The sequence below is a fragment of the Sturnira hondurensis genome, unplaced genomic scaffold (genome assembly GCF_014824575.4).
Source record: "Sturnira hondurensis isolate 20B ecotype Veracruz unplaced genomic scaffold, ASM1482457v3 Scaffold0001872, whole genome shotgun sequence".
NCBI classification, from domain to species: domain Eukaryota; kingdom Metazoa; phylum Chordata; class Mammalia; order Chiroptera; family Phyllostomidae; genus Sturnira; species Sturnira hondurensis.
Window position 1 is genome coordinate 11,552,430 of NW_028074503.1, and position 288,358 is coordinate 11,840,787.

General features: G+C 38.4%; 1 protein-coding gene across 2 annotated transcripts; it reads left to right on the plus strand.

Annotated features, from left to right (window-relative positions):
• The first annotated feature begins 45,284 nt into the window (after window positions 1–45,284).
• ASXL3 (ASXL transcriptional regulator 3) lies at window positions 45,285–218,181 on the plus strand. Of its 2 annotated transcripts, XM_037032627.1 has the most exons (14): window positions 45,387–45,426; window positions 80,569–80,651; window positions 98,122–98,330; window positions 98,570–98,572; window positions 115,242–115,350; window positions 116,614–116,722; window positions 131,344–131,465; window positions 143,154–143,271; window positions 144,234–144,353; window positions 155,042–155,205; window positions 202,595–202,691; window positions 204,546–204,651; window positions 209,308–211,261; window positions 214,163–218,181. In XM_037032627.1, the coding sequence occupies exons 5-14, from the start codon at window positions 115,273–115,275 to the stop codon at window positions 217,871–217,873; spliced, it is 6,579 nt and encodes a 2,192-aa protein (XP_036888522.1). In that variant the 5' UTR covers window positions 45,387–45,426; window positions 80,569–80,651; window positions 98,122–98,330; window positions 98,570–98,572; window positions 115,242–115,272; the 3' UTR covers window positions 217,874–218,181. The 2 variants fall into 2 exon arrangements, with proteins under 2 accessions (XP_036888515.1, XP_036888522.1); XM_037032620.1 differs by lacking the exons at window positions 98,122–98,330; window positions 98,570–98,572 and adding an exon at window positions 92,098–92,100 and having other exon boundaries at window positions 45,285–45,426.
• Window positions 218,182–288,358: the final 70,177 nt, after the last annotated feature.

Below are 288,358 nucleotides of genomic sequence, written 5' to 3' on the forward strand. Positions count from 1 at the left end.
GTTCTCTATTTCCGTGTCTTTGGTTATATTTTGCTTGCTTGTTTGTTTTGTTGTTTAGCTTCCTGTTAAAGGTGAGATCATATGGCATTTGTCCTCAACAACTGGCTTATTTCACTCACCATAATGCTTTCCAGTTCCATCCATACTGTTGCAAAAGGTAGGAGCTCCTTCTTTCTCTCTGCAGCATAGAATTCCATTGTGTATATGTACTATAGTTTTTTGATCCATTCATTTACTGATGGGCGCCTAGGTTGCTTCCAACTCTTGGCTATTGTAAATTGTGTTGCTATGAGCATTAAGGTGCATATGTTCTTTGGGATTGGTGTTTTGGGGTTCTTAGGATACAATCCCAGCAGTGTAATTGCTGGGTCAAAAGGCAGGTCCAATTTTAGTTTTCTTAGAAAACTCCATACTGTTTTCCACAGTGGTTGTACCAGTCTACAATCCCACCAACAATGGATTAGGGTCCCGTTTTCTCACACCCTCTCCAACATTTGTTGTTTATTGCTTTGTTTATGATAGCCATCTCACTGGTGTAAAGTGGTATCACATTGTGATTTTTTAATTTGCATCTCTCTGATAGCTAGCAATATTGAGCATCTTTTCATGTGTCTCTGGATCCTCTGTATGTCCTCCTTGGAGAAGTGTCTGTTCAAGTCCTTTCCCCATGTTTTAATTGGGTTAGTTGTCTTCTTAGAGTGAAGTCATCTGAGTTCTTTGTATATTTTGGAGATTAAACCTTTGTCTGAGGTATCATTAGCAAATATGTTTTCCCATACAGTTGGTTGTCTTTTTATTTTAATGCTGTTTTCTTTAGCCATGCAGAAGCTTTTTATTTTGATGAGATCTCATTTGTTTATTCTTTCCTTTATGTTCCTTGCTCTAGGGGACGTATCAGTAAAAATATTGCTGCGTGCAATATCTGCAGTTTTCCTGCCAATGTTCTCCTCTAGGACTTTAATGGTGTCACGGCTTATATTTAAGTCTTTTATCCACCTTGAATTTATTTTGGTGTATGGTGTAAGTTGGTGCTCAAGTTTCATTTTTTTGCACGTAGCCGTCCAGTTCTCCAAACACCATTTGTTGAAGAAGCTATCTTTACCCCACTTTATGTTACTGCCCTCTTTGTCAAATATTAATTGACTGTAGAGAGTTGGGTTTATATCTGGGCTCTCTGTTCTGTTCCATTGGTCTATGTGCCTATTTTTATGCCAGTTCCATGCTGTTTTGATTACAGTGGCCTTGTAATACAGTTTGATATCAGGTATTGCAATCCCTCCTACTTTGTTCTTCTTTCTCAAAATTACGGCTGCTATTCCGGGTCTCTTATGGTTCCATATAAATTTTTGAAGTGTTTTTTCTATGTCTGTGAAATATGCCATTGGTACTTTAATAGGTATTGCATTGAATCTGTAAATTGCTTTGGGTAGTATGGACATTTTGATGATGTTAATTCTTCCAATCCATGAACATGGTATATGTTTCCATTTGTGTGTGTCTTCCTTGATTTCTTTCTTCAATGTTGTGTAGTTTTCTGAATACAGGTCTTTTACCTCCTTTGTTAGACTTATTCCCAGATACTTTATTTTTGTTTTTGCTATATTGAATGGTATTTTTTTTCTTGATTCCTCCTTCTGCTGATTCATTGTTAGTATACAAAAATGCCTTTCATTTCTGAATACTGACTTTGTAACCCGCTGTTTTGCCAAATTCATTTATTAGTTCGAGCAGTTTTTTGGTAGAAGCTATAGGATTTTCCATGTACACTAACATGTCATCTGCACACAATGCCAGTTTTGTTTCCTCTTTTCCTATTTGAATGCCTTTTATTTCTTTTTCTTGCCTGATCACTGAGGCTAAAACTTCCAACACTATATTAAATAGAAGTGGTGAAAGTGGACAACCTTGTCTTGTTCCTGATCTTAGTGGAAAAGCTTTTAGTTGTTTTTTTTTATGATGTTGGCTGTAGGTCTTTCATATATGGCCTTCATTATATTGAGGAATTCTCCCTCTATTCCCACTTTGCTAAGTGTCTTTATCATAAATGGGTGTTGTACCTTATCTAAAGCTTTTTCCGCATCTATTGATATGATCATGTGGTTTTTGTCTTTGTGTTTGTTTATGTGATGTATTACATTTACTGATTTGTGGATATTGAACCATCCTTGCATCCCTGGAATGAATCCCACTTGGTCGTGGTGTATGATCTTTTTGATGTGTTGTTGGATGCGATTTGCCAATATTTTGTTGAGGATTTTAGCGTCTAGGTTCATCAGCAATATTGGCCTGAAGTTTTCTTTCTTTGTTGTGTCTCTATCTGGTTTTGGAATTAGGATGATGCTGGCTTCATAAAAAGAGTTTGGGAGTTTCCCATCATTTTGGATTTTTTTGGAATAGTCTCTGAAGAATAGGGGTTAGCTCTTCCTTAAATGCTTTGTAGAATTCTCCCATGAAACCATCTGGTCCAGGGCTTTTGTGTGATGGGAGTTTTTTTGATTACTGCTTCAATTTCATCTGCTGTTGTTGGTCTCTTCAGGCTTTCTACTTCTTCTTCATTGAGTTTTGAAAGATTATATTTTTCTAGAAATGTGTCCATTTCACCTAGGTTTTCAAATTTCTTGGCATATAGTTCTTCATAGTAATTCCTTACAATCCCTTCTATTTCTATGGTGTCAGTTGTAATCTCTCCTCTTTCGTTTCTTATTGTGTTTACTTGTGTCCTCTCTCTTCTTTTCTTAATGCGCCTACTTAAAGGCTTGTCTATTTTGTTTATCTTTTCAAAAAACCAACTCTTGGATTCATTGATCCTTAGAATTGTGCTTTTAGTCTCTATGTCATTTAATTCTGCTCTGATCTTAGTTATTTCCTTTCTTGTACTTGCTCTGGGCTGTCTTTGTTGTTGTTCTTTGAGTTCTTGCAGGTGTAGGGTTAGGTTGTTTGTTTGAAATGTTTCTATCTTTTTTAGATCGGCCCATATTGCTATGAACTTCCCTCTCAGGACTGCCTTCACTGTGTCCCATAAGTTTTGGGTTGTTGTGAGTTCATTTTCATTTCTTTCCAGAAACTTTTTATTTCTTCCCTAATTTCACTCTTTACCCATTGATTGTTTAATAGCATACCATTCAGTCTCCATGATTTTGGGTGTTTGGGGATTTTTTCTTTGGGGTTGGTTTCTAATTTCAGTCCCTTGTGGTCAGAGAAAATGCTTGGTATGATTCCAATTTTCTTAAATTTGTTGAGGCTCATTTTGTGTCCTATCATGTGGTCTATCTTTGAAAATGTTCCATGTGCATTTGAAAAGAATGTATATTTAGCTTCTTTGGGATGAAGGGCTCTCCATATATCAGTCAAGGTCATTTCATCGAGGGCGTTGTTTAATGCTGCTATATCTTTGTTGATATTTTGTTTGGAAGATTTGTCCATTTTTGACAGTGGGGTGTTAAAATCTCCTACTATAATTGTGTTGCTGTCAATATCTTTCTTGAAGTCCTCTAAGATTTTCCTTACATATTTGGGTACTCCTATGTTGGGTGCATATATATTTATGATGTTTATGTGTTCTTGGTGGATTCTTCCCTTGAGTATTATGAAGTAACCTTCTGGGTCTCTCTTTATGGCCCTTTTTTTGAAGTCTATTTTGTCTGATATTTGAATTGCTACCCCGGTCTTTTTTTCTTGTCCATTTGCATGGAAAATCTGTTTCCAGCCTTTCACTTATAGTCTGTGATGGTCTTTTTTCCTGAGGTGGGTCTCCTGTAGGCAGCATATGTGTGGGTCATGCTTTCTTATCCATTCAGCTATTCTAGGGCTTTTGATTGGAGTATTTAATCCATTTACGTTTAAGGTTATTATTGATAGGTACTTATTCATTGCCATTTTTGTACCAGAGTTCCTCTCTGTCTCTCTCTTTTCCTTCCTTTCCTTTAAAGCAGTCCTTTTAGTATTTCTTGTAGAGCTGGTTTGGCGGAGGCATATTCTTTTAGACTTCCTTTGTCTTGGAAGCTCTTTATTTGGCCTTGTATCTTGATTGAGAGCCTTGCTGGGTAAAGTAGCCTTGGTTGTAGGCCTCTGGTTCTCATTACTTGGAATATTTCTTGCCATTCTCTTCTTGCTTGGAGTGTTTCCATTGAGAAGTCAGTAGCTAACCTTGTTGGGGCTCCCTTGTATATTACTTCCTTTTTCTCCCTTGCTGCCTTTAAGATTCTCTCTTTGTCTTGGAGTTTTACCATTTAAATGATGATGTGTCTTGAAGTGGGCCTCTTTGGGTTCCTCTTGAATGGGACTCTCTGTGATTCCTGGATTCATGTGACTTTTTTTCTCATCAAATTAGGAAAATTTTCCATCATTACTCTTTCAAATAGGTTTTCTATCCTTTATTCTTCTTCTTCTCCTTCTGGTATTCCTATTATTCGGATATTATTACGTTTCATATTGTCTTCCATTTCTCTTAATCCCTCTTCATTCTTTCTGAGCCTCTTTTCCTTTTCTTGCTCTTTCTGGGAGATTCTTTCTACTGTGTCCTCCAACTTGCTGTTCCGATCTTCTGCCTCATCGATCCTGCTTTTCATTCCTTCTACTGTGTTCTTCAGTTCAGAAATTGTATTCTTCATTTCCTCTTGGCCTTTGCTTATAGTTTCTATTTCCTTTTTCATGTTGATATAGTTTGGGGGGAGTTCATTGTAGCTCCCCTCTAGTTTCTGGTAGCTCATTGTGAGCTCTTTGAATTTCTCGATAACCAGTGCTTTGAATTCAATATCTGATAGTTGAATTGCCTCTCTTTCATCTAACATTCTTTCTGAGACTTCCACCTTTTCTTTCATTTGGGCATTGTTTCTCTGTCTTCCCATTGTTTGTGAGACTCTTCTTTTTAGCTTCAGCTTCTTAAATTGATCTGTTCTGACTCTCTGGGTTTATGGTATAAACTTCTGTGGTAGAATTCCTGTGAGATTCAGTGGTGCAGTCTCTTGCAAGTATCTTGATGTTCTCTGCCTCCACCTACTCCTTTCTGTGTGTGTGTGATCAGCTGGAGGGGGGGGGCAAAATGGTTTATGACAGCAGGAGAGTACTTTATGATATTTACAGTCAAACCGGTAGAGAAGAGATAGAAGATCTTTAGGCTATGTATAGTGTTAACCATAATCTTCAACCCAACTTACCACTTTTAAGAAAGGATGGACCAAAGATAAGTCTCTTGTTGGGGAGGGAAGGCTTGTGAGTTGGATCTAGAAAGCAGTGAGGTTGCAGGCAGTCAGGTTTTGAGGTAAGGTGAGAGTAAAGAATTGTAAATAGGTGTAGCGTGTGAGCAAGTAGAGTTAATCACTGCAGTAATGGAATTCAGGAACCTGTAAAGTGGGCTAAGACCCAAGAGATGTGTTGTGAAGTATTTACAGTGATACAGAAAGCAACAAACAAACAAATAAACAAACATTAAAAAAAAAGGGCAGGAGAAGGGAAGAAAAAGCGATAAGTTTGGGATGAAAGGAAGAAAGACTAAAACAGGAAAAAAGAAAGGAGAGGAACAAAGTATTGAAAGATAAAGCAATAACAAAATTTAAAAAAATATACGATTACTGAAAAAAAAAAGGGGAGGGGGAAACACCCTCCCTTATTGGTTTCAAACTGTCCAATTCAGTTTGTCTGGTTTCAGCAGGAACCCCTCTGTGGGCTGGGTTGTAGGCCCAGGCGCATACCCGCCCACCAGCTATGCTACCAGACTGGGGTGTGCGCGCCCCCCCACCCGACAGGCTGCCTGGGTCCCACGGGATCTGGTACAGGTCCTTCCCAGTCCTGTGGCTGGGTGAGAAGCAAATCAAGCTGCCTTCGCAGGAGAACACCTCAGTCCACTTTCCAATAAAAACTTCTCCAGAAAGCATGCCTATCAGCCCAGCCCAATCCCCAACCTGTCTGGTTAGGACAATGCTCCTCTCAAACTTCCTGGGCTGGCAGGCTGGTGGGCTGGCGACCACAGAGATTGCAACTGAACACGGCCCCCTGTCCTTGCCACCCTCCCTGCAAACCTAGGCAGACAGGTCTCTGCCACCCAGCCCCGCCTAGATGGGAAGGGAAGGAGCCAGCTCTTCCAAGGACCCCGCATCCGGCACTAGACTCTGCCAGCTCCCGATGAGTCCTCCGTAGCAGACGCCCTGAGGCTGACCATAGGCGGAAGCCTCTACACCCCTCCCACTGCGGCAGCAGAGGCTCCGAGGCCATTTTGGGCTGGTCAAGGGCAGCCGGCCCTGCCGCTGCCACTTTTGTCTTTACTCACAGGTGCCGGGCTCCTGAAGAGTCCTCCATGGCAGACACCCTGATGCTGGCCGCAGACGGAAGCCTCTGGGCCCTGACCTCTGTGGCAGCGCCAGCTCCGAGGTCACTAGGCACTGGCTGAGGGCCTCTGGTCCCACTGCTGCTGCTTTTGACTTTACTCTGGGGTGCCTGGCTCCCCTTCAGTCCTCTGTGACAGCAGGAAGCCTACTGGCCTCTAAGTGGCAGCGGCAGCGGCAGCTTAGAGGCCGGTTCGAGCCAGCTGAGGGCTGCCGGACGGCCACCTCCGTCCTTACTCACGTCCCTGAGACCCCACCGACCTGTAGCTGTCTGGTCCATCACTATCTCTGGTCTCTTATTTTCATAAATGCTGGGGAATTGTTGGTGGAGAATTGATTGCGTTGTTCCTCAGTAGATCTGCCAGGATTTTCTCCCAGGGGTACGAGAACTGGAGTCGCTCTGTCCTACTCCGCCGCCATTTTCGGAAACCAAGTCCTGGAGCAGTTTCATTTAACTTTCATTTCAACTAGGTGGTTTTTACTCACCAACATAATAAGCCCTGGGATAATTTCATCAAACAATCATTATAGTTTTATTTTGAAACATTTATTATAGTCGTTAGTTCATTTAGGCATAAGAATTCTGTTCCTCACCTGACTAGTGATTAGCTGATCATGATGTTAGAATATTGTGACATCTGCCTGCAATAAAAGTTTGATGCAAAGTACTTATCACAATTCCTTAAGGATACGGAAGTGGGACTTCACCAAGTCCAAAAGAATAGTTGGTGTTTTTAGTCTTGCCTGCTAATAAATATTTAATTGTGGTAGAAGTTGTCTGAAAAACTGGATTTAGTATGACATAGAACCTAGTAGAAAGTTTGTGGGGGAGATCTCTAAAGACCCCTTACCCCGACCTTGGGTTGTTTAAAAATGCCGCAGTGATACACGGACAAACCGGCTTGAATCAGCTCACATGACAATACTTCTTGAAAGCTGAAGTAAGGTTTTCTTCCTTACGCATCACTGTCCTTGCCAACTGTTTCTTACTCCTCTCTTTCTTCTCCCTGGTATTCCTTCTCCTTTCTTTCCCTGAAACAGGTTTTCCAATGTACGTATATAGGTATTCCAATGTACTTAAGCCCTATTAAATAAGTTTCTTAATGATTTTTCTGGCTTTAAGCAACCTCCTAAAAAATACAGCGTTTTGGTTATTCGTAACTGGTGCACCTCTTCATACGATGTTGCAGTGGCCCAAACAGGTACCAATATATTTTTTAAAGATTTTATTTATTTATTTTTAGAGGGGAAAGGAAGGAGAGAGGGAGAAACATCAATGTATGGTTGCCTCTGGTGTGTCCCCTGCCGGGAACTGGTCTGCAACCCAGGCATGTGCCCTGACTGGGAATCAAACTGCGATCGTGTGGTTTGCAGGCCCGCACTCAATCCACTGAGCTACACCAGCCAGGGCCCCAATATTTTTAAAAAATAATCTAACTTAGATTTTAAAATATTTAAGCATTAATAAAAATCAATAAAAAATGTTGATTAATTGCATTGATTTTCAGTGTACCTCATGCATAGTCATTCTGCTTCTTTAAGTGAAAATATTGAACTTTTTTTTTTACATAAAAACACATACTACATCGATTTTTTCTTTAAAACTGCAACCTGAGCTGCCAGGAAAAGTTCCTTGGGGGTTTTAAAACCATCAATCAATTTAACAGCTGGAGAGAAAGTGCTCCCTTCGAGAATAATTTTAGCTAAAAGAAGAATAGGGTTTGTCATATTTGAAGGCACATAATGAGTTAAATTTAAGAAATTGTAAGAAACAGCTTTTCACTCACAACTGCCTTAATTTGAATAGAATAAAAATAGAGCAGGTAAAGTGACTAAACATTTTACATCCTACTTCCATGTTGCAGCGTGCAGTGGTGATAGCCACGGGGAGGCTGGGCCGGGGACCTGCCACTCCAATCCTGCAGAAGGGCCTTGGGGTGATGGTGTTAAACAAAAGCACTTTATGATTCCTGCTTCTCCCGGGGTGGAAAGGTGTTTTAGCCTCAGGTCCGAATCTTGGCAAAAAAGGAAATTGAAAATCTCCAGTGAGAGCATGGCCCTTTACTTGGTTTATAACTTGTGTTTCATTTTCCTTTCACTGGAACCAGCTTGTTTTTACTCACAAAACGTAATAAGCACAGAGAGATAATTTCATAAAGAGGTCTCCATTATAACTTTGCCTTCAAATATTTATTATAGTTATTATTAGTTCATTTAGGCAGAACATGGTAGTTAATTAATTATATTTTCTTGGCATTTTAAAGGAATATACACGTTTTTAAAGGATAATTCTTTGACATCTAATAAAACTTGGTTCGGAGTAACTTTGTTTTTACCAGTGTTTTAAATGGGGTAATTTCCTTCCCTACGTTGTTGTCATAGTATTTTGTTGAATATGCTGAGAAACCAAGGGGATACTTTTAGCCAATTAAGATAAATGTAAAAATGTGCTATTGAATAAAACATTACTTTTTTTGTTGGTTCACACAGATGAAAAACAACTACCGCACTACTTAACAATTCAGCTAATAATTCTCTTTTAAAAGTGTATAAATCTGTATGTCAACTCATTCATCTATGTGCCTAAACCATCAAATAATGATTTGGTGATTCACATTTAATTTTACCCAAATAATGGTTTTATATAAACCACTGATGTTTCCTTTAGAAAAATCGGTCAAATTTAGAAGCAAAGAATACCTAATTTCTTTTGTAATTTTAACTTTTTTACATGTCTGAAAATAGGCAAAAATATCACTGAATGTGAACATGGATTAATGTTAATAAAAGCATTTGAAACCCTCATTTTTAGTTTATCGTGTGCATATACATTAGTGACTAGTAGGTACTCGAGTGTACTTTGAAAAAAAAAACTTGAGCTTTTCAGTTCTTTGTTGCAGATGTTTATTCAATTTATTTATCTTGTGTTATTTATTCTGACTGGCTCTAGCCTTTGAAATTACCCATTTCAGCCTGAATTTATTTGGCAAGATTTCCTTTAAAATTATGATGTGCTATTTCCTATTATTTATTTTAAAAGTTTACTCTTCCCATTAACAGAGAAAATATAGTTTGACTTGTAAATAAAATAGCCTGATAATGAGTGGTGAGCCAGCGGGAAGGGCAGAAGGTACAGTGAACATTGCAGAGAAGACAGCATGAATTGAACATCTATATGAAATGATTCTGGGCACTTTATTTTTAACATTCACAGATATGTTGTCAGGTAGTTATCATTTTCCTGTTTTACACAAAAGGGATCTGGGGATCAAGAAGCGTAGGTAACTTGCCCCACCTTAGCTAATAAAAGCAGAGCTATGGCATGCAAAACCAGATCCAGTTGACTCCAAGGCAGATGAGATAACCCAATCCAGTGTTTAAAGGAGTCCTTCTCCTTTAAACTGGGAAGTGGACAAAACTTTGATTTAGCATCTCGAGGCTCTTTAGTGCTTCTTTCCTATACCATGCCCCAAATGTGAACACATCCACTCTCACCCTGCCCCCTAGAATCTTCAACAATACCTCCCCTGTTCCACCCATTTCTTCCTTCCTTGCCCTTGGCTATTCATTCATCAAATTGTTCATTCATTCATGTATGCATTCATTCATCAAATATTGAGTATTTACTATACTCAGTTTTGGCACTGAGGCTACAAATGCAGACTAGAAGAACCCTATCCTTGCTTCATGGAATTATCATTTAATAGGCTTGCCCTGTTGAAAGTACCCCCTTTCCAACAGCCTCTAGGTCCCTGCACCCCTGATTTCTGACCTTTTCATTGATCTCGTGTATGTGGCCTTGTGCTCAGACATCGATCAGGACAAAATTCAATTCTCATCTTTGGGCTTCACTCCCCTCTGGGTCAGGGCTGGTGCTCACCTTTCAGTTCTTCCTGCTCTTGATCGCCGTGGATAGCCATAAAATCTGAGCATCCCATATTCCTGGAACTGTACTTCAGCCAACATAACCTGAATTCACACCGGGGTCTACTTTAACTCCTTAGGAAGAGGAATTGAACCCTCACGTGTCTGCACCCCTTTGCTTCCTGTCTATGTGGGTACATTGCTTGAACAGTGAATTTGGCTTGGATTCCACTGTTGGATTCTCTCACTGTGGATTACACTCATCTCTGCCTTTGGACTCCAACACACACTTTTCATCTTGCCTCCTTTATTTCTTGAGGTTTGGCATAACTGTTAGGTCAGCTTGAGAACAGGTGTTCAGCTTTTCCCGGTCAGAATTTTTCAGCACCACAAAGCCTTCTGCTTCTTAACCCTATGCCTTAACATACTAGGAAAATATCTGGAAAATCAGTTTTTTAATTGGATAGAGTATAGTTGTCCAATATAGGGTTTCCTACACCTAAGAATTTCGGACTCCCCTCATTTGTCTAAATTACTGAAGAAAATGTCAAATCATCCATAACAATACCATGTTTACAATATTTCCAAGATCTTGAGAATTTAACCTTACCCTCCCAGGAAAAATTTAGCCAAAAATATGTGGACTAGATTCTACCATTTTAAACAAATATGAAGCTTTTTAGCCCCAGAAAATTACCTGACAAGTACTAGAGAAAACACAAGAAATCTGGTGCTATCTTTTCTCTGAGTTGAAGTCCTGTGATTCTCAGGTTAAAAAAGGACAGAGAAGAAATACTAGAAACTATCTCCTTCATGGCTCTTGCTATTAATGAGTTAAATATTATCCTTAGTGTCTCCACACATTGTAGCTATCACTGCTCTTGCACTCATACACTCTGTCTCTCAGTCCCCCGTCCCCCCCCCCCGCCCCTGCCCCAGGGAATGGAAAAGAATTGACTCGGGTCACTGTTATTTATTTCAGTGAAGCTACTACAAATTTTTCAAGGTGTAACAAAGTCTTCTCATTCAAATTGCCAACAGAATTTAGCTACTTTGATTCTTATTTACCAGAAAGACTTTATCAATTAAGATATAATTGTTTAACAGGAAAAAAAAAAAAACCCAGATGCAACTAAGTTTTCCAAGGGAATCTTTCATTTAGAATTTCCAAAAATCACTGTGGCAGTATACAAGTTCCCATTTCTTCAATATACATCCATATGTACATTTCTTTATTACCCAAGGGGAATGTTATGTCTTTTTTCCCATCAAATAAATGCATATTTAGTTGTGTTTATAGAAGAATAGGAGAACATTTGGACAGAAAAAGGGAGGGTATTCAAGGGTAAGTGTGACTTTCTGACCCGAGATTTATGGTCTCTCCTTGATGTGGAGACAGTTATGCCCGTAAATCTTTGTGCACTAAGAAGGGAATCTATTTCCTATGTTCTGTGTTAGGTGCAGAAGGGGAGGGGGAGCTCAGCCAGAACAGATGTGACCATTCGCTCACTTACCCAATGAAAACAAGTAATTTCCATGGCAACTAGGGAATATCATGTGGGACACAAACTGTTCTCTAAATTCGGATTGCTTTATGCTACAGGAATTGTGGATATATGCTTGCTTGTTATATAGATTTCCTTTCTATGGGAGAGTACTGCAGTGTTAAAATATTTTTTTCTTTCTCCCTCTAGTACCCTCTAGTTTTATTTTGATCAAAAATTGAACCAACCAGAAAGAATGCCTGGTCTTTGATGTTGGAACTACAAAATTGCTATTAAAGGTAAATAAAAGATGAACTACCATGAAAACATGAAAGGACTCTTACCTACAAACAGCTCAGGGAATAAAAAGCTCAGGTTATGTTTGAGAGCATTTCAGTTGCTCTTCAAAATAGTTGTACACTGACCCGAAGCTGTATTCTTACTGCTGTTTGTTTTATCCCTGTTCTAACCATAGGTTCTTTTGGGTGGAAAAGTAACAGCAAACCTTGAATGGATAGATTCCTGTAAACAGATGAATTTGTGTGTAGAGTGTAGCTACAGTAAAAGTAAGAGTGGGTCATTAAGCATCTACATTGTTTAGTGCTTTTTCACTCACAGGAATTTGTTGTAAGCATGCGACTCAAATAGCATAATTGCAGCATAATTACTCTGGTTAACTTTCTCCATGCCATGAACAACATCCAGAACTTAACTTTGGCACTTGGAAACCTGGCATTAGTTCAGCCTTTACTTGAGGATTCCTCTGAATATGAGAACAGTTTTCCAGGAGAAGAAATTGGTAAAACTTCTGCAGGTCAGATTCATTTCCGCTCCCTGCCACCTGCTGTGTGGCATTGCCAGGCATGAGCAGGGAGTGTGCGGACTTGCCCTTCTCTTTAAACAGCTGAATTTAATCATGTTCTGACTCCCCCCACTTTAGAAAGAAAGTTGGTGTAATGTAATCTGAGTATCGGCTGTCTAATGTCACTCATTTCTAGAAGGAAAGGAAGATGCTAATTAAGAATACCATTAACTTTAATTATGAAAAGTAAGATACATCTATTTGTTCTTGGATATTGTAGTCAAAAGGAAACTGTCCTGGACTAGGAATAAACAGACATTGATTTCAGCCATATATCTCCCATGAATACTGGGTAATTGGCCACAACATTCTCTGGACTTTAATTCTGTCATGTGTAAAGTGATAAAAAAATTATCTCTAAGGTTATTTTCAGAGCTAAAATATAGCAATTTTGTGAAACTAGTCATTAATCAGTAATATATAGTTCCATATCTTCTAAGAACTTGAAGCTCATTAATGTCATTCATCAGACAAGCATAATAATTATAATGTATTCCCAATAAGGTCATTCTTTCAAATGCATTTTTTATCTGAATGTTAAGTTATAATTATAAGTCAAGAAAAACTGAGCAAGAGTTATTAATATTATACTTTCGTGGTCAATCAAAAGAGACATTATAATATACATTTTTAATAATGTAAAACATTTCAATATAAAACACCATGATCAAAGTTAAAAATAAGCAACATATTAATAAGTATCTGTAACATATTAAACAAAGATATTGGTTAAGCCTAGAATATATGTAAAGAATTTCTGCAGATAAATAAGAAAAAGACAAAACATGTAATAAAACACAAACAAAGGATCTGAATAGGGAATTCACAAAGAGAAAGTCTCAGTATTGGAAAAAAAGCAACTAATCACATAATGAAATTTCTCACTCATTATGTTGACAAATCTTAAATGTCTGACATCGTTATATGTTGGCTAACAAGAAAAGAAACGACTTCATTCACAGCTGTGGGAGTGTGTATCTATATAACCCGGTGGTTGGACAGGTTAACAAAATCTAGCAACAATGAAAATATATCTACCCTACAACCCCAAAGTGTTCAGATATCTACCCAACAGAAGAATACCTCCCATGTGGTCATAAAGAGATGGATACAAAATTGTTCACTGCAAAGTTGTTTATAACAGCAAAAATGTTCTGTACAGCAATGGGTAAAAAAACCCAGAAGATTAGCAGAATAAAATAGTGTACAATAGTCAATTAAATAAAGTTGGTGTAAATATTGGCAAAGATAAAAAATTTAAAAGCCAGCAGCAGAATGTCTAAATAATATGCCATTTACATTAAAAATTTTAAAACAGCTCTGGCTGGTGTGGCTCAGTGGACTGAGTGCTAGCTTGCGAACCAAAAGGTTGCCAGTTTGATTCCCAATCTAAGGCACATGCCTGGGTTGTGGGCCAGGTACCCAGTAGGGGGGGGCACATGAGAAGCAACCACACAATGATATTTCTCTTCCTATCTTTCTCCCTCCTTTACCCTCTGTAAAAAATAAATAAATAAATCTTTTTCAAAATTTTGAAACATCTACAAATTATATTTTTCACAATAATGCACATAGAACTAAGATAAAATATATAGTAATGAACAGTGGGAGAGATTAAAATTTATGAACCAAATAATACAGTATACTAGTGTTTATTGATTCTAGTATGTACATATAATTGTTTATGGAATTCCTGTGTACTTTTCATTCCTTATATTTTTTCAAAAATTGTTTAGAAATATGTGATATCAACATACACTTAAGTACTTCAATCCTTTAAAGCCAGTATAAATATTTAAGAATCTAAAATACATTTAATTGAATCAGTCATAGGATCTACAATTAACTTCTCATTTAATATTTGTTGATACTATTATTTTCTGATCATACAAGTGACAGTAAAAACTAAAATGAGCACACACTGCCTGATTTAATGCAGAATAAACCAAACTGATAAGAATTAAGCATAATCTGAGCACAGAAAATCTAAAAGAATGCCAAGAATGTGTTTTAGGATTCTCAACTCCACTGACGTGAGACATGAGCTCTAGGATCATCTTCCACATACAGGGTGGACAAAAGTTGTTCATATGGAGAAATAATACAATAATTAATACATAATAACACCAGTCATGTACTCACAACTGTAAACCTACTTTGTGCCCCACCCTGCCTTTGCACGGTAGAAGAAACACTTAAAAACTAATGGACCAAAGAGTTAGTGTGAAAAAATGAATATTTCATATTTATATTATTTCAAAATTAAAGAACTAATATATTAACAAACTGGCTTCTTAGAATACCTGAAAAACTCTCAGTTAAGAACATTTAAAAGCATTATATATCACCAATGAGATTGCAGGTGTTACTGAAGTCTGGCACCCGAGGATCAGCCCAGTCCTTCACGGTAAATACTCAGTTAAAGGAAGAGGGAAGCGAAGTCCTGTGAACTTGAAGTATAGCGTGAAAGAATCTCTAGGGGCACGTGACATTTACAGTGTCTAAGAAAATACAGAAAAAAATATTGTGACTGGTATAGAGCATTCAAACATTAAAACTGCACATTTAAAATGTTCCAATTTGGATATTAAAACATTTCAAATTACAGCATTTTTTTTGGATTTTATATCTTCAAAATAATTTAAGTAATTTGTCTTAAAAATCAAGAAAAACATTACCTTTACTTTCTAAAGAATAACGGAATGATGAGAGATGGGCGGAAGCCCATTAGCGGATGGCTTTAAAGCTTTCTGGTTTGAAGCACTTACTCTCATAAAGTTATGAACCATTAAGCAAGCAAGTGGGTGGGGTGGGGGCAGGGGACGCCGGCAGATCTAGTTCTCAGTAAGACAAAATTTTTACTCACCTGGTTATCTGAAACCAGAACCAATGAACTTGTTATTTTTAATGTGTTTCTCTGAATAGGATTAGTCTATTTACAAAAAGTGTACTTATTTGTGAAGGAGACTATTTTCCAATATGCACCTTAAAAGAGTAAATATAAGGTTTCCATAATTGGAACCAGTCAGTGCATGACAAAGAAACAGGAAAAAACTAGAGAGCAAAAAGCAGAAGGTCAGAGCAAGCGAGAACGGGGAAATAGAAATGAGATTGGGATACAGTAGAGAGAAGTGGTTTGGGGAAAGAAGCCAAGCAGGGAAAAAAGGAAGAAAATTACCTTGGAACAGAGAATGGAGATAAGACCTGGTAAATCTCGATATTGTTGATTTTATAAGTAATTGTGAAATCGGGCTTCTTTTAAATGGATGTAGCCAATAATACCTGAGAGGGTCTGATATTCGGATAATCACAAGCGCAGCAAAGCACGTTCAGCCAAATTAATTTTCAAGTACTTGCGAGCTAGCAGGTAGGGAAAACGGAGTGAGTCAGGCTCCCTCACCTAGATGTCCGCGACAGTATGACTTAGCAGTATTCAGCTAACCTTGAGGATGGACCCTCACGCCCCAAATTACCCTCCATTGTATCATCTTTCAGCATCATGCCAGCTTTGTGTGCATTTAGTACCTAAGGGCGTGGGGACTTCCCTTAGGCCCAACTCGCAGCTTGTGGCGCAGGTGGGTCGTCCCACCCCAGAATAAAGGCACCACAGGCATCTGGCCTGCTCCGAGAATTTTCTTTCATGTGCCAAAATCCCGTGTCAATCCGTCTGGCCTTGACCGGCTGCGAGACATAGCAAGTTATACCACATTCTGAAGAATAGGAAATCAAGGATTTTACTGTTCATTTTAGGACTTAAATTTAGCCTTAAGGGACCCCTCACATAAAAGTGTGAAGCCAGAGACTCAAGAAGAAACTTGTGAAAAGACTCCCCACACTCTTTCTGAACTACAAAGTAAACACCTCTCTAAGGACCCTAAAATTCAAATACACTTTGTTTAACGTACTATTAAATGTAGTTGAAGTGGTTTGAAAGTCTTAGAGGACTTAAGTAACTTTCTGTGGATAGAATGAATTTATTCTGTAAGTACTCAATTATAGAAGGATCTGATACAGAGAGATCTGATCAGATCGCTGGGAAGGAGTAGGGAGGGGCCGTCAGAAGAGGTTGCCCAAGGCGATGGTAAACAGCCTAGGGCAGCACTGGCTGAGGAGCTGAATGCCTCCAGAGGGCATGGAATTATGGGTGAAAAGATTTGAATTAAAAGAAGCTCTCTCCCAAGGCTGGTCTAGCTCTTGGGCTCTCCTTCCTCAGGGGTTCCTGGATGACCGTGCTGCAGCTTCCTGTGTTTCCTAACGGAAGGTATTTTGCATGGGAAGGAAGTCCAGACACAGCCTAGGATCAGGCGGGCCTGGCCAAGGGGTGTCAGGTTTATTCTTGATAGGTTTAAGTGATTGAAGTTGTAACTAAAGAGTTAGAGTTTAGCCTTAATTGATAGGCCTAAGTGACTAATTCGTGTGGAAAGCTGTGCCTCCAAAGTTGTAAAGCTTTTAAATAAAGACTCCTTTCCTGCATCACCAGACCTTTGCCTCTGGAATTTGCCTACAGGGTGGCTGTGGGCAGCATGACCCCCAGTGCTGTTTGGTGACATGTCGACATGAGAAGCATCCAGAGCTGAAAGAATTTGCCTAAGACTTTACTTGAGCCAGAACTGAGGACAGTTGCTGGGAAACAAGATCCGAAATGTCCAGAGAATGGCAGTTTTGTACCTTTTTTTATACCTTTAGAATTAAGGAAGGGCCATAAGGAAAATTACAGGGAAGTGGGAGAAAACAAGATACAGGGTATTTAACAAGATCACTCGCTCCCTCGAGGGTGGTTCCTGTGGTCTGGAAAAATGAATTTCTTCTGGCATTATGTGTTGACCTACATAAACAAGAACAAGGATTGCTTAAGGCAAAGATAAATCTTTTACTAAAGAAGATGTAGCCTTAGGTTTGACTACTCACTGTGACCCACCCAGTTAGGAATTTCTGATCAGATTATATCCTGTGAGGTTACTTTCCAAAGAACATCTTTTAAATTTTTTTTTTTTACCAAATAAGTTAGCAGCTAAAAAGATAACATTTGGAGATTTTCATTAATCTATCAGAAAAAAATATCGAGAAAAAAATTTTGCTATCTTTCTCTAAAATTTGATTCCAATAAATCAGTGTTGGGGGAGGGACCATAGAAAATAAAACTCTTCTGCACTAATGATCAGTGTTCTAAGGCCACGATTTTTCAACTTGGGTCTGCATCAGTGTGGCCTGCAGACATCAAAACACAGATTCTGGGGACCCAATTCTAGAATTTCCAACTCAGTAAATCAGTAGATACCACACAGAGCCGAGAATTTCTTTCCCCTTGATATGTGAGATTCACATAATCAAACAGTGCCAACTTTGTAATGGAAATTCTAATATTTTTACCAAAATAGTTAAAAAGAATTTTTATTTTCCTCTTTCCAGCCTTCCAATTATTGGTCATGGTGGCACAGGGTGCCAGAGAGACACCCAAGCAGAAAGGACTACAGTATCAGAAGAGAAGGGTCATTTCTTTTCACTTACCTCACTCTTTTTCCAGTGTATTTTTTCTCAAGTATACTTCCCAGTATTTCAACACCAAACAGCCCTCAGAAGTCAAGGGCATATTCTCTTAAAGCAGATTTATTAACCAAATTCTTCAGGAAGATCCTCACCAGAAAAACATTATTAATTGCTATGGATTATCATCACAGCTGACCATCCAGGCATGGCTGAGTCGGCTATTAAGGAGACTGGGCAAGTGTAAGGAGGATATAGTTCCAGTTCACTGAGTTAGAGTTATAATGCAGAGACAATGTTCAGGACCACTCTGACAAAACATGTTGAAAATATCAACTCACAAGAAAAATCCAAATTAATCTCTTTTTCTACCAGCACAAACAATGTATCGATCTGTGTGAAGAGAAAAGAACAGTAACATAAGACCACAAAAATGGATGTCAAGTGGGTAAACAGACATTTATTATATCAAAGCTACACTTCAGATGCCTGCCCTTAAGACAGGCATTATTGTTACCTGTGTTTAGGTCCTTCTTCCTGCTAGATTGTAGACCCATGGATAATGTAAAATAGAGTATGCCTAACTTGTCTAATACTTTGCCATGACCATAACTAGGTTCTTTTTTTCCTATTTTAAAATTAAATGTATTGGGGTGAAATTGATTAATAAAATTACATAGGTTTCAGCAGTACAATTCTGTAATGCATCATCTGTATATTCTGTGTTCACCACCCTGTTACATCTGTTTCCATCACTATTGATCCCCCATTTACCCTCTTTACCTCCCCCCCACCCCTTCCCTCCGGTAATCAGCATTCTGTTGTCTCTATGAGGGTCTTTTCCCTTTTTCTTTTTTGCCGAACCCCTTCACCTTTTTTACCCAGCCCCCAACTCCCCTCCCTCTGACAACTGTCAGTCTGTTCTCTGTATCTTTCACAAAACAAAGTTCTGATTTTTGAGAAGGAAACCCTGCTTACAAAATATAGGGAAAATCTCTTTTACTCATTCAAACTCAGAAAGTGCAGAGAACGTTGGATCTCTGTCATGTTTTCAATGTTGACCAAATTCTTAGCTGACTAAAGGATTACTTCAGAGCTCTACTTGCAAAAGTTTTCTGGGAAAATGAGGCATATTCATCTCTGCCTTTTTGCATTGCCCCGGTCTTAAATTAGTCACAGAGTAGGTGAAAAATACCAAGTGACTCAGGCAAGACATAAGAGCTAATGTAAATCCAAGAGGGTCTGCTCTGCTCTTCCTTCTGCAATGCTTTTTCAATGCTTGGAGATGAATGGAAACTTCCTACCAGTGAGATGCTGGGGCTGAGTCACGCTGGCCCTCAAGAGCCGTGGTTTACATCTCTTCTCAACTCGGCATTCAGTGACAACTCTGTTGGAAGTTAGAAATTCTCCAGGATGGGGCTATTTACAGAACAGGATTGGCAAACCCTACAAATAAGGACTTCTGGTTTTCTGGAGAGCCCGTTGTTACACATTTGCCAACACTTGACTGCTTCCAGCTCAACACAAAAGTGCAGCATGTGCTTGCGGCAAATCAACAAGTTTCCGGTCTGATTATCCAGAGTGTGTCACTGTTTTTAATCTGTGTTCAAAAGAGTTCATAATATTTGCTGGAAGTACTTATGCACTCCAACTAATGATGCACTAGGAGGCCTGCCCAGCCAGAGAATTGTTAAGAAATAGCGGGGACATTCTCTCTTTAAAGCATTTGTTGACTTCACAAAGGAGTGGAGGACTACCTAAAATAATGAGGCCAGGGCCAGGAGTTTGTTTCATGCGTGCAGCCATAATTTATCCTCAGACCATTTAATGAATAAACTTTGTTTTACATAGAAGCACTTTATGTCATCGGAAAAGCTCCACAATACCAACAATGTGATTTTACCCTTCAACTGATTCTTAGATCCTTTGTCTTCTTGTCTTTAACACAGAGAAGAAAATCCCCCCCCTTTTCACCGCAAGTTGTAAAAATCTAAAGAGAGAATGTATGTAAAAAGGGCTACATAAACTTTAAATTAACATGCAAACATTTAGTGTGAAAGGCATTTCTTAGGAGTAGAAAAGGTGGCTGTGCAATTCCTATTTCTAATTCACATTTTGAAAATAGTACATGCATTTCCACAAGTAATGGAAGTTAAAAATGCAGCTTCTACTTTAGGATACTATTTGGAGACATCTATCATTAAGGTTACATAGCAAATTTGTAGACTATCCACATACAGTTTTAAACATGTAGTGAAATTATGCTGTATCAAAAGAGCAATAGATAAATTTATCAATCTAATATTCAGGGGGATAAGGCACAGAAGGCAGTGATTAATGATAGCCCTTTATATTTTCACTTGGAAATTTACAAAATACTTTGTAAACAATAAAATCACACCTTACAGTATTGTGTTTATTCTCTTTCAACCTGCCTCATTTAATGAAATAAGCCACTTAACTTCCTAGTGCCCTTCATTAAATTAACTCTAGAATGTCTTGTTACAGGTAATTTAGACAAGAAAAGGGCTCAATATTGTATTCATTAACATCCATTTAGTCAAAGAGACTGTGGTGGATTTGCCCAAAGACTAATCCAGCAGGTATAGTAGGACTTCAAAGACAGACCAGTAAATTGATTAGGGAATCAGGCAAAGAAATTTCTTTCAAAAACCTGAATCACCTGGACAATTAGCATAAAATCAGGCCATGCATACGACTTTTGCAATCAAATAATTCTCAGTTCAGTTTGCCAAAAGACAATTTTGCCTAAGGCTCAGTATTAGGAATTTACAGCTACATTCATATGTAATTCAAAGAATGGAAGTGTATGATTTCTTTAAAACTCCCATATGGGTGATTCTATATGAAAGACATAATTATAACAAGGACATTTCAGAAATAAAATGAATAATTGCTCTGATCCTTCTAGTTCAAGATAGTCACTATGAAGACGTCCACAGTTTTTTGTATATTAGGGTTACTAGCCCTTCAGCTATGCTATAAATCACATTTTTTCCTCCAGTTTGACATTTGATTTTAGATTTGTTTTATGTGTTTTGTCATGAAAATGATTTACTTTTTTCATAGTAGAATTTACCATGTTTTCAATATTACATCTGGGTTTTTAGTCATTTTTAGAAAGCCTTTTATATACCCAGGTTATTGAGGAGCTTACACATAGTTTTGTTTGTTTGTTTGTTTTTGTTTTTCTACTACTTACATGCATTTTTTTTGTATTTCAGTCCCTGATCCATATACAGATTTTTTTCTTACATATAATGTGTGACATTATCACCTTCATCTTTTTCAAAATGACTAGCCACTTATCTTGACACCATTTATGAAAAACCCTATCTTTGCCCAGATATTCGTGACACCGTCTTTATTCCATATTTAATTTTCATGTGTACCTTGGTCTGTTTCTGAAATTTCTATTATCTGCTGGTTTATCTATTTATGGGAAAATATTATGCTGTTTTTATTATAAATGATATCTCCTGTGTTTTAATACCTTATGAGTCTAGTCCCTTATAGTTCTATTTTTCATTGTTACTGTAGTTATTCTTACATGATCATTTTTCCACATGCAATTTAGTATCAAGTTTTCTAGATGCATAAACTAGTTTATTGGTATTTTATTGAAATGTATAAAATTTACACATTACTTTTGGGAGAACTGACATCTTAATGATGTTCACTTGTTCATTTGAAGAATAGTGCTGTCTTTCTTTTCCAGAAACCTACGTTTATGTCTCAGAAATATTTCAAGCTTTTCTTCATATTGGTTTTGGTTAGTTTCCGTTAAATTTATTTCTAAGTATTAAATGTTCTATAAGATTGAAAATGGGGTTTCACTAACATTTTACCTTCTAACTGGTTATTTATATACAAGGTCTGTCCAGAAAGTACCCAGCCATTTAATATGAAAAATCAAGACATTTATTAAAGATACAAGATACAAGAACCATTATACATAGGGCAATGATGCCTCAGTTTCCTTCAAAGTAGGCACCTTGGGACCTCATAAGGTTCTCCCAATCACCATCAGCTGCCCAGTCGTGTTTTCCTGAATCATGGTCTGAAATCTCATCCCTTTCAAAGGTGATTTTAGTTGTGGGAAAGACCAGAAGTCTGCAGGGCACCAAATCTGGGCTGTAGGTAGGGGTACTTGAGTCATTTGGGTGATCTGATGTTTTGCTGAAAACCTGTGCACAAGACATGTTGCATGAATGCGGATGTTGTCATGATGAAGCTGCTAATCAACATTGCCCATAGCTGCGACTTTCTGAATCATCCGAATAGTTTCTGTAGAGGAATGTTCAGGCATAAGGCAATGTTTGATGCAGATTCATTGCTCTACTCACTCAGTCATTTTGAATATGATGACCACACAGCACATACGCTCGCTAAATGGTGGTTTCCCGCCCCCACTGACTAGTACAGTGAAGTCATCATTGTTCATGCATACCCATCCCAGTCTATTCCCCTTGGTTGCCAGGTTGCACTGATGTTGTGCAAACTCTTCTGATTATATTAATAGTGGTTGGACTTTTTCCAGACAAATCTCATACATGAAATTTATTGATTTGTATCATTTGTGTGTCTTCCTATCTGACTCAATTTTTTTTATTGTTTGAAAACATAATAATTGCTTCTCTCAGGTTTTATAAGTACACTATTATATCTTCTGCTAGTAGAGATTTTTGCTCACCTCTTATATAATTCATTGATCTCCAACTGATTTATTTTACCTAATTGTGTTGGGCAATACCTCCAGTGCAGCATAAAATAATGGAAGAGAAATTAGGAATATTTTGTTTTCCTTATCATGTATGGTGTATGTATCTGTGTGCATTTATGTGTGTGTGTGAGTATGTGTGTCAGAGAGAGAAAGAGAGAAAAGGATCATCAGCTTTGCATTTCTGAAATAAATACTACTTAATTATCTTTGTATAGTGGGCTTATCTTCATGAATATTTTAATTTTTGGTTTATAAATTTCTTTTTGTGCTCTTTATTTTTATTCTATTTTATTAGTTATGCTATTACAGTTGCCCTGATATTTCCCCCTTTACCCAGCATCCCCTAATCCCTCAGGCAATATCCCTACTATGCTCATGTGTATAGGTCATGTGTATAAGTTCTTTGCCTCGTCCATTTCCTATACTGTATTTTACATCCCCATGGCTATTCTGTAAGTACCTATTTGTACTTCTTAATCCCCCACCTCTTCACCTATTCCACCATTCCTTCTGGTACCCCTCTCATCTGGCCACCATCAAAACACTCTCTTTATCCATGATTCTGTCTTTGTTCTTCTTGTTTGCTTAGGTTGTTTTTTTAGATTCAATTGTTGATAGATATGTATTTATTGTCATTTTATTCATAGTTTTGATCTTTTCTTAAATAAGTTCCTTTAACATTTCATGTAATAATGGTTTGATGATGATGAATTCTTGAGTTTTTTATTGTCTGAGAAGCTATTTATGTGCCCTTCAATTCTAAATAATATATTGGGTAGAGCAATCTTGGCTGTAGGTCCCTGCTTTTCATGACTTTGAATATTTCTTGCCAATCCCTTTTAGCCTACAAAGTTTCTTTTAAGAAATCAGCTGACAATCTTATAGGAACTCCTCTGTAGGTAACTAACTTTTTGTCTCTTGCTGCTTTTAATATTCTCTCTTTGTCTTTAACCTTTGTCATTTTAATTATGATGTGTCATGGAGTGCGCCTCTTTCCATCCATCTTATTTGAGACTCTCTGTTCTTCCTGGACTTACATGTCTATTGGCTTCACCAAAATTAGGGATGTTGTCTTTCATTATTTTTTCAAATAGATTTCTAGTTTCTTGCTCATTATCTTCTCTTTTTGATACCCATATGATGTATATGTTGAGCCTCTTGAAGGTGTCCCAGGGGCTATCCTCATTTTTTAGGATTCTTTTTCTGCTTGTTGTTCTCTGACTGGTTGTTTTTTTCTTCCTTATGTTCTGAATCGTTGTTTTGATTCTTGGCTTCATGCACTCTACTATTATTTCCCTATAAATTGTTTTTTATTTCAACTAGTGTCTCCTTCATTTCTGACTGGATCTTTTTTATGCTGCTGAGGTCCTCACTAAGTTCCTTGAGCATCCTTATAACCAGCGTTTTGATCTCTGCATCTGATAGGCTGCTTATCTCCATTTTGTTTAGCTCTTTTTCTGGAGTTTTGATGTGTTCTATCATTTGGACCATGTTTCATTGCCTCTTCATTTTGGCAGCCTTCCTGTGTTTGTTTCAAAGTATTACAGCTGCTGTGACTCTGTGTCTTGGTCATATGGCCTAATGCAAATAGGTGTCCTGGAGGGTCCAGTGGCACAGCCTCCCCTATCACCCAAGCTGGGTACTCAAGGTGTGCTCTTCATGTGGGCTAAGTACACCCTCCTCTTTTAGTTGAGACTTGGTTTCTATTGGCAGATCAATGGGAGAGATTTATCGAGGCAAGTCAGCTGCAAGGATTGGCTGTGACCACTAACCTCCATCCTCTATGGAGGATGAGCTGTACAGAGGCAGGGTGGTGGTGCTCTGACATGGTCTATAGCTGTCCACTGGATGGGCTGGCCCTGAGGGTTTCCAGGATGGTGCAATCCAAGTTCATCCTCCACCTGTGTTTTGCCCAGGGCCACCCTTCCTGAGCTATAAAGCAGTCTGAGATGGCTGGTACTTGTGCTGGGCTTGGAGATTCCCAGGCTAAGCCAAGCTGTGCGTCTAGGCTGGTTGCCACTAGGGCTAGGTCACTGAGGCCAGCTCTTCTTGCTTGTTTGAGAGAATTGAGGAAGTTATACAGTATGAGCCAAGACCAGCCATTTATATGGGAAAGGAGCTTGTGTGGGCCCATAAGTTGGTTGTGGCAGAGTCTCTGGGGATCTCTAAGGAGTGTCTAACAGTTAGCCAAGTTGATGGAGTCTCTGATATGGGCACCAGCTTGCTGGCTCTGTAGTGGGAAGGTTTAGAAAAAGGATAAGGACCTCTGCTCACCTTGATGCCAGACAGTTCAGTTTCTCTCAGTATCACTGGTACCTTTAAAGCTGCTACCCTGGTGCTGAAGCTCAGAGGGAGTGAGTCTAAAAGTCTAAAAAGGTGAGTCCATGCATGGGTTCTTTAAGAGGAGCTGCCTGAGGCTCCAGCAGTTTCTTCCACCAACTCAGTTCCTCTGACTTTTGCAGCCAGAAATTGTATGGATTTATCTTACTGGCACTGGAAGCCTTGTATGTCTTTGTTTTCTCTGTTTTCTTTATTAAGTTAGCTGCAAGTTTGAATATTTGGTGGTTTTTCAAAGAACAGTTGTATTTATTCATGTTAGAGCTATCACTTTTATGCTTTACCTCATTAATTTCTTTTCTAAAACCACCTTCACTGAGGGATGATCAGTCCCTTTGATGAACATATCAAAGGCTGTCCATATTTAATACATATAACTTGATGACTTTGGAGATACATCTATACCATGAAACCAATCTATGACATAAACATATCCACCACCAATAAAACTTTCCTCTCATCCTCTATTTATGTTATTTTTTGTGATAAGAACACTTAACATAAGAGCTGACCTCTTAGCAAAATTTTATGTGTAGAATACAGTATTGTTAACTATGGTGCTCTGTGCTATACAGTAGACCTTTAGGATTTATTTTGTATAACTGAAACTTTGTACCCTTTAATTCATACCTCTTCAGTTTCCCTTCCCCATAGCTACTGACAAACACTATAGTTGTATTGCATGGTGATCAGAGGTTGCAGTTCATAACATTTCTCTATGAAAATTAATGATGCTTTTAAATAATTTCATAAGTGATTAATTTTTGCAAACTTCATTTAAGAAGCTTTATTTTCTATTATAATAATGTAGAGTTCGACATCGATCTATAACATTTACTGATATTATGTTGTTTAGGTCTTCTGTATCCTGGTGTATTTTGTTCTTACACTAAGAGTGTTATATTAAAAATCTCCTATTATTAGTATTTAAATCTATCTCCCTGTCTTCTTTTTAAAGGTGCGTACTGTGTTACTCAGAGAAGACAACATTCATAACATGAACATTTGGCTTTTAGAATTAAAACGTGTCCTTCGCTGTCATGATTTCATACCTTTTTAGTTGAGTTCTACTTTGTCGTCTATCACATTGCCAGCAACACTTTTATCTTGTTTTATTGTTCCACTCTCGTCCCCCCTTTATTTTAGTCTTAGTTTCAACTATGTTAGATATTCACCACTAGTTTTTTCCTGAAGTTTTTCCTAGTCAACTCTTAGACAATTTTCTAAAAGGTCTGAGATTTAAGTCGAGCTCCATTTTATCGTTGTTTTTGCTGCAGGAGTCTAATTGCTCCAGCAGCATTTGTTGAAAGAACTATGCTTCCTTCGTTGAATTACCTTAGAAACATAGTCAAAAATGAGTCAGCTGTACTTGCTTGGGCTGTTTCCTTGTTCTCAATTCTGTTCCGTTAATCTGTACATCTATCCTCTGCCCATACTACCCAATCTTGAGTCATGTATCTATATAATTTGTGAAATAGAGCAGACTGATTCTTCATACTTTATTATTTTTAATGGTATTTTATTAGTGGCTTAGTTTCTTTGCCTTTCCTTATTATATTTTAAATAACCTTGTGTATGTCTACATAAAATATTATCTTTTTCATTCTTTCTAGGGTGTAGTTGAACATTTTTTTAGAGTTCCATTTTGAGTTCTATACAGTGTTTTTAGTGTCTCTGTATACTTTTTTAGTGCTTGCTGTAGGTCAGGGGTGTCAAACTTATTTTCACGAGGGGCCACATCAGCCTTACGGTTGCCTTCAAAGGGCTGAATGTAATTTTAGGACTGTATAAATGTAACTGCTCCTTAACAGTTAAGAGAGAGCTTGGTGCTGCCACCAGGTAGAAACAAGGTGGAGGGCCAGATTCAGCCCTCGGGCCTTGTGTTTGCCACCTATGTTCTAGGTATTAAGTTATCTATTCATAATTTGTCACCTCGTACTAGTATTGAAATTTTAACAAAGAAGTTAGAAACTTTACCCCCTTTATGTACCTTCACCTTTCCTCATTTATATTAAATTGTCTATAAATACCTTAAGAACCACACTAGACAATGTTTTAATTTTTGCTTAAGTTATAAGCATGATTTGGAAGACTCAGAAGAAAGAAAGTCTATTTTATTGATTGACACTTTTGCTTACTGTGTTCTTCCTTCCTTCCTGGTGTTCAGATCTTCTGTCTTTATTGTTTCCTTTCTGTTTAGAGAACATCCTTTAACCATTCATTTGCGGTAGGGCTACAGCGACGAATTCTCTTCATGCTCCTTTGTCTGCAAATGCCTTCGTAGGGAATTTCATTAACCAGAAGAGTGTAGGTTAGTTCTCCCTTTCTTTGGCACTTGAAATACGTGTCACCTCCCTCTGGCTTCCTTAGTTCTTGATGGAAAATTTGCTGTTCGCTTGGATTGAGGTTCTCGTATAAGTAATGCATGAATTCTCTGGCTGCTTTCAGGGGTTTTTTTTTTTTTGGTTGTTTGTTTTTAGTTTTCAGAAATTTGAGTATAATGTATGTTAGCCTGGGGTTTTTTGGGATTTGGAGCTCCCATAGATTTTTGAATGTGTAGATTTCTTTTTCTTTTGCCAAGTTTGGAAGTTTTCCGCCATTATTTTGTTGGGTACTTTGTGAAGTCCGCTATATTCCTCCTTTCCCTCTGGGACTCTAACACTAAATGTTAGATCTTTGTTGAGATAAAATCTCACAAATCCTGAATCTCTGTTTGTCTCATCTTAGTTTATTTTCTCTCTGTTGTTCAGATTGTCTAATTTATATTGTACTATCCTCAAGTTCACTGTTGGTTTCCTCTGTCCTCTCTATTCTGCTATTGAACTCACCCACTGAAATCCTTCTTTTAGTTATTATATATTTTAGATCTAACGTTTTCACTTGGTTCTTATTTATGTTTCTATTTTTTGCTGAGACTTTGTACTTTTTCATCTGTTCCAAGAATGTTCATAATTGCTCATGAAAGCATTTTTATGATGACAGTTTTAAAACCTTTGCCAGATAATCCTCGCATATGTGTTACGGCAGTGTTGACATCTATTGATTGCATTTCCTTATTCAAAAAGATGTCCTAAGTCTTTTTTTCCCCAGTACAAGATGTTTATTTAGCCTTTTTTTTGCATATTTTTCTTTACTTTTATTGTTTACACCATTACAGACATAACCATTTTTCCCCTTTGCCAGCCTCTAAGCAGCCCCCGCCACCCCTTTCCTCTGGCCGTCACCACACTGTTGTCTGTGTCTACGTCTTATGCATATTGGCTAATGCCATCGCCTTATTTCATCCAGTTCCTCCCCAAACTCCTCCCCTCTGACAGCTGTCAATCTGTTCCATGTCTCTGTTTCTATTTTCTTTGTTAGCTTATTTTCTTCATTAAACTCCACATATAAGTGAGATCACATGGTATTGGTCTTTCTCTGACTGGCTTGTTTCACTTAGTATAATAATCTCCAGGTCTATCCGTGCTGTGGCAAAAGGTAGGATTTCCTTTGATCTGGCTGTGGCATGTCACCCCATTGATTGCCAGCGTTGATTTGGTTGACCTGGCTGGTTAGACTGCTGTCCCCTTTCTCTGGGACTGATCCGTGTGCGTGCCTCCCAAAGCTGTGTTCTGGGGCCAAAAGGATGATCGTCCCCACTAGAAGAGAGTATCATGTTTCAGTCAAGGGTATACGAGTAGCTGGACTCCCTTGATCACACCTCCAAACAAGCTCTCAAGGTCTATTTAGTCTTTTAGAAAGAAAGTCAAAGAGGCAGAAGAATTGAGCCAGATGGGTTGCATGGACTCATGGAGCAAGTTGCAGAGGCAAAGGGAGAACGCTTGGAGCTTAGAAGAAAGAGAACAACAGATATTCACCAAGGGAAAAAAGGGAGGGAAGGCACGGGTGTGCTCCAGAGAGAGAGAGAGAGAGCACACCCTGAGTCTTTGTAGGAGTGATTTTTTTCAATGAATACTTGAACACTTGGGGTATTGTGTTAGGAGACTGTATCTTACTGAAATCTTGGTTTAGTAGATCTCCTCTGACACTGATCTCATGGGGAAAGGAGGACTTAGCCTCCTTATTGCTAAATGGTCGTGGGAGGTCTAGGTCCTCCACACAGCCTATTTGAACACCTGGGTGAAGGGGAGGGGTTCCTTGTTACTTCTGGACAGGGTGGGAATTCAGGCTCTCCAAGTAGCTTCCACCATGAGGGTGTGGCTATTGCCCCTGAGCCCTGGTGACACTCCCGATTCTTCACAGGCCTCCTCTGACACCAGCCTGGCAGGAAGGGAAAGGAGTACTTTGGGTATGAAATCCAGGCTCCCCACTTGGTCTCCACTAACACTGCAGAACACCTGGCGTGGATGAAAGTCCCAGGTCCCGACTCAACCTTTTCTGACACAAACGGGGCTTGGGGCAGGGGAGGTAGTGAATGAAGGGGCTTGGGGCACCAAATTATAATCCCTTGGGTGAAAGTATGGGCCCCCACATGGCCTTTGCCAGCATGCGTAGGGATGGAGCTGCCGTTTTCTTTTTTTTCCTGGAGACATTTGGCTGGAATAGCACATAGTCTTCTGTCTGACCAGACTACCCTTTTCCTATTCCTTGAGCAAAAGGCAGCAGACCTCTGCTTGGTTGTTTTTTTCTACATCCTTTGGTGTTTCTGAGTAGCTTACTTCTGCAGTACCCTGGTTGGAGTACTTGAGGCAAAAGAAAACCCAAGAAATGCATCACCTGTGTCCCAAAGTTTCTAGCCAATACCCTACCTTTCAAAGATTTTTTATTTTTATTTATACACGTGGTAGTGCAAAAGTAGGTTTACAGTTTTGAGTACACAAAACACAGGATTTATTAAGTATTGTATCATTTTCCTGCAAACAACTATAAGCCTACTTTTGCCCAACTCTGTGTCATACCCAGGGTTTTTCAAATGTACATAGCAGGAGAAATAGGAAGAAAAATGTCTAATATACGCTGTCTTCCCCAAATCTGCTATCCTCAGAACTATCCCTTTTATTTAATAAATAAGTTCAGTGTAAGCCTATTAGGTTGTCTGGATTTAGAATCTTTTCTGAAAAAAAAAAGAAAGAAAATAGAAAAAATACATACTTTCTTACTTTCAACACAGAGTGACTGGTATGTATGTCATGAGGAGAATACTAGGTGTCTTAAAGGGAGAGGAGAAAAGTGGTTATAGGACAAGAAGGGCCTGATAACGGCTCTCTAAGTCGTTGATTCAGGTTCAGGTCATTCAGTGTACTGCGAAGTAATGGACTGATGGAATTTATGATCTTAAATGGTAGAATTTTTAGAGCACCTTGTAAAGAAATCAAGAGTGACCACAAAAACCTTCGTACCGTGCAAGACTTTGAAGATTATTCAATTGTGAAATACTTAAAAATCATTGAGCTTAAAGATGTACTTTTTTTAAAACAAAGATACATCTGTTCTTCCAATTTTGCAAAAACTTTTCTATCATAATCCACGGCTGTCAACAGTATGCTAGCTACAGATATTAACATAAAAATAAATATCCTTTGTTATGGCTTTTAAGGGACAAATATGGTTTTACGATAATTAAGAAAAATTAAGGACAAATATCTACCTTGCAATAAGGGCTGCTGTTTCAAAAGAATTTCATAGAATGAAAGAGAACATTAAAAAATAGATATTTGGAATGTTATAATCATTAAGTGTATTTTGTTGCTGAAATGGTATTATTTAGAATTTAAAGAAAAGATTTTCATGCTTGGTCAAATTGAAACAAAAGCAAAAACTTAAAAACTGAATTTTCTAACTTGTTCATTTTCCAAATGAAGAATTTCAGGAATTTATGTTTAATCAATTTTCTATTATAATTAAAATCCGTATCTTCCAATTAGTTTGCTAATGCAACCAATTGGCACTGGGGAAGATGGAAATATATTAGCTAAACTTCAACAAATCTTTTTCATTATTGGAGAATGTGGTTGAACATGTGTATCATCATTTAGTCAGAACAGCCAATGAAACTTTTCTCCTATTAGTTGTTGCACCATTGTGAAGTTTGTTTGTTTGTTTGTTTGTTTCAGTTATATGGTCATTAGAAACAGTACTGAAAGTAAATCTAATTTAGAACTAAATTAGCTTTATTTCTAATTTAATTAGTCAGTTATTTTAAAGTTAAGCTAGTTTTTTCAAAATAAGATATTTTTCATTATTGTGCTCTCACTGGAAACATTCATTTTTTGATATTTCAAGAACAAAGATATTTAGTACGATTAATCAATCAATAAATTAATTAAATGAAAAAATTCCAAGAATGTCTTGTTTAATATTGAAAACTTTCTTTTTATTTTGTGTTTTAATATGTTTGATGATATATAAATTTATTACTGTACTAATACAGTATACAGCGGTATAGGAGTACATGTAGTTATTTTGATAATATTTTTAACTTTCTGGGGTGTGTGCTTAGATAAATATGTTGCAAGGCCGCCACACCTGACCATGTAGGTACCCTTTAGGTCTTCCCTGAGGCTAAGGGTACACTAGGACTTCAGCCCCACATGAACCGGACATGAAAATAGCTCCTCACCACAAACTTGCAAATTTATCGCTAAAGCTATTTACACATAAGGATACAAACACATCCACAGAGCAAGTGCAAAAGTAACAACAATTTTCAAATCTAAGTGGACAAAATATGTGTTCATTCATTTAGCTTTTAGCTTTGTTTAAACATTTTTAAGGTAGTCCTGGCCAGCATGTCTCGGTTGGGGTGTCATTCCATTATCCGAAAAGTTGCAGGTTTGATTCCCGGTAGGGGCACATAGCTAGGCTGCAGGGTTGATCCCTGGTCTAGGAACATAAATCCCCCATGCGGGCAAGTACCAAAGGCAATCAATCCATGCTTGTTTCTTGTATAGATGTGTCTCTCTCTCCCTTCCTCTCTCTAAAAAGGCAATGAAAAAAAAATGTCCTAGGGTGAAGAATAAAAAAATACTTTTAAGGTAAAAAGTGTCCAAAATGAAACTTTTTGGCATCCATCTAGTATGAAAAAGTTTAATTTTTCACTACTATTTCCTAAATATCATTTTTTATTCAGCAAGTAATTATTCGGCTTCTGTCATATAACGACACTATTTGAAAAAATTTTTCCTGATATTTGCCTTACTTTCCCACTTCAATCTGTATATATACATCCAACAGTTTCAGCTACAGCTAGAATGGACTCTTCACTGAGTAACAAATGTCAAGAAGTATTTTTCCCTAGAAACCAGTTCTAAGGCATTCTGTATTCTTGGCAGAATACACTTTGCATCTGCTATTTATATTCATTCCATTGTAATATTTTCTTTATCAATTTGTAAACAGGAGGCCAGATAAAACAGATGAAAAACTCAAGAGGGTTGATTTGTCCCGAAAAAAAAAAAGGTGCTGAATACCCTTCACCATGGGAACCATCCTGAAGACAAAAATGCACACAGATTTCCAAAACAGCCTTCCAAATCTTCAATGGCCTTAAAGTTGAATTTTACAGGTTTTCTTCCTTCTGCATATGTATAAACTGAGAATAGAAACCATTCCCTGTAAGGAGGCTTCTATACACACATCAAAGGGATTTTGATGACATTGTAATAACCCACAGAGGGAAGCTGAGGTACTTTGTGATGATTTTGGAATCTCAAGACATTTACTTTGTGCTGTAAAATATTAATGAACTAGCCAACAAGCCAACAGAATGCTAAAGGAGTGTGTTCCACAGGAAAGAAATTTGTTGACACTGATTTGGGCTCTGAAGTGGGTTTTATGAGCTTGTGGTTATGGGTGTGGCTACTCTCCCATTTGTGTTACTTGTATATTCAAGGACGGGATGTGGTGCTTTCAGAGATAGACGTCGCCTTTCATCACCTTTCATTATCCAATGTGTTTTAAAGCTATTGAGCAGTACAGAGCTTGGGCCCATGCTATTTTATTTGCTTTTAAATAGAAGTGACTTGCCTTGCAAAATGAATGTGAGTAGGTTTTTGTTGTTTTGATATGGGGCATTTGTGGTCTAAAATTTTATAGATACAATCATTCCAAGGCATGGTACTTTTTATTAGGAAGAAAAAAGTTCTTTCATCCATTATTGGGGTGGGGGGGGGGAAGGGCGGTGAAGTAGTATAAGTAAACTTTGTGCTATAGCCACAAAAGTTCAGGGCAAGAGGCTGATTCCTACCTGTTAGGATATGAAAGTGCTGGGATAATAAGAATTTCCAGCAGCAGAATATACATATACAGTTTTTCCTACACTTCCACCTCTGACTCCAGGGGCTACTGATGGTGAGCTGCTGTATCCAAGGTAGCCTGCGATTCTACTGCATGCTGGGAAAGAACAGCTGACTTCCAAAGTATTTAAAGTTCATTTGGCTACTGATGTATTACGTGTTTACCTATCTCCTCAGTGCTTTTTGTTTTGGTTTGTTTTATACCAACAGGACAATAAAGACCCTTCATTTATTTTCACAATATACGCTTTTTGGTGCTGGATTTTAACTGGGTAAGCTATTTGGAATATTTTCTCTCTTTATAAACAAGTATGTACATCGGCAAATCAGTAGGCAGAGTCAGAGTAGAAGGCTGGAGAACTACCAGCACACAGAGGCACATGTGTCCAAAACATTTTGTTTGTATGAATCTAAATCGTTTGTATAAGATTTACCTTCAATGCTGACCTCAAGAGTGCCATCTTTAAGCAACCTGTATGTTTTTGTAATTTTTCTAAAAAATCTTGAGAATGTTATGCTAAGCAACATAATTCAATCAGAAAAAGCTAAGAATCATATGATTGCACTCATAGGTGGGATATAAAACTGAAACTCATAGACACAGACAATAGTGGTGGCTACTATTTTAGCCCGTGTAGCAGAGGGTAGGCGGTGGGGTGTAGCAAAGGGTAAAGGGAGCCAAACACATGATGATGGAAGATGATTTGACTGTGGGTGGTGGGCACACAATGCAATATACAGGTCATGTGTCATAGAAATGTACACTTGAAACCTATGTGATCTTATTAACCAATGTCACGCCAATAAATTGAATTAAAAATAAAATTAAAAGCTGAAAAAATAAAATAAAGATCTAAAACTGTCCTAAAATACGTTATTTTAAAAGTGATGGTCTCAAAAGTCCTAAGGCAGTTAAGCACATGTTGACTAATGGAAAAAATATAATGAACATTAAATTTAGAAAAAAAGAGCATACATATCCACACCCAACCATGAAGACAACAGGAGGGCACAGGATTCTTTTACAAATATTTTTGGATAAATTAGGTCCATAATTTAGTAGAATCAGTATCTTTCTTTGTGGCACCTATATTTCAGCAGAACCATAAATATAATAGATTATGAATATAGCCTTATTTTCACTTTTAACAAAAAGGGAAATTAAGTTATACTAGGAAAATGTCCACTGTTGTGCTGCTGTGTGCTTAGTTGGAAGAGTTGCGAGTAAGACATTCTGCCGAGACTGCCTAAGTTTTGTCTTAGCTCTGACACTTGGAAGTTGTATGAACTTTTGTAATTTACTTATTTTCTGTGGAATCTGGCTCCCATATCCATAAAAGAGTAAAATAATCATACAGAACTTATAATGCTTTTGCAAATAACAGGACAAATCCTTATAATAGCCCCTATGGCATAATAAGTACTCAATAAATGTTGGCTGCTGTTAAAATTGGCATAATCCCAAGAACCACCACTCATTTCCACATATGCATTATCCTTAACATGGACTAATATTTGACCTAAAAATAAGTCAATAAAATTTCCTGAAGTGCAGCCTTCTAGGTGTGAAGATCAGAAAATTCCATAGTGATCATTAAAGCATTGAAAAGGAGAGGTCAAGTGCATTTTTACCTCTTCACCTCTCCCTTCCATGACTTTATCCCTCACTTTTTTGTTTCCTTTTTTTTCTGCTCCTTTTAAATGCAGGGGGGGGGGTNTGGGGGAGGGAGGGAGAAAGAAATACAATTAAAAAGGGAGAAGGTATATTAGAGTGTTCTGCCCTGAGATGGTGAGACTTAAACAAGCCTGAGAATTATATTAATCCAAACTGGTGGTACATAATCACTTAATTATTTCTAGTCAGTATAGACACACTGCTTAACCAAAATAAGTGAGGAGAACAAATACCACTATTGTTGTTTGGAAATTCATGCATTAGTTCATTCAGATATTGGTTAACTTATGTACTAAGCCCATGGTGTACAATGCTGGCAATAAAGACATGATTCCTTCCTTAGAAATGTCCAGTTAGTAGAGAGAATGTTGAGGGTTAGATACTAAGCTGAAAGGTCTTTTGAAGACATATGGCTGCAATATTTCCAAATTTGGTGAAAACTATAAATTTAGATACAAGAAGCTCAACAAACCCCCAAATAAAAAACCAGAAGCAAACTAAATCAAGGAATTCTGTAATAAAATCAGCCAAGGTCACTCATAATTTTTTAAAAATTTAAAGTAACCAGAAGAAAAAAAAACACTCATTATGAATAGAGGAACAATGATTAACACTACTGTGGGTCTCTTATAAAAAAATAACACAAGTGTGAAGACAACGGAAGGATTTAATATAGACTGCATACCAGCAGCCTCTTCCTTTTGTGACAGAAATTAATAAGCTGATTCTAACACTTCGGTAAAAGCTGCAGAACCTTGAGTAACTGAAACAACTTCAAAAAAGGAAGACAAAATTGGAGACTTTATGCTGCCTGATTTCAAATTTATAATAATGCTACAGTAATCAAAACAGTGTGATATTGGTGTAAACACATACATATATAAATGCAACCTAAAGGACAACCCAGAAAGGTGCCTATATAATTGTGGTGAATTGATTTTCAACAAATGTGCCAAGACATTTCATTTGAAGAGTTTTTTTCTGAACATATGGTGCTAGAATAATTAGAAATTTATATGCCCCAAATTATAAACCAGTATTTTCACCTCATGCCATATATAAAATCCCACCATAACTCAAAATTGATCATTTAAACATATTTGCAAAGTGAAACTAAAAAACTTTTAGAAGAAAACGTAAGTAATATATTTGTGACATTAGGTTAAGGAAAGATTTCTCAGCTATGATATCATAAGGATACTACATAAAAGAAAAATCATAAATTGGCTTTTATAAAAGTTGAAATCTTTTGCTCTCCAGAAGACACCATTAAATAACTAAGAACGTAAGTCATTTTTGAGAGAAAATATCTGTAATGCATGTGTCTAATAAAGGACTCATAAGAAAAATAAAGTACTCAAAACTCAGTAAGAAAATAAATGATACAATAAAAAGCGGGTGCAATATTTGAGTGCACATTTCACCAAAGAATATAGTGCCACTTCAGAAACCAGTTTGACAGTTTCTTAAAAATATAAACATGTACTTAAAATAAGAACTCAGTTTGAAAATTTAAGCATATTTTAATAAGATACAGAAATCCCATTTATAGGTATTCATAAAAATGAAAACATGCCTACACAAAGATTTGTATACAAATATTCATAGCAGTATTATTTATAATTGTTAAAAACCAGAAACATTCCAGATGTCCTTTAACTAGCAAATGGATAGACAAACAAACAAACAAACAAATGTATGTATATATCTCTTCATACTGTGGAACACTGCATAGAATTATAAAGAAACAAACTATTGATACATGCTGCAAAATGGGCAAATATAAAATAGATTGTCCTGGGCAAAAGAAGCTAGATGTGTGTGATCCACGGCCTGCAGGTAGTAGTGGGTTTTGATTTCAAATGGGCATGAGGAAACTTTGGGGGGTTGATCAGAGGTTTCTAAAATTGGGTTAAGCTGATGGTTGCATAACTATATAAATTTATGAAAAAACTATCAAACTGTACAGTTACATTGAGTAAATTTATAGTATGTAAATTATACCTCAATAAAACTGATAAAACTTTAATGAAGTTGAATTTAGAGAAATAGTAGAGTGAATTAATGAGTAGCTTTTGATACACTGAAGAAATTGAATTTAATGTCAAAACATCTACACACACACACACACATGCACACACACAATTATAGCTCCATTTCAGGGGTTTTAACAATAAATTGTACCAAACATTTAAGAAAAAATAACACTAATCCAATAACAGATATTTCAATATTTTGGCATACAGGGGTGGAAGAAACTGTCCAAGTCATATTATGAATTCATCTATGCCATGATATTAAGATATCTCAAAAATATTTTAAAAAATAAAATTAAAGACCAATATTCCTCCTGAGCATAAAGACAAAAATCATTAACAAAATAATAGAAAAAATGAATCCAGCAATATATAAAAGCATAATTAAAAGATCAAGTGGGGGTCCTGGCTGGTGTAGCTCAATGGATTGAGCGCGGGCCTGTGAACCAGATGATCATGGTTCGATTCCCAGTCAGGGCACGTGCCTGGGTTGAACGCCAGTTCCCAGCAGGGGCCAGTTCCCAGCAGGGGATGCACGATAAGCAACCATACATTGATGTTTCTCTTCCTCTCTCCTCCCCTTCCCCTCTAAAGACAAATAAATAAAATATTTTTTTAAAAAAAAGATCAAGTGGGATTTATTACAGAAGTGCAAAGTTAGTTTAGCATTAGAAATCAATCAATGTAACACACAATATTAACAAAATAATTTTTTAAATCCTATAGTTATCTTAATAGATGCAGAAAATTTTTTCATAAAATTTAAGTCACCCACAGAGGACAAAGAAAGGAACTGTTAGCCTTCTCGGAAAAGAAGAGAAATTTTCAGTCAGAAAAAGGGAATTCACAAAAATCATACAGCTAACATGATATCTAAGTGAAACATGAATTTCTTTACTCCAAAATTGGGGAAGAGGGTAAGTGTGTTTACTCTTACTATTTATATTCAGAATTTTTGTAGAGGTTCTAGCCAGTGCAATACAGCAAGAAAAAATAAATAAAATGCATTACATCAGAAAAGAAGGATAACTGCTATTCTTTATAAATGACATAATTATAGACATTGCAACTCTACCTGAAACTACAATAACAATAAGTGAATTCAGCAAGGTCACAATATACAAATCAACATTCTAAAACCAATTTTATTTCTATTTATCATCAGCAAATAATAAAAAAATAAAATTAAAATACTATTTTAAAAAGCATTAAAAATATCAACACTTGAAAACAAAAGATAAGAAATTATTTTTTTAAATATTTTATTTATTTATCTTTAGAGAGGAAGGGAAGGAGAGAAATATCAATGTATGGTTGCCTCTTGTGAGTTCCCTGCTGGGAACTGGCCTGCAACCCAGGCATGTGCCCTGACTGGGAATCAAACTGCGATCGTGTGGTTCGCAGACCCGTGCTCAATCCACTGAGCTACACCAGCCAGGGCAAAAGATAAGAAATTATTGAACAATGCTAAAAGCCCTATTTATAACAGGAAAAAAATAACAAATTGGACCTCTTCAGGTACACCAGACACTATTACAAAAATGAATAGACAAGCTTTGGGCAGGGAAGAATATAAACAGTTTACTAACAGGCCAATCTCATCTATCATGTCTAAAGTCTGAAAGCATCTATTTCTGTAAGGGGTGGGGAATGAGTGGAAATAGCATAAGGAAACATTCTGGGGATGGTAAAGATGTTCTGTATTTTGTAAATGTCGCTGAAGTGTGTACAATGATCAGAAGTCACTGAATAGGACATTTGAGATATATGTATTTATTTTTGTTAATTATACCCTAAATTAAAACATAGAAATCTTTTTTAAAAATTAAAAAATTTACCAAGCAAAATACTTCTTGCCTGGATAGAGAACTCAGCAATAAACCCACAAGTAGAGAAAAAAAGGAATTAATTTTATGAAATGGGAATTAAATGAGTGATTATGGTTAGGAAGAAGAATTGGGATCTAGACATTTTGGATCTACTACAGAGTTAACCACCTCTTGGCCTAAAAAAGAGGGGAAAGTCTTTTGAGAAAAGAATTTTCTACTAAGAAATGCACATTGATCAAAATTCTTACCAGCAACTCAACCCAAGTATTGTTAAAATGCATGATTCCTTATTTTGACATCTAAATGTCATAACTGTCTTTGATCCTTTTCCTTGGGGATACCTTGCCTAAATGTGATGATAGAGTGGTGGAAAGTCAGGGGGAGTAGTAGGTGAGCAAGAATCTCTTTTTCTGGATCTCCCTTCTCACACAAAAGGTAAATATACTTAGCTCCACCCACAGGGCTCCAAGCCTCGCTGAGACTATGAAAATCCGGGAGAAAATTCAGATACTGCAGAGACATTATTCTCCTTTCTGAACTACAGTGCTGCTGCCTTTCCTCAGTGTTAGGAGACTCTCTGAGCAGAGGTGGCAATTCCTGCATGCACGCACACACACACACACACACCCCCTTTCTCTCATCACCTAAACCAGTAGATAATCAGATGGCATTTCCATGGCTACAATGGGCTCCTAAAAGATCCAGTTATTCCTGCTATTTAGCCAATCAATCATGTCATCCCATGGTTACTGGAAGGGTTTTGGCTAAGACCATCCACCACGTCCCCTGCAATAAAGTCAATGGGAAAGCAATAGGAATTCTTCAGCTACAAAAAGAGTCCTATCTTCCCATCGCTTCAATTCATCCTTGTAAAAGTTGCAGAATAGCCTTACATCTCCCTTTGAGCTTTCGGTGCTATGCCTGGAATGGAGAGGATGGAAGTTCCACTGCTAGATTAGCGCCTGCAGTGTATGCTCGATGTACCTTATCCTAGAACTTAAAATAGCAGGGAGGCGAAAAATCACTGGAATCATTTACTTTCTGGTGATTCCTCCGAAATTCTTTTTCGGGGGGCTCTCAATCACAAATGCTAACCTTTTGGTCAACCTGGAAACTGAGGCCAAGATTCTTTTGAACTACAGAGCCTGAGACAGTAGTCATAATCAGAATTCTAGTCTTCTTCTTTGTGAACTCAGAACATTCCTTACACACAAAGATGAATTTAGCAGCATGTAATTTTCCTTCTCATCCACTAAATGTGGGACTGAATTAGACTTTACCTAGAGGAATCTAATTTGTAGTTTTGAAAATAAGCAAAAAGCTGTTACACTGCAATGTTGATATTCTGATCACATTACATATGCATAAGATGATAGTATCAAGCAAAGCTTTATTTACATTTCCTAAGAGGGTTTTTTTTTTCATTTTGTATAAACTTAATGAGTGGTGCTGTTAAGGAATATGTGTATTCCTCTTTGTGTAATGGATTAAGTGTGAGCCCTGTTAAACACAAGGCCATAAATCAGGCTGTGTTCTCTATGCCTAATTAAGGGTTTAAAGGGGGAAAAGGTAAATTCTTGAATGAAGGGCTCTACTCAGAGGCAGAGTTTGTTATTTCACAAAGGAAGTACACAGATAAAGCAGGAAAAAAGAGCAATTTAAGAAAGTGAAAAAGAGGAAAATATTTGTGTCACTTTATTCTATTTCTTCTCAGATTTAAGAATGCTTTAAATCTGGTTATTTTTCTCCAGAGTTTTTGTGCTAAAGGGTCTGGAAATACATGAAAAAACTTATTTTTTTAATTAGCGCACTGAAATATAATAGCAACACAAATTGACCAGAGAATTAAAACATAAGCACTCTTTAAAAGTTGATCATTTAGCTCTAATCAACTAAAACAAGAAAACTATACACTTTGGCAATGCAAATAAAATCAGCTACACAAAAAGTTCTGGAAGAAATGTACAAGATCTTTTCCTTTTAATCTATATATCTTTATAATTATAGTACACTGAAATCTTAAAATATGAAACTACTGTAGAATTCAAATTAAAAAAAAAAACAAAGTAATCACAGTCAATCCATTTGTTTCCTGGTGGAAGAACTGTCATGACTTTAGATGCAATTAGTCTCAGGGAATATTATTAAGGTACTTCTCTTCATGCTCCTAGAGTGCTGCTAATGTTTATATTCGTAGTGTAAACTGACTTTACCTGAATATGTTGAGAGAGTTGAAAAGTGAGTTGCATAGGATATATAAGAATGGAATAGAGAGAAAAGGTCAAAATTTATTAGCAATTAGAAGCTCCACTCCGTAATGTGTGACTAGGCATAATTAGCACTGATATTTGGCTTTATTTCACTTCACTTTGTATTAATACCGAACTGCTCAGTGAAATATAGAAGAGGGGAGAAAACCCCCAAGACATTTTGCTATTAGGAGGGGAGGAAAAAGAAATATATCTGGATTGGCTCGACTTTTATTGTACTTACAATAAAAGAATTACATAACTAACTTTTCAATCTTTACCTTTTACTCAGTAAATGTTTACCGTGCCCTAGATTATGACAAGTAATTTGCTTAGTGCTGGAAATGTCGTGAACTGGGTACTGGACAAAAGAAACAAGCTGACCATTTGCATGGAAATTCCTAACTGATCAAGCAAAATAAGATGATTAACTTTCTAATTTGTGGAATTCAGAGATCTTCAGTTCATGCATAATAAATAAATATATTACAGAAATAAAACTCATGTTGCACGGTCATGAAAACCACCTAAGACTTCTTCCACCTCCCCAGCCACACTTGCCTTCACTCCCTCCCCTCAACTTTTATGACCCCCTCCTCACCCCACCTTCTGCTCTGTGTTGTGCCTGCTGGTAGGCATGTGTGGGGGAGGGGTGGAAGAGACTTCCATTCACTCCAGACTTCCACATGCGGTGGGTGTGTGGGATGGCAATAAAAGCAGTTCCAGGCCCTTATTCCTGACTACACTTTCCCATATTTGGTCAACACTTTGATTATATTTTCTGACAGACCAGTCAGGGCACAACAACTTCTGTCTTTGAATTCTTCAGCCTCTCCTTTCCCAGTAGTGGAATCTCTTAGCAATGTTCACCCTTTCCCAGGACGTCACCACCTCTATTTTGCCTTAGGTTAACTGCCATTTAAAACTGTTCGGGTTTGCTCTGGACTGAGTGTCCAGCAATTGTTAAACATCTTATAATCCAAAACAAAATAACATCCCAGGAATTGAAAAGATCTGCTGGAATTGACTCAAGGAAGCAGGCACAACAGGAGTTTGAACTGCCGGATTCCAAACCTAAATTCAGGAATGGGAGAAAGCAAGCAGGGGAACTCAGAAAAGGGGTTATTTGTTACATGCCGGTTAAATAAACTCTGTCTGGCACGATCCCCATTGCTGTGTAATTGGGATGGGGATCTCAGAAAAGGAAGTGGATTGACAGTTTAAACTGAGACCTGTGTGCTTTGAGTTATTCCTCTCCTCATTTAAAGGAAGGGTTCTTGAAATACATGTGATCTTATATGAAATTTAAATAATTGCTAGCAGCACCTGATAGTGTCACCCACCTATTTAAATACTTTCCTAGTCCTAAAATGCCCTGACTTTCATTTCACTCATATCAGAAAAGCTTCTCTTCATTCTTACTCATTTGAGTGTTCAAATTCTACCATCTTTCAAATCCCATTTCAAAGGACATCTCTTTTTTAAAGCCTTCTTTTAATCTCTTCAGCAGAGTTATTGCTCTTATTTTTATATAATTTGTCTTGAATATTTCTTGTGACATTCATCACTTTCTACCTCTCTTGAAAAAATATTCATGTAATTTACCAAGTTATAAAAGTCTATAATTGAGTCATATAGTCCCTCCTTCCACCACAAATATGTATTGAGATCGAGTGAGCCATAAGGGAGAGTATGACTGAATGTACACAAATACATGTAGAAGAAACCGTTCCAACAACAGCAACAGTTGTTCTGGAATGGTGGCCCATCTTTATTCTGGTGCTCTGTAAAATATGTTATTTTGGCACAGAATGTTTAACAAGTCTTCAATCAGACTTACCAGCTAGGGGCTATTTATATTGAAATACCACAAAAGAGAGGTAGATTCAAAGAGTCAGTTCCTAACATTGATTATTTACACTTGGATCTCTGTCAGAGAATGGGTGCAGAAGGATTGCTTTCTGTTTCAGTTAAAAAAAAACATTAATTTACATGTTTAAGTGAGATGATATAATCTAATAACCAAAGTTATAACCAAAGAATAATAAATTACTGCAAAGTCACTGAATCTGTATCTCTTACTTTAGCTGCCTCAGAAACTTCTTATTAAGCACTATTTCACAGAAAATAACAAATTATATGTTATGGTCTGATTGCTTAAAATAGCTCTTCCTGAATAGAGAAGAAACATTAGGATGAGAATACTTTGAAAATATGTCCATTACTTTTGCCATAAAAATTCTTGAAAATAAAAGCAGATGTGAATGTGAATCAAAATTTAATATATTCGAAATGTATAGTAAAAATATAATACACCTGGAGAGAGTTATGCAAATTGCATGTGTAAATTTCCCCCCTAGGGATATCTTAAGTGTGTTCTTCAAAGCCATTAAAAAAAAAAGAAAGAAGGAAAAGTGGAAATAATCTTTTATAGTTCCTTAAACTGATGTATAGCTTTCCCTTATTCTGGTGAATTAATAAAGCAAATATTTTAAAGAATTAGCATAACCAGCTCATTGTGATTATGAACTGCTTCTGCTTAAATTTTGGTAACCAAACATCTTTATTACTTCAGTCATTCGACTGTGCTCTCAAAGGAATCGCCTCACCATAATTGTTCTCATTCTTAGACAAATGTCTTGGCATTAGATGTAGAAGTTCACTTCTAGTTGGGAGTATTTATTTTTAAGCATTGCCGTTTAGAATAATAGAAAGAACACAGGATTAGGGTCAAAAGATGTAGGTTTGATTCTTAACACTGATTTAGCAGGAGACCTTGAATACAATGTAATGTTTTAAGCTTCACTTCCTCATTTGTTCAGTAGAGTGAAAAATATGTTGAACTGCGGTGTTTTGAGGATCAAATGAGATAATGTATACAAAAAAATACAAAGTACTATTTACATACCATTATTTTTATATTCAGGAAAAACCTTACATAAATAACCCAGCAGGAGTGCCCTTTTTGTTTTATAGATACTCAAGACAAATACACATGTAATTACTGTGTGGGTCATGGAGCCATTTCTTTCTTTGTTTAACAATAACTTTATTGACCTACACAATTCACCAGCGATCTAAGAAGTTGGAAAGGCTACAATAAACTTTCAAGTCTTCACACAGGTTTTTTTTTTTTTTTTGGTAGTTCGCTAACAAGACGAACAATTCAACTCTTCGTGCACCCCAAACCTGGCAATTATATATAATTTTAAAAATAAGCGAGCGTTAGCTGTGCAGTTGTTTACATAGGCAGCATGTTGTACGCTGATGACTGCACGCAATTTGAAAATAACCAGGGCTAAGGCACGCCGCGGCGCCGATCCGCCGCCACAGCCCCTCGGTCTCGCATTGTTTAAGACGATGTAGGTGGCTCGACGCTGTCAAGTTCTACCTTCGAAACCAGCTCCGTAACGGAAGAGACTGGTTCTGTGCCCTTTCCACAAGGCTCTGGGAAGCCGTCCAGCCGAGCAGAAAAGGGTTAAAAGGAGTCCAGCAGAGGGGGTGCACGGCATGTGAGTGCCAAGAGAGAGCCTGTGAGTGTGTGAGTGTGAGCGCTCAGGACAGCGGCGTCGAGTTGCGGAGCTGACTCGTTCACAAGTTCCAAAGACCCCCGCGCCCGCGGTTTCGGCCCTAGCGGGGAGGGGGACACCCGGCCCGCGCCCCGCAGGCAGCGCCCCGTGGACTGGGGAGGTGGAGCTGCCGGGAGAGGGGTCTCGCCAGTGTTTCAGGGCGTGGCTGGAGTGGGGGGCGCGCGGCTAGTGTGCGCGGGTGTGCGCGCGCGGGAGGGCGAGTGTGAGCGCGGCGAGTGTGAGCGCGGCGAGTGTGAGCGCGGCGAGTGTGAGCGCGGCGAGTGTGAGCGCGGCGAGTGTGAGCGCGGCGAGTGTGAGCGCGGCGAGTGTGCGGCCGCGTCGCCATTCCCCGTGACGTCAGAGTGTATTGTTGCGAGCCGGGCCAAACGGAGCATCCCCGGAGCTGTCACCGCGGCGGCCGCGGCGGCGGCGCAGTGCGAGCCCCGCACGAGCGAACCCGGCCGGCGTCGCCCCCGCCCCCGTCCACGGCCCCGCCGCCGTCGCCCCCGNTGACCCCCTCGCTCCATCCCTCCCACCCGCCGCCGCCGCCGCCGCCGCCCGCGCGCCTCCCCCCGCGGAGCGAGTGCGGGTCACCGGGTCACTGGGTCATTGTCTCCGCGCCCGAACCCCGAGCACCCCGTGGAATCCCCCACGTCATCATCAGAACCATCAATGAGATGCAAACATGAAAGACAAGAGGAAGAAGAAGGACCGCACCTGGGCCGAGGCTGCCCGCCTGGTACGTACCGCCCCCCGCCCGCCGCCCGCGCGTCCCGCCGGCCCCGCCGCTCGCCCCGCGCCGACCCGCGGCCGCGGAGACGGCCACTTTCAGCCAGAGCCGCCGCCCGCTCGCCGGGCTCCTGCTCTTTGTTATTCTGCGGGAGTGGGCTCGCCCAGGGGCCCCCGTGTGTTTGCGTGCGCGCGCGGACGGGCGCAGCGATTATCTCGGGGAGCCCCGCGCCCGCCGCGCCCGGGACCGCCGGGACACTTCTCCCGGTACTTCGCTGTCGGGGCTCGGCTGTGCCTTCTCCACGGGTGAATTTTCGAGCGCTTGGCCCCGCTCGACTTCCCTCTCTGCCGCTCCGGAGACCTTTGTGTGGCAATTACCACTCCCTCCCGTCCCCTCCACCCCCCGGAATTTCATCAATAACTCTCAGTGCACGGTCTGTGTGTATGTTCGGCGTTTGTGAGTTCATACATTTTACACGTGCATGCACGGTGTGTGTCCGACACGGACTTGTGGGGAGTGTGCATGTGGGCTAGGTCGTTACGTTTCTGTGTATCGTGTCGTGTGTATTATGTATGCACACTGATACGTGCATGTTTTGTGTTGATCAAGTTCGCATTTGTAGGTATTGTGCTCTGCTCGATGTTTGTGTATACATTCTGTGCACGTGTGTGCAATTTGTGAGTGTGTGTCGGGATGTGTGTGTGTTTGGTGAAGTTGGGTCGGTGTCATTTGTAGCGGGAGGTTATTAAGAGTGTACAGCTAGGTATGTTTTACTGCTGGCTTCCTGGGCGGTGTTACTTGGCTGCTTTTCCTTTTCTTTAACCTTTCGGAGCTTACGTTTTAATCATCGAAAGAATGTCTCTATAGAAATGCTGGTTGGCAGAGGGGCGTCGGCGTCTTTGGTTTGATGCATGTGTTATGTGTGGGTTTTTCTTTTCTTTCTTCGTCTTTTTCTTCTTCTTCTTCTTTTAAAGGACAGCTGTAAATGGATTTTTTAAAAGGATATTTCGGTACAGTGTGTCTCAAGGGAATGCAAGGCATTGCATTTGAAGCCCAGTCTTTCGGGGTTTTGGCTGCGTAAATTAAATATTTATTCACCAACTTAGTCTCTGTTATAAATTGGCCAAAAGAGAGCAGACTGCATGCAGCAGGGGTGGGGGTGGGGGGAGACCCCAGGACATTTTGTTGGGTTGGCTTTGTAAAGGTTGTTTTACTCTGTGGTCTATTTTTTTTTTAATGGTTTGGAATAACTACATAATGCTCAAGGAGAACATTTGTCAAAAGTAATTATCTGAGTTTGGTTGAAGGGCCTTACTGGTATGTCTCTGGATTCTAGCAAAGGGTTTTAGTTAATTGGTCCCTTTTAATTGCAGTCTAGTTATTGGTAGTGCAAGTGGCCGGGCCCCTTTACTTCATCTCTTAATTTGTAGTCGTGTATGTTATGATTTCTCCCCTCATCTGTAATCGTGTTAATCACGGAGTCACTCACTCTCTGTGGATGAATGGGCAGGTGATAGTCATTGTCTAACGAACTGAGCCTGGGAGGAAAAACTTATTTGCGAAGAATATGTGAAAAGTAAGCAGTAAGTGTTAAGTAGATGCCGGATTGATGTTATCACTGAATGTTTGCCAGAGCAGAGTACATTACTTATTGTTTGCTCAGCCATTAATTCAGAATTGTGTGGGGGAGTGCAAGGCTTCTGAAAATGTATTATTCAGGGTCCTGGGAGTAGCAATCAAGTATTATTATAGAGCTTCTGTGTATGTATTTTAAACGAGTGAACAATGTGTCAATTTATAAATATTTTAAAACCATGAGTCATGAATTAGCCATATCTGCCTGCAGAGAATTATTTAATAGCATCATTCTGATGGAATTTAAAGCTAGACATTTGTGTTCAATCAGTATACGCTACTATTCTTCAAAGTGCTGTGCTTTATTTGATCTAATCATCATATATCTGTATGGACAAACCTTGGAATAGATTTCTGAGCCATGATTTTCTGTTAAAAGTTGTGTTTTCTCTGGCAAAGTCCATTGATTGGAAAAGACACACTAGGAATCATCAACACAAAAGAATTAATGATAGACCAGGTGTCTCTATTTTAACCAGACGTATTGAACTAGTGGTTATGGTAATTTTTCAATTTGGTTCAAGTTATTTTCCCCCTGGTAGTTGTACAAATGCGTGTGTGTTCAAGATGTTACAGTCGAAATAAAATACTGAATAAAATAGCATGTAATTGTACTAGAAATACCTTTTTTAGAAATTTGTGATTTGTAGAAGTGACTTTCAATTATTCCTAACTTACTTTGTGAATTAAAGAGACATGGATCTATCTGGGTAATAGTGACATTTTTCATCCTTTCTTTATGATTACATGAATGCATAGAGACTTAAAATCTCCCCCAAACTTGCATGAAAAATATTTTCACCATTATAGTCAATGATATTAATTTACACTCAATGAGAAAGGAATACTTTCCTTTTCTTAGCATCTTTGTGGTCCGAACACCATCGTTACATATTTTACGCTATCCCTCACTGTGCTTCCTGTTGGTGAGGACTTTGACCCTTTCTTCATTACACGTTAAACCAAATGTCTGATTTCAAAAGCAAATACTAAGGATGGACCAAAAATATACAACTCAGTATGTGGTTGATGCAATATATGAACTCAAGAGAGACTATCCAAATCAACATAAAGAATAACCTTCCAATTCCTACAGTGCACATTACGTGCCCTGGAATGTGTGAGAGAGGGAGTGATTATCTTAAAGGAGAAGATAACAAGGGGGAGGAAACGCAAAATAGATTTTTTGAACTGTGACCAAAAGCTGTGTTCAAATGTAGCTTAGTATTCATTTTGAAGAATAATATGTATGGGAGAACAAATCCTTCCAGAGTAACTCAGAACTCCCAGCCAACAACAGAATTTTGTTTTTTGTTTTGTTTTCTTCCTTTGTGAGAAAAGTATATGGTCTCCAGATCCATCAAGTCTGAGTGGCAATTCAGGGATTTTGGTTTAGATAGAGATGCAGCTATCAGGCTCTGCCAGTTTTCTCCAGGAGTATGTAACGTCTGTATGTGGTGGGCTTTCTTAGTTTAGGAAAGAAGGGATGGTGGTGTACTTTCCCTGTATTTTCAGGAATGCAGTGATTATTAACAGGCTGCCATTTTAAAACAGTAATACCACATCTTTTTTCTTTCTTTTTCTCCCCCCTGCCCTGCATCAGTTGCAGAAATTTCAGCCTTCAGCCTCAGCCTCCTCCCCTCCCCCTTGTCTTTCTGCAGTTGTGGTTGTTACTTTACGCATTGCCATTTAATATGGAGTCTGCTCCCAAACCAGATGCGTTTTCATCTGTTTTATCTGCTCTTCTAAGGTTGTAGAGTCTCAGAGGATCCCATAATCACATGGAAGTATCTTCTGTCTTAATATTTGTAGACCACAATGAGAATAAAAATCAAAACCATAACTCATGTGGAGCTGGGGCTTTGACTTTAATCTTTTTGACTTTTATCTCAAGTCTTCACTCTGTTACTATAAATACAGTTTAAACCATTGTGAAAGGATCTTCATGCCTCTTTGTAAAAAAATGGGGATTTGACAGGACTTTGTTTTACTGCACTAAGGGGTTTCTTTGTTACTGGCTTAACACAGAACATGCTGTTATTTATATATTTATTCTAGGTTAATTCTTTTTTTTTGACATGCAAAAATGTTGTTGCTTTGAGAAGTGCTTTTTGATAGTTTCATTACTTTGTTCTGTAGGGAATACTGCTGTTAAGATAATGGCTCAATGTATTAATTTGTTCCCTGAGATTCCTTCCATTTGTTTCATTCCTTACAATCTTTGTTTAGTCTCACTGGCACCTGAAAATAAATCTTAACAATCTTCAGGAGCTTTGTACTTGGTAACATGGCTGATTTATTTGCTCATAGTTTAGATACAGTCACATAGATACTGCATATCAGTGGGGTTTTTTTGTTGTTGTTGTTGTTAGTTCAAGGTGACCTTTGGAAAAATATTTTAAATGGCAAATTTACCTCATTGTTGTGAAAAAAACAGGCACATATCCCTTCACGCCATAGCAGGGTTGCCGAAGCTTTTAAAGAAATTGAAATCTCGCAAATCATATTATATTAAAAATTAAGTAGAGGGTTTATTCATGAAAGGAAATCTGTGTGAATCTTTTGCCTAGTGAAGATTCATAATGCATTATATTCTAAATAAACTGTGAGGAAATAAAGCTGGATGGTATTGGTAGCTGTTAGAACACAGTTCATAATCATTAGTTTACTGGTTGCCTGGCCTCTTGTCTTTGTGTTTGAGAAATAAGCATAATTTTTCGGGAATGATGGGCATGGGGGTGGCGGGGGAAACATTGGTACTGTTTTTGGCATTTTTCTCTGTGCCATTGGTGCTTTGATTTTAGGTGATGACCAGGCTGTAACAGTTGAGAATGTGTTGACTTGTGATTTGGGGTGTGCCCCCAAAGGGGCACAAGAGCATAATCTCGACAATGCTGATTGGCTTACAAGCCTGGCTAATGTGTTCGTCAAGTGGAGTTTTATTTCCCACCGCTTACACTTCAGCTGGGTTGAATCAGCTGTTTTCTGTGGTCCCCACATAGCCTCATCTCTGTATGCCTGAATCTCATCATGTCTTCTTTCAGATGCAGAACCTAAGTTTTCATTTTGCAATTTAAAAGATGGAACAGTTAGCAATCTCCATTTTGTAAAAGTGAGTAGCAGGTTGAAAGATGTGTTTGGAATAACGAGAAATGTGAACTTGGGCCCAGTGTTCGGGTTGTTAATTTTTTATTTCCTGCTGACATGAAAGGGAATTTTAAGATTTGTCGTAAGTTTTTCTCTTCTTTGACAAACTCTTTGGTAGCAGAGGTGATTCCTGGCATGCCAGGAATTGACTCTTTTCTTGGCAAACTCTAGCTTTTAGACTTGTAGATTATACCTGTAAAGGAATTTCACTACAGAAAAGCTAACTTGTAGAGTAATTAATTTTACTATTTATTAATGTAATATTTTCAATGCTTTACTGAAATGCATTGGAAATATGAGACATTTTGAGGGCCCTGACATGTACAGGTCGAATGCTGGGGAGGATGCAAAGTTATTTCCTCCAGGAGTGTGGAGTTCAGTAGAGAAGATGTGAAAGATGGGAGAATGACTGAGCAGGTAGATACCACCTGTAGGTGTCACAGGAGTGATCAGGCAGGTGCTGGTTTGCAGATTTACAGAAGGGAGAAGCCACGTGGTACAGAGTGATTGTAGAAGGCTTGATAGGCTAGATAAACCTTGGTTCATCCTTGAAATAGGAGTAAGATTGAACAGGTAACAAGAGGAGAACATTCTGAAAAAACTGCATGGATAAAGGTGTAGAGTCAGGAAAGAGGGTGGGTTCAGGGGCCAGTGAGCAGGCAAGTCTGGAACTCTCACAAGACTTGAGGGGCTAGGCACTGCAAAAAAGTTGGAAATTATTTTGGGGAAAGGCCATTGAAAGCCATTTTTTAAGGCAGTCATTGTAGCATGGGACTGGTGAGGTAGGTGGTAGTAGAAAGTGAATTTAAAAAAGAAAACACGAAACAGCATCACTATTGCTTATAAAGAGGGAACGCTGGTGGTCTTGGGGTGTCTGAGTGCCTCCATCACTTGGTAATAGAGAGTCTGAAAACAAAACTGGTGTAAGAAATACTTTATTTTAAATAACACTACTTTATTCTATCCCATATCCTTTGCCAAATGAGGCAAAGTAAACATCAGTAAGCAATATGCATTTGTAGAAAACATACACAGAGCACTTTGTTTACTGAAGTGCTCTCTTGAGATCAGTAGGTACTGAGACCAAGTTATCTCAGTAACTTGGTCTCCAAGTGTGATTTAATGATATGCTCCATACCATCTCTGTTTGGAAGGAGCAGAGCTGGCACAGGATCTTTTTAAAATTCTGGGCTGTCTTTCTGATTTTTAAAAATAATGCAGGCATTTGAACAGATGTGAATTTAACTGATTTGCTGTATAGTGTATCTAAGCTTGCATCAGACTTCTTTCATTTTTCACTTTCTCTCTTTTTTTTTTAGTCATCAAAAGTCTGCATGAACTTGTTGTTGTTGTTATTGTTAATTTATACTTTTAGAGGCCTCCCCCAGAGGTTGTCAGTAGTGGATTCTGGCCCCTTCCTGATGGGGCTGGGAGGAGGGGCCTCTGTAGAGAACCACTTCCAGCTATTTGCCAGCACTGAGTGCCCTGATTGTTCTGCTTTTGTCCCTGCGCAGTTGGTAGCTGGGGAAAATCTAGCCCTGACTGAAACTTTCCCTGAAGAGCCCTTGGGGAACAAATAGAAACATTATATGATTAGCCACATTGTTTTCATTATTATACAAATCTACATAAAAGGGTAGCAATTAACAGCTTTATCAGCTTGAACTTGGACACCTACCTCTCCTCTTCCCTCAACTTCCTGCTCGAAGTGGCAACAATTAACTGTTGCTGGTTTTAATGTCAGCAACTGACAACACTAAATTGGGAATAGGCACTTCTCCAGGTTGATTGACATATAGCCCTCTGACACATTCTCATGTAGTTTTAAGGCAAATTCATGCCCTGCGGTTAGAGCCAAAGGGCTTGTCAGAACATTGACTTTAATAGCTGAAATATATAACTTAAATGACGTCCAAGACCTTAGCTCTCCTGGAAACTTTTAGAACCTGAGGAATTTTCCAAGGCTGTGCAACTTGTACTTGGTGGACAAACTTAGAAATGCTGAGATTACTTCTAAGTATATAGATGTATAATTTACTACATGGTAGTTATTTCCCTTGGCTTATTTTGCATATCTTTAGCATAAATTAGTCCATGAAAAACTAGATAATGATTTGTAAATAATTCCACAATTGGTATTTTTTGGCAAGTATTCCAGTTTCTTTAGTTATACAATAGTTGATTTTTAAAAAATATTTATTTATTTATTTATTTTTAGAGAGAGGGGAAGAGAGAGAAACATCAATGTGTAGTTGCCTCTTGCACACCCCCTACTGGGGACCTGGCCCGCAACCAAGGAATGGCCCTGTCTGGGAATCGAACTGGTAACCCTCTGGTTCACAGCCTGGCACTCAACCCACTGAGCCACACCAGCCAGGGGGGATTTTTAAATATATCAACATTATCTGTGACTTAAAATTAAAAAAGGGAATAGAATTGACCCTCTTCAGATTATTCATGAGACAGATGGCATTTCCAGGATTTTGTTAACTATAATGTGCCAGAACCTATTTTGATAATTTCAAGGAATTAGAAATTGAAATGGGACTTGGAAGGCTTGTTTTCCAGCTCAGTCATAGAGAAGTCATAGTCTAGTGAGGGTGTTGGTATTGTTCATAGTTTTTATTTTTAATGTCAAAAGTTAATGATAGCATATATAGTCGCATGTATGTCAAACCTTGTTGACATGGTTACAGAACTAAGCTGTTGTCTGGACCTCAGAATTCTTTATCGCTCTCCAGCCCACCCCCCCCACCCCCTCCATGTACATGCAACAGATAACCTCTTATTTTCAAACGTGTTTATCAGAAAATCATCCTTTAAAATATGTGCTATAATTCTTCAGGATCTTGCAGTTAGAAATGGTCTTTTCCTAAATCTTTTCTGTTTGGTTTCCTGTCTTTTTAAAATCAGCCCTAGAAATTCAATTAAAACATTTTGAATCAAACTTCTTGTATGTTCCTCTTGTTCTTTTCCCATCACTCTTCTTACCCATTCCTGCCTGCTTAAGGGCCCTTTCTTTTCTCAGCTCCCTCTGTGGTGTTGGGCAGAATTCTGCCTATCCCTCTCCTTTTTATTTTATTGGCCCTCCACCCCCCACAGCTGTCTCACCCACTCAATGGCCTTTCTCCCACGATCAGGACTACAGTCTTAATCATTCCCCTAAATATATTAACAATAGCTATTGTTTATCTGTATGAACTATGGGTATTTCAAATGTAACTCATCCAGGCCAGTTAAACAGCTATTGCCTGCCTCCCACAAATGTGTCATGCATTGGGCACAGAAGGAGGAATGAGACAGCATTCCTGCTTGGGAAAGACTTGTCTATGTTACCTGAACACATGGTGTCTGTGGAAAGTGGTAAATTCTGTCTTCCAAATATACTTCACATGAAGCTCCTTCTCTTCTCATTTACTATGTTTTGCATAGTCTTGGCCTTCTCACCAATTTTTATCTCTAATCTCTTTTTGCAAATCTTGCTTATTACTAAACCTGTATTTATCTTCCCAGAACAGATCTGAGTGTACTGAACCATTCCTCTGCTTAAAATCTTTTGTGATTAATTATCTGTAACTTAAAGTCCAGTGGGTCACAGGAAGCTCTTTTCAATGTTGGCCACAGCTTTTTAAAGTGGTATATGATTATTTTCCCTAATTATATGCAGAATTTAGCATGTCCTGTCCTTACACATTACAACAACCTACCCATCTTGTACCAATTTCTAGAGTCTTACATTTATTTTATATTCCTTTAAAACACAACAGAGTAGTCATTTTAACAGTAGTTAATTAAATTTATTAATGTTTTATGAACTGTGCTAAACTTTGTGTTTTGTATCATACTCTCCCCCCTTTTTCTAAATTGCCTCCTTTAACAGCTTTTTCTTCTAAGTGGGAGTCTCTGGGGTCATAAAGGTTGTGTATATCTGAAATGTTTTGTTTTACCTACCCCTTAAAATATTGTTTATTAAACTTTTGTGAATTGAGTTAATTATAGATTCACATGAAGTTATAAGAATTAAAGAAAAAGAATTACCAAATGGCCAATTTTTCTCCCTGGCATCTATACCCTTTCCCTAAATCCTTCCTATTCTTATAAATTTAATAGTCAAAATTAGATGCACCGAAGTGGTCAAAAGCAGCCTTTAGGAATCATTATCCCCCCAAAATGTGGATTACGATTCAGAAAACCTCTTCACAAAACTTCACACGTATTTCACTTTTAAAAAAGGTGGAGAAACTTGGTAGAAAAAAACTAAGAGATCCCACATTGTTTTCACCTCTGAATGATAATTTAGCTAGTTATAAAAGTCTCTTAGTGGACTGTTTTTTTTTATCCTTAGTACTTTGAAAATGTGTCTTTATTACATCCTTGCATCAATAGTTGTGCTACTGTGTCTGCAATGAGTTTTTTCTAAGTAGTATGCATTGTATCTGAAAGTTGTTGCATGTGATCTTTATCCTTGAAGTTCTGCAGTTGTAATACCATGTCTTAAATATACAGTCTGGCACAAATGATGCCCCCTTTTTATTTCAAAGTCATAAGCATGTAGTTATGTAACATAACACTATAAAACTCAAGTACACCATATGACATTTTAGTTCAAATTAGGACTTTCAGCCAAGATGGTATAGGTAGACACACTGTGCCTCCTTGCACAACCAAAAGAAGGATAACAACAAATTTAAGAACAACAACCAGAACTGACAGGAAGTTGAACTGCATGGAAGTCTGACAACCAAGGAGTTAAAGAAGACACATTCATCCATACCAGTAGGAGGAGCGGAGATGGGCAGCTGGGCAGAAAGGACTCAAGGCAAGGCAGCAGCTGGCTGATCAGCGAGGTGGCAGATTCCATACTGGGCAGTCCCACGTTCTTGTACAGATAAAATGGGAGGAACAACTGAGGAGTGAGACAGTCATGCAACCCAGGGCTCCAGCTCAGGGAAATAAAGCCTCAAACCTCTGACTGAAAAGACTTGTGTCAGGAGTTGACACAAATCAACCCCTTGTGGGAGTTGAAGCAGCGGGAGAAACTCCCAGCCTCACAGGAGAGTTCGTTGGAAAGACCCACAGGGTCCTAGAACATACACAAACCCACCACCAGAAGGGCCCAGTCTGATTGTGGGTAGTAGGAGAGGTGACTAAAAACTGGCAGAGATGGTCACAATGCAGCCACATGGGTTGCCCTGCCCTGGTGAACACCTAAGGCTTTGCCCCTTATATGTAACAGGTGTACCCAGCCAAAAAAAATGGCCCAAATGAAAGAACAGATCAAAGCTCCAGAAAAATACAACTAACTGGCGAAGAAGCTAACCTATCAGATGCACAGTGCAAAAACACTGCTAATCAGGATGCTCACAGAATTTGTTGAATATGGTCAAAAAATGAAGGCTATGCTAAGTGAAATAAAGGAAAATGTACAGGGAACCAACAGTGACCAGAAGGAAACCGGCACTCAAATCAACAGTGTGGACCAGAAGGTAGAAAGAAACATTTAACCAGAACAGAATGAAGAAACAAGAATTGAAAAAAATGAGGAGAGGCTAGGAACCTCCAGGACATCTTTAAACATTCCAACATCTGAATCATAGGGGTGCCAGAAGGAAAAGAGGAAGAGCAAGAAATTGAAAACTAATTTGAACAAATAATGAAGGAGAACTTCCCCAATCTGGCAAAGGAATTAGACTTTCAGGAAGTCTAGGAAGCTTAGAGAGTCCCCAAGAAGTTGGACCCAAGGAGGAACACATCAAGGCGCACATCATAATTACATTACCCAAGATTAAATATAAGGAGAAAATATTAGAAGCAGCAAGAGAAAAGGAGACAGTTACCTACAAAGGAATGTGCATAAGACTGTCAGCTGATTTCTAAAAAGAAACCTTGAAGGTAAGAAGGGGCTGGAAAGAAGTATTCCAGGTCATGAAAGGCAAGGGCCTACATCCAAGATTGCTCTATCCAGCAAAGCTTTCATTTAGAATGGAAGGGCAAAGAAAGTGCTTTTCAGATAAGGTCAAGTTCAAGGAGTTCATCATCACCAAGCCCTTATTATATGAAATATTAAAGAAACTTACCTGAGAAAAAGAAGATAAAAAATATGAACACTAAATTGCAACAAACTCACAGTTATTAACAACTAAACCTAAAACAAAAGCAAATTAAGCAAACACCTTAAGAACAGGAACAGAGTCACAGAAATGGAGATCACATGAAGGGTTATCAGTAGGGGAGTGGATGGGGAGAGGGGGGAAAATGTATAGAGGAAAAAGTAGCATAAATGGTAGGTAAAAGATAGACAGGGGAAGATTAAGCATGGTATAGGAAATGTAGAAGTCAAAGAACTTATATATATGACTGGTGGACATGAGTTAAAGTGGAGGAATGCTGGTGGGAGAGGGGAATAAATGCGGGGAAATGGGACAACTATACTAGCATAATTGATAAAATATATATTTTAAATGTTCAAATGAAAACTGTGAGTTATTACACTCATATTATTACCACATATTATAACCACACTCAGGCAGGTGTTACTTCTGCTGGATTTATGGTGGATTTGTTTGTACTCTACTTGGTACCTAAAGTATACTATTTTTTTTCTTTTTGGAGTATACCTGTTATCTTTTTTATGCTTTATAATTTTTAATCATGCTCTGGTATAGAACTTATTAGTGCTCTGTATTCCCAACAGGTCATGAATTCTTTGAGGTCTTCTGAGAGTTCCTTTAGCATCTAGTAAACTTAGCATATCTAGCGTATGGATTGGAAATTGTTTAAGAGCAATGTGGAAAGGAGTCCCCTCTTACTTAACAGGATACAGCAATGAATGTGTCTGTTTTATCTGTCAGATTGACAGGTTACAAGCAATGGAAAACAATTCTTGCTAACTTAAGTAGAAAAAGAGTTTTTGGAGACCACAAAGTAGTACGTATAATCATCGGGAAGTATCCGAAAAACAAGGCAGGAAAAATAGGCAGGGATCAGTAGAGGCCATGGGGCACAAACACACAGACAAAGCTATGCTACAAAAAGAGCGTACGTGGGATGTTATTGTGGGCACCACTGCCACCGCTGATAGTCACCATTGTGAAGCGCCGACGTGGGATACTGCCATTGCTACCAGTGTATCCTGTGAATGTACCATGATCCGCTCTGTCTTTGCATCTTGTGTTCAAGGTTGAATCTCACAGGCAGATGCATTGTGTTGTCAGACTCTACTTCCCATATCTGTACTGCAGCAACTGGAGACTGATGGGGAGGTGCGTCTAGCCTCTTCAGTACCATCGTGGGAATTTTTTAACTTGCATTCTATAGCAATAACAAAGTCAAAAAGATCAAAACCAAATATATCATCCCTTTCCCACCTCCCACTCCCGGCAAATCTGCTCCTTTTTTCTTTCATTTATTGGTGAAAGCCACCACCATCTTCATTAAATGCCTTTCTGTATTTTTTCCTTTTACTACATAGTCACTAAACACTGCTGACATTATCTTTTTTTTCTTCAGATCTTCAAGTTCTTATACGTATCTCCTACACAACTATCCATTTCCACATAATTTACATTGACATTGGCAGTATATGACCAGACTGTAGATTAATGATAGGCTTAAAAGTCAGGAAGATTTGAGTCTCAGTTCTGACATTTACTATGTGTTTGACCTTGGGCAGATTATTTAACATCTTTCAATTTTAGTTTCAGTGTCTATTAAAATGGAATAATAACACTGAAGAATGGTTGGCATATTTAAGTAAGATAATGTGTTTAATGTACGTAGTAAAGTGTCTGACATTAGACACACCGGTTAATGAGAGTGTCTGGTAGTTTCTGTCTTCTTGTTGAATTGTTATAGCAACTTCGTAACTGGTTTCACAGACTCTAGACTTGCTCCCACTTGGAGTAATTCTCCTTATTGCATCCACAACTGTGTCTTTAAAGGTAAAACTGACTTATGGTACCCCCTTGAGTTCCGACTGAAGGTAAAACTGATCCATGATGGTCCACGGTACTGAGTCTGACTTAGTTCTTGTAGGAAACAGATGGGCACTCTCTTAAAGAGGCGATTAAAGAAAGTCAGGGCACGGTAAAATAAAAGAACAAAGCACAGTGAGGGAAATTGGGATATCGCCACCAGAAGGTGGTTGCTACCCTTGACATAAAGGGCCACGAAGAGCAGGGACTCCTACGATGCGAATATTGGAATGCTTGAAGTTGTCCCAGAGGCTTCTTACTCTATCTTCATTTCTTTTGGATTCTTTTTCCTTTGTGTCATTCTAATTAGGCAGAAGAGAGTGGCAAGAAATACTCAAAGTGATGAAAAGCAAGGGCCTACATCCAAGATTGTTCTACCTACCTAAGTTATCATTTAGGATTGAACATGTAAAGAGCTTCCCAGACAAGAAAAAGCTAAAGGAGTTCATCACCATGAAACCAGTATTACATGAAGCATTAAAGAATCTTCTTTAAAAAGAATAAACTTGATAAAAAATGAACAAAAAGTGGCAAGAAATACATATCTATCAATAGTTGAATCTAAAAAAAAAACAAAACAAAATAAGGGGACAAGCAGAACAGAAATGACTCATAAATACAGGGAACATTTTTGATGGTTGCCAGATGGGACGGGGGTTGAGGCGATGGGGGGAAAAGGTGCAGGGATTAAGAAGTACAAATTGGTAGTTACAGAATAGTAATGGGGATGTAAAGTACAGCATAGGAAATATAGTCAATACTATTTTAATAACTGTGTGTGGTGTCACATGGGTATGGGATTTATGGGGATGATTTCTTAATAAGTTATATAATATATAATCACTAGGGTGTAAACCTGAAACTTATATAATAATGTAATGAAAAATTTTTAAATGATTTAAGAAAAATAACAATAGCAAGGCGCGGCTTACTGCAGTGTTGCAAGCTTTGAGTGGAGGAAAAGAGGGTGTGATAGAAACTGTAACCATAGGTAGTGGAGCGTAGCAGTGCTTTGGTGGAGGCCTGGGGATCGACTCTAACCCATCTCGCCTCCCACTCTCTGGTCTCCAGTTGGCAGCTCGCATTGGCTGAGTCCATGCAGAAGCCAGCGGGGACAGGGGACCTTGGTTGAGAACATTTATAGCTGTCAGACCCTTTGGGGCGGAGAAGGGTAGAGTGTGAATTTGGAGTCCCTACTGGAGTATACACAAAATGTCTTTTTTTTCCAAAATGTTTTAATAGCTTCTCATTATTCTGAGAGTATAGTCATGCAGATTCAGAATCCTTGAGGTTCGCCTTTTGCACGCCTCCCCAGTTTCATGGCTCGACTCTTTTGCCATTGGCATTCTAAACACCAGTCATATAAAAGTTCCGTTAGATCTTTGAATTTCTCATACTGTCTCACATTTTGCTTTGACTGTGTACACGTCGTTCCCTTTCTTCATAAAGCCCTCCCTTTCTAGCCTTTCCCTTCTTTTCATCTGGTAAATTCCTACACTTTCTTCAGGTTTCATCTTTCTTTGAGAAGCTTTTATACGTCCCTAAAGCACTTGTAGTTGTGACAATATAATTAGCTGTTTACTTGTTTCTAATCATTTCCTGAGAGGCTAATGCACTACCTCATGTTAAATTAGTACTGATTATAGTTGAATAAAGTGAATGAGTCAAAGAAGACTTTTCAGGGGCGCTGTTAGAACCGAGTCTTTAAAAGTTTTCAAAACATCAGTAGAACTACAGAAATCATGTCCTAATTTATTTCTGTGTTGTTGCTGAACAGTCACCACACAATCTGGAGAAGGAATTCAATTTCCTAGGAATCAATTGGACAACTGATGGATTTTGCAAGTGTGCCTACTCACAGCCCGCTAGTATCTTTTAATTCTTTAGGATAATCATTTAGTAGTCATCATGCTTAATGGCACTGAAAAGTATTCAATTTCTGCTATTATGTTAGCAGACGTGTAAGTGAAATAAGATATGGACCTTGACCTTTGGGAAATTAATGTAGAAAAATACAGATACTTCTCTGTAAATTCAAAGTTGTACAGTGTAGTAGAAATTTAATAACTGAAAAGTAATCTTCAACACTTGATTTTAATAATGTATAATGATCTCTAAAGACTTGCCATCACTTCCAAACCAAGAGAAGAATTATCTGTTGCATTGATTGCAACACAGAATGGAAATGTTTGCAAGCTAAATAATCTCCTCTATAAATATGAGAAAAATACTTATATGTTTGGTATCATAGCCTCCTTTTGAGAATGTATATTCTGATATAGTGATAGTATAGTCTTAGTATATCAATTATCATGAAATATTACTATTACTAAAGTAACACTAATTCATAATAATGGATAAGAGCTTATATTTTTTGAGTACTTAAATGCCTGACACTGCACTAACTTGTTATATGCATTATATTGTTTAATCCTAAAAGCAAATCTAGGAGACATATACTATTACCCATTTTTTTCAATGAAGAAATTGAGATTTAGAGTTTCTGTTACTTTAGTTTCTCTCAGTTGCAACTGAAATAATTTAACTAAAGATAGTTTAAGCAAGAAGACTTACTTAACTGAAAAATCAATGGGTAGACTTCAGTTGTGAGTGGATATAGAGATTTAGATACTGTCATGAAGGTATTTTTTTCTCTCCATCTTTTTCTTTGTCTTTTCCTTGTCTTCATACTGCAGGCAGGTTCAATCCAAGTCTCGCACAAGTTACAATGGTCACTAACATCCCAGACGTGCATCCTCCAAGCTTAGCGTGCCCACATAAGAGTCTCAGTCTGTCTCTGTGTCTACCTACCTGTTTACCTACCTTCCTACCTACCTACCATCACCCCTCTTCTCTCTCCTTCTTTTCATTATTATTATCATTTAATGCCAATCCAAGGGTAGTTTTCACTGTGTCCTACTTGGCTGATAACACCCATGCCTTACCAATAGCAATGGCCAGGATCAGGTAACATGATTGATTGCTACACAGGAATTACAGGGAGCAAAGGAAAATTACACAGAAACATCAATAGAAGGCAGATAGAAAATATTCTGGGAAAACAAATTATAAATGCCATCGATTTTACTGCAGAGAAGGTAAATTAACTTGCTGAGCTAGTAAGTAGTGAAGCAATTGAAATCCATGTCTGCCCAACTTCAGAACTCCAGGTCTGAAGTGTATTGATGAAGATAATTTCTCATACATTCTTTCTGGTATTATTTTTATGGTATTCATTTTACATTTTTAAAATGTTAAAGGCCAAGCAGCCATTGCAAAAATTCTAAAGATTTCTTTGGTCTGTCTTCTCTGAAACTTACTTTTCTGACTTAGGGGCTAGAAGTTACAATGGATGGTTTCTGTTCTACTCTCCCTCACAGATGAGTTTCTTTCTTTAAAAAAAAATTGATATATTGATTTGAGAGAGGGAGGGAGGGAGAAGAAGAGGGGAGAAGGAGAAGGGTGGGGGAAAGAGAGAGAGAGACCGAGAGAGAGGGAGAAGCCAGACGTCTGTTTATTGTTTTGCTTATTCATTCATTCATTGGTTTCTTGTATGTGGCCTGACTGGGGATGGAACCCACGACCTTGGTGTATTGGGGCGACAGTTTAACCAACTGTGCTACCCGGCCAGGGCCAGGCCGGTTTCTTTCGAGTTACATATAAATAATTAATACGTAAAATGTATAACATAGTTTAACACAATTTAGGATCTGAATTCACAAACTATATAATTATGAATGAAGCTTCCACATACTTCCTGGATGCAAGTAAATATTTTTATTCACTAATCTAAATGCCAAGTTTTCTCCACAGAATTGTGATCTGCAGAAGATGTTAGTTCGGCAAAAGAGAGCAAACTTTTCTTACGCATAGTGTAAGTCTGCACTCATTTCTCTGAATGTTGTGATAAGGTCAGTGTAAGGGAGTGACTCCTTATTTCATGTGGAATTCTATGGACATTACAGTCTTATTTCTCTCACTTTGTGTTCATTCATCTAGTGGAATTTCTTTTCTCCCTGAGCTTATATGAAATAAAGATAGTGCTTTAGAAAATTTCTTCTGAAATTTTCCCTTTTTTTCTCTTTGAGCCCTTTGAAGTTGAACCATACCTTTTAGTCTGGGTGGAGGTGGGCAGTACGTAGAGTTGATGTTACTCCTGGTTTGCTCTAGGCAGCCATGCTATTGTGTATGAAGAAAAAAAAAACTACATTTAGCCCACCAGGGTTTTGAATGAAGAAATGAAGAAAAGAAATAAAGACCCTATTAAATGTAAAATAAAAGGCACCTCTGTTTCCATCCTTTCTCCATTTTTTTTGTATCTGTCTTTTCACTTTTTTTTTTAGCTAATGTTATCTTCACAAACCAAGTTCTAGTAACTAAATAGGAATGGAGATGGACTATCAGTAGGAAAAAAAATCCAATGAGCAAATACAGATATTGCATTTCCTTTTCATCTTCTAATGACTCTGCTTCTTTTTCTTCTAGAATTCACTTCTGAGCTCAGCTTCATGGTAGGAAAGGCAAGATTCATGAAAGCTAAACAGTTTTCATTTCTTAAAAGTTGCAATGGAGAATGAGTCCCTTTCTTAATTAGTCTAGCCTTCCCACTCCTCTCTTCATTAAAATTTTATCTCTTATTCTTTTGGTGATGGGAGTAGGCAGCTTGATAAAAAGAGCAACTTTAAGCACATTAAAGGTGTCATTTAGAAAAACGAATGATGAAGAAATGGAGTAGGGCTTTAATAAAACTTACAGGATTGACATACACTTTTCCTGTGACTTTGTGTATAAATCTTTAATTGTGTTGGGTAGTGTTGACAGAGAAAAAAAAAAGATTGGCTTCTACTAAGGTGTTATTTTTGTGTGTCTGTCTTTAATGCATGGTTGACCGGATATTGTATTATAGTCAGTAGGTTGGCCCATGATTTGTTCCCTCCTTGGGGTTAGGTGGTCGGGTAACACTTCTTTGACTCCTTGAAGTTAGGCATCGCTATGGGAGTTGTCGTGTTCTCTGTGGCCAATGTGTGATTCGCCTTATTTCTTTCCCAGATGTGTTGGTCACAGAAGCTGGTGACAAGATGGAATTTCAGTCAGCTTGGTTCTTGTCGGGACATAGAGATGTGAATGAGAAACAAGTGTTTGTTTGAATCCACTGAGATTTCAAGGTTGATGCTTACTGTTTTGGATCCCTGCCTATCCTGACAGATAAATTCCTTATAGCAAAACAGATGGTTTTATTCCAGGTCACCTTTTACCTTTTTTTTAATGAGACACTAAATGCATAATTACATGTTTAAGAGGTAAGTAAGGCAAACAAGGTTAAATCCTTTTTTTCCCCTTCTCCTAGTATATTAAATTGCCTTGTAAAATCATCCAATGTAGTATTTATGCTTTGATATTTTTAAACCAGTAAACAGTAGGGAATTTTTATTACAAGGAAATTTTTAAATAGTCTATCTCAAGATAATTCTGTTTGTAGTTTTGCCTTGTAGAATAATTCTTTTTCCTCCCATCTGTCTATTGAGGAGAAAAGTTTTTTAACCAGAAAGAGTAGAACAATTATTGTTAACAGGGAATTGAATTCCCGGATAGTTGAAGAGATTAAAAAAGGGGCACCTGGACAGTTTAAATGAGTTCAAGTTCTCAAGTCCAGACAAACTGTGTTTCATTGAAAAGGTATGGCCAGATTTCCACACACCATCGAGGAGAGGAAAGCAGACACTGTAATCATACCTCTTTCCCTCCCTCCCGCTCTCCCTCCCTCCCTCCCCCCTTCCCTCCCTCCCCCATCTGTCTGTCTCTCTCTCTCTTGCTTGCCTAGAGTAGTGCTGGTAGAGAGGATCACCCCCAATAAGGGATAATATTTCCCAGTCTGTCTCCAAGATTCCTGTCTACATTTCCCTTCCACTGAGAGCAAAGTGACCCTCAGGCTATTTCCCACCAGTTTCCACTCTTCTCTGCCTATAACATAAGAAACTCCTGACAGCTGAGAGAGTCCCTATTGAGTCCTCCCCCTTTATGTAGGAAAAGGGGGAAAAGTGAAGAAAACTTGTCTTGAAAGCCTGCAGACTTTCATACCACAAGGAATGTGTTGACCATATGCATCTTAAGCCAGATGAAAAACGTTTGTCCATCCCTTCAGCTCACCAGTATGCAGCCATATCTGTTCCATGCTTTAAAGCAAAAACTCAAAACTAGATTTTCTAGAATGTTCTATCAGTCTTTTGCTCAAATGGGGATAGAGTTGTTAATGCACACTACTTTATATGTTAGATTATATTTTTCATTATGATATAATTTATCTGCTGGAGATAGTTATTCTCAGTGAATTCCTTCGAGATTTTTGGCTTTTATATGGGTGCATAGGTACTTAATTATATCAGTAATTGTTATAGGTAAGGTCACTGCTGTGTTGCTAGGGCCACAGGACAGCTCTTCCCTTTTTAATTCCCAGTAATATGGAGATGGTACATTTTGCATTTATATCCCCTCTGCACAAGGATTCCTACAGAACATTCCAGTGTTTGTTGTCCTGTATATGTTCTTATACCCGATGGCAGGTGTAGTTATCCCTTAAAACCTGAATGTCAAGGTAGTTAACAGAACCCTCAAAGTGTTTCCTACATACAGCTCTTATGGGGAGGATTTGATTCCTGTGGGCCTAGGGCCTACTGCCTGTAGTTGAGTGAATCTAAGAGAAAAACATCTGGCCTAGTTTACCTTCAGGCATGATTTAATAAATGCTGAATGGCAACCTCTGGGAAAAAATATAAGTAGGACTTTATGTGAGTGCTAATTTAGAGTTGGTTAATAGGTAACTTGTTTGTTTTTCTTTCAAAAGGATAGATATTGTGATCACATGAAAGCTAAGCATTTTTCTTCCCTCTGACCTCTAAACATAGCATTGTAGTATAATGAGCTCCCAGCCTGGTTGCATGTGGAAGTGTACTGGTAAATTCAGGAGTGAGGAAGGCTAGAAAGCAATAGGGACTATCTGATCTCACAATGAATCGTTTGTTGGCAACGGTAAGTTTTAATGCTACATTGCCTCCTTAAAGAGACTCACTCCGTATTTCATATCAACAAATATTGGCTGATTGAAACCAGTTCTGTTTGCTTTGTGCCCTGATAAATATGGCCTTCATTCCTCTAGCACATACTTGAAGAAACTACCAAAAAAAAGGGTGGGAAAGATAGAGAGGGTTGGGAAACTTGGCTAATACTGAGGTGGGTAGTATATCAAGTAGAATATAAAAGTAATTGCCCCCCAGAATATGTTTAGCATAAATCTTGATATAGTTACTTTAATGCTATCTTTATTATTTGAGATAATGCTATCTTTTACTTTGTCTTTAGTATAACAGTTAGGGTGGATTTCCATGCACAACTCCAATTAGAGACAGGAGAGCACACATCTCCTAAGCTTTGGGGCCTGTAGAAGGCTTCCCAGTTCTACTGCTAAAATAGTAAGATGCCTCAGTCATACAGACATACTCACCCATTTTAGTGTCGGTCCTCCTGCTGAAGCCTGGGGATTCGAAAGTGTTTTTCTTATCAAACTTGAGTTCTAGGTAAAGGCCTCTAAACTGCTAGAATTATTTTATAACTTTATATAATGCCTTTATAGAATTATAACAAGACAGCTTTGCCTGGTGAGTTCTTAATTTTATACACTTGTTTAATTTTGAACTATCGTCTCTGGATGCAGCAAAGTGAATATTTGACAAAGGGCTAACACGCAGCATTCCCAAATTTTATTTGATTAAGAATTTAGTTTGCCAGTGATGAAAAAGTAAATTTTGCCAATGATTACTCTTCTATTCATCTTCTAAAGGAATCAAAATTTAACAGCAGACTTAGAAATATCATTTATTTTATAATTCTTAAAAATCTTGTGAGAGGAACCAACAAAGGGCTTTTCCCCCCAAAACATGTAGTTTTATATTTTATTGTATTTTTTATTATTTAGCAAAGGGCTTAATAATTAGTGTAAGAAACACATTGGTCATGAACAGTTAGCCATGAACGGAGACTAAAATCCAACTCTAACCAATTTAGTGAGAAGGAGAATTGATTGGCAGACTTGTATAAACATCAGCCAATACAGGTGAGTGAAAGTCCATAGGAATACCTGAAAAGAAGGAATGGATGTGCCTAGGACGTCCTCATCTCTCTAGTTCTTCCTGTGCAGAAGCCTTATTTTCTGAACCGAGCTCCTTCCACACGGCTAGGACGTGGCATCCAGCAAATCTCAGGGTCTCATCTCATGGGGTAATTACCAGAAAGCAACTGGGGTTTGTATCCTAGGGAAGCTCAATGATTGGCCTGCTTTGTATACCTGCCCCTTGCCATCCCACTGTTACAGAACAGACCTGGCAGGGTCAGGGGAGCAGATGATGTACTATTACTGAATGAACTCCAGCTTGTGCCCCAGGGGTCCCCCCCCCACCCAGTGCCAGATTTGCCTTGCCTGCTGCAAGGGAAAGACGCCTCTTAATGCCAGAGATTGATGAAAAGGAAAGAGATTACTTACTTAAGAAGTTATACAGATTTAGAGTAATGACTTAATGCCTTCACTAAAAATACTAAAGTCCTCTAGAATACCCACAAACACACAGTCCTTCCTTCTCTCTCCTTTGCCCAGTCCAGGGTACTGTATCTGGAAAAGAAGCAGAAGTCTGTGGTTCAGGCAGCCCCTCGGTTCCGGCACCATCAACTGCATCACTGCTGTGTTCTCCAGTTAATCGAAATCCAAGTGGCACCTTCTCTTGGCCCACCAGCAAGAGTCCTTTCTCCCCTTTTCTTCTAGGCAAAATCTCTCCTTCCTAAGCCATGTGGCAATAATGGAGCACCCTACAGCTGCATGGTCCCAACTTTTGCCAAAGCCCTGTGGTCCCCAAAAGCCCCAGCGTGGCCGTCGCACCCACCTGGGTTTAAATCCCAGTGCCAGTCTTCCTCTACAGCACCATTTCTGACTCCTCCCACAATCTGTTACACCTGCCAGCATTCTGTATTCTTCCAGCTCTACTGGGCTGCCATAGTAAGTCCAGCCAGGCATGGCCCCATGGGGTAGAGCCAATCATATGCAAGCTTTTATGCAGGTGCTGTACCCAGAGGGAGTTGCCTCCCAGTTACATCATGGGTTGAAGTCAATCCCATCCCCCTGGCTCAAAGCATGGCCACAGTTATTTAACCAATCTATGAAACCAGTTAAAAGTTATAGATATGTTAAATGACCATTCTAGAGGTTATCTGCAAAGGTGTTGCTATTCAAAACAACTCTGAATGGCCCTGCTCCATGTGTCCCATCCTCCAGCTCCGACTTGTGGGGGTGATATTTCCTGGACACCCTGAGTTCTGGACCATATTACAAATCCTCATTGGGGGCCCCCCTTGGCTGCACTCTGTTACACCCCCACCCCGTCATTAGTAGGTAACTCTTTAGGATCTACAGGAGTATGACAGCTTCCATTCAAATTAAAGGGGGAAAGGGTATTTTTCAGAAAAAAAAAATGAGTTCACAAAAACCAAGAAATTCAGTATATCACGCTTTCCTTGTCATTTTTTCATCTTGTTTTCATTCATTAGGCAAGTTTGTATTAGGTGCCTACTGTGTGCCTGGTACTGGAAAGAAAGCAGTGACCAAAACAACACAAAACAAAACACAACATGATGGATGGTCATCACTGCTGCACAGAATCTGAATGACAATACTACCCCTGGGGATAGGGAAGGCAAAGGTTCACATTTGGATGTGAACTAAATTGGCATTTTGAATAACTATGAAAGCAGGTATATGGCTTAGTCTCTTTCCTTTTATTTTAAAATCTATTTCTAAGTAAATCTGATGTTTGCTAGCCTCCCCTCCCCAGTTACACTAAACCAGAAAGGATAAGTGTCTCCAGAGATGACGATAATATGTTTTGTTGTATTTCATTTTGGTGTATGTGGGTGCTTGGTAAATATTTGTTGAATCAATGAATTATTGAGGAGGTAGGGCAGTTGTTTAACTATAGTCAGGAGAAAAGGGCTACTATTAACTCTGACAAAGCAAGCGTCATTGTCTTTGTCATTCTTCAGTATTTAAGTGGTCAGAATCAAATAATTCCATATAACAAAGTCATTTTCTACAATTATCTCAAGATATATCTTACAACTAATTCCTCTTGGCAGATACATCTGGATACTGTGTCATTTCAGACTATCTGTGAGAATAACACTGGAGAATTACCCTGACTCAGATTGAATGATGAGTAATGTGCGCTTTGGAAAAAATTCAATATACCTATATTTTATTTTCTGCCTGGTGCTTTAAAGTATAAGGTATATCGCTCTTTCTTTTGTTGTCTGAGTGTTCATTTTCATTTTGAAACTGATTTCTATATTAGTTGTTAAATATTATATAATGTAAGCATATATTACATAAATTATGTAATATGCAGTTTAAAGATTATGAAAGTAGTACTTTATGCTTCTAAACACAAAAATATTTTAAAAGCATTTTTCTGCCACTCTCCAGAGTAGCAATTGTTCACTGTTTGAATGTTTTTATACAGTGTGAATGTTTTGGGGGGTGGTGGTGGGGGGGTGGGTATGGGTGAGGGTATATGTATGCTGTGTGCACTTTAATATATGCTTCGTCTATACTTACGTTCTTCATCTTCCTCATCTTTACTGATCACTTCCTCATGGACACCATTCTATGTTGGTATTGCTGTGCATTATTTTATGGTGTGCATGTGCCTTCATTTATTTAACCATCCTCCTCTTAGATTATTTTAAAAAAATATTTCAAATAATGCTTCATTGAACATACAGGGTGAGCTGTGGGTTTCTGTAAGAAAAATACCTAAAGATGGGTTATATTCAACCAACCAGACAGCTCCCCTTTTATGTTTGAATGGTCCTGCTAAATTATACTCCAAATAAGGTTGTACTATTTGCTACAGGTAGCATATTATGGTGGGGAAACACTTGGAGTCCAGAGGCGTGGTTTTTAATTCCAGCTCTGTTTATTACTTGGCAGTATCCTGGTGTAAGTGAATTAATACATTTGTTTCTCACTTCTGTCAGCTACCAAAAAAGTAATACCTACCTTGATAGGTGATTTTGGGAATTAAATACTTTAACATCAAATTTTTACAAAAGTGACTCCTATTTCTATTACAGAATGTTTTTGGAATTATGTAAGTACCCTCTGCTGTTTTTAATAGCAGCACCTTGTAAGAAATCCTGTGATATGCAAAGTTGGAGTCTCAACTGATTGCAGCTTCAGAGTGTTACCTTGAGGAGGATGCTGGCCTTGACCGTGGGTCTTTTTTCTCATATGGACAGGTGTCTGTTTAGTTTCCCGAATGTGAACACACAAGTACATTAAGATCCTTAACTTTCATAATACTGTATTCTGCTCTCCAAAGTCTGATTTTCAAGATTATTATGACTGTCGGTAGTAGTAAAATATTAACTCCAACTTCTTGTTAGAGTATAGAATCTTAATTTTATCACAGACCTTGGGAAGAGAATGTACTTGGATCATTTCACCTAATCATCCTCAATTATACTCTTATGTTATGTTTAGATTTTGTAAGAGGCTCTACAACAAAATTACATGTGTCCTATGCTTGCTTTTGTGAAAATCTCATTGAAGATCTTGTCCATTATTACCTAGTACATGTGTATGAATATCTATATAAGACAACTGTGTCTTAATTTAGAAATAGGAAAACCTTTATTTGCTCTTATGAACTAACGTTCTTTTTTAAAAAAAATATTTTACTTATTTATCTTCTTAAAGGGGAAGGGAAGGAGAGAGGAAAGAAACATCAATGTGTGGTTGCTTCTCGTGCATCCCCTGCAAGGAACTGCCCCCTGCCGGGAACTGGCCTGCAACCCAAGCATGTGCCCTGACTGGGAATCGAACCGCGATCGTCTGGTTCATAGGCCCGCGCTCAATCCACTGAGCTACACCAGCCAGGAAACTAACATTCTTTTATTTAGCTAATGGGTGTTAACTGACTAATGGTTGCTTCCACACTTTAGCAGCCAGGAAATTAGTAGTCAGATTCAAAGCAACTTTTTTATCAAAAATGAGAAAAAAAGTTCTCATTTTTGAAATACTTCATTGTTTTTTTTCTTGAAAACTAGTACAGAATTTTTAAAAGAAGGTATGATAAGGAAAGTAACATAGAAGTTACATCCACTGTGTTTGGGATGGGGTGAGAAATGATGAATACAAGCTCAATGACCAGACACTGAAGAATCTCCAGATATGATCAGCGGCACTGCCGACAAGGGTGGGGAAAATCACAGACATCAGGGGAGTATATGCCCAAGACCTGAACCACCTGGGTAGCCGTGTGACTTTGGGGGAGTTAAACTGACTTCTCCTCACCTTAGTTACCTTGTCTATCATCTATAAAATGAGGAATAGTTCCTGTAAAATAAAATAATTGTTTTGAGGATTCAGATTATATGCATGTTAGAATAATGCTTGATGCACAAGAGGACCTGCTGTTTAAGTGTTTGCTGTTGTTATTATTAGAAAAGAGGGAGACAGGCCCTGGCTGGGTAGCGCAGTTGGTTAGAGTGTCATCCCCATACGCCAAGGTTGTGGGTTTGATCCCCTGGGTCAGGGCAGATACAACAATCAACCAATGAATGCATAAATAAATGGGAAAACAAATTGATGTTTCTCTTTCCCTCCCACCTTTCTTTATTTCTCTCTAAAGCCAATACATTTAAAAAAAAAAAGAGAGAGGTAAAACATTTTTTGAAATCTCAGACTACTGATCTTTATCTCAACTCTCAATAAAATTCTAGAGTGTATTATTAAACAGATGACTGTGAGCATTTAAAAATAGAAGAGTGATCCCTGCAAGGCATATGGGTCCTGTAAGTTAATTCATGTCAAACTAAATTGATTTATTTTTGATAGGATGATGAGAGTTACACATCAGGAGGGTGTTCCTGTTGGAGCTGAATTTCAGCCAGTCATTTGACATAGTCTATTATGAATGTCTTTTAAAGGTGATAGACAACTATTAACTGAGCGATAGTATAATTAAATGAGTTTGTAGTGGATTGAACATCTATAGACAGAGTATATTGATTCACTAATCAGTGTCAGTCTGAGAGGAGATCCCAGCAGCAGCCACAATGGTGTGCTGCTTTGTTTTCCATTGCCTTGCTCAGCCCTGTCATGAGTAACTTGGAGAAATACATCAAAGTCATGGTCGTCAAATATGTGGATATCAGAAAATAAAAAAGGAAACTGAGCAGTTGGATAGGAGGATAATGATTCCAAACAGATAACCTGAACCTAACAAAGTGAAGTTTAACCAGGATAAATAGTTTTCAAATTTGTGGACTGTACGGTATACAGCTATTGTTCTGGTTAATCAAATATTTGGGAATAAAATTTCAGAGGCTGCAAAAATACATGAGGAAGATGAGGAACGATGACCAGACACTGAGAGAATTAAACAAAGTGCATTAAACAAAGATATACCATATTTTGCTGTGTATAATGCTCACTTTTTTGGCTGAAATTTTTGAGGAAAATTAGGAATTCTCATTATACATGGGTGTAATGACTACATACCATGGATATAATAATGGACATAATAATTTCATGTATCATACATGCAAAAACATGAGTGCACATTATGCATAACAAAATACAGTATTTATGTCCAGCAAGTTCAGAAACTACACCCCAGAGTTATGCATGTGATTTCAGAAGCAAATGTTAGGGATCTAGAAGTTTCAGTTGACGGACAGTGTGCGGACAGCCAAAAGAGAGCAAATGTCCTATCAGGATGTGTTAATACGGCTATAGGAGTTAGCAAAAGGGAAGTGATACTATATTATGTTTTGTTCAAACTACATGTAAAATATTTATTCATGGTATTTAGCTAATTTATTTTAATTAGTATAATTCTTAAAGACATGCTGTGTTTAAAAGTGACATTGGCAAACTCAAGGATATTCAAAGAAGGATGATTTGGGAAGTAATGCCTGAAAGCTATTTTATGTGGGAAATGTTGGGAGACACTGAAGGGTCATTAACCTGGCAATAAAGGGAGACCAGGCCCCTAATAGTTTTTCAAAACAGGTGATAATATATTGTGTAAATAAATTATTAAACCCCATTTTGTAAATTTATGTAACACAATTATCTTACATTAAGCTCTATGTTAGGGAAATGCTTGGAATTTAATATTAAATAATTGTCACATTTAATGTGAAAAACTAGTACTATGTAGTAGAAATAATAGGAAAGCATAATTTTTTACTTGATGTGTAGAAAAAACTTTTTAACAATTAGTAAATTCTGAATAGAGTGGACTGCCTGCAAATTTCTGTGGTAGAAGGATCTCTTTTTCATTAAAGAGATGCTTTACTTTTTAAGATGGACTCACATTTATTATCATTTGAATAATTATTTTGAAATTTTTTTTAAAACGTTGTAGAAATTCTGGGTGTCTCTCACTTCTTTTTCTGTTTAAAAATGAAATGTCGACTGTTTCCAAAAATTGGAAACTCACTGAGGTAGAGAAACGTTGCTAAAATCTCATAGGAAATCAGGATTCAATTCTTGACATTATTTGCAAATTCAGGTAATAATTACTCTCTGAACTATTCCAGGTCTGAGAAAGACGTTTCTCTACTTTCAGCCATGCTCAGGTTTGACGAAGCTGGGTAATTAAAACAATTTTCCAGTAAAAGAGAATTTTCTTCTGATGAATAGTTGCTTGAAAATTTGTCTTTAAGTATATATTGTTGAAAGTAAGTCGTTACTGTTATTATCTACATTTTTCCTTGATTTGTAGCACAAGTACAGGAGGTGTCCCGGGAGGGTGCAGCTCCTCCTAGGTAACAGCAGCATCTCCAAGAGTGCCATAGGGTTTAATCCCTCACAGAGAAAGACTGGGGTGGTGAAACTAGGCACAGAGTGGTGCATGGGAGCAAGTTTGGTCAGATGATGAAGGATGGCAACATGGGGCTAACCTGACTCGTAGGACTCTAGTGCAAGTCTATGCAGGAAATCTCAGAGAGAGACCACATCTAATGCCCATCATTTTCTTGTGGCCCTCTTCTCTGTATTAAAAAAGATTGATCTGTCTAGGCTGTGCTCAAAGGGGGCTGGTTTTTCCACCAGTAATAGTATTAGCTCATGACTATTAACACATATTGCCGTGTAGTCATTTGTTATATTAGAACAATAAGTGCTTTACATTCATTATGTCATCTGGTCCTCACAACGTTTTTGTAAATGAGGAAATGACAACGCTGAGGTTCAGGGAGGTTAAGTGAGTAAGAGTTTCCCGGCCAACCTGACTCCGAAGCTCGTAACTGTCTTTATTATTCTATAAAGATTCCTAATATAGAACAACTCACGTCTCCTAACGTTAACTTGGTCTTTACCGAAGCCTACTTAATAGTGTCACCGTCTGGGGCTATAGACGTGAATGAGGACCAAGGTCCATGATCACATGAGGCTTGCAGTGTAGCAGAAAAAATGCCATTAAATGGATAATGATAATTAATGACAGTTTTGACAGCTGCCACCAAAGGGAAGTATGGCTTAAACCATTATATAAGAATTCAAGAACATACCTGATTCTTAAGTGTGAGATTACTGACGTGGGGATTATGAGGTACCTATTGCATGTAATGTCTTTACTATGGACCTTTAGTTCCTATAAGCACCCTGTGCTCATGATGAAAAAGAATTCAACTTAGAAAGAGCAAGCTTCAATGTCAAGTGGGCTAGACCCCTCACTTACGAGCTGCCTGATTTTGTAGACACTTTGTCTTATTGGAGGCTGCATTCTCCTGGGTGAAGTAGGCCTGACTATCAAGGCTATTGTAACACAACTTCTGTATTTTTTAAGTCACATATACTGTTATGGCCTATGGCATATAATTCCCCCATAAAACTTATGTTAGTAAAATAGAAAAATTCTAAGCATTGTCTTTAAGCCCTTACATCGTAATCACGTATCTTAGGAATAGAGAATAACCTAATTTAGCTTTCGGCAAGGTGTGCTGTCATTTTTTTTACATGATTTATTTCCTCATCTGAATTCGACCAGTGATCCAAATTCATGTTTCATTAAAATGACATGGATGTTTGAGGTTTCTCAGGAATAGCGGAAATAAGAATGTTAAATATATGAATCCCAGAATCTATTGCACTATATGCAGATCCCCAAGAGACCTAGCACGGAGGAGCTGTCTAGTAAGTATTAGCTGCTCTTACTATGTTTAAACATTATCATCACGAACATCATCATACATACACATCTTGTCCTTCCACTTAACAGTTTTATGACCTTGGGCCAATTACTTCAACTCTGTGCATCTCAGAATAAGTTAACTGCCTTTTCTGTGTATCTCTCCAAGTCCTCGTAAATGTCAAATAAAATAAAATCATTGTATGAAAGCAAGTGAAATAATATATGTTGTGTGAAAGTACTCTGTAATTGTAGAGAGAGAGAGGTGTGTGTGTGTGTGTATGTTGTGTGTGTGTAATGGTTTAATTTGTAATCCCCAAATTATTTCTGTAAGACAGCTGAATATTTTAATGAAATGCTCGTATGGATTAAGGGAAGACACAATGCTGTTAGGGAAGGGGATAGAGCCTGGTGTTTGGTACTCATTTGGGATTCCACGAAGCTGAGTGCACACCACAGATGTGGTTTTAAATTGTGGAAATCTTTTTATTTTGCAATCAAATCCGTAAGCTCAGCATATTTTATTTAGGGCCCCAAGGTAACTAGTTCAATCATTGATGAACACTGGTCTAATGTATTTATCTTACGGTTACTTGAAATGAATTTTCTATTTGAGAGACACCAAGGAAATCTTGAGTAAGTCTTAAAGTATTCGAAATATTATATTTAATAGGTTAACATGTTTGAACCTAAAACAGAAAAATACATTCTTAGCTTGGCCTACGCCCTTGATGATTTGGCAAACTGCCTCTCTCCTTCTCTTACTATATTAATATCCTTTTTTGCTGGTTTTTTTTTTCATTCTCTTGTGACATGTAAAAGTCTGGGGGAGGGGGTTTCTGGGATGAGCCTGTCTTGCCTCAGGTTGCGTGAACTGAGATGTCTTTGCAATAGGCCCTCATAGTTAGTCACATAAGTGAAGAGGGTGAAATCAATCCACTGGTGTATTTGTCAACTCTATACGTCTATTCACATCCTCAAAAATACAAGAAGATCCTTTGCTAGGAAGGTAGCTGATTGTATATATTTGTGTCTCTAGCCATGGAGATTCCCCTTTACGGAGAGAAGTGCTGAATTTGAAGCTGCTGGGGGTAGCGGTGCCGAAGAAGGAGAAGGCAGTTGAGAATTAAAAGGACTTTAGTCTGCGAGGCAGGAGCATGAGAGGTGCAGGATACAGTCTTCGAGCACAGAGTGAGGACGAACCCCAAATACAGCTCTAACACAGGAGAACAGTTTGTTTTACATAGAAAGGAAGGACATGTTATGGAGAGATTGAATGCTGTTTCAGACTTTGATTCGTGCAGAAGAGACGGTGAAATCTGGCCAGCGGTCTCCAGTTACAGTGTTCTCGTGGCCGTGCTCGCTAGTTCTACTGATTGGAGCCACGGATAATCTTAAGGAAACTCAGTGCTTTTAAGGGCCTGGTTTTGAGGAAATAAATTACAGAGCAGCTCATGTTTCAGCAAAAGTTTTTTGACAGGGACTAGAAAAGATCAGTTTTTATCTAAAGCAAATAATGTAGGAAAGAGAAAATAGAGAGAGCTGTTGGAAAGGAGACACAGTTCACATTATTTAAAGAAAATATGATTCTGTACTTCTGCCCTAGTGGAACTATTAAGAATTCAATTTGCTGTTCATACAGACAATAATTATCACAATTCACTGGCTTTTGTATGTATTAGCAATGTGGTTTGAGAATATTATATCAAAAAGTGTGTTCATAGTTGCAACTGAAAATGTAAAACAATGAAAAGCTTATTACAGTTTATAAAATAAAACAAATATATGGAACAATATGTGTAAATTTCTAAAACATTTAATTAGATGTCTCACTTAATTCCAATCTAAATTTCACCTGGAAATATAAAGACATGAACAATTAAAAATGTCAGAAGCAATGATGAGAGCAGTGTTAGGACACTGATAGTGTCCTAACACTATCCATTGCCTAGATAGTGAAATGCATTAATACTATGGCAGCAATTTAAAGCAGTGTGGCTTTGGCACCACAGTTGATTGGAAGCCCAGGAGAACGCAACCAGACTCCTGGATGGGCCCCAAGTTCAATGGTTTGCAGTTCATTTCAGAGACCCTGAAAATGCCCAGAAGTTCCTTTAGCCATGAGAGAAAGCGTGGGACCTCTGAGCTCTTGCATCTCTGCCTCAACAATAACAGCTCTGCTTTTGTGCATTTCGTATAATGGGTTCCCACATTTATTCGTTGGTTTCTCATCCAGAAGGGTTTTCATTGCTGTAGTATTAACAGGTGGGAGAGGACGCCTTACTAATCAAGGCACGCTTATGAAGCAAATTATGTTGGGGCATCTTTACTTATTAATAGGAGGTGGGAGACTTGACCAAGTGCTTCATCTTGGTACAACAAGATGAATTCTAGATGAATTTAAAAATAAAACCAAAAATATTTGAAAGAAATATTTGTAGATATTTGCATGCTTTCTGCATAAAAGGAATTTCTAGACAGAAGAGCAATGTCACCATGGAAAATTTTGATAGAATTGTTAACATGAAATAAAAAGTTTTGGATATCAACCTAAAATATCCAAAAGGTAAGCAACAAAAGCAATAACTATTTTACTAATATTCAAAATCTTACCTTATGAAGAGCTTTTTACATGTTAATAAGAAAAACAGAAATATCCCAAGTGTCATATCCTATCCCACAGAATCTTCATTTAAAAATATTTTTATCCTCATTAGTGTTTACAGGAGGATAATAAAAACAATGAATTACCACTTATTTGATCTACTGAGATAATACTGAATACTGATAAACTTGGGGTGAAGGAGGTGGACTCAGTTCTGCTTGGGGAGAGTATAAATTGTTAAAATCTTTCCACAAACAATTGGCAGTATGTCAAGAGACATAACAGAACTCACATTCTTTGACTCAATAATACTCTAAAAATGTTACATTCAATATATTCTTTGGATATCTATATTTATTAATGGATTTTTTAAGACAGTATGGTTTTTTTAAGACAGCAATGCCTACTATCAGTGACATGTTTATTATGATGCCCATTTTGAAGAATTCAATTTATGAGAACAGTGTGACAGCTAATAATAGTATATACATGTATTTTGTATAATTATGTTAAAAATCACATGTAAAATAGAAAAACTAGAAAGAAAACAAATATTAGTGGGGGTTAGTATTCTTGGTTGTAGGCCTGTGGATGAATTTTGTTTTTAATAAAATGGGTAGGATTTTCATTTTTCTAATTTTTACTGAAAGCAAGCAAGATCATTTTAAATAATTATCCATGGCAACGTTTAAAATTGGATTTTCTATTTTGTCACAATTACATCATTATTGCCCAAGCCAATTTGAACTTATTTTGATGTTCTGAAATATTTATTGGATCTATTTCTGGAAAAATCTTATTGTGATAAATAGTCTTAAAAATCCTACTTCCCTGTCTGCTCTATTGCATCCTTGACTGCATTTTCTAAAGAAGTAGGTACAAGGTGGAAAGCAATTAGAGGAACATGTTAAATTCGAAAAGAGGACTAATTAACTGAACGCCTAGTCGAGTACTAGTATTTGAAAATGTTGTGAAAGACAATCCAGAAAGGGTCAGTCGGCAGGACGTGCGAAGCTGTATCTCCACGCCAGGAGACTGTTGGGGGCGGTCTGATCCCTGGGGCTGGGGGGCTTGGTTGCCCCCTCACTCTGACTGTGGCTCCTCCCCGCCGTGGTGTTTGCGAATGGCTGCCTGCGAGTCTGATTCACGTCTCTGCCTCGTGTCACATTATTTTGATGGTATCAATGTTTTGTTCTGTGAAGGTAATTTCTCTCTGCCGTTTGTTCTTTTAATGTTCACAGAGCTAGTTCAGTGAAGTTCGCTCACACCCAGGAACCTCTCCTTCTCTGTCTCCTTTCTCTGTCTTGCAGGAACGGAGGGTGGCTTCTGGTGTTTGTGTGGCTTCATCACTTCCTTCCTGCCTCTCATCCACTTCATGATGTAATTCTTGGCACTTTTACTTCCTTTGTAGAGTAGGATGTGATGTCATAGAGAAGGGGACAGGGCTATCCAAATTCTCTCAATTGCTGGGAGGAGCTGCCCAGGTGTGCTGAGGGGCCTGTACTCAGGAAGAGAAACAGGGAATCCTCCACAGTGAGTAACCCCACTTTCAAGTGCACCCAAATTTTCGTTAAAACATTGCCCAGTACACCAGAGTTTCCTCTTCAGCCCTTTCTCGATGTAATCAGTTTGCCTTTTGGACATTCCCAGTTCAGCTCAATTTTCCCCCTTTCTCTCCTTTCTCCTCTAACCCAACCCCTTCTTTCTTCCATCCTGTGCCTCTCCCCGCCAGTCCCCTTCTTCCTCGCTTGCTTACTTGTGTCTGTCTGTGTCTACTGACCTTCTGCCCATATCTTCTATGAGAGACCATGAGTGTCCCCAGCATTGCCCATCATTTGGGGTGATGCCCACCCCATGTAGAGTCCATGTGACCACAGCATCTCCTTCCAGTGATTCATAAGTATGCACTTCTCTACTTACAGTTCTTCTTATTTTAAAAATTCTGTCAGCTTTTTTTTGTTTTGTTTTCATGTCTATTCCTCCCCCCCCCCTTTGTGGTGGTCTAATCTTTCCCCTTTTCAGCTCTATTATGCAGTTTCCTTCTTGCCTTTTTTTTCAGCAGTATTTTTACACATTAGTCCTCTTTCCTATGCAGCTTTGCCTTTCTTTCCCCCCTTTCCCAGTTTTCAGTTCAGCTCTCAGTGTGTCCCCCTTTGTGAGGACAATTTTTCATCTTTCCTAATGACATGACCTTTCTAGCATCGCTCGTATTTCTATATTCTTTAAAGAACTTCCCAACTATGACTAAGGGACTGATCTGGACTGGGAAAAATGGGGAAATTCCCTGGGAAGTAGACAGGAGAAACCAGGAAAGGGGCCCCAGTGGTGAGGTGGGGCTGCCTGTAGGCAACTCATTGGAGGACCTGATGAACAGAACCTTCGCCAGTGACTTAGTTGAAATTTGGCCTTTGATAGCAGGAGCAATCACAGAGCTATTACGAGCAGATTTGGAAGCCTTTTCAATTTATGCCTTTTAGAGTGCCCCTGTTAATTCTTAATAATTATGAGCCTTCCAGTAAATCATCACAAATCAAAACTCTAGAATCTTTAAGTTGCACGGGGCCGTGACTGGTGCAGAAGCTTCTGTACAGCGTCTTTTAAGTAGGTGCTGTCTGCCCTTGGAGGAAGTCATGGTGAAGACGTGTGCATCTTGTTTCTCGTACCCAGAGGCGGCCCCGGTAGTCTCTGTTGCTGAGCAAAGTGGTCACTGCTCTTTACTGCTTTCAGTACATGCAGTTAAGTCCCTGGCTAAATAAAAGAAGTTGGTTTTCCAGGGCAGACGGTCTAATGCCTGTGGACATAACTATGTCCCATGTATGCCCCGCACTTTAAGGAAATCCCTTCTACTCAGTATAAGTAGGACAGAGAGGGAGAGAAAAATGGGACTCAGTGTATAAAACTGAGATAGGCTGAATGGGAAGAGGCAGGGGTTTACTTGACATTAATTGGAAAAGGCAAAAGAAAGGAAACTGAGCTGAACTGGAAAGCACACTGTAACGAATTACTTGGGTTTCTGTATGCTTCTTTCCATTTTGGTCATGAAGGACCTTTTTTCTGATTTTCTTTTTAATGTAAAATAGGTTGATCAAAGTGTAAATCCAGTGTGGTTATTTCTAACCAGCACTTTGTTCTCTGCTCTTGGTGTAGTCTCCAGGCTCCATGTTTCTTTTCTAAGGTCCTGGAAGTTTAGGAAACACTTTAACAGCCTGAAAGCATGTCTTTAACCATGTAATACTAGCAATTTTTAATAAAGGAAATGATATACATTTATTAATTTGGTTTTTTAAAGTTTCACCTTTATTTTTGGTGTGTACGCCTTTGTGACTTTTTTTTAAAGAATGGCCCCTATATGTTGCAAAAATTGCCATAAATGTCCATAAAAAATTACATTCTTTCTTTGGACACTTCAGTTGTGTGATGGGACCTTATTTTGATATAACAGCCCCTCCCCCTTTAAAATTTTAAGGAAACACTGCATGATTCACTCATGTTTTCATTTTTGTATGCTTCCATGCAATAATCTATGAATCTTATGTTTATTTTTATTTTTCAGGCACTAGAAAAATACCCCAACTCACCAATGACAGCAAAGCAGATATTGGAAGTCATTCAGAAAGAAGGGTTAAAAGAAACAAGGTCAGTATTTATATTTACAACAGTTCCCAATTTTATTGATGAATAATGGCCACTAGTTGCCAAGCAATAGATGTAGCTACATTTTCATATTATAGTTGATTGTGAATTAACTAATTGCAAATTTTGTGTGGCTGCCAAATATTTGGATGACCAGATATTTCCTTGGAACTCCTTGTTGGCTTAATAAATTATACTGGATGGATTAATATTGAGCATGCTTTGTTAATAAAGCACAGCGCTCTGTGAATTGTCCACTTACTGGAATCACTCCCCCTTCTCTTTCCTTAAGAGGAGACTATGTGTCTGAAAGTGAATAGTGAAAGAGAAACACTTTTACAGGCTGAATAGACAGGTCCTAGGATATAAAGATGAGCTCACTCTGATAAAATTCCAAGTGCCAATGAACGTGGCTGAAAATATAGCCCTCTTATATTTAGAACTTCTATACTTGGAACATCATTAATTAGTTATTGACTCTTTAAGAATGGTATTGAGGTATGATTAATGCAGCATAAAATACAGCATTTTAAATGTACAATTCAGTGGTTTTTAGTATAGTCACAAATCTGGCAATTATTACAACTTTCTAATTTGAGAACATATTCACCACCCTAAAATGGAGCCCTGATACCCATTAGCAGTCATTCACCATTCCCTTCTCCCAGGCCCTTGGTAACCATTAATCTACTATTCCTGTCTATGGATTTGCCTGTTCTGCCCATTTCGCATATATGGAATTATACAATATGTAGCCTTTCGTGATTTTTTTTTTCACTTAGCATAGTTTTTTCAAACTGCATCCATGCGGTGGCATGAATCAGTACTTCATTCCTTTTTTGTTGCCAAATTATATTCCATTGTATGGGTATAGCTCATTTCAACTGTGATGATTCTTTATTTTTATTTATTCATTCATTTTACAGCTTTGGTGTTAGCCAGCAGGTTAGGGCGATACAGATGACAACACTTAAGGAGAAAAAAAGAAGTTTGTTAGAGGATAAAATAACCATAGCATTACTGTGTGTGTATGTTATCATCTGTGTTTTGTGGATTGATTTTTTTGTATGGAGTTTGTTTACCTGCAAGCCCCTGAGCATGCGGTGGCTGTAACCTGGTGAAAACTAAACCTGTTGTGCTGTCTTTTGAATGGTTTGACTGATCCTGAGATAGAACTGCTGAGAGAGATGAGTATCCTCTCTAGGCCAACTCTTCCTAAAAAATCAGTATTACCTGCAACTTCCAAAACAGTGAAAGTGTGGCTAATATCAGCCTCTACCTGTTTAAGATGCATCTTTTGGAAGTGCGATCATGAAGATCACAATTTAGTGTGGAATAGTCCATCTAGGCTCAAGTTTTCATCTTTCTGAGAGGCTTTCTCTGCCAGTTCTGAAGGAAGAGACTGAGGAATGTAACTACACTGTACATGACTGTGTTTGCGGGGATTGTTCTTCCGCCGAGTGCAGGCAGCCGTGGGGGGGGTGGGGGGGGGAACGCTGCTGACAGAGCCCACAGCCCTGTGAGAGGAGAGTCTGGTCTCCAAGCCAGGTGTCAGTGTGAGGAGTTGGAGAGCAAAGTGAGGGCACCTGGAAACAAATTTTCTCCTTGCTGCCTGTCAGAAACCTCGAAAATATTTGTGCCATTTAGAAAGCACTGAAAATGTTTGTGCTGCAGCCAAAAAAAAGAGGATGTACAAAACCTAAAGATTTCAGCTCCTATCGAATGTGGGGTCTGTGCCAGGAGAATCTGCCGGTGCAGACACAAAAAGCCTTATATGCCCACGTTTGAAATGTGTTCATTACATTATTCTTCTCCACGGGGGTGACTATGTTGTTATGTACCTTGAGATATAAAATTTTTTGTGCCCTGGCTCTGAACAGCATTTTAATTACATTTATTATTATAACAGCTTTATTTCATATTTTTCAAAATACCTCTCTCCCAGAATGGTGGTACATTAAAGGGTTTTAAGCATATGTAGTTACAGTTAAAACAAAAAACAAAGCAGCTTCTTTAAAGAGTAAAGAGCAGTGAAATAGAAAACCTCACCTGCCATTCCTCTAAATATAACCACACCTGTGCCCCACCCCAGGACTGTGTTCTTCTGTAAAGCAAAAAGATATTTTTTATTGCAAACACTGATAAACCAGTGCAGTAATAATGAAAGTAGCTGCCAAGAATTTGCAAGTTGCGCAGGCAAAGAAAGAAATGATAGTTCTATTTAAATCCTATTCTGTAAAATCAGTTTTATATTGAAGGGCCTCAGATTATGCATTTTATGTTCTCATTTATTTCTAAATTTGTTTAAATCTCCTTCCTCCTGTCAGTGGGGACCCATTACTTAATGGCGGGTACATCAGCCACCACTCTTGTTTCCTGTTTCTAGTTTACATCTATACAAGGAAAGTATATAGATTTTGAGTGAATTTTTGGGCTTTCTTACATGGAATGTATGTTTTAGGAAGCAGATTCTAACATTTATTTTGCCTACTTAATGTACAGTTTTGCTACCTTCCATGTTCTCCAAAAATATGTGTTCTGCAAATATTTAAGGTAGCTGAGTAAATGAAGTATAACTGTATCTAAATAGATTTGCATTTAGAAATCCCATCATCATGAGGTCAAACATAGCTGTTTAATTCCTAGGTATTTATTAATGATGCATTTTTCAAGAAACAAGGGTTATGATACGCCTGGTAAAGGCAGGGGAGTGACTGTGGAAGTTGCTAATGGGACCATAACCCTCTGGTAGTGCCCTCTGTGGTTGAGAGGTCATGTTAGCAGTGCCCCTCAAATACTCCACCCGTGCACTGAGCATCCTAGAAAAGAGGATATTGGGTTTGCAGTTCGTCATCTTTACAAATCTGGCTTTGGAGTTATGCCATTTGTCTCAGGTACCCTGGCGGGGGTGGGGGGGGCGGGGGTGTCTTTCATTCTGTGTTCCACGCACAGTTCCTGTAGCATTTACCTGACTATGCTGTAATTTTGTCCTTGCAAGTCTTCCCACTGGTCTGTGAGCTCTTTCAGGGCAGGTATCCAACACTCCTAGTATTCAAGAGATACTCAGTAGTTATTTGTTGAGTAAATAATCTTCTTTATCAGGATGTTCATTTGCTGGTGCCTGGCGATGGCTTTGGCTTGTGCTTAGAGTGAGGAGCTTCTTGTATTTTTCATCCTCTTCAATAGTTTGCTTTAATCAGAAGGAATCTGACAGTTTCTGTGGGAATCCCACTCAGTGTATGCGTGCCGGGAGTCCCCAGCAGCTCATCGACGAACAAGTAAGGTTATTATACTGTTGCTTGTTTCCAAACACTGGAAGTGCTGTCAGTTTAAACTTGTAACATCTAATAAAAAATACACCAATAATTTTGGCAAAGCTGATATGACTGTTTGAATGTGCTCAGTATATGTGATATGGTTCATTTATTTGACTGAGATGAAATTCTTGACACCTTACGCGATCTTTCTCAAGTGACACTTTCAATTACATGCTCTTCCTGTAGACAAGATAAAAAGAGGACATCTCTTCTCCATCGTGTTCTGTGTATCTTCTTCATGTGCTGATGAAACGTGTGGTGTATGATTAAATTCTATTTGGAAAAGCCAAACTGAAATATGGACTTTCTTTCCATGGGGTTTTGAAAAGGGCTGGGAATATAATGAATTGTTAGGAGGGCAGATTTTTTTACTGAAAAAAAAAATCATACCATGGCCTGATTTCCTAGAATTGTCTTTTTGATGAAAATATATTTTGGTAAGTTTTAATTTCCTTCTCTATAATAGCACAGACGATTCTATCAATGCAGTTTCACTCTGGTCCATCTCTGTACTTGCTCTTCCTGATTCTGAGTGATTATTTGCAGGCTTCTGTTGCTCTGTGTTTATGACTTGCCAACAATTGATAAAACATAGCAGTATGAATGCTTTTCAGATGATCAGAATCTTGTCATCCGTCAAATCGCAATGCTGCTTGTAGAGAGGGGGTAAAAACATGCATTTGGCCATCTGAGGCTTTCACGGATGGGTGTCTAACCTGCCTGCTTGGGCTCTTGGCTAAACATTGCCACTTCCGTGGGGAGTTAGCATGCTGCTGTAGAATATGGTCTTGTCTGCAGTAAATACAAGTATTTTTAGAAAAAGAGGGGTAACTCCAGTTATGTTGGTTTGGCTACTGACTTTGGGAGTTGTTTAATCCGCTTTGCTGGTTTTAGTTTGCTTTTTCAGAAGTTATCGTTCCTTTACAAAGAGGACTGAGGGATTTTTGATGCCTGAGAATGTTTTTCTCTGCTCATGTAATTGTTAAAGTGATGCTTCCAAAGGAAGGTGAGCTCAGTTATAGTGACCCACCTGGTCCGGAAGGTCAAGGAGCAAGGCTTGTAACACTTACTAGCAAAAGCAGTACAGCTGTTCATCAGTGAGGCATAAGTTTTTATGTGTTGGGCATTATCATTACAAGATACCTGTCATTAATGCAGCATGAACTGTGGTATGGTTTTCCTATTATTTGATAATGAGTAAATCGTTTTTTAATGGAGGTGAGGCAGTCATAAAACAAAGGCAAAAAAAAGTTCATGCAAAGCAATAAAAAACCACACTTGGATCATACTTGGGTTGGGGCAGGGCAATATTTATGAGGTACCTTTTTACATTACAGTTGCCTTACTTAAAAAAAAAAATCTGTGTTAGATTTTATCAGCCATTTACAAATCAGCAGCCTGTAATTACCTGTCACAGTAGGGACATTTGAAAAGGTTTATAAATAATCTCTGTTGTGTTTCGCGTTACTCAGAATATGGGCATATTTTTTTTATTTTACAATATGGAACATGCAATTGACAATCTAAGACTTTGTAATTATTCTGTTATCATTGAAACTTTTTATCCCCACTGGTAATTCTGAGAATAAATTTGTTTTTAGCTACTTGTCTTAAGGCTTTGCATGTGATCTGTTTTATAATTTCTATTATGATACATGGAAATTAGGATCTCCACTGGGCAGTGGTCTATTAAAGATGTTGCATTTTTCCAGGGGAATAAAGTGTCAGAAAATTCTATTACCATGTATAGTGACAAACAATAAAATTTCCTGGCATTTTTCTCAGCGAGATTTATGTTTCTAATTAGTGCTATAGGAGATGATTCTTTCTTGCTGCTGAAATGTTTTGTCTGCAGATAAGAAAGAAACACAAATAATTTCTACTGCAAAATCAATTCTTATCTCCAGACTCCATGTTGGCATCCATCCTTTTCGAACTGCAGTGGTGGGTGAGCTTGTTTGTGTAGGGGTGTTTTACAATTCCAGTGTTAATGCACAGTGTCATTCCTGCCATTTGCTCACATTTAATCCTCTCATTGTGTAAATGGTGTGTACCGTCAGCTACTTAGGGATGGAGGAGGCAGTGGTGTTATTAAACAAACGTAGGGTGATCTGAATATATTTTATGTATGTATGTCGGTGTGCCCATGAGTGTATATAAACAAGCCTTCGGAATATATAATCTGTCTCTTAGTCAACATAGATTTTTCTTGTTGCCATTACTCATATTAGAAATTTAAATTAGACTCATTCCTAACTCTCTGCTCCCCTACCCCCATGCCCATGTGCTACTGGACTAGTGTTAGTTCTGTTTCCTAAATATATCTTTCTTTCTTGGTATCCCCACTCTTCGCTGTTCATTCATTCAATTGTACATATATAATTTCTTTTTAGAATTATATTTGTTGGAGCAGCATTGGTTAATAAGATTATATAGGTTTCAAGTGTATGTTTTTATAGTATGTCATCTGTAGATTGCATTGTGTGTTCACAATCCAAAGTCAAGTCACCTTCCATCACCATATGGTTAACCTTCTTCACCCCTCCCTACATCGCCCCACTCTGGTACCCACCATACTAGAAGTCGGTTGATACTATTGTCTGTGTCTATGAGTTTTTGTGTCTTGTTTGTTCATCTGTTGTTTTTGGTTTTATATCCCACATGTGAGTGAAATTATATGGTTTTTTATTTTTTTCCACCTGACTTCTTTTGCTTAGCATAATGTTTTCAAGATCTATCCATATCATGTTACAAATGCCAATATTTCATCTTTTCTTATGGCTGAGTAGTATTCCACCGTATATATGTACTGTATCTTCTTTATCAAACCATCCATCAAAGGGCATTTGGTTGTTTCAGTGTCTTAGCCACCATGAATGCTGTGGTGAACATGGGGGTGCATGTATCATTACAGATAGATGTTTTCAAGTTTGGGGGCTACATACTAGATTTCTGTTTGTCACATACACAAAATGGGTCACTTATAATTTCTTAACTAGATTAACACACTGTCTTCGTACCTGATTTCTTTAAACATGGTCTCCCCCTTCTTAAATCCACTTTTTTTCTCAAGAGCTACCACCTACAGTAGCAGTTGTTAACTGATAACCCACAATATTCTAGATAATATATTACAACTAGTAAACGCTGCATCAAAAGTTATTGCCAGTTGTATGTTCAGTGATAATTAGATAAAACTGGTATACTTTTTTCCTATTCAGATGACATCTGACTAAATGTATGATGTTATAATAACTCAGGGTACAATTAAAAGACATTTTTGAAATTTCAGTCTGGTATGCTTATACACATTTGGTTCCTCCCAAAATATATCACTTAGTAAGTTGTTAGATAGCATTCTTTTCCATTTTGTACATAATTAGCTTTAAATTAACTGGTGTAAAACTTGCATGTAAGAATTCATAATCCATATGTGGATATTACTGCTTATTTAAACATAATTATTGAATTTGTCAAATGGAACTATTTTTACTTAAAATTATTTTTTTATATCAACAAGGTCATTAAGATAATTCTTTAGGGGTATGATAAGATATATTACTATGGAAGCATTTCCCGAGTTAAAAAATAATTATGTGAGACATTACCCTGTGGGGTCAGTTTTAAACTCCTTAGCACACCCCTAATCAGTCTGTACTTGGGCCACTAAAAAGCCTTTGTGTTCAAACATCTGGGGTTGCAGCCACATTGACGACTTGCGTCCTGGTGAAATTTCCCCCATTATCATTCATGAACTCTGTTGCACGCGCGCCCGTGTGTGTGTGTGTGTGTGTGTGTGTGTGTGTGTTGGAGGATTGCGTTTCTGGTAGTCATCCCATTGGTCCATAGAGGCGATAAGATTGGATTGCCAAATGGGGAGGAAGAGCTGTTCGGATAGAATGCCTCACTCAATGTATCAAAGTTGGAACAGCAGCACTCTTCCTGGTTCCCAGATCGAAGTCATGTGTGATGGGCTTAGTCTGCCCAGGCAGCCACAACCAAACACCATAGACAGGATAGCTTAAACAATAGAAATTTATCTTCTGACATTTCTGGGGGTTAGAAGTCCCATATCAGGGTCCAGCAGGGTGGGTTTGTGATGAGTCCTCTTTTCTTGGCTTGTGGATAGGCACCTTCTCGCCATGTCCTCACAGGGCCATTCTCAGGTGTGTGTGTACAGAGAGAGTAAACTCTCCGATGTCTCTTATAAGCAGGCTATTCCTGTGAGACCAAGGGCCTGTCATTATGTCCTCGTACAACCTTAACCACTTCCTTAGAGGTCCCATCTCCACATACAGCCACACTAGGGGCTAGGACTTCAGTATGTGAAAACTCAGTTCATAACAGGGATTCAGAATTTGGAAATCTGTTTTCATAATTCATGGCATACCATGAGAATATTTGTAGAATTTTGAGTATCTGAATCATCTTGGAAAGTATTCTCATAACAATATGCCTAAAACTGCACTATGCTTCCATTTTAACATACTTCTAGTGTGTGTTTTCATGTTATTCCTAACATAAACCAATAGAATACTTGAGGTGTTTTGTGTTCAAATAAAATGTGTAAATTCACGTAACATAAATTGATTTGGATTTTATTTGAAGCCTTTGGTAAACATAGCTGTGGTGACTGCATATATATCTCAAGGCATCAATATTCACTAAGGTATGCAATCACAGCTATGAAACGGCTATTTCTTAATACACCTTTTTATTTTGTCAAACTTTCTCCATTCTTCCAAATAATTGAACTAAAAGGTAATTTAGGTGATTTCAGCTTTATCAAGATCTAGGTATAATTTACTCCTGAAATACTGAGCTCTCTATAAACATTTCAGTGCAGAAATAGAAGCAGAAATGGATATAAAATTACATTTGTAGATGAGCCTTTCTATGGATCTATGCAGGTGAGAATCTTTGGGGAGGAATAGGCATTTAGCTGGGGTGATTTCATTTAATTTTTGGCATTTTTCTCTGTATCTCTTCATTTCATTGCTTGTCCTCTTAATTGCCACATGCCTCAGTGATTTTAGTTTTGCTTCATTGTTTTGAACTTGCAACGTAATTCAAATGCAAAACAGTTGATACGCTGACATGGGGACTTCTTTTTATAGTTGATTTGTTTTCAGAGGAATAAAAATTATGACAGTTTGTTAAGCCAGGTTTTCTAAAAGCTACAGTGCATAATTCCTAAGAATAAGTTTTCGTTCTTTCAGGGCAATTAAGGGCTATTTACCCTATACCCTCTGACATGCCTATACAAAATCAAATTAATAATTACTGACTGGGAGTATGCCTGAAATTTATAGTCTCATAAATAGAGAGCAGGCTGACAGCTGTTGGGGGATTCTGAGGGAGTGAAGGGATGAGCAAAAAAGAAAAGAAAGAAAGAAACTCACGGACATAGACAGCAGTGGGGTGATTGCCATGGGGAGGAGGGGTGGGGGAAGGTAGAGGAGTGTATGGAGGATAAATGGTGATGGAAGGAGACTCAACTCGGGGTGGTGGACACAATACCGTGCACAGATGTTGTGTTGTAGAAATGTGCACCTGAAACCTGTATAGTTTCGTTAACCAGTGTTATCCCGGTAAGTGCAATAAAGAAGAAAAAAGTTGATTTCTATTAACATATTTTTTAAAAGCTAAAGCCTGTTCTGGGTGCTGTGCAGGGCTTCTGTTCTGGCTCTGCTTTATCTTCAGTCGGTAATCATCTTCTGGCCAGGTTCACAGTACTCAGGTATGCAGGCACAGAGCTGTTTCAGGTGCTTGGTAGTCAAATTAAAGCACATCAGAGAAATGAAAATAAAGTCACGGATATACAGGTATTGTAACATGAAGTCAGTTAAACACCATACCTACTATGCTCACTGTGTAAGGTCCTGGGGGTTTTATGGAAGCTTTCAGGCATGTATTCGTTCCATTCTCACTCATTAAGCCTATGCTTTGTTCTCGGGACTGTAAAAGTTGCTGGATTAACAAAATGTAGCCCCTGGTTTTGGTGATCTACCAGCCGGGTTGCAGACCATCGTTCTCTGCACCATTTCATTAGGTCTTTTAACCACTCTCTGGGAAGGATGTTTTTAGCCCAGTGAAAAATGGTTTTTTTAATTACTATTATTTTGAATTTTTTTAATATAGGAATTTCTAAATTTTCTCTTGAATGTTTAGTAGAATATACTATATTCTATTATGCCAAAAACTGGTGCCTTTCCATCACAAATATAAGGTTACTATTGTAGGGAATACACATCTGTCTCCATTCATTTGTTTGCATAATGCTGAGATACCATATTTTATGCATATGTTAAGCGGATTGAGGACAGCAGGCTGAGCATTAAAATAATAACAACTTTTTGTCATTAAACTATGTTAGGCCCAATGTTAAGGACTTCACATGAATTATCTTTTAGGAATCTTTGAAGTCGGTTGATGCTAGATTTCCCATATTATAAATAGAGAAACGGAGGCAGTTTATCCAGCTAGCAAGTGACAAGACAAGGATTTCATGTCTGATTTAGAACCAGTTGCACTTGACCTTTTTAAATACTTATAGCAGCGTCAGCCTAATGAAGTTTTTATTAAGAAAAGTATTGGTGATAAAATTCTATTGAGTAAATTCTTCTCATCTCCCTCAGCAGTTTTTCTGGCTAATTGTTGAGTGTCTTATCTATTACTGATATTCAGGACTAGCCTGTAGATATAGGTGTGTTGAGACTCTTTCAGTTTGAAGCCTACTTGTAAACGGGGTTGAAGAGTAAAAATATGTTCCATAACCCACTTCGATTTGGAGGATACGAAGACTCAGATGAACTTGTCATGCCTGTCCCCCATGAGGAGTATGGCCATGAGGGAAGACCGGGGCCTGTGGACAGCAGCTGGACATATCTGAAATGTAACTCCTCGCTGTTCATTTTAGAAGGTAAAGCTGGGACAGTGGAAAGCATACCTTGGAGAATGGGAAAACCAACGACTTTTTAAGACTCTGTTTTCTTGTTGGTACTGAACTTAGAGATTGGCACTTGTTTCTGGGGAACTTGCTATAACTGTGACACGTCAAACCAGAGTTGCTAACAAAATGTAGGTAGTCCAAAAGGCAATATTAGAGGGTGGCAGTTGTTACCTGTGTGGAACAACAACATGAAAATAGATGGGACTGACTAAATCATGCTTCGGTTGGGGTAGGGAAGGTTAAGTTAGTAATATTGTTCTCCTTTTAAGAAATACATATAGGGAGGGAAGGGGGTTGGGCTGGGGTGGGGGGAATGCAGACAACTGTAATTGAATAACAATAAAAGAATTTAAAAAAGAAACAAATGCATCTAGGGAAAGGAAAGCAGGCCCAAACGAATAAGTGAATGCAAGTTCAGAAGCATCATTACTGCATTTTAAGAGAAATTTGCTTAAGCAGAAAATAATCACGTATACTTTCCTGTTATAGGTCAGCTGTATCAGAGACACTTACCCATCCTTCCTCATCTCAACCCTTCCTTGTATTTCCACCAGGGGGTATAAAAACACCACTCTTCCTTCTTTATTTTTACAGAAGACAGGTATAAAATTTCCAGGCAGAGCACATCCTCTTAAGGTCACTGTGGCTGGCCTGAACTCATCGTTTAGTTCTTCTGTAGCATGTCTGCATGAAATAGAACAATTTGTACAATCATTATTGTTCAATGTGTTGCTTAATTTGTGTTTATCAAAGGTGACCTGCTGGTTGATATATGTATATATATATATGTATATATATATAGAGAGAGAGAGAGAGAGGGTCCAGCACAAATAGCACCGCTTTTCATTACAGAATCATAAGCATGTAATTCTGTAACATAACATCACACTCATGCAAACCATGTGACATTTTAGGTGAAATGTTCAAATTGCTGTCCATCTCATGCAAAACATTTAAATACCCACATACCATTCACAACTGCATTCAAGCAGGCATTACTTTTGCTGGACTATATATATGTATGTATATATATGTATATAATGTGATATTCATGAAGATTTATTGGAACAAGTTGTTGCTAGTGGGAAAATTTCAAGAATGACTCAAAGTTTACATTCTTAAGTGTTTGGATTAACAAAGATCACTTGAGAATTCCCCCATATTTCCAAACCCAACAAAGAAAGTACTTAATTAGGAATACAGAAAGTACTATTTGGAATTAATAAGAATAGATTCTCCAGCTCACTTCTTTATCCATCCTTAGTATTGGAAATGTTAACTTGATTTTTCAATTTTAGAATTTCCTTAATTTACTCTTTTTGGATGCCATTCTTTCGTGTCAGCCACTTACAACTTTTAGTTTTCAAAGTTTTATAAATTAGTATGCATATTAGATATAGTGATATATTCTTATCTATTCTCATAAGAGAATGATGAGAAATTGTGAAATAGTATCTGTAGAATTTCGAGTAGGAGCAGATCATTATCTAAATTTTAAATCCAGTCATTCCCTTACACAATTTTCAACTCCCTGGTCACTGAAGAAATTCCTAGCTTTTATTAGAAGTGTTTGTTGTGATAAGAGAGTAGTGGGCTGAATAATTCCGCAGAGCTGAGGAATCATATCCTTTGGTAAAGTCAGGAATAGTTTATACAAGGGACCATTTGCTGGTACCATTACTATCTCAGTGTTAAGCCATGCTTTGAGAATTTAATTGAAATCAAACTTCTTTAAAATCATAAGACAGAGCAGCCTCTCCTATATTAGGATGCAATCTAAGATGTGAGTGAGGTCTATGTCAGAACTTACGATTTTGTTTCTGGTAAGAACTTTGTAGGTCAAATAAACTTTTATTTTACATATTAATAAATTAAGGCTTAGAGAAGATGAGTTGTCCACCATAATAAAACTAGTAAACATTTGATTTATCTTTAAACTTAGAAGAGACTGATTATTTCAGAATTTGAGAAGAATGTGTGAAAGGCCAGTAGTAAGGACAGCCAGACCACATAAAGAAAATATAAATCTTCTGTACTAAGGTACTATTATAAGGGACAAGCCTTTCAATTGATTTTGCTGAAGTGGTAGGTTTTCACTGATTCAGTCACTCTCTGTTACCTGATTTTATTTGCCTTCAGTAGTACATATTTGTAACACTCTTGGTGGGAGTTAGGGGTACAAGAGAGATTGTACTGTAGTGTATCCTTCAGATGGTAATCTAATACTCTTCATTCTGACCTCACTGGCTTCTTGTCACCATCAAACTCTCTTGCCCAAAGAAGGACAATGAGAATAGGGGAAGCACTACGTCCTGCTTTGTGGACTGATGTGGAGAGCCAGTGAGCTCAGTAAGGCACCATGCCTGAGATCATTTTATTAAATATGCTTATTCCATTTATTTGTAGGAATGCCTGTAATATGAGGTAATATGTGAAGCAAGGGCAAATAGTTGTGCCTGCAGACAATTTGATGCAAACGAGCCATCCAGCACCCATTGTTCTCCTTTCAGAATTGCCCCTTTTGGACTCTTGCAGCCTATTCCGTTTCTTCACTCACACTGTGATATAATAGTTACTAAATTCTTCTCTCTTTTATATAAAACATAAAATGGATAACAATCAAATATTTAAATGTGATTGCAATAAAATCAAATGGTCTGACAAGTCCAATGGGTAAATGAAAACATTGTCAACTAATGTGAACATACAGCAAAAATCTAATTTTCATTTATGGATTCTTTTTTTCTGGCATTAATAACTCAATTGGCTTTTCTTGATAAGTGGATCTTTAACATATCAATGCATATAGAACATATATAATGATAATTTTATGGGCCAAATGAGGTTAAATCCAGTACAATGCGGAGCTATCAAACACTTTCTATAATGAATTCATGATATATTGTCTTGCTCTTCTCTTACAAGATTGTGATGTAGATTTCTGATCTTTCTGGGGTGTTTATACAGATTAAAATTTAAAAATAAATTTGAAAATCTATTACAATTATATATTATTGATTATATTAAATGTTTTGCAATTAATTTAATTATCTTCAGATTAGGTATTTCCTCAAGTTTGAGACTTGAGAACCAAAAATTTATTTTTAATTTGTATTTACTTTATAGCATAGCCTATTTATATAAATTAGTGTACATGTTTGTATGGGTATCATGGAGTCCCAAAATAAGCAGTTAAGTCAAGTAAAAGTTCATTTATCATAGTCTGGTCTCGAGGTAGATAGTCCAAGGAATGATGAGATAACTTTGCTATACCCCAGTATCCAGGGAGCCAGGGTCCTTTTGTCTTGTTGCCCTGTTATACTTAGGATTTTCTCATTTCCAAGGTCTAATATGGCTTGCCATGAAATTTATGTCCCAAGATGCAGCTGGAAGAAGAGGCATATGCAGTCCCTTTATAGATGTGTTCTGAAAGTTGAGTGCATGTTTTTCTTATGCCCCGTTGGCCAGACACGTAGTTGCACTTAACTGAATGGAAAGATGGAGAAGATAGTCTAATGCAGGAGCCATGTTCTCAGATAACTTGTGGGAGTCTTAACTGTAGGGAAAGGGAGTTACTGCAGGACAACTTTCAGCCTCTGCTGTATTTATTTTTAATTAAATCACGTTTGATTTAATTAAATCAAATACTTGGTTTTGGTTTAATTAAATCAAATATTAGGTTTAATTAAACCTAATACTTGATTTAGGTTAGATATGTATTATCATTTTTGATGCTTAGAAAAAAGTATCTGTATATTTGATTTTATGCAAATATTCCATATATTGTCTTTCTCACTCTGCTCAGCCTGCAATGACCTTCACCATTTCTTGTTTTTCACTCCATACCTTGAAAGCCCAATTCAAATGCCATATAACACCATCTCAGTGAAGAACTTTTTAACTCCATCTGTAACTCATTGTTTTACCTTTGCTATTCCACTATAACCCAGTATATGTGTTCCTTTATTGTAGCATCTAATAGACTAAAATTTTCTTATGTTATAATAGGACTGCAATTTCCTTAATTGTAGAGATTATGTATTATTGATCCTTGTCTTCCCCATGGTGCCCTTCATATAATAGGTTCATGGTATTTTCTGATTGAGTGAGTGGCAATTTGAATTCTAGCTCTACTCTGTAACATAATGTATTATCCTGGATAAGTCACTCCGTCTTTTTTCTTTTTTGCCTCTCCAGTAAAATGGGGGATATTATAACTTTTAATCTGCATCATAAGGGTATTAGGAAGATAAAGTAATTTGAAAAATATGCGGTAAATTTTAAGGTATTTGATTTATGAGATTTCACTGTTTACTATATTATTAGGAATCTAGGGAAATTAATCAAGATTGAATGGGTTATTAAGTCAAATTTGTACTCTAAGAAATTTCACAGTAGTATTTTGGTACAGTGGTTCCAAAAGATTTGCATTTCAGTAAGAAGTATATAGTATTGTTTAATACTTAATTTTATGTAAAATTTTTTGAAGTTGGAAAAGGAATTCTAGTCTGTGTTCTTGGCTTAGATTCAGTGACACAATTTAAAACGATGGTTACTTGATGAATCAGAGCCTAAATTATTTTTAATATGATACCTGTCAATGAATAATGTTCAGACGCTAGTATCAGATATTTTCTTATTTGCAATATGCCAGTGAATAAGTTATTTCTCATTAAATGAGAGGCTTTTGGAGGGATCTTAATTGTAACTCAAAAGGTTTATTTCTCTAGCTAGCTCTCATACGTGGGCCAATTTAGCCTTTAGAATGTGCAATACTGATGTAGTATTTCCTCTCCTTTCTCATCCTCCAGACTTATATGTATTAACTTGTAGTTTCCTGACAATACCTCCTGATAATTATCTAACTGGTATGTTTGGAGGAAGATGATATGTCTTAGAGTCCTATGAATTTGTATAATCATCCAATTTTTTTCTGAAATTTGGCTGCGAAGCTTCACATACACAAATTGCAATTTTAGAGAATAGACTGTACTGAACAAAACCACTTTGCTGTCTCTTAGGAGGGCTACATTTAAATATGTAGGTAACAATTAATTACCTGGAAAATATATGTCATTTGTATGCCTCTATTACATAAATAATGTATAATTTGTGTGATATTTTTGCCTTGTATAATATTCATTAAGTGTTTACAGTGTACCAGGAGTTTTCCAGTATACTGAAACAGCTTTGCTGTCTGTTAAACTAAATATAGGACAGCAAATATTTTACTTTTGAGTAGTGATCTGATTTCCAAGAATCTTACAAAGTACACATATGCTAATGTCTTAGTGATGGTTGTTACCGTCACTGCCCCTTAACACATCTTTATCATTTCAGAGGCAGATTGTCATCTCCCCTGGGAACCTTTACCCACAATTCCTGGGTGTAAATCTGGTTCCTTTTTCATATTCCAAGGAGGGTGTTTTAATGTATCCCTATCCAAGTTCTTTTTGTTTATATGTCTTTCTCCTAACTAAGCTCTGAATTCCAAGATAGCTAGTCACATGCTCATATTTGTGTATTCTGTGTAGTTCCTAGATTATGGCAGACATCTCAGTAAATGTTTATTTGATTGGAATATACATTATTTATTGACATCTTTAGCTAACAGCTGTATAAGGAATGGTGATGCTTACATTACTATAGTTGGTCAGACCCTCAGGGTTAGGCACAGAGGGTCAATGTGTCAAATGAGGAGTTTAAAACTTAAGAAGTAAATGCATTGTGTATTGCTGAGCACCAAGTGGACGGTAAACAACTAAGTGATCTGTTCCTTTAAGTGTAATATTTTCTGAGGTCTTTGCCTCAGTGATCCATTCATTCTTTGCACTTTTCTTGTGAGAGAGGTGTCACTGTTTTATGAGATGCAATAAAGTTAGTGGAAAACATCTAAAAAAAACATAACGAGTATTCTATTTAAGTCAAAGGTCCAGACCTGTCAAATTCCATTTGACACCAGTGGAATAATTGATTTGGGAACCAAAGTGTATTCTGAGTGGGTATAGGAGGCAATGCACCAAATGGACATTAACAAGCTTTTTCATTGTAGTACAGGCTGAATATAACTGGCAAGAATCCAGTGATTCTGGCCAGTAGAGCAAGTGAAATGGAGATTAGAGGATGGAATTATGTTAATTTTAAGTGGAATTATATGATGAGCAGTTTTATAAATAGCCATTTACTGGTTGCAAGTAAAAATTTGGGATATGTACATAGAAAATAATACTGCAATGATCTAACCTATTTAATTTTATTTTAGAAACATTCTGGGGAATATAGAAACTTAGAAACATTTTATACTGGGATTGAAATTTTTAGTTTTCAGTGTTACATTAGTTTAGGAGACAGGAAAAAGCAAAAGGAAATGTGTAGTCCTTAATCTTTTAATAAAGGTCTCAATTAGAGCAAAGTAGTGAATTCTTTGGTTAAACTTTGAAAACTTTATATAATGTCTATCACTTTGTTTCTAAAAAGCCTATTCATTAAGGGATAAGAAAAATCAATGTATTTTAAGCTCATTTGTTCTTGATGTTTAACATGTAATAGTTCTCGGGACTCCATGGATATTATTATTGTTGTTATTACTATTACTATTATTCCGACCATGTGAGGTTGTTACTCATTCCAAGGTCCCTGGCCCTTCGGCGGGATTAGCAAGTGCTGTCAGTGTGGAGCGCGGCGGTCAGTGGGGAGTCTGACGATGCAGTCAGGGCCACGGTGGGCAGCACTTTGAAAGTGGTGCACATAGTGGAATTCCGGAGGAGAGAGGCACATTTGGTGACCCAGCAGAGCTTCAAGGGCTAATCTGGCATTGCCTTCCCACAAAGCCAAAATTTTTCTTTTTCTTTTTAAATAGTATTGGAATAGTTTGATCCTGTTTACCAAGTGTAGAAGACTAGCCTTGGAAACCAATATTGTGTTTTCTCTTTTCCCTTCAGGACAAAGTATGTTGCATTTGGGACCGCCTCAACTACCTTACCAGGCAGCACCAGGTCTTCATATGCTTTCAGTTTACCTTCTGCTATGAAAAGGATCTTTCCTTGAATGTTCATATTTTCTCCTTGAGAAGGCAATATATATACATATATATAAATACATATATATACATAGGATGGGTTACGCAGCTGTAAACAAATGCGATAGAGTGGAAGAATGGTTTGTGGGAGTTTTACTATATATACACATATATAATATTTTCCAGTCTGGTTTCAGACCCCGGCATGGCTTGGAGACAGCGTTGGTGTGTATGAAGGATCTTCCTCGAATGAAGGATTTGGGACACCTTTCCATGATGATTATATTAGAGCCTCAGCTGCTTTCGTGTTGGTCATGATGTGATGCTGAACCGAATGCTTGAACTAGCAGGAGTGGCTGGGATTGCAGTGGAGTGGTTCCATTCATTCCTTCCGGGTAGGTACCAGCTAGTGACATTGGGTGAAAACGGACACCGAGGGTCTCCCTGTGTGGAGCCCCATAGTTGTCACTCATTCCCTGTTCATGCCTAGTGGGTTTGAGAAGACAACTGGACACCTGAAAGCCAGGCAGAGTGATTCGAATGACTGTGTAGAAGGTGAATCCCAGATGGACGTCACTCACATATGTTACTCTGTTTCATCAGTGTGACAGGGCAGACTAGAATTGAAACTGAGAAAGTGTGATTTGTTGGAAAGGGAAAATTTGGGAGGCCTTGGTGTGCTTGCTAATTCCTCTGTCTGCATTACAGTCTCTGTAAACTGTGGCCATATTTTGACTACACATTTATCTATAAATGAAAATCCTACTACAGTGTTAGATAGAAATGTTATATTTTCTTTCCTAGTATATATTCAAGCCTGTTCCCCTGTGAACAGCAACCGTGTCTCCATGATCTTTCTTGCCAGAATTGTAGTCTGTTTGTTCACCCTTTTGCCTGGGGCTCTTTTAAGCAAAGTAGCCTGACTACAATAATATATATTCTTGAGGGTGATGAGTGATTTTTCCCAGAGAATGTTTTGCTTTATCTCCACAGAGTCCTTCATCATTCTAACCCTGTTTTACTAAGAATCAAATTGGGTTGTACAATCAAGAGTTTTCTGCCTTGCCTTCTATCAGACTGGTTGGGCATTTTAAGTTTTTTATAGACAATGTTCTAGAATTTCTTCAATTTTAAACATGTCCTTTAGAAATTTGATACCTCTTTTGGTTTTTCCTCATGTAATATTATTTTAATTATTTTCTTTAGGGCAATGAAAACCTTGATGATTATTGAACGTGAAGGAAGTTTATCAATTAGGTCTAGGGAGTAGAATACAAGTAAATAACTAAAATAAAGAACCATTGATATATGTGTCTGTATATATCATTAGAACTGTCTGTTGAATGTCATTTTGGCAAAAGGGCAGGAAACTAACGTTTATGCAGTAACTGATCAGTGTTAGGCACTAAGCCAAGCAGTTTCTGGTTTTTTTTTAGCTAATTTAATCCACAGAGTGACATTGAGAAGTGAGTGCTATTTCTTCATTCTACAGATGAGGAAATTGATGCTGAGAGAAGTTAGGTATCTTGTTGATATCACACAGTTATAAGTAGAAGATCTAATATTTGAGCTGGGGTCTGGCTGATTCCAAAGCTCAGTCTTTCTATCATAGTCAAATGGTAGGCCACAGGAAAATGTAGGATGTGAAGTGCGTGTCCCAACAGGGAAAAAAAAGAAGAGAATGAATGCCTATTAGAAGGCATGAGCAAACCAAGAGGAAATGAGAGGTACAGGAATGTACTATACTATAATGTGTTTGTTTTGAAAATTTCCAGAGCTTTCTTAAAATTCAGTTTAACAAGCCAAGTGACAAAAGGAATGATTTTAGGACCATCCAGGATTTACAATTTTTAAATAAGATGTTTATTTATTTGTATTTTTATAGAGAGGGGAAGGGAGGGAGATAGGAAGAGAAACATCAATGTGTGGTTGCCTCTCACACGCCCCCTCTGGGAATGCGGCCCACAACCCAGGCACATGTCTTGACTGGGAATCAGACCAGTGACCCTTTCTTTGGTTTGAAGGCTGGTGCTCAATCCATTGAGCCACACCAGCCAGGAGGAAAGATTTACTGTTTAAGGGGTTGAACATGTTTAGAATTTCAGATTTTATCTCTGTTCATTCTCTGTTTTGAAAATGAAGTAATGGTACCCCACATTTAAATCCTAGGAAACTCTAAGGATCAATGTATGGAAGTCAATCAGGTAGTTTGTAATTATTGGAGGAGAGACAACATTTGGAGACCAATACTAGGGGTTTACTGTTTCTGAAAGCTTTTAGAAAAATTTTTCTATGTCTATAAAACTTTTCTATGAGGAACCTCAGCTTACTGCTGCCTTTCATATGTGACATGGTGCTTGTGACTGCAAATGTGGTGAATTTTTGTGTTCTGCTTAAGTGGTAACATACCTGGATTTCAGTAAATACTTGTGCTCTTTTACCTGGGGGTGAAGCTTGGATCAGTATTATCAGTTTTCATTTTTATATTGATGGGCAGCTGTATGTCTTAATCACAATAGGTTCATTTCAGGCACAGGCAGAGAATGTTGTCTCATTGCTATACACTGACATGCGGCAATAGAAAAGTATGTATCACATATTAAAATTGTTATTGTTATCATAATATGACATGCTTTTTGTTAATTATGCTAACAGTACCTTAGTCAACATCCCTCCCAAAAGAAGTAAAGCTATTTAACTGTGATGATTTTCATCTTCACTGTTAGGTTTTATCTACTAGCAGCTCATGAAGCAACAGTCATAAATTGAGTTCATCACTTAAGATTTCCTGACTTAGCTCAAGTGAAATATTGATTTCATGGAATTAGGTGGCAGGTGCGTGGAGGAACCATTTCCTGAAAGCTTTAAGTGACTGTAAAATCTCAAGAATATTAATTCAGGTCAAATGAGTGGATTGGCATTGTGCTTCCTTAAATAAGATGCGTGCCCAGTGGTCAGCAGCCATGATCTTCCAAGTTTTGCTTTTTAAACATTAAAAAATGAAGGAAGGCAGAAAGTCATTTCTCTTATTGTTGTACAAACATAGATAGTTCTCTGTAATTTTTGCAACTGTTTGATCAGTTACCATTTAGTTAGTTGATTAAGTAGGGCTCCAGTTTTTAAAAATATTCTTGAATTATTGCCTTGGCTCTCAAATTCTCCTTTCCACCCCGATTACATTTACATGTTGTTTTCTTATTTTCTTGTTGGAGTTGCTGCCAAGAGGGCCCCTCTGTGCCTGGTTGGAACATTGGTATTACTGTAAAATAATGTACAGGAAATCTTGTTTTGTTTAAAGATACATTTCTCCCGTGGGTCATCAAAATGCGCATTTTTTCCTAAGGAAGATGTTTATTTCTGTAAAACAGAGGTTATATATACATATATAATATATTAGTGGCATTACTTTTGGAGTCTATTAATATGTATGTGTGTATAATTTTATAGTTTTCCAAAACCATTAGCCTGAAACCATATTATTCATTCTATTTTTGTATTCGCATTGATCCTAGCCACTGTTACCTTTACTTTACTGTTTAATTCTGTATGGAAGAGTATTCCTATGGCTTGTAGAAAACATAAGCATTTCTGCAGTTTCTGCTCCCAACGTACGTCTCTCATGAATCCTGTCTCCCAAGGGACGAAATGGAAACAAGAGCTATTTGTGTTAAATTTCTCGTAGGCCTGCTGCCGGATTCTTGGGTAGATATTTAAGTGTCAGATACTAAGTTTGGAGAAAGGAAGGATGCTTGAATTCACTGGTATTTGTATTTATTTTTCCTTCCTCAAAGCCTATTGTTTCTATAAGAGATCTTACCTAGAAATTAGGCCTTTTGTCAAGTTTGTTTCTGCTGTATAAATCTATTTAAATTTTGTGAATGTATTGCATGCCATCCCAAGTAACTCTGATATTTGAATTTCACAAAACGTCCGTTTTATGGTGAGAAGGCTATGTTCATTAAATGTCTTTATATGGTAACACTTCTAATGAAAGCAGGCGACTACCGCTGAACAAACTGCCTTGAGAATGTAAGTGGACAGAGAAAGAGAAGGGAAAAGGGAGGAGAGAAGAAAGCTAAAATAAATGGACAGTTGTCCTGTGGTAGGAATGCCAATCTTAACAGTTTTAGTTGGTGAAGTTAATTTTAGACCTTTCCTTTATCAAACATTTAAAGGTAAAAATTTTTCCCATAGCCAGCAAAACTCTGAGCTGAATTCTTTTGACATTCTGCTGATCAAGGAATTCCAATGAGTAGTACCAGAGTCTTTTGCAGAGAAGATGTGGGGGAATGAATCAGAAATTAAATATTGGACAAAGGAGCTCTGCTCTTCTTTGTGAACCAGAGAAAGGCATTAAAAATGCTACATGTGTATTGAACATGTAATATGTTAGTTGTGTTTATGTTAGGGAAGATACAGACATAATTGAAAATTTAAATATGAAAAGTCATACCAGTGAAAAGAAATCAGAAAAATTAAAATCTAACACTGTAATTTACCTTTGACAGGGAAGTGACTTTTGAGAGTTAGAAGCTATAAAATAAACTACAAAGGAAAAATGGACTTAATTGACTACATAAAAATTTGTGTGTCTGCATATGAAACACAAAACATTAAGTGACACTGGAGAAAATGTTTTGGTTAATATTATAAAGGTATACTATAAAGAGATTATTAAAACAATAAGCAAAATAATGAGCTTAGAGCACTGTGGTCAGAGGACAGGAACAGGAGAACTCTAGCCCACAGAACTAGGGGATAAGCAAGTATGTGAATATGCATTTGATCTTACTAATATAATCATAGAAATGCAGGGGAAAGTAATGATTGGGGGTTGTTTCTCAGTTTACCTAGTAAATTAATCAGTCCATGCACTTCACCTTGACTCCAAATGATGCTTCTTGCTTGTGTACTACTGGCAAGAATGTAAACCTAAACCACTCATTTGAAAAGCCAGTGGGCGTTATTTGTAAAAAAGTCATTATATAACTTACATCTTTTGAATTAATAATGCCACTTCTGCAAGCCTATATTAAACTGTTCTTGAGTATAAGAAGAAGTATTATGTACACCATAATATTCATATCAATGCTGTTTTTGTTATAAACAAAAATATAATTTAAATGTTCACTGGTGATATCAGTGGTTCTCAAGCTTGGCTGTATATTTGAAGCATTTGGAAAGATATGAGAAAATGCTAATGCTGATTATCCCATCCAGAAATTTTTTTTAATAATTTGGAGTGTCCTCAAAACTTGCTTTTTAAAAATTTCCCCAAAAGTTTTAATATGCAGCCAAATTGAAAATTGCCCACTTGAAATAAGTTGATAGAATATGTTTAACCATTTGACATATCTATGATGGTTTCATAGTAGTATAGAAAGGGTATAATATAGAATAAAATATTGTGATTCAACAGCTAGATAAATGATAACTTTAAAATATAAATATACCAGAAAAGTAGGCCAAAGAACTTTATAAAATTTCTATTTCATAGAATTTCAGGGTTGCTTTAAGGAGTTGGGATTTTGAGTGGTTTTTCTCACCTTTTCTTCAATTGACAGATATTTTATAATGTTCTTACATAGTGCTTTTTAAAAGAAAAACTATATTTAAAAGAAGGGTTCCTGCTGGCTAGATCTAGGTAATTTTCTAGTTGTAGGTTATTACTACCTATGAATAAGGAGATTTATTCTGACTTCTAAAATAATCATATCCCGAAGTAAGAGTCACACCTCATTATTATAATGAAATTCTTCATAGGATTCTTTTTTCCTTTTTATCTCAGAAACATTTTCCCATGTAGTTTCCTGACTTTTGGAATATAATGAGTTCAAGTCATTCATTTTACCATCTTATGTTATTTTAAACTCCATCTGTGCCTATCGATTTTCTTTTTTCTAAGTACCGTGGACATGCTCATGGTTCCCCAGTGTCTCTCTCTGGCCCCAACCTTAACTCTGTGATTCAAGCATGTATCTGAATTTTCAGTGCTAGCTTTAAATTAGTAAGTGTAGAACTAAATTCACCATATATTTCCCCAAACTTACCTCTTCTCCAACTGTCTATCTTAATTATACCACCGTTTGCCCCAGTCCCTGGAGCAATCCTAAATTTCTTCTCCCTTGTCTTACACATCTGGCCAGTTTCTATGTCCTTCTGATTTTCCCCTGCCCATATGTCTTTTCATATATTCCTTGACTCTTTTTCTACATCTCTGCCCTGCCACGCTTGCTCTGGTGAGGTTCTTGTCATCTTCCCTGCAGTCCAGTATCGCAGGATACTAATTGACCTGTCTTCTTCTAGGCAGGTCTTGTTCTAGGTCTGGCCTCATCCTACAGAAGGACAAGGGCATTTCCCTCCTTAAAGCCTTCTGGGGCTTCCCACTGTCCCCTGCAGGAAGACGAAGCTTCTTGCCAGGGGATTTGAACTGCAGTATCAATGCCATGCACGTGGTGTGGTACACACCTTCCTTCTGAAATGTGATCCTAACCTAACTCTCTCTCCCACTCACTGCTCTGGAAATACCAAATACTCATGTTTCTGTACATCACGTTTTAATTCCATCCATCAGTGCCTTCTTCCTGCTGCTCCCTCTCCCTGGAATGACCTAGTCACCTCCATTTTGATTAGGTTAGCAAGTATTTAAAGATTGATAGTGTCCACCATTGACTAGAGTGAGGAAAATAGTTACATTTAAGGAAACTAATTTGGAAATAACTATCAGAATTTTGAAAGCATCCTATAATCTAAAAATTCTACTTTTTGAAATCTATCTTAGAGAAATAATAGTACATATTGTCTTCGTTTGTTCTGGCTGCTATAGTAGAAATATAATAGAATAGACTGAATAGCTTATGCACAGCAGAAATTCATTTCTCACAGCTCCAGAGGCTGTGAAGCTCAATATCATGGTGCCTTTACAGATATGGAGGTCGGTGAGGGCCCGTTTTCTGGTTCATAGATGTTCAAGTTCATGTTGCGTACTTACACAGGAAGTGGGGAGAGAGCTCTCCGGGCTTCCTTTTATAAGGGCCCCAAACCCATACAGGAGCACACCATCCTCATGACCTAATACCTTCCAAAGGCTCCTCCCTTTCACCTTAAAATGTCATCATATTGGAGATTAAGTTTCAGCATGTGAATTTTGAGAGTAACAAATATTCAATCTGTATCATATACGTAAGGAGAATATCAGATTCTTCATTGTAGCACAATTTTCATGGGTAAACTTAGATACAAACTAAGTGTTAAATAAAAAGGGAATATTTTAAAATCGTGGTATAACATATTTACCTTACAGGATATTAAGAGCATTAAATGAATATGAAGAGCATTCAGTATTCTATAGAAAATCAAGGGCAAAAATATTCTATGGGGAAAATTTCCACTCATATTATTAAGTTAAAAAAGCATGTACCTACCAGTATGCACTAAATGCCATCATTTGTGTTCAAAATAAATTTAAAATACCAAACCATACCCTTGAATATATGCACGTATATGAATGTAAATAGAAAAAGCTCTGGAAGGAAACATGATAAATATTTAATAGTCATTACTTCTGAAGCAGTGCATACAGTTAGGGGAAGTTAATAGGGACTTTTTAACTCTGTATAATGATGTACATTTGCACCCTGTATATAATTTTTATGTGGTTATTTATTTGCTTGCATAAAAATGTTTAAACATTAACATAATTAGAAACAAGGGAAGGATCTGATATATTAGAGAGAAGCTAAATTGTGGATAAAAGAAAGTCATCAACAATTTTATTATATCTTTGAAAATTTTAAAAATACAGTAAAATAGCATAGACCAAAATCCACTAGCTAGAATTCATAGTTGTGGACATGTCACCATAGTTGCTTAGAATTTCTTTTATGTAAAATGTAACAGAAAAAGCTGAAGTTCCTTTGACTGCCTTCTTTTCTCAGAGGCAATCAGTGTCGTAGATTTGCTGTATACCATTATAGTTCAGAGTTTTGTAGTTTTACTATGAATAGTTGGGTAAAATCATATTTTTATAGCTATTGGTGAACATTTAGTTTATTGACATTTTTTCCTAAGAGAAATAGTGTCTTTGTGAATATTAGTTTTTCTAGAGTCTACGCCAAAAAGTGGCATCGCTGATCTGTAGAGCACGCACATTTTTCACTAGATATTGCCAGATGTCTTTCCAAATTGGTTGTGTCAATTTATATTCTCCATCAAGCATTTCAGAGCTCTATTTCTGGACATCCTCAACCAATATTTGGTATTGCCAAGCTTCAAATTTTGTTCTACTCTGTAAATTGTGAAATGTTAGCTTATCAACAACCCCTGAATTTTTTCTAAGTGTCCAAGTCTGGTAGAGCCCTCTGAGGGGAACACACAAAATTCTCATGAAGTTGGAGCCCTAAGGAGCTGGCTGCCACTGAGCACTGCAGCGCTGGACAGCCCAGGAGGGGTTGGACTGCTGCAGAGGTTACCAGAAGGCGAGGGAGGAGAACGCAGGTTGCTGAATGTGAGAGAAGCATGAGGGCGGGCAGTATGGCAGGAATGAGCCGTAAGCCCACAGTCGAAGCCTCATTATTTGCCCTTCCGTGCTTAGCCAGAAAGGGGTTAGTAGAGCTTTCAAGCATACCTATTTTAAACTCACTTTACGGATGACAAAATCGAGGCCTAGAAAAATGCAATCAGCTTGCATAAATCATTTAGTCAAGGGCCAAAACTAAAATTAGCAGGGGATTTACTGGTACAATGAACTTGAATATCCAATAGGTTGATCTCCAACGTAACTACATAATGCAGAGTTCAAGTAATATCATTTCCCCTCTCTTTTCTTTCCACACGTTGCTCTGCATTCCTTAGCTTCATTCTCAGCAGTCTCTGTCCTCATGGAGGCCGAGGTAGGCACCAGCTCATTTCTTGTTTTATGCCTTTCCAGCATATGTTGCTACATGTCCTATTCCCTATATTTCTACATCAGTTCCCCCAAAGATAGTAGAAGTCCCACCATTGGACCAGATACTTTAATCTTGCCATCCTGGTGGGAAACTCAGGACCATTTCATTGATGGCTAAACTGGAATCACATTACTAAGGGAGGGGAAGTCCCTAAGAGAAAGCGGTGCTGGGCATGCAAATACAAGATGGTCTAAAAGCCAGTGTGGTATGTAGGGTGATTGATACATATGCCTGTAGTCATGAGTTTGAATAGAATATAGAGATATTCATTACAGGTGCTTTATGTCTACAAATCCTTGATTGTAACAATTTTTATAGCAGTGTTTAAATTCATCTCAACAAACACCTTTGAATACACTGAGATTGCTTGTCAGATAATACAAAGATAAATCACTATGTGTCCATCCCCTGTGGAGTTGCCAAGCTTGGAAGTAGCAAGGGCAGGAAAGTTGTTAAGTGTAAACAATTTTGATGAAAAGAAGCCATGGGAGATATGCACTGTTGAGGTTGTAGTGCAGGAATATTATAAAAGGTGTCACCATACAGGTGGCAGTTAGAATTTTTATTCTGGGTGGTGAATGGAACAAAGAGTGGGATTCATTTCTTTGTGGAAGGTTGCATGTGAACCAAAACAGAGGGATGAGAGGCCATGGAGGGCACCAGGTTTGCTGAATTGGATCAAACCGTAGAATAGTCCCAGGATGGAAGAGTAATCTGAAAGTTGGCGAAGATGAAGATGAGCTCGGTGCCAAGTGTGCCGGACAGGACCCTAATGTTGGGTGAGAAGTTTGTGCTTCCTTTGTCTGGTGGGCAGTGAAAACCACTGATTAAATAAATAAAAATTAATTAACGAAAGTTCAATGTATGGCATGGCCTGAAGAGTCTGAGCAGTATTTTTTTTTATGTTTTGATTTTGCTCTTGTTTTTGTTGTCCTTTATTTGTTCATAGGAACGTTGCTCTGGCACCGGCGGCTAGGCTGACCTGGAGCAGGGGGATACTGAAGGCAGGGTTAGGGTCAGGGGGCTGCAGACCTGTCCTCTTGTGATGTAGAGAGTTTTGAATTGGGACTTGAGGAAGTGAGAATGTACACTGAAAGATGAACTTTGTTGAGGCAGAATCATTCGAATAGTGTGAGAAATGTTTCCTTCCGAGGTAATGAGGAGGAGGGTGGCACCCATCAACCAGTGAGCGGGACAGAGACTCGGGGGGCAGGCAGATCCTGAGAGATGTGAGAGATGGCAGAAGTGGTCTTTCTATTGGTAATATCATACTGCACATGTGTACTGATATCAATTTTTTGTGGACACTGTTTATATATTTTTCAGTGCTAAAGTTCCTGGATGTGTTTTTCAGTTTTATAAATTTACAAGAGAGAAAAATAATCACCATACTGCATTATTTTTCCACAGAGAAACATATATATTTAAAAACATTTTTAAGCATTAGCTGATAAAATTAAACATTCCTGGGGGTATAACTGCTAAACACTTTTTTCTAGTGATCCTAATCATAAATATAGTATAGCATTTCCCCAAATATATTTCTTAGTGTTGGATATGTATATAATAGGACATGTTAAATATGGTGGGGATGATTCTTTTAATTAAAAATGCTTAGAAAAGACTGAGTTAAGCATGTTTCTTGACCTAAGTAGGGTTTTTCAGAGACTTTAGTATATATTAGTAATAAATCAGTGAGTTTGCAAGGGAAGAATGCAGCGTGCTGCTTTTCCAAAACTCATCTGATAATTTTTTTAGAGCGTCACTTGGGACTGATGTTCCACAGAACGCATTTGGGAATGTTGCAGAATTAGCCATTGCTAACAAGATGGGACGGTATGAGTAGCTACAAGTAGAACGTAGAAATTTACATTTTTATATGAAAGTCATTTATCATACCAAATATACTTACAAAAGGTCTCTTCTTTAATATGTAAAATTTGATATTTTATTTTGGTAAATATATATTTTGTACTAGTTGAAAATATTCTCTTTGAGATCACAGTGGTGGGAAAACAGTACCAAGTCCTGGGGAGCCAGCAATAGCCATGGGCTGGCCGCCTCTGCACTGAGTCAGTAGTGACGTTAGAAGTGTGTGCATGACCCCATTTAAGTCATCTCCTTGGAATAAACTAAGGGTAACATTTAAATTCCAAATGATTTCCTCTCGTTGTGCCACATGCCTCAAGGCTCCTTTCTCCCGAATCCCTTGTCGTTTTGTATGTATTCATAGAATTCAGTTCCGCTCAGCCTGCGTTTTTGTTATGTGCAGAACACCGCCAGAGTGCAAATTTATTTCAACACGAGCTTGACATATATAATGTGCTTAGTAAATGATTACTCAGGTAATGGATTGTGTTGTTTTTTTAATGATTCAGTTCTACAGAGAGGCATCCCCGTTATAGATCTGAATTCTCCACATTATTCTCAGGGTTCTTACTTCCTGAGTTTGTGTAGGTTGCATTGCCTGGAGAAGATAACCAACAATGTCATTTCTGCAGCCCAGTTCTTTCTTTATGATTCTTGAAATTTATCTTGGGGAGAGTCATTGTAGATAGGCATCATTGGGAAAAGGTGGAGTCAACCACCTTACGTTTCGCCAGCATCTGGCTTTTATTATGTGTTTCCTTCAAGTGCTAAATATATATATACATTTAGTACCCAAGGTTCATTAGGTGAAGAAGGCAACAATTTGGGGAGGGCATGTGGAATAATGCAAAGAGCATTGGCTTTAGAATCAGAGCAGAACTTGAATTTCAGCTGTATCACTTGCTATTTGATTGCAGTAAGATACTCAGTGTCTCAGCCTCTGTAACATCTGCTAAACTAGGAATCATGCTTACGTTTTATGGTGGCTGTAAGAAATATTGATAATAGTTGTAAAAGCTCAGTCACATAAGAGATACTGAATAAATGGTAACTATAATAATAGATATTTATTATTTTTATTCTTTTTCCTCTTCCTTTACTGAATGTTATTTCCAATTTTATTCTCATGTGGAAGGCTATAATTTTATAGACCTCGTATTTTAGTTGGAGGTCCATAAAATTATAATTTAGATTATATGCTTTAGTCTCTACTTTTTTAGGACTATTTCTTAATGTCCTTAGAATACTATTCTAAATTAATATTTACTAATAAAACATTTCCTGTGTAAATCACTATAATGGAGCTAGTGGTACCTTGGTAGTGTCCATAAAGTAGATAAAGGTCTAAGTTCAAATGTCTTTAAATTAAAGAAGAATACCATTTTATATTGTTCAAGCCAATTAGAGATACATTGTTTAGGTTTGGAGTCTGAAATTTTTGCTCTAATTTTAAGAATTAAATTGTATAACATATGTCACTTGGTAATTATTTCCTGCTTCAGTATTCCAACTCATAAAAATGTACCTTACAGACATGCAGAATATTGAAAACCATGTCAATATTCTTAACATGGAAATGGGCAAAATATCTTCCTTTTAAATATAACCCATCTCTTGAGTTAATTGGTTGTTTCTATGCCACTGCTCATTAAAATCTTTGATTAGTGCTCTTTTCGTGGGACCATAAAGTTTGGAATGCTGTTCTTTTATTCAAAATTAAATTTAAGGATTACTGTAGGTCATTTTTGGAGTACCATTTTATGTGCTAGGATTATTCAAATAAAGTATATCAAAGATTGCAGCCTTAAAGTTTTTATTTTCAGTTATTTTAGGGTGTTCCAGACTAGCAGTAGTATCTATCGAGAGTAAGTGGTAGTTTGACCTTGACTTTCTAGGGTAGTGTTTAGTCATCTAGGACTACTGGATTATTCATTTATCACATGATGTACACTGTGCCTATTTGTACTTAGGACTCATCCACACATTCATTGATAGAAATGGCTTAATTTTCCCCACTTATTAATGACATGCCCATTAAATGCTAAATGAATAGATAAATCCAAGGGTGCATTATTCATTTTATAACATTAAAATATTTTTGTGAAGTGTAGCACACAGTTAAATGTACAAATTATAAGTAATTTAATTTTACATAGTGAATGCATCTGTATCAAGAACTAGATAAAACATTACCAACACCTCAGAGGCCCATATAATTTCCTGTTAAAATAAAAATTAAGATATTTTCCTGAAGCTATCAATACTAAAAATGCTTGAAAGGAGCTATTATTAATGTTTTGAAAGGAGAGTGAACATATACTTTTATCTATTAATTTATATTAGCACAGTAACTATTTAATAATGCTTCCTAATAAGTTTCTTGAATTTTTTGAATTTTTAGACTTTTGTTACTCAGGATTAATTTTTTTTAATGTTACCATATTTGAAAAGTGAGATTTAAGAATGTTTTCAAGAAATAGCTTTTAACTGAAATTTTTATTGAGAAATGTAAAGAAATAGCTTTTATCTAAAATTTTATTGAGAAATGTAGACCTCCAACTAAAATACGAGGTCTATAAAATTTTATTTAAGATTTGTATTGCTTAAATACCATCTTGGAATGCATGATCATTTTTTTTCTACAAAGAAAAGGAAGGCCACAGTCATGATATTTTCTTTGTCAGGTCTATAACTATTCTTCCAATTGCATTCCCCAAGTATTCTTACTGCTTCTTAAAATTGTTAACATAGGTAACCCATTCATTCCGTGTATTAAGTGTGCACTATTAGTAAAATTTTATGTGCTCTGTCACCAATTCGATATGATAGAGCAATGATTTTCCTGTATTTCACACAGCACCAGTCTCTGCAAAGCATCTCTGGGGGTTCTTTGATGTCTAGACAGTTTAAATTCTGCCTGCTCCCCTGCCTGCAGATTCCACCCCTGCTCTGCTTCAAGGGTTGTGGGCAATGAAAACAAACCGGAAGAGTCCCATAAGGCTACAGTCTGTGGGGAAAAACAAGCAGAATAAGCTGTATACCTGCCCTGTCAGGTGCGTAGGAAAGGGCCCGATTATAGTGAACTGCAGAAAGAAAAGAATTAGGGACCAATAGCGCCCAACGTATCTGTTTCTAATCGTATTCCGCATGTGGGAACACATGTGCATTGTGGACAAAATTAAGATACTATAGAAATATTAGGGGCGGAAGTGGAAGCCACCTTTTACCCCAGTCCCTCAGGATTTTCCTCCCAAAGGGAAGCCAAACCTGAGTTTGGTGTGTTTCTTGTCCATTGACCTATTATTGGAATGGTAAGATACAGAATTGCATTTTAAGTTGAAAAACTAACTTTTCTTTTTTCTTTGTTTTCCTTTCATAAATCGGGATATCATGATTCTTCCAATTCATCTTTTTTAGAAAGTAAGTAACTTTGAAATTTTAGAAATGAAAAAAATTATTGATGTTTTATTATTGCATATATACATATACACATATTCATACTCTATTACAAAATTTTTAACTTTTATATTTTGACTGAGGTGATTAACCCCTACATTAAGTGTGAGTAAATATTAATTAATAAGAAATGTTACATATGTTTGCATGCTATCTAAAATTACAGAGTTTTAACACATATTTGCCTTATTTTTATGCCCATGGTAAATCATTGTGATATATGTATATGTGTATGTACATATATGTTTATTAAATATACATATCTTTCTTAAAGTAGTCCAAGACATCCTTGCTAGTCCTATTTTTTCTGAATATAAAAATAATAAAAATATATAAATAATACTTTTACTCCTGTTCAATTGGAGTTAATTAAGACATTCATTTCTTCCCGAAAAGTAGTCCAAATTTTCTAGACTTTATGGAATTGTTGAGAATAACAGCAAATAGTAAAGTAAATGCTCTAAAAGATTTTCAAAATCATTCTTTTATGTATATTCTGCATTGGACAAAACAGTTTTCTTATAGTAAGCACTTAACTCTTTTGATGCTAATTTTTTATTGTTTTTAAATAAAACATTATATCATCAGTATTGTTTTCTGTAAAGAATTGCAAGTGACAAGCTTAAGAGTAAGTGACTAAGTGACTAATTCACCAGTGATTTGAGTTGTAAAATTTGCATTTGATTGCAAGTATTTCCTAATTCTTCTAAAAGCAAATGCTGTACAGTTTTGAAATAAAGCAAGTTCTGTGTTTGTTTTGGGTAAGATTTAAGAAAAATTACAGTCGTCATTGAGACTTTTGGAGATCTATTGTCATGTGATGGTGAATTAGATATTTTAAAATATTTCTATAGTGAATCGAGTGTAAAAACAGTATAATTAAATAATATATTCATGCTCAATAGAGTGTATTATATGAAACTGGGTGCTTATCAATTCTGTTTGTAGCAAGCATAGCATTAAACTGCTATTTAATAGTCAATTTATCTTCAATTATCTTTTGTTTACTGTACCTTGGAAAAATTTAAATTATAGTGATGTTAATTATATTTGTTCAGTGGGGATTTTTTAGCTATCTTTAATGCTGCCTTATTCTTTAAAATTGTAACTCTTGGTTCTTAGAATTCCATAAATAAGACCTTAAGAATAAAGAGCAGGAAGAATGTTGTGAGGGTTGCTGTTAGGTGAACAGTTTTATTAAGTTATACTTTTTAAAATCTATACTGTATCATTTTTATGTATTGGATTCTATTTTGCTTGTAGTGTTAACATCCTCTTGCCAAGTCCCTAAAAAAAAATCTGTGTTTCTGACAGTTTCACTAAATTAAAATTCCACAAATCTGGCATAATAATTCCCAGCTTCAAATTGTCTGTGCTTTTTTGCCTGAAGAGAATAATGATAAAAAATGTATTTCACAGTACTTTGTGTAACATGTATAGCATCATTTATCTGGAATTTAATCATAGACAGATATTTCTGGGAGATGAATATATTTTACTTTATAAAGTAAGCCTGGCCTACTTAAACTGTGAGCAAAAAATCTTTTGTAAGGAAAAATAATGAAATGAAGCTGTAAGCTTGTAGAAGTTTCATGAGGAAAGATATTACATAAACACACAGCATTATAACCATGTGTACTTTGGTGTTATAACTGCATTGTTCTTTGACCAAATTTATATTAGGGCTCTTGCTTCCTGTCAAGCCCAATGGAATCATATTGACATGTTGGCACAGAGAGTTGCTTTCTAAAATAATAGAGTGCTCTTATTATTATAATGCTTATAAACCTTTATGGCTGTGATGTGTATATATGCTGACTTGCTATTAAGTGTGTTGTGGCAACTCAGCAAATTTGGCTTTGTCATTTTACTGTGGGCTTTCATATTAAGTAAGAGATTTGGTAATGTTGGTTTTCAGAAGACCTTTAATTTAGTAGCGCAAAATTATATTCCTATCACAGAAATTAAAAATTCAGAACTTTATTATCTTAAAGGTCTTTTTGTCCCAGAATATTTTGGTTTAAGTATCCAAAACCCCTAAGAGGTGAATAGGGTGGAGTAGGGCTTCTAATCAATATTGGTTCATCCAAATATTGATCTTTTAGCATATTGGGAATTAAAATGTATATGAAAACACAAGTAAATGAATGTAATAATTCTGTTTTTAAATTCTAGTTTGCAAAAATACCAGTTTGCAAATAAAACACAAAAGAATCTCTAAAGTCGAATCCAGGAAATACATATGTGTTGCACATTTCATAAACATCTTTCCATGTGTATGAGTACATTTCAAAAATGTTTGTACATATGGGCTTTGATATTTTTAATCACTAGTTTAGTACTGTTAGATTTCTTTAAAAAAAAAACTATTGATTTCATAATTCAGTCACTTGCATCTTTTATACAGAACATAATTATTAGCTGGGCAGAATTCCCAAACACACATTTCTTTATTTGACAAATCTGAGAAAAGGATGTTATTGTTGAAGCTGTATCAGAGATATAAACACAGATATAAATTTTTATTTGGCCTTGTTAGAAATGCAATCCCATGAGTAACTTAAATGCTTGTAATTTCAAATCAGTTCTTCCCTGGTTTCTTATTATTCTTTTGTTGCTTTTCAACCTATAGGATGGAGCTGTCCTTGAACTTGGTTTATTTGATCATTCAAGTGCAACCATCAAGTTGTCTTTAATATTTAAATACTGAGGCTTCCTAGTATTATTTGCAAATAACACCACATAAACGTTTGGGCTTTGGTTTCTTTGAAATGTAGTGTTGGTTGCTTTATGAATAAAAGCATAATTTCAATTCAGGAGACTTTTTGCCTGGAGCCTGTAAGACAGATGCATCTGATTAACTTTGGCGAAACTGGACTGGCCTGTTATTGTAATGTAGATGTTTTCAGGGTTGGGAGGATATTTTTAAAAGGCATGCTACAGGATTTTTTTTTAAGAGACAGAGAGATCAGTTTTGCCACAGAAACTGCGTCTCAGACTGCTTCATTTTTTTGCTCACTTTTTTTTTTCTAGTGGAACTTCTCCATTAGCCTGTCTGAATGCAATGCTTCACACTAACACTCGAATAGGGGATGGAACATTCTTCAAAATCCCTGGAAAGTCAGGCCTGTATGCTCTCAAAGTAAGTTGGACTGTTCTGCATATTATGTCTGTCATTTCTATGTATCATGAGTTTGGTTTTTTTTTTCGAGATGTGCAGGTAAACAAAATTAGATTAGGGTAAAGGGTAGATGAATGACCCCTATGTCTCTTAAATGTTTTCAGATGTTTTAAAAATGATTTCATATTAAGAATAAACAATGACATGTTTCTTTAAGGAAAGAAAGCATATCTGTGGTTTCACTCTAACATATGGTATTGGGAAATAGTTGTGGCTTCCTTAAAATTCTTGATCCTTAAAAATTTACATGGATGAGGGCCAGGGATCATCAGCCAAGAGTTTAAGATGATCAGTTGCCACAAACTGTCTGATTTAATGACCATCAGTTGATACACAGCTTCACACCTGATGCCTTCCTCTATTTCATAAAAATAAGAAATTTCCCCATTCTCCCTAAAAACTTGCTGATTTAAATCAGTTATTTGATTTTTAAAACAAACAGTGATGTCAAGGAAATTTTACTAGTCGTGCCTAGTTGTTATATGAGAAGAATTGTGAAATACAACTAAAAGCTTCAGGTAGCTGAGTCTTAATTATTTTAGTGCAGGTCCCATTTTCATTGAGAATGGCAACTGCCATGTAAGATGCAAATTCCCAGAGGACAAAAGCTGATGATGGTCTACAAATGGTTAGGAATCTCGGAACAAGGAAAATCAGTGTATTGTTGCTTGTAAATTAAAAAGAAGTCACTGCTTTAATAAGTGATGGATCCCATTTAAAGGTCATTAATCTCCTTTGAGAAGATTTTGTTTTTAGTGCTAAAAGTTATGCCTGGCAAAGAAGCAAAGATTCTTTCTCAGCAATTAAACATCAGGCTCTTGTCACTGTGTGTGTCAAAAAATAACACAGGTTAACCAGAAGAACTTGTATTATTTTAGTTGCTTTTTATAGCAACTTAGATGTGCCATTTAGTGATTAAAATTCTGAGTTGTTAAGCCATTTCCTAACATAAATAAGAATATAAAATTAAAAAAAAATGGAAACATCATATGTCAAAAAGAAACTTAGTTGTTGCCTAGATTTTAAAAGGTTATCTAAAAACTCAGCTGTGGCAGTGTGCCTTTTTTCAGGGTTTTTTTTTTAAGGTGTGATTTTACATTAAAAAATAAATCAGTATTACAATTTCAAATTGCAAGTAAATGTGATAATGCTTTAGAATTCTGAAAGTATTTTGACTGTGCTCGGTTGCTAATCTGCATAAATCATCTTTTATAAATTATACAGAAAGGGGGGTCGGCATGCCCAGCTGACGGAACGCTGGGTCTAGGCTGCGAGTCTGAACTGGACGGCACAGAAATGGCGGAGACCAGCGCCCGTGGAGAAGGGAATGGAGGTCAGTGTGATGGATTTCAAGATACAAACCCTATTCTCTTAAACATTATGCAGAACTTTAATAATTCACTAATTCAGTTTGCTACCATTGTAGATACAATTTTCTAAGTTTTTACCACCTACTTACATTTATCATCAACCAACCTTGATTCAAAAGGTTAGTACCTAAGAAAAGTATACAGTTTTTTGCTTTTTGTTTTATTTTGTTTCTAACTGTATGAATTCTGCTGGATAATCTCAGTATATTTCTCTTGGAAGGTGAGAGAGTTACCAGGGAGTGTGCAGTGGTTTCATTCTCAGGTGAAGCTTGAGAATGCTCGAGTTTTGTGTCTGGCTGTGCTAATGTTTCCTGTGATCACAATAGTTTTATAATAACTTTGTTCCTAGGCTTGCCAACAGTAAACTAAGCTTAGCGTTAACATTCCTCACATTGAAACAAGGGCCAAATGAATTAGATTTTTGTGAAATGCTTTTGAAAAGTAAGTAAGCAACCCTTCCTGAATTCTAAGGGGACATTTTCCGCCTCTGAATTCTATCCATGTTAATTCATTTTTATCTTCCTCTAGATAGTTGCGTTATGACTCTGTTGGGGTATGTAATTTCTGTATTGCAATTTTGGCAAAGTTTTGTTCCACAAAAACTGCTGTACATCTTCTCCCCCCACCCCCACTCTACTCACTGGTCCCACAAGTGGACCCAGATCATGACTTGGGAGGAAGATTGTGTCATTAAAGTCTCTGTCATTGCACTCATAGGAATCAGTAAATTATCTTTAAACAAACAAACCTTACAGGATCCTTGCAGAAATATCATATTTCCCTAATAGCCCAAAGCCATTCGTTTTATTAATGGCCATAGGAATCCCTCCGCATCCCAACCAGACACTCCTGTGCTTTAACTGGTGTGCTTTCTGATGGAGGCCCTGGGGCTGTTTCTGCTTCAGCGCCTATCTGATCTGCAGCACAGATTGTCTTAGTAAAATGTCTGAAGTCGCCCTGTAGACTTTTTTAAAACTAACTTTCATTGAATTTGATGTCCTTAATCCTATACCTTTTGAAAACGTAACCCTCCACCATTGTTGTAATTGTACTGTGAGCTTTGGCAGGTCGTTGTGGTTAGAGAACAAAGCAGAGGTCCACAGCAATTCCCGGTGTTCTGGAAGGACTGATAAGTGGGGTGAGCTCTATTCGTTCAGCAGAGCAAAGGGGGGTCTTACTGGGTCATTCCTGTAGTCGTAGTGCCTGCTTGTGTGAGCACCTGTGTGCTTTCTCTCTCAACACATGTATTGAGCTTTGACGTTGTGCCAAGTACTGTTCTCGACTTTGCAATCAGGCAGTGAGAACCCAGAACAAAAAAGAGACCCTTCGTGGATATGCTGTTGGTAAAAAGACAGACAATAATCAAGCAAATACGTAAAATGTGTAGCTTATTCCATGCTGACCAGTGATATGGGGAAAAATAAATGAGGAAATAAGAGTGGGAGAGAGGGGTACATTTGAGTAAGGACCCCAAGGGGTGTGAGGAAGAAGGTGTTTAATGGGGGAGAGTTTTAGGTAGAAGCAGCAGCAAGTACAAAGGTCTTGAGGCAGGAGAGTGCCTGGAATGTTCCAGAGACATCAAGAGGCTAGTGTAGTGGGGGGCCAGAGTGAGCAAGGGGAGAATGTGGTAAGATACGGAGTAAGAGAGTTACAGGGCCAGGTTATATAGTGCCTTGATGTTGGCTTCTGTTTTGAAAGAGCTGTGAAACCATTGTAGGTTTTTCAGGTAAAGAGATAATACTCTCACTTAGGATCACCAAGTATAATATGTATAGTGAAGATGTATAGATATTGATCTTCCTTTATCAGTATCTACCTATATATGTATGTATATATAAATATCAATGTACATCTATAGATATGTATGTCTGTATATACATATATAAAGATATATATGAACAAGGAAAAGTAGGGAGACTGGTGAGAAAGCTGTTGCCATAATCTAGAGAAGAGGCAACAGTGGTTTGAATAAGAGGAATGGCAGTGGGTGTGATGATAAGTGACTGGGTTCTGTGCACGTACAAATGGGGGGCCAACAGGAGCTGCTGGAATTAGCGCAATTGTGGCATAAAGAAGAGCCAGAGATTCTTCCAAAGTTTGAGTGGGAGCACATGGGAGAGAACATTGTCTTTAATGGAGATGGCAGATCTGCAAGAGAATCGGTTTGGGGCAAAAGGTTGTTCATCAGGAGCTTATTGGACTTCTCTGTCTTAAATTCATGGCAAAAGCCTTGCTGGAGATACACATTTGAAAGTGGTTAGTTTATAGATGGTATTCAAAGGCAAGAAAATGTATGCGATCACCAAGAAACTGAAGGCAAATAGGAAAGAGAAGAGACCTGAAGACTAAGCTCAGGGATTCTCGAATTTTAAGAACTTGGAGGGATTATAGGAACCTGCAAACGAGACTGATAAGGTCAGTTTTTGTTGAAAGGTGAAATCGCAAGCCTGAATGGAGTGGTTTTGAGAGAATGGGGAACAATGAGTGACTCTAAGTGCAGACAGTCCTTTCAGGGTTTTTGAGGTAAAAGAAAGGAGTGAAATGGGAAAAATTACTTGAAGGGAAAGTGGAACCAAGAGAAAGTTTTATTTGAATACAAGAGGTAAATATTCAAATAATTGTACACTGGGGAGTGAGTGGGAAAATCAGTGGAGGAGGAGAATTTGCTAATGAGGAGGGTATCCTATTGCCCTCCTCATTTGTGCTTAATTGGGTGAGAGGGAGTGGGGCCTTGTAAGCAGATGGGAAGGCTGGCAGTACTCAGTAGTTTGGAGAGTGCTCTAAGGACGCAGTAGGAAAAGTCAGGGTGTTTGGCTACAGATAAAGTGAGTACATGTGGGAGAGCGGCTTATAGAAGTGGGCTTCTTATTGCTTTGTTTTTCTCAGTGAACTAGGGCACATGTTCACCTGCCGAGGAGACAGAGAAGAGAGTTTTGTAGATTTAAGGAGAAGATACAAAATGCTTGTCTAGAGTCTGACATCATTGCGGACATTCATAAGGTTGCTGATCCTGAATTTAATATGAGACCAGTCAGAATGGTTGTACATTTTTCTCCAGTCAACTTCACGACCACTGTACAAGCACAGAAAGACGTACAGAGCTGGATTCGACTGGAGCAGAGATTTTTGCCGGGTGCCAATGATGAAAAGAGTGACGGGTGAGGGATTTGAGGGTGCATGAAACAGGAATTAAGCTCAGTCTCCATGGAGTTGAAGTTGGTTGTGGAGGTGGGTGGAAGACACAGTGTGTGAGAGATGGTGTGAAAGAGGAGTCCCCTTGGGGTGGAAGGACTGTTTGATTTTGTGTTCTGGAGAAAATGCATTAGAGGGTTAGGGGATGTGAGAGTGGGATGCATTCACCTGAGTTTAGGGCAACGTGATGGAACACATATCTAAAATGGGAGGAAAGGAGACTAGGTGTGAGGCTGTCAGGAGTTGTTAGGCCGTGCGTGCTCTCACTTTCAGGGTGGCCTGGCTGAGGGGCCATCAGTGGCTGAAAGGGAGGGCCCTCCATTTCCCCACCTTGTGTCATGGGGTAGAACAGGGTCTGCTGGGAGGAAACATTGTCTTTTCTTATTTGCATGAAGATGCTGTCCTGAAGGAAGATGCTTCCTAGAAGGAAGTCCTGCCATAAAATAGTACAGAATCATCTGTGTGGGTATTGAAACAGGCAATTAGGGTAGAACTAGCATTGGAAGGGTCACATTTAGGAGCTAAAGTCTGCATACAATGCAGGGAGTAATTCAGCTGTTAGTTGGTAGAGAAGTGCAGTGGGGAGGAGCACTTGGTACTGTAGTCTGATGACATGACAAACAGTGCTGGAGGCATCTCAGGAGTAGGGAGGGAGAGTAGATGCGACCTCTCTCCGGTCCAGCCCAGTGGTACAAGATATGTGGAAGCGGGAAGGGCTGTTACCTGAGAGGGCAGGAGGGGAAGAAGTGTCCATAGGAGAAAGCTAGGTTTTATAGATCAAGATGCGAAGGGAGTGCTCAGGAAGAGGATGGAGGTTATATGAGATTTTGCTAATGACTAATCCTAAATTTCAGAGGGAATGGTGGGAGGGTTTTAGTGCCTGGGAATGGTTGGGGAGGGGCGGAGAGCATTCAGCCAATAAGTAAACCAAAACAGAGATAAGCAAATTCCCCGAATTGGAAATGCGGATAGGTACTTCGCCAAATGACATCCCCACATATCTCCAGCTAATGTGACCAAAACTAGATTTTTTTCCTGGCCTCTCCTTTGAAATTGCATTAAAGAAATGCTTTGGAGAATCAATGAAAGAGTAGTAAATAGCTCATTTCCTTGAGTATTCCTTGATTTGCCCATTTTTACATCTTGTTGCAAACCACACTTGCTTCTTCTAGGACAGGTTTATTTTCTCTATTTGAAAATAGGATACACTTTTATGTACAGTTCATTAACGTAGTTTTAGGATTCATTTTCAAACCTGGATATTGAAAGTATATTGAGTGCATATAATGCCCCATCTTCCTAAACTCTTTACATGCCTATCATTTAGTCCTCACAACATCCCTGTCAATAGTCAGTCTAGGCTCTGTTGTTTTATATTTCTACTGGTGAGGAAACAAACTTAGCTTGAATGTCTCATCCGGGTGGCAAGCCCTGGTGGATGGATGTGTGTGGCAAGTCTGCTGGAACATAGTCAGCCAGGAATCCTAGATGCAGTTTACCTTTACATTTGCCTAGATCTGTTCTGATTCTAAACTTGAGAATCTGACAAAGAAGAACCCTTGGCTTATCTCAATGAAGAAGAAGGATACCACATGGTTTCTTACAAATCGATAATAAATTCCGTGAAACTGAACTGGTTTAGGTGATTTCCTTGCTTACTCAGTTTCTTATATTTAAACCAGAAGTGAGAATGTATATCATACCCACACTTCTTACAGCTATACAAATATACTTTGAAAATATTCTCAAAGAGAGATGGTGGGCATGTGTGGGGATGTGTGGGGATGTGTGGACACAGGAGAAAGGGAAGAACAAGAGGAGGAGGGGGAGATGATGGTCATCACCATCTGTTTTTTTATCTTCATCCCCTCCTCCTCTTTCATTCCCCCTTTGGCTTGAAATATTGGGAGGTATTCAGGTGAATACTAATAACTATCAATTTGTAGGATACCCTCGTGGCAATCCCAAGCATAAACCTTTGCTACCATGGAGTTATTTCAAATTAACAGAGATGGATTGACATTTACTAGACCGTTAGAGGGGGTAAACAGAAAACTTTGTGAAAAGAAAGCTTTTTACGAAAACCAATACCAAGAAAAATATCTTAGCAGCTTCATTCTATGAGTAAGACTTAAGTTGTTAAGTAGAGTTAAGATAAAAATAGTAACGCCTTAATCCTCTTCTTGCAACCAACTGGCTGGAGAAACAGATTCTTTTTAAGTGGGAATTGCTTTGCCAAGATATTTTGTTTTATGGTTTTGTTTAAAAATTTTACAACGTGGGAAAAGTGGTATATTATTGATTATAGGATTTACAAGACACCAAACTATAGTTATGTGTGTGTTTCTTTGACTCCTAAACAGTTTCTCAAGTTAATAGGAATTAGACTTATGGACTCAAGAAAGTAAACTCTTCAAATTTTATAAGCTTAGCTCTAGAAATTGAAGAGTGATTTAGGTGAATCACTTGATATATCTTTGTTGACAACCCATGACCATTTATGCCAATATAAGTATAGATCTGTGTCACCCAAAGAAAATATTTTGAATTTTATGAGCTATTTTAGTGGGAGATTTATGGGTCTGTTTGTGTCTGACTTGTTTTCTGAGTGCAATACATTGGTGTATCATAAGTTTGCTCACACATATTAAGTTGACTCACAGCACATTGCTGGCTGCAGAACTCATGCATATTTTACACAAAACGATGCCATCAGTAGAGAGTCTTCATCTTCTACACCTTCTATTTATAAAATGATAGTAACAAGAGAATGAGCTTCTCCTTTTGTGGCCCTAATAGAGTTCATGTTTAAAATCAAGAGCAACCATTCTATTTAATTATTTTTAAATGAGGAAATTTGAGAATGCCCAATTTTCATCCACAGAGATCAAAAAAGGTTCTGCATGTTATTAACCCTAATGGCTTTCAGGGAGGAAGCAGCAATCTAGCAAGGGAATTAGTATTTTAAGTCTCTATTTAGGGAGAAAAATTAGAGAGAACATGTATCCTATGTTTTAGTCCTTAGATCCCAGGGTACATAATGATTCCAACAGCCGAAGAATTTTATATGGTCCTTTTTCATTATTCTTCATGGCCAGTTTTATAAGGGGGTTCTGATTGTATGATTCTTGGCAGGGTTGTGTTAACTTAATGAAACATTATGCAGCTCACTCTTTGTTTTCATTGCCTCTGAGGCCACACTTTGAGGGGTCTTTTTTCAAAAGTGAAAAGTGCTTTAAGATGGCCTGAAGTGTGTGGATTGGATCTCTGTTGAGACATCAATTACATACAGATGAGGAGCTTCCTGGAGGAAGTGAGATGTGTACTAATGAAGGATTAGGTGCCCTCAGGGAATAGCACTGCCACATTTATCAGTGGCATTTTTATCCAGAGTAGGGGAAAGGAAAATGAGAGGACTGTGCAGTTGTGAAGGGAGTGTTTTGACTAACTTTCAGGGATGTCGCCAGTGTGCTTGGTGTGTTGTTGCTTGTGGTGGTATGGGTCCTGTTTGGCTGGAGGCGTTTCAGCATCTTGTCTGTGATGCTCCACATGTGACTTCACGTAGGATGGCCTATGCATCTTCATCTCGTGTTCACGATCAATTTCTACCTGACAGCTGCTCCTAGCAGTATTGTAGATGAGGGAGGGGAATTCTTCCAGGTCCCCTGGCTTTTTAGGTTAAGCTAATTTGTCTTTTCCCCGACATCTGCATTTTCTTTAACAGCTTTGTTCACTCTTGGAGACACCTGTTCCGCATTGGTGGCCTAGAGAAACTTAAGTCTGTGAAAATGATGTTATTTTAGTTACACATGAAAGAAAATACAGAGGAAAGAGAATACTGTTCACAGTCAGAAGTGACCATTGGCAAGATATAAAACTTCCTCTTCCCACTCTTTCTCATTTTCTTTTCTTTCATCCCAGCCCACAGCGTTCACAGGTCATGAGAAGTGTGGGGGACTTCAGAAATTCCTGTAGGCCTGTGTCCTCTCTCACGCCAGCATGGTACTTAAACCAGCCAACTCATTAGACATTATTCTAGCAGTAAATGTCCAGGGGGATAGGAATCTCACAGTCCCTTTATATTGATTTGTCTTTCTGTGTTTTCAATAACTTTTATTATTTTCTTGAGAAATATATTTTACATTTTTATAAAATTTGTGGGGGTCAGCTTCATAGTAAAAAAAATGTGTCCTTATACTGAAATCATTTGTGCTTTTAGGTAAATGAATTTTCTTTCTTTTTTTCCCCTGATGGTGGAGAACAGCTGGGTGTCTAGATCCCACCCCCTTTATTTCAGCTTCTTCGTTTGACTTAGCTAACCCAGCTCTTTCAAACATGAACTATGGATACTATTTTTCACTTCTTTTACCCATCAGGGACCTCTTTTTCTTACAGATTTCCATCGGAACTGTGAACTTTGTTCTTGTATAAATGGATTTATATGAGAGTCATGGAAGAAAAAAGAGTTTTATTTTTAAGTGCAGATAAATTAACCCATTTAACTGTACTTTCCCCCTCATTTTCTGTGCTATGAGAGAAATATTTCATAATACAGAGATAAGGATTATAAAGAGACTATGATCTCATAATAAAAACAAAACCCCCTCTCAAATAAAATCAAAATTAAAGGTATTCCCACAAGTACTCATATTAACTAGCCAAATTTGTGTTTGATCTATGTAGTTTGTGATTGGTGTATAGGAACAGAGCACCCATAGTCTTTTTTAAAAAGTAATTTGAAAATTGATGCCAGATTATCCATTCTCTCTTTATTTTTCTTCCTGAAATAACAGTACATAACCATTTCTCAGTTAGCTTCCTGAACACCTTATCTAACTGTACGCTGGGTTACCTTTCCTATGTTCAAGTATAAGGTAATAGATAGCAATGTCCATGAGTGAAGCTCTTACTCTTGACCCATAGCACCCTTTTAGTGATATCTTTCCTCCCCACTCTTTTTCTGCTTTTCATTTTCTAGGTGGAGTGCTGTCTTTCTGTGTAGGTGTTTCAGGACCCTGATGCACTGTAGAGCATCACAGGTGTTGTGCAGTGCAAAGAAATAGCTTCTAATGTGTTTCCTCACATAGGCAGCTTATTGTGTTATTACTGGCCATCATTCTGAGAGAGGAATCTCTACTGCTTCTGAGGTGAGGTGGCTGAAGGCTAGTAACTATAGGATATGCTTTTTCTATTAACTGTTTTTATTTCTGGTTTATATTTCTCTTTTCTTGTCTCAGTTTACAGCGATATTTTGATGGATATCCATAAATATTATTGTAACTAAATTGCTCTGGTGACAAGTTAAGTGTTTGCATTCATTAGCTTGGGTTAATGAAGCAGGCTATAAAATACAATAAACTTTTGAGTTATAATAGACATATTTTATTCATACATTGTTTCATACTAATTATCAAGTATCAATACTTGTAGCCCTGGCTGGTGTAGCTCAGTGGATTGAGCACAGGCCTGCGAACCAGAGGATCGAGGTTCGATTTCCAGTCAGGACACATGCCTGGGTTGCAGGCTGGTTCCCTGCAGGCCAACTCCCAGCAGGGGACGCACAAAAGGCAACCATACATTGATGGTTCTCTCCTTCTCTCCTTCCCCTCTAAAGATACATAAATAAATAAAATCTTAAAAAAAAACACAAAAAAACCTAAAAAAAAAAGTATCAATACTTGTAATGTCCAGATGCTCTCTCCCTTGAAAGTGCCTTAGGGAGGAATTATTATTTTCATTACCTTATTGCTATTATTGCTCTATTTAATTGCTGGCCTGTCTTGGTATCTCATACCCCTTGAATGTTTTCTTTTAATGCAACAAAGGAAACTGTTTAAAACCAGACACCACCTTGGAGTAGGACTGCTTTGGGAGAGGGCACTCTTCCTTAGTCTGAATCAAAAGAGGATTAAGGAATTATTTTTTTTTCTCTGAAAGAAATGGAGTCCAGGAAAGATTTGGTTTGGATCAGATGGATTTTTCCTGGTATTTGTCATCAAAGGGTTTTTTTTGGGGGGGGCATCTATTTTGCTGCTGTATATTTTCGGTATATTTGATGTACACAATTTCAAATGTAGGTTATGTATATATGACAATCCAAACAAGCTATTTTGATTATTTGCTATGTAGGGGTACTTCTGAATTACCTGCTTATAGATCTTTCAAAACAAATTATAGTTTTCATGGTAGGCTTTCATAGGCTTAGTTTTTCTCAGGTAAAATTGATAGTTCTGTACTGTTGTTCTCTGAAACATCTATTTGAAAAAATTATGGTCTCAGCATTAGGTCTTGGGTCTTTTTCACTGTGTTTCTCCCTGCATTTTATACAGGGCTTGTCATGAAGGTGCTCAATAAAAGTTTTACAACTGAATGAATAATAAAAAAAAATAAGCTCCTTCTCATACCCAGTTCACTTTCAAAGTGTGATTGAATTCTAACATTGTGACACACAGTGTCTAATACCCTGTGTGGTGTTTGACTGAAATTCTCTATTTATAAAAACTGTGTTAAGTCAGGATCATGTTAAGTCACGAATCACTGTTTTGATTTGAGAACGTCTAGTTTGCGCTTTCAGAAATTGCAAGGGGGTAGTTGGAGGGGGAACTGATAGAAATTAAACTGAGGAGAGGATGCTCCCCTCCCCGCCTTGGTTAGACCTTTGAATGCCAGTTAGCGAGAGAGCCTGTTACTTACCACGCAGTTTAGTGAGCCGTAGTGCAGCGAGTACCTTTGTTGCAGCGACTATGTTATCCAGATCCTGGTCTCTTTCATGGTTCTGTCCCCACAAACCTCTTGCCATTTCCAGTAAGCAGCATGATGTCTAATTTTGACTCTAAATTATATTTTTATTTCACTATGCAAAACCTCTAAACTGTGACTGTCTTCTTAATTGAGGCAGTAAAGACAGCAGGAGGAAGTATATGTACATTTCGTTGCAGGCCATATGACTTCCCGAGGACTTGAATAAAGGTCAAAGTCCTCCTGCACACCTGTTAGCGGATTAGTAATTAGATTGGGGGGAATATTACCCATACCTTCTCTCTAGCACTCAGCTTTAAAAATGCGTGCTCTAACCTAAGTTCTTCGTTTCAATCACATTTTCAAGTTGAATGCTGAGTGAAAAAAGAGGAGAGTGACCACTTGGAGACTGTGAGAAAAGAGTCTGAAGTTCAGCCTTGCTGGGTAGAACACAGTCATCAGTTTCTCCAGCCTTTAGGCCTGTCCCGTGATGACTGCAGTTCTCCACCTCACTTTGCTCCCAAGTCTTCTAAATAGAATATTTTGGAGGAGGGCTTTGGGAGTCTGAGTGTGCGTGAGAACAGAGGTAGATGAGCAGCAACTACTGAGAATCCCATTAACGGTGTGAATTTAAAAGCAGCGAATTAACTTTTAACTCTGTTTTCGGCTTGTCTGGTTTGGGCAGACAAGCAATATGTAGAGAGAAATAATATTTCTGTGCCTTGAAATTTGTTTCCTCGTTTTCAGTTTTTCCACCTGAGACAGAGCAGGCAGCCTTGTGGGGTTTCGAGGTGTTCGTTTTGTGAAGGTGCCAGTTCACAGTTAGAAAAAAGCTCCCATTCTGTTCCCAATGCCAAGATCACTTTCTAAGCTGCAAGGCAGTGTTTGATATTTATTGGATAAAACATCTGTCCTGATTCTTCAGTTTCCTGGCTCCTGTTGGAACATTGCATACAAGAGATTTCCCCTGGCCCTTTCTTTAACATTAAATTCCTTTGGCTTGTATTTCAGAGGCCAAACTCAGTCCCTTAAATAAAATATTCAGGCAACCATTTAAAATAAATCTTCTATTATTTATGTATCATACCTGTTATTAAGAAAGCTACAAGAGTCAGTAAAAGTGGAAACCGTGTGTTTTCTGCAGAACGTAGAACTGCACAAACCTGTGTAATCCAACACTTCGTGATTTTTGCTTTCGCCGCCCTCACGTGCTTGGCGAAAGAAGAAATGGTGTGACACATACGCCCGTGTTAAGAGTGTGTTGTCAGGACAGACACACACACGCACAAGCAGGCACGCCGTTGGGCGTCTAGGGATTCATTACATTGAGTCCCACCATGTGTTTCTTTTTTTTCTTCCAAGTATTTTTAAGTTTTTATTTTTACTGTTCTTTCCCCATTATCTTTTGGTTCCCCTACTCCCTGTTGCAGGCACCCCGCTGTTGTCCATGTCCATAAGCCCCTGAGTGTTTCCAACCCAAAGGAACACTCATATATTTTATTTTCTACTGTATTTGTGTTCTTTATGATTCTATAATTATTTTATCAGAAATCACTAATTAGGGAAAATGGCCTGACCCAGAAAAATAGGATGACATTTCAGAAGGGATTGGGGAGAAAAATGACTGTGTAGTAATGGAATTCTCCTAATGGAAGGGAGGGAGAGAGGGGTCTTAGGTGGAGGGTAAGATAGCAAAATAGAGTTGCTTCCAAGGAAGATGAATCATCTGGAGAAGAAAAACAACTTGAGTGTATTTCTTGACAGTATTTCAGTTTTACTGCCCTTTTCTCTGAAGTTCTGGACTCTAAATTGAACAAAATGTTTGTTTGGGAACCATAGTATGTAAATATATGTGAATCGCATTAACACTGTGAATTTAATAGTGGATTTAAACCAAATTGTACAGTGTATGTAGTGATGCTAAAGTAGATGTCATACCAGCATTCGCCTAAGTCAGAGGGAAGTGGAGTAAGTTGTAAGTTAGGTACCTGTTGTCCTTAGGAAGGACCGCTGACTGTGTTCTTCAGGAAGGACTGTGTAGTGTAGCAGTCAGAAAACATGAAGGACATGAGGCTTTAATTGCACTCATTGATTAAGCACATGTTGGTTTTTGGTCCTGCTGTTTTGGAGTTTACCTTTGAAACATTTATGAATAATGTTTCCTTAGAACTGGTAAGTTTGTTTATATGTCCAGTAGGCAGAAGCATTCTCCCATTTTCCATAAAGTCCCTAAAATCCATGTACTGTATTTGGGTATCCTTTTTTTTTTTAAAGATTTCATTTATTTATTTTTAGAGAGAAAGGGGAAGGGAAGGAAAAAGAGAGAGAGAGCAACATCAATCTGTGGTTGCCTCTCATTCATCCGCTACTGGGGACCTGGCCTGCAACCCAGGCGTGTGCCCTAATTGGGAATCGAACCAGCGACCCTTTGGTTCACAGGGCGGTGCTCAATCCACTGAACCACACCAACCAGGGCTGGGTATCTTTTTTAATTAACCAGTGAGTTTCCATTCTTCTAGACAAAAATACTGCTGTAAGAATGTAAAAGTGACAACACATATTTGCTAATGCACACTTTCCTCTGGTCCAGGCTTGTGTCACGTTCATTTGGGTCTGGCTGTCCAGATCACATGTTCAGCTGCCCGCTTCCCCTCACTCGTACCCTCTGCTCTGTCACACTGCATGGAGGGAACGTTGAAACGGCTGCCTATGTAATCAGCATAAAAATAAACGAATCTTTGTATTATAAACTGATTATTATTTCTAGTATTTCTTGATACGTAAGCTTTGTCAAAGTGTTACTAATTACTCTAGTGATCATTTCAAGAAGAGAAGCCTAGGAGCCATGGTTTGTGCAAGCAGTGTTACAAACTGTTTCTTAACCAGAACATCAAGGAAAAATGTCATATTGTATCAAAGAAAAAAGTCACCTGATCTTTACTTCAGGGACTTCTCTCACTATATCCATGGGCAGACCCTTTTGCTACTTCAACCGAAGCATTGCTGGGCCAATCCCTCCAATGAGCAGTTCTCAGTTTTTTCCTACCAGGGGCCAGATGAGTTGTTCCCCCTGCCCTTGTTAGCTTCCTGTGTCAGTACTGCCAAATGATGCAAGTAAACTAGACTTCTTTAGGCATTAAATTTTCTGCATCAGTTCTTGGTTTTGAGGCCTGGTATTTTAACTGGAAAACTCTGGGCCTGGCCTTCTATCCTGGCTCTGGTGTGTCATTGGCTGTGTGACCATGGGGAAGTTATTGAGCCTTCCCGAACTCTTGCTTTCTCTCTCCACTGTGGTCCTCATACCTTTCCCTGTTGCAAGGAAGCTGGGAGGGGGAAATGAGATCACATAGGCTCTGTACCTGGCAATAATAACTAATACTTATTTTCTCTTCCAGAACTTGTTCATTTTGGTTGGCTTCCTGATTTTTTCCTGTATTAAAACAAAACTTGATTAATCCTTTCCCCCCAGCATTATCTTTCGTGAGCCACATTTTCATCTCTGGGCAGTATGTGCTTGAATCTGTCAATGGGAGCTTCAGTGTTCTCAACCCTGTGCACTTCCATATTTGACTAGAATCATTTTTACTTCATATATTTTTTAATACTCAGGTTGGAATCCTCTCAAATTACTGTTTCTTGAGAAAATTTCTTGGATGAGTGTTAACACTGTTGCCCTTCACATTTTGAGTTTTTGCAATATGCTCTCAAGTTAATTTCTTCCATCTGACTTCCTCTTGCCTCCTGCCTTTGACATATGCCTCCATTCTGCCACCAACCCCAGCGCTCCCTCACTCTGACTCCCCAAACAACGCCTTCTCCCCTTGTGTGCACAGAAAAGGGTCTGCATCTGGGCTCCTCCCCAAGTCACTCCTCTGTAAAACGTGGTATCTCGGGTGGAATATTTGAGGAGGACTGAAAGACGTGTTCTTGTTCCACCACTGGTTCGTAGAGCAAGAGGTGAATATGGGCCCTTGGTCATCCATGTCCACAAGGCATTGGTTCTTCTAAAAAGCAGTCTTTTCTAAGAAGATGTCTTCTGTAGAGGAGGCAACAGGAAAGCTTGACTCCGGTATAAATGGCCAATTGTAGTGTAATCTGCAGAGGACTTGATTTTAAAAAAATTCTCTTATTGACAGCCAGCATCTTGGAGGTCATTTTTCCTTCTCCATGCTGTCTGACTAGGCCCATAGGAGAGGATGAATGTGCCCTAGTAGGCCATGGACTCTGTAGAAGAGGGAAGAGAAGAATTGTAATAGTTTCAAGACTGATAGATTTAAAACAATTTCATTAGTTAAGATAGTTTCTTCGCAATAATAGGCATTGCCCAGTCTCCATATTCAGGTTTGCAAAGTCTCTACTGACTCCCACCTCTTGAGGCAGATATTGTGCTTTTTTATGTCCATACAATAGCTCTATGACATAGGAATTATCATCAATTAGTGGGTAAGGAAATGGAGACTTAGGTTAAATGTGACTGTGGCTACACAGTTATTTAATGATCCCTTCTTTCAAATTTAGGTACTCCTATTTTGCTGCGCTATTTTGCTTTATTTTAGGTATCCATTTCCAACTGGAGGAAAGCTTCGAGTTAATTACAGTGGATATAAAAAAAGGAATTCAAATTAGTTATGTCATTATCTCTCTCTGTTTCTAGTTTGTGCAAAGCAGGTAACTGACGAAGCATCTTCCACTCGAGATTCGAGCCTTACTAACACAGCAGTGCAAAGCAAGTTAGTGTCTTCCTTTCAGCAACACACCAAAAAGGCTCTGAAGCAGGTAAGACAGCTGGCATTTGTTCTCTGTCCTTTGGCTCCACCTACTTAAGGTAATGAGTATTGTGCAGATAAATTAAAATAAATAAGAACACAACAGTCAGAAGGCAAAAGAAATGCCCTGAATCCAACCTCTTCAATAATATTCAGTGCAGGAATTTTACTCTATGGTAAAACCAGGAGGGGCTTGTTTGACAACATTGATGTTAAAATAGAAGAGGAGAAGTGTGCTTGGAAACATATAAAAACTCGCATTAAGATTTCTGTGTGTGTGTTTTATAGTAAACATATTGGGTTCATAAATGAGTTGCATGTTTTGAAAACACTGTCTCTATTTATGGTCTCATGTTTATCTGATGGCTGATGTAAAAAATAAACAGATAATTTCCTTCTTATTACCAAGATACATTAAGTTGCAAATAAGAAAAATAGTAATTGTGGCTTACTTACATCTAGAATAATATCCATCTTCATGGAGTATTGTTTGGTGCTGAATGGAGGTTACCTTTGCAGTATCATCCTGATACCACATAAGCAGTCTTGACCTGTGTGTCCTTGTCCAGAGATAGTGGTGAGAGGTGATAGTCTGGGCTCTGACCTACCCTGGGTTCAGTTTTCGCCACTCACTGCAAGACTCTGGGCAAGCTACTTCTAGTCTCTGAATCTGAAGTTCTTTTTTCTAGAAAACACGAGGAGGGTCTGAGAATTGAGTGAGGCGATGTACTGACAGCATGCGGTAGAGGGAGTGTCCAGCCCATAATAATCCCTTGGTGAATGGGAGCTACAGCCATCACCCTGGCACATGCTCAGTTGTGCTGGGCAGGAAAGGACGGCATGCTGTGGGGAGATGGGAACATGGTATGATGGTCATACTGGTGATGTCAGTACATGGAAGGCTCACATATTTAACCATGAACTCCTGGTTTACCCAAGGGTAACTGCTTTTCCCTTCTGTTTCTATTTTGATCCTTGAGTGACAGTCTCCTCCACCTCACCTCCTGCTGACCTCACCAAGTGCAGTGTCATTCTAGGGCCGTGGTAATCATAACAAGGAAAGAGAAACTGTGTTTTAAATAAAGTTCAAGATTTCTTTGTTTGTTATTTTTTCACCTTTTATTTTTTAATGTTTTCTTGTTTATGCTAATACAGTTGTCCCATTTTCCCCCCTTTGCCCTCCTCCACCCAGCCCACCCTCCACTCCCGCAGTCAGTCCCCACACCGTTGTCCATGTCCCTGGGGCGTTTGTACATGATCTTTGTCTAGTCCCTTCCCCTTCTTTCCATCAGTCCCCAGCTCCCCTGCCCCCCTGGCAGCTCAGTCTTCTGTTTCCATGTCTTGGTTCTGTTTCGCTTGTCAGCTTCTTTTGTTCATTAGATTCCTCTTATAAGTCAGATCATAAGATACTTCTCTTTCGCCAACTGACTTTTTTCACTATAAAACTTGTTACTGTTCCCATCCAATCTCCTAGATTTGGACTGTCCCCACTTCTCTACTTCAACCAAAGAAACTCAGGAAATAAACTTAAGATTCTGTACAGAGTTGTATTACTTTTTATTCTGTATTAATTATGGGATTACAGTATTTTCATTCATTGGGATTATATTTATGGCCATAACAGTGTTTCATCTTACATAGGTCAAGTAACCTTTGCCATTTATATCACTGCTCTGGTGAAATGTTTTAGATGCCAGAGAACAAAACTGAATTCAATGTTGAGATCCCTTTTTAATTGAAAAAAAGGGGTGGATGAGGGTAGAGAAGCCTAGGAAATACTTGTTCAGGCAGCAAACAGGATGCAGGTAATAAAATACTAACCAGGATAGAACGGAAGATACAAAAGCTGGGTACCGGTAGTCATAGCATTTAAGAAACCTGGAGGCAATCATGAATGAAACGCGTACTTCCAAAGAGCGGTGATTTAGAAGATGTGCGCCCCATGAAATCTTCCTGTGTGTGGATGTTAAGGTAAAACTTCGCACCTCTGTATTGTCATGTCTCATTGTTTTTTACTTCCTTCATTTTGGTTTCCTATCACTTAAACATTTTTTACAATTACTGAAACATCACATAACTCTGACTTAGTGGATTCCATTTTGTTTTATTGTAGAGCGCATGTTCATGGCAAGTGGGGCTTACTTCCCAGGAAGCCTTGTTTTAAGAAATCAGTTCTGAAAACTTCTTAATGTCCAGATGACCTGTTTATTAATTTTAAAAATGTCCTGTTAGGTAACAGAGTAACAAATGAGTTACAAAAAGAATATGGTAACATTGTATATCAGCTATGCTAATGTTTGATTAATAGTCAAGTTCACATTGGAAATACATTTTGAAGAAAAGCCGTTCTTGCAGAATTTTGCTCAGATTCCCTATAATTGCTGAATTTCTCAAGACAGCATTTCAAAAATTGAGTGAACATGAGGCATTTTAAATTGTCGCAGCTCAGCAAATATGCATCTTTCTTTTCTTTTGGGTAGTGGAGTGGCCCTGTGGAAGTCTTTGTAAGTGTATATAGTGTATATGTAGATATATCCACATATATGAGTTCTGTGATTGCAAGTATATGTTTTATGTGTATATTTACATGTATAAGTCATAACTTCATGAATGGAGGGCCAGCTGAATGACCCTAATGATAATTACATTCACTGACATTTACTTTTCTGAATCCTAGACATTATGCTCTGCATTTTACATGTACTGTGCCACTTACTCCTAATATAAATCCTTTGTGGCATACATAGTATCCCCATTTCTCCGATGAGGAAACTAAGGTCCCCAGAAGTTAGGTAACTTGCCCACGATCATCCAGTGAGTCAGTCTTGGATATGACATTTCAACCAGGAATCATGCTTTCAGATGCTGCCTCTCAGCATTTGGCATATAATGAAATAGATGAATTTTTCACATTATTGATGAAAGTTACATTCTGGAATATCTGTGTAGTGTAAGGAAAGCAAAACAGCACAGTCATTGAGAAGAAAATATGGCAAAAGCTCTTTCTGTGCTCATTTCCTCCACCCTGTCCTCCTTACCCTTTTCCTCCTGGCAGTCACCACACTGTGGGCAGTGTCTGTGGGTTGTGCCTATCGTTTTTGGTCGACCCCTTTCACCTTTTTCATCCAGTACCACCTGCCCCCTCCTCTCTGTTAGCTGTCAGTCCATCTTGGGTGGCCATGCCTCTGCTTCTATTTTGTTCGTTGGATTCTTTTATTCATTGGATTTCACGTGTGGGTGGGGTCGTGTAGTATTCGTCTTTTTCTGACCAGCTCTTGTCATTCGGCACGGTCATCTTCGGACTCATCCGTACTGCTGCGGGAGACTGGATTGCTTTTTTGTGGCTATGTAGCATTTCGTTACGATGGGTACACAATGCGGTGTGCACATGATGTTTTATTAAGTTATACACTTGAAACCTATGTGATTTTTGAGCCAATGTTGCTCCAATAAATTCAAATGGAAAAAAGAATATAATTTCCAAACACAAACTGCTTATGTTCAGTATCAGCACATATTAATGGTAGGTATTCAGATATATTAGCTCTTATCTTGTTACTAGAAGTGCATGAATTAGTAGGGCTTTTGTAGTTCAACTATACATTGGCCACCTACTTAGAAGTAGGTGGGGAAAAAAACCCAAATCCAGTAACTTTATACTCATAAACAATCATTTAAAACAAACCTCTATACAACGGAAGCCAGATATATGGCCCAGTCCTGAGCCCACACCCCCACCCCCACCTGAAGCATGTCGCCGTAGAGAGCGGTTCTTTTCCTTAGCAGTATGTTGACTGCAGTGTATTCCTAGGCAGGTCATTATGAAGGCTATAATACCCACTGGCTATTGACATCGATTATTTTCATTGTCCCTGAATACTTGGCATCCTTCTATTTTCTAGTCATCAAAACGTTAGTTAACATCATGTGTTGAATGTATTTGGATGAATAATGTTATTTCAGTAGTTCTTGTTTTCTGCATATGCGTATTCAGAAGCTTCTGGAGAGTATCAGATTGCCGATTATTACCTTGTTCCCTGTCTTCTTTCTGCCTCGTTGTTTTAGTTGTAATGATCCTGAAACGTGTGAAATGAATTAGATTTTGAATTTTAAAGAAGGATGATTAAGAAAGATTAAATTTTGGAAGTTTTAGAAGAGAAGCACATGAAAGGTTAAAGAAGGATGAGACCTGTTTCCGGAGGTAAAGGGTGGAGAATGCAGCTTTTTATGTTGTTCCCTTTGGTTTGACTTCCTGCTTTGTTTATTTAGGGTGGTAGAATTTGCTCATAAAGATGCATGTCCATTCTTCTCTTCATGTCACAAAGCAGATATATTCTTGGTATTTGGCTTTTATATGTTTGACCAGAATTGTAAAATCCCAAAAGGTTATGTTGCACGATAGCAGCTTCTGAATGTGGGCGTTGACATTTAGCGTACTAGCAGCCATGCAAGTTGTCGGTGCCTGACATCACCAGCTGTTTCATATGTATCTATTTGTAATTATTTTATCTTTCACAGCCTGTGGTGTTTTCAGATTTTTCAGTGAAGGGCTTAATACATTCAGGGCATTCCTAAGTTGCATTGTTGGTGTTGTTTTTCAACTAAAATATAGCGGGCATTACTGGTTTATGCAAGTTCCAAGTTAATACAAGAGCCTCTTATTTTAGGTTTTATTTTTTCCTTAGGGTGGTAATGAGCACAGTGTGATTGTAGAGTCAGCTGACAAGCTTTCTATTTATAATTTAAATGTTTATCTAAAGTTTTTAAAATATATTTTATTGATTACGTTATTATGGTTGTTCCAAGTTTTCCCCTTTGCCCCCTCCACCGGGTACCCTCCTTGTCTCCATAAATCCCTCCACTTAGTTCATGTTCGTGGCTTGCGCATATAAGTTCTTTAGCTTCTCCATTTCCTATACTGTTCTTACCATCCCCCTATTTTGTATTTATCAATTATGCTTGTTGTTCCCTGCATGTTTTCTGCCATTCTCCCCCTTCCCCATCCCTGCTGATAAACCTCCATGTGATCTCCGTATCTGTGATTTTGTTCCTGTTCTGGTTGTTTATTACTTAGTTTGTTTTTTAAGATTCAGTTGTTGATAGCTGTGGATTTGTTGACATTTTAATGTTTAGTTTTGTTCTTGTTTTTCTTGAATGAGTCCCTTTAACCTTTCATATAATAATGGCATGGTGGTGATGAACTCTTTTAGCTTTCCCTTTTCTGGGAAGCACTTTATCCGCCCTCCCATTCTAAATGATAGCTTTGCTGGATAGAGTAATCTAGGTTGTAGGTCCTTGCTTTTCATCACTTTGAATACTTGCCAGATACTTCTAGCCTGCAGATTCTTTTGAGAAATAAGCTGACAGTCTCATGGGAACTCTTTTTTAGGTAACTCTTTGCTTTTCTCTTGTTGCTTTTAAGATTTTCTGTTTATCTTTAATCTTTGGCATTTTAATTATGATGTCTTTTGGTGTGGGCTTGTTTGGGCCTATCTTGTTTGGGACTCTCTGTGTTTCCTGGACTTGTCTATTTTTTTTCACCAAATTAGGGAAGTTTTATTTCACTATTTTTTTCAAATAAGTTTTTGATTTCTGGACCTTCCTCTTCTCTTTCTCACATCCCTATGGTTTGGATGTTGTACATTTGGAGATGTCCCAGAGGTTCTTATACTGTCCTCATTTTTTGGAGTTCTTATTTCTTCTTGTTGTTCTAGTTGAATACTTATTTTTTCCTTATGTTCCAAATTGTTTATTTGAATCCCAGCTTCCTCCCCTTCACCGTTGGTTCCCTGTAGGTTTTTCTTTATTTCACTTAGTGTAACCTTCATTTCTTCCTTTATGTTGTTGCCATACTTAATGAGTTCTTTGAGCACCAGTGTTTTGAACTCTGCACCTGATAGATTGATTATCTCTGTTTTACTTAGTTCTTTTTTTCTGGGATTTTGTTCTATTCTTTCATTTGGGCCATATTTCTTTGTCTCCTCAATTTGGCAACCTCCTGTGTTTGTTTCTGTGTATTAGGTAAAGCTGCTTTGACTTCCTGTGTTAGTAGCATGGTCTATTGTAGAACAGGTACCTGTTAATTGTGTGGGGCAGAGCCTTAGGTAATCCCCAGGTCAGGGCAACCCACTTCCCCACTTTGTGGCTCTGTAGGGGGCGGAGGGTTCCGAGAGGGGGCAATGCCACTGCCTGGCTTTTGCAGGTTTACCTGACACTTACCCTCTTTCCAGTCACTTCATTTACTCCCCATATGTGACTGGCATCTTTCCAGCTATTGCCCTGGTACTGAATCCCAGAGTGGGTGAGTTTGTGTGCCTTCTAAGACAGTTTCTTCCGCTGCTCCAACCCCCACTGGTTTTTATAGCCAGAAGTTATGGGAATTTATATTCTTGTGCTGGAACCCTGGGGCTGTGTAGTCTGGCCTGTGGCTGGGATTGCTTCTTCACCAGGTGTCCCTCCTGATTTTTATCCACCACATATGAATGCGGGACCACCCATCTGCCTCCTCTCTGCCCCTCTTCCCTGTCTATATGAATGTGAGTTCTTTAAATCCTTGGTTGTCAGACTCCATTAGAGTCTTGATTTTCTGATGGTTCTGGGTATTATATGTTTTGAGGTTTGGTTGTAATTTTTTTCTGCAGTTGTGTAAGGAGATGAAGCATATTTACCTATGCTTCCATCTTGACCAGAAGTTTTCACTTCTTTTTATTGGAGAATATTGCAACATATCTCTAGAGAAAAGTGTGCTAAGTCAGCATCTCTTGATTTCTTTCTTGTCGCTTAGACCTAAAATTGTAGTTGGTGTATGCTGTGATCTTTACTTTTCCTTGACTGGTTTAGCATTGTTATGTTTGTTTCCCTTAAAAAGTTTATGGGCATGTTTTTGCCTATAAATTTCTTCCATATTGAATGGGACCTGAAAGTATTAAGCTTGGAGAGCCCAGTGTCCTCTGTAGTTTGGACATGTGGACATTATACGTGTGGGCAGCTTGAAGGTACATTTCTGCATAGTCAACTGCATTTACACTTGCCATCTGCTTGTTTATTTAGGTTTTGATACTGCTTCTTTCTGGATTTGAAATTACAGGATTTACATTGCTAAAGAAGCTATTTCATTAACATTTCAATGTACAGCTAAGACTTGAGTGGTTAGAGGTGTCTTATTGATATCATCCCCCTGAAATGAATCTAAACTAAAATAGTAATATCAATGTCAAAATAAAAACCACACGCAGATTAATCAGTGGGCGACCAGGACTAATTCATACCTTTGATATGCGAGAGAAAGAGCCTCCTTTGCCCCAACTTGTTGCCACAACAACAAAAAATTCCCCTTTCATGGTACCTTGAAAGAGCAGAGCAGACCTTCCAGGACCAGCTGAAGTGGCCTTCCTAGTCCTAGTTCTTTAATCTATTGCCTGCATTTACATTTTCCAGGCTGTGACATATCTAAATTTAGATCATTACAAATTAAATAGCTTTTAACTTCTACTGAGTCTGTAATATAATATAAAATAGGAACTTTTGTTCTCATGGAACTGGAGCTAAAGCTCAAAGGTGAGGACAACAGGATACAGTGCTCCCTGGTGTGAAGAGAGGTGATGGACACAGCTTCAAAGGACTCACGAGAGATGGCCAGAGGGCCACCTACCGTCCCCCAACAGCCTATATAAAGAACAGCTCTGTGGACTTCCTATTTAAAACATCTTAGCAACACTGTCTGTCTTTGTTTCACAGGGACGTTTACCCAAGTAATTTACTCTGCATTACCCTGCTAGTGAAGTATTTCTCTGACCTTACAACCTCGCCTGTAACGGTTGCACCCGACCGTCATTCCCACAGCTCTGCAGCAGGCCTGCTGCCCGGCAGGTCAGCACATTAGAGGAGGGGGTTTTACTACCTCTCTTGGGCAGGGGTCAGACTCATTTATTTGGTGGTGTGAGGAGCTTTGGGAAGGGTGTGTAGTAGGTGTCAAGACTGATGCCCTTAGGCTGAGTCTGACACAGAATCCTCTTTGTTTTGTCTGGCACGGTATTTAAAAACAGGAAAACTCACCTAACAATGCTAAAGGTCCAGTTGCGTTGGTTCTCTTGGGCAGGTACCGCCTGCTTTGATGGTGTGTGTGAGTTCCTACTCAGCACAGCCTCTCCCTCTTTCATTGTCCTACCCCAGTTGATGTGGCCAAGAAAGCATTGCACATTTTTCAAGGGATTATGAGAAGGACTCAAGTAGCATTTGTATGAGGAGTCAATGTACATGTAGTTGCAGAAATACAGTTACATTTTAAAAAACCATAAATAGCTAGCTTCTTTACTTGCAGGACCTGAGCCCTCCAATGAGAGTCCAGCAATATATGAAATATATTAATATGTGCAATAATATAAGGCAGGATTCACTATATAACCTGCCGTGTGGACTCAACAAATGCCTATTCTCTTGTGTGGATCCAGTCTAAACTATCCTAAACATCTCAGTTGAGTCAGCATTGGTTTCTTCCCATCTTTCCACATCCTCATCTGTGTAGAGGGAGTCCTCAGCATCCAAAGTCAAGTTAAATCCTATTTTCTAGAAAGTGAATTGGAATATTCACTGAACCTAAAACCACTCAGCCTACAATGATGGCGGACCTAGGAAATGCGATTAAGATGCCCCTTCCTGGTACAACCACTATGGAAAATTTTCTAAGAAAACTAAAAATGAACATGCCTTTTGACCCAGCAATTCCACTGTTAGGAGTACATCCTAAGAACCCTGAAAAAACAATCCAAAAGAACCTATGCACCCTGATGTTCATAGCAGCACAATTTATGATAGCCAAGAGTTGGAAGCAACCTAGATGCCCATTGGTAAATGACTGGATCAAAAAGCTATGGTACATTTACATTTACACAATGGAATTCTATGCAGCAGAAAGAAAGAAGGAGCTCCTACCCTTTGCAACATCATGGATGGAACTGGAAAGCATTATGTTGAGTGAAATAAGCCAGGCGGTGAAAGACAAATACCATATGATCTTACCTTTAACAGGAATCTAAACAACAAAACAAACAAGCAAGCAAAATATGAACAAAGACACTGAAATACAGAACAGGCTGACAAGGACCAGAGGGGAGAGGGGAGGGAATCACAGGGGGAAATGGGGAGGATTCACATGAACAAGTATAAAGGACACATGGACAATAACTAAGGTGGGGGCGGAAATGGGAGGGAGGTGGGGAGCACTGGGGAGGGGGGTAGGCAGGTCTGGGAATATAAGACAGAAAACTGTACTTGAACAAGAATTAAATTAAAAAAAAAAAAGATGCCCCTTCCTGCAGCTGAACTCAATTGCTCCTGAAATTTTGCCTAGTAGCCTGCTGCTTTGCTGCTGTGACAGACATCTAAGTTTTTGCTTATTTGCTCCTTAGAAAAGTTATTTGGGGTCGAATATAATGCTTGTTTTTTTACAAACCAAACAAATGTATATATTCTCCAAACACTTAAAACACTCATTTTTTAAAATATGGTGGGCATTTCGTTTTGATCATCTACAGGCACAAAGTGTTGAATTTCAGTACTTTAAAAAATGTTATATTAAGAAATATTATTTAAATTTCTGAGTAGAAATATAAATTCAGAAAAAAAATCCTTGAAATGGGTTCAGTGTTGATTAGCATCTTTTATCCCTACCTTGGTTCCACTGTGACTCTTTAAAATTCAAAATAACTATGGGTTGTTATTATTATTACTGTTATTATTATTATTACTTCTGTCATGGTTTCTTTTTATCCAGCTACTAATTTTTTTATAATAACATCTTTTCAGCTCTAAAACTAGAGGATGCAATTTTTATTACTTTAGTCATTACTTACCACAAAATGCTCTGAAAAGTTAGGCCATCTTGGACTTTATGGTACAAGCTTCTAGGCCTCTTGTTATTTCATCTCTGTCTCTTTTTTTTAAATCAAGATTTTCCAAAATAACACTCCTTTACCCTCATATAAAATGAATATTTTTAAAATGCCTGTCTGAATTGCCAAGGGACATAGTTTAAATCTAACCTGTAGAGCTTCCTAAAAACTTGTCACACTTATTATAGGTTTTTTTTTTGGCTTTGTGAGTCCGTACATAGTAGGCAAAGATGGGCTTAATTGTAATTGAAGACACTGTGTTTCTTTATTCTGTTTTATTATTGAATTGATAGGTTAATGTCTATAAGTTGTTTCTGTTCTTACACAAGCCTAGAGGAATTCATGCAGTTATGTACACACCTTGATGATCAAAGAGCAAGTGTCTTAAATATTTCATAGCACACTGCTCTCATTAAATATATTTTTGAGTGCAAGCAAAAGGTGAGAAGGATGGCGTCTTACTCATTTTTTGTATCTCTTACCGCTCTTCCTGCCGCAGTGCCAGCTTTTTTATAGAGAAGCTCAGTCTAAGAATTGAAGGGAAGATGTCTTGTATCATCATTAGCAGCAGAATCATTTGTAATAAATTTCCCAAGCAATTCACTTTTCCATCTGGTTTTAAATATAATCTGAATAGGCCTTCTCTCATTTAAATGGTATTTATTTTTTTCACTTCTGTAATTATTTGATTGCTAAATCCTGTGATCAACAAGTTGGACATGCAGCTGACACCCTTTGCAAATAAAATGACACTGTTTCTGACAGCCAGGGACATAGAGTGAGTGTAGTATTTCAGCAGAGATTGGCGGCTGTTGGTCAGGGAATACCCATCAGGTAACTGAGATGTCATAAAACTGGTAGAGATTACACAGAAACCAGGGATAAAAAGGCTTCAGGCTGTCTGTGGTCAGCCTTTGAACCTTTCGAGGAGGTTTAGTCTTCCTGTAAGTGTGAATTTATTGTCTCATCAGCTTTGTGTGCTTAAGACCCTTTTTATTACAGGTAATTTTCAGCGTAAAACCATCAGCTCAATAAGCCGTATTTCAAAACTTTTAAATGTCTTTTATTACATTATCATTACCGTGGTTGTTTCATTTACGAAACACAAAGCACTCCCATTCAGAGAGATTTATTCTGGTATCAGTTTATTTTTTCCCCTGATTTGCCAGAACGCCGTCATGTTCCTGTTCTGAAGGTTAATGTCCAAAGTCAAGCAGACAGAAGCCAAGTGCTGCAAGGTTTCCAAGATTAGGACTGATTCCCTTCGCAGAAATAAATGATTCCTGCCATGTTCAGTGGTTTTGTGCAGCGTGCCCCACGGCTGAGTGAATGCATCAATACTGTAGTCCTTACCTGCTGTACATACTGATGACACTTGGTGTTAACGTGATTGACTGAGCAGTGCACTGGAGAGGGCGCACCTGCAAGAGAAGTGCAGACACATATATTTTTATCCTGGTCTCGAAACATTTATTTTACATTTATTTTACCTGGGAGTCATGGTTTCACATTCCATGGGCTTTCAAGCCACACTTCTAAGGTAGAACAAGCCTTTTAAGTACTGCTTTGTTTTCAGAATTACCCCAGAAATGGTCTCAAGTTTATACCCTTTGCCAAAACCTGATTTTTATGCTTTTGAGGGAAAATAATGTGAAAGTGACTCTTAAGATTCTGATAAATTAGTAACTCTGTAGTGTGTAAGTATCTTAAGAGATTCTATCTAATGGGCAAATGGGTCGTTTAATTCAATCATGAGAAATTAGTTTGGCTATATTTTTATGTTATATTTTTATTATCATGTTTTATAGGCTTTGAGACAGCAGCAGAAAAGAAGAAATGGAGTCTCAATGATGGTAAACAAGACTGTTCCTCGCGTTGTTTTGACACCATTAAAGGTGTCTGATGAGCAGTCGGATTCGCCTTCAGGTAAAGAGCTGAAATGTGCTATGCTCCGCCAGTCTCTTCCGGGAGGAGACTTCCTCGCTGAAAGAGAGATGTCATGAATTTTCCTTGCAACTGAATAATATTTCCACTTGAGGTTTTATGTAATTTTCCTAAATACCTTTCACTCTTTCAGCGATGAAAAAAAATAGGGCTTTTTGCTTTTTTTCAAAAAGGTTCCAGCTCACTCTCATCAGAGGGTTTCATTTGTTAATGTCAGGTGGTTTAAGAAAATGTGTGATACTTCTGGGTGGGTTTTTTTTCTTGTTGTTGTTGTTGCTTTGGCTTTTGTTTGAATGTTGAACTTTAATGGTGGACCCCATGCTGATGTGTAATGCCATCAAAAGCAGTTCTTCCCTCTGAGGGTGTGAATTTGTTCTCCAGTCCTTTGCTGCAAAATCAGAATCCCTTATTAGTTTTTGTGTTCTGACAACATTCTTCTCACCTCAGTGCAGCCCTGACCTTTTCTAATTGACCTCCTGCCACTTTATCAGCTATGTGCCATTCTATTTGTTAGAGACCAGTGTTTGCATTTTCTATTCCTACTGGAACATAAAGTTATTTATAAAGGCATGATCTCTCCCTCTCTTCGAGCATCTCTTGCTTCATCTTTCTGTCATGCGTTGTCTCTAAATGATACAGTACTGTTGAAGCTTGTTCATGTGTTTTTTAAAAAAGATCTGAGTGTTTCTTTTAAAAGCCATCAGATCAGTGAGTGTGTTTTTGACTCCACTATTACGCCATCTGTTCTTGCTTTTTGTTCTGTTCGATTGATTTATTGGGCTTTCTCTTTGTATCCAGTGGAGGCATCAGCTTGGGGCCAAAGATAGTGACTTAACTCTTAGAAAAGGAGATTGTATCTGCAGTTTTTAAAAAACAATTTCAGATTTGTCTTTTCAAGGACAGTCAGAGGAAGATAATGACATAATAACTATCTCCTTTTTTAGGACCCGAATCTAAAAACGGTGAAGCAGACAGTTCAGATAAAGAAATGAAACATGGGCAGAAATCTCCCACTGGGAAACAGACAAGTCAGCCCTTCAAGCGATTAAAAAAGTCTGCTTTAGGTGAGTGTTCAAAACATTGTGACATTTCACGTTTTAGAGACTTGTGCCTTTTTGAATAAAATTATGGAGAACCTCAGAACACTTTTTTAATGGCTAAACAAACATTGTTTAAACCTCTCCAATCTATCTAAACCAAAAGGGTACTAAATAAGGACATGTCGTTACAACAGTATGACATTAAGCAAAAGATGATTAAATACTGTTTAAATATTGCTAAATTCGTGAATGACATTAGATAAAACAAAGACTAAAGATAAGATACTTAAACTAATATATGTAAACAAGTAATTATCTGCCAAGTCATGATTCTATCTAATGTGCAATATTTGGTTCCTGCAACTGGATTTCACTTTATTAGAATATACTGTACTCGGGGAACATGCAACTTTTTATAAAGAGTTCATTGCACAGAAAGCACACTGTCATTGGGGTCCGCTGTAGTAACACTGCTCTGCCTTGCTTTTCATCTGTGCTGCTTGAAATATTCAGTAGTGCTTGTCTGAAAAATAGTATAAAATTACTAAGAAGTGTGGGAGACACTGTCCATGGGTCTTACATTTCTGCCCCAGAGTTTCTTCTGAAGATTTCCTTGTGCTGATACCGTTTCATCAGGAACTCAACAGCAGCATTCAGGGGGAAAGGAAGATGAGAATTAAAAAGACAGAAATAAACGTGTCCTGGGTGGAGCATTGTAATTCTCTGCTGAATCTGCCTTGCTGGAAGCCTGGACCTAATGGCTTCATTTCTCTCTCAGTTATTTCACCTCTGAGTGAGGGTAATGATAATGATCTGGATCATTGTAGCATTCTGTAAAATGATAGAAACTACAAATTTACTGACCTGAACTTCATTACTGGTTCTGCCACTTATTTTCTTGGCAGCAAAGGGCAGTTCCTATTTGCAAACTTTGCCTGCTTGTAAAATTCAAGCAAGATTCAGACTCCTTTATTTTTTTTAAGTAAATGTTTTTTGATTGCCTACTGTATACCAGAAATTTTGCTAAACCCTAGGGACATACTTTTAATAAAAAGTCTTTGAATAGCATTGATATATTTTTAGATAAGATATCTTCTGAGAAGCATAATTTATTATGGTTTTAAATATTTAAGTGTAGCATAATTACCTCTTTTGCATTATTTCCAAGGCTAAATAATTTTATAGTTTCCCTGTAGCCAAAAATGTATGTATGGGTTTGTGTATAACCCCACTTACGCTTACACTGTTGAGTTTTTTTCCTACTAGCCTTTTGGGTGTTGCAAAATACATCCTTAATTATGAGCAGTTTCTGAAATAGAGCATTGTAATGGGAGAATGATATGTAAAGAATGTCCTAAAAAAGTTCCGTGTTGTGGAACCCCAAGTAATTTGAAAGTCAGTGACCTTCAGTTAAAAGAGGCTGCTGCAACCCCAGTAAAGCCAGGGTCATATCATGAGTTGAAGAAAATTTGAGGCATGAGGCCTGTTTACTTACTTAGCTGACTTCAGGAGCGGGCCTCAACAGCAGCATGGGCCACGTAATCAGGATCCTCGCAGCGGCTCAAGCCTTCGATCAGGATCGCTTACAATCTAATCGGTACCTGGAAGTCTGCACGCCAGTGACCAGCTACATGTTAGAAATTATTTTGTCAGAGTCTTTTAGCTGACTTGTTAACAAATTTAAAAGGCCATAACGGAGATCACTGTATTCTTTTTGAACCTGCTTTCTTTTAGACTACAAAGTAGTAGAAATAATGAAACTGCCTTAAAGAAGGAATGTAGAAGTGAAGTCGTGTCCACTGTCCATATGTAATGCAGCGGTCTAGGTATTTTGACAAAAGTTACCTCATGTCGTCCTTACTTCAATTATGTACAGTAGAATCATTTCCTTTTTTTTTTTTCAGCTGAAAAAACTGAGGCCCAGAGGATTAAATAGGAGGTTTGCCCTTAAATGACACAGCTAAGATACAAGCCAAGGCACAGCTAGCTCCAAAGTCTAAACCATTCATCTTAGAGATGGTCTGACTGTCAAGTCAACCAGCCTGAGTTGTAGACCTCTGGGCACCACTGACGAGCAACCTGGCATTCAATGACATGGCTCTGCTGTAGGCATTAGTGTGCAGGAACACTAAGTTACATGTAGAAGGAGAGTGAGCAACTAGAACATTTCCTGGCTGAATCTGTAAAATCAAACACTCAGAGGGAAAAGGTGGGATTTAAATTAAATCAACTAAGGTAAAAGTTTGTCAAAAATAAACTGAAGGTAATTCCTGGGAGGGGACTATGACTGACTGACTAACCTAACCAGCAGTTTGGTGGAATGGCTTGTTTTGTGAAAACGAAGATAGTCCCACTTGTTAAGCCTCCAAAATAAGCCCAATACTATAGAATGAAAAGTAAAAAAATGTAAAATTGAAGGAAGAGCCTTAACTGTAATCGTCTCGAGACAGTAGCCCACGTCTCTCTTAGAAAGTATTGGTTTTGATATTGTATGACCTTAGGGGTCTCACAGAAGGAAAGAGTCTATGTGCTGTGAAGCATTTGAGAGTCAGGATGGTGTTTGGTACTCCACAAGGTGTATTTCTGTACATTCTGTTCTCCCCTCATAGCCATTCAATTGTTCATTCCTTGGGAATAGTGAATGTCCATCTTTTGAGGTTCTCACTGCACCCATTATATCCCGCTTATTTAGTTGGTGCTGAATAAGTTTTGAATGAATTTTTAATAAGTAACTGAATGGGCGAGTAGTGTGTCTGGATATGCAAGGCATCCTATAGGTTTCAACACAGTAGACCATCACTTGGACACCCATGAATGAAAAACACGCTCTGTTCTTGAGGAAAGGTCATTTTTTGTGAACTGATGTATAGCTCCAAAACCAGTGCAAGAGAGGTGAACAGCAAACAAAACACCTTAGCCAACTAGACAGGGAGAGCTGGTTTTCTTTGATCTCTTTATCCCACCAGAGTTAGACATCTAATTTGTATAGTTTCAGTCACGGGCTTTTAACACTCTTTGTCGTCTCTAGGTGGAGATACCTGTATGTAAGTCCTAACCTATTGAAACTGTTCTGAGTTGAAACAAATGCTGTAAGTCTTTTCTAATTTAAACTGGTAATTCTGAGAGTAATTCAGTCAAAATCAGACATTAGGGTGTAAATCTAAATTTTCATCCTCATTGTCAGATTTCCCCGACACAGCAATTTTTAAACAGTGTGCTGTAGGAATTTTTAAAACTTGGAATACCTGACTATTTAATCAGGGGCACCGACTTTTTTTCCCTTAGGTTGTCAGATAGGAAAAAAAATGGCAACAGCCAACACAATAATAGTTGATTGGTGAGAATGAATCAAAATTATGCCTATTATTTTGTCAAATTGGCAAAAAAATTAATAGATTTTGGTGTGCCACAGAATTTTAGTAATTAGTTCGTGTGTACCATGAGATAAAATGGTTGAAAATCACTGCTCTAACAGGATGTGAAATATTTTTTTAAAGATTTTATTTATTCATCTTTAGAGGTGAAGGGAAGGAGAGAGGGATAGAAATATCAATGTATGGTTGCCTCTCATGAGTCCCCTGCTGGGAACTGGCCTGCAACCCAGGCATGTGCCCTGACTGGGAATCGAACCGCGATCGTGTGGTTTGAAGGCCCACGCTCAACCACTGAGTTACACCAGCCAGGGAAATATTTTTAAATTATCCCTTACTTGCTTCCTTTTGGTCTCTGGCAGTTACTCAGATGGCAGGATATTCATCCCGTTCAAGGTATCAGTTTTTCCTGGGTCTTGGAATCTCAGGTGTGTAGCCCGGCACACGGCGGACTCCAGTGCGTTTCCCTGAGGACCCTCCATGAAGGATGCACTGCAGACCTCCTTGGGTCCCTTCGTGGGCCAGCTTCCCTGGAGAGGGTGGGCAGCCCAACATCCCTCAGTTTTTTCTAATTCTGCACAGTGATCTTGAAGTCCTTAGGAGAAAGAAACCACTCAGCCTATGAACCACTACCTTTGACATAGTTTTGTTTTATTGTTTTTGTTTGATGGTTCTTAATCAGGGTTATTTATGAAAATTATGAGAATATTTCTCTGAGTAGCTCTCTGATTGAATAGACGTGGTACATTGGGCAATTGTGCATGGCTGAAAAAAATGGATCTGTAGAATATTTCTCTGAAGATGTTAGAGTAACACAACTTTGTTAGTCTTCTCCCATTTCTTATTCATTCATGGTAAAAGCCATTTGGTTATGCATACAAACAAATGCTAGCAGTAGCTACAAAAGTTCTTTTAGATCATATGTCTTGAAAATTATTCTAACAGTAAGTATTAGGCTACTAAATAATCAGGGAGTCAGAAACCATATCCAGTGAGATGAAAGTAACAGCCGGATTGAGGTTTGAAGTACACGTTTTTCTTGCCTAATCAGTTGTTTTAATGTCCTGTCTCCTTATCTGAGCAAAGGATGAAACTCATTTAAAAGCTCCCAGTGGAGTTTTCTGAGCTAACCCTGGTCCATTATCATCCATGGTCTTCAGGACACTTAGAGGATGGGTTTTACACATTTAATATTAAATGTGTTTGATGACATTCTCTCTTACCATTTGTTTTGTATTCATTTCTCACATTTTTCTCTAACTAAAATGTACATTCCTTAAATTAGGGGTCTTTTACCTAAATCAGTTTTTAATTATAATTCTCCCTACCTAATCACACAGAAGGAGTTTACAAAGTGCCTGCTAAACAAATCTGAGATGCTAATGGACATCTCTGAGGGGTTTATAATGAATGTCTTTGCTGAGCCCAGCTTCTGGGATTCATTCCAATGTATTTTGTTTGGTTTAATCTTTTCGTAGTGAAGAATTATAACTTCACTGGTTTCATAACATGTTATATACTTTTAAAATAAATCAATGCAGAAAAATGAAATTTGAAAAAGAAGTCTAAATCTATCATCCAAAATATTTTCCCCCACTGTTTTATAAACATTATCTGACATCTCTTAATGTGTAATGATAGCCAGAGATATCATAAAAAATTGTATTATACCATTTAAATTAAAGTATTACATTTAATTAAGCTTAGACTGAATAGTGAAAAAGAACAGAAGTAAAATCAAAACAAAATTACTAAGCATTGCCACAAGATATGTTTATAGCTAAAAGTTCTTTCCAAAGATATGGTATTAAAAATATGAAAAACCAAAATAGGAATGGTTGCCTTTTTAAGCACTCATTTAACTTGGGACAATATATTGTAAAGGGTAGGGAAATAATTACACTTACAGCCCCTCCTAACTCCATGTTTTTGTTAAGTTTTATGATTTTTTAAACATTAAGGTTGTTAACATTTATATTCTATTTTGTAATCAGAATCTCCATAGTTCATTAAACCTAGTACTATATTTTAATGGATTCAGTGTTCCCTGGGGGCCTTTTCACACAGTTTTTTCATTTGTGAGGGCTACATGGGTTCATGTTGTAGGTGATTAGATTTTGACCTCAGATAAATTTTTCCCCTTGGACTTCACTCTTTCAAGGCTTTTCTTCTCCAACCACTTTCTGAACATTCCTTTTTTAAAAAATATATTTTATTGATTATACCATTACAGTTGTTGTTCTATTCCCCCCTTCATTCTCCTCCACCCTGTACACCCCCCCCACCATTCCCCCCCTTTATAATTCCTTTGAAATGATGAAAAATTCTTTTTGTTTTGAAGTCTTTCTGTATTTTCCTCTTGTCATGGAAGGCTCTTGTCTGCTCTGGCACGCGCTCCTTTGCTCTCTGTGAGTGGAATGTCTCTGTGTTTGTGCATTTTACGTGTAAATCCTGTGTGGGTTCCCTTCTGGGAAGTCCGAGTGGTTCAGCCAGCAGACTACCCGCTGATCAACAGGAGCTCCAGAGTTTGTAGTCTTTCCTCAGATTGGTGATCTTCCAACTCCCTTTGTAGAGAAGTTCCCTGACCCTGACTGGACACATCTCCATGATTTTTGTCACGGAATCAGTCCAGTATCATTTTACATAGCATAAAATCTCTGGGGCAATTGGGCAAACTTTGCTTCTCCTTCTTCCTTCTATCAATCTCAACTACTTTACACTTTATAGTGTCCAGTAATTAGACACAAAAATGACTACATCTTTTTCTTCCTCTGAATACTGTAGGGAGGTGAGATACCTACCAGCTTTAACAAGACAATCAGATATAATTGGATTGTTCTTAGTCCAATTAAGAGTGAGTGCATGAGGATAATTAAAAAGCAATTAAACATTCTGTGTGGCAGCAAGTTTAGCAATAATTTCATCTGCTCTGTTTTTGTCCCCAAATTATAAAGCATATTTTTGCTTAAATGAACATCTTTGAAATAGATTTTTCTGTTGGCGTAGCCATAAAAGACTTATGTACCTCTCTGTATCTTCTTTCTATGGTATCTTAACAGCTTGGAACCATACTAAATAGTAACCAGCAACATAAGCCTACTTCTTTCTTACAGTGCTCATAGCCAAGCAAGTTACTTGGCTACATTTTCAACATTCCTGTCTGTAGGCTTTTACCTTTGCCTCTGATGAGAAAAGAAGCTTTTTTCCAAATATTCTCTCCCCGTGGTCTTTTTTTTTAAATTGTGAAGTACTCCAAACATATAGAAAAACACAGATGCTGCTAAAGCAAACATATACATATCTATCACCTTGACTCAACAGATATTAGGAGTTTGCCAGATTTGCTTTACACTTTTAAAAGCCAGGTACAACTTTTGTACTTTTTGTGTTCATAAGTGCGATTGGCCAAGAAAGTTCCCCTTTCATTCTACCTTTGTTGTTATTTTAGAAAATAAGGCTTATATTAACTTCACAAAGTGAATTAAACAGCTTTCTTTCATTACCTATTCACCAGAATATATATATATATACAATGAAGTAATGGGAAAGTTTCTTGGTATAGTGAAATTGATCTTTAGAGCTATTTATAATAAGTGCTTTGTGCATGGGGGGAAGTTACCTATTTAACCATTGTAAAAAGTATTTTACAAATATATTCAGGTTTTCTATTTTAAGTTAAATTTGAAAGTTTGTAAACTTAGAATACTTTATCTGTCTTCAAAGATATTGCCTAAAGTCATAGTAATATATTATGCTTTTTAAAATATATTTTTAATTATAATGATATATGCCTTGTAAATCTATATTAAACTTCAAATTATATACCTTCCTTTTATTTCTGTTCATGTTCATTTATGCCATCTCTCACTAGAGGTATGCCTATTTTGTTAGTCTATAAAAGAAAAACTATTTTGTCCTTTTTTTCTATTTCATGAATGCTGACCATTATTTTTTTACAATCTTCTATTTCTTCTCTCTCAAGTTTGTATTCTCAGTTTCACTTATTAACTTCTTGATTTTACATTTAACCCATGAATTTTCAATATTTTTCCACTCTCTAATATATACAATTTATCTTTAAAACCAGTTGAACTGCATTTTACAAATTACGCATTATCATTCAGAATCCAAATGTTTTGTAATTTTTATTGCATTTTTTTCCCTTTAACTCATGACATACCTAGAAATGCACTTTTGAATCTGAAAATATGTAATGGATGTGGAGGTTTAGACAGTTGCTGTGTTTGTCTTATTGATGCCTGATTATATTTCTTTGTGGAAAGAAAGACAAGGTTTTATATTATTCTTCAGTTATTTGTTGAGATTCACTGGTTAATTTTCTTACTTTATTTTTGTTTGTTTTGTTTCATTTTTTTTTCTGTCCTTGAGTGCCAACAAAAACATTGCTTTCTCTGCAGGGCTCAGTGCAGTGCCTTATGTTAAATTCATTGGTTCAAGATTCATTATTGAATTGTTGAAGTCCTCTGTAATCTTGACTGTTTTTTTGTTTGATATCACAATTTCTGATAAAATATATTAAGGCTCCTCACTGGCATTGTGTAATGTCAATTTATCTTTTTAATTCTTAATTTTAAAATAAGAATGCTAGATTTTGAATGCTAGACTGTTTAAATGGATTCAGGCTTCAGGTTATCGTATTTTCCCAGTGAATTATTTCTTTTGCAATTAAGAAATGCTTTTTTTCATGCCCAGTAAGGTTTTTCACCTTTGATTATCTTGTTGATATTAATATTGTAGTATTGCCTTCTGTGTGCCTTTGAATGTTTGCCTAGTATTTCTTAGTTTATCTCTTCATTTTTATCCATTCCATGTGATTTTTATTTTAAGTATATCTCTTATAAGCATCATATAATTAAATTGTATTACTTTTTAAATAGAATACAGGAACTCATTTAGGTATATTTTGAGTGGAATTTAATTTTTAGGAATGACTTCTCCTTTTATGCCTTTTATACCTTTTATGCCTTGAATGCTTGAGTTTTGCTTTCATTCATTTATTTAGAAACTATGAATCTCTTTCCTACCTTCCTGCCCCTGTCAACTGCTACCTATAGAGTTGTTTAAAAATTTATTTTTATTGTATTTTTTCTGATACCATTTATCACTCTTACACCCCCACCCAACCTCTGCAACCACTACACTGTTGTCCGTGTCCGTGAGTTCTTTCTCCCTCTCTGCTCGATTCTCCACCTCCTGCCCGTAGCTGTCATTTTGCTCTCTAGCTGTGGGTCAGTCTCTGTTTTGCTTGTTAGTTCAGTTTGTTCATTAGAGTTCACATAGGAGTGAAGTCAGATGATATTTGTCTTTCTCTGGCTGCTTTATTTCACTTATCATAATGTTCTCCAGGTCCATCCATGCTGTTGCCAAGGGTAAAATCTTCTTGAGTTTTAACAAAGTAAAGAACTGGCCCATGCCTCTCTTGTTCCCAAACGATGCCAGGGTTTAATGGAATTCTCATTTCAGTTGCACCTTCTCATCTTGCATGCATTCATGGCCTACTGTTTTATTTCCACTTTGTTTTAACTCTCATTAGTTATTAGTAGTGTTTTTCACCATTAAGTTTACTTGGAATTACTCGTGTCTATTAGTCTTTAAGTTACCATTGTTTTTGCTACCCACTCATTCTTTTCTTTGATTTATTTATTTGCTAAGTAAGAACAGTTACTAGTTATTTCAGCAAGATTCTCTAAAAGGAGGAGTTTCCATTTTGGATGCTAAAAATGTTCTTGTATCATTGCCATTTTGAGAGACTTTGTTTTTAATGCGATTCTAGATTGACATTTATTTTCTTGTAGCCCTTTGAAAATATTTCACTGTCGTCTGTTATCTATTGAGGGTAAAGTTGCTGTGTCTTATTGTTATCCCTTTGGAGGTGATCCATTTTTGGTCAAAATTGTCCGAAGATATTCTTTTTATTTTTGGTGTTTTCTGATTTCAACGTATCAAACGGATATCTGTCCTTCTTCAGATGTGGAGAACTGCTCTATGTGAGGACTCTGCGTTTTCTCCGTTGTAGAGAGCTAAGCCATTCGCTCTTCAGATATTGCCTGTCTGACGTTTTCATTCTGAAACTCCTGCAGGTGTGCCTTTGGACCGCTTGTTTCATCCCCTCTATTGCATTCTCGACCCTGGTTTTTTTCACTCATCATTTTATATTCTGTATTCTAGATATTTTCATCAACTCTCTATTTTATCCAATAATACATTCTTCTGCTATGCCCATTGAATATTGTTTTATTTTTAAAAAAACTAATTTTGTTAGAATTTCTGTATGGTTCTCTTTCAAATTTGCCTATTTTTTAAATGACATGCCCTATTTTTCATAATAGTTTTTATTCCTTCTTTTCTAATTATTTAAAACAAAGGCAGTATTTTTTTCTTTCAGAGGACAGAGAGGCAATACTGTGTGTTTGCAGGTCATGAGATTTCTGTCACAGCTGTTCAGCTCTGAATTGTAGTGCAAAGGTAGACCTTGGCAATGTCTTAACAATTGGACTGGAAATAGCTCATAAGCCGTAATTCACTGATCCCTGACTTAAACATACTGTATTAAAATCACATTTAATCATTCTCTTAGCTCAAGCAACTCAGAGTGGTGATTCTTCTGTTTGGTGCATCAGCTGACTGTCCCTAATGGTGGAGTATTTCCTTGTGTGTCCTCATTTCGAATTAGGAACTCTGCACACAGCCTTTTGTTGGGGGCCAGTGTGCCCCGAATTGCAGAGTTACCCTTTGAAGCATACTGGTGTTTCAGACCTTGCAGCTGATGTTTTTATAAAGGATTGCTTTTTAAAAGGTCACCATCAAAATACCATGAATAAAAATCTTCTAAAACAACGCAGGGCTTGGCGTGCAACCTGACCCAGGAACACACATCTGTCGGGGCTACTGTTACCTCCGTTAAAATTAACAGCACATTATTATTCATCCTGTGTATTATGGGATCTACAGGTGTTGTCATTGTTCCTGTGTATGCTCCCAGAGTTTCTGAAAATCTGGTTCATTGGAAGAACATAATTAAAATACTTCTCTATGTAGAACTGGTGCTACTTAGACTTAAAAATATAGACCATACTGGGTGAAGTGTACATTATGAATATTAAAGACAAGTAAGGCAATACAGGAACACAAAGCTTTGGACATTTTCTTCTGCAGTACCGTTTTTAAAAGGAATAGAATTAAATATATTCATGAATATATGTGTTTGCATATATATATATATATATAATATACATTTTCCACATATACATCTATTTGTGTATACATGTGCATGAGTTTTCTAGTCTATAGTAAATTCATGCCTCTTGCTCTTTATCACAGGACACTTGAAATGGACCAAAGCTGAGGACATTGACATAGAAACCCCAGGATCTATTCTTGTCAACACTAACTTGAGGGCATTAATAAATAAACATACGTTTGCTTCCTTACCTCAGCATTTTCAACAATACCTCCTGCTTTTGCTTCCAGAAGTGGATAGGCAGGTAAGTAGAAGTTGAGACATTTGATATTAGTCACTGGTTATATAATTATGAAGTGGCAAGTCTGTTCTAGAAGATGACTGATATGGATGGACCATTTTGTTATCATATAATATATTTATGTAATTTATATACTGATTGCTAATATTGGTATATTCATTTAATCTGCCAGAATAAAACCATTTTTTAAAAAATTATCACTAGTGAGCCAATTCAAAATTTAAAATACAGTGTATTGCTGTCAAGTGAAAACAATAGACCTACCCACATTGGGGAGGAAAAACAATGAAATCAAACATTCCATTATGAAATAAATCTTTGAAGCAGCCGCTCCCTTGCCTGGAGGGAATATTGAAGTGTAGCAATAAAAAGCCAGGGTTTCTAAGAAATTATGTAAATGTTTTCATTCTCAACTCTTCCCAAAAGCATTTAAAATTTACGTTTGCAGTTGCCTTCTGAGAGTCTATCATCATGAATACGATTGCCTATAAATAATCATCTTTTATTTTCTTTTTAGTAGAACTGGAAATGCTGTAAGAGTATTTTTGTATTTTTGAAAAGCCTCTAAAGTAAGGAAATAGAAAGATAAAGCCATAATAGCAGGCATACTCATCTTCTGAAGCGGTTTCCTTAGAAAAGGAAAAAATGCATCACATAAATGTTTATTAGATTTCAAAAAATTATTAAGTGGTAAATAGGAAACATTTCCCTGTGATTCTTATTTCAGTAAATTTTGACACTGTATATAGTTTCCAGCTGATGGACATAGTGTGTGTGTGTTTATCAATTTGTATCTCAAAATGAATTCGTATTTCAAAGTGATAGATACATCCATAAGTTGAAACGAGCAAGATTGATTCAATATTTCCACATTACTTTGAACAATTTTTTGAGCTTTTTATTTGATTTTGTTTTCTACTAACTTACCTCCTTTCATACAAACTTAAAATTTGTTAAGCTATAGTTTTCTATCACTCTTATATATTTCTTTGGTAGAGATTATTGTTTATATTTGTAAAAATAATATTTTCATTTCAGATATATTTTTGTTTGGAAATTTGCCTTAGGTTTAAAAAATTGTTTAATGTTGACTATGAGTATGATGTTTAGGTGCCTTTGAATAGTGGGAAGACAGTAATCAGTCATTATATACATTCTAGTTAGATATATAAGCTGTATTTATAAATAATCAAAATATGATGTAGAAACAGGTAATATTAAGGGGGAAAGGACAGAGTGTACCGAGCTTTTATATGCAAAAGGGGAAATCAGAGACAAATATAAGATTGGGCCTTGAAATACAAGCAAAATTTGAAAAACAATGATGGAAATATACCAAGTGAAAGTTTCAAAGGTACAAAATCAAGAGCTAATTTTATGGAAGTATGGATTTTAGTTAGAACGGTGCAAATGAATGTGAGGAGACCAAATGGAAGCTGATTTTGGAAGATTCTTGCCGAGGAGGCCAGAGTCCTGAACAAGGTTCTCCCTGTGTTTGCAGTGAGTGCAAAGCCTTTGAGGGCTTGTGAGCAGAGCTGTAATATATGGTATCATTGCTTTTTAAGAAAATTATTCTGGCAGTACGAAAAAGGAATGTTAGAGATGGGTAGCAAGAAAGTGGAAAGGGTGGTTAGGAAGCAATTTTAGTTGTTCCAAAGAGACAAAATGAGGGCTTGAATTTGGAAAATAACATGGAAATTAATGAGGAGAAGGATAATGCCAGCATTATCTTCACCATCATCATCCAGCAGGAGCAGTTTTGCATTTTGTCCAATCACAGCTGAAGTAACATAGAGGAGGAAGCTGCTGACGCCTCTTGGGTTTCAGGCTTGTGTGACTCAGAATTACGTTCAGGAATTAAGAAAAACTTTTATTTTTTTGTGGTGGTAGAAACTGATATTTTAGTTACATCCTCTTTTCTCCACTTCAGTATCCATGTGGTTTATCTTGTTTGCAATTCTATCTCCAGCTTCTGGAATAAGATTTGGCATATACAGGATACTTAATACATCTTTTTGGAATGAAGAAATGACAAATTGTGCTAGGTTGAGCCAAATATTTCAGTGACCCAAGAGGCCAGCCTAAGCCAAATATTTGATTCAACCTGTAGCAGTTTTTGTTACTCAGTTTTTTTCTAGTCACTGTGAGAAGTATAAATGAGTAAGGCACAGTACCTGTCCACAGACAACAGTTCACCAGAAAATTGTTTATTCAAAAAATATTTATTGAGCATGTATTATGTGCTAAACACACTTTGCTGAATATAGAGATAGAAGAATGACTCTGACAGAGGAGAAAGCAACCTCATGCTAAAATGCTGTACCATATACACTTTTCTTATTACTGCAAAAGAAGTCTAATCACTGGGTGGATCTATACTAAATTTAGTATAAGACTAGTCAAAGTAGTGAAAATGTCAAAGTGGAAGAATAAATAACATCCTCTGAATAAAGAACATTAGTCTGGAAGTGGTATTGGAGAAGATTTCATGGTGGAAAGGATACCTGAACCTTGAAGTGGGTATTTCATAAATAGAATCAAGGGACAGTGGATTTCCCCAAGGGAGAGCATTTCATTACGAAGGCTTGCTGCTTGTATGTACCAGATGATCTAGTAGTTCAGTGTGTCTGAGCCAGGGAAGGGAGGTAGGATGCTTGCTGAGGGGTAGTGTGATTGACAGTCCTGGTAGCCTGGCTGCAGACAGAGCTTTGTGAACTTTTTTTTGAAAGGAATGGGTCCCATCAGAGATTTTTCAAGTGAGAAATGGAATGCATGGGATAAGTTATACAAATATTTTAGTGCCTGGACACAAGGGAGGACATAAAGATCCAAAGGATAAATAAAATACAGTCTTTTTTTTTTTCTTTCTCTCTCTCTCTTAAGGACCAGTAGCCCTGTGAAGGATGGAATGAACAGGCAGAAAATTAAGACAGGGAGACTCCTTAAGAGACGTTTGTTGGTAGTTGTGAGATCTGAGATAAGGGTTTGACCTTGGACTTTTGCCTTGGAAATGAAAAGACAGGACTGACTTCCAGGCATGTTGTCAACCCAGATGAGTAGGAATAAATGACAGATTGCCAGTGAGGTGGGGTTTTAAAAGGTCTAGAATGCAACTGGAGATTTTATCTAGGGCAATTGGGAGGGCAGAAAGGCTCCGTGATGCTGCATGTGTGGTCAGCATTGGACACCGAGAAGTTCAGAGATCTTTCTGTCTCTCGTCACGAGGTAACCCCCCTCTCCTACCAGAACTGCGAATGTTTCAGTTTAGCTTATAGATATCCAGATGGGAATGAGCATCACTATATTCTGGGCCAGAATCAGTAGGAAAGGCATGGAAATGCGAGTCTGATTACATAGATTTATTTGAGCTGGTGGAAGGTAGTATAATTTTGTGACATACCTAAGAATTTCACTTGTATGAAAGCTGCCTTCACATATTTTTACAAAATTTGAAATTTGCAGCTTTCTTGTTTCCTTCCTGTGAGTACTCCAGATCTGGAGTAGTCAGGTCTGGAGTGCTACAGGGCCTCTGACTCTGGACCATGTGAAGAAGGGTTCATTGAGTTACAACAGCTTTAAATTATGACAAGCTAGGTTTCCCATTTATCTTGCCAATGCCACCTGTCATTAAAGTAGCCAGTCTGGTATTTTGTTTTCCTTATATTTGTACTTTTCTTTCTTTTTCAGAAGGTCTATTCATCTTGGGTCACATTTTTTTATCGACTGTGAGTTGTTTTATAACATTGTCACATCTAGTTTTTGATTTAATTTTACTGTCCACACATCATGCCATAAGAAACAGAAAATCACACTCAGACTGACTTAAATATAAAGAGGATTTATTAGCTCAGGTGATTAGGAGAGAGAGGTTAGAGTGGGCTTCTGGTTGTTGGTCCTGGTTTCAGTTGTTATTAAGGACCCATTTAATTATTATCTAATGAATTAATTTAAAAATCTTCTCCCTTATTGTTGGCACTGTTCTAAACCTGAATCCTCATGTGATAGGATGGCTACCTGAATTTAAAAAGTCGGTACTTGTCTCTTGGCTCATATTCATGAAGACAATACTTCTGTTTTAGTATTTCAGAGAAAAGACCTAAAACTCACACTAAGGGTACTAGTTAGATCACATGATCACCTCTTAAACAATGCCATTAACCATGGAAATGGATTGTGCAAATTGGTTTCAAGCAACCAGGCCTACTCTTGAACCCTAGGAGTGAAATGGTTCACTGTGGAAGAGGTCAGGGGTACTTCGGAAATCTGCTGTTTAGGAAGTGCTGTTCTAAGGATTGGTCATGGGGGTGGGATGGAGGGAAGCCTGGCAGTCAATTAACAGGGCCCACTGCAGGGGCAGAGGTAGGTATGGAGTTTAGTTTCAACCTTTTTGGTTGATGTGCTTCTACTCTATGAAATGTCCAGAAATGGTTGTATGTTCAGGTTTTGGGACCGTACAAAATGGAATTACTGACTGCCTTGACCGGTGTGGCTCAGTTGATTGGGTATTACCCTGCAAAGTGAAAGGTTACCAGCTGATTACCAGTCAGAGCACATGCCTGGGTGTGGGCCTGGGCCTGGTTGTGGCACGTGCGACAGGCAGCCAATCAGTGTTTCCTTCGCACATCGCTGTTTCTTTTCCTCTTTTTCCCCTTCCCCTGTCTATAAAAATAAATTAGTGAATAAGTTCTTAAAATGGAGTTAGTGGTAAAATCTACATGGAATCTAGGTGAGCTATGGGATTTGAGGAGACTGAGAGATATCACAGACATCCCAGAGGAATACCTGTATTTGTGAGAGAGTGTGGGTAAGAAGGGTACGGGAAGGAGCCAGAGAATAGACAGAAAACACAGATCCGGGAGAGATGCTCAGGGCGGATGTCACACGCCAGCAGCAGTGCCAATGGACATCGAGGTCATTGAGCAGCAAGATGGATGTGTTTCCTCTGTCCCTCTAGGTCCGCCCTTCATCTCTCTTCTCTCTGCGTAGCTCTGGGAGGCTAACTCATACAGGTGATTGCGTCAGGAGGACTTACGCCTTCTGTTTTGTTTTTTTTTTAATTTTGAAATAATCATAAACCTGTAGGGAATTTAAAGATATAGACAATAAGTTTCCAGCCTGGTGATCCATCCTGTTCCCCTTCCCAGTATATTTGGTTAGCCAAAAAGTTCATTTTGTTTTTTTCCATAAAATGGCTCAAGTAGCACTTAGTTGTCTTTAACCTCATTCAAAACAATTTTATTGGATTGTATTGTGACCTGTCATATCAGCATGCATTTAAAAAAACCTTAACAAAATTGGTGAATTTTTGCCATTTTAATATTGAAGATGGAAGAAAATAACATTTATGACATATTATGACATATTCTTTATTATTTTAAGAAATGTAAAAACAACTGAAATGCCAAAAAAAATATTTGTGCAGTGTATGGAGAAGGTGCTATGACTGATCAAATGTCTCAGAAGTGGTTTGTGAATTTTTGCACTGGAGATTTCTTGCTGGACAATGCTCTGCAGTCAGGTAGACCAGTTGAAGTTGATAGCGATCAAATTGAGACATTAATTGAGAACAATCAACATTATACTATGCAGGAGATAGCTGACATACACAAAATAGCCAAATCAATACAGGTATTGGTGAAAATGGAAAATGTGTCTTTTATTTTGTGGAAAAAAACATAAACAGGCTCTTTGACTAACCCAATATTATGCCTTTAAGGTTGTGTTTTCTACAAACAAGGACATTTTCTCATATATGGACAACCTAAGCAAGCAAGATCAGAAAATTAACAATGATCATTGTTACCATGTGATTCTTAGATTGTATTTGAGATTAGCCAGTTGTCCCAATAATATCACTTTTCACAACAAGATCCAGTTCAGAATCTGTTATTGCATTTAGTTGTCATGTCTCTTTATCTCATTGATTCTGGAGTAGCTCTTCAGCTGTCCCTGGACTTTTATGGTTTTGACACTTATGGAGTGTGTGTGATTAAATTCAGATGATGTGTTTTGGGGAAGAACATGATAAATGATGCTGCATTCTTCTCCTTGCAACTATTAGGTGGCATGCAATTTTGATTTGTTGTAATAATGACGTTCACTTGACCATTTGATTGAGATGCATCTACCACGCTTCTCCAGTGTAAATTTACTTCTTCTGTATGTAATTAAATCATATTTAACGAGGAGGATCTTTCAAACTGTGTAAATATACTATTTTTCTTTAGACTCTCAACTTACTCATTTGTTCATATCTGTGTGGTTTTGCTGTTTCCAATTTTCTCAAAAAGATTATGCTTGATTGTCATGCATTTGGTCGCTGAGAGCCTGTTCAGGTCATTCCGATGTCTCTGACACTATTCTTTGAATACTGCATTACTTTGAAGCACATCAGAGTGTTCTAGTCTCATCTTATATTTTCTTTGCTGCAGCCCTGGAATGTACACTTTGTTCAGTAAGCCATGGTTCCCTTTAGTGGAGGATGGTATTTAGAGATCAAGATCTTGCAAAACTTGTGCTCTTTGCTGATAAGGTGTTGCTGCTCCCAGATGCAGGACAGAGCAATGAAATATATGAATATATTTCTAAGCAGAGCTAGAAAATGTGCATGGAATATAAACACAGAGAACACATCTGTGAGTGTACATGTATGTATATATGAACACCTTTTTTACTTCTGTCTTGAAGACAAGGAGTGCCTTATAGAAAAAAGAGTATGAGCCCACTCATACTCTTTTAAACATATATAAACAATATATGAACATGGCACAATTTATGTCTCTACTTATTTATATATGTATTTTCTGTATCTTATAAACCATGAATTCACACTAAAACCTCTCATCGTAATCTAATACCCATGGTTCAGTCCAGTTTTCCCCCTTTCCATATCTGTCTTATACTGACAGTGAGAAATCCTTAGTACGCTTAAATATTTGATAAATCCCCTTGTAGCGAGCCAGTCTTCACCTTGACTACCACGCCCCCCTCATGTGGATGGTCTCTTTTCTGCACTCAGGGTCCGACTCCCTGATAGGCCGCTTTCCCACCCGTCCGGACTGGGGATTGGGCAGCCTCCCTTTCCTGCTTGACTCCTGACATTCACATCAGGCCACTCCACATGCAGGTGCCAGCCTCACCAGGCTCTGCCTCTACAACCACTTCCAGGCCTCCCTTCCATATGGCTGTCTGCCTCACCCCACTAGGTCCTGTGATCGTACTCTGGGCCAATGTAGGTACTCTGTAGCCTACATTGCTTTAAACTTAAGGCCTGGATTGTTCAAGATAGAAAAGAGAAAGAGAAGGCCCTCTGGGTTCTAACTGGGTTCAATTTGGGGGGAGTCCCAATAGAAGGATGGGTAGAAGAGGAAGAGAAAGATTGAAACCCTCACTTGCCTTGTGTGGTCAGCATCCATTGACTAGCTCCTATCAGAAGGTCTTGTCCATACAGCCCTCACTACGTTCTGATAAGCTATTGCTCCCTTGCCTTTCAGGTCAAATACTACCCCTCATTATTAGCTCTAGTTACTGCAATATCCTGTGTGGATTTGCTGCACACTGACCATGCATTTGTAAATAGTTGCACTAATTTACTCTCCTCAAATAATCCTAACTTGAGTGAGCCCTCTGCCTGCTAGGACTCCCAGGTAAATGACAGACCTCTGAGGAAGTCACCGTTCCTACCCTGAGAAGGAAATGATTCTAAACGAGATAGAGATGTGAAATCCTATAGTTACAGAATGTGTCATGTGGTAGTACAATATATGCATTGTTTTATGGGAACATGGAGGGGATAATTATATTGTCTGTGGGAGTTAGTGAAGGCTTCACAGAGAAGGTGTCCTATGAATTGGGTCTGGGAAGATGCAGTAAGTTTACAAGGTTAAGAAGTGTAGCAGGATGATATCCTAGCAAAGGGAAGAACATGGGCCACTTACAATGCTAGGTCTTCTAAATAGGTTATCACTAATCCTTAGTACAACTTTCCAAAGGGTCTGTATTATTGAGCCAACTTTATACACGTAGAAACTGAGGATCAGGGAGAAACTAGGACTTACCCATCTCCCTCCAAGTAAAATTGTGGGATCCAGAATTTGAACATAGGTTTTGTCTGCCTCCAAGTCATGCACTTTCCCCTAGGTGATGCTAATTGCCCACAGGATACAGGCAGAGAAATATATGCTGCCTATCAGCATAGTTAAGATAGCTGGGTATGTTGAGGCTAGAAAGGCAGGTTGGAGCAAGCCTTTAAAAAAGGCCTCACAGGTCAGCAAGTAATGTAGAATGGACTGAAAATTTACATTTGGAGCATAACATTCTCATATTTATGCTTTAGAAATGGGGCTCTATTGGAGGAATGAAACCTGGACCACAGCAGGGAGATTCCCCACTTTCCACCTTGCTGTGGTTTTAGCCACACTATCTTCCTCCCTGTCCCTCAAATCTAATTCTCTCTTAGCCTCTGTGCTCGCTATCAGCTCTGCGGGGAGTGCTTTTCCAGTATCTTTGACAAGGCCAGCTTGTTCCCACCCACCGAATTAGCCTCAGTGGCATCTCCTCCCAGAGACTTTTCTTGCCTCCCCTCCCATCAGACATACATACCCTCTGTAGTTGTTTTCTGCCTCATTGTTCTGTTTATTTCTTTCCCTGTACTTTTATCATGGAGTCATTACTCTTTCCTCCGGAGAATAAATGCTCCAGGACAGTGGATTTGTTTCTTCTGTTCACTGTGCCTGGTAGATAGTAAACACTCCGTACATGTTTTCCGATTGAACGGATGACGAATGTAGTTGGGAATATGTCTGGTAATTGTAACTTTAGCCAAAGCCATTGTAGAATGAAAACAAAAGGCCTAATTTATGCGACATTGTATTAGTTCACTAGGGGTGCCGTAACAAAATACAGATGGGTGGCCCGACAACAGAAATTTATTTTCTCAACATTCTGGAAGCTGCAGATCCAAATCAGCACGCTGGGATGCTTGGGCGTTCCTGAGATCTCACTCCTTTTTCTCACTGGGCCCTCACTTGGCCTTTTTTATTTTGCACGGCCATGTCCCTCGTATCCCTTCCTCTTTTTATAACGACACCAGTCATACTGGATGAGGGCCTCGCCCATGTGGCCTCCTCTATGTTTAATTACCTCTTCAAAGTCCCTGTCTCCTCCAAACATGATGGGAGTGACGGTTTTAACATATGATTTGGGGGGTACTCAGTTCAAGACTTTGTAATTGAGTTTGGGGGAGAAGGAGGACCTGAATACATATTTTAAGTGCTCATTGTGCATATTTTAAGTGCTCATTGTGCATTTGAGAATAGCAGAAGATTGGTCCTTTTTAAAGCTAGGGAGGACTTAAACATTTTTTGTCTTAAAAATTGAGGCAGTTGCAGGGAGAAATTAAAGATGATAGAGAGAGGATTTGACTTATGGACAAGAGTTTTAGAATAGATTAGAAGGAATGGGGACTGGAGAAGGTGGTGTAGCGAGGGGTGGGGGGTGCTGATTTCTGAGATCAGAGAGCAGAGAATCACAGAGAAACAAGTGAAGAAATAACTAAATATGAAGAGAACCGTGGAAAGGGAGGGATTTCAGCTGAGTTGTGGTGTCTTTGATCAGAGACTAGAGGACTAGGGTTTTCAGGAGACTAAAAGGGCTTTGGAAAACAGCTCGATCAGTTGTTGTATGGATTTATGCCCGGGAAAAAGTTGTTGCTGAACACCATTGAGACCCCATTTGATGTTAGGTGAGAGTAAACACAGTTCTGTGTTCTTCACTCCAGCAGTGCTAAATATTTCTGCATTTACCTTGGTAGTAGATGTGCCAGGGTTAGGTTTTACAAGGGAGGTTTACAGAGGCTGAAATTGAAAGAGCTGAGAGAATTCAGAGGACTTGTGAAATGCTTGTAGAAGTGGTTGATTGTAGTGTTACAGCTGGATAAGGAGGAAAAGTAAGGTCAGAGGGGCTGAGCTGAGTGGAGGTCTCACGGAGAAGAAAATGTGGGTTTAAAGGAAGAAATACATGTTGTTGAATGGTGTTCTAGAGTCTCGGAATATCAGGTTCAGGTAAACACATGAATCAAAAGTCCTCTCCTTAGCCACGGCATTTAGGTTCAGAGGTCAAAAACAAAGAAAGCAAGGGGTCAGAGCAGCCTCGGTCACCGTGCTAGTGTGCAGGTAGAACTACAGCTAGCTCTTCATTCAGTGCCGACGTAGGAAAACTTTTTAAATAAATTCAGTGCTTGGGTTTGTAGCCACACACGTCTTTGTGCACAGCTCTCTACAAGATATGCTTGGAGAATTTTTAGAACCTCCTTGATTATACATAGCAGACCCTTCTTTCTCCAGGGATTCGTATTTTATTAACTGTCTACATAGAACAATTTTCTGACCTTTTAGAAATATATGGCAGCTGCTGGAGTAAGTTTCAACTGAAGTGGAGTCCTGTTTAGGTTTTTATTACACTCTCAAAGGGAACATCACTGATGAATATGTTGTTGTCATTTCTGTCATCTGTATCATTTCTAAGTGATGTTCATTTCTGCCTCCATATGGTGGGAGTGGGGCTATCAGGGTTGTCTCTCCAAATGCATACAGGACCATTCCCCAACTGCTTCTGAATACATTACGCCTATTATTACTTTTTGTCCAAATGGTAATTGCAGCATTCCAGTTCTGTTCTTACTGATCTCCCAATTTTGTTACGCATTCATATCTGCGTGGCTCTGGTCCGTTAAATGATTAGCCACTGAAGGATATGTACTGTGTAGGCTCTTTAAAATCCTATCTAGCTCTGTGCTCTTCAGGTTTTTGCACTCACTGGCAATAATGCACATAATTTTTACTGTGAAGAATATCATTAAATTAAAATGGAACATTTACACAGTCCCTTTTGCAGAGAATTTTGGACTAGGAAAATGAATGTGTGTGTCAGACATTTTACAGCACATGAGAGTGTGATTTATTGATATCTGATGGCTCTGTTGGCATCAGTGTATATATTTAAAGAAGTCACGCAGCCTTTATAAATGCAAATGGGAAATGGCTTTCCATCTTTTTCCTCGATGGAAATAGCTCATACATTTGCAATAACTCAGATTCTTCTTAGAGATTGCTCTATGTACTGTATATATTGATTTAAAAATTATACAGTTATTTTATTCTCCAAATAGTGTATGTAATGAAATGTCAATATACCTAACAGATTATAAAAATTCAAAAGTATTAAAGATATGGAAAGATACTAGTATCTTAAGCCTTTAAGTAAAAGTAAGTGTGTACTTGAGATGTAATTATTTTAATGGAACTGACACTGATTTTTTTCCTTCTTCTGAAAGCATATCTTAAAGTACTTAGGAAATCCAATATTGCTTCTAGCCCAAGTCACTTACTGGTGATAGTAAATCATACAGGGCCAAAGATACCCTCTTCGACCATGCCTGGAGATTTTTATTCTTGCCATTTGAGGTTTATGCTTAAGAAGGGAAGTGGTTTCATTTGAATCGCATGTATTTCTTACCTAACTGGATGCTTAACACCAAATCCTGTTTATCAGTATGCACTTTAATGTATGTCAAATAATGTGTCAGCTGGATTGAATTACAGATAAACAAGTCATTAATTGTGTGTACTAGGCAGTCCAACAATCAGAGCTGATTTCAGTCCTATGCCCGGGGCAGTTAACTGAGGAGCTCACACTCATTTAGGCCTGAAAACACCCCATTCTGTGAATGAAACCACTTCCTCCTCTTTTAAATTGGACACCTGAGAGGGTGTGTGTGAGGGGACATGTTTGATCAGCTGCAACCACTCCCGTACTGAATTATCAAATATTTAATTTGTCACTTAGTAGTTACGTAATTGCCTTTGTTGTAGTCTGTGTGAATCATTTAATAACATGTATATGTCAACCATCAGTTTATGTAGGAATGAAGAACAAGGGGTGTTAACCTTGCTTTATCATACAAACGCCTGGAATTTGAGAAAGGGAGTCACGCATGTGGCAGATTGCACAGCAGTGCCTGTCATTTTAATAAAGGACATTCTAGTGCCAGAGTCAGCACAGACCATGAACAGGTGTCACACAGTGACTCACCCCTAAATTAGGCTCAAGGGTAAGAAAGAAGAAAACTGATTTCCTTATTAAATCACCGTTAGAACTAGAAGTTATTAAACACTATTCAAAAATAGTTGCCTGAGAAAATACTTCGATTCCATTTGTACCATTTATTAAAGATCATTGTAAAGAAGTAAAGAGTCAGTTATAAGCATAAAGTGAACACTGTAGAGATATTTGAACCTCTGGATTATTGTGGCAGTTTAAAAGTATGCATATTTAATTCCCTTTCTTAATTTTCATTAAAATGACATTGGCTTTTCCCCATGATTGTATTTCTTTATTAGTCCTGGAACCTAAGGGAAGATGCCTAATACTGTGAGGAATTTCTGCAGGAGATAATCAAGGTGAGACTAGACTGAGCTAAGAGATTACTAAAATGAAAGCGAGTGCCTGGAAAGGCTGGAAAATTCTTTGTGGGCTTTGACCGAAAGAGACTGCAGACTTGCCCTACACAAGACCAGCTCTGAGTGGTCAGGGCCAGAGGCCAGGGTGAAGCCCTCAGCAGGAGCAAATCTCTGTCCTGCTCTTGGTCTCTGGAAGTGTTCTCCAGGATTTAGTCTCTGAGCAGAAGGATGCCGCTGCAGAAAACGTTCTAGCCTTTTTTTAAAAAGATTTTATTTATTTATTTATTATTAGAGAGAGGGAAAGGGAAGGAGAAAGAGAGGTAGAGAAACATCAATGTGCGGTTGCCTCTCACGTCCCCCCCCCCCCCCGCAGACTGGGGACCTGGCCTGCAACCCAGACATGTGCCCTGACTGGGAATTGAACTGGCAACCCGTTGGTTCGCAGCCCGCACTCAATCTACTGAACTACACCAGCCAGGGCTTAACGTTCTAGCCTTTATTTGCTAGTGGGGTTACCTTCTGTCCTGTGTCCAGAGGCTAGCTGTTTTAATAGCTAAAGGGAGGCCTAACCTCACTGATATTTCCTTAAATATATGGCTACGATGTTCTTTATTGAAGAAAGCATCCCTGCTCCTTACAAGTGCCAAACCTGTACCTGGGAAGAAGCATCAGTGGGACAAACACTTTTTCCTGATCCCTTTTCAGAGCCTGGACATTTTATGTACGGTCTGGGAGTTTCTAACAGAAACCGTCTCGGTGTCTAATACAAATCCAGCACCTACTGACCTCTCGCAGGATAAAGAGGTCGAGCAATAATGAGAGATAGGAAAGATCGGGCAGTTGAAAAAGGAGACCCTCTGTGACAGTTCGAAGAATAAGACTCTCTGTGTGTGACTGCAATAGGATAAAAGTGATTTCAACAATCTCTATTAATAAACTAAAGGTGATTCAAAAGAACTGTCATTTTTTAAAAAATGTATTATTTTTCACAAACTTACTATTTTTAAAAATATACTTTTGATTTTATTCATTGAAGTTTTATGGTGGCCTATGCAGTGTTCTAGATGCTGGGGATGCTGTGTTCCATGAGACAGTCATGCATCTGCCTTCATCCAGCTTACTGTCCAGCAGGAGAAATGGTATCGGAAGTAGTGCATGCGTGTGAAGCTCCCAGGGAGCATAACATTGAGGGTGAGAGAGAGAGAGCCTGTGAGTGGGCATGTGAGCAGCTTGATGTAGTCAGGTTACTTGGAAACAACCCGATACTTCAGAATCCTAAGATACCTTTGGCAGAACCAGAGCAGTGCTCAGTCTGGGGCAAATTCTTCTGCCGAACTGCGGTCCGACCAATGGGAACAGACAGGGCACTATGGCCTCTATTCATTTCAGGAGTTCTTACCAGCCTTCAGTGTTTCCCCATGTTTATGCGCTGCTCAGCTCTCTGCTGAAGAATTCCAGAATTTTCTGTCTGTGAATCTCTGGTTCTCTGATTTTCTTTCTGCTTTGATGCCCTCAGACTCTCAGCTTAAGTATCTTGTTCGCCCAGTGATGGATGCTGGTGCTATTTACTGAGGAAGGGCAAGCTGGAAGAAGAACCTGTTTCGTCTTTGGACGTGTTGCATCTGAGAGGCATTTGAGAAATCTGTACGGAGATTTTGAATAAGAAGCTGGCCAGATAGACCTGAAGGTTAAACTAGACTTCTAAGCTGGAGTTACTGTATTTTGCCATGTATAATGCACACTTTTTTTGCCCAGATTTTTTAGGGACAAATAAGGATATGTATGTATTATATGTGGGTAGCACTAATTCCATATCTATATAAATGCTTTTGATTCTTTTATTTATGCTTATGCCCTTAAAAGCATAACTCTAGAGAGCAATAACAATACCCATATGCGAAATAATACTCGGGAATACAATAATTGGTATTGTTTCTAAATATAACTGAAAATTTACTTAAAAATTAATTAAAGATTTAACTTCAGATTTTTTTCCTGCAAGTATTTTTTTGGGGTGAAAAACTTGGGTGGCTAAATACCGTAATTTAAAAAATTGGGAACCATTAACAAATACATGTTAATTAAAACCAGGGATATAAATGATATTCATTATAGAGTAGAATAAAAAGAGTGATGTGGACCCCGGCTCGTGGGGTCCACCACATTGTGTTTGAGGGAGAGACATTCACATGGACTACCGAGTCCTGTGGAGGAAAAGGGGAAGCATGGCTTTTCTTTCAAGGGAAGCAAAAGCCGCGGCCTTTGATAGGCCTTGATAGGCCTTCATTTCTTTTCTCAGCACATTACATGATGGTTCTCATTTACGATGCACAGGTTGGCTTTAGGTGGTTACATTTTACAGAAAACGAAGGAGCCAATGCTGCTAATCACATCACAGAAGAAGGATATTTGCAAATGAAAAGGGAAAACGGGTTGAACCTGTTACACTCCATACTGGGGAGTTTTAGCATGGATTTTAGGAAGTTACAGTAAGCACTTGGTGTCTCAATTCAGGGTGAGGGAATTTTAGCAAAAGCAAGTCTCAAAGCAGCCTAGGTAACAATGCAGGCCTGTTTCCCCATGGGAGAACCTATCCATGGGTGTGGGTCCTGTCTGGGCTCACACCACACAGAATGGTCTCCTGCAGAAGAGGGCCCAAGACAAAGGCTTGAGACTTCCAAATCTTCGTGGCCAAATGAAAGAGATTGAACCTGCAAAGGAGACTGAAAAGTAATTAGTCAGTTAAATGAGGTAGAAGAATCAAAAGTGTGTATCACTGAAGTCAAAGGAGTAGATATATAAGGAGTGGCTTTGAAACAGAATGGAAGGAGAGAATTTAGGTAGAACTCTTCATCTTCCCCTACATGTAAAAAGGAACAGAAATTGAGCAGTACACAATCTCGTGAATTTCTCATTGAGTACATTGAGGCCATTGCTCTTTTAAAAATTGCTGCTGCAATGGGGTCTTGTTCCCATTACCATAGCTGTTGTGTATCCATAGGTACCAAAGCTGTTTCTTCTTAGCAATCGTACTCAAGTTTTGATAATTTTCCATTGTTTTTTATTATCTGCTCTTGAGTTTCCCAGATAATCATATTACTTACCAAGAATGATCATTTTATCCTCTCCTTTGTAGTTGGTATAATTTTTAGAACCATTTGTTTGGCAGGGAAGAAAGGCAGATTATATTAGAATGAGGGTTGCGTGAAGAGGAAAGGAAGTAGAGAATATAAACATGCCTGTTAAGAAATTTGGTTTTGAAATGGAAGAGTCATAGGGTTACTGGGACAACATAATTTAAGGAGAAAGGTGGAATTTTGTTTATTTGTTTGTTTGATGTATTTTTTCTACCTGGGAGAGGATTTAATATGTTTAGTTATCAAAGGGGTAGAGGTCCCTTTCAGAGGGAGCAGTTAAATAATCAAGATAAAAATGGAAGTTGTAACAGTCCCTGAAAAGGCAGGGTGGGGAAGGCAGTTACCAAAGTACTGGTGAGGGATTTTTCCTTAGAAAGGAAAATGGGCGGCAGGGGGTGGGAAGAGGGAGACGAAGATGGGTGTGAAGTTTGCTACTAGAAAGTCGAGGGGTTTCCTATCTGATCACCATAGTTCTCTCTCCCTCAGAGAATTAGACATCAGAATTGTGGATGGGTAGTGATGGGTAGAGTGAGGGTAGGGAAGAATGGAGAAAGCTTGAGAATGGAGATTGAAATAGTCACTAAAGAGTGAGCAAGTGAGTTCACTGAAAGCAGCACTAGGCTAGCGGGAGACTGATAGTTAACATTTGAAGACTTAATTATCAAACCTATTTGCTTAAAAGAGTGAATTTTCCAAAGTACTGAATGGTGAGGTCCACCACAGATTGAGCTTTTGTCATATGTGTATATTTGTCATATATGTGAGAAGGACTAGAATCTTAGGAACATCACAGACCAGAGAATTTAAATTTGAAAAGGAAGGAAATGATGCAAGGAAAGGAAAGCTGGACCAGGTGGAAGGAGAGGGATGAGTGGCCAGGAGAAGGTCAAGAGCCATCACAGCAGGAGTGTGTGAACCAGCCAGCTGGGAGGAGGGAGGTGGGTCGGCATCGTAGATAATAGAGGGTTATAGGGATTGAGCAGTTTGGGATTTTCACCATTTTTTCTCCCAAACATCTATAGAGTTTTGTCTTTTTTTAGTTATTAGTAGCACTAGATAAAATTTGGCTTTTCCCTTATGATTTGGAGCTTTGTATCCAGCTTAAGGCTATATTCCCCACGTAAGTTTATACAAGTACCCTTTAAAGCAGTCTAATAATTTTAAAATATTTAAATTACTTTCATTTAGGTTTTTTTGATGTGTGTGTCCTGCAATTTTGTTGTTTTTTTTTCTTTTTTAAGACTTTGTCTATTATGTACCCTGATTCTCTATGAATTTTAGGACCAGCCTGTCAATTTCTGTAAAGAAGCATACTGGACTTTTGATAGAAATTGTCTTAAATCTGTAGGTTTCTTTGGAGAGCATTGTTGTCACCTTAATGACATGCAGTCCTTTGATCCATCAACCTGGATGTCTCTTTATTTGTTCAGATTTTAATTTCTCTCAACAAGGTTTTTTTAGTTTTCAGAGTGTATGACTTACATTTCTTTTGTGAAATTTATTCCCTGTTATTTTATTATTTTTAATGTTATTGTAAGTGAATTTTTCTTTATTTCATTTTTGGATTGGTAAGCAATCAGGTGTTAATGTTATTGTAGTTCCCTTGTATTATATAGGGTTAGTACAAATAGCGCCCCTTTTCTGTTACAAAACTGTAAGCATGTAATTCTGTAACATAACAATATCACGCTCAAGCACACCATGTGACACTTTAGGTGAAATGTCCAAATTGCTGTCCATCTCGTGCAAGGCATTCACATACCCTACCAGCCACACCCAAGCAGGACCTACTTCTGCTGGACCCTGTACCTGACAAATCACATTTCTCTTTCTTCTTTTAAAGTTTTCTGTTTGGCTTTCAGGGATTTTACAATGATGTATGTGAACAAGCCAGTTTATCTGTGTGTACATCTCTTCATGTTTTTTTTCTTTTTTAAGTATGTTGAGCTTGTTTGATTTGTAGATGAATAAAATTTGAGAAGCTTTGTCTATTATTCCTTTGAATGTTTTTCTACGTCCTTCTCTCTCCTCTGTGTCACTCTTGTTATCCATCTGTTGATGCAATTTATTTTGTCTCACATTTCTGAGCCTCTGCTTTTTTATTCCTTTTTTGTCTTTGTTCTTTAGAATACATAATTTCTAATGCTCTGTTCTCACGTTCGCAGATTCTCCTGCTAGTTCAGATTTATTGTTGATCCCCACTCCCCTCATGAAATTTTCCTTTTACTCATTTTACGTTTCAATTTGGAATTTCCAACTGGTTCTTTTTCATTATTATATCTCTATCGATATTCTCTATTGGATGAAACATGGTCATCGTACCTTTCTCAGTTTAATTAAGCGTGGTGGGATTTAGTTACTTCAAGATACTGCGGTGGCTACTTTGAAGCTTTTTGTATTAAATCTGGCATCAGGCCTGTTGAGGCGTTTTTCTTGCCTGGTTATTTTCCAGTCTGTGAGTGACTCTTCTCCTCCTTCCCTTTCCCCTTGCATTTCTTCCCCTTTCCTTCCGCTTCTTCCCCCCACCCCCTCCTCTTTCTTTCCTTCTTCTCTGGATGTTTTAGGTTATACTGTATCTTGCAGCATCTGTGTACTGATTCCATAGCCTCCCTCTTTCAGGGAATATTTTGTTGTTGTTGTTCTCTTATTAATTTGATTAGAGACTTCCCTGGATTATTTGAGTGAAGTCAATTTCCCCTGCAGTGTGAAGCCTCTGATGTTGCTTCTCAAAGGGCAAAGTTTTGGCCACATTCAGTCTTGCTGGAGTTCTTTTTGTTCCTTTCCCTGATCTCTCAGTTAAACCATTATAAATACCTATGTTAAATGTAGTTAGCGTCTATAGTATTTTTCCCTAAAAAGCAGAGTACTTTTAATTGCAACTTTATCATTATTTGTCATAATTTTGAGGAGTTTGTTTATATTTGCTTTGGGGAATAAGATAATCAATTCACAATAAGTTTTCAAGTTACATTTGCCGTTCATAAACATTGTAAGCCTGCTTCTAAGTGTTTTTGTTTCCTTGGTAATCAATGGGGTAAAATTAATGGGTTAGTACAGTGGCTGTGCTCCAGGACTTTACAATCTCATTTAGTATCACACCCAGCCCTTTGGCTGTATCTGTTGCTGTCTAATTGCCTTATCTGTTTCAACAATGCCCAGGGGCATAAAGATCTCTGGTAAATTAGCTGACTTACATTTAGCTCGTTGCTCTCAGAGAGCTACCAGTCTCTTCTTAATTGCTCACCAACCAAATCTCTATTCCTTTTAAGAGCACCCTTTGGCTTAAACCTTTCTATACTCTTAAAAATTAGATCCTTTTTGGAGGCCATAGAAGCCCTCCTCTATTCTTGTGGACTCCCTCTCCACCTGGATAAAACCTGGAGCCACTGTTCCTGAGCTGGGGACAGGGTGATACTCCTGCTGGAGCAGAGCATTGGGTGCAGGTGGTGGCCTCTGCTGGGACAGCGGAACCTTCACCCCAGGAATGAGCTGGAGCAGGCGCAGTCCAGGTTCCAGTGTTCTTGGCCGGCCATGCCTGGGTAAGCCACCACTTTAGAGTGACCACTGGGTAGAGGAAAGGGTGCCCTGACCTCTTGGCTATACTTGCCTCGAATTTAGCCTTTGCAGGTCCAGGCTAGAGAGGATGAGGTTGGCATGCCTCTCCCATGGAGTTACTGTGTTCCTTTACTCGGATCTGAGAAGAGTGGGGGCCCCCTCATGGCTGCAACCACCTGGAGAAGAGTTTCCCTCATAAGAAACCAGTGGATGGAGGGAGTGGGTTTGGGCTCACGTGGCAGAGACTCTTATCGTGGATACGAAGATTTAGTAGGTTGTTGAATAACTGTTTTTTCACTGGCTATGTTCCCTTAGGACAAATATCAGCAATTTTAAGTGGTTGTTTTGTAAAATAACTTTCACTGTTATAGTTGTTTCACTGAGGGACAGGTTCACAGAGTTCCTCACATCACCATTCTGGAAGTGAAACTCAGCTGCCTTTAGATTTTAATGTAAATTTTATATACAATAGCAAATTATTTATAATAAATAAGTAGTTTATAAAAATAAACTATTTTTCTCTGCTGAGTTATCAGGTATGCCAAAACCATTTAGTAAGTAAACCACTTTTTTCAAAAGTGACATATTAGTAATATATGGGTATATCGATATGTGCAGTACTGTACATATCAAATTTTTACAATGAAATTCAAACTCAAATCTTATTTCTGAGTAAAACACTTCAGAAAAATTGCTTGACCCACTTCCTGTCATATCTCTTTTTACATTTCACACTCAGACTTCAAAGAGCTTCAGCTTTGCAAAGATTTTTATATCACAGAAGCTTGTAAAAAGACGTTTGTGTTAAAAATTGATCATTCGAAAAACAGTGCAGTTTGACAGTTCCCATTATTAACACCTTTATTGTTTCATACATTTTCCTCAAAGAAGAAGAATGTTTCTGTTGATTGTACATTTGACTTACTTATATTTGCTTTGTATAGTGGGATAATTTAGATTAGATTTTGAGTGGTCACAGTAAAATTTCGTTTTGCAGCTTGTAACTGTTGAGCATGGTTCTAAGTATCCTGTTTCTTTCGTATCCACTGGGGATAAAATTAATGAGTAGGAGCCTGTATGCAGGGCTTTGTAATCTAGAAGAGTCCTATACGCAGCCTTCACAAGCAGTGTGATAAGTTCTAAAGCAGAAGCATGCCATTGGAATGTGGGAGTTCAGAGATTGTAATGGGACTTAAAATACATGTTCCGTCTATTTTTCTTGCCTAGACTAATTTTGCATCAAGCCTTTAGAGATTTGTGTTTATTAATTGATGTTTTAGTGCCAAAATTTGGGTTGTTTAAATCTGGTGTTTTGTTCATCGAGATATCATTAAATAATTGGTAAGTGAAAGAAAGAAAGAATTCATTAATGGGTGGTTGATAAAATGCTCCTAGTGGTTCAGTTCTCCTGTTTTCTTTAATCTCCTCTTGGGATTGTTTCCAGAATGTTGCTTTTTGTACTTTGCGTTTTCATTTAAATTATTCATCTAATGTTTTATTTAATCAGGAATTCCATTGAAAGGAAAGGAAGGAAGTTAGAAGAATATCTGTTAAACAGGATTGAATAAGCTCTTACTCAGATATTATTTGATATAGTTAATAACTTAGGTATATTACAATATATTAATACACTTGATTCTTAAGAAATATTTTTTGCTTTTTGGAATATTTTCAAGTAACATGCACATATTTCATATTACATAAAACAAAATAATTTTATAGCAATAATGGAGCCAACATTTATTGTGTTTTTAATATCAACTAAATATATTGCACTGGGAAAGGAAAAACATTGGGATGCCATCCCACCAACTTTATACAGATCCGTTTCCAGATCTTGAAGGTACCCTGCATGTTTTAAAATTTGACTGAAAATACTTTTCTTATACCAAATGTGTATGACAACTTTATTTAAATTTTAAAGTGTGGTTAATTATTACTATACGCTTTTATGTTATATAGAGGGACCATATTAAGCACAAAATCGCATTTTTACTCTAGATTTTTAAAAACATAACAAACAGTAGATAATTTCAGAAAATATAAAGTCTACATTATTTTAAGCAAGCTCTCAAACTTCCCTTGGCCATTTCTGCTTTTATCAATCCTGGATCTCCCTTCGTAGTCGCATTTATTTTTCTTGCTCTTCTGTAGGTCACTGTTTCTTTTTTTTTTAAATTTTGTCCAGACACCCAGATTTTTATTTTATTTTATTTATTTATCTTTAGAGGGAAAGGGAAGGAGAGAAGGAGAGAAGTATCAATGTATGGTTGCCCCTCGTGAGTGCCCTGCTGGGAACTGGCCTGCAACCCAGGCATGTGCCCTGACTGGGAATCGAACCACGATTGTATGGTTCACAGGTCCGCGCTCAATCCACTGAGCTACGCCAGCCAGGGCCTGTAGGTCACTGTTTCTTAACATGAGAGTAATCAAAAGAAAACATAATTACTTCTTTATTCTTATGTAAATTTTTATAACATGCATACAGATAAATGACTGTCTGATAGTTCTATAATTTTATGAATTTTAAAAAAGTGTATCCTTGTTACTAGAATACAGATTTTTTTAAAAAGAGGGAGCATATCCTATTCAGAACTTTTCTTATTTTAATTCATTTGTTTATTGGGGCGACATTGGTTGATAAAATTATATAGGTTTCACCCTGGCCAGGTTGCTCAGTTGGTTAGAACATTGTCCTGGTATGCCAAGGTCGAGAGTTTGACCCCTGGTCAGGGGACACACAGGAAGCAACCAACCATCAGTAAGTGGAAGAATGAATTTATGTCTCTCTCTTTCTCTCTTTCTTCCTTCTCTTCCCCCTTCTCTCTCTAAAAATCAATAAATAAAAGTATATAGGTTTCAGATATACAATTCTATAATACATCATTTGTATATTATGTTGTGTGTTCACTACCCACGTCGAGCCCCCTGTTATGATTTATGCCCCTATGCTCTTCCACCTTCGCCACCCCCTTCCCTCTGATGATCGCCATACTGTTGTCTGTGTCTGTGGACTGTTATGAACAAAACAAACAAAACAGAAACATACTCATGGACACAGAAAACAGACTGACAACTGTTGGGGGGGATGTTGGGGGTTGGGGGAAAAAGGTGAAGGGATTAAGCAAAAAACAAAACAAAAACCTTGAAACTCTCCTTTACTCACTTCAGTTACACTCAGTTAAAGGAACCCACCATCCACACTTTTGTTTGCATCAGCCATAGTGTGATGTTTTTGAACCTTTTGTAAATGAACCTTTTATTCTGCGTGTGCCCTATATTTATTTATTAAGCTTATTATTGTTAATGAGGTGTATGCATTTTGTTGTATGTGGCAGTAATTAATTTATTTTCACTGCTGTATAGTATTCCATTGAGTAATACCTCAGTTTCTTTATTGATTCTCTTGGTGAACATTTGGGTTGTTTTTATTTTGGAGCTATTTTTGAGTAGTACTGCTCTGAACATTTCTCTCTCTCTCTTTCTCTCTCTCTCTCTCTCGCTCTCTCTCTTCTCTCTGTCTGTCTGTCTCTTTCTCTTATTTTTATTTTTTTGCCTGGCCTAAGAACTAATGTCTTGGGGTCTTTGGAGCTTGTGCCTGCAGGTCTAATTGCTGGATCATGAAGTTTCCATGTACTCAGCTTGTTGAAACAGTGTTCAGCAGCTCCCCAAAGTGGTTACCCTAGTCTCACCAGATACATGTGAGCGGTCAGGTTATTTCATATTCTTACCAAGACTGGGTATTGTCAGAGTTTATCATTTTTTTTTATATTTTAGCTTTAATTTGCATTTTTCTGGTGACTAATGCAGTTGAGCAACATTTTGTATGCTTAAATGAATTTTGATTGGTGACTGCATATAATATACAGATTGATTTAGGCAAGAATTGATTGAAACTTTTAACATATTGAATCTTCTAATCCATGAATATAGCTTGTTCTTAAATTGATGTCTTCTCTAATTTCTCTCAATAATGCCTTATAGTTCCCTTAGGAAAGGTCTTATACATCTTGTAATAGATTTGTTCCTGCATAATCTAATTTTTGCTGTTGCTCTACATTTTTCATGTTTCATTGATAATATAGAAATACATTTTTGTATATTGGCTTTTCCCAGTGAATGTTCTAACTCACCTATTAATTCTAAAGTGCATTGTTTATTTTGGATTCTCATCATATGCAATTATATTGTCTGTAACAATTCTTTGTTTATTCTTTTTATTTATTTTAAAATTAATCTTTATTGTATTTTTCCATTATCATTTAATCCCTTTATACCCTCTGTCCCCAGCAATTACCACACTGTTGTCCACATCCATGAACCCTTTTTCCTGTAAATCTCATGCCTTTATTACATTGTTACACTGCATAGTATCTTCCTGAAGGTTGAATAGAAGTGGTAATGGCTTCATCTGTATCTTGTTATCAGTTTTAGGGAAAATGATATTGTTCCACTTATAAGCAGGAAACTTAGATTTTTTTCATAGAAACTTTTATCATATTAAGGAAGTTTTATACTATTTCTAGTTTTCTGAGTATTAATCACAAATGGTATTTTCTGCGTCTACTAAGATTATTGCTTTCTCCCCATTATATTAATGTGGTAAATGACCAATTGCTTTTCAGATATTAAACAAGCTTTATATTCCTAGAGTAAACAAAACATATATACACACATAAATGCAATTTGCTAATATTTTGCTTAGGATTTTTACATTTGTGACTAAGGGAGAACTTGACCAATCATATTTCTCTCCGGTAATGTCTTTGTCAGGTTTTGCTAGTAAAGCTAATGCTGGCCTCTTAAAATCATTCAGTAAATATTTGATGGGAAAAAATTTATAAGATTATTACCTTTCAAAATGGAAAAATTCACTTGTAAAGTTATCTAGGCCGGGAGAGCTCTTTGTGGAAAACTTTCAATTACAGATTCCAAGTCCCTAGTAGATGTGGGACTTCTCTTAAATTCAGTCCGTTTTTATTAATGTTGTTTCTTCGAGAATTAAAAAAGATTAACAGGTTCACTGAAATTTAATTGACATAAAATATACTGCACACACTGAAAGCGTACAAGTTGATACATTTTGACTCAGGTATGCATCCATGAAATGAGTCCTACAGTTAAGATAATGAATAGGTTCGTCGCCCCAGAGGATTTCCTCACCCTTCTGACATCTGTCCCATAGTCAGTCCTCCAATCTATAAGCATTGTATGCTCCATCCCCTTCTTTTACTTAGTCCTGCTTTCATTATTTAGTGTTTTGTAGTTCTCAGTGTACTGCAGGGTTTTTCAACCTCCACGCTAACAATGCTTTGTGCTGAATCGTCTTCTGTTGGGTTGGGGCATAGGCTTGGGGAGGGCTGTCCTGTGCATTGTAGGATGTTTGCCATCACATCTGGCCTCTACTTACTTACCTAGAACTAGATGTCAGCGAGATCCCACTCCCCTCGTCCTAGCAATTGAAAGTATTCTCTAGATATTGTTAAATGTCCCCTGGAGTACAAATCTCTGAAGCCCGCAAGGTTGAGAACAAATGGAGTAGAGGGTCTCACACATCTTTCATTTGCATTTATTTATTCCAAAGCATTATTCACTCTAATGTATGTAGATAGTATCTTTCTAAAATTTCATTTTCTATTTGGTGCTGATATTTAGTGATGACATTGATTTCTATGGATTGCAATCCAAACATTTTGCTAGATTTATTTATTAATGCTAATAATCTTTATCAATTTAGGGAAAAAACCTGAGATGACATTTCAAAATAAGTTATAAAATGGCCAATAAATATATGAAAAGGTGGTCATGAAGTCAATACAAATGAAACCATAGTGAACTACAACCACACACCCAGGAATATGGCTGGTATTACAAGCCAACATAAAAAATTTGGAAATGTGTTTGCAGACAGTAACAAATGTTGGTGAGGAAGTGAAGCACATGGAACTCTCACTGTGGTGGGAGCACTTTGAAACACAGTTTGACAATATTTATAAAAGTTGACCCAGCATTTAAATTTCTACATTTATACTTAATGAAATTATATATGTTTACCAAAAGACATGAGCAAAAATGTTTATAGCTATACTGTTCATATAACCATAAAATGAAAAATTTGGAGATTACCAGAATGCCCATGAACAGATTCTGTGCGCTATCCCAGTGTTTGAATTCACCACGCTGAGCGTGAACAAGGGCCTTTTGTTCTTTCTCCGCCTCCTCCTCACCACGACTTCCCAATCACCTCTCCTCCCACCACCACCCCTCGCCCACATGCTCACACGCACCACTACCTCTCGCCCACATGCCGTGAGGTTGGTATGTCTGACTTAAAAGCTGCATCATGGGCTGAGTGCCATTTGTACCTTACTCCATGGGTAACGCAGTAATGGTCCGCTAGGAAACTTTATTTAACATCAGACTCAGTTTAAAAAATTGCATCCACAATTGAAATGTATTGTCTAAACAGAGTTGTTCATAATTAACTTAATTTGTTTAGTTTTCTCTTTCACTTGATTATAAAGGGATGTCTATAAGCTTCTGAGTATGTGTTCAAAGACACAAAAAGTATACTCTTCCTTTTAGTCTAATTATTAAACACATATATCTCTCTAGTCTTTTTAAATAGTATTGATTCCAACCGATATAAATTTTCCTTGAATTTTTGTCTTTGATTTGATTATTGAATTTTGAATTCCCTGATTATTCACACATGAATCTATTGGTGAGTATTGTTTTTAATTTCACTTTCTCTGTTGTTTCTTTCAAACATGAAAGGTTTGTGCATTAAGTCACTGCCTTTAACCATATAATTTAAAGGGATATCTCGCCCTTTATCACAAGATATGTGGATTTCCAATTTACCTGACAATATTAAACTTTTGATCCTATTTCTTTATTGAGTATTTGGGAAATTTTGTTTTATTGTTTATGGAAAATAAATTTTACCAAGCTTTTATTTTATAAAATATTTTTAAACTGATGATAAAAATCAATTTATATCTATAAAGCACTGCTGTTTATGCATATCATTCTATTATTTTAAAATATCTTTTTCATTTTTTGGCTTCATTATTTTATTTAGATTTTCTGTTTTGTTTCCTTTATTTTGACCCAACAGAATTGTTCTGTCGCTTTGGAATGAATGTTAGCTAGCATGGTTTTTCTTGGATTGATTTCTAAATTAACTAAATTACATCTTATTTTGTAAGCAGATGTTTGAATTTATTTTATTGCCACAATTTCTCTATTCCTTTTGGTGAAATAAATCATTTTTATATTTCTGATGTGGATGGCTTTCACATTTGTTCTTTATTTTGCTTTTATATGCAAATTTCATGAATATTCTTCCCATTTAATTTTTGATTTGATTTTGTGCCATATGCTTCAAACTGGCTTTTAACATATATGCGATTTTCTTCCAAAATTTAGTTCGGCTCCCCTTCCCTAATTTTATACAATATTTATATAACCGCAGTTTATCCCTGTCTATGGGGTAGGAACGGTATTATGGACTATCCGAACTCCAAAATGCACTAATTGTTAACTTGTCAGGCTATGGTTGTTATTTAATTAGATGGAAACATTTTTCAGTTGTTATGATAATGACTTGTGTCACTGGTAACTGATTTTTAAACAGCTTGGAATTTTGAAAGCCACTCATTCCCTTTATCACGTGCATAAAATGTGGCTGTGGACTTGATTGCCTGCACGCAGGTCAGCTGTGTCCTGCGGAGGGGAGCATGTGGTGTGATGGGAGGGCCGCGTCTGCGTGCAGAGGCCGGCTGCATTCAGTCAGTAGCTCCTCCTGCAGGATTCCCTCAGGGGTCCCGCACTCGCAGGCTTTTGGTCTAGTCACGTGTATGTCATTCAGCAGTACAAAACTTCTGTCAAAAAGATTAAAATTCTCTCCATTCCTCCAGGTGCTGGAAAAAACAGCGGTGCAGTCATGAAACACGAAGTCCTTATTTTCCTGCATTTTCATACTATATTAAATTAATTAGTTTCACGTACCCCTGCAATGTCTAGTTTGTGGACAGTGGGTTATTTTTTAGACATTATTATTTGCTTGTTAAGGTGAGAACAGAATTAAGGGGGAAATAGATAATGTTGCTTTAGCAAAATTTTGAGCACTATTGTTAATCCTATAAACTGTTATGAGTTTGCTGAAATTCTTATATTCTTTTTAATGTATATTTGTCCCTGGTGGTTAATCAAGTATGATTTTAGGTGTTTGTTTTTCCTATTATTTATTGCTTGTAATACATTTTTGCTCCAGATACTCACCGTTTAGATATTGACTGCCCCCAACAAGTACTCCTCCGACAGCTGTAAGCTCGTTGTCTAAGAGACTCTTTAGCTACCCTGTACACCAGGAAGCGTTTAGCTCAGAGCACCAGGGGTTTATGAAATTCCTGAAACTGTGTGTGCATACATGTGTGTGCATCCATGTGTCATGCAGTTGTCTGTTTGTTTTAGGATGTATTAGTCAAGGCAGAGGCTATGCTGTCGTAACAGACAGTTTCAGAAAAGGGCAGCTTAAACGCTAATAGCAGTTTTTCTCTTATGTAATAGTGTACAAGTAGATAGTTGGTCCTTGGGGATTGAGTGGTTCTACCATTTAGAGTTGCTTGTTCCCAAAGGTTGAAGCTGGGATGACCACGTTCTAGCTCAGGGATTATAGAGGGCAGGTTTATGGAAGTATCATACAAAGGACACATGTCACATTTGCTCACATTCCTTTGTTCAGATGTTACTCTCCTGGTCACATCTAAATACAGGAGAGTAGAAATATCATTTCTAATGCTGTTCAAAGCTAGGGCAGGTGTTTGGTAATATGCAAGAATGAAGGACAGGATGGATACTGGAGACAGTCTGCCATGCAGAGTTTTCATCCACAGTTTTCATAAAATGAAGAAAAGGCATCATGATTCCACAACATTTAAAACTACTGACATAGAATAAAAGTTTTCAGAAGCAATGACCCTATTTTTAACTACAAAGTTTGTGAAGCGTTTTTACTGTCTTTAAAGTCACAGCAAGACTAATTTTCCTACACATATATTTTTTAAGTATGTAAATAATATATTGTAATTATGGTATGCAAGAGAAACATAAATCATTAGTAAAACCTTATGTGTTCCACTATATAATCAGTCAGACATGAGCATCCGTGAAGGCATGATGGAGAGCGGAATAGTGCACATATATGTAGACTGCGAATTCTGTAGCCACAGTCGGAGACTGGTACACATATCATAGATTGTTGATAGATATTTGAAGTTAACTTCAGTAGTGCAATTTTCCATAAACAACTTTTATAAGATTTCTGAACACAGCAAGTTGTAGTATTTTCTCAAAATACACATTAGATGCATTCCGAGAAAGAAGACTAGGTATGTATAAAACCCATGCAAAAACATGGTGCTGTATTCTAGTCTTGGATCATCATAGCAGGTGTTTTGCTTGCTTGCCTGTCCATGGAGTCATTTGTAAGGCATTGGGGTACAGGGTAATTCTCTGTTGTGACTATAGGCACATTGCAGGGCCTCTGTATCTTTTTTTAAATATATTTTTAAAATTTTATTTATTTATTTCAGAGAGATGGGAAGGGAGAGAGAAGGAGAGGGGGAGAAACATCAATGTGTGAGATACGACAATTGATTACCTCTCACATGCCACGCCACTGGGTACCTGGCTCACAACCCAGGCATGTGCTCTGACCAAGAATTGAACCAGCAACCTTTTGGTTTGCAGGCTGGGGCTCAATCCACTGAGGTACACCAGCCAGGGCTGTATCTTTCTTTTTGCCCTGTAAAAAGAAAGATGAGGAATGCCCCGTAATTGTGAAAAATACCACCCTCCCCCCACACACACTTCAAGTACCATTGCTTATTTTTAGAAAGCTGTCTCCTAGAAGTCCCCCTGGCCTTTTGCTATTTCAGCTCTTCGTGGTAGCTGCGCACTCACACATATGGTCTAGTCCTTTGCATCTCTGTAACTGTCAGTTCCTGTTTTCTAGTGCAGATGCCATCAAGGAGTCAGATGGCCTTCGGGGCAGGTGGCCACGAGCTCTCGGAATCACACCACTCATTGAATGTGTCAGCACCTACTTTCATCCGAACTCTATTGCACCCTATTTTCATTAAGTGGTGCTATTTGGGTTTGATCTTTGGGATCACTGTTGTTTTGTCCCTCTTTGCTCCTACCTATGTCACAGACTATTGGATCTGGAAGAAACATTATAGATCTTCTATTTTAATCACTTCATTTTACGAACCTTTTAAATGAGTTTCATATGGTTACAGTAACTTGCCCAGGGACATATGGTTCATTCTAACTCTAAAGTGGGCCAAGGATATTTCTTATTACTCCCATATTTCCCTTGGGAAGCAAGCATCCTTTTTATTCTGTCCAATTTTCCTCCAACTCAGCGTTAGACCACAACTCATTTCCTGAGCTGGTGGTGTGTTCTAGACCCCACCCTGCCCCAGGTTCCCCTGTCCTCCTCATCCTAGTCCTCCTTTCTATATGTGGCTCATGATGAGTTCATACCAGACGGACCTATGTCAGCTTTACTCTATTTCTGTTTGCTTAAATTTGCTCATTAGTGTTCAATCTATTTCTAAGTGGGGACATTTTCAAGCCCCCTGTCCACTTTTTGATGATTAGTTTAGTTAAAGTTTATAATTGGTGAAGTTACTTAACTGGGAACAAGTTGAGTGCAATGCTTTGAAATACAGTGAGCATGAATGAAGGTGGAGGGGCCTTCCACGTGGCGGTAGGACCCTTTCTTCCTCGGCACTCACCGCAGCAGTAAGTGATTCAGGACGGTGGACATGAAGGGCAGGTGAGGTCTCAGTATTTTAGTTTATTTCAGCCATTTTTGGCTGCTGTGTCCCAGCATACTGATGTGCCGCAACAGTTTTTACAGCGTGCAATACCTGACTGTTTAGTTAGGGGCACTGGCCTCTTTCCCTTTACTTTGTCAAATTAAAAAAAAAAAATGACTACAGGCAACCCAACAATAGCCATCTGGTGTGAATCAATCAAAATTATATCTGGGTTTTTTTTTGTCAAATTGGAAAAAAATATATTTTTGGTGTGCTGCAGAATTTTAGTAATAGTTTATGTGTGCCATGGATGAAAAAGGTTGAAAATCACTGCTTTATTTTATTTCTGCTTCCCAATGACATACTTCATGGTGTCCATGCTTTGGGGCTGAATACCATGTTGGAGACCACCCATTTGACTCCCTGCGTGTGTTCACACTATACCTACCTTATGCCCATATGTTTTTTAATTGAACTTCTGGATCACATGACCATACTAAGGTTTTGTTATGCTCCCTATTTTCTCTCAATTTTTTGTTCTTTTTCCTGCTTCTGAGCCAGCCAATTCTCTTTAAAACTGTCCAAATGCATTCCTAGCTCTCTAAAACCAATCGGACATGTACGGGTGTGCCTTGTACATTAGCACATTGAAAACAATAGCCCCATACTTTCTGTTCCCGTATTATCTCTTTGCTTGTCACGTTAGCTTTTTAAAATGTCACTTTGTCACATTCAGTTTAGCCTTCTGCTATCAACCAAGCTACAGTAACAGAAAGAGGGGTGACTTTCTTATAGGGAGTGGGCCCAGTGTGGACTCGTAGTTATCAAAATACATTGAATAGTGCCTCAAACACTATCTTCACATGAGTAATATTTTTGTCATTAGCAATGATATTTCTATTTTTAGCTTTAGCAAGAATGATATATTTTTCATATTTATCAAGTATTCACAGAAAAACCAAGACTCTTAAAACTGATTTTATTTGTTATGATCCCTTTACATTTAAAAAGTATTGGGGTATATATGATTAAAAAACTTTAAATTTTGAGATGAAGGTAGAGAGACACAAGGCAGCTAATAAAGAGAAAAGAGATAGAATATGGTTGTTACATCAGAAACTCCCTGAGTAAAGGTCCTGTACTTGAGTATACAACTTATTTCAAGGATTCCTGGGGTCAAAGGCAAAAGTCAAATACAAGAAGTCACATAGACCTCATTTTTTTTTAAAAGAAAGGGATCATTCATGTATATGTGGGAAGTACCAAACAGTATTTAAATAATATTTCAGTGGGAATTTTGTAAGAATGGTCATTGTGTATTCTGACCTCTGACGACAGGTTGAAGAGTTTTTAAGTTGGAGTTCAAGGCCAGATTAATAAGGTGGAGTTTAGCTCTGTATTCCGGAGTGCTTCGACTCAGTATAGCTACTGTCGGCAGCATTCCCTACAGTGAACGTGAACTGTAGAACATCATTCGCACAGACTATTCTGTGGGGAGCAGTGCTCGGAGCTGCAGGAGTTTGAGGAGTCTTGCACTCCTTTGCCTAATAAAGCCTCCAAAGCTCTGGAGTGAAGGAGATTGTTGGACTTTGTGTCAACGATGTTTCTCAAACGTAAGCGATCATAAAATTTTTATTTCCCTAGGAACATCTCAGGGCTTACTATTATAGAATGTATTTGGGAAAATGAGGAAGTAAAGCCACGAAGGTTTGGCGTGTCCCTACTCTGTGACAGAAGTGTTATGTTTCAAATACCGGGTGATGGATAGGTGTTCTCTGTCACTAAGGCAAGGAGAGTTGGCTGTCTCGGGATTTTCTTCCAGATGCTCAGTGTCAGTGGGATTTAGGTGGCATGTTTGGCATTTTGTTATGAAAATTTAAAGGGTGATTTAGAGTCTTATCTTCATGAAACTCCACCCCTACCGTGTGCTGCTGTAGTGCGAACCGCTGGCTGCCTGTTTGTGCTGCAGATTCACTTTTTTCATGCTCTTCGGCTTTTTTTGCAAGTGGACTTTTTCTTTTCCTCCAATAAACAGTACTCAGTCTTCAAAGTGGAAAATGTTTAAAGAGCACTCAGTGTAATACTTTTTAGTTGTATTCATTTGGCCTTGCCCCGGTTGCAAGAAATAGAGATCTGCTGAGGGGGAACAAAAACTCTTAATTACAGGGAGGAAAAGGGAGTTGAACGTGCACTGACCTCTCTGTTCTTTTGCTGTAAGGTGCCGGGGTATCTTTGTTCCTCTCAAGATAGCACTTACTGGTACTTCAGACCTTATCTCTTCCTCTGAAACAGTGAGGCAATTAATTGATTATCTTAAGTCACAGAATGTTGTTCGGTGACATCTTTGTCTCTGGCCCTGGTGTCTGGGCCAGGGAGCTGTGGCCTGGGTAGTAGGACTGAAACTGCTCAAGTAGCCAAGGGGCTCATCTCCCAGAAGGGGGAAGGTCAGGCGACCGGCCAGCACTAAGGCAGCAAAGCCGACCCTGTCCACTAGATTTTCCGGCTCTAATACCCAGCTTCAAAGCACATAGCCCTTTCTAAATGTTGCTTCTTAGATACCGTGGCCTCTGTGTTTGGATGATGTCAACTCCAGAGGACAAACATCCTTGAGAATTCTGAGATGTGAAAGATCGCAAACTAAGCAATAAATGATGTTTAGTATTGTTATATATTAATCTTTTAAATTTCACTCCTTGCTTAGTAGTATTTGAGTTTTTTATATTTATTATATCCAGTTTGCGTAATAGCTTTTTTCGTATGTTTGTCTTTCCCAGTTGAATAATGCGACAAGCAGAAACTCAAAGTTGGTAAGAAAGTGGAGCACCTCCGGGCAGCTCTGTGAGTGCTAAGCAATGACCGGTAGTAAAGTGTTTTCACTTTGCATTCAGCCCCCTTTCCGTTGTGACACTCTGGGTTACTTAGCAAAGGAGAATACCAGGGCATGTTGTGCATATATCAGAAGCTTGACTTTTTAAAAAAATTTCTTAAAGGATGTTAGATGAATCAGGAATCAGGATATATCTAATATTTAAATCCTCCCAGGGTGTTCCTTCCACTTTCTGGTTTGCACAAATTACATTGATTTAATTTGAAAATAAACATTTTTACTCTTAGGAATGTTGCATCCTTGCAACATCACTGTGGCATTGCTGACCCTTTGGTAAAAGTTACCATTAGTTGTCTGTTTTTCTTCCTCTTTGTTACCTTATATCAAAGGCAGCAACTAAAAGCATGAAAGCAACTAACCTTATAAAACTGGTTGTTTATGCACCCTCACGAATGTATATTTTGGGTGTCATCATTATGAGACTAGATAAGGTTACATAAATACATCAAATATTGGTGCAGCTGAACTGCAACAAAATTAGCTCATGCAACAGTATTTCCCAGGCACCTACTCTGTCAGGGGCGCAAATCTCAGGACTCATGGTGATCAGAGACTGCTCAGTCATCATAATCCATCTTCTTTGATAAAACTGCTTGGAGTCCTATATTTGGTCCTCCTGGTCCCTAGAAACAGATACACGTGCACACACATTTACACATGTCCACCAAATTTCTCTCAACTAATGAAGAAGCAATTAAATGAGTTTTTTCACCTCCCCTGTATTAGTTCTCTGTGTTGTGTACATTACCACACATTTAGAAGCCTTAAAATAGCACATACTTATTCTTTCAACAGTTCCATGGGTTAGGAGGCAGGGCACAACCTAGCTTATTTCTCTGTTCGGATCTGATGAGGCTGAAATCAGGCTCCACTGTCACCACGACTCAGGACCCTCGTCCACGCTCCTTCAGGGTGCAGCAGGTTGTACTTCCTGCAGCTGTAGGGGTGATGCCCTCAGCTCTTAGAGGCCACTGCTCTCTGTAGACAGATTCACAGCATGGTTTTCACTTCTTCCAGGCCCACAGGAGTGTATTTCTGCCTCCTTTGGGAAGACGGAGTCTTTCATAACATAATCAAGAGAGTGATAACCTATTACCTGTCCCATTTTAATGAAGAAACAAGCCGCAAGTTCTTCCCACACTCAAGGGAGGGGGGGGCTATACGAAGGTGTGACTCATTGGGGGTACCCTAGGGTGTGTCTGTCACACCTGCTACCAAATAATAATTATTGTTATAGATGAACTTCTTGAGATCTTTCCCTAAACCAGCACTATTCAAAGCACTTTGCATGTATTTATTGATTTAATTCTCACAAAACCTCTGTGAAGTAAGTAGTTTAGTATTCTTAGTTTACAAATGATGAGTCTAAAACATGGAGAGGTGGATCCTCCTCAGGTAAGAAGATCCATTTTTTTTTAAAAAGGCACAAACAACAACAAATCTTGGTGCCGCATATTCCTTCAGCTCCCACACTCTCACCCCGCTTCCCTTCCTAACAATTTTCTTTACTTCCCTTTCCAGTTTTGGTGGATTTCCTTCCTTACTCACCCCAGGGCTCACTCCTCCGCAGCAACCATTTACATCTCTGCCTGGAAGTGAACTTCAGAACCCTTCCCGCAAGCACATACACCTAGAACATTCTCACATTGTACTTGATACGTTTCCTTCTGGGTCCTTAACACAATTTGTCTTCCCCGCTTTAAAGGACAGGGGCCGTATCTTTTTGTTTCTGTTTTGTTATTGCCATTGCATTCCAGCACCTACCTCGTGAAGGTTTGGAGTGGAAGAGTGAATGCCTGCGCATTCATCAAAGCTAGTGGAAAGTGCAGCCCTGTGTGTGGAAAGGGTACATTCCAGTCGTTCCTGGCTGCTGTGGCTCAGTGGACTGAGTGCTGGACTGCAAAGCAAAGAGTCACCTGTTCGATTCCCGGTCAGGGCACATGCCTGGGTTGTGGGCCAGGTCCCCTGTAGGGGGCACAGGAGAGGGAACCACACATTGATGTTTCTCTCTCTTCCCCTCTCTCTAAAAATAAATAAATAAAATCTTTATTTAAAAAAGGGAAAGGTGCATTCTGGGGGTCAAATCCTGCTTCCCCACTTACCTACCTTCATGCTCATAAGGACTAAATTAATTATAGTTATTGTAATAGCTATATATTATTGTATTGGTGAACAATTAAATGGATTAAACCCATTGTGTAATTGAGGAGAGGGGCAAAGACATAAATATTACCAGACTAGAAAGGGGGAATTAAAGGTATACTAGATACCCCGGCCTGGAGGTCCTGTAGAGCTTCATTTTCTTCTCTGGGCACTTCTCGATGCTGTTAAAATGGACATTATCCTTTTCTTTCACATGCTCAGAACTCAGCTCTTGCGGCAGCAGAAGTTACATTTCACAGTTCTTGGCACGTAGTAGATGCTTACGAAATGTTTGTTAGAGAAATGAGTGACTAATGGTCACTTAAACACAGCTGTTCAGTATATTTCAGATGTAAACATGATTTATTGATTCCAGCTACATTATAACATAACCTTATTTTATCTGCACAAGAGTATGAGCTTAATTTTCACTGAATAAAATATTAGTATGAGGGGGATCAAAAAACCCTAGAATTTATTTATAAAAAATTGTGTATTTAGTCTTACATGTTTAAGCTTCAGTCACCTTTAAAGTACTTTCTGTTTGATATAATACACCTATCAAGATGTTTTTCCACTGCTCAAAACAGTTTTTGAACTCGTCGATTTTGGTGCCTTTTAGTGTTTCTGCTGTTTTTTATTTCACCTTATCCACATCCACAAAACGTTTCCCTTTGAGGACTTTTTTCACTAGGGGAAACAAAAACTAAGTTGCTGGGGGTGAGATCAAGTGAGTAAGGAGGGTGGGGCACGGGGGTCATGCCGTGTTTGGTCAAAAACTACTGAACACTCAGTGTGGTGTGGGCAGGTACACTTGTAAGTCGCCATCATGAAATGGACAAATGCGTTGAAAGAGTCTTCAACAAAATTAACCGAAGCCAAACACAGTCTCTTGCAAGAGCATCAGCTGGTATACTGTGCAAATGGGTTCCTAGAGCACTCACATAGTATGAGAAGCCTGTATTACAAGGGGTTTGCCCTCCAGAAGATAATTTCGATTTTGGGGTAGGTCCCCCATCCTATTCTGTTTCATGATTGGTTACATTGAAAGTTTGCTTCTTTAATATTCCTCCCACAGAGGAAACACTGATGAAAATGAAGAGGTCTTCTTTTAAGACATGTATACATTGTCAACGTGTTCAAATTTTATTGATTTACATTTGGATTAAAAAAAATCCTTTCTTCATCAAGGTTGATCAGATTGTCCCAATATATGGCCAGGAGTTGTCCACAAAGTTTAATGGAAAAGATGAACCATAAATATAAAAACATACTTCTCTGATTTTGAGCAGTTGACTAATCTTGATCTGCGAATGACTCTGCTTTTTCTTTAAATGTCTTACTTCATTATTCTCACCTGTTCCACCACAGGTGGCGTTTCCTCTGAGCAGGGCCCCCACAGCACTGGAGGTGGTGTTATGACACTTTGGGTAGAAATTCCTCCCTTTGAAGTTTGGAAACAGGATGAGTCTTAGGAAAGGTGGCAGAATGTAAAACTGTAGAATGATGTCGTTAGAGAGTGATTTGCTTTTACTGCTGTTTCGAAGTTAAGGGAAATCCCACGTAAGCACAGTGACGGACACTTGATAATTGAAGCTGCTTAAGAATCCATATCAAGATTATCTTTTTGAAATGTATTTCTAATATATACATTCTTCAAATATGGTTTCCCCTATTGCTCACACTGAAATTCTTTTCAGCAATTAAGAGGAAATCTTTTTTTTCTCTCCCCACAGTGCTGAAGAATTCCTTTTTCCCATTAGTTCAGGTCAGAGAAATTGCTTGCCAGCAGGTCTTGCTCTAGGCATTGGCCTTACGCCTCTGCCTCTAATTGAGTATCTTCTTTGCGGACTTGTAGGGTTGAGCAGGTCATCTGGTGGAAGGAAGAGCATTTCACCTGGGAGGCACAGGAGATTTCATTCCAAAGAAGACCATGATCTCAGCCAAGTGGTTAGCTAGCTTACAAATTGTGGCGCTAAAGGAAGAGGAAAATTTTGTGTGTGTGTGTGTGTATATATATATATATATATATATATATATATATATAGTGTGCATGTGTATGCGTATACACACATTTATATGGATATACATGTGTAAGTAGACATAGATAAAGATATATGTCTATACACACATAGTTATGTTTATGTGTATTAACATATTTATGTTATATTTAATGAGAATTCTATAGTCAGCTCCCACAAGTTATTATTATGTTACTTTATAATCTTTGGTTTTCAAAGCCCTTTGCAATTTACATACTCAAAAAGTCTCACTTAATAATTGAACATTGGTGTGGGCTTCTCCTGCCCACTCCTCTGCCCAGAGGACTTTATTCTAGTAAAGAACTGTACCTGGGATCATCCTGAGTGTAGTGGAGCTTCTGTCTCCCAAATGCTTCCATGCTGAACTTTATTCCTGGTGATTTTGCAGTAGTTTGATTCCCCAAAGGAAAAAGTAACAGGAGAAGCTCACTCAGGAGAGGCACTTTTATTATAAATGCAACTTTAAGCCCTGTAATTAGATCGATGGCACAAAAAGCCTTCTACTTTTATATTGAAATGTTGACTTTTGTTGGTAATATTTTCTCTCTGATATTTCCCTTTTGTTCACATCAGCTTAATTCCATACATATTTTTAATTAGATGGAGGGAGGGTAAAAATAGTGTAGCTTCCCCCATTAATATTCCTGTAATTCTAAATAATCTTGATTACAACTTTAAAATGATAGTCTTTAATTTTTTAGAAAAGTTGTTATGCACACTCATATTTTGAAATACTTTTTAAAAAGAAATGTCAAGTAATTGTTTCAAGAATGGGCTTTGAAACCAACACTGTTTTAAGTTTGTAGACAAGCTGATTACATTATCTTTTACATGCTTTTACTATTTTATTTATTTTGAATATTTGGTCCTTGCAATGTACTGAAAATTATTCCATGCTCAGATCTTGGAGATTTTCATTCATTTATTCAACAGGGATTTAGTATCTAGCACGTGCAAACATTGTGCCCAGTTTTCCCATCTGACTGCCCTGACAGTGATATGTTCACAACCCTTAATGCATTGTTTCTCACAGTGCATTCTGGAGAACACTTATTCCATGAAATACTGACAATTTTTCCGTGAGAGGATCACAAGGTAAAAAGTTTGGGAAATATGGAATGATAAATATATTCTTAGGGGCTTAAAACAAATTTAAGTATTCCTGACTGACGTGGCTTAGTTCTTTGGGCATTGTTTAGCAAAGCAAGGGCCAGTGGTTCGATTCCCAGTCATGGCACATGCCCATGTTGCGGGTTCATTCCCTGGAAGGGGTGTGTGCAAGAGGCAACCCATCAATGTTTCTCTCTCATATCAGTGTTTCTCTCCCTCTCTTTCTTCCTCCCTTCCCCTCTCTCTAAAAATAAATACATTTTAAAATAAATAAAATAAAGTTCTAGCATATAAGAGAATACTTATAGTAAAGAAAACTACTCAACTGCATTTAGTAAATATAGGCTGTATTTATTGTATGCTAGAATCATGTTCCTTCAGATAGGTTACCCATTAAAGTTAAGGTTACCTGTTAAAATTCCTATTGTGAAAAGCACCGTTTGAGAAATACTGTCTTACTTCAGTGTTGGAAAAAGCACTCAGAAAGTGCTGTGCAAATTGTCTTTAGTATACTGTTGGTCCCAGCTCCTTTACTGATTCTCTCTCAGCCACCCTTCTTTATTTTTATGCTTAACTTTCTGCTTACAGAATTACATTTCCTCTTATGGTAAAACTTGAGGCATACCTTCAGACCAGGGGGTAAATGGTTCAGTGATAACAGTTTATATAGTTTAGCCACTCATCACGCTTTTACTATTGCATTCAACTGCTGGTTAGACTCTCACCACCGAGGTTGGCTTCGCTCTGAGACCCTCCTGATTGTTTTTATTGGACAAGAGCTGATGGAGTATGCTGCGCAAAGTGTCTGCCTAACGTGCTGCATAGGTGTTAGCCCATGTACAACACAAGTCATTGTCTTGAAACACTTCCTTTCCTTGCATCTGGGATACCGTTTGCTCCGATTTTCTATCTCTGACCGGTTTTGCTTAATCTTCCTAACTATTAAGTTTTCTGCTCATCCCTTCTGTTGGTGTTCCTCAGGGCTCTGCTTTAACCATTCTCCATTTTATTAATTCTTCCTGTGTGTTACCATCCACAGCCATCTTTTCAAGTATACTTTCTTTACTGATAATTCCTAATTTTCTGTGCTCAATTCCAACTTCACTGTGGAGCTCCTTGCCCTAGTCTGAGTTACTGGTTAGACCATCTTAAATGCCTCCAAGACATTCTCATATTAGCCTATCCAAAGAAAGACCTACATCTTTTTGTCCAAAGTGATGATAGCCTACTGCTCCTTCTTGTTCCTTTTCCTGGCGTCTGCTGCCAGCATCTGCCCAGTTACACCACCTTATTCCTGGGAGTCACCTTTCATGCCTTCATTGTACTCACCGCTCACAGGCTCACTCCGCCCGGTCAGTTCTGGTCCCTGTACCTCTCCTGAATGATACGCGTCTTTACTCCCACTGCCTGAACAACCTTTTCAGTATTTGTTCTTTGGCCTTTGCTTGATGCTTTTTGACATGAGTCCCTGTCTCTAGTCTTGCCCATGTCCAGGGCTTTCTCTACCCACATATAGGACAGTACATCTCACACATCTACGTGGAGTTCCAATCAACATTTCAACCTTAATTGGTTCAAAACCAAACCTCCTTCTTCCCTAGTCTTCTCCATTTTAATAAATAGCAATTTCATAATTTTAATTGCCAAGGCCAAAAGTCTTTTGGCTTCACCCTTGCCTGTTCTCTTTCTCTCATACCACACATCCAGTTATCATCAAGTCTTGTTGGCTCAACTTTCAAAGTAGAACCAGAACCCAGACATTTCTTTCTGTGCTGCTGTCACCCTAGTCCAGACTGCTCTCATCTCTTTCCTCATTTTGCAATAACTGCATACTGAGGTCCCTGGTAAGTCTTTATCTTCTAAAACTATGCCGTCCAATACTAGCCACCTGTGTCTGTTGAGCAGTGAAAATATGGCTGATCTGAATTGAGGTGTGTTACAAAACTATACCCTGGCTATTGAAGAATTAGTATACAAAGAGAATGAAAACTATCTCATTAATAATTCGTATTCATTGCATGTTGAGACAACAGTTTGGATAGGTTGGATTATAAATAAATAAGTTAATTGCACATGGTTTTTTTTTTACCCTTTCAATGTGATCACTAGAAAAAGTAAAATCACATATGTGGCTCACACTTATATTGCTTTCAGACGGCATTACTTTAAAGTCTCCTTTAAACACAGCAGTCAGAGCAGTCCTTATGAAATGTCAGCTCTTTTTAGTTGTCAGGCCCAAATCCACTGAAGCTTTCCCAGCCAAATCGAGGAGAAGCTGGCTTTTCCACTCGGCTACAAGGCCTAGCATGATCCTGTCCCCTCGTTCCCATGCCTCCCACACTCTAAGGTCTTTCCAGCTCTTAAGGCCTTCTTGCAGGTCCCACCTGACTGTCTCTGCGTTTCCGTCCCTTCCTTCGCCTAGCCCACTCCTCCCCAAATGGCTGCATGCGTTACTTCCTCACTCCTTTCGGATGTCTGCTCCAATGTCCCTTGTAATAGTGAGCGTTAGAGCGGCCCACCCCGAGCACTCTGTCTAAAGCAGCAGTCTGCTTCCCTGCACACACTCAGCATAAACCTGGTCATCGTGGTTTGGCTTCACTTTGACTGGCTCCTTGTAGTCTACAGAATGAGGTCCAGGTCGCTTAGTAAGTCTAAGTCTCCCATTATTACTTAGTCATTTTCAAACTCTTCCCGCAGACTTCCTACTAGTCCTTTAAGCAGCCCACGTGCCAAACACTCTGAATCACTCACAAGAAACTTAAGATAGGAAAACAGTGATAAGGAATATGGTAGAGGGCTAAAGGACGTCATTAAGTGCAGTTATGTTCTTGAACAGAATTAACATTGAACTTCAATCATTGGGTGGTAGGCAAGTAACAGCAACATTTCAACCCTTTGAATTCCACTGACATCCATCCCATAAAATGTATATTAATATAGTCAAAACTAAAAGCAAAGATATATTCACCAATAGTTTAAATTTCTATACAAGGATCTCTGGATGAATGTTTCTCTTTACTAACATTTATTTTTCTCTGTAGTAATTAGTATGATCAGAGTTTTCTCCTTTTAATTTAAAAGGAGGCATAACCTACCAACCATAAATATTGCTAAGTTACTAATCATAACTTAGTTAGACATTGCACTACAAGAGAGAGAGGGGAGTTTTTAGAGTGAACATTTCTATTGTAGATAATCAGAAAAACAAGAATTTATAGCTCAGTGATAAATAAATAAATAAACCTTTCAGAAATGTGTATTTTTCCAGCTCATTAAAATGTTATGTCTTTTGGACAGTATTTCCTAAAGGCCATAAAATTAATAGTGTATTTTAAAAGTTTTATTGGCATGTATTTCCCAAGTCTAATTGAGCCCTAGTGTTTAATTGTGCTGTCTCGTATAGGCTGGAAACCAGGCTGTTAATATTATTTTCCTGCTTTAAAAGACAAGCATTTTTTCTCCAGGGCTACCTCCCATATTCTGGAATCTGTTTGTTTCACACTGCCGTGCATTTTCATGTGCTGAAATCTTGAGAATCTGTCAGAGCTAATCTGGAACTTATTTCTTTGTGTCTTAAAGTTATGCTGAAATTTCAATTAACAACTAGTCCTGCCCCTGGCCTGGCAGAATACATGAAACTAAAATCCTGCTTATCAGCTACTGGAGTTAAATTTTAAATCTATAACTACACAGAGCAAGGACAACAAACATTTATTGAGCGCCTGCAATATACAAGGCATTGCATGGATGCAGAGGATTAGAAAGCCCCGTACAGATCCTCAGGGGTAGAAAATTCTAATCTTTCCACCATGGCTTCTATAAATGCTCTTTGTAGCAAATTCCTTTACCTTTCAAGGGAACTTGCCTTCCACCTACTAATCTATTTAAAATCTGTGCAATAAGAATACCTCCTCCCTTTTAATCTTCCTAAATGGAGTTGCTTTTACACAAGGCTCCCAAACCATAAGGACAAAATATTCAGAGTCGGTATTCACAGAAAATTTCAGACTTCCTGGAGGCATATCCTTCCGTTGGTCTGTCTTCTCATCCTTATTATGTTTGCTAGACATCCTTGACAACAGTCCTTGGAGACTTCTACTCAGGCTTGCTGCCTTTTTCGTTCATCCCATCTGCCAAAATTAGCTTATACATGTTTATTGTCTCCTGAAATACTCTTTCAAAGCCTGTACCTCCTCAGTCCTGAAGCCCTTGACCCCATCTAGGGTATCTCTCATATTTGCCTTCTTTTATCATCTTTTATGGGCATATTTTATTACCCTTCTAACAATGCCTTTGTACCTCTCTTTTCTTCTGCATTCTATCTTTTGTAGTCATCTTTTTATTTATTTATTTATTTAATAAGGATACTCATTCAATTTAGAGAGAGAGGAAGGGGAGGGGAGAGAGAGAGAAAGAAGCAGAAGAACATTGATGTGAGAGAAACATCAGTCGGTAACCTCCATATACACCCTGACCTGGGATCGAACCCACCACCGAGGCATGTGCCCTGACCAGCAATCCCCTGACCATAAACCCATAACCTTTTGGTGTACAGGATGATGCTCAAACCATCATATGCAATGATGTCGATCCAACCAGCATCATCAACTGACGAGCCACCCAGCCAGGGCTACAGTCATCTTTTTAAACACGAATCTTTTTAGCTTTTTTTCCAGGCTTAAACCCTTTTAGCAGTTTTCCATTCCCTGGAGCAGTGATTCCCACCTTCCCCCATCATGGAGCACATTGAACAAGGCCATAAACATACCAGGTAAATTGAGGTGGAGACCTGGACCTGGAGGCCACTAACCTTGGCCCTCATGACGATTCAAGTTCTGCGGGAGGTTCACCTTATAACATATTCCATGGACCACCCCTATGAAGAGGATAAAGCCTATACCTGGACTGGTAACACAAGAGTCTCCCCTACTCCTTCCCTCCCCAAGTGGAGTCTGGAACGAGTCCTGGAGCACAGGCAGATTGGAAACAGAAGCTGGGAATTGGATAGTATGAGATGAGGAGAGGAGGAACTCTCTGAAAAAACTGGGGCAAAAATCTGCTAAGAACCCTCTGAGAAAATATGCAGAATGAGCCACAGAATTGTCCCACAGAAGGGCAACAGGGGAATGGTACCTTTTACCACAAGCCCTTGTCTCCCATGAATTACAAGTTGTCCTCAGGGCCAGTGTCTCCATCGGCATGCCATCTCAACGGTCTTGTGTTTCAGAGCAGGTCCCCGGCTTTATCGGTTCGAATAGGACAAATGTGTTGCACTGTCTACCCTGGGGGCTCCAGGCTTATGTAGCCAAGTGACATGGAATGAAGAATCACGAGCGTCCACTATAGTCTGCCTTGGTACCAGTCAGATCTTGTCATGCTTCCTGTTAAGTCCACTCTGTCCTTGACTCTTCAAGGAGTGGCTGGTCATGATATGTTCAACAGGAAAGTAAAAACAAGACTTACAACCCAAGGGTTAGTGACCCAGCTGCAGACTCTGCTATTCTCAGGCCAGTCTGGAGGCTGGGATTGAGGTTTATTATCTCCCTTCTCTGATGCCCACTTCGGGTTTTCCTCATCCTCAGGGAGCATTTCTGCTAGTTTGCCTGGGGACATGGCCCAGGAGGGCATCCCTGAGGAGTCTGAACCCTTGGCTACCATTGCTGTGATCCACGTTCACTGTTTCCAGCAGGCAGGGAAGCACCAAGCGAGGTCCCATGAATCCCCAGCATTCCCAGCATCCTTTTCTCCATGCCCCACCCCCACTCTATAGTAACAGTCATTTTTCCTCACCATAGATAGATCTGATTATACCACCTGCCCAGCAACTCCTGTCTTTGCCTGCTGATCCACCAGCTTGGAGGCACAAAGGAGCCAGACAGAGCTTTAGTTACGGTGGAGCCCTTACTGTGTCCACTAGGGCAGTCGTTCTCAGCCGGAGATGATTTTGCTGTAACAGACATTTGGTGATGTTTGGAGACAGTTTTTAATGGTCACATCTTGCAGAGGGGTTTCTCTGGGTATCAAGTATGTAGAGAACAGGGATGCTGCTAAACATCATACAATATATAGGACAAGCTCCCACAGTAAAGAAGTATCTAGACCTATAACGGAACGCAGGTCCAGCTGCTTACTGCTCCGAAAACCACTACTCGGGAGGCAAGTACTGATGCAAAGGAAGTGGTTTATTTGCAGGTGCTGGTCCGCTGGAAGATGGGGATTCATGTTACAAAGTCCATCTCCTGGGAAAACGAGGGATTCAACTGTCAAAGCCTGTCTCCCAGGAAGATGGGGGACTCATGTCTCAAAGCCCATCTCCACCTCTCAGTGCAGGCAGAGATTCTTCTAAGGAGGAAGAGGGGAACAGAACGAAGAGATCAAGGAAGGAGGTCGAAAAGTTCTCTGTGTGCAGATAAGCACAGCCCTTTCTGATAAGGCAAGCGACAGTCCCCTGTGTCTCATCCTGGTTTACTCATCCTGGATTCATATCACCTTGCCTCCATGTATGAAGGTCAGCAAATCTCCCAGAGCTGGGATGCCTGTGGTCAGAGTGTGTATCTTCTGAAGTTAGTTCCTAGGATTCTTATACAAACAAGCTGTTCATCTACAAGCTACATGTAAGTCAGAGTCAGCACTTACAGAAACAATGTCAAAATAATGGTGGGGAGTAGGTTACAATTTCCCACCATTATACTTTCCCACTGTTACAGACCTAAGTGACATTAGTGTCAAGGTTGAGACACCCTAACCTAGTAGAAATGATTCTCCCTGGAAACATAGACTTCTGTTCCCACATCATCTACAGCTGTGGGGACAGGAAGTACAGTCTGCCAGTGGTACCCTGGACGTGACTGTACAAAGGTTCATTCATTCCATGCCTTGTCCCCCAAGCCATGAATTTTAGCTTTGGACGACACAGCACCAAATGGCACCCATAGGTTCAAGGTATATACCGCATTCCAGAGAATAGTATCCCAGAACTGTCCAATCAGAATGTGGGATGTTAATGCACTCACATCTTGGGGCTGTGGTAAGACCATGAGGTGGGGCACTCTCATGGTAATATGGTTGTATGTTATGTCTGTGCTGTTGTCTGGTGGGTGGAAAGGATGCACAAAGACTAGAAGCATCGGCTGTATCTAGAATATATTCAAAATATGAAGGCAGGAACATTTTCTTTATTGCCACTGTACCGCCAATACCAGTAGAGGTGCCCAGTACCTAGGTTCATACAGGTGGCTTAATAAGTGTCTGTTAAATACAGATGAAATGACTGAGTAAACAGTAAATCAGTGAGCAAATGAAATCGTGCTGAAATGTTTCAAGTGTATGAGCATTTTAGTGTTTCTTGGATGAGACTTAGCATGGACCTCAGCTGAATGTTTTTCAGATGAAAAAATGCAGGATCTCAAGTGTGCGGCTTTTTAGAGTGGTCATGATGGGAGCATTTGGCGTATCTCCCCTTTGTTCACAGTGTCTCTCCTTTCTGGGTTTGATGGAACGTTATCCAGATTACAGTAGTCAGTACAACGTTTACTTTTATTTATTTTTTATCAAATTTAAAATTATTTTATCATGAGAAAGATTGATCTTTTTTAATTCTTCACAGGGCCTTTAAAATTTCTCTATTATTATCTTCACAAATATATTGTTTCTGTTTTACTGCTGTTTCTCTCTCTTTTTTGCTTTGGGTAGTATTTTATTTTATTTTTTATTTTTTAACAACTTTTATTGTTGTTTAAGTACAGTTGTGTCCATTCCCCTCCCTCTACTCCCCCCACCCCAGCCATCCCCACCTCCCCACCCCCCTTGGTTTTGTCCGTGTGTCCTCTATAGATGTTCCTGAAAACCCTTTTTAACATTTCCTTTTAAATTCAGGGTTCTCCTCTGTCCCTGCATGGTGGTTTATCGGACCCACTCATGAAGGCATTATTTGAGTTAAATTTTAAAACAGGAGTAGTGTGTTGATGGGTAAAGATGGAGTGTAGGGAAGACCACAAACAAACAGAAACATGGTGCTAAGAAATCTACGAGTGTGTTTTCAGCTAACAGCGACTAATACGACCTTAGGATCTGTGAAGTATGCAGATGGAAGTAAGAGGAAATCTGAAAATCTGATCAGAGCTGCAGTTAGCCAGGCCTCTGAGGAGCAGGTGAAAATCAAACACCCCCCTACCTTCAGACCCAGTCTAGCCAGTGGGTGTCCATGACGTCCTGCCTCTGCAACGCAGCTCAGGCCCTCGGACAGGGTCCTGTTTGCTTTACCCCCATCACCGTCCTGTCCGGGTCTGCTGGCCTCTCAAGGCCCTGTACCCGTGTCGCCTCAGGCATCAAGTTCCACTTAGCCATTCACATCGACCTGTATACATCTTCCCCTCCCCTTTATTTTTTGGACTCCTTCATTCTCACCTACCAAATGCTGACATTGTCTAACTGTCGATGTGTGTTACCTCCATTCTTCAACTGCCTAACAAGCCCGTCAAAGACCAGACTAATTCATTCTGTCCCCTATGTCAGCAAGCAGAATACACGCACCTACACGTGAGAAGCAGTAAATAGTTGGAAAGTTGGAAGCCTCCAGTTCGGTGATGCTTATCTGAAACTCTTGTGAATGTTTTTAAAAAATTGGTATATATGAGGAAACAGATTAGTGCCATGTAGTTGCACATGTGTTAATCTTTGTTGTTTACCTGATTTTGTGTGCATCCAAAGACGTGGGAAAAGTGGAAGGGGTACGGGCGTATGTAAGATGGTGTGGGTGTCCTTTTAGTATATTTCACAACTCTTTGTTGTCTAAACCTCTGGCAGCAAAGTGACCAGGCCAGATTTCTTTAGTTTTCACACATTTTACAAAATTTCATTTAAAAAACCTAATGTAAAGGAGTAAACATGTTTATGTTTAATTTGGTACAATTTAAGGCTTATTAGAATAATAAACATATAAACTTATTTTGATTAAACCACACACATTTGTTATACTCACCACCAATAATAGAAATGCCTAATAAGAATTTCCTTTAAATTGATGTGTTTTGTCATTATAACAGTCCCTGTAAACAGTGTACTTTTCATACTAGGAGAGTCACCTTTGGTTGGGTTCCTTTGCTCTTTTCCTCTGGCCAGCACTTTCTCTCTCTCTCTCACACATGCATAGTCAGTTTTTGCTTCTTCCCTGCATACTTTTGCTTTGAATTATTTTTCATGGAATATTTTTTGTCCGCTTATTTCCTAGATGGGAAGTGATGGAATTTTACGCCTCAGCACTTCAGCTCTAAATAATGAATTCTTTGCATATGCATCACAAGGATGGAAGCAGCGACTGGCGGAAGGTAAATTCCCATCTCCATTATTATTTGACATGTTTGAGCACATGTGCTATACTGAGCTTTGCACCTTTCTCTAGTTTCCCAGTCTTTTTACCCCCCAAAGTGTACTTTAATTTAGTAAAAATTCACATTCTATTCCAAATGACTTGAGAACCCTTTTTTGTTATACTTGGCATTGTTGAAATCCAGTCTTTTTGAAGAAAGCATGATGCTATCTGGAACATAATAAATTGTGATATACCAAGGTTTTGGAGGGAACATTAATTTTCATTACTTGTTTGACACATTATATATTCTGTCAATGTCCTGGGGAGTAAAGAATCTTCTTTTAATACTGTCTTTCCTTGAAATCACCACTTTACTTTATCCTTCCTCAAGTCACCAAGCTTCTTGAAAGACTGAAAAATACCTAGTGCTACACATTTTACTCTCACCCACTCGAATTGTTACAGTTGGGTGTGAACCCACTGTACACAGCTGACATAATCTCTCCAAGAAAATGCCCAGGGCTTTCCAATGGCAAAGTCCAATCTCCTCTTCTTAGTCCTTACATTTAAAACGTTCCTTTTCCAATATCCCATTTGCTTTTCACCCCATCCAATTTGAAACCCTCTACTGTAGGCATTCGTAATATATTTAAATTTTCTTCCTAAAGCTGCATTTCTGATCGCCGTTTCTCAGCTCCCTTTAGTATCTCCTATTCTTTTTCATCAGAAAGTAAATAAATGTTAATGTCTCCACCATTCTCTTCCTTGATACTTTCTTTTGTAACTTACACATTCTCTACGCAGCCCCTTTCACCCTGGTATTATGGCCCATATTCTGGAAACATTCAAATGTGACTCTAACTCCCCTTTTCTATTCCTCGGTGCCTACTGGATTTCCCTAGCTGATATCACGCACCTCCAAATCAAATTGCCCATGTTAAACTCACTGTCTTCCCTTTAAAATGTGCTGTTCCTTCTGCCTTCTTGAGGTTAACCTCACCACTGTCTCCTCACAGCTCCTCACTTTGAAACCTTGATGGTGTCTTTGATCCTCTTCCTTCTCCCCGGGCCCATCTGGTCATGCAGTGTTCATTGTGTTGTGAGTCTGAATCCTCTTCATGGCCCCACAGCTATGGATCTGACTGTAATTTCCATGTCTCATTTGTGATACTTCGTAGGCTCCTAGGTGGAGTCCTTCAGTTACTTCACTCTGCTTCTTACTGCTCATTCGTCCCTGTTTCTCCCTCTTGGAACACCACCAGGACCCCCCTCTGTGTCTTACAGGAAAAATTCAGAACTCTCTTTAGAACGCACACTGGGTAATTGGCCAAAGCTTGCCTTTCCCATTTCATTTCATTTTGTGTACTATTCTTCATCAGCCCTTCTAAAGAACATAAATATACATACTCATACCTCTGTGCCTTCTGAGTTAATTATTTTATAAAAGCTTGATTATCCTTCAGAAGCTAACTCAAGAATCACTTCTTATATGTGGTCTTCTCTAATTGATTTAGGCAGAAGTGCTTTTTTCCCCTTATATACTTTTACTACATATATGCTATACAGGGCTTTTGACATCACATTGGAGTCAGTCGCACGCCTTGTTTATCACCAGACTGACTTCATTGAGGACAGCGAATACACACTCATTGACAGCCCTGAGCGTGCAGCGCATTTGCTGAATGTTTTAGGGCTCATCTAAATGGCTATTGAACTGCTGTTTGTAGAAGGAGAAGCTGTAGAAATGTCAGTTTGCCACTTTTAGTTTTCAACATCCATAAACATTTACTCAAATTAATTACATCTTTTCTTTATTAACTGGCAAAAGATATGACCACTTTTACTCAATCTATAAGCATTTTCTTTCTAGGAGAGTTCACTCCAGAAATGCAGTTGCGGATAAGGCAAGAAATCGAGAAGGAAAAGAAAACAGAACCTTGGAAAGAAAAATTCTTTGAAAGGTTTTATGGAGAAAAGTAAGTGCCGGAGCATTTTTTCCTCATTTCTCTTAGAAGGAAATGAAAATATAATTCTCTGCTTCACGTAGCACACTCGTATGCTGTAAAACTTAATAAACCTGTGATAAAAAGCAGTAGTCCCTCGGTGTAAGAAATTGCAGGTAAAATTATAGTGGCATAACAGCGCTTAAATTTTTTAAAATGCATTTTCGAGGGTTTATAACTTGTCTGTGAAAATTCACTCTGGACTGAAAATGGCATGAAATTCTATAGAAGTCAATTTTGGCTTTCTTAACTGGGTTTTAGTAAAAATCCCCTGATTTTTATCCAAGTATTTTTATTAATGACCACTTTAGACATAAGTAGTTGTAGACACATTTAACTCACATTTTTCTAAACATGTTGACCATGCATGTGTATACTCCTTTTAGTCTTTATTTTGGGGAGAGCTTGAGGTGTTACCCTTTACTCTATCCGTCTTCCTCTTCAGGTATAACTACTTTTTTAACTTACTTGTATTTGTCTCTGTTTCTCTTTAAAATAATACTGGCCACACTAAGTGTGGTAGTGACTGAACTAAATTAAAAGAATTTCTCTGTTGCTTCACGGTCAGCAGGACATAATCTGCTTGGGCAGCGTTAGAGTCTCAGAGACAATCAGATCTCCAGGAACGGAGCAGGGGTTAACAAGCTGGTACTCAACTGCCACCCTAGACCCTCCTTTGTAGAGGAATTTGAGCTTTAACTCACTTGTATATAATCAATGCTTGGAGGTTGTTTTGTGTAAAAGATACTGAGGTGGTACAGGTAACAAAAACTGCACCATTTGACCTGATTTCACAAAATTCCCTCTGTAGATGGGGCAAAACGTCAGAAGGAATCTCACATGAACGCTCTTCATAAAAAGGAATCCTATGATGAACAGCCTCCTTACCCAGAGTGGGCTAACCTTAGTGAATTGTCCTAATGTGTGGTACTCTTCAGTGAGAAGGCTTTTTAATTAAATCCTCACTGGAGTACATGTTTATTGATTTTGGAGAGAGAGAAAGAGAAGGAAGAAGGGAGGGACGGAGCGGGAGAGAAAGAGAAACATTGATTGGTTGCCTCCTGCGTGTGCCCAACCAGGTAGGGATTGAACCCACACCCTGTTGGTGTGCAGGGTGGCACTCCAGCCCACTGAGCCTCCTGGCCTGGGCAGGAGGCTTGTTTTCGGTTGCTGTCCTAGGACCTTGGATACATAGGCATATTTAACAAAACTAAAAGAATTTAATTATCATCTTGTTTTCAAAAATTAGAAATGCGGCAGGTTAGTTATATACCTTGTATATAGACTCTAGCAGTATTTCTCAGGCCTAGCTGTATCAGATCCTCTTTGGAGCTTTTAAAAATAGATACAGATTTTCAGAACCCACCCTAGACATATTGATTGGAAACCTCCAGGAGCTGAGGCCAGGAATCTGTATTTTTAGATGCTCCCCAGGTCATGCTGATACCCAGCAGGAATAAAAACCCTGCAAGATGGCTTCGAAGGTCACCACTCAAGGAGGCCTGCCTCACCTTTTGTCTAACACAGGGAATGTCGGGAACGCTCGTTTCAGTAATGGCAAAAGCATAGCGGAGGTACTTATCTCCAACACACCAGTCCTGAATTATTATTGTGTGTTGGGCCCGTTCTTTTATTAGCCCAATGATATTTATCCAGTGTCACCTCCATTCCAGATGTGATCCTGGGTGCCAGAGGTACATACAGCTTCCTCGGCTCTGCTCTCAGAAAGCCTGTGTTCTAGATACCGTGCACAGTAGGCAGCTTCCTTTCCTTCATTTAGCAAATGATCGTTGAGCATACTCTGGCTCTGATATATTTCTGAGAGCTTTGCAAATATTATTTTACCTAATTCTCCCAACAATCCTATACAGTAGATATCATTATGATTCTTCTAGTTACAAAATGGTATCCCATACTGAGGGACAGTGAAACTTAATTTCCCCAGGTTTGCACAGTATGGCTAAGCAAGTTGCTCAGTGTCTTAATCCTGCAAATTCTTTTCAGAAATATGTCACACATATACATTTCTTACATGAAATTTGGGGGCTTCACAGGCTCCCATAGAGACCAGGTCAAAGGTCACTGCCCCAGAGGGTGACAGCTATAACACTGTGAGGAAATGTGCCCCCTTCTTACTGCCCCTGAACCCTCATACAAACAGTTCTTTTACAGCTCCTTTCTTGCTGTCGTTTTTTTCATAGAGTTTCTGTTCCCTTAAGTCACTGGACTTCTCTCTGGGTTTTTTTTGGTTTTTTTTTTGGTCTTTGATTTCATATTGGATGACAGATGTATTTTGAACATTTCATTGAGTGTCCTTCGAATTTTGTTACTTTTAGATTACTCACACGTTCCCATTATGTGAGAGATTTTTTTGCCCTAACATCAGATTATTTTCAGGTCACTGACAACATGTGCCTTTTCATGCTTTTTGCAGAACTTTTGCTCTGAGTTTTCCCCAAAACGTTGCTGTCCACATTCACCTCTACTTAAGATCTGTCTGATTTCATTTTTGCTCTTTGTTTGAGAGCACTGTTATGGTTCCTACTGGCTTATTCTGCTTGTAACATAGTACTGTTGTATATCCGTTTGGTTGCCTAGAAGTCGCCCATGTACACGCTAACTCGGAATTATAAGAGCTGGTCTGTTGATTTGCAGCTTAGATTTCTGGAGGGCAGGGATTTCCTCTGGGTGGGTATGTGGTGTGCTGTAAGCATCTTTCTTCTCTGCTTGATGCCATCTTAAACCGATTTTCCTGTGAACATAGAAGAATGTTGACATAGGCATATTTTATACAGTGCTGTTTTCTGTATGGCATATATATCATATACATATATTCATAATATTTAACAATATTCTTAGTAACCAACTATCGGAAATTTGGTTGCCAGTGGATAGCTTCTGCATGTTCTACACTTAATCTAGTACCTATCAGTGTGGTATCTCTGCTTGACCTTATTTCTAGCTGATAATTCTGCTTTAGATTTATCTGTAATGTAGCTATTTTGTTCCCCTAAGTATAATATAGTTCTAAATTATAGTTTAGTTTGAACCCATCTTTGGGGAAGTTGAAAGAAGAAACTAATTACGAAAGCAGTGTCTTTATGTTCTTTTCAGAACCTTCTGAATTTTAGTCATCAAACATCCAAAAATTGTACTCAGTTTTATTTCCCTTTCTGTTCGAGGATGTAATTAAAAGGTTGACGATTTCACTGAGGTATATTCTGGCATTGATATTATTGTAGCTATATTTCAGCTCTGTTTCTTTTTCTGGAAATGTTCTCTCTTCTGCTTATCTTTGTAATTGCTAGTAGTTCTCTAATTTAACTGCGTTTAGAACATCCTATTTCTCTACATCTGATGTTGGCGTTAGTACAACAGGAAATGGTGATTTACACTATCTTTGCTTGTAATTCTAATTAACTTTGCCTCCTTATGACCTGAACATTAGGCTGCATTATTTCTTAATCTTCTTAACATTTTTATGGAATATTTTTACAGTAAGAGATGCACATGAAAGATTTTGTCTAGCCTCACACAAATGTCATCTAGCAGAGACAACTCTGACAACCCCAAATATGTTTGTTATTCCTTAGCAACATTTCCATATTGTCTTAGGTTAGAGATACTACAATAAGGTGATTGAATGACACCTTTTTAATTAAAGATAATTAAAGATATCTCTGCAGGTTAAAGATAATCTGTGCAAGTCATTTCAATTTTAGATTTTCCAACATACCCATCTTCCATTGATCCTCAGTTTGCTTATGTTGCATATTCAGAAGGTTGTTATTTTCTATTATAATCCAAGTTTCTATTTTATGACTTAAAAATTTTAGATCCTATACATTTTTCACTTTTCTGCTATATTTTGAAATCTTTCACAGTATGTCGTTTTCTTTTTGAATTACTAAATTTATTAGGATTACATTGGCTAATATAAATGTATAGGTTTAAGGTATACACTTCTATAATACATCATCTGTATATTGTACTGTGTATTCACCACCTCAAGTCATGTGTTTTTCCATCACCACTTATCCCCTCTTTACCCTGTCCAGCCCCCCTTCACCCCCACTGCCCTCTGGTAATGAGCAGCCTATTGTCCATCTATGAGCTTATATAATATTTATTATATTATATTATGTTATATTTTTTACTTCATTTCTTTACCTTTTTCAGCCAGCCCCCTACCTGTCCCCTCTGACAGCTATGATTCAGTTTCTGTTTTGTTTGTTAATTTTTTATGGATACACCTGGAGAGTTCTATTCTCAGTGAAATAAGCCAAAGAAAGACAAATACCGTATGATTTTACTTCTGTGTGGAATCTAATGAGTATGTAATTTTCTTATTCCTTTCACGAACTGGTAGTAAGATTCATACCTCTTGGCTTACGGAGTAAACATCTATACCTTTCTTAACCAGAAATAGTTTATTCTAGTTATGATTGTATAGTAAGTAGACAACCCAAGTCATAAACTACCTTATACAAATTAAGCATGTTACCTAGTGACTATGGAGTTAATCTGATGAACTTCCTTTTACCAAACACTGTATTTGTGAGAAATCCAAGTTGTACCTTTTCAGTGTGGTGGTTGGACAGCAATTTAGTGTTTCTAATTTCTGTTCAGGTTGGGCATGTCAAGAGAGGAATCTGCAGAGCTCACTTCTGGACCAAACAATAATGGAGCTGAAAGTAGTTCTTCTTGTGGAGCCTCTAGTCTTCCAGGTCTTTCTTCAGAGACTCCCTTGGAAGAACAACAGCCCAAAAGCGTGAAAAGTCCAACTTCGCCAGCACCTGACTTCTGTGCTACGCTCTGCCCGATGGTAGATGTTGGTAAAGATGTAATGGCAGGATTGGAATCAGAGGATATCTTGATCCCTGAAGAGTCTGTGATTCAGGAGGAAATTGCGGAGGAGGTGGAGACCAGTATCTGTGAGTGCCAGGATGAAAGTCACAAGACGGTACCCGAATTCTCTGAGGAGTCTGAAGTCCCCGCCAGTGCTCACGAAGAGCCCCAAATAGGACTTCCGGAAGACAGCTTAGAATCTTGTGTTGTGATGAACGATGTTTTAGAAACTTTGCCTCCTCTCGAAGTGAAGGAGGAGGAGAAATCAGAATCTCCCCAGGAAGAAATGTCAGTTGTTATCGATCAGCTAGAAGTCTGTGAGTCTCTCGTTCCTTCCACTTCTTCTGCGACTCATGTCAACGACACAGAACCTACGGAGCCAGAAACTGCACTAGAGACCAATACTTTAAAAGTGAAAACAGGGTCATCTTCATTAGAAGGCCAATTTCCAAATGAAGGAGTTGCTGTAGATATGGAGCTACAGAGTGATCCTGATGAACAGCTTTCTGAAAACGCTTGTATCTCTGAAACGTCCTTCTCTTCTGAGAGCCCAGAGGGAGCCTGTACCAGCATGACATCCCCGGGAGGGGAAACCCAGTCCACTTCAGAAGAATCATGTACTCCAGCCTCCCTTGAGACAATGTTTTGTTCTGAAGTGTCCAGCACTGAAAATGCAGACAAATATAACCAGAGAAATCCCACTGAAGAAAACCTTCATGCATCTTTGGTGTCAGAAATATCTCCAATATCCACTTCACCTGAAATATCAGAAGCATCACTAATGTCCAGTTTACCTTTAACCTCTGAAGCATCCCCGGTATCAAATTTACCTTTAACATCAGAAGCATCACCCATGTCTGATTTACCTTTGACATCAGAAACTTCTTCAATGTCTTCCATGCTTCTCACATCGGAGACCACTTTTATATCCAGTTTGCCACTTCCTTCAGAGACATCTCCAGTTTCTAATTCTTCCATGAATGAACGAATGGTGCATCAACAAAGAAAGTCACCTTGCACATCTGAAGAACCACTCTCCCCACAGAAAGATGAAAGTTCTATGCCTGCCAAGCCCCTGGGAGAGAGCCTTCTGTCTCAGCAGACTTTATCAAACACTCCTGAACCCATCCAAATGGGTTCTTCTTCCATTTCTCCTGAAGCGTTTTCATCTGAAGAACTACACAGTAAGACCCTGAATCAGCAGCCTTGCAAGTCACATGTTGAAACAGAGAAGCCCTATCCTGCTTCAATTCCAGAACATCCTTCTACAGAAATCATAAAAGTTAAAAATCATAATGTCCTACAAAGAACAGAAAAGAAAGGGGTGTCTTCACCATTGGAATTGTCTCTTTTTTCTGAAGAAACAGAGAGTAAAGGAAATGAGCTTCCATCAGCTAAATTACAGGACAAGCAGTATGTCTCACCAGTAGACAAGGCTTTGTTTCCAGAAGGCTCTAGAAATAAAACACACAAGCAAGGGAGCTCACAGAATCGGTTGGAGACCCCACATACTTCAAAGTTGCCAGAGCCTTCCAAGTCACCTGATGGGGTGAGAAATGAAAGCAGAGAATCTGAGATATCGAAGAGGAAAACTGCAGAGCAGCACAGCTTTGGAATCTGTAAGGAAAAGAGGGCAAGGATAGAGGATGATCCATCAGCCCGGAACCTACCATCTGGCAGCCCGTCTGAGAAAGAGCAGCCTCTGAGAGAGGAACCCCGGGTGCCACCCCTCAAGGTATGGTATTTTGAAAAAAAAAAAGGAGAAAAAGAAAAGAAATAAAAAGCAATTCTAGAGATAGGCTTTTCTATTTATATACTTAGTTTTTCAAAAATAAATGAGGTTTTCTTTATTCCAGGTTTTATGTAGCAGTTGGTAATCTAATATTCCCAGCACCGGTCTAATATTAAATGATTCTTTCTTAGACTGTGCATTGTGTTTATGTGATAAGTTTAGATACACGTATGTATTTAGACCTTAGCACTGAAGGAAAAAGAAGTGGAGGGGGGAGAACGGGGCCTGGAGTTGCTCCCAGGCCACTGAGATACAGGGTCTTTTGGGGATTTCCAGGTGTAGGACAGAGACCTGTTCGTAAATAAACTTGGGAAAACCGGAAACAGAGTTCAGTGACCGATAAAAGTTCAGAAGATCTAGAGGGAGAAGTAGTCAGAAGTTAGAGGCAAGCACTTAAGGGTTTAAGGTCCATATTGTCTCTTGATTCACTTTCCAAACAATACTGAACACTGCCATTGCCTAGGTTAGAGGGACCTGAATTGGAAGAGCCCCATTAGATATTTCTTACATCAGTCAATGAAATTGCTTTGTGAACCCTGAAGGGAAATGCTGGGGATATATAGGCATACAAATCCTTTTTTTTTTTTTTACTTCCAAGATAGTAAAAAAGGTATTTAACTTCACACAGAAACTAAAACCTGTAGAAAAGCATTTCTATTTACTTTCTTTTGATCCCAGTAGATTTTAACTCTCAGAAAAAAAAATACCTTTTATATAAATTGGCCCTGCCTAATAAACAGAAAATTGAGTTTAATACAAAAGAAACTCTGTTGAATGAAAAAAACTTTATTCACTATAATTTAAACGTATTCGGTGCTTTTATCTGTGTCGATTTATGGACTGTTTCATCACTGAGTTGGTCTAGAATTCTGAACATACTCAAGTTTTGTTTCCCTTAATCTCTTTAGTTCTCGGTGCTCTGACACCTTTTATATGTTACTCAGGATCTCCATAAGGTTGACTTTTAAGAGTGTGGTTGTAGTTATTCCATTTAATAAAGTAGTCCCTGGTAAAATGAGATTCCAGAGATGTAAAAGATGAACATACAACTCTGCAATGTGTTTTAATTTCTGAAGCAATAGAAAGAAAAATACGAGCATGCTTTTCATAGGAAGTATTTTTAACCACTTTAAAGATAGATAAACAGGTAGATACTTAAGTATACTTGATGTTTGTTTGGCCTTGAGTTATTGCCTAAGTATACCTAGGCTTAATTTTTAAGATGTTTTTTTTCAATTTTTAAAACAAAAGGAAATATTTAAAAGGAAAAATGGAACTCCCTCTCTGAATTCATCTGTTCTTTGGAGCGTCAGAATGAGAAGAGAGGTGTCACAACTTTGACAATGCGAAGTGAGATTGTTCGGGAAGATAACTCCATCTAACACAGTTCCGTAGTGTAATTCCAAATTGATACAATCCTGTAGTATGTGTCAAATGTTTATAATGTAAATATACATATGTTAAGAAGAGGGTATATGTTTTCTAAGAAAATTTCTAGAAAGGGAAAAAGAGGAAGCACAGAACACGTCAAAAGCCCTGCATGGGGAGGCCTTCCCTCTGCTCACTGCCCTGTGGCCCCAGAGCAGTCTCCTTGACCTCCAGTTTGGGGGGTTTTTAAAGATTTTATTTATTTATTTTTAGGCAGAGGGGAAAGGAGGGAGAAAGAGAAGGGGAGAAACATCAATATGTGGTTGCTTCTTGAGTACCCACTACTGGGGGCAGGGGCAGGTCTGGCCCGCAACCCAGGCTTGTGCCCTGACTGGGAATTGAACCAGCAACCCTTTGGTTCACAGTCTGGCTCTCAATCCACTGAGCCACACCAGGCAGGGTAACCTCCAGCTTTTTTCAAAATGAGTTGTAAAATGAGACTTTCGCTAGATACCTTCCAGCTCTACAAATCTATGACTCTTAAGAACATTCTTAGAGACTAGAAAGTCACAGTCATTGCTATGATATGTCGGTTGTTAGGTCTTGTGCTTCATGAATTTGGTGATGACTATTAGTTTCTTAATTAGCATGAGTAGGTAAACAGTGTGCCTAGAGACCTTTACGAAATTCAGCAAGTTGTAGATTACCACAGTCCAAGGAAGCAGCCTAGTCCATACTTCCTTTTAGAGGCAAAAAAGAAACGAAACCAGAGTTCCATCTTTATAACAGTGCTGTGAAGGAAACAGACCAGAAATAACTAGTCTCATTTTACATCTGAGTTTACGAACTCTTTCTGTGTGCTTATTACATATGGATAAAGCAGCCTGCTAGGCGGTATAAGAATACACAAGCACTATAGGATGTCTGGCTCACGGATGTTATTGGAGACTCTGAAGGACATAGTGATTTGCCTGGCATCATAGAGTTTCTTCGAGCAAAGTCAGGATGAGAATTCTAATCTCCTGACCTCTTGGCTAGGGCTTTTGTGTGCGAGTGTGTGTGTATCAAATTAAGATAGATAAACTCAAGTAGAGTTAAGGTCCCAGATTTTCATGCCAGCAGGGAAAGATAATTTAAAAGCTAAATATTCCTCACTCTTTTTGGATAACCTCATTCTGAGAGACATGGACTTTGTTTCCATTTATATGAGGCATCAAGAAAATGTTTCATTTCCATGGAAAATGAAGGCACCAGTTGATGTTTTCACAGTGTAAACAGAGATTAAAGTTTTTAATGTGCACACTCATGCTGCATTTCATGCTCCTTGGTGCCCTAATCGCCCATTTGGGAATTTAGGTATAGTTAACACCACATCATGAGAAAACGCAGCTCCGCTTCTTTGCACCGTTTCAGACCATGTGTCTTCTCTGTGATCATGGACCAAGCACTTTATCTTTCCATTCTCCCTTCTTGTAGATCCAGCTTTCCAAAATTGGGCCGCCTTTCATTATCAAGAGCCAACCAGTGTCCAAACCAGAGTCTCGAGCATCTCCGAGCGCATCCGTCAGTGGTGGGAGGAACACAGGAGCCAGGACCCTTGCAGATATCAAGGCTCGAGCCCAGCAAGCAAGGGCCCAACGAGAGGCAGCGGCTGCTGCTGCTGTAGCTGCGGCAGCGAGTATCGTCTCTGGAGCCATGGGGAGCCCAGGAGAGGGTGGAAAGGCAAGAACCCTGGCACATATCAAAGAGCAGACAAAGGCAAAGCTCTTCGCAAAGCATCAAGCCCGAACCCATCTCTTCCAGAACACGAAGGAGTCCCGGTTACCTCCACCTGGCTCAAAGGAAGGCTCTCCAAGCTTAGAAGTTTCTTCCACCCCTGAAACAAAAATTGAGGCTACCACTGGTGTCATTATTGTCAATCCAAACTGCAGATCTCCTAGCAACAAGTCTGTGCACCTTCGGGAGGCCACCACTGTATTACAGCCGTCTCTTAACCCAGCTAAACTTCCAGAAACTGCCACTGATTTATCTGTGCAAAGTTCCGATGAGCATATACCTGTGCCCCATTTATCTGAGAAAATTGTTTCATCTACCTCTTCTGCAACTAGCAGTGTGCCCGTGCTTTTTAATAAAAATTCTGTCCCTGTGTCTGTTTGCAGCACTGCTATGTCGGGAGCAATTAAAGAACATCCCTTTGTGAGTTCTGTTGATAAATCCTCTGTTCTAATGTCTGTTGATAATACAAACACTACAATTTCTGCTTGTAATATAAGCATGTTAAAAACCATCCAGGGAACTGACACTCCATGCATAGCCATTATACCAAAATGCATAGAAGGCACTCCCATTCCCGCTACCACCGGGGGCGCTAGCGTATCGGGCTCCGCGGATGACAAGCAGTTGCTCATACCAAGCAGCAGTGCTGGCAACTTAGTCTCCAGTCAGTACACCTCCGTGCCAACTCCCTCCATTGGAAATAACTTGCCAAACCATCTCTCCACTAGTTCTGTCTTGATTCCCCCGACGGGAATTAACAACAGATTTCCTCCTGAGAAGATAGCCATGCCTGGGAGTGAAGAACAGGCCACCACGTCCATGGGGGCCACTGTGAGAGCAGCCCTCAGCTGCAGGGATTCAGTGGGCAGCACAGATACTCTGGTTGCATGCCCACCTGTCGCAATGTTTACTGGAAGCATGCTGACAATAAACTCTTACAACAGTCCTCCCAAGTTAAGTGCTGAAAGCTTGGACAAAAATTCAGGGTCTCGAAACAGGGCAGACAATTCTGGGAAACCTCAGCAGCCTTTGGGGGGCTTTGCACCAGCAGCCATAAACAGATCGATTCCATGTAAAGTCATCGTTGACCACAGCACCACGCTGACCTCCACTTTGTCTCTGACCGTCTCCATTGAAAGCGCAGAAGCCAGCTTGGACATCCAGAGCAGGTCAGTGAGGACAGAGGCAGCCATACAGCCAATGGCATGTCCTCAGGTGTCTGTTATTAGCAGGCCTGAGCCGGTTGCCAACGAAAGCACAGATCACAGTTCTAGTTTCATTGCGGCCTGTGCAGCGAAACAAGACAGTAAAACGCTGCAGGCCCCCTGCACGAGTCTCCGAGAAGTACCCCTGGTTGTTCCAGAAAAATTAAATGAGGTGACTGCTCCTGGTAATAGCTTTGCTGAGCAGGCACGGGGCCCGACCACTTTCAAGAGTGAAGCAGACACAACCTGTAGCAATCAATACAACCCAGGCAACCGGCTTGGCTGGAGTGACGAGGGCCTGAGGAGCACAGGACAGCCTCTGGTTAATCACTCGGGTTCAAGTAAACAGAAAGAATACCTAGAGCAGAGCTGTCCAAAGGCTATTAAAACGGAACATGCCAGCTACTCGCACATGTCAGAACTTCACCCTAGGAGTCTCATAACAAGTGTCGCCCTCCCTGTGAAATCTGAACCTCATGAAGTGCAAAAAAGCTTTAGGATGGACACTGAGGACTTCCCTGGGCCAGAGCTGCCACCTCCAGCCACAGAGGCAGCTCCCAGTGTGCAACAGTCGCAGAACTCGAAGGTTCCCACCTCTGGTCCCATGGAAGAGGCGACTTCCTTGGCTACGGACACCCTGAAAAGAGTTCCCAGTGCAGGGAGCTCAAGCTGCCGTCTATCCTCTGTGGAGGCGAATAACCCACTGGTGACGCAGTTGCTACAGGGCAACCTGCCTTTGGAAAAAGTGCTGCCACAGCCCAGACTGGGAGCCAAGCTCGAAATCCATAGGCTTCCTCTGCCTCTTCAAACTACCTCAGTGGGTAAAACAGCACCAGAGAGGAGCATTGTTGAGATGCCATCCAGCTCTCCAAACCCAGACGGGAAGGGCTACTTGGCGGGGACTCTGGCCCCACTGCAAATGCGAAAGCGAGAAAACCACCCCAAAAAGAGAGTAGCCAGGACTGTGGGGGAGCACACTCAAGTTAAATGTGAACCAGGGAGGCTGTTGGTGGAGCCAGAGGTTAAAGGCGTGCCTTGTGTCGGCAACTCCGGCCTGAATCAACTAGGACACAGCCAGCCCTTTAAGCAAGAGTGGCTGAGCAAGCACGCCATCCAGAACAGGATCGCTCACAGCCCTGAGGTCAAACAGCAGAAGCGGCTGCTCCCCTCCTGCAGCTTCCAGCAGAACCTGTTTCACGTGGACAAGAACGGCGGCTTCCACCCCGACGCTGGTACCTCACACAGACAGCAGTTTTACCAAATGCCCATGGCTGCCAGGGGCCCCATTCCAACTGCGGCTCTGTTACAGGCCTCTGCCAAGGCCCCAGTGGGCTGCAGTGCATTCGCCTTCAGTAGGCACCTTGAACAAAAGGGACTGGGAGAGGTGGGCCTTTCTTCAGGACCTCACCAGCTAAGGCTAGCCAACATGCTGTCCCCCAATGTGCCCATCAAGGAGGGCGATGACGTGGGAGGGGCTGCACACGCAATGCCAAACAAAGCACTCGTGCCGCCCCCACCGCCCCCACCACCGCCCCCTCCACCCTTGGCTTTGCCCCCTCCGCCCCCACCACCACCTCCGCTACCTCCACCTCTCCCTAATGCAGAAGTCCCAGCCGATCAAAAACAACCCCCGGTTACCATGGAAACCACTAAGAGACTTAGTTGGCCACAGTCCACGGGCATATGTAGCAATATAAAATCGGAACCTCTTTCTTTTGAGGAAGGTTTAGGCAGCAGCTGTGAACTGGGCATGAAACAAGTTTCCTATGACCAGAATGAAATGAAAGAACAGTTAAAAGCATTTGCGCTAAAGAATGCAGATTTCTCTTCCTATTTGCTTTCTGAGCCACAAAAGCCTTTTACCCAATTAGCTGCTCAGAAAATGCAGGTGCAGCAGCAACAGCAGCTCCGTGGAAATTATCCAACAATACACTTTGGTAGCACGAGCTTCAAAAGGGCAGCCTCTGCAATTGAAAAGTCCATGGGGATTTTGGGAAGTGGCTCCAGTCCTGCCACAGGCCTGCCTGGTCAGAACGCTCAGATGCCTGTTCAGAACTTTGCCGACAGCAGCAACGCGGATGAATTGGAACTGAAATGCTCTTGCCGGCTGAAAGCCATGATTGTGTGCAAAGGCTGCGGCGCCTTCTGCCACGACGACTGCATAGGTCCTTCGAAACTCTGTGTAGCTTGCCTGGTGGTGCGATAAGAGCTGGGTGAAAGATGCAGTATCCCTTTTCAACAAGGGGAAAGCCCCACGGCGTCAGCAGCGACAAATTGAATAACTCAGTGCTTTATATTGTGCTAATTTATTTTATTTTGGGACAGATTATCTTTTCTCTGTGGGATTATTATTTTTTTTTGCATTTTTCGGGAAGGAGAGATCCCCCCCCCCACATCCAGGTGGCTCAGCGGCATGTCTCGACATACTTAGTTGCCTTTCCCAGGTTTGGGAAAGTTTTGTCCATGTGTATACAGGTCACTGCCCCATCAGGTTTTGTTTCTTCTTTTGCAATTCAGGTGTAGATAGGAAAAGGACATTTTTAAATACTTAATACTTACCAGAAATGCAGATGTAGAAAAAGAACAGTGAAAGGGATTTCAGGTGGGTTATGTGTCCTTCTGTAGATGAACCATCACAGCAAGGGCTTTCACCACGGACTCTTCTGGACCTACCTTGACCCCCGTGATTACATCATATTTGGAATGAGGAATCCGATTTAAATGTTTGATTCCTTGTATTTACTCATATCACAAAAGATACATTAAAGGAGGCATGCCACTAAGAAACTCCACTGTCCTTATTCTCTTTCCTCCCTTTTTATTCTTTTCAGAGACTGGCAGAATGTCTGCACTGGCCTTGGACATTGTACACACATCGTAGTGAGATGTGTCTTCGGCCAGAAATTGCCGTGCAGGCCTCATGCCCAGTGACCTGGTTCGAGCCCTTGGACCTGACACTGCAGAATCCGTTGGCCAACAGAGAGTCTTGGGCCCAGAGGATTTCAGAGCTCATGTGTGGCCTTTAAGAGCAACAATTTTTTTAAAGTCCTAAAAATAAGTAACATGCAATGTATGCAAACTCGTTTAAGTGGGCTGATAATGTAGATATTGGTCCATTGCCTTCACTCTGATACAACACTAGGTATTAAAATGTGGGTGACATAATTGTGGACCTTTAGTGATGACACCAGTGCATTCTGGCTTCCAGCTTTGAAGGCTGACCACCTCTTTTTAAAACTGTCATTGATGGTCAAAGGGACTGCAGAAGGCTGAAGTGTTGATATTTTTCTGAACCATTTTTTCCTTCTGATTCACAATCTAATTCTGTTTTACTCTGAAGTTACACTTATTTTAAAAATTGTTCTGGGCCTTGCATGTGTTCCCCCCTCAGGTGAATTCAGTACATACTTTGTATCTGGGGGAGTGGAACTGCTTTTGACAAAGGGATACTGCATCTTACAACTGTCCTCAGCGTTTATCCAGTGAAGTCCGAGTGTTGAGTATTTGAGCTGCATTCCATGTACTTTGGCCACCCTCATGCAGGAGAACAGCTTTAGTTCAGGAGGCTCTGTTCCCTAATGCAAGTTCAAAAGCACATGCCCATTGTGGGAAGATGAAAGACAACAAAAACTACACCCATTAAACTTCTGATTACAGAGCACAAGATGTGGAGTGTCACTAACCCATTGATTGAGTGCGACTGTAGAATTTTTAAAAAATGGGGGGTAAAATATCACCTGTCATTGCGAGAATGACAGAGATTTCACATGGGATCATCCTAATCAATGTAAACTTTTGACATTCCCTTAAAATATGTCTTAAAAATTAACTGGAATGAACAGAAATTACATTTCTAGGGAAAAAAAACCACGTGATTTTTTATAGTAGTCAGCCATGGTATATGCTTTTTTCCCCTCCATATTTATTATTGTGATGTTGCCAAATTTTGTTAGGTGACAGATATGTCATTTTTATTAACAAATTGCTGATAGTGAAAGATACTTTATCTTAAAAAGCAAGAAAAGCAAAGAGAGGCCTGCCTTTGTGGCTGCAATTTGGTGCTTCAGTGTTGTCACTTCTGTTTTTCACATTAAAATTAACAAAATTAACTCACAACTGAAAAAAAAAAAAAAGCAATGCACTTAACCAGCCCTTCCCAAGGAATGCAGCGTAAGTTCCCGCGGATCCTTGCTTCACTCTGCTCCAGGTGGTTTGGGTGGCACCGTCGTCCGTCGTGAGTGTCTCAGTGGCCTGCTTGGCTCTGAGGTCATCTTGGTTCAGAAGATCATGCCCTCATCTCACAGAGGGATGTCCCCAAATACAGACACTTGCATGCCAATTCCTTCCAAACTCAGTTGCTGCTCTACCAGTGTCAGCTACTGCCCACACCAGCAGATTCAGAACTACCCTCTCAGTAACTGACACGGTGTTGAAAGAAACTCTACAAAACCTCTGCACTCTGTATATGATGAGGTACAGTTGAGGCCGATGTGACTCTGAGCCCCTTATCAGTTCCATCATTGTGGAACCCAGCCTGCAAGTTGCTTACTGGGAGTAAAGAAAAGTGTCCTTCCGTATGTTTTGATTTTTCAGGTAATAGGTTGGGAGATCAGTTGTTGGTTGTGTGTGGATTCTATCCGCCAGGTCCAAAGAGCGTAATTTTTCTATGCCCTTGCTCATTTTTTTTTGCCCCAGTTTACATTTCGAATGTTCACATATGGTTTTGATTACTGAAAAAATTAGTATCTTTGGGCTAAAAAATAATGGAAAGAAGAAAAAAAATTCAGAATTAAAAGTGGGCCAGATGTTTTACAATTGTCCATTTACTATGTATACAAAGGCCAGTATATTTGGATTAGGTGAGTAGGTTCTTAGTATCCTGATTCCCACAGCTGTCTGCCTGTGTACAAATGGAATATGTTATTTACTACATGGTTATTATGGTGTAATGTGCAAACTTTAGTGTGTGCATTATCCTGATTGTTGGACACTATGCTATCCTTATCGGGAATAGAACTTGCACATGTGACATGTAATTTTTTTATCACAAAGGATGTATTTCCGTAAGTAGCACTTTTGGAGCAAGGGAAGGAAGAAAACAGCTATTCCCTAATCCCCCTCCTATATGATATGCATATGCCTGAGGTGTGTAAAGACATTTAGGTAGTTAATGGGCATGTTAATAAGAACATTCTGATGCAAATTCATTTTCAAAATGAAAATAATGTCCTTCCCCCAAGTGAGAATAGCAGAAATGTTGGTGAACTGAGCATCATAGTTATACTATTTCCCTGCTAAGGCCTAGTTTGAGAAAGAAAACTTGAAAAACCTATGAGGTTGAGCCTGGTTGCTATAAAGACTTTGTGGTGGTATGTGTTTCTAGGATGAGCTATAGAAGGTTTAGTTGACTTCTAGACCTTGGATAGTCTTACTCATTTCAAAATAAACATGCAAAAACAAACAAGTTGATGGGCACGGTGCTTCATAAGGCACTCAGGAGAAAGAGTACACGATGCCGCAGCCCACTTGACAAACACTCACACTATTTCTAAAGAGGAAGTTGTGATGGCCTTGGTTCCCCCTGGGTCTGGTAAAGACCCAGGTTACAGAAGCTTAAGCCAAGGTTAGGGCTGCGTCGTCTCTCTGGTGTCAAGGCCAAGCACCGTGCTAGCTGCCTGGTGGGAATGAGCCGCTGAACATACAGAGCCCAAGAGTCACTGTCCATTTGTGTTTCCAGAGAACAATGTGAAGAGTCCTAGTAATGGAACTCATCAGACTGTCAGGGGCCTACGTAGCCAAAATGTCACTGAATATAAAAATCTTGTCGTCTTCAGTCCTCATGCTTTGTCACTGTAAAGCGAAGAAAAACCATTTTTACAATAATTTAAAGGAGCTGCTTTTTTTATAGCACATACTATTTCGCTTTGTACTATATTTGATAGTTGCAGAATAATTTAGATGGTAGGAAAACTTTGTTGTATTTGTACTGTTCATGAATGTTATAAGAAAAGTGCTTTACTTGGTTGCCATCATTTTCTTGTCCTGCTGTATTTCCCCTGCTTCATGGAAACCTCATCGGATTCATCTTTTCAGCACAGTTTCTTTTTTTAAATGTGTGTTTGTGTGTATTTTTCTTTGGTCAGTATTCTGAATGTTTACATCTGTTTGACATTAGCCATTTAATGCCTTTTTTTCAAAGGCGGTATTACTCTTACAGTGTAACAGGAAAATGTGAAATCGACCCAAACAAAACATGCATGACAAACACGGATTGAGGGGGAAGGCCCTCAACATACACGGACATTTTATCAGCAGAAGAAAAGAAAAACCCTCCTTCAGCCCTTTACCAAAGAATATATTACTCCCACAGGAAAAACTCAGAAAAAGTGTGTGAAATTCTCAGAAGGGGGAGCAGTTAATGGATTCAGTAAGACTGCTACAATCTAAAACTGTTACGCTTGCTTCGATACCTGACTAAATTTGACCGAGTGCAACAAGCATTGAAACAATTTGTAGACAGTATTTTGTTTAGAATTCAGGGATCATGCATTCTTTAATGGTGCTGTTTGTTTTTTATTTCTTTTCTACAAAGAAAAAAAGCGTTGCCTACAAAAGTGACTGCTCACAAACCCTAAGTTAAACAAAATGTTTGTCTTTTCATGTTTCTCTGTTTTTCCCTTTCTCGAAATAACAATTTGGGTTTCAATATTAAACTCTTCTGGAGAAAATAAAGAAATTAAACACTAAAAAATTGTCATTGTTGATTCTTTTGTGGAGCAAGGTAGTTTGTATACATAAAATGTACTGATAAATACACTGGAAATTTTACTTAAGAAAAGTGCTCTAAAGAAAAGTGCTCTTAAGAAAAGTGCTCTAAACGATTGATGTTAAATTATCTGCCCATTCTCCTTGGTGTAGTGAATTGTCAACATGATTACTATTGTTAGAACAGTAAAAACCGAACTGAAACCTCTTTGAAATGAACTGTATCTACTGTGCTTATCATTGAAAAATATATTTGGATCTTCTTGTTTTCATAAAGATCTTGTTCATTCTTATAGTGAAAGACACTCAGTTGAAGAAATTGTTGCTACAGTGTTTCATTTTCACTTTCCAAATGAGTTAACTTTCACAAATTCTTTTAAATTTGCCCTCATTAATATTTTTAATCTCAGTTTAAATATTATAGCTAGGGTTATTTGAGTAAAGTGCTGGGAACTCTTATAACAAAACTGCCTCAGTTGTGTTTACATTGGTTAAATGTATGCATATCTTTACAGTGAGATGAATCAGAAGCTTGAAACATAATTGGCCCTTAAATCTTGAGTTCAACTGTTTTTATCCACATGGAAAATGTTGTCTTTAGCCACCAGATGGCGAAAGAGGATGTTTACTTTTGGAAGAAAAAGAATGAAACATGCTTCTTACTCTTCCTAAAACTAAATTTTAATGGAAATTCTTCCTAAAAGAATTACAGTAATGAAAGTCTAATATATCCAAGTAAGTCAATGGCAGATAGTTACTTCTAAGTTTCACTAAATTTTTTTCACTCTAATGGTGACATTCTTTTTTGTCCTATATTTTCTATGAAAATATTTACAAAATGCTTTACTTAGGGTTGTGGGATTTTTTCGTTTGCATTGCCTCACCAGTATCGTTTCTTCCAAAATTTACTAGAGCAGTTTGAACAGTGCAGCATTCTTTAAAGTGATATTTTAATGAAATGGATCTGGATGCCTTATATGTTTTAATTCATTTACTCTCATAAGTACAATTCTATGATTTTATATGAATATTCTATTTTCTTAACATATTAATGTCGCCTGGTTGGGTAACAGTTGCTCTTAGGATCTAAAGTGTTCATTTGTGTCCATCGTAATGCTTACCTGAGGACAAGTGGTCTCCCCAGTGATTCGCCAGGTTTCACACGGACACTCCTTTTTCGTCGATGGTGAGTATGCTGTTTTGTGAGAACCCAGCTAGGAGAGTGGTTGGCATGACATTATGAGACTTCCTTCTGCAAAACACAATTGAAGAGAAATCCTAGGAGGTGTTTCTCACCCCACAAAATTATTGTAAGGCTTTAGTTATAGATTGCCTAGAATTAATATTTCAAGTTCAGATCGCACACAATTATCCACAGTCATATTCAGAAATGAGAAGCTGGAGTAATCCAATGTCACAGCTAATCTGGGTCTAAATTGAGCAATGAATTGGTTTCTTAGAGAAACTCTTGTCCAAGTTGCTGGTAGAGTTAATTACCATTTACTCTCATGAATAAAGGGAGATCACATGATCTGCAGAGTAAGGGCTAATTTCTTTTGCCATTTCATTTAAAACATATAGTTTTAGTTTTCTCTTCAGCTATATTAAATAATACCTCATGTGGTACCTAACTATAAGTAAAGCTGTACTGAAAGTATTTAATGATCCCACAAAGCATCAGCCAAGCCAAAAGGATGCCAGGCAAACCAAGAGAGACACCCTGTTAGGACAAGCCAGTACAGAGTGGCTGGGCATCAGTTCTGTGAACAGAGAATCTGCTTTTATTAAGTTATGATTTATACTTAGTATATCCATGGTATTTATGGGAAAGTTTGTTTCCGCAGTACTTTTCTTAAACTACAATTTCCATCTACAATCTCATTTACAATGTTTTTTAAGGAAATCATTGAAAAGTGGTTCAAAGGTGACTCAAACACAATATAGTATCCAGGACTTACCCACTTTTGACTTTTCCAGGTTCTCTGTCCTGGGGACACTTCCCTGGAAGAGCAAAGGGCGGGAGCACTGGGTACTCCCAGACAAGGTCCTGGGCACTGGGGGTCACAGAAGACCCATCCTATTTTCTGTGGGCTCATCTGAAAGTCTTTATTATTTTATCATAAGCTTGTGAATGGAAACTGCAGCTAGTTTCAAATTATGGTTTTAATTCAGGAAGACACTGTGTTCCAAATTCTTATTCTTTGATGCTGAGGGAACATGGGAACTTTTAGAGATTTAACTGCATCCTACACCAAATATGGCAAATTTCCAGCATGGTTCCCCAAAAAGCAGATTGTTTTTAATAGAAAATAACAGATAATTTTGAAATTCTATGGATTGAGTGCTACAAAGCATTTCATAGGTACATTTATCCCCAGAATAATTCCATTGGGTAGGCACTGTTCTTACACCTGTGTTATGAATGTGGAAACTGAAGCCTAGGGAGTTTAAATAAAAGAACACACAGCTAAGCTCCGCAGTATGAAGGATTTTCCGGAGACCCAAGGCCATCCTCTTATTTGCTGTAAGGCAACAGCTTCCACAAAAACTACTAGGTGATAGGGATTCTGAGACAAATCAGAGGGCCCAAAGCTGGAAAGAAGTTATAGACTAGTGCGAAAGGTGATAAAGTCATTGTAACGTGGCAAGAGTGTAGCCAAGACATGTACAGGTGCAGTGGGGCGGACAGCCAAGAGGTTCGAACCACTGTGGGTTGTCACTGGATGAGACGAAACCTCGGGAGGGGCGTGGGCCGCCCACCCCTGGCAGTTTCAGGCGATGGCCTTGGGGAGAGGGCATGCTCTTCCCTGTGAGCATCCGGGTCATTTCCCTGGAAATGGAACCATCCACTCCAAGGTGCCTATCTTTAGGGACCGTCCATAAAGATGCAGCCTTCCTCTATAAGGATCTCTGCAAGGTGTGTGGTCCTTTACACATCTTAGAGATCTGTCCCAAGCTCTTTTTTACATGATTCTAGGCATTTGATTAGATGTTGGTAATAATTGATTTCTTAACATATTGTAGCAATGTTTGTGGTGCCTCAGGCCATTGATGTTCATTGACTCTTTAGTACTTTTTGAAAAATCAATGTGATACATATTCTTATACTAAAAAGCCAAATCATATTACAGAGGCTATAGCAAAAAATTAGCAGTGTCCTGATATACATTGTAACGTGGATTATTATTTAACTTAAAGATGAAGACATTGCTTCTGATTCTTCATGTTATTCAATAGGGTTCAGATAGGAAAACCAAGAGTGAGGTCGGCACATGCAAGCTGCAAGCTAGGCTTGGCATCAGAGAGCCCACACTGCCCTGTCCAATACTTCTGAGAAATAAAAGTCTCCCTCTCTGCTGGTGCTCACAAGAGAGGAACACCGTGGTCACTGGGGATAATGAGAAAGCATGCAAAGTGAGCCAACAGATACCACCAGGGTATGTAGTGTCGGAGATAAGCTTCACCTGGATCCATATTTTCCTCAGCATACCTTGACCAGTTAAGTGGCTCTGACTGCTTCATTCTTTCCAGCCTGGGAACTGGGAATGTGAATGCCGGCTGTTCCCTACACAGAAGCCTCTTCTGTAGCACCCAGCGGCCTCAGCCTTCCTGTCTGTCATTACACCACCACTGTCAGGGCATGACTTCAGGTTACTCAGTTCATTCCTATTCAAGTGTCTGACTCACCATCTTCCCACAGCACAAAGTCATCTTTCATCACCCCTTACTTATCCATATTTTACTCAAAGTCACCTAGCCACCTAATATGTTAAGTATTTTAATAAGTAACTTTTGGAAGATATGTCAAAGTAATCATAAACTTGTTTATAAGGTTAGATTGGGTGAGGAATTGCATTTGCCATTTCCAAGGAGAGATCCCTTGGAAATGCCCCTTTCCGCTTAAGGAGAGTGTGTCATCTCACTCACTGCGGAGCTTGCTCCTTGAGCCTCAGTACAAAGGAGATTCTAACACAGGGGCACTTTGGCTGCCAGGGTTCATCCAGCATTCAATGAGCAAACATTATTTTGGTCACCACTTCTATGCCAGGTGCTGCATTATAGTGGATACAAGTTTTCCTGATGACTTGATTATTCAAGCAAAGTGTTACTAAATAGTTCTTCAGTGTACATCAGCATCATACCATGAAACATTGCCACAAGATGGAAGGGATGCTTTAAAAAATGCAATACAAAAGTGCCTTCCTAGGAAACATCCTATGTCCTAGAACAACTTGGGTGTGGATAGGGAAATCATTGAAGAAGTGGGAGTTTTGGAAAAATGAATGTCCTTTGAAGTCATTTAATTTCATGACTACCCTTGGTTCAAAATCAAAATATTTGGGCAACGGAGTGCAAGAAGAAAGTACATTTCTGCAGCTTGTGCTGGAGAAATTATGCTTTCTCAAAATAGAAACATAAAAAGAAATAAAAACTCCTTTGTAGGGGAAATGGTTTGGCTCATCTGGAGAAAGCAGCACGGATGGTCTGGTTCGCTTCAGGATTGTGGTTCCGTGCCCTGCATGACTCACCAGAGAAGGTAAGTCAGCCTCTGTTCGTTTCTCTGTGGTTCCACTGTTGGAGTCGTAGGTACAATGTTCATTAACGTTATTTTGTCACTAGACCTTAGCAGGAAAGTGAATGTCATCTTCTAGCTAGATTAGAGATGATTTTCCCTATTGTTTTATATTCAGATTAATGAAGGAATGCTTAAAAAATACTTTTGCAAGCTTAACAAAAGTTGAGATGACTTGACTTAGGAAGTTCTTTGGCCAAAATCTAGTAAATCAGTTTTTAAAAAGTGAGTATCAGACTAATTTATCAGAAAGGAAAACCTGAGCTATGCATGGTTTGTATACATGGTCATTTATTAAAATATTGTCACAGAGGGGATTTCTGCATATAAAATGCCTGTAAGGATGGATATTTAAAATGTACTCTGGCACATAGATTTGATCGGTTCTTATTGGTTTGCAGTTGGCTCATGTAAGTACTACCAAGAATGAATGATAATTTTAATAATGGGAAGTCTGATGTCTTGACCCATAGTTCAGCAAATAGATTTATGCAAATCCAAAGAGGTTAACTCCTGCATGGAAAGCGAATTTCTTCCTGGATTGTACACAGTACAGATTCCTGCTCAATCATTTCCTGATTGTAGTTTGCAGTGATAGTGAGCTACCATTCATTCACAGTGAGCCTCCTGTATGTGACTGGACTGAAACCTACTGATGAGCAGGTATAGTATCTCAGCTCTTTTGGTATTTCTAGCAGCTTCCATCATGTGGAACGTGGGGTTGTCAGTCACGTACCCAACAGGATTTATATTGTTGGCTTCCTCCACACTGGGCTCTGTCCTGGATATTAAGGTACCAAAGTGAAGAGTCAGAAATCCTTGGATTGTTATTCCTCTTTCAGGCAACAGGTAGCAAATAAATATATAACACATGTAGTATGTTTAAAAATGGAAAGTTTTACGAGGGAAAAAAGCACAGTAAGGGCATAAAGAGTATTGCGTTATGGAAGGTGTAAATGCATATAGGATTCCCAGAGATGGTCTCACTGAGACAGTGCCATGGGATGAATGTTGACCCCCAAAAGTAATATGTTGAAGCCCTAACCTTTTTAAAAAATATATTTTATTGATTATGCCATTACAGTTGTCCTATTCCCCCCCTTCACTCCCCTCCACCCTGCACACCCCTCCCTCACCATTCCCCCCCTTTCGTTCATGTCCATGTGTCACAAGTTCTTTAGATTCTGTATTTCCCATAGTATTCCTGCCCTGCCCCCTGTCTGTTTTCTACCTACCGTCTATGCTACTTATTCTCTGTACCTTCTTCCCCCTTCTCCTCCTCCCCCTGTTGCTAACCCTTCATGTGATCTCCATATCTATGGTTCTGCTCCTGATCTAGCTGTCCTCTTAGTTTGCTTTTGTTTTAAGTGTGGTTGTTAATAACTGTGAGTTTGCTGTCCTTTCACTGAAAAGTATGTTCATTCATTTTAGAAAGAAAGGAAGGGAGAGAGAGGGAGAGAGAAACATTGATGTGAGAGATGAACATCAATCGGTTGCCTCCCATACAAACTCACAACCCAGATATATGCCCTGACTGGGTGGGAATCGAACTCCCAACCTTTTGGTGTATGAGATGATGCTCCAACCAACGGAGCCACACCAGTCAGGGTGAAGCCCTATGTTTGAATATGATACCAGAGTTCCTGTGCCCGCTCTCACACACTCTCTCTCTCTCTCTCCCCCTCTCCCCGCATAAAAACACAACAGGAAGGCAACATCTGCAAATCAGGAAAAGAGTTCTCACCAGAGTCCAAATCAGCCAACACCTTGATCTTAGACTTCCAGCCCCCAAAACTGTGAGAAAACAGTTTTCTGTTGTTTAAGCCATCGAGTCCATGGTCTTCTGTTGTGCTTACCCCAGCTGACTAACATAGAAAGTCATATTTGAATAGCAAGTTGCACGTGTGAGGGTGCAGGAGCATGCCAAGTGGACATCTGACCGAGAGGCCTTCCAGGTCCAGGGGAAAGCCAGTGTAAGGCCCTGAGTCTCTGGGTGCTGTGGTAGATACTTTACGTAAAATGCTCTCTGATCCTTAGAATGTCCAAGAAGAGGAAACTTTTACACAAGGCAAAATAGTGAACTTTCTAGGCCTTCCATTTACCGAGACTCTTGCATGTCTGATGGGGTCCGCTATTTCCAAAGGCCCAGCTTGAAAAGAAAGTGTCGCCGTCCCAGCGAATGATTAAAATGCCTATGTTATTAGGCTTCTAAAGGAAGTTGAATCGCTTACTCACTAAGCCAGATATTAAAAGAGCCTCATGTGTCAGATCATCTAGTGCCCTGCTAGGTCAAAAGCCGCCTCTGAGAGCTGGGACAGTGGTGCGGTCCCTGTTTTCCAGTAAGGAAAGCAAGAGTCAAACACATGAAGTCACCTGGAAAGGACCTTCTGCCTCGGAAGGTGATGCCCTTCAAACCACACGGTTCTAGGTGCACGTCCGCCGGGATGAACTGCTCCAGAATTATCTTCTCTGATATAGCCTGCTTCTGGTTGTGAGTGGCTTTAAAACTTCTGTAAGTTAGAGAAACTGTCAGCAGAGACAAGTTTTTGTTGTGTGGAGAATTTTATTATATTTTTTAAAACTCTCTGAAAATATATACAGAACTTTCTGACCTGTAGTTGATAACTGCACCTACTCAAGTGAGAAAGCTTTAAAACCAAAACAGCAAATAAATCTAATTTTCTCTTCTCAGTTAACTCTATGGTATATAACAGCATCAGCTCGGAAGTATTCCCTTGCCATCGTAAGTACTACAGGGAAGAGACAAAGCAGTAGCAATACAATGACCATCGCTCCAGGAAGAAACTTCATCTGCCTGTGTACATGTGCGCCTTTCTGCCCCTAGCCTGACAGAGGCCTGGGGTTGAACGAACACAGGTCGGGTCACCAGAAAGACTTGTTTGAATTCAGATTTTGACACTGACAGATAATAAAACCTGGGTTGATTTATTTAACCTACCTAAATTGAGCAATTATGGTAACCTGGCAAGACTGTCGTGAGAAATAACAATACATGTAAACTGCTTAGCAGATTATACTCATCATAAATGATCTCTGGTATTCAAAGAAACGTATTCCTGCCTCTTTCCAAAGGCCCTTTGTTTCAAGCCTGCATTTTACGGTTGGAAACATACTCTTGGTAAACATCACATTCCCTAGACATCACCCGAACCTCAGGTATATCATCATTTCCATTGAATAAAGGAAGAAAAGGAGACAAACAAAGTGTAAATGTTCCTCCAAGTCAGTGTGTTTCCTGTTAATATCGGTGAGGTCCTCTGATGGCATAGTTTTATTCAGTGCTCATGTTATTGGGCTACTAACAAAAAGGTGAATTATTTATTCACTAAGCAAGAAGATAAAAGAGCCTCATGAAAAAAGGGGCCCTTTCATTTAAATATTTATATTTAAATATATAAAAATATATATATTCCCATTATATATATATATATAAAATGGCAAGTAACTATCTGATTAATTTAGGTTTGGGTATTTTGAGTAATTTAAATTTTATTCTTTGTACTTTCCATTCTTTGAGATTTCTTCTTTAAGTATATAAGACTTCTGTTAGCAGATTTTTAAAGCTATTAAAAGTAATGGCAACTTTTAATTAGGAAAGCAGCTTGTGTCCATCTAGAAAGCCATCCTAAGTAATACTAAAAATTTATGTTACAGACTATAAAATATTGGGTGATAAGATTTAATGTTCTATATATTTATTTTCTCATGGTTTAATAGAATATACCAGTTTACATAAGAGAGTTGAATTGAGTGAATACTATCTATCAAAAGACACTTTGTTGAAAATGTCTTTTAGTGTGCTAACCGTAAGAAAGTATATTCATTCGGGCAGTATGTTTATCAACTTCCTGCTGCCACCCAGTGGCTGTCCAATCTGTTTTACATGTATTGCTCACCTAGCTAACTGACCAAAGTTGTTCTGGGAGAACACCTCGCCTGCGGGTTAAATCAGCCTGCCGCAAAGCCCATGATTTTCTAGTTCTTGGAATGACGGCTTAAGCCATGACAGGTGATAGAAAAATCTTCCAATAGAATAGCGCTAAGATGTTTTGGGTCCACATAAGTAAGTTGCCAATGTACCCTGTTTGTTCCGTAAGTTCTAGAATCACTCTCTTGCGATAGCACTGTCCTTAAGCTGATGTTTCATGAGTCCTGTGTGAGGGACAGTCTCCACACAGCAGCGATCTTTTACACCCACACACAGAACTAGATCCAGTCACTTTAAACTCTCTGAAAAGAGGCCAAATAACTAAGGTGGGGGGTGGAAATGGGAGGGAGGTGGGGAGCACTTGGGGGGGGGGGTGGTGGGCATGGCTGGGAATACAAGACAGAAAACTGTACTTGAACAAGAATTAAATTTAAAAAAAAGAGTCCAAATTATATGTGAACCTGCCCAGAGGGTAGCCAACTGCAGTTTGACAGGGACCAGAGACGCAAAAAGAGGCTGGCAGGTTTGCTCCTGCCTGCAGCAAGGTCCCCACAGAATAATTTGAATAAAAACAAGGAAAATCGTGAAGGAAAATTAGGAAAAAAAACATTTGAAAGAGTTCTAGTTCCAGTGCAAAGAAATTTGGGAAAACTAGCTACATCTAGAAAAGCAAATGAGAAGTCTGGATGTCAAATATGTAAATCAGTGTTTGCATAAGTTTGCAAAAGTCTTGAGAAGCGAGTGGAGAGGTACACACCAAAATATTATCATTGGTTATATGATGTGGGTGAAATAAAAGGGGAAAACTACCTCCCTCCCATCTCTATTCTTTTCATTGTTACAGTGAGTGTACATCACAATAAATATATGTATTTTTAAAGCCTATGAAATATTTATTGTGAAACCCAGGGAAGTATAGTAAGTAGTGGTCCAGGAGCTCCTTCTTGCATTTCTTTGGGTACAAGGAGAGAAAATCAACCTGGAATTGCCTTCAGGGCTGTCAAAAGTCATTTTCCCCAAAAGAGACATGAACGTAAGAAAGAGTGAAGGTTGAGCTGCCTCAACACAAACAGAGGCAATTTAGGGACTAAATAGCAACCAGCTCAGACAAATGTAAAGTGGAGACATCTTGCCCTTGAGAGGCAATTCCCAAAGTTGAAGGCAACACTAAATCAAGCGTTTAAAGGGGCAATGTCAAAACGTAATTTAGGAACTAAAGGAAAATGAGTTTTTAAAAACCACTTGTATGGAATAATGGCACATTGCGAATTCTGATGAAGCCACAGTGACCACAGATGTTGGTTCTGTACAGGGAAGACTGGAACACCCTCCAGTAATTGTGAAAACCATGCTCGAGACTGGTGCCTATGGGTTATTCATTCTAAAGCAGGGCAATGGCTTCGAACCAGTTGGAGAGTAGGGCAAGGATGGGTCAGTTGTAAAGACTTGGGTTTTATCCTTTCATTCCTGCATAAATCATTTTTAGACCAGGTCCTAAGGTCTTATGTTAAACTTAATAGGATGTGAATGATTTTCACTTGATTTTTGTTCCTGGGCTCTTGACTATATGATACCTGTTTGGTTTGGCTTGCTCCTGTCTGGTTTTGATATTGAAAGTCTATGACCTCAAAGGCATATGGAGATCTGTTTATTATTTATATCTTCTTGGAGAATTAGCAAACCTCAGAGAGGTAACCCTGGTCAGGTAGCGTAGTTGATTAGAGAGTCATCCTAATATAGCAAATATTGTGGGTTTGACCCCTGGTCAGGACACATGCAAGAAACAACCAATAAATACATAAATAAGTGGAACAAATTGATGTCTCTTTCTCTCTAATAAATGAAAGAAATATTTTCATTGCCTTCTATTGACTAATTTAGAAATGTATGTATTAGATCTAGGCAGGTCTAGGAAGAATGAAAATCACCAGGCGAGAAAATGGCACCATGGGAAGCAGCCTGCAAACTCTACCCAGGAAGCTTAGGGTCTGGGGCTTGGCTTATCCAGTATAACAGGATGCAGCTTTCACCCAGCAACCATCTCTAGCCAATCAGACTCTAATACCCCAACCACAGGATTTTGCGTTTAAAAACCCTGATCTAAGAATGACCAAAGGAGTCCCAACTTTTCCTCTTAATCCCTGCTCTCCTTAGCTCGCTGCATCTGTCTGGTGTCTTGGGTGACTCCAACCTAACAGTATGGTTAAATTGAGAACACATAAAATGTTTTAACACATGTTTGTTTAAATTATGTTTCTCATTTTTTTGTATGTAACTCATCACTTAATTTTTTCTTTTTTTGTGTGTGTGTTTTTTCCATTACCATGTAGTCCTCTTACACCCCACTCCCTGCCAGCAATCACCACACCGTTGTTCATGTCCATGAGTCCTATTTCCTTTTTGCTCACTACCGTCCCCCTCAACCTCCCTACTCCCCACTAGCTGTCATCTGCTTTCCATCTATGAGTCTGTTTTGCTTGTTACTTCAGTTTGTTCATTAGATTCTACATATAAGTGAAATCATATTGTACTTGTCTTTCTTTGGCTGGCTTAATTCACTTAGCATGATGTTCTCCAGGTCTATCCATACCATGACAAAGGGTACCATTTTCTTCTTCTTTTTTTTTTTATGGCCAAGTACAATTCCTTTGTGTAAATGTCCCATAGTTGTTTTATCCACTCATCTATTGATGGACACTTGGACTGCTTCCATATCTTGGCAATTGTAAATAATACTGCAATGAACATAGAGGTGCTTATGTTCTTTCAAATTAGTGTTTTTAGTTCCCTCAGATATATTCTCAGAAGTGGGATGGCTGGGTCAAAAGGCAGATCTGTTTTTAATTTTTTGAGGTATCTCCATACTGTTTTCCACAGTGGCTGCACCAACAGCCAATCTTCATTCCCACCAACAGTACAAAAGGGTTTCCCTTTCTCTGCATCCTCATCCTCACCACATTTGTTTTTTGTTGATTTATTGGTGATGGCCATTCTGACAAGTATGAGATGGTATCTCATTGTGGTTTCAATTTGCGTTTCTCTAATGATTAGTGACATTGAGCATCTTTTCATACATCTGTNATTCCGTTGTGTAAATGTCCCATAGTTGTTTTATCCACTCATCTATTGATGGACACTTGGACTGCTTCCATATCTTGGCAATTGTAAATAATACTGCAATGAACATAGAGGTGCTTATGTTCTTTCAAATTAGTGTTTTTAGTTCCCTCAGATATATTCTCAGAAGTGGGATGGCTGGGTCAAAAGGCAGATCTGTTTTTAATTTTTTGAGGTATCTCCATACTGTTTTCCACAATGGCTGCACCAACAGCCAATCTTCATCCCCACCAACAGTACAAAAGGGTTTCCCTTTCTCTGCATCCTCGTCCTCACCAGCATTTGTTTTTTGTTGATTTATTGGTGATGGCCATTCTGACAGGTATGAGATGGTATCTCATTGTGGTTTCAATTTGCATTTCTCTAATGATTAGTGACATTGAGCATCTTTTCGTACATCTGTTGGACATTTGAATGTCCTCTTTGGACAAGTTTCTATTCAGATATTTTGCTCATTTTTCAACTGGGTTGCTTGTTTTTTTGGTGTTGAGTTTTATAAATACTTTATAAATTTTGGATATTAACCCCTTATCAGATGTGTCAGTGAAAAAGTTCTCCTATTCTGTGGGTTGCCTTTTATTTTTTTTGATGATTTCCTTTGCTGTACAAAAACTTTTTAGTTTGATGTGGTCTAATTTATTTTTTTCTTTTATTTCCCTTGCCTGGGGGGATATATCCAATAAAAAATTTCTATGAGCAATGTCCAAGATTTTGCTGCCTATGTTTTCTTCTAGTATGTTTATGGTTTGGGGTTTAACATTTAAGTCTTTGACCCATTTTGAATTTATTCTTGTGTGTGGCGTGATAAGATGGTCTAGTTTTATTTTTCTGCATGTATCTGTCCAGTTTTCCCAACACCATTTGCTGAACAAACTATTGTTAGCCCATTGCATGTGCTTGTTTCCTCTGTCAAATATTAATTGACTATAATGGTGTGGGTTTATTTCCAGGCTCTCTGTTTTGTTTCATTTATCTATGTGCCTGTTTTTATGCCAGCACCAGGCTGATTACTATGGCTTATAATATAGTTTGATATTAGATAGCGTGATTCCTCCAAATTTGTTTTACTTTGTTGGGAATCACTGTTGTTATGTGGGGTTGTGGCTCCATGTAAATATTTTAAATATTTGTTCTAGTTCTGTGAAATATGTCATTGGAATCTGGGTCGGAATTGGTTGCTATAGATTGCTTTGGGTAGTATGGACATTTTAGTGATGTTAATTTTTTTTATCCTTGAATGTGGTATATGCTTCCACTTATTTGTATCTTCTTCAGTTTCTTTCTTCAGTGTCTTATAATTTTTCATGTACAGTTCTTTTACATCCTTGGTTAAGTTTATTGCTAGGTATTTAATTCTTTTTGAAGCAATTATAAGTGGGATTGTGTTCTTAATTTCCTTTTTCTGTTAGTTTGTTATTGGCATATAAAAAATGCAACTGATTTCTGGATATTAATTTTGTATTCTGCTACTTTGCTGAATTCATTTATCAGTTCTAGTAGCTTCTTGATGGAATCCTTGGGGTTCTGTATGTATAGTGTCATGTCATCTGTAAAGACAGTTTTACTACTTCTATTCCAATTGAATCCCTTTTATTTCTTTTTCTCGTCTGATTGCTGTGGCTAGGACTTCCAGTACTATGTTGAGTAAAAGAGGTGAAAGCAGACATCCCTCTCTTGTTCCCCATTTTAAATGGAACAAGAGTAGTTTTTCCCATTGAGTATGATACCAACAGTGGGTTTGTCATCGATGGCCTTTATTATGTTTAGGTATGTTCCCTCTATTCCCACTTTACTGAGAATTTTCATCATAAATGGGTGCTGGATTTTATCAAAAGCTTTTCTTCATCTATTTATATGATCATGTGGTTTTTATCCTTCATTTTACTTATGTGGTGAATCACATTTATTGATTTGTGAATGTTATGCCAACCTTACATTCCTGGAATAAATCCTACTTTATCATGGTATATGATCTTTAGATGCATTGCTGATTTGGCTTGTTAATATTTTATTGAAGATTTTAATACCTATGTTCATCAGGGATATTGGCCTATAATTTTCTTGCTTTGTAGCATCTTTCTCTGGTTTTGAAATTAGAATAATGCTGACCTTCTAAAACGAGTTCGGGTGCCTTTCCTCCTCTTGAATTTTATGAAATAGTTTGAGTAGGAGAGGTGTTAGTTCTTCTCAGAATTTTGGGTAAAATTCACCTGTGAAGCCACCTGGTCCAGGACTTTATTTGGGGGAGTTTTTTGATTAGTGCTTCAATTCCAGTATGTGTCATCTATCTACTCAGATTATCTGATTCTTCCTGATTTATTTCGGAACATTGTATGTTTCTAGGAATTTATCCATTTCATCCAGGTTGTCTGGTTTGATAGCATATAATCGTTCATAATATTTTCTTACAATCATTTGCATTTCTTTGATGTCAGTGTTATTTTTCTCTTTTTATTTCTGATTTTATTTGGATCCTTTCACTTTTTTCCTTGATGAATCTGATTAAAGGTTTGTTAATCTTTTTTACCTTTTCAAAGAACCAGCTTGGATTCATTGATCTTTTGTATCATTTTTTAGACTCTATTCTGTTTATTTCTGCTCTGATCTTCATTATTTTCTTCCTTCTACTCACTTTGGGCTTTGTTTGTTGTTCTTTTCCAAGTTCCTTTAAGCGTAAATTAACATTGTTTGTTTGAGTTTTTTCTTGTTTTTTTTTTTAATATAAGCCTGTAATGCTATGAATTTCCTTCTTAGGATTGCTTTCCCAGTGTCCCACAGTTTTTGGATTGTTGTGTCCCCATTTTCATTTGTTTCAAGGTATCTTTTGATTTCTTCCTTGATCTCTTTGTTGACCCATTCATTGTTTAATAACATGCTATTTAGTTTCCATGTCTCTGTGTTTTTCAGTGTTCTTCTTGTGATTGATTTCTAGTTTCATAGCACTGCAGTCAGAGAAGATGCTTGGTATGATTTTAATCTTCTTAAATTCATTGAGACTTGTGTTTTGTCCTAGCATGTGATCTATCCCAGAAATCATTCCAATGGGCACTTGAAAAGTTTATATATTCTGTTTTTTTAGGTTGAAATTCTCAGAAGATATCAATTAAATCCATTTGATCTAGTGTCTCATTTAAGGTCACTCTCTTCTTGTTGATTTTTTAGTCTGGAAGATCTATCCATTGAAATCAATGGGTTGTTCCAATCCCTGACTCTGGCTGTATTTCTGTCGATCTCTCCCTTTATGTCCATCAAGATTTGTTTTACATATTTAGGTGCTTTTATGTTAGATGCATAAATGTTTACTAGGGTTATATTCTCTTGTTGGATTGTTCCCTTTATCATTATGTAGTGTCCTTTGTCTCTTATTATAGCCTTGGTTTTAAAGTCTATTTCATCAGATATAAGTACTGCTACTCCAACTTCTTTTTCTTTTCCATTTGCATAAAATATCTTTTTCTAACCCTTTCCTTTTAGTCTGTGTGTACCTTTTGGTCTGAGATATGTCTCTTTGAGACAACATATATATGGATCTGTTTTCTTACCTATGTCTTTTGGTTGGAGCATATGAGCCATTTATATTTAAAGTGATTATTCATAGATATGTATGTAGTTCCATGTTATTGTTAGACTGTTTTCCTCTGGTTTTTTCCTTTTTCTTCCTAAAGCAAGCACTTGAACATTTGTTGTAATACTAGGTTTGTGTTAACAAACTCCTTTAGTGTTTTCTTGTCTGGGAATCTCCTTATTTCTCCTTCACTTTTAAATGATAGCCTTGCTGGGTAAAGGAGACTTGGTGGTAGGTCCTTGCTTTTAATCACCTTGAATATGTCATGTCACTCCCTTCTGACCTGAAATGTTTCTGTTGAGTAATCAGATGCCAGTTTAATTGGTGCTTCCTTGTAGGTAATTACCTACTTTTCTCTTGTGTCTTTTAGGATTCTCTTGTCTTTAAGCCTTATCATTTTCACTATGATGTGTCTTTGTGTAGGCCTCTTTGGGTCCAACTTGTTTGGGACTCTCTGAGCTTTCTGGACTTGTGTGACTTTTTCCTCCCCCAGACTAGGAAATTTTTCAGTCATGATTCCTTCAAATAGGTTCTCCTTCTCTGGCTTGTTCTGTTCTTCTGGTATTCCCATGACACAGATGTTGTTACACTTCACATTGTCCAAAATATTTCTTAAACTCTCCTCACTTTTTAAAATTCTTTTCTCTTTTGGCTGCTCTGCCTGAGACTAATTTTCTACCTTGTATTCCAAAACACTGGTTTTTATCCTCTGCTTCATTTAACCTACTCTTTATTCCTTTCAGTGTATTATTTATTTCAGATATTGCATTCTTTATTACTGACTGATCCTTTATGGTTTCAATGTCATTTTTTGTGCTGTTGAGTATCCTTCTAATCAGTACTCTCAACTCTCTGTCTGATAAATTGCTTGCCTCAGTTTCATCTAGTTCTTCTGGAGAATTCTCTTCTTTTATTTGGGGTCTGTTTCTTTGTCTTCCCATTTTGGCTGCTTTGGTATTTTTCTGCCTTAGCATTAAACTTATCAGCCATCAGACTGCCTAGTTGTTAATCTAATCAGGCTGTAATCAGCAGCAGGATTTAAGCACCACAGGGTGGGGCATAGTAATCCCTGTGGCAGGGCTATTTCTTCCATTTAGGCTGATACCACTTGGATTGGATTGCTCTGCCTGAGCAAGATGGCTATGGTATGGGAAATGACTCAGCACTGGGACACTGGTAGCTGTTCCTTCATTTCTCTTTCCTGGGCCACCAACCCCAGGCTCTCCTCAAGGGTCTCTAGTCCACTCTGCCCTTCCTCTGCCAGAGCCCAGGGTAAGTGGCTGCAAATGAATTTTTTTTGCATTGGCCCTTTAAGAGGCTCTTTGTGACTCCAGCCCTCTCAAACAGAAACTTTGCTGCTTTTCGTACCTGGATGTTATCTGGGTTCCTTTCAGGCTCTGTTGCTATAGGCTGGGAAGTTCAGCTTGGAGTTTAGACCACACACTTCTCAGGGGGAGCCTGTCAGCCACCAAAATACTCTCCAGAACTTGAGCGGCTGCCCATGGTCTCCCAGCCAGCCCTCATGCATCTTCTCTGTACTTCCTGTCAGTCTCTTGAAACAGTTTCTTCTGTCTGTCCTTAATTATAAGGCTTTCTTCCAGGTAATGTGCAGTTGGTTATTCTGGATGATTTCTCCCCAACTGTGTTGTAATTCTAGATTGGTCCTAGAAGGAGGTCAGTGTAGATCCTACTTACTCCTCCACCATCTTGGATCAGAATAAATTGTGTTTCTGAACTGTTTGAAAATCAATGAATTTATTTTACTAGTTTGAGAACAGTAATGGTTGACATATTACTGATGAAACTACCAATGTTTAGGAAACAACACAGGAAATACATTAAGATAAATTAAAGTACGTGTTGCCATGCCTTTATAAGATTAAATACTTGCTGACCACCAGTTTACAATAGTGTTCCCCACTCACTTTTCTCTCTTCCTCTTACCCAACTTTATTTTCTTCTGTATAATTATCATTATGAATGACAAAGCCTGAAGAATATCTTTGGATAAAAATAAAATTATAGAAATCAGATATATAACATATATATGTGATGATTTTATATTTTTCTGATTGAAAATCAGCTCAAATGATTAGCTCTCTCTTAAAGAAAGAAAAGAAAGAGAGAAGAAGGAAAAAAGGACAATTTTTAAGCACAAAGTATGTTCAGACAGTGCTGAAATCTACTTGAGATTTGAGCTACATTGATATCACATAATGCATATTGTAATATTTTTAGAGATATTCTTATTTCACTTTGTAAACAAACAAATTCAGGCATTATGTCATTAAAGCTTTAATGTTTGTTTACATTTTACTTCCTTTTCACTGGTTATATATTTCATACTATATAATTAATTATATTAGCTTGAAGCAAAGGTTCTTAAGTATCATTATGCCAAGAATCAACATGGATGCTTGTTGAAAAGATGTGTGGTGAATCTCTGCTATAGGAACTGGTGTATCAGGAGTGGGAGCCAATAATCTATATATGCAACAGGCAACTCAGGTGATTCTGATCCACGTAGTCTAAAGATTTAGAGCAGGGGTGTCCAACCTTTTGGTGTCTCCGGACCACACCAGAAAAAGAGTTGTCTTGGGCCACACAAACACTAATGAAAATTGATGGGCAAAAAAAAGGTGCATGTATAATTTTCATGATATCTACCACCATAGATAAGTAAACAAGTCCTTGCATAATAACCCTAATTATGCAGTGGCCCTTTCAATAATCACTTAAAATCATTGAGCAGGTCCCAAGTTTGTAGTCACTAATATAGAAATTGTACATATCTGAGTAATAAAATGTCACTGATGTTTTAAAAATATTTTTTATTATAAATGTAAAAGAAAAGAGGGCAACATAAAGCTAGTGGGATGTTTGATATTGTGTTTGAAAAACTAATATATCAATATATGGTTTAATAGAAGTAGTTGCAATTCTGAGTTCTCAAGGTGCTCATCAGATATTTTGGTTCTAATTTCACTTATAATGTATTTCATTCTTAAAAATATCTGCTTTCAAATGTGAGCACTGCCAAATAGTGATTTCATGAATAAGGTGTGACTGTGAAGCAAGGGATATTTGTCTTTAGGAAGATAGGACCTATAAAAGTTCAGTGAAGACACACAATCAAATTTTTCTTTAAGTCGAATGTCAGATTGCAGCTCTGTGCATTCCATTTGAAAATTGGCAAGTAATGTATTCATGTCAGCTGAAAATAGAGTCACAAATATAGCAAAATATTGATTATTTCACCAGAAATCTTGAAATCTGTTTTCAAATTCGCATATCAAATCGAAAAGCAAGGCTGCATGCTTTTCACTGTTCATAGGACTATGTTTAGCTAATGTGTTGAAATGCATAAAATGGTTGCCTTCATTTGAGCGTGCCACAATTTCAGTTTCATTTGCAATGCTGTTATAGTTTGAAACATAGTATTGATAAGTTGGTTTTCACCTTGAAGATGCATGTTTAACTCATTTATGTGAGCAGTTATATCCACTAAAAATACTAGATCTATATGCCAGTTTTTATCATCAAGTTCCAGCACAAGTTTGCTTTTTGGTACCATAAATGACTTGATAACATGTTAAAAATCATAAAATCTTTTCAACATTTGGCCTCGACTTAGATGACTAAGTCATCTTCTAAGAGTAAATGATGAGTAAATGATGTTGCCACAGTCAGCATCAATACTTTTAAGGAATTCCTGGGACTGGTGATGATTCAATCTCTTGGCTCTTATGAAATTCAGTCTTGATGATGATTTGCATGACCTTATGCATTTTTAAAGCTTTTGTGCATAAATTTCATTGATGTAGTAGGCAATGGTACTTCATCAAACATGAGTTTCGGGCAGCAGTTGCATTGTCTCTTATTACTTTACAAATCCCTCCCCTTTACCTGCCATCACTGGGGCTCCATCAGTAACTCTAACAGATATGTTTACAATGGGCAAAGAAAATCACTTTAACTTATTTTTTACTGCTTCACATAAATCTCTTGATTTAGTTGTGTTTTTTAATGGCACTAAAGAAGCCATTTCTTCAGTGACATTATAGTCATATCAATACCTCTAATAAAAATGACAAGTTGAGCCATCTCCAGAGCATCTGTGCTATCATCCATCCCCAAAGCATGAAATCTAAAATTAGCAGCTTTACTCTCCAACTTCTCTCAGCAGAGTTTTCCAATTTCTTCAATTCTCCTGGCTATAGCCTGGTGAGACAAACTGATTTTAGAAATGTCTCCCTTATTTTCAGGACAAATTATATCCACCACACTTTCAATACATTGCTTAATAAATGCACCATCAGTAAATGGTTTTGATTTCTTTTGTTATTAAATATGCTGCCACATAACTAGCATTTACAATGGAATCTGCCTGAGTTGTAACTTTTTGAAAAAAAATTTGTTGAGAAGACAGACTTTTTTTCAGTTCCACTAGTTTGGCCTTACAACACAGTCTTCATTCATATTGAATTTAGCGGCATGTTTTTTGCATATAACGTCTTTTCAAATCATAGTCTTTGAAAACTTTCACAAATTCCCCACAAATTAAGCAGAGTGCCTTACTATTTACCTCAACAAAAGAGTAGTCATCTGTCCACTTTTCAGTGAACAATCTTCCTTTATCTGTAATTTTTCTTTTTGAGGGTTCTTTTTTCTTTCGATATGTTGTAGAAGCCATACTGAGATTTAGAAAAATGACAATGGATGAGGGGGTTAATTTATTTTATTATGAAAATTACTTGACAGGAAAATAGAACGCAAGGTTTGGGCCCTTCCACGGCCCCTCGGCTGCTGATGCAGGGCGAGGTGGGGGACCAACTACAAAGCGTGGCAGGAAATGCGTGAGGCACTGCCGAGGTGTAGAAGTACATTTAATAATCAAATAAGAGTGCTTACCTGACTTCTAATAACATTAAACACCTAACATTGCAATGAGGTTAAAATATTATTGATAATTGCTGCCTCCACGCGCACATGTAACATCTGGTGGGGCCCATCCTACTGTCTGCGCTTGGCAGATGACACACTGGAAGCCGCACACCACTGTAAAATGAAAGCCACACATGCGTACAAATAGCAATAGCATACGTATGTTTATTTTATGTGACATTTGACATGTCACCACCCAAAAAAATCTCATAATGTTTTGGTAAATTTACGAGTTTGGGTTGGGCCACATGCATAGCCTCCTGGGCCACATGCCGCACCCGGGCCGTGGGTTGGACACCGCTGATTTAGAGGATGTGGTTGTCATCTGCTTTTACTGTAACCTGAGATGTAGTATAAGGCTAATAATCTCTTTTGGACTTAAATCCTGAAGAAAAGTGGCAATGAAAGCCATACTATGCATGTCTCTGAAAGGTGAGCTTACATTGACGAGGCTAACTTGTGCCTTTGTGGGAAAAATACATGGGCTGGGACTTTGCAAACATATGCAATGAGTTCATTTCACAGTTTGGCACACAAGCTAATGATATTTTTCCCTTTTCTGGCTTTTCAAAGTTGGTATCAGCTCCAGCATTTCTGTCTCTTTCATTTTACCTTTTAAATTTATTTGACCATTCACCGCTAGTCGATTTGAGTAGGAGGATAAAAGTAAGTTTTTGACAAATTAAAATCCACTCCATGAGTTTTCATGTGCTTAATAATAATTTGCTATTAGATTTTTTTACTCAAGAGCATTTCATTTGAAAAGCAAATATATCTTCTGGCTTAAAATGAAGTCTCTTTGCTTTAATTTATTTCTTAATTTGTAATCCAACCTTATGTAATCCAACCTTAACTCTTAGTCAACTAGAGTTAAATAATTATATTTCTCTTCTTGTAAAACTGGAAGTGTGTATTTCTTGAAATTTCCACCATTGAACAACTATGTGTTATTCTAAGTATCTTTTATCATCTTTGTTTATATATATGTATGTGGAATCATATACTACAAATTTAATATGGTATTACCTTTACTGAACTTTGTTCATAGTGTTAATATTATTGTATACAAAAAATCCTCCAGCTATTATTTGACTTTGCACAGCTAATTACTAAACAAAATTTTAGCTGGTAGGATGAAAACTTGCTTTCATAAATGCTAACATACAATTTAACAGTTTTAAGTTTTGTTTTATCTACTTTTTCTACCCACACTTTGAAAATCAGTACTGATGGTCAGAATTTAAAAAGAAAAGAATATTTCAGATATTGGGTAATTAACTGCTGCAGCATTAAAAATGGACTGTTGTAAAGTGAACTAATTAGATTTTTCTTATCCTTTAGGTTATGAAATACTAACAAACCATAAAAAATTAGATTACAGGTGAGGCCTTTAAGCTTTTGATCCACAGTGACCAGAGGACCCTGAACAAAGCTCATAAAAGACACAGCAATAAAGATTCTTTTGATGTGAATGATTGAGTTAATTCGTTCTTGTTTTATTCCTAAGTATGATTCTTTGAACCATTACAGACACAAATTTGACTCACTGGCTTCACAATACATGTTTCTTGTTCTGTGTCCACACTATGGCTCTCTCTATATTGTCCTCCTGAAATACACTGCCAGGCTTCCCCACACTATGGAGAATGTACTGTTGAACATATTCAGGTGGATTTGCCATGGGCATAAGGTAGCTTGCTGAAGGAGAAGAGTGTGCTTTATTTTTGGTTAACTTCCCACGGTGCTTTTTACAGGTAAAATAGAAAGAACTTGGATTCTACAGGCCTCAGATCTGGGGTTTGAGTCACAGTTCTGTCATTACTGCTCTGTGATTTTTAATTCTCTGATTATTAAATTTTTGCTAATTTACACACATTGTACTCAGGAGCACAACAAAAATGTATCATTATGTTCTAACTGAGAACAGCATGAGGGGGATTCAGAAATTAAATCTAGTCAAATCTGGTAACCTCTGACCTGATTATTTAAAGTTCCTTTTTGAACTAAAGCCCTCTTTTTAAAATAATTGACCTTGTTTATACAGAAAAATTGAAGGTACAGTAGGGAGTCCCCGTATACTGGTACTTAGTTTTTCTTATTATTAACATCATACATTAATATGGTATATTTAGTAGAATGAACAAAACAATATCAATACATTATTACCAACTGAAGTCCCTAGTTTATTCGTATTTCTTTAGCTTTACCTATTTTGTTTCTGCTTCAGGACACCATTGAGAATACCACACGACTGGTGCTCATCAGGTCTTCTTAAGCTCCTGGTGGCTGTGAGTTTCCTAGACTTCCTACTTTTGATGACCGGAAGTTTGGAGGAATACTCGTAAGTTATTTTATGGAAAGCCCTTCTGCTGGAATTTGATGTCTTTCTAACTATCAGACTGGGGACCTGGGTTTCAGGGAGGAATATCAGAGGTAAAGTGCCATTTCCATCACATCATATCAAAAGTGAACACTATCAGTGTGATTTAGGGCTGTTGATTTGACCTTGATCACATGACTGAGGTAGTGTTTGTTGGGTTTCTCTACTGCAGAATTATTCGATTTCCCTTTTTCTAAACTATACCCTTTGAAGGGGGTCACATTCCACACAAAGAGGGTCTCCATGTCAGTTTCCTGGCAGCAATAACAAATTACCAAAGACCTGGTGACTTTAAAAACAATAGAAATTGATCCTTTTGCAATTGTAGAAGCCAGCAATCTGAAATCAAGGTGTTGGCAGGGTCATGCTCCCTCAGAAAGTTCTAGAGGAGAATCCTGTTTGCATCTCCCATCTGCAGGCCTTTCTGAGCTTGTAGTAGCATAATACCAATCTCTGCTGCAGCCTTCAGAGGGCCTTCTCCTCAGTCATCTTTTCCTATTAGGGCATTTGTCAGGGATGTAGGGCTCACCTGTATAACCCTGGATGTTCTCATTTTAAGATTCTTACCATAATTACATCTTTCCAAATAAGGTCACACCAGGTAGAAGTACCTTTGGCTAGCCTCCATTCAATTCCAACTATATCCACTTTAAGAGTACAGTATTTGTATACTTTATTTAAAGGAAGTCTGTATTTTCCCCCATGTTTTGTATTTATTGAATCATGTTTTTATATCAGTGTAGACTCATGGATATTTCTTTTATGTTTTATGTTAGAATTCCAACTTACTTTGTTCCTCAAATTATTCTAGCTTTGGCCATTAGGAGCTCATTCAGTTCATATCTATATTCCTTTGGGCTATCTGCATTAATGTAGAATTTTGATTTTTATGAGTACTTCCTTAGTTTCTAATGCCACACAATGCTTAAGGCTCATCTTCTGTGTTTCCTGCTCCAGCCCTGGAATCAGCCACTTTACCACGTGCCTCATTCCTTTGACTGGAGAAGGGTATTGGAAACCAAGATCTGGGCACTAGGTGTGTTCATTGCTACTGAGTTGTTATTGTTTCTAGGCCTTTTCAGCTGATAAAGCCAGGAGGTATATGCGAGTGCTCCAATTCATGCAATCATGTATAAATAATTCCATATGTCTATGTCAAGCTAAACATAAGTTCATATTGATGTCTCCCACTCTTATCCATTACTACATGTACTTCCTAGTCTTCTCCCCTTGCTTATTCCTAAATTCCACTCAACAGTGGAAGCTGGCTCCCACACCTACCATCTTCCAATATACATGCATAGTAGTATCAGAAGTATCACCCTGTACCACAAGGAGAAATAATTGTGTCAACTCTAGCATTAGTGCTTAGGTGGAGTTCCTATTGTCTAACAGACTCCACTATTTCCATAGGTCAGGAGCTTTACCTACAACCCTTGTTGGTGAGGTTATTTCATACATCTGTGACTCCATTAGATTCTTTTGACATAGTCCACATTCTGTTCTGCAAGCCCCAATCTCATAAACAATTGTTTTTGAAACTGCTTACTTAATGTTACTCTTTATGGGTTTTCACAAATCCATAGCATCATCACATATCATTATTGTATCGTACAGAATAATTGCACTGCCCTAAATATACCCTATATTTTACCTGCTCAACCTTCATGTTCCCCCAAACCCCTAGCAAGCAGTGATGTTTTTATTGTATGCATAGTTATCCCTTTTCTAAAATATCATATGATTGGAAGCATACATCATGTAGCCTTTTCAGAATGTTTTCTTTCACATTGCCAATTGCATTTAAGTTTCCTTTGGTAGCTTATTTCTTCTTATCACCAAATAATATGCTAGTGTATGGATTTATCACAGTTTATCCATTTATCAAAGAACATCTTGGTTGCTTCTGGTTTAGATAATTATGAGTAAAGCTGCTATAAACATTTGTGTGGATGTTTCCATGTGGGCATAAACTTTCAAATCAGCTTGGTAAACACGTTAGTGCATACTCATTAAAATAGGTGGTAGACTATGTTTAACTTTATAAGGAACTGGCGCACACTCTTCCAAAACAGCGAGGCCATTTCGTATTCCTTTCAGTAATGAATGAGAATCCCTGTTGTCCTGCATCCTCACAGCCTTTGCTGTGGTCAGGTTTTTGAAGTTTAGCCATTCTAAGACACGTGTAGTGGTATCTCATTGTTTTAATTCACATTTCTTTAATGGCATTTGGCGTTCAGCATATTTTAACATGGCTATTTGGCATCTGTCTATGTTCTTTGGTGAATCCCCTGTTCTGATCTTTTGTTTATATTTTGAGTTGTTTTTCTTACTGTGGAGGTTTAGAAGTTGTTTGTATATTTTGGATACATGTACTTTATAATTTGTTTTGCAAACGTTCCTCCCAAACCATGGCTTGTATTTTAATTCTCTAAGTGTTTATAGCAGAGTAGAAAATATTAACTTTAATAAATCCAACTTTTTTCTATTACAAATTAAGCTTTTGTATTATTCATGAAAATATATCTGCAAAACAAATGTTACATAGATATTCTTTTGTGTTTCTTTTAGAAGTTTTATGGTTTTACTTTTACATTTAGTCATTTAATGGAATTTGTGTTAATTTTTGTGAAAGGTATAAGGTCTGAGTCTAGTCTATGTTTTGCATGTGAATATCTGTTTCCAGTATCTTTTGTTGAAAAGACTGTCATTTTCTCTATTGACTCTCCTGTGCTCTTTTGTCAAAGATCAATTGACTATATTAGTGTGGATCTGTTTATGGGCTCTTCATTATGTTCCATTGATCACTGCGTCTATCCTTTCATGAATCAAGTGGTGTCTTGATTACTGTAATTTTACAGGAAGTCTTGAGTCAGGTAGTGTTGTCAGTCCTCTGACTTTCCTTTTCCTCTTCAGTATTGTGTTGGCTCTTCTGGAATTGGGTTTGCATTGAATTTACAAATTAGGTTGAACCCTGGCCTGGTAGCTCAGCTGGTTATAGCAGCATCCCCTACACCAAAAGATTGTGGGTTTGATTCCCAGTCAGGGCACATACCAAGGTTGCTAGTTCAATCCCTGATTGGGGTGTATATGGGAAGCAACCAATCAATGTTTCTCTCTTACATTGCTGTTTTTCTCTCTCTGTCCTGTTTCTTCTCTCTCTCCCTCCCTCCCTCTGTCCCTCCCCTCCCTCTTTCTTCCCCTTCCTCTCTCTCTAAAATCAATAAAAGGCTGTTCTTGGACAAGCATTAAAAAATCAATCAATTGATCAAGTTAAGAAGAATTGGCAACAACACTGAACCTCTTAAATCTATGAACATAGAGTACAACTTCATGCATTTATATTGTTTTTAATATGTTGAAACTAGAATTTTGTCATTTGACCCATACAGATCCAGCACATGTTTTGTTGGATTTATTCCTAAGTATTGCATTTTCTTATTCTGTTGTGAATAGTATTGTGTTTTTTAATTCTAAATTCCAATTGTTTATTGGTGGTATATAAGAAAACAATTGGTTATGTATAGTAATTAGGTATGATGTTAACTGTAGGCTTTTTGTTTGTTTATTTTATGTCAATTTGAGGAAGTGCTCTTCCTAGTTGCTGAGAGCTGTTTTATTTATTTTTTTATCATGAAGAATACTGAATTTTGAAAAATGCTTGTTCTCCATCAATTGATATGATTGTACACTTTTTTTCCTTTAGCCTGTTTATGTAGTAAATTTGATTAATTGATTTTTAAATGTTGAACCAGTGTTGTGTACTTGGAAAAATATCACTTGACCATCATGAATAGTTCTTTTATTTACATTGTTGGATTAAATTTAATAACCTTTTGTTAAGGAGTTTTGCATGCGTGCTCTTGAGAGATAGTGGTCTGCAGGTTTCCTGATTTATCTGCTTTTGGTGTTAGAATAGTGCTAGACTCGTGAAATGAGTTAGGAAGTATTCTCCTTGCTTCTATTTTCTGTAAAACATTGTAGACAATTGGAGTTATTTCTCTCTTAATGACAGGTAGAATTCACCAGTGAAACCACCCAGGCCTGGTGCTCTTTTTTCAAAGATTATAAATTGTTGATTCAGTTTCAGGTGATAAGAACTAAGGTAGAAAAACAAAAATGTTCAGTGTGAGGTTTTATATGTTAATCTGGCTAGGAGTTGGGCTGTGTCTGTAGGTCCTACAGAGAATAGAGATTCCAAACAGGAGACTTATAGCAACCACCCCAGAACTTGTTTGACTACTCCAAAAGTAACCAAAGGGATGTAGGCAGTTGTGGGAATGTCATGAAATCTTCCATCTGGTTCAGTGATAGACGATAGAATTAGACTAGTTTTCAACAACAAACACAAAGACGAAAAAATTCCTCAGGACCACCAAGGTGGTAATGGACATTTCGGCAAAAATTCACTACTATATACAAGGCCTTGGGGTAGGCTGTGGACATAAATACTTAATTAAGGATGATCAACGTACTGAAGGTCTTTCAGTTTATATGGGAAGATAGCATTTAAATAGGAACTTTAAAATAATATGACAGATACTGTGACAAATGTAGCTAGGGAAGCACGGAGAATCATCACCTGGGTCAGATTTGGGGTTGAAAAATGTCTTCTGGAAGAAGCTGAATCTGAATCTTGCATATTGAGTATGCAAGAGTTTATCCAGGCAAAGGCAATAAGGACAAATATTCCAAGCACAGGGGAAATAGCAAGATATGTGTGAGCCTGGCAGAGAGAGGACATTTGAAGCAATTTATTATCACTGGGGCATAAGTCCTAAATAGGGAATAGAGGTGGGATGGGGGCTGGGGAGAGCGCTCCCGGAGCCAGGTGGTGGAGGGCGCCCTGCACCAGGGAGTGGGGGCTGTTATCCCACAGGTGATGGTAAGCCCATGGAGTTTAGCAGAGCTGCGCCATGGCTGGTTTTATATTTTGGGCAAACCTCTCTGATATCACTGCAGAGAACGAAGAGAACAAGGAGAGCAAGACAGCAGACAGACACACCTCTAGGAGACTGTTGCAGAGGTCCAGGAAAGAGATGAGAGCAGAGGTAACAGGGGATAGACCTGGGACATGCTGAAGAGCTAGAATAAACAGGACTCGGGAACCCCCAGAAAGTGTGGGAGGAGAGGAGAGGGAACTGGAAAATTACAGAGACAATGAGCCTAGGGTAACCCTTAGATTTCAGGGTTGAGTACATAACACTGATATCTAGGTTGTCCAACAAAGTAAGAGAACCATTCAGGAAAATGGGATAAATTCAGTTTGATACACGTGCGCATGGGCATGGGCATGCCTGTGGGACATCACACTTATAATCGGAGTCAGCAATTGGATAGGTGATTTTGAAGCTTTGGGAAAAGATGCAGCAAAGATAAATATGAGCTTATAAATAATCAGATTATAAATGATTGTCTATATCATTAGAATCAATGGGAATGTTCAAGGACAGTACGCAGAGAAAAGAAACCAATGGCCTGGGGGTGGGACTCTAGGAAGCCCCTCGATGAGTGGGGCGGGATGCGGCGGCACTCCCGAATGTGACTGAGAGGATGTAGTGGGAGTGAGAAGGGGAGCACGAGGTGCCCGGGGAGCAGGTGTAAGCAGTAGCCCTGGCAGCAGAAGGGAGTGAAGTAGATGTCCTGTCTACTTGGCCTCATGGACTTAAGACTTCCCTAAGTATTTTTGTGAGAATTCATATATATAAAATTGAATGAGTAAAGCAGTGAAGATCTAAAATAATCCATGATTTTTTCCTGAAGGGTCAGAGGCCATAACACAAGGGGTTGAAGAGTGAATATAATCTCACTGTTAACAGGAATCTAATCAACAAAACAAACAAGCAAAATATAACCAAAGATACTGAAATAGAGAACAGGGGGACAGTGACCAGAGGGGAGAGGGGAGGGAATTCCAGGGGAAGGGGGGCAGCGTTTGAGGGAACTATTATAAAGGACACATGGACAATAACAAAGGGGGTAGAGACGGGAGGAATATGGGTACGGATGGGGGGGTGAGCTGAAATGGGGGTAAAGGGCAGAAAACTGTACTTGAACGACAATGACAATTTTTAAAAAACTGAGAAATTGGCCCTGGCCTATGTGGCTCAGTTGCTTGGAGTGTCACCCTGTAGATGGAAGGGTATGGGTTCAGTTCCCAGTCAGGGCTCATACCTAAGTGTAGGGTTGATCACGGAGTGGGCGCTAGTGGGGGTGACCCCCACCCCCTGGTCCAGACACACACGATCCCAGGTCTGGGCATGGATCCCTGTTCCCAGCACATATGGGGGTCAACCAATCAACGCTTCTCTCTCGCATCAATGTTTCTTTCGCTCCCTTCCTCTCTCTTTTCCCCTCTCTCTAAAAGGCAATGAAAAAAGATGTCTTTGGGTGATAAATAAAAATAAGTGAGAAATTGAACACGGGAAATACAGACAAAGCCTCCCATAAAATTGAGAAAAATAGGAAGACAGAATCAATAGGAAAAAAGTGATGCAAAGTTAAGAGGTTTTTGTTTTATTTCTTTTTGGCTTTCTTTTTTTATTTTTAAATGGAAGAGAACTTTAGCCTAAGTATGGATTGAATTTCCTTTGGCCTGGGGAGAGAGATGTTGAAGAAATAGAAAAGTGAGGAAATATTGGAAACATGAATAACTTGAGAAAGTGGTGTAATGGGTTGAAAATATTGGACTTTAAAGGGCCCAGATTCGAGGGAAAGAAGTTAGGATAGCTGCAATACAGACAGAATGCTGGGCTTTTGTTGGGGGGGGGGCATAATCTGCTGAGGGAGTTGGCATTGAGTGTACATGTAAATTTTTCATGAATCTTATTAGGTAAGGATTGCCTGTTAAATCATTTAATTAGAAGTGCTTATTGAATCAGTGCTTCAGAGCTCCTCGGCTTTGTGTTCTCAAAGATACTCAGAATTAAAGCCTTTTATCTGGATTGTCAGGCAGAAACATAAAAACAAGCAGTCACAAAATTGGCTTTCCTTCTGACTAACCTGCCCATGCCATTTTAGAGGAGGTGAGAAGAGTCACATTATGCCGAGAGCGTCTCTGCCCGCAGCTCTCTCTGCGTTGTTACCATGCCATCTGTGCACCTTCCAGTCTTTTCCACTCAAGGCAGTGTGGGGGAGTGGGGAGAACTTGTGCCCTGGAGCCAGGGCACAAGTTACCCTTTCCATGTAGTGGCTGAATGTCCTTGGGCGAATTACTTCCTAACTCGGAGCCCCGGTGTCTTCACCTAGGAAATCTAGTACATAGATCTGCATAGGTTTGGTGTAAGAAATGAACCTTGAATAAACAGCCCAGTGTTTGGAACGCAATAGGGATGTCCACCTGAGGTCCTTCCCTAGGCTGTTGATCCCTGGAGGGCAGGGCGTGTCTTCGTCCTTGATCCCTAAATCTTAGCTCAGTCCTGGATTACTTGATTGAACAAATAAGATTTTGCATTCACTTACAGAAATCAAGAATTTCTACCACTTTTAGTATTTTATAACTGAAAAGAAAATCTGAATGAGAACAAGGTACTCCGAGTTGTTTTGAATGTCTTCAAGCAGAGGTTTTCCCAGGTCCTGACTTCCCCTTAATGCTTAGCACAATGGAAAGTGGTAACTTAAAAAACATGGTAATTTTGTGCTAAGAGGGCCTTTGACACCTAATGCAACCCTGTCTCTTTCATTCCCGTTGGAATTGGTGGCAATGGATATAGCATAATGTGAAGGAAAAAAGCAAAACAGTATAGCACACAAGCGTATCCCTGAACAACACGAGTTGAGGGTGCCTGTGTCTGTCTCGTTTTCCGAGCAACTTTTCTCGTTATGGGGTTTCCTCCCTACCCTACTGGTGAGACCTGAAAACAACATACAGGGCCTGGCACAAATAATGCCCCCTTTTTATTACAAACTCTTTTATTACAAAATCATAAGCATGTAATTCTGTGACATAACAATATCACACTCAAGCACACCATATGACACTTTTGGTAAAATGTGCAAATTAAAACTATAAATTATTACACCTATTATGACCCTACCAACCCCACTCAAGCAGGCGTTACTTCTGACAGACCCTGTATATAAAGATAACGTGCAGTTCCCTGAGTGATTTAAAAAGTTTCCCAAACACTGTAAGCAGGGCTCCCAAAGAAATCTGATTAAAATCTAGTTTGGTTAAAAGGTCCTGTTTTGAGTTACCAAAAACTGAGTGGGGTAGAAGGATGCAATATAGAGGGAACATGGGTGCTAACTCTTGCAGAAAACAACTTCTTAAAAAAGCGCTGGCCTGTGTTCCTGTGGTTAGAGCTCACTTACTTACTTACTCTTCATGTACAAAGTCAGTAACACCCCTCAGAGACTGTCAGTACCAGTCTCTGAGGGGTGGTTGTGGTGTCTGCCATGCCCAGCTTGCGGCTGAGTGGGAGAGGGATCGTGACATTTGCTTGCGGTGGTCCTGTCTGCGCTGCTGGCTTGTTAGTGGATCCTCACAGCAGCCCCTGCCGTTCTCTGCTTCCCTGCATCTGGACATGAAAGGGGAAATCTGAAGACAGAAAGATTCTGGCACCCATTTTCTGCTTCTACCTAAAGACGCTATGTGGCATTCTCACCCATCTTTTTTTCTTTCTCTCTGCAACTCTGTTGCCTAAGCTTGCAATTAATTAGCTTGTATTGGTGAAATACAAATCATAGCTGACATTCTGCACGAAACATAGAAGACAGTAGAGGGGGCTGTCCTCACTCAGGACAATGGCTTTCTCTCCCTGGAGGCCGGCAGGAGCTCTGGGGAGCCCAGGTTCCAGTGGACAGGAGTGGAGAGCTGAAATCTAGGAAGCTGCTTCACCTACCCGAGAGGGGCCTGCTGGGAGGTCATTCCTGCCCCCTCTCCCTGTCAGATGGTGTCCCAGGGGAGTGGGAATTTCCTTATTTTAGGAAGTTTTATTTTTCTAGTCATTATAACTCTGCTCTGTACAGGGAAATAGTTGCTATGGAATCACTGAGTAGTAGTGATTTGGGCAGAAAAAATTTTTTAATGGATTTACAGATGGCTTACTACTATGTAAGAAAAGGGGGAGAGAATGCAATTTGTTTGGTTTTGTTTACTGTAGCTTAATTGACCAGTAAAGTGTGAAACTTAAATACTTTTTTTTTTTACATTTAGAGAACAAAATTATCCCTGTGTACAAGGAGGACTTCATTTATTTTAAAATTGCCTTCGATTTTGCCAGTCTTCAGCTTTGTCTACTTATGATACAAAAAGCTCCCCCCCCTGCTGCCCCCCGCTCTTTTGGACATTTATTTTCAACCTTTTTTTAACCTAGGAATTCTTTTTTTTTTTTAACTGTTTTCCTTATCAAAAAAGACATTACTTACACATTGTTTCAAATCAATTTCTTTGGTATTGATTTTAACCACTTCAGAAATGTAAACTTACAGAAATATAAAACTGGAATTTCATTATCCTAACATTTATCCTACTTACACATTATTGCACTGATTTTTACCTCTAGTCATTTTTTAGTTGTTAATCATTAATTTTTGACTTAGTTTTTTCTGGTCCTCATACTCTTTCCATTGGGATCAACATCTCCAGAACGATGGTGACAGTCACTATGAATTGCTGAGTGTAGACCCACAAAGTGTCTAAGTGCCTTGCAAACATCCTCATTTAATCCTCACAATAACCATGAACGTAGAATTCCCACTGCACCTTCTCTGCACCCTCCAAGTTCACACGCAGCCACTGTACAGCTGACCTGGGATTCATTGCCAAGTACGCCAATAAAGCCCCTGTTCTTTCCACTGTACTTTATGGAACCATTTCAAGCACATACAACTATATATTAAATATTTCAGAAACCAAATACTTAGTTCAAAACTAAAGCTTAATTGTAGGCATATAAGCAATAGTTAATGAATTTATATGAATAACTACTCCATAGAAAACATGAAAATTAAACCATTAAATCAAGTGCAATAGCTTCATCCTTTTTGCTTGAACTTACAAAACTGTCTTTTTATCTGTTAAAATCTATATTTTATGTTTTAGAAATCCTTCTTTTAGTCATGTTTAAAGACATAATTATAAGAATATTAAATGCAGTGAAAAATGGAAGCAACATAAATTGCTATCAGTAGAAGACCATTAATAGAAATGGTGTTTGCCAGTGTGATGCTATTCTTTGTAACATTTAAAAAGAATAAAACCTGTATATTTTGACTTGGAAGAATGACAGTAAGCAAAGCAAGTTAGAAAGAAATACATGCTATATTATTCTAGTTTTTGAATAAAAATACAGATGTGATTATATCTACCCGTGGCTATGTTTGTAAAGGAATAGCAAAAAAATCCAATGTGGAAATATTTTAAGTTATATTCATCAAAATATTAATAATTATTATCTTTGCAGTCTGAAAGGAGTGATAAACTTACTCACTATAAATGAGACCGATGGGAAGAGGGCAATATTTATAGCTTTGGGTTTTTTTTAAATTAAATTTTTATTAATTTTAGTATCTGACTTTTACATTAAGAAAGGAATTTCCCCATGTGTGGGTGTGGACACTTGGTATCTATGGGCCATATATAATTTTTATAGAGCTTCCTAATTTTACTGAAACTGTAAGAAATCACCAGGTAATGACAAAAATGACCATATATTTATTTAAAGCTAATGAAGATAGCTACCTAACATTAAGAAGGAAAACTCTGGATTGGCACTCTTGGCTTCCCCTTGTACAGCTGGGTACGCAGTGACGGGGTCCGAGTTGTCTTGGTAAATTTAGTACATCTGGGACAGCAGTGGAGTTTGGAGTCACCACCTTGTTAAGCTTATAATAGTATATATTCATTCTCCAATGTCTACCTGACTTCTCCACAGTTTCCATTGCTGGGAAATATATGGATATTATAGGCTTCACCACTTTTGCTGTGTTCAAATGTTTAATGATGGCATGAAGTTCCCTCAGTTATGCAGTATGTTTCTGGTATGTCTTCACGGGGGCAGAGAAATTCCAGAGACTTTCACTTAGCCTTTTCTGTAAGAATAGTCTAAGTCCTACAAGTCAAAGAGTCATCGTGGGGAATGAGTTGTCAAGTCTCTCTATTCTAATTACATGTTCAGAAGCCGGCACATAACCACAAGCTGAGTCTTGGGACTAACCTGGCTCACTGTAAGTTGGTTTTGAGCTATTATTTTATCTATCACCCAACCCACATCGGCATTTTGGGTTTCTAGGAATTGACCTCAATTCAAAGCCCATGTCTAGCAATTGTCCAAAGGTTTGAGTATTCTACTTCACTAATGCAAAGTAATCCTAGTGAATGGCCACCGGTCCTCTATGGGGAGTCGTAAATAAAGATTTATAGTATGGCCCCAGCTGGTGTAGCTCAGTTGGCTGGAGCACCATCCTGTAAGCAAAAGGTTGTGGGTTTGATTCCCACTCAGGGCACATACCCAGGTTGCGGGTTTGATCCTAGGTCTGGGCACATGGGGGAGGCAACTGATTGATGTTTGTCTCTTTCCCTTCCTTTCTCCCTAAAAGCTATGTAAAAAAAAAAAGGTCCTCCGGTAATATGTATATAATGTGTCTGTGGCAGTGGTACAGTGTCCTTCCTCATGGGGACCAGAATTACTCTTCAGTGAAAGGGCCTTGGGTCTGTGAATTATCTCAGATCTAAAAACTGGATTCAACAGTAGAGTAAATCGAGTCAAATTTCTAGCTACCTGACCTATGGTTTTATTCTGATGCTGAATTTGTATCAGGCAGAATTCAAGCAGAAGAGAGAAACCACACCGAGATTTGAACCAGGGAAGTTTAACATACAAAATCATTGCCTTTAACAAGAGATTGGAGCAAGGAGGGATGGCCTAGTGGTGAGCGAAAAGAACCCATTTTACTCACTATACTGCATCTACGGCTAAGATAGTGTCCTAGGTCGAGACACCCACCCAGAACCCAGCTCTAACACTGTTCACTCATGGCATGACTGTGGCCCTTTGTACTGCAGAGAAGTCACTGAAAGCCTTGCTGGAAATCTGTCTGTGGTCGTGGGGTAAGCTGCTTCAAGAGAAGGACTGACTATGGAACTCATGGCAGCTCCCGCAGAGTTCAAGGGGACACTGCTGGCCTGTCACTGAGGAAGACACTCTGTGCAGGAGCCTAGAGAGGAGCACACCAGACCCTGGAAGGAATCTAATCTCCCTCCAGAACCTTCGACTGACAATACTTAATATTGTGTCATTCAACAAAAGAAAGGTATTTACAGGGAAGCTGCATGGTCACGGAGCCAGCAACAAAGGTTGGAGAAGAGTGAATTTGGAGCTGAGTCAGCAACTTGGTGACTGGCACAAGGGAAATGGGAGTGTGCTGTTGTCAGGTTCTCCTGCTGCATGTGAAGCAGTGTACTTCACACAGTGGGTGGGTACGGTTCCCTTCTCCAGTGCCTCAGAACATGAGCCTTCTTTTACCTGAAGTCCCTTTGATAACCTGAACTGCAATAGGTGCCTTTGAGGTGACTGTAGTTAATCCACAAAACACAAACAAACCAAAGAGGTATAGCTAGAACTCAGAGAGAGAAAGACATAGAGAGATGATAGATAGATAGATAGATAGATAGATGATAAATAGAATGGAATCATACTATTGCTCAGTTAAAAAAAGAAAGCAGGAAAACAGAAAGTAGGAAATATTGTGATAGTTATAAATAACTTTGTACCAATAAACTTGACACCTTAAATGAAAATGCAGTCCACATTTGTATTTACATGTTTATAGCATCCTATTAATAGAAGTCAAAAATTAGGAGCAATCGAGTATCTGTTAACAGGTGAATAAATAAATAATCTATGGCATGTTATTCCAATGGAACATTAGTCGGCAATAATAATGAATGAACTACTGATACAATCACATGGTGAATCTCATAAATATGTTGGGCAAAGCATGCTGATAAGAATATATACTGTATGGTTCATTTAGATGAACTTCTGTAACAGGCAAAGTTAAATATAGTTGCAGAATTTAGGTCAGTGGTTGCTCATTGGGGGTGGGAAGAAAGGCAGTGATTTTTGGCATGAGAGATCTTTCTTGGTTGATAGAAATATTTCACATCTTGATTAAGTCAGCAGTTATATAAGTATATACATTTGTTAAAACTCACTTAGCTGCCTATTTAAAACATGCATTTTATTGTAGGTAAATTATACCTCATGAATGTGAGACAAATTTTTAATGAATCATTATTTAGGTTCTATTATGTATAAGACTACACTCTGAGTATAGAGCCTTAACATACCATTTCATGTTACAAAAGATGATCTTTCTTTTTATGTAGATGCTAGGCTCTCCAAAACTGTTGGTTGCTCTGTCCTTCCTGCCCTTTACCTTTGTTACCTGCATGCAGTGTCAATTATGTGGTTTGGTTTTTTTTAAATTGAGTCTCACTTAAGGAAAAACAACACTTTTAAGATGTTTTTACTTGTTTTCTTACTTTTGAAATTATATAGCCACACCCATATTTTTACAAATCGGCACACAGGTAGAGTTGAGCGGTTAAGAATCCAGCTTTCACTGCCATCACGACCTGTTACTTCCCCCAGGAGCTCCATGAATGTCAGGGTGTCACTGCCTTTGTACAGAGTAAGACTTTGAAGCTCAGGCCAAGTTACGTTCCCAAATTCACATATCAAGGCACAAAGACTCTGCAATTCAAGTGTCCTACATAATGCCCCCTTTCATAACTGGAAAATTAGTTTTTATTGTATAGTGCTATTTATTCCTTAAAAACTTTTCTGTATGTTTCAGGAATAAGTAGTACTACTTCTGTCCTACAATAATCCAGACTGTGAACCTTGCCCCTTCTTTGCGTCTTAAATATCTGGTTCTTTGTGATGTTGTGGTGAGTATTAAAAGAAAGTATAGAAAAAGAAAAATGTTAGAGTGATATTTTCACTGTTTTGTTCACAATCCATTTGTATAACTGATAGGTCTTGGCTAAAAATCATCTAATTGTTTTTTGGAACTTTAACAAATTAGATTCAGCAAGCCCCTAGAGATTTCCCCATAAATTTCTGAGTATATTTATATCCAATTATACACTTCTAGCCTATTAGTGGTTAGTATGACCAAGAGATAGTCCAAAATAAAAAATTTACATTATCATTATGCTTCATTTATTATATACAAGGTACAAACCTTGTATGTTATTTTATTGAAAATATATAGATATGTTTTATATAGCAAATTGAGCAGCTGTTTCAAGTATGTTATAAAAACTAGTTTTTTGGTTTAATAACAATTTTGGGGAATTGTTGTATAAGTTTTAGAAATATTAAAGTAGAAAAAGAAATATAATTTGGCAGAAACGCTCTCCCAAATCAATAGCAATGAATAATTAACTTTTCTCATTGGAAATATTCTTCAGCCTCAGACTAGCACACAATTGTATTATTCCTTTTGATAAAAGTGGCATAGACAAGCCATAAGCAAAACGCTCTGTTAGCTTCAGAACCTGACACAGACTTTTGATCATTTGCCTTTGGGCCTATCCAGTCTTTGTTCTACTGTGTTGAATTTTCTGTGCTTTGTGATGAAAATTAAAGAGCCTAAAACATGGCATCTTCTAGTATATTTCCACCCATGGTTCACCATTCTTTGTTCTCTCTTCTTCTCAAGGCTTGGCTTATACATTGTGTGTGCTTTGCTTTCCTGAAAATCTACTACCTCTCTGATAAACCAAAGCCCTTTACCATTTTCAAAAAACAGTGGAGTCACAAGGACACTTGTTCTGAGGATTAAACCACATGCAAATTAATCTTGACTCAAGCTCATGCCAAGCTGGCCTATTTATAAACAAATATACTTTGTTGCATCCCCATTTTTTTTGTCATGGGGGCTGAGAGCATGGATCTTTGGGTGATCGGTGGGAGAATGTTCATTTGCCGCACTCTTGACCTTCACTCTAGGTCTCTAAATAGGTATCACTGATGACACAGAAAATGAAAAAGTAGAGGTAAGTCATCTTTTCTCATCATCTTCAAAAGAAAGCAGAGGAGGGAAGGAGAAGAACGAAAAGGAACTGTTCATAAGGCGAATGTTATTACTCTGATTTTTATAGAGAGAGTTTGAATTAAATGCCCTCAAGAGGCAACCAGGGGACAAATAATCACATATTTGCGGGGAAGAATCAATACTGATGGACTTTTACTAATCTCCTAGGTCACTTGCATTATTAGGACAGGCTGCCTATGTTACCTGGTGTTACCTGATTGGCCAATAGGAAGGGCAGGATTTTGCTGGAGCAGGTGCAAAACCTGTTGTTTACTTAACAATGTTAGCCGCGGCAGCTGCTGCGTGTGCTGTTTCAAAGCAATTACGGAGTGTGCTGTTTGTTAGGTTGCCAGGTGCTGGCTTCCCTATGTGCTGTGACAGGTGAAGCAAAATTTCATGGAAACACCTGCCAGCCTCCAAGACAGACCTGTGCTAACTGGCTATTATGTACATAGCACTTAATCTTCGGTGGGTTTAGCTGACAGAGCAGGAAGCATGGCTGCGACACCCTCCACCAAGGGCTGAAGAGATATGATAGGTAAGCACTTTCTTGCTTGCCGGTGTAGACAAGCATATTTTCGATGTTAGGAAGGTTTTATGACTTTGTGTCTATCAGCTGTGTTTAGAGAGCGTAGAAAATACCCCTGATAGAGAAAAAAAAGCCATCTAGAGACACCACACGTTAATTATTAATTATCATTACCAAAGTGATTTATGAAACAAAACTATCATTTTCCTCTCAATGCTAAAAATCTCCCATTGTCTTCCCCTTTGGTTATCGTTTTCTTCTTAGAATAGGTGACACAGGAAGAGAACTTCATATTTATGCTAGAAATAAATAAGTGAAAAGCATCACCACAGCTTTGGGATTGATTTGTTTTGTGGAACACATATGTGACTTGGGTCTTTAGTTTCCTTTTCACAAATAATGGGAAATATTTCTTCTTGTGGAAGAAATAGAAATCTAGAGATTTTCCAAAGGTTAGGTCACAACTATTTTCTCTTTGGTGAAATAATCCCAGATAAGATCAGGAGACACAAACAGACTTCTTTTAAAAACATGTTTGACAAGGGGTAACTATCTACCAGGAAAAAAAAAAGTTCTTCCATTCATTTAGAGCTGTGGAAACTCTCAGAGAATTCAATAAAGCAGTCTAATTATGCAATCTTAGAGCTGTACACTTTGTATTTCTAATTTTCCATTGAAAAAGTGACTGATATTCTTCCCACAACCAAGGTAGCCATAAAGAGCTAACACTTTGTGGTACTTGAGGTGTTCCTTGAAGATATGCCTGATGCACCCCTTTCCCATGTACTTTCCTTTATTAAAAAGTTGCCTTCCAGAAAGAAGTTTAGAAACTTATTTATACTAAAGCATCAATGACTGATATAGAATATGATGTTACCTCTCCTTAGAAATTTTTATTTTAGAATAAAATATTAATATGATATGGGTATTTGGGGAACAAAGACATTTCTGGCTTGCAAGAGCATGCTGAATGATTGGTCCTTGCATGCGAATCCTTAGTGAAGCTCAAAAGTACCTCTTTAGAAGAGACTGAATGTTGGGTAGAGCAGTGATTTGAATCCTGGCCAACTAAGTCAAGCATCGTAAGTCTCTGTCCCCTCTTCTGTGAAAATGGTGGTTAATAGTATCAACAGAAGGCTAGTGAGGAAATTTCAATTAAATAGCAATGTATGAAAGCACCTAGGATAACACTGGACACAGGTGAAGTACTAGAGAAATTGTAATGTTCTTCCTTTTCTTAAGTTCAAATACAATTGAAGTTTCTTTGGTAGATAAAATTCATTCTAAGAGTACCCATGCTGGTTCATATTCACTGAGGTGGAAACCTGGCCACCTCTCGGCATTTATGGTGTTAGGGGACCACTCAACGAATGATTTATTACTCTCCGTGGAAAAGGCTTTTGCATGAAATGTGAGTCTTTGATGCTCTCCTCCCCATCTTTTAAGGAAATAGTTCATAACCACTGACTTAATACTCATGAAACTCAAAGTTAGTTTTGTTAAGTATATCAAGCTTCCCGTGACCTTCAACTTCCCATTTCATGTGGCACACAGCTTCATTAGTGTTCACCATTGTGATGAAGGTAGCATTTAGAAACTGTCACAGAATAATCTAGGGGTTATTATACCTGAGGAAAAAAATATGCCACTATTTCCAAGCCTCTCCTAAGAATCTGAAATTGTCTCCATCAGAAATTCGTGAAACCAGGTTGAGAAGCTGATTTTTTTTAAAATCAGGAAAAGCACCAGGTGGCAAATATATATTTTATGTAAAGTAGACCTGACCTCTTGCCCTTGGTGCGCACAGGAAGAGAAGGATGAAAGGAGGTAAAGTAAAAGCAGAAGGAATTCACACAGGAAAAAACATTTTTCCCCTGTGACAGTGTGAAGATCCTGTCCCAACATGGATACTATATGGAGTTAATGTTACCAAATAGAGAGAGGGGCCAGTTGATCTTAAACAGCAGGGTGGTGTTTTTATAAAAAAAAACATCATAAAAGAATAAAAGTCGATTTTCTAGGTAGGGAGTCAGGAGAAAAAAATAACAACCTACATGGTGAACAAGAAGATTGTAGAGAAAATATAGAAAATACATATCAGAGAGAAAAACATCAACAATATACTTATAAAACTGCCCGAGCTAGATTGACAAATACTAGAAATCAAAAGGAAATTGTTGTTTGTTTACTTTAGGTTTCAGGAGGACCCGATACTGTAGGTTTGGCATGTGTTGGTTTTGATGTTCAGAGTGCAATTTCAGGTGGTTCTGTTATTCACCAGCAGTGACTACAGAGAAATAGGGATGCTGAGTGCGGACAGGATGCTAGCACACACTCGATGTAAGTAGGATGTGGAAACTGTAATGATAACATTAAAAGGCCAAACGTGAGCCAAACCGCCTGGTTTCAACTTCTTGTAAATCCTGCTGTGTGCTTTGGGCAAGTTACTTGCCCTGTTTATCAGTTTTATCTTTAGTGGGGTGAGATGAGGTTTTGTACCCTATAAGGTTACTGCAGATATTAAATAGATAATGCAAGTAAAGCATTTAAAATAGAGCCTGGTTCTCAGTAAATAAACACTAACTGCCGACTATTGTGGTTAGGAATTAAGATTAGGTTTTAACTTATGTATTTTCTTATAGCAGGCAATTTTCTCTGAAAAGGTAATTCCTACAAAATGTGCAACATACAGCCCTTTTCTTTCTTGTTTACTTTCTGACCTCCAGAAAACGAGTGTTATTTACTTCTTCAGTAAAAACATGGAAAGGTCACATTGCAAATGTATAATCTCATAATTGTCTTCTGCTGATGTATTAATCAATGAAGATGAAATCTGAATTTATATTAGGGTGTTAATGTCTTCATAGTTATGGACTCTCCCTGGCAGAGAGTCGATAAAAGAGAAAACAGATGTTGGGGAAAGTGATGATCATAGTTAAAAAGTGAGAGTGGTGAAGGATTTGTGGGCATGGGTGAAAAATCATCGCCAATTAGATCTGATGGATTACCTCTTCATAAAGAAATTGCCACCCAACTTAGCTTAAATAATTTTGATTTACAGAATAAAGAAATCATTAAACTTATTGGAACACACACCCAAGGGGATTTTGTATATGACTGTGAAAGAACGTTGCCTTGAAATACACCGTGGTCGGCTAGAGGCGCTGTTGGACACTGTAGGACAGATAAACACAGGTTTGAGTGCTCTTCTGACTAACAGAATAGCCCTTGTGATTTACCCACTGATGCACAAGGCTGGTACGTTCATTTTCAACTTAAATGAAAAAACTGCACTTTCTGTAACTAATGTGTTCTATGGGCTAAATTAAAAATAACAATGTTGCCTGCCTCAGGAAGGCTGAGTGTTCTGTTCCTGGGAGATCAAATAAAAGCTATTTAATGTGCCAGGGAAAACAAACACCGAACGAACTTGCAATTCTTACTGAATAGCTCCTGAATGATACTGCTCCTTATTCAGTATAACTAAGACCTAGCAAGGGATAGAGCCTTTATAAATATAAATAGAACCTTACCCCCTTATGATTTACTCTTACTGGGCCCTTCCTTTGTGTCTCTGATCATTAATTATAAATATTCTAACTATATCATCATAAGATTTTTAAGTGTCAAATATTAGCAAATAATATTCTTTCCTCCAAGTTTCTAAAATATTTTTGTGACCTCTGATTTATTTTAATGTTAACAACACTATCAAAATTTTAAGGTTGTAATTTCTAATTTTTTTAAAGATTTTATTTATTTATCTTTAGAGAGGAAGGGAAGGAGAGGAGAGAAATATCAATGTATGGTTGCCTCTGATGAGTTCCCTGCTGGGAACTGGCCAGCAACCCAGGCATGTGCCCTGACTGGGAATTGAACTGCGATCATGTAGTTCACAGGCCCAAGCTCAATCCACTGAGCTACACCAGCCAGGGCTGTAATTTCTAATTTCAAAGTGTGTACATTAAAAGCACATTGTAAGTCTTACAAATTTTAAGTGTTACACAATCATTCTAGAGCACAGTCAGCCATCTAAGGAAATCTCTGTCCTTTTCCCAGAAAAAAACAAAGTATAGAGTCAATGCCAAGAGCTGACAATTTTGAATCACAAGTGAACAACCAGGAAGTTCCTCTTTCAGATGTATTGACTGACTACAAAGGAGGCAAACCTTTTGCAGATGGCAGATTCCCTCCTTTGGGTGTCTCTTTGAATGAGCCATTCATTGGGTGATATTCCCGATTACACTGTGTAAAAATGCAGAGAAAGAAAACCATTAGGCCAAGTGCTGTCATGCTATTCCAGGAATTTCATTCTAAAGAATTAAGATGCCTGGGTTATGAACCATCATTTCCTACCTCCGTTTACTACCCACATGTTCTTGAGTCTGCTCCGCCTTGACAAGTGCACTGTGATGAATTTTTTTTAAGTTTTATTTTTAATTTTTATTTAATTCTTGTTCAAGTACAGTTTTCTGTCTTATATTCCCAGCCCTGCCCCCCCAGTGCTCCCCACCTCCCTCCCATTTCCGCCCCCCACCTTAGTTATTGTCCATGTGTCCTTTATACTTGTTCATGTGAGTCCATCCCCTTTTCCCCTATGATTCTCTCCCCTCTCCTCTCTGGACCCTGTCAGCCTATTCCGTATTTGAGTGTCATTGGTCATATTTTGCTCGCTTATTTGTTTTGTTGTTAGATTCCTGTTAATGGTGATATCATATGGTATTTGTCTTTCACCGCCTAGCTTATTTCACTCATCATAATGCTTTCCAGTTCCATCCATGATGTTGCAAAGGGTAGGAGTTCCTTCTTCCTTTCTGCAGCATAGAATTCCATTGTGTAAATGTACCGTAGCTTTTTGATCCAGTCATTTACCGATGGGCATCTAGGTTGCTTCCAACTCTTGGCTATCATAAATTGTGCTGCTATGAACATCGGGGTGCATAGGTTCTTTTGGATTGGTGCTTCAGGGTTCTTAGGATATACTCCTAACAGTGGAATTGCTGGGTCAAAAGGCACGTCCATTTTCAGTTTTCTTAGAAAATTCCACACTGTTTTCCATAGTGGTTGTACCAGTCTGCAATCCCACCAACAGTGAACTAGTGTCCCCCTTTCCCCACAACCTCTCCAGCACTTGTTTGTTTCTTTGTTTATGATAGCCATTCTGACTGGTGTAAAGTGGTATCTGATTGTAGTTTTAATTTGCATCTCTCTGATAGCTAGTGATATCGAGCAGCTTTTCATGTGTCTCTGGATCCTCTGTATATCCTCCTTGGAGAAGTGTCTGTTTAAGTCCTTTGCCCATTTTTTAATTGGGTTGCTCATCTTCTTTGAGTGGAGTCCTGTGAGTTCTTTGTATATTTTGGAGATTAAACCTTTGTCTGAGGTGTCATTGGCAAATATGTTTTCCCAAGCTGTTACTTCCCTTTTTTATCTTGATACTGTTTTCCTTAGCTGAGCAGAAGCTTTTAATTTTGATGAGATTCCATTTGTTTATTCTTTCCTTTATGTCCCTTGTTCTAGGGGACATATCAGTAAAAATATGGCTGTGTGGAATATCTGAGATTTTCCTGCCAATGTTCTCCTCTAGGGCTTTAATGGTTTCACAGCTTATATTTAAGTCTTTTATCCACCTTGAATTAATTTTGGTGTATGCTGTAATGAATTTTAAGGGAGCAGATTCCCCACCTTGACTTCAGTGTTTCAGTTTGGAATTTCGAGTGTCTGGTTCCCTGCTTAATCTTCTCACTTTATGCTCTATTCTTCCTCCTCATTATTTTCTTTTTCTCATTATTATCATATATAAGGTTTAAACTGTTTAGGAGAGAGGAACAATGTCATTTTCTTCTATCACCTTAGTAAATACATTGATTTGTAAAAGCCAAACAATACACAAACAGGTGAAATCCATTGTAACTATTTTTCTTTGTCCTTTATACTGTGAACTCCAGCTGTCCTCCTCAGAAGTAGCTCTAATATGTAAACTTTTCTGTGCATCATTTACACATTCTCAAACATGCTCATTTTATTCATGTGGTTGTTTGCTTGATTTTTTAAAACAATGTTTTGGGATCTTTACAAATTTGTATACATAATTATACTTCATCAATTTTAATAGTGATATTATTACAAAGTGTGGGTGTTTATTTATTTGACAATATTTGAGATGAAAGATTATTGCTTAAAAAACTGCTATTCAGTTTGAGAAGTGACGTCTCACCAATAGGGTGGGAGCTCGCCATGGAGCCCCTCCTGCTTCCACCCTGCACCCCTCTCCCCTTCTCCCTTCCTCCAGTAACTCCCAAACTGAATTGGAATGTTACTACTCCTTTGCATTTCTTTTTACTTTCTACTTACTGTGTATTCACGTATGCCGGAATACTATTACATAATGTTTTTCTGCACGTCCCCAAACTTTATATAAATAGTATTGAAACAAATTTGACTTTTCCCCTTAGCAAAATATTTATGCTCTTCATTAGTACTGAGATAGTTTATGTTAAACTAGTTTAAATCTAGTTTATTTTAAATTTTTATTGATGTAAAATAATTTATTGTATAAAAATAACACAATATATTTATTCTACTTTCCCAATAATGGATATTTGTATGTTTTCAACTTTTTTAAATATTTAAAAAAATTTTTCAGTTACAGTTGACATTCAGTATTACATTAGTTTCAGGCACATGGCATAGCAGTTAGGTATTTGTATAACCTATGAAGTGACCCCCCCATAAGTCTCGTACCTATCTGACACCATCCATAGTTATTATAATATTGTATTCTATTTGAAGTACTTTACATCCCCATGAATATTTTGTAACTGCCTATTAGTGTTAATCCCTTTACCTTTTTCAGTCAACGTCCTTCCATCTGGCAACCATCGATTTTTCCTCTCTCTCTGTGAGTTTGTCTCTGTTCTGTTTGTTCACTTTGTTTTTTTACATTCCACATGTAAGTGAAATCCTATGGTATTTGTCCTTCTGTGTCTGACTTATTTAACATGATGCCATCTAGGTCCATCCATGTGCCATGGTGGTAACACTCCATTTGTGTTTATAGCCAAGTAATATTCCATTGTGTATGTGCTATTTTCAACTTTTCGTAACTAAAATCACAGCCTGGCCCCACCTGGAGATTTTAACAATCAAATTGGTCTGTCCTGAGCCTTCAGCAATAACACAATATATTTAAAATCACAGGCTGAGGATTTAGAGTTATCAGAGAATTGAAGTCACTCAACAAACAACTGACCCTAAAACTGAAGAGACAGGCAGATGGACACAGAGCACTGTAGTTACTGAGCAGAAGCCCAGGAGAAGAGACATGCTCAGAAAGAAGTGCCTGGGCAGAAAAAAAACTAAAGTGCAACTGGAAATTGCTGGAGGCTCAGGACAGACCAATTTGATTGTTAAAGTCTCCAGGTGGGGCCAGGCTCAGGGGAATCTTGTCCTTTTGTGAGTCTAACCTCCAGAAAGCTGCCTAAGTTCTCCCAGTAAATATCAGGACAAAAACAGAACAGGGTTGTGTTCACAGCATGGAGAGTGGAAAAATAGCTGTACTGAAGTGTGTCCTAAGCATTCTCTTCTTCTTAATAAGCCTGCCATCAAGTGAAATTGTTTTGCCAGAGCCTAACTGACCCGAGGCAGGGGAAATATCCTACTCTAGCCCTCTCTAGCTCCCCCACATCACCAAAGGGAGAAAAGCACCAAGAAACCCTGGTGAAGGTCACAGAGCAGGGGTAGTTCCTCCAAAGGACTGATGCCTCACTGTAAGACTACAGAATACTCTCTCTATCCCTCCAGCTTATACTATATCAATAGAGATCTTGTGCAAAAATAGGAAAATACAACAGAAAAACTGCATGTCTCAGACTTTATTAACAAGAAGTTTAGGGAAATCCAATGACAGCGGCAAAAAGTAGAATAAGAAGAGCAAATTAGACCCAAAGGAAACATAAGAAAATAAAAAGTCAAAGAAATAAATGAAATTGAAAACAGAAAAATTCATGAAACCAGCAGCTGGTTCTTTGAAAAGATCAATAAAATTGATAAACCTCTTTCTAAGTTAACTAAGAATAAAAGAGGGAGAAGACAAATTCCTAATATCAGAGATGGAAGTGGGCCATTGCTATTGATTTCATGGGCATAAAAATAATACAGATTTGGTAGCCTAGATAAAATGAACAAATTCCTTGAAAGACACAATCTACCACAACTCACACAAGGAGAAATGGATCATCCGAATAGGTCTGTACCAGTTAAAGAAATTTAATCTGTGATTAATAACCTTCTAAATCAGAAAGCCCTAGGCCCCTTTGGGTACCCTGGTGAATTTTACCACATTTAAGGAAGAACTCATACCCATTCTCTACGGTCTCTTCCAGGAGATAGAAGCAAAAGGGAATACTTCCTTACTCATTCTACGAGACTAGTATTACCCTCAGATCAAAAACAAAGACATTGCAAGATAGAAAAGTAGACACCAATATTTCTCATGAACATAAATGTAAAATTCCTCAGCAAGGTATTAGCAAATGTAGTCCAACAATGTTTAAAGAGGTTAATACCCCACTACCAAGTGGTAAATAATTCAGGTATAGAAGGCTGGTTCAACATTTGAAAATCAATTAATATAATCCACTGTATCAATAGGCTAAAGAAGAAAAATAGTATGATTTTATCAATAGATGCAGAAAAAAATCTTGACCAAAATCCAATACCCATTCAACTTGATAAAGAACACCTCCAAAAATCCCCAAACACTAGCTGCTTCTGGGTGATGGGGACCCATGTTAAGACAAGTAATATTTGGGGTCACTGTCCTGTCGCATTTGTTTTGCCACAAAAGTGTCCCAAGGTCAAAGATGATGTTGTGTGAGATACCACAGTAATAGGCACTTCCAAGCGCAATGGTTTAGCAGCAGGATGTTAGAAAGGGAAGGTAAACCCACACTTAGAACACCACCCAGTTCTCTCGAGGAGCACAGCGGCCGACAGGTGTGCGGCAAGGCGGGCGCAAAGACACGGCAAAGTACCATGACCTCTCCCTTTCCATGTCTCCATCTCTCCCTGTGCCCCACATTAGCCAAACTCACACGCGAGCCAGAAAGTAGGGATCCCGTCTGCACGCAGGAAGCCGGGAAAAGGGAAGATGGTTCAGAAAGAGTACAACCCTGAGAATAACTGAACGCATTCACATTCTTACATTCTTCTACTTTCAGTAATACTAGATAATGTATGCTGAACCTCTGGTTTGGTCTCTAGGATTACATTGAGATCAGAAAAAAATATATTATTTCAAAAAGGAGAAGGGCCTAGGGCTGCCTGGGTATAAACTGCATGTCAGCGAGCCAAGGAAGAGGAAACACATTCTGATTCATTCTTTTTGTAAACAGCCAACAAACATGTTGCCAACGTGAGCTGGCAGCAATAAACAGAAATAGATCTTTCCCGCAAGAAAGCAGCTATCACAGACCAGATCTGGCTATTGACACTTGTTGCGGCTTTCAGAACAACCGAGTGCTGGAAGGCTAGTGGTTGCTGTGTATGGAGATGTGCTCTGTCGGCAATAAAATGAGATGAGGTGGCCTCGAGCCGGAGAATAATCTTGATTGGACTCTTCTTTTATTTCCCTGAATTTAACTTGACAAATTTTGTTAAGTGTCGTTCTAGTCAGTTTTTGAAATGGAGGCCTTGGCATTTATCATAAAATCTCATTTTCACTACAGAGATGCTGTAAGGCTCTATAATTAGCCACACAGAAAGCAGTCTTCTTTTTTCCCCGCTTTTTGGTGCAATACACATGAAATGTAGTGAGGTCCCAAATTACAATATATTATAGCGGAGAGGTTGCCCTGCAGGAATCCAGACCCGGAGACTCGGAACCTTGATGAGAGGAAGTGGGGGCGACGGTCGTTGACAAGCTTCCAGAGGCTCTTGTCTAGATCGCAGCTTCACTGCACGTTCGGGGCAGCCTGCTTTCGCGTTATGGGAACTCCAGGAGTTAGCCCTTCTGTTACACAAATACGAAACAACAGCTACTGTTACAAGGCAGAATGCCATTTCCTGCACAACCTTAATACAGTTGAAATATTATTTTGGTCATATAATATTTATATATCTTGGAGTGTGAAGAGGGGGATAATATGTTTTTGGAGTTTATTAAACAAGTCTATATTTTTTCTCCGAACTTTCTTGTGTTTCTATAGAGACTTTAAAATTCTGTGTTTTGAAATAATCCTAGACATAGAGAAAAGTTGCAAAATAGTACAGACTAGTTCAAACTGGTTTTTCCTGTTACTATCTTGTACCATAGCACAGTTATCAAAACTAAGACATGTTTATTGGTATAATATTGTGAACTAAACAAAAGACTTAGTTTGGATTTACCAGGTTCTTCATTAGCATCCTTTTTAAAAAGATTTTATTAATTTATCTTTAGAGGGGAAGGGAAGGAGAGAGGGAGAAAATATCAATGTATGGTTGCCTCTCATGAGTTTCCTGCTGGGAACTGGCCTGCAACCCAGGCATGTGCCCTGACTGAGAATCGAACCATGGTTGTTTGGTTTCCAGGCCTGAGCTCAATCCACTGAGCTACACCAGCCAGGGCCAGCATTCTTCTCTTTTTCCTGCATCCAGTCCAGGATCCCGCATTGTATTTACTTGTTATGACTACTTAGTTCTCCTCAGCTTGTTATACGTGAGATCAATTAGAAATAAGAGAAATAAAAATTTCTATTTTGTTTTCACTTATTCCTTCCTCAATACTCCTTTCTTTATGACATCTGAGTTTCTGACCTCTATTATTTTCCTCTTCTCTGAAGAACTTATTTTAATATTTTATACAAAGCAAGTCTACTGGCAACAAATTCCCTCAATTTTTATTTGTCTGAGAAAATCTTTATTTCTCCACTTTTGAAGTATAATTTTGTAGGATGCAGAATCAAGACTGGTAAGGGCTTTCTCCCAACACTTCAAATATTTCACTCTCTTCTTATTTGTATGATTTCTGAGAAATTGTATGTAATTCTTATCTTTGTTCCTGATAGATAATGCGTTTGGTTTTTTTCCCCTGTGGCTTCTTTCAGGATTTTTTCTCTGTCTTTGATTTTCTCGACTTTGATAATGAGGTGCCTGAGTCAGGGTTTGCTTTGTTTTGTTTCTTTGCATTTATTCTACTTGGTGGTGTCAGAGTCTCTGGGATCTTTGGTTTGATGTACTACATTAATTTGGACAAATTCCCAGTCATCCTTGTTTCAAAGATTTCCTTTGTTTCTTATTTTTCATCTTTCTGCTTACATTGCCTACCCATTCTGCATGTTGTCCACTTTGTCCATATTAATCATAGTTTGTAAAAATTCCTGGTCAGCAATTCCAAAATCTCCGCCATGTCAGATTCTGATGTTGCTCTCCTCCAAATTGTGTTTTGGCCTTTTGGTATGCCTTGTAGTTTTTTTTTTATTTGTTTGTTTTTATTTTGCTTTGTTTTTGGATCGCTAGACATGATATACCAGGTAAAAGCAACTGCTGAAAACAAGACTTCTGTGAAGTGGTGGTGAGGTGTGTGGGGTGGGGGCAGGTCCCACAATCCCATGGTTAGGTCTCAGACTCTCAGTGAGGCTGTGCCCCTGACCGTGAACTTCACTGGTGTTTGTCAGGTTTTTCTTCCTCCCTGGGGCAGGATAGGGGGACAGGTTGTCTTGAGTGGCCTGGAGTTAGGCATTTCCCTTCCCCAGGTCAGTTAGGCTCTGGTAAAACCCAAGCAGGTGAAAAAGGCCAGCAGGTGAGGCTCTGGTTAATTGGTTTCTCCTGGGGGCAGGCCTATTTAAGAAAAACAGAGCGCTCTGGCTTACTTCAAAATGGCTCCTTTTCTCCTCCTCTGCCTGATGTCCCAGAGGATATTTCTCCAGTGTTTACTGTGGGACTCTGGTGGAGCTCCTGGAGGTAAATCTCACACGTTGCTGGGAGCAGAAGTGCATGTTGGGGGGTTCCTATGACTGGGTCCCCTGGAACTTTCGACTGGTCCATGCTGAGCCTCCGGAAGGTTTTCTCACCAGGCACTGGTTCCCACAGCACATTCCACTCGTCAGTCTCGGCTCTGGTAAGTTTTATTCTCTTCATTCCCCTTTTGGTCTCTCCATTCTTGGGGGTAAACCTTTGTCCTGTGTGCTCCCCTCTATTAGGGATCCAAGAAGAGTTGTTTGTTGTTCAGTCGGTTCAGCTTTTTTACTTATGGTTGGAACAGAGTGGTAACTTCCAAGCTCCTTACATGGAGAACTATGTATAAAACAGTTAATATGCAGTTAAAGTCACTCTCCGTGGAGCCCAGTTATGGGTTTGATTCCTCAGGCCGCCCCTTTGTAGTCAACACCAACCCCAATTTCTTGTTTTCATCCTTAAAGTCGTGTCTTGTCATATCTGGGATTACACATTTGCAGCATTTTGCACCTGGCTTCTTTAACTTGGCTAAAGGCATGTGAGAGTCACCCATGCTATTGAGTGGACCAGTAATTTGCTCCTTTGTATTGCTGAGTAGTAGTCCATTGAAACATTAAACTTCAGATTGTTTATTCTCGGATTTAAGGGCATCTGAATTATTTCCAGGTTTTGGCAATTACCGATAAAGTTGCAATAAAGACTCACATACAGAGAGACTGGGTTGACATAGATTTTTATTCTGTCCGGTAAACTTCCCAAGAATTGGGTTGCTGAGTCACATGGTAAATGTCTGTTTAACCTTATCTGAAACCACCAAATGGCTTTCAGAGCAGCTGTGCCCTTCCGCTTCCCCACCCGCAGTGGAGGAGAGTTCAGTGGCTCCGCGCCCTCCCTGGCTCTTGGGGCCTTAGCTTTTTCCCTTATAATTGTAACCATTTTGAAATTAGAATCGGCATGTAGGTAGTGGTACCCCATTGTCATTTTTTAATTTGCATCACCCTCGTGACTGATGATGAGTTCTTGTGAGAATTTCTCGTAAATTACCTTTTGAGCTGTTTGGTAGGTGGAGTATGAGTTTGAGAATTTCCTGCAAGAGCTGGGGCACGGAGGGGGGAAACTGAGGGATCTTCTCTGTGTGTGCGTGGAGGAGGGCCCAAAATACTAGCTGAAAGCAGTATTGGTTTGCAGCCCAGATGACGAGGTGGAGGTTATTTTCCCAACTCCTACACAGAACCTGACACCACTCTGGTGTCACGTAATAGATGGAAACTCAGAAATCATTGGGAGGCGGCACCCCTGACATAGAAAATAAGTCTCATGAGGGGTCCATTATCAGGTCCTCCAGTGGGTGCTGGAGTTTGGGGGAGTAACTCGGGGTGACTGTCACTTTTGGGGACTCTTCTGACAGTGAAAAGGCTAAAAAGCAAACCTGTTTTGAAGTTCCGAAAGAGGTCAGTGCTTTTGGAAATACCACATTAATTGGTCTGGGAGAGGCGACCCTAAACTGGTGGAGTTACAGCTTCTCAGCTTCTCCCTGTAAGCAAATGTGTGCGGGGTCTGATGACTGCTGTGCTCAGGGGCCTGGCCTCGGGCACGGGAAAGCTGGGAAACGAGAGACCTCGGGATTCCTGTCTCCTAACTGAGTCCACAGGGGCTGGACTGGAGCCCTACAGAAGGAGAGGCTATAAAAATCAACGAGCCCATCAAACAATTTAAAACAATCTTGAAACTGTTTTTACCAAGGACATTTTGACAGAAGTTGTGCTGCTTTGCATCCTAAGAGACAACAGGAGTTTAGGAGAGAGACCCAAACTCTATGTGGAATATAGTGTGTCTGTGGGATAGTGAACAGGGAAAGCAGAACAATGCACATCTGGGTACTCTGCAAGGTCGGGCCAGCAGAACCTGCTCTGGAGCGTGGAACTGCTCTTGCCTCAGAGGGAGCATCTGTCCCTCTCCAAGCTTGCCGCCAGCCAGCAGGTGATTTGAGATGCACGGTGGGGAATTGCTCACTCCATGGACCCATGCATGGTAGGCATTCTGGGGTTCTGAGAAATGAGTGAGGAGCCTGGCAGTTATCAGTGACCACTGTCACTCACACACCCTGGTGTGAGGCAGCTACGGGCTCCATGTTGTCCTCACATGACCTCTCAAACCCACAGGGTGAAGAGGCCTGCCTGGTGAATGCTGAGTTTTATCTCACTCACTCTGTTCTGCTGGAGACATTACCTTCTCATCAGGGAGCTTGCTTAGAAGTAGGTGTGTGTGTTGAAATAGCCAGACTCAGGAATTGACTGAAGAACACTTTAGTTTCTACTCTATACAAAGAATAAAATGGAAAATGAAGAAAATCTAACTTCCTTATTTATGGATTTCTTTTACATAATGAACATGTCCACAGCCTTCTACTTTCCATGGTGAAGGTGCTTTTATACCTCTGATCCTTGCAAACAAAGTTTTTGCTCTGTCTGTAATAGCATCTTTCTCTCTAGGGTAGTGTAGTAAAATTATGTAGGTCACGTGGCCTCACACAACCTTCACAGCCCAGGACAAAATATGGTCCAATGTCTTTGCTGCAGAATGAGCCAGAAAGTAGAGCTGGCATTAGTCCTGCCTTGTGAAATAACAGGGAGCAGAAAGAAGACTGGCAACATAAATATCGGAGCAATGAATGTTTTTTTGTTTAAACTTTTCTAATCTGAGCTCATCCCAGGGAGAGAGCTCTAACAAAGCCCAGATCCAGATATTCATGCTTGGGGAAGAAACGCCCTTCCCTGCTGCTTTCCTAATAACGCATGTCAGCTGCCAATGATTGCAGTTCAGCGCTTTCTCAGATGGCTGCTTTCACAAGTTGATGCTCTAGGTTGATAAGAGGCAGCTGCTGCTCCTTCTGTGCCCCTGCACCTCCCCTTCCCACTACCCGGAGAAATGAAGGGCGTGTGCCTCCTCTGGCTGGGGAAACTGAAGGCTCCTGGGTCTGAGTGGGCTGGGAGGGGTGTAGAGATCTGTTTTTCTACTTTACAAAGCTGTCTCATCATAAGACTACATTGCGTATTACACAGTTCTCCTGGGTTCTGGTGCCAGTGAGGTAGACCATTCCAAGCAGGCAGGATGAACCTGGTAGTGGTGACTATTTCCAATCGGTGACTTCCTTTCTTATAAAGTAACGATCATTCAAGGTGCCACACTTGGATCACTAGTAAAGCCCAAATCTCCACTAACTGCTTGATATACCATTGGAAGTATTTGTTACAAATTTTCAGAGGTAATGGAGGAATGATAAAATAGAAAAATCTTAATAGCAAAGTATCGATAATAACAACAGTGGTTAAAGTTTCTTAAATGTTAATCAGTGCCAATGTATTCAATCTGTCATTCCCAGCCTTCAACAGCTTACAGTCAGCCTACCTTTTTCATCCTCATATTTCTAGCACATTCCATCCCCCTGAGATACCCACTCCCTCTGGGCTTCTGGCCACTCTGGACTACTTACCTCCCTCCCCACTGCACAATATATTCTGAATTTCATGCCTTTATTATGCCATCCCCTCACCCTCCTTTAAAAATATCTGTTAAAATTTTTTATATCTCAAGAACCATTTTCATGATGGTGAAATAATTATCAAATGAGTAAGAATTACTTTCTCTGCTGTTCACTCATTACATTTTGTTTGTACTTCTAGATTATTATTTCTTTTTTTTTTTACATTAGAGTTTCCTAATATGGTAGAGAATGCCTCTCACGATCTATTCTCACCTTCTTTCTCAGTGTTAGAACTTCTCATTTTTTAGAAGGAGCTTTTTATCTGCTTAGAGCATCTTTGTGGCTAAATTATTTTCTGTTTTTAAAGATTTTATGTATGTATTTTAGACAGAGGGAAGGAAGGGAGAAAGGGAGAGAAACATCAACATGCGGTTGCCTCAAGTGTGCCCCCTACTGGGGACCTGGCTTGCAACCAGGCATGTGCCCTGACTGGGAGTTGAACCAGCAACCCTTTGGTTCAGCACTCAATCCACTGAGCCACACCAGCCAGGGCCATAGCTAAGTTTTAAAAAGGAAATAAGTAGAATTGTTTGTGAATGATCGAAAAATGTCAGAGAAGGAACGACATCTGCCCCGTTTTTCCCTTTCTCGTTGCTGTTCAGAATATAGACGCACTGGTTGAAACAGGAGTAGACCTGCTGGACTGTGAGGAGAAAGGGGACTGTGGTCTTAATTATCATGGGGTTCTCCCATAGTTATATTGGACAACTTACATTTAATGAGAAGGTATAAATTTCTGTCTAATTTGAAATTAAATCTAATCCTGAAAATTAGGCCTTTGTAAATGCATATCTCTCACTAGATTGTGAGACCTGGTAGTAGGTTTAGGTCTTCTTTTGCAATCATCTCAAGCCACTTCCCAGCAAATAGCACAGGACATAGCATATATCCATCTTACCAAAAAGTATTTTTAAATAATACACACAGACACAGAATCTAATCAATATAAAAAATGTTCTTTCTGATATTTTCTCATTACAAATCAATCAATAAAAAAATAATGGACAACCAAAAAATATATGAAAGCAGGCACTATTCAGAGCAGAATCCACATAAAGAATGTGTGAAGAAGTTGAATCATATTGCATGTTACACATCATAGCCACGCATTTTATACAAGTTGTGGATACTGAAGGGGGCTCAGTTGTAAGCTCACTTCTTTTCACTGCAGGAGTATTTTAAGCTATTCTGAAAGTGACTTAACATCATTACTGAGGGGTTATTTATGCAACCACTATGAAGATTTGCAGTGTTTGCTGCTGTGAGGTGCTGCAGAGTTGGTAGAGGTCGAATGGTGAACGATCAGCTGTGGTCTTGCCCAGAAGTGCAGCTTAATGAGTAAGATTTTTACTGATTAAAAATTCTAACAGAATGAATATAAGTTATTCACATAATTCATAGCATATAATTTATAATGAATATTCATTAAATCAATATAATTTAAATATTCCTATAATTTATAAGTGTAACATGTTCAATGAAAGAAGTAGATAAGCATTTCATTATATCACTAGAGATAGAATTGGAAGACTTTGAGAAAAGAGAGAGAGAGAGATGGGGGAGAGGGAATATGAGAAAGAATATGCGAGTGTGGAGCAACTGGATGATTTTTTTAATTATGAGAAGGTTTGAAAATAGTCATTGTGGAGAATAGAAGAAGGAGGTCATGACAAAAATGTTCTTTCTGGTCATTCTGAGCCCCCCATGAGGCCAGCATTTGTGAATTTGTTTTAGAGCTAGTCTGCCATTGAATTAGACCTTCTCCACCAGCTCTTGGCTTCATTGATGAAGCCACAGATAAATTATATATATTCACTTGGGGTTGAGGTTTTGGCCAATGGCTATAAAAAAAAGATGGACCAGTAAATGAGGTTATCAGATTATAGTCAAGAATTTATTCAAGTGATCACTCGTGAGCTCTTAACTCCATGAAAATAAAAAGTATGGAGGTTTTGAACAAAAACAGAGGCCAAAGGACTGAAATTCTAATGAGTTCAAGTAGCAGCCACAGTTTGAGTCATAAACAAGAGAGGAAGGTGAGGTGGATGGAGTGGGCGGTAACTAGTTGGAAAGACAGGAGCTAGGGGAAGGGAGTAGGATGCTTAAGTTGTGATTAAGAGGTGGAGCACCAACATATGACAAGAGCCAGGCTGTGACCACGGCTGCTGAAGGCTTAGGTAGAGAACAGGCAGTTTTGGGGTGTGAGAAAGTCAAGAACCATCAACTTGGACCTGAGCATCCAAGTCCTTGAGTGGGCAATGCGTGTTGATGGGAATATCACTAAAGATGACAGATGGTGAGGGGGTAGAGAAAGACATAAAACCAGTTTCCTTAGCCTACAATGAATGAGGGAGACAGAACAGAAGGTTGGTAGGTAATTACAACTGGGGTGAGAAAGGAATAAAGGACCAAAGTGGAAATGTGGTTTTTTAAAAAATTCTGATCCTACATTCCAAATGTTCTAGAATAAACAATTCAAAAATGTCTAAGATCCTCTTTTACTTCTTAATAAGCTTATATGAAAATAACCCTTATGTAAATAACTAATTACAGTGGTATTCCTCAAAGTATTTCTTATAAATTGCCCTTATGATTGTAATTAGAAATACTGATTATAATTCTTTTCAGAGTCAGGGGTTAGTAACAAATTAAACAAGTGAAGCTTTTTAAATTTCTAGTTTGCTTAAACATTTTTTAGTTTGCTAATTAAAACTTCTGTGGAGGATTTGTGGTATAAATAAGACTTTGAGACAGGAAAAGCAATAGGCTGGAGAGAAAGACTTGGAAAAAGGATAAAACAGGGATTAATATTTCTTTCTTGTTTTTTAAGATTTTATTTATCTATAGAGAGGGGAAGGGAGGGAGAAAGAGAGAGCAAGAAATATCAATATGTGTTTGCCTCTCATGTGGCCCCCACTAGGGACCTGGCCTGCAACCTAGGCATGTGCCCTGACTGAGAATCAAACCAGCAACCCTTTGGTTTGCAGCCTGTGCTCAAACCACTGACCTATGCCAGCCAGGGTGGATTAATATTTCTTATATAAATTCTCCATTTATCATTTGCCTTTTAATATTTTTATTTAATTTTTTGGTGAGAAGATTTTTTACTAAGTTCATCTTTTTATATAGTCCTTCTTTCTTTCATCTTCATACTCTAAAAAGCCCTTGTTTGAGTGGACATGGTCTAAAGCAGGGGTCCTCCACCTCTGGGCGGTGGACTGGTACTAGTCCAGGCCTGTTGGGAACCAGGCCATACAGCTGGAGGTGAGCTTGAATAAAATGCACCTGAATCATCCCAAAACCTCATTCTCTGGACCCTGGTCCATGGAAAAATTGTCTTCCATGAAACCGGTCCCTCATGTCAGAAAGCTTGGGGACAGCTGGTCTAAAGTACCCTTCCATTCATATAGACCCTGCCCCAGTCAGGAGCCTGGGGTCAGCAGCCTGAGTTACCCTGTCCTATGAGGTGGGGAGGTGGGCAGGCACACCGGAGCAGCAGACGCCTTTAGTGGGCTCATACTCTAGGCTAGGGGAAATGGGAGCCCTTTTGTCCTGGAACGGCCCCAGTTAACCCCAATCACTATTTGAGTGTGTTTTAATTTCAAAAGTATCCTGCTTTAGGTGAGAAACTGTGAGTCGCCATCTGGATTAGTGTGGCTGGGCTCAAAAAAAATTACTTTAGTCATATTACCCCTTCCTAGAAATATAAACCATAAGCTTACAGAGTTTTTGCAGGAACTTGAACTAGTAGTTATGCTACACATAGAGGAAGCCCACTAAAGTCATTTGGGATTAGAGCTAAGCTAGTAACAGACACACAGTGAGCACCAGGTTACGAATTTGTGTAGCCCTTAGGGAGAGGTAAGACACAGCCTGAACTTGTAGCTCCCAATCACTTTCCTTGTGAGGGCTCACTACGTTTCGTTTCCACAGCATGCCAGACTATAATGATGCTTTTTAATACAGGCTGATTGAATTCATCTGTACACAAGTCGCATATAGAAAAGTGCCCACCCCATCTGAAAAGTGTTGGATATGTTATACAATGTGTGTGTGTATGTACTTAAACTCTGTAAAATTTGTTTTGTTGCATCATATGAGGAAATATCTCTACTTGATTATTCCATGCTCAATCAATTCTCCCAACATCACCTGTTGAATAATTATTTCCCCATGGATCTGTGATGATTCATTTATTTATAGTTATCCATGTTACAATTATTACTGTCTCAGGACCTTAAATAGTTTCTCATTAATCTACCTGTTGACTTTTTTGCCAATATCACACTATAATGAATAAGAGATTGTGATTTGTATTCATGTTTGATAGTGAAAAGTACTTTTCAAAAATGTCTTAGTTCCTCTTTTTTATTCAATTGCAATAATGTCAAAATTTTATAAAGTTACAAAAAATCCCCAGTAAATCTTTCTTAGTTGCTTTAAACCGTAAATTAGCCTTAGCTGGTGTGGCTCAGTGGACTGTCAGCCTGTGAACCAAGCGGTCACCAGTTGGATTCCCAGTCAGGGCACATGCATGGACTGTGGGCCAGATTCTCAGTTGGGGACACGAGAGAGGCAACTACACACTGGTGTTTCTCTCCCTCTCTTTCTCTCTCCTTCCCCTCTCTAAAAATAAATAAATAAAATCTTTGAAAATAAACCATAAATTAATTTGTAAAGATACATCATTTAAAATTTTCCATGTAGTAATGTGGAATATTTTCAATTTTGTTCAAGTAATTAAAATCTCTTAGCGAGATTGTACAATTGACTTTATAAAGTTTTTTTTTACATTTCTGAAATAATCTTAATTACTTTATATATTTTTCTATTTGATGGCAAGTTTTTTTCTACGATAGCCTGTAATTTTGTATTGCTTGTATGTAAAAAAATGGAGTATTTTCTTATATTTAATTATGCTTCCTTAATTCTAAGTTTTGAAATTTATCATTATGAATTCTTTAGATATATGATCACATCACCTGCATGTTATGGAAATTTATCTCCTGTCCAGTAATTATGCTTTTAAATTTTATCGAATAAAATTTAAAATGATGTTAAACAGTACCTGCCATTCTTCTCTTGCTGATTTTAATGAGTGGAGTGCGCTACTTCCCAGCATGTGCTCCGTGGAACACTAGCCACAGTATGCTTTGAGAAAACGAAACCCGAGGATTTTGTAGGTAAGGAAACACTCTTCACTATATTGCCCCTCCTGGGAATTAGTAGTTTGTCCTCTTCTGTCTTCTTAAATCTTCTATAAAACACATTTTGCTAGTAAATGACTTTGTACTTTTTAACTTCATGGGGTTCTCACAATCATTTGGGGGAAGAGGAGAGATACACAAATACACTGACACTGTTCTGAAGGAAAGCTGGGATGGGCTTACAGGGGCCAAGCAAGAGTCTCTTACTCTGCCAGGATGCAACGGGCGGCTTCTCAAGCATGCAAGAAAGTGGGGAATGAGATTGTGTTTTCCCCTCCTGCATGCAGCCAGCCTCAGTCTTCACCAGTGACTGTTTCAGACAGCGCCCCACTCGTGATTTGTAGTACAGGCCAAGAGCAAGGAGTGCAGGCAACACAACACTTTCTTTTTTAAAAGTTATTTTATTGTTGTTCAATTATACTTGTCTCCATTTACTCCCCACCACTTACCGTGCCCGCAACCCCCCAGCCAAACCCATCTCCCTTCCTTGCTTCCACCCACCTTGGTTTTGTTCATGTGTCCTTTATAGTTGTTCCTGAAAACCCTTCACTTCTCCCCATTATTCCTTCCCACCTATCCTCTGGTTACTGTCAGATTGTTCTTAATTTCAATGTCTCCGGTTATATTTTGCTTGTCTTTTTCTTTTGTTAATTAGGTTCCAGTTAGAGGTGACATCATATGGTATTTGTCCCTTACTGCCTGGCTTATGTCATTTGGCATAATGCTCTCCATCCATGCTGTCACAAAGGGTAGGAGCTCCTCTTTCTCTCTGCTGTGTAGTATTCCATTGTGTAAATGTAGTTTTACACAATAGTTTAATCCATAGTTTTTGGATCCATTCATTTACGGATGGGCACTTAGGTTGTTTCCAGCACTTGGCTGTTGTAAATTGTGCTGCTATGAACATTGGGGTGCATAGGTTCTTTTGGATTGGTGTTTCAGGGTTCTTAGGATATAATCCCAGCAGTGGAATTGCCAGGTCAAAAGACAGTTCCATTTTTAGTTTTCTGAGGAAATTCCATACCATTTTCCACAATGGCTGCAGCAGTCTGCATTCCCGCCAACAGTGCACTAGGGTTCCCTCTTCTCTACATCCTCTCCAACACTTGTTTGTTGATTTGTTAATGATGGCCATTCTCACCAGTGTGAAGTGGTATCTCATTGTGGTTTCAGTTTGCATCTCTCTGATGGCTAGTGATGCTGAGCATCTTTTTGTATGTCTCTGGGCCCTCAGTATGTCCTCCTTGGAGAACTGTCTGTTCAAGTCTTTTGCCCATTTTGTAATTGGGTTGTTTGTCTTCCTGGAGTGGAGCCGTGTGAGTTCTTTATATATTTTAGAGATCAAACCCTTTGTCCGAGGTATCATTGGCAAATATGTTTTCCCATATAGTTGGTTCTCTTTTCATTTTAATGCTGTTTTCTTTAGCCATGCAGAAGCTTTTTAAGTTGATGAGATCCTATTTGTTTATTCTTTATGTCCCTTGCTCTAGGGGACATATCAGTGAAGATGCATGGAATGTCTAAGATTTTCCTGCACATGTTTTCCTCTAGGACTTTTATGGTTTCACAACTTATAGTTAAGTCTTTTATCCACCTTGAATTTATTTTGGTGTATGGTGTAAGTTGGTGCTCGAGCTTCATTCTTTTGCATGTAGCTGTTCAGGTCTCCCAACACCATTTGTGGAAGAGGCCATTTTTACTCCATTTTATGCTTCTTCCCCCTTTGTCAAGTATTAATTGACCATAGAGACTCGGATTTATTTCTGGACTCTCCATTTTGTTCCGTTGGTCTATGTGTCTGTTCTTATGCCAGGACCAGGCTGTTTTGATTACAGTGGCCTTTAATACAGTTTGGTATCAGGTATTGTGATCCCTCCTGCTTTGTTCTTTCTCAAAATTCCTGCAGCTTTTCGGGGTCGTTTATGGTACCATACACATTTCTGAAATGTTTGTTCTTTGTCTGTGAAATATGTCATGGGGATTGCATTGAATCTATAAATTCCTTTGGGTAGTAGGGACATTTTGATGATGATGATTCTTCCAATCCATGAGCATGGTATGTGCTTCCATTTGTGTGTGTCTTCCTTAATTTCTTTCTTCAGTGTTGTGTAGTTTTCTGCATACAGGTCTTCTACCTCCTTGGTTAGATTTATTCTTAGACACTTTATTTTTCTTGTTGCTATATCAAATGGGATTTTTTCCTGATTTCTGTTTCTGATATTTCATTGTTGTTGTACAAAAATGCCTTTGATTTCTGAATATTTTTAATTAAATTTATTGAGGTAACATTGGTTAGTACATTTATATATGTTTCAATTGTAAATTCTGTACTACATCATCTGTATTTTTTTGTGCAAGTCTTATTTTCCATACATAGCCTGTGGGAATTTGGGAGGGACCTGGGACTCGTACAATGATACCAGAGCCTTCTGAGGCTGCCTCCTAATAAACTCAGGGGGGGGCTGATGGTAATCTCTTATTTTTTTACAGCCCTGTTGAAAATGTGGGGTAATTTTATCCTCTTTCTTCTCAACGAAGAGTTCTATTAGCCATTTCCCAGAAATAGAAACTGTTTTGTGATTATGCTATTAATTGCTTTTGAGGAACACTAAAATGTTTACTGTAGATAGGGAAAGATTATTTTTTTTATGTACTAAATATTTGATATTCAGTCTGAGTTGATTTGCAGAAGAAAATGTAAAGATCTTTAAAAAACTCTAGGAGAACCTGAGGGTTTTTATAATTAGGAACTTTGCAAATAATCATCAGCTGATAGCCAGGACTAGAACAAGTGATCCTTTGAAATAGATTCCAACTCTGGGATTAAGTGTTTCTGTTAAATGATGAGCGTAAACCACATCTCAATAATTTTTGTAATTTTGCTGGCAATTAAGTAATGCTTTTCAAAAAGTGACAAGTACTATAATAACTATGCAACATAAAAAAAAACTGTCTCAAAGGATGACAAAGCCATAATGACATTATTGCTCCCTTAATATGGCTCTAAAACAGTGAGGCAGCTGTAAAAATAAACAACTTTACCAGTGATGAAAAGGATAAAATGTCATTTGGTTCACTGTAGGTGATAACTATAGTTCATCCTAATATTCATCAGAAGTACACTTAAGAGATAAGAAGCCAATAAACGATTTTGAGGGAAAAAAAGTACACTTAAAACAACACTGATTTGTTTATTTGTTTTTCTTATTTTAAAGTGTCTTAAGGTAGCTTACAAAGACCCACAGAGCATAGAATGGAAAAAAATGGTAACAGGCAAAAGGAGTTTTATGTAAAACAAATTCAGGATGATGTGGTTCAGTCCCCAAAAGACATGCCCTAAAGCCATTTCTGGGGAACTATGCAGAGAGAAACACTGAAAAAGTACATGATTTAGAAGATCTATAACTTAGATTAAAATCAGTTCCTAGGGGAAACAATTGTAAGTGATAGTGAAAATGGATTCCTGTAGGTGTTCACAGAGAGGGCACTTTTTATTATTTAAGAAAAAGTGCTGGATGAAGTCATTACAGTAAACACAGTAAAGAATTTTTATAGGACTATTACATAGTGTGACACTTTAAATTAAAGTCCACATTCAAATAACCCTCTATCACTGTTCGTACAGAGCAGGTACTGTAACAAGTACTCTTCACTCCACCACCCAGACCTGCTGACATTGCTGCCACTCACTTTGCTTATCTGTGGATTGTCACATTATCATTCTTTTAGATTAATTGTAAAAATTTACTTTCATGTATTTTTTCTCCGGTACAATTACTTTCTTTATCTAGATCCAAATTTGTAACCTATAAAATTTTCCTCTTTAAAGAACTTCTTTTAACATTTTTTTTAAAAGACTGGTTAGTTGGCAATGACTTGTGTCAGTTTTTTTTCCTCTTTCACTGTAGAAGTTTAGATGGATATGAAATTATACATTGGGTTTTCTTCCTTTCAAAATTAAATATTCTGCCCTCCACTTGTTTTCATGGCCTTTGACTGGAAAGACGTCTGCCTTAAACCCTTATTCCTCTATAGGTAAAGGCTTGAGCAGCCCCAGGCTTAATGCAATAATTTCTTTCCTTTTGGAATTTTGTTCTTTTGAATATGTATACCTACCTATAGTTTTGTTTTGTTGTTGTTTTAAATCAGAGTTTACTTTTTACGGCAGTTTTAGGGTCACAGCAATTTTGAGTGGAAGATAGAGATTTCCCATGTAACCTCTGCTCGCACACCTCTCCTCTAGCTCTCCTGTATCAACACCCCCTGTGTGGTGGTGCATTTGTATCAATTGATGAACTCACAAGAATTCATCATTATCACCCAGAGTCCATAAGGTACATTAGAGTTCACAATTAATGTTGCACTTAATTCGGTGAGTTTGGACAAATTTATAATGATAGTTACTCACTGTCATAATACCATACAGAGTAATTCCCCTACTAAATATTTCTGTGCTCTGCCTATTTCTCCCTCCCTTTCCCCTAATAGCTTGTAACCACTGATCTTTTTAATGTCTCCATAGTTTTTCCTTTTCTAAAATGTCATGTAGTTGTAATCATACAGTTTGGAGGCTTTCAGATCGACTTCTTTTACTTAGTAATATGCATTTTTACATTTCCTCCTTTCCTTTTCATGGCGTGAAGGCTTTTTCCCTTTTAGGGCTGAATATTATGTGAATAATTCTATTGTATGGATGTACCACTATTTACTTATCCATCTATCTACTGATGGACATCTTGGTTGTTTTCAGGTTTTGGCTATCATGAAAAAAACTGTTATGAATATCCATAGGTGATCTTGGTGTGTAAATCAGTTTTCAAATTCTTTGGGTGAATACCAAGAGGTCTGATTGCTGGATCACATGTTAAGAGTGTGTAGTTTTGTGAGACACTGCCAGATTGTCTTCCAAGGTGGCTGTACCATTTCGCATTCCCACCAGCAATGAATTAGAGATCCGTTGCTCCTCATCTTTGTCAGTATTTGATGTTGTCAGTGTTTCAGATTTTGGCCATTCCAATAGGTGTTGAGTGGTATCTAATTGTTTTAATTTGCATTTTTCTGATGTCATGATGTGGAGCATCTTTTCATATTTGCAGATCTTCTTTGGTAATGTGTCCCTTTAAGGTCTTTGGTCCATTTTTTAATTAGGTTCTTTGTTTTCTTATTGTTTAGTTTTAAGAGTTCCTTATATACAGGGTGGGGCAAAAGTAGGTTTACAGTTGCAATTCAAATTAATATAATAATCAATAAATAATAATACAATCATTAACTCTGGTTCATGTACTCATATGACTGTAAACCGACTTTTGCCCCATTCTGTATTTTCTATAACAGTCCTTTATCAGATATGTCATTTGCAAAATTTTTATTCTCCTTTGTGGCTTATCTTTTCAGTCTCTTGACAATGTCTTTCAAATAGCAGGCGGTTTCATTTTTAGTGTAGTCTAACTTATCAATTGTCCCTTTCATGTATTGTCTTTGGTATTGTATCTAAAAAGCCACGACCATGCCTGATGTCGCTTAGATTTTTTTCCTATGTTACCTTCTGTTTTGTATAGTTTCACATTTTATATTTAAGCTTGTGATCTGTCTAAAGTTAACACTGTTAAGGTTGTAGTACCGATGTCCAGGTTGTTTTCACATGTGAATGTCCAGTTGACCACTGCTTCTTAAAAAGATGGTTTCCACCATTGTATTTTTTTTTCACTTCTTTGTGAAAAATCCGTTAACTGTATTTGTGGGGGACTTGGGGCTGTCAATTTTGTTTCATTTGTCTAGTCTTTTGCCAATACTAGTCTCTTGAATATTATAGCTTTGTTGTGAGTCATAAAATCAAGTATTGTCAGTCTTCCAATATTATTGTTCTTCAGTATTGTGTTACCTCTTCTGTATTTTTGACTTTCCATAATAACTGTAGAATCAGTTAGTTGATATCCATAAAACTTACGCTTGTGACTGAGATACTAATCAGTCTATAGCTAAAAGTTGGAAGAATTGACATATTGACAGTATTGAGTTTATAACCTGAAATTTTTCTCCATTTATTTAGTTATTTATTTAATCAGAATTACGTAGGTTTCCTTATATAGAAATTTAACATATTTTGTTACATTTATATATAAATATTTTATTTGGGGGATGCTAACAGTATGGTATTATGTTTTTATTTTTTTAAGATTTTTATTTATTTTTAGAGAGAGGGGAAAGGAAGGAAGTAAAAAGGGAGAGAAATACCAATTGTTGCCTCTCAAATGTGCCCCACCCTGGGGACCGAACCCACAACCCAGGCATATGCCCTGACAAGGAACCAAACCAGTGACCTTTTGCTTTGAAGAACAACACCCAACAACTGAGCCACACCAGTCAGAGCTGTGTTTTTATTTTAAAATCCTAGTTGTTCATTGACTTTTGTACTTTAACCTTATAATCTGAAAAATTGCTGCAATCACTTACTAGTTCCACTAGCAGCTTTGCTAGTTCTGATTTTCTACACAGATGATTATGTCATCTGCAAACAGTTTTCTTTTCCTTCTCAATTTGCATACCTTGTTTTTTCCTTTTCTGAGCTTATCACATTAGCAAAGATGTCCACACTGTTGAAAATGAGTGGTGAGAGGAGACATGCCTTATCTTATAGAAAAACTTTTAAATTTTCACCATTATGATGTTAGCCACATGTTTTTGGTGAACAGCTTTTACAAAATTGAGAAAGTTCCCCTCTATTCCCAGTTTACTGAGACTTTCTATCATGAGTGTGCTGACTTTTGTTAAATTCTTTCTGCCTTTATTAATATCATGTGATTTTGTTTTAAGTCTGTTGGTAAGATGGATAACATTAATTTATTTTCAAATGTGTAGCCAGCCTTGTGTACCTGGACAAAATCACACTTAATTGTGGTATATAATTATTTTTATACATTGTTGCACTTGAATTGCTAATTTGTTGAAAGTTTTTTTATCTATATTCATGAGAGACATTGGTTTGTACTTTTCTTGTAATGCCTTTCTCTGGTTTTTGTATTAGAATAAGGCTGGCCTCATTGGATGAGTTAGGAAGTAGACCCCATGCTTCTACCTTCTCAAAGAGATTTTAAAGAACTCATATGCTTTCTCCCTTAAATGTTTGGTAGAAT

What these genes read in the sequence shown, in the direction of transcription:
- ASXL3 (XM_037032620.1), top strand. Translation starts at nt 45,373, where the DNA reads ATGAAAGACAAGAGGAAGAAGAAGGACCGCACCTGGGCCGAGGCTGCC. An exon ending in CAGGCCTGTATGCTCTCAAA is followed by an intron (nt 115,351 to 116,613) that starts GTAAGTTGGACT and finishes TAAATTATACAG; the next exon opens with AAAGGGGGGTCGGCATGCCC. An exon ending in GCAGTCGGATTCGCCTTCAG is followed by an intron (nt 143,272 to 144,233) that starts GTAAAGAGCTGA and finishes CTCCTTTTTTAG; the next exon opens with GACCCGAATCTAAAAACGGT.